Source organism: Ranitomeya imitator, chromosome 5, assembly GCF_032444005.1.
Source record: "Ranitomeya imitator isolate aRanImi1 chromosome 5, aRanImi1.pri, whole genome shotgun sequence".
In the NCBI taxonomy this organism is placed as follows: Eukaryota; Metazoa; Chordata; class Amphibia; order Anura; family Dendrobatidae; genus Ranitomeya; species Ranitomeya imitator.
In genome coordinates this window covers 309433828-309722185 of record NC_091286.1, presented here as the reverse complement: position 1 = coordinate 309722185, position 288358 = coordinate 309433828, and the positions used below count along the sequence as shown (strand labels likewise).

General features: G+C 42.4%; 1 protein-coding gene and 1 long non-coding RNA gene across 2 annotated transcripts; one reads left to right on the top strand and one right to left on the bottom strand.

Annotated features, from left to right (window-relative positions):
• Nucleotides 1-91701: 91701 nt before the first annotated feature.
• SIM1 (SIM bHLH transcription factor 1) lies at nucleotides 91702-286986 on the bottom strand. Its single transcript, XM_069767988.1, has 11 exons — nucleotides 286616-286986; nucleotides 231580-231662; nucleotides 230703-230792; nucleotides 229879-229987; nucleotides 229701-229786; nucleotides 229043-229242; nucleotides 228682-228788; nucleotides 222361-222508; nucleotides 149812-149974; nucleotides 107918-108323; nucleotides 91702-92740 (listed from the first exon to the last, which is right to left on the bottom strand). Exons 1-11 carry the CDS (start codon nucleotides 286788-286790, stop codon nucleotides 92016-92018), a joined length of 2292 nt encoding a protein of 763 aa, XP_069624089.1. The 5' UTR covers nucleotides 286791-286986; the 3' UTR covers nucleotides 91702-92015.
• LOC138680692 (uncharacterized) lies at nucleotides 203053-205801 on the top strand. The gene is made up of 2 exons (XR_011321734.1): nucleotides 203053-203201; nucleotides 205591-205801. It is a non-coding gene; the product is annotated as an uncharacterized lncRNA (long non-coding RNA).
• Nucleotides 286987-288358: the final 1372 nt, after the last annotated feature.

The following is a 288358-nucleotide window of genomic DNA, read 5'->3' as shown; positions in this document are numbered from 1 at the left end:
AATTTTGATTATACATTTTCATACCGCTAACCCTTTAGGTGGCCTGCTTATATATTGTATTGTGTAAAGCACAGCTCATGTAGGGACATTAGGGGCTGGCCCCTGCACTGGAGCCCTTCCAGGTTTCACCTAGTACTCTGCGGGCCAATATAAGCCTGCGATGAAGGATAATGAAACATCATTCATGACTACATTTATTCTGCCTGAATAAAGGTGTTCCTTTCCCTTTTGACTTCTTGCACATGGCAACCTCATAATAAAAGTATTTATTGGGTTATTATTGTCAATAGGCCATCTACAATAAAAGAGCTGAATCAAATTGTATGGTTGTTCCATTTTATGGCAAAGTCCATGCCAAATTATAGATTGTGGGAATTTAGTGTATAATAACCTCTGCAGGTAGACAAGGTTGTTAGGAGTCGAGTTTCCTCTGCTGCACAGGGGGAATCTCGATCCGTGTCTGCTGCGGTCTCCCATTCTGCTTCGGCCGCAGTGTGCTCTGCTCAGCGGAGGCGTCGCTCCCAGCGTCTTGCTGGGACTGATTCTGTGCAAAGGGTTACTGCTGCCTTTTCTGGCTCTCCTGTTCTACCCTGCACTGATCTGCGGCGAGCGGGCTTCTCTGGGACTAAGTCCTTATTTGCACACACTGAGCATGCCCAGGGCAAGATCTCCCGTTGGAGATCGAGGGTCACATGCTCAGGTACTGCAGCACATCCCATTGGTCCTTTTGGCAGGTCCTGAAAGGGCAAAACTTCTGTAGCTGTTTCCTGTGCTGCAGCTATATAAACTGCGCATGACCGCACGGCCATGCGCTAGTATTGTCTTGATATTATGTGTGTGTGTAGATGGATGTATGTCGATGGATGAAAGCTCCTAAGTATCCCTCCCTAGAGTTGTTGACTGCTCGCGGATGATGGTAGCTATCTAGCGCCCGACTAGCCATCTGCACGTAACACACATCACAGCGTCCTGTTGCTGTGCCCGCCAGTACGGCGCCGTGCGCTTCCTCTGCGCTTTCCTTACCCAAGCCTGGGTGGTTAGTGGCGTCCCTCAGTGCGGCACCGCACGCACTCTCGTGCCTATATATTCTATTTTATAAGTTTCCTTACACACCCAGTTGCGGTGTTGTGCCAGCAAGTGTCTAATCGGACTTCAATCCTGTGTAGGGGTTGAGTTCGCTGACTTCTTGCTCGCGCTCTATGTGCGGTACTGCGGTCCTGTGACGCAACAGGATCGCTTCCTTCACGCAGGGTGAAGTTAACCCATTTGTGTATACTTAGTACCGCCATATAGTCCGTCTTACTAGCAGCAGGGTCTTTTACCTGCACGGTGGACCTCGGACTGCGAACGCACCTAGTTTCATATCATCTATACTTGGTGCATTCCGCCGGTCCTTAACATAATACTAGCGCCAAGGTCTGGCTAGTAATGACGGACGATCAGCGTTTACAGCGGTACATCCAGCAGCTGGAGGGAAGGTTGGCGGCTCTTGAGCGTTCAACCTCAGCTGTGGATGTTACTGCTGTCGCTGTTCAGGCTGCAAGTGTGGCTGCAGCTACCTTGCCAATGCCGCCCCTGTACCGACGCTATCTCGCCTCCCGCTACCAGAGAAATTTTCTGGTGACAGTAAGTCCTGTAGGGTTTCGTGAGTCAGTGCTCAATACATCTCGAGCATCTGGCCTCTTGTTTCCCTACAGAGCGGGCTAAGGTGGGCTTTATCGTATCTTTACTGTAGGACAGGGTGTTGCAGTGGGCTACGCCGCTGTGGGAGCGTGGCGATCATGTGGTGCAGAGTGCTCCATTATTCCTGAGCACTCTGAAACAGGTCTTTTTAGGACCTCGTGTCACCCATGATACGGCGCTCCAACTGTTGGCATTGACTCAGGGCTCGTCCTTGGTCAGCCATTTTGCCGTCCGCTTCCGCACTCTAGCATCTGAGCTGGAGTGGTCGGATAAACCTCTTATTCCCATATTTTGGAGGGGGCTGGCTGACCACGTTAAGGACGCCCTGGCCACTAGGGAGATTCCCGCCACACTGGAAGAATTAATAACAGTGTCTACTCGTATTGACCTCCGTTTTCACGAGCGGAGGTTAGAGCGAGCCCAGTGTAGGCAGAGGTTTCGGCTGGCTCCCACCTTCGCCAAACCTTTGGAATCTCCAGTCCAGGTTCCTGAGTCCCATGAACCTAAGGTAGTGTCTCGAGCGGGATCTAAGTCCCGGACCGCTCGTGCACTCCAGGTTTGCCATGTTTGCCAACAGTCAGGACATCTTGCCACCAGATGTCACCAGCGGTCGAGGAAACGTCAGCGTCTAGTGGTAGTAGGTGGAGGTGCACTAGACACGGCGACGTTTGCCTCCAAATTGTCCTTTAAGGGGACAATAACTTTTGGCTCATCCTCCCACTCGGTAGAGCTCTCCGTGGATTCTGGGGTGGAAGGCAATTTCATGTCTTCTGCCTTCGCCCAGCGTCACGCAATACCCCTGGTTATGCTATCTCAACCAGTAACGGTACGAGTGGTGAATGGGTCGACACTCCCCGCACAGATAACACATCAGACCATCCCTTTTACTCTGTCCATGTCACCATCCCATCAGGAGATTATATCTCTGCTCATCATTCCCGAGGGGATTGATGAGGTCCTGTTGGGGATACCTTGGTTACGGTTCAACTCTCCTCACATCGAGTGGTCCTCAGGCAGAATTCTGGGATGGGGTGAATCATGTGGGGGTAGGTGTTACCGAGAGTGTGTTCAGGTTGCTACTACTGAGGTACCCGCAGATCTTTTCTCTCTCCCCAAGCAATACTGGTCTTATGCAGACGTGTTCTCCAAAAAGGCGGCGGAGACCCTTCCGCCCCATCGCCCTTATGACTGTCCTATCAATCTCTTGCCTGGTGCAGAGCCTCCCCGGGGTCGAGTTTATCCATTATCTCTCCCGGAGACGGAGGCCATGTCTCAGTACATTCAAGAGAATCTGGCAAGAGGGTTCATCAGGAAGTCAGTGTCACCTGCTGGGGCAGGGTTCTTCTTCGTGCAGAAGAAGAATGGGGAACTACGTCCATGCATAGACTACAAGGGTCTTAACGCTATCACCGTTAAGAACAAGTATCCTTTGTCCTTGATATCCGAGCTCTTTGATAGGCTTCGGGGAGCTAGAGTGTTTACTAAATTAGATCTGCGGGGTGCTTACAACCTGATTCGCATCCGTGAGGGGGACGAATGGAAAACGGCGTTTAACACCAAAGATGGGCATTATGAGTATCTGGTGATGCCCTTCGGGCTCTGTAATGCCCCAGCCGTTTTCCAAGACTTTGTCAATGATATCTTCCGGGATATGCTTTCCACCTCGGTTGTAGTCTATCTGGATGATATTCTCATCTTTTCTCCAGATATTGACTCCCACCGGAGAGATGTTGGCAGAGTCTTCGACCTCTTACGGGCAAACTCTCTCTATGCAAAGTTGGAGATGTGTATGTTTGAGCAGGAGTCTTTACCGTTCCTGGGCTATATCATCTCCGCCCAGGGATTGGCTATGGATCCTGCCAAACTACAGGCTGTGATGGACTGGCAAGAGCCCCATTCTCTTAAGGCGGTGCAGCGCTTTATGGGGTTCATTAATTATTACCGCCAGTTCATTCACCACTTCTCAACTCTGGTAGCTCCCTTGGTGGCCCTCACCAAGAAGGGAGCGAATCCCAAATTGTGGTCGGAAGAGGTCTCCAAGGCCTTCACTTCTGTTAAGTCTCATTTTGCTAGCGCTCCCATCTTACATCGCCCCGATGTGGATAAGCCATTCCTAATGGAGGTGGATGCCTCATCCGTTCGTGCTGGAGCAGTCCTCTATCAAAAGGACGCTCAAGGTCGGAAGCATCCATGCTTCTTCTTCTCTAAGACCTTCACATCAGCGGAGAGAAATTACTCCATCGGGGATAGGGAGTTGCTAGCAATGAAGTTGGCCTTTTCAGAGTGGAGACATCTTCTGGAAGTTGCACGGTTTCCCTTCCAGGTTTTCACGGACCACAAAAATTTGGTGTATTTACACACAGCCCAGCGGCTGAATTCTCGTCAGGCCAGATGGTCCTTATTTTTCTCCCGGTTCCATTTTACTCTGCATTATCTCGCCGGGGAGAAGAATATTCGTGCCGACGCTCTCTCTCGCTCCCTTATGTCAACTGAGGAGGAGGAAGAGGAGCCTCGGCTTATTGTCCCTTCTGAGAGCCTGAGAACCGTCGCGCCGGTTTTGCTAGAGTCTGTGCCTCCGGGCAAGACTTTTGTGCCCATTAATTTGCGACCGGAGGTTCTCTCTTGGGCTCATTCGTCCAGGGTGGGTGGACACTTTGGGACAATAAGGACATCTGAGCTACTGGCGAGGACGTACTGGTGGCTGCATATGGTCCGGGATGTCAGGGATTATATTCTGGCATGTGTCTCCTGTGCCAAAAATAAATCGCCGCGTCAAAGGCCAGCTGGGTTGCTCTATCCCTTGCCGGTGGCAGATAGACCGTGGGAGATGGTCGGGATGGACTTTGTCGTGGGTTTACCCAAGTCTCGCGGCTGTACCATCATTTGGGTCATCACTGATCATTTCTCAAAAATGGTGCATTTGGTGCCACTACCACGGTTACCTTCTGCACGGGCCTTGGCAGCGTTGTTCATTAAACACATCTTCCGCCTACATGGTATGCCTGACAAAATTGTCAGTGACCGGGGTCCCCAGTTTGCGTCTCGGTTCTGGAGAGAGCTTTGTCGTCTTCTCAGTATCGAGTTGAATCTCTCTTCCGCTTATCATCCCGAGACGAATGGGTTGGTAGAGAGGGCCAACCAGACCTTGGTCACATACCTGCGACATTTTGTTTCAGCCAGGCAGGATGACTGGGCATCCTTGCTATCATGGGCAGAGTTTGCGCTGAACAACGCTGTAGACGATTCCACTGGACAAACCCCATTCCTCCTCAACTATGGTCAGCATCCACGGGTACCTGTGCCTATGCCCGTGTCTTCCGCAGACTCCAGGGTGGCAGACTGGGCTGTGGAGGCACGGGATATTTGGGACCGCACTCAGGATGCCATTCGGGCCTCTAAGGAGAGAATGAGGTCCTCCGCCGATGCTCATCGGCGCCCCGCTCCGACCTTTGCTCCTGGCGACTTGGTGTTGCTCTCCGCCCGTAACATCAGGCTGCGAGTTGAGTCCACTAAGTTTGCTCCTCGCTACTTGGGCCCCTTCAAGGTCCTCGAACAGGTGAATCCTGTGGTCTACCGTCTGGCCCTTCCTCCACGCCTTGGTATCACTGACACCTTTCATGTGTCCCTCCTTAAGCCCGTATACATGTCCCAGTTTTCTGAGTCATCTGCCGAGACATCGGGTTCGTCTACGGACGATTTCGAGGTGAACGCTATCTTGGGGTGCAAGGTGGTACGTGGCAAAAAATTTTTTTGGGTGGACTGGAAGGGTTACGGTCCTGAGGTTATGTCCTGGGAGCCTGCTGAGCACATTCGGGCTCCGCAGCTTATTGCTGCCTTCGAGCGAAGCGAGGCCCAAGGAGGGGGGGGCCCTAGGAGGGGGGTAATGTTAGGAGTCGAGTTTCCTCTGCTGCACAGGGGGAATCTCGATCCATGTCTGCTGCGGTCTCCCATTCTGCTTCGGCCGCAGTGGGCTCTGCTCAGCGGAGGCGTCGCTCCCAGCGTCTTGCTGGGACTGATTCTGTGCAAAGGGTTACTGCTGCCTTTTCTGGCTCTCCTGTTGTACCCTGCACTGATCTGCGGCGAGCGGGCTTCTCTGGGACTAAGTCCTTATTTGCACACACTGAGCATGCCCAGGGCAAGATCTCCCGTTGGAGATCGAGGGTCACATGCTCAGGTACTGCAGCACATCCCATTGGTCCTTTTGGCAGGTCCTGAAAGGGCAAAACTTCTGTAGCTGTTTCCTGTGCTGCAGCTATATAAACTGCGCATGACCGCACGGCCATGCGCTAGTATTGTCTTGATATTATGTGTGTGTGTAGATGGATGTATGTCGATGGATGAAAGCTCCTAAGTATCCCTCCCTAGAGTTGTTGACTGCTCGCGGATGATGGTAGCTATCTAGCGCCCGACTAGCCATCTGCACGTAACACACATCACAGCGTCCTGTTGCTGTGCCCGCCAGTACGGCGCCGTGCGCTTCCTCTGCGCTTTCCTTACCCAAGCCTGGGTGGTTAGTGGCGTCCGTCAGTGCGGCACCGCACGCACTCTCGTGCCTATAGATTCTATTTTATAAGTTTCCTTACACACCCAGTTGCGGTGTTGTGCCAGCAAGTGTCTAATCGGACTTCAATCCTGTGTAGGGGTTGAGTTCGCTGACTTCTTGCTCGCGCTCTATGTGCGGTACTGCGGTCCTGTGACGCAACAGGATCGCTTCCTTCACGCAGGGTGAAGTTAACCCATGTGTGTATACTTAGTACCGCCATATAGTCCGTCTTACTAGCAGCAGGGTCTTTTACCTGCACGGTGGACCTCGGACTGCGAATGCACCTAGTTTCATATCATCTATACTTGGTGCGTTCCGCCGGTCCTTAACACACGGTAATTCCTAGATAGGTTAGGAAATATAATCTTTTAAAATAATATACTGAGACATCTTTAATATTAAAGGATGTGAAGAATATGGGGATATACTGGCAGCTTACAGTCATCTTTCAGCATGTGTAGCTGTAGCAAGACACCTGGCTCAGCAGGTGGTCCAACCACACCAGCTAGTATCGAAGTCATACAAGATGACCTCCTGTGGAGCCCACGCTGTGTAACTGTTTTGTCCAGTAACATGGCAATTTCATAAAAAGATTTTAGGAGAATGTGGATTTATTGCACGTCTTAGATGTACACCGGTTACATATTCACGATCTCTGGAACCTGCTGAGCGTTTAACAGGCTCTTGATACATTTTAGCACCCCAGAATGAGGAGATACACAGAACATCCAGTAGAAGCCAGGTGGCAAAGCCATATTTAGTCTCAAGCGTAACGGGGCCCAGCTGGATCCTGTAGTGCAAGAAAAGCCACCCTATGACCTTCCATTGGGAAGTTATAATCCAAGTGGGAGGGAGACTAGGACCATCTCGGAGGGTGGGGAAAGAAGTGACTGACCATGGGGCTTAGTGCATGTGTGACGATGTCGGCCTTTGTTCTCTGCCAAGGGAGGTTACATCGTGCAGCGTTTTGGAAGAATTTGGAAATGGCTCCCACACCTCCTATGTGATTGCCATCATCCATCTGCTTATAACTTTTGTACTATCACCTGTATTTGAATATCTGACCATTGTATATGTCTAACTATTGTGTATATATTGTGTTGTATAGTGTGCCCTTAAGGTGATTAAATATTTAATGTAACCATGGGCTGCTCTTTTATCTTGAGCAAAGAATATATATGTCCGTGATCTCAGCTTTAACTTCACATGCTACCGGGGCTGGTTTCTAGACTGATATGATTATGTTAACAGACCAGGCTTATATCTAATGAGGAACTGGTGGCAGGCCTACTGGGCTGATAAGGTTCTGTTTCACTGGTGTTTGTGAAAGGGGACCCTCAGCCTGTCAGGGTTTTGAGCGCATGTGGTGCCACGTCAGCAACTGCGTAGTCCACATCCTCTCATTCCCCATGCCTCCCTGGGCCTGTGTGGACAAGGAGTTGTTCATGTAAAACTGTGCCAAGCCAACCTTATGTGTCCCCAGGGGTGCAAAACATCACATTGGTGCAAGTGAGGAGACCGTACCATGTGATCTCTCTGATGTAATAGTGATGCAAGGTGGGGTGGCAAGGTGCTGGCTTGTCACAAGGGTTATCCGGTCCAAACTGATAAGTCTGCAGGAACTCTATGTCACTGCAGGCTTATGAATCCCTCAGCACCAATTTCAGATGTTATGCATGAATTATACATGCTAGCGGCCAGTGGGCATGGCCTTAGTCCATACACTTGTATTGAGCGAGGCCAGGTATCATCTAGAAATGCGGCCGACCAGTGGGCTTGAGTGACAAAAGGGTGCAGCCTTGCTCCATACAAGTGTATGGAGAGCGAGGTCACTCCCACTGGCCGTGTGTATGAATAACTCATACATACCCTCTGGTCTTGACTTAGAAACCATGTCTGCAGTGACACAGAGTGAATGCAGACTTATCAGTTTGGGCGAGATAACCCTTTAATGTAGACTTGCACTTATGATGATTATTGGCATTGCTGTTTTTTTTTTGCTTTATATTTCTGCAGCTATAGACATTACCTGTCTATCTATCTATCCATACTAAAAAAAAATCTGACCAGCACCTCTTTAGTGTGTATAGGTGCATGCTGCAAAAACTGCACAATATATAAAAATAAAAAGCAGCTGCACTCTGTGAGGGTCAAAACATACAGAAACACTGGGAACATTAACTCAAAGCTGTATGGTTACTCAGTAAGGTGTACTTATAAAAAAAACAAAAGTTCTTAGTGCATAAATTGGTCAATTCTTGTGTGCCCATCAACCACGGCATGGTGACACTTCTCTGATGGGTCCTATCATACCACTTTCCTATCCTACTGAACCTATCCTAAGCTATTTATCTATCTATCCACTATACCACAGGTCTGCAAAAAACATTTTTTCAAGAGCTGTTTTGGTTGTTCCACGTAATCTACATTCCCCTTGCACTTTACACAGCCAGAATCTGACCCTGCTGAAAGTCAGATTCCCCTTCCCGCATACTATAACATCTTACACGGGGACAAAGAGGAAGGTGCAGATGAAAGTGCAGGTTCCTTCATCAGGTGGGGGGGCATACTCGTTGGCGACGTCACTGGCACAGGGCCCCTCATAGTACGCAAAAGTGTCTCTGCCTGTGGGAGGCGCCACCCACCGTCAAACACACCGCCATACTATGAGGGGCCCTGTGCCAGTGCCAACGAGTGGGCCCCCCTGCTTGCTCAGGATCACAGCACTTGCAAAGTTGAAATACTTACCACTCCCTGCTCCACCGCCATGACGTGTTCTGCGTTTCCTGGGCCCACGAAAATCTTGAGCCAGCCCTACCCCCCCACAACTTTAGCCAAATGACCCCCAGTATTCAATGCCTAACTATTATTATAAAGTAAATTAAGATTGACAAGATTAAGTAATAAGAATTGATGTTTTTGGCATTAAAATGGGCACTGTAGGTGTCTTCCTATCCTCCACTCACTGCCGACTTTGATTCCCCATTGACTTGCATTGGATTTCTTGTTTCAGTCGGCCCCCGACTTTTCGCAATAATCGGCCGATTTCACCCGACCTGACTTTTGACAAAGTTGGGTTTCGCAAAACCCGACTCGATCCGAAAAAAGTAGAAGTCGCTCAACTCTACTCATCACTACTGATCTGCATTGTTGGGTCTGATGTTTCATCTTCCTCTTGACAAAACAAGTCTGCTGGACAATCAGGCAAAGTAATTCTGTTGTTTTTAAACCAGGACTTGGTACTTTTGGCAAAGTGGACAGGTGCCAAGTCCCTTCTGGAGAATGAAATTACCATCTCCAAAAAGCTTGTTTGCAGAGGGAAGCATGAATGGCTGCACTGACTTGGGTCTTGGTAAAACACAGTGGACCTACTCCAGCAGATGACATGGGTCCCTAAACCATCACTGATTGTGGATACGTCACTTTTTGTATTGAAGAACTGAAATAAATTTACTTTTTGATGATATTCTAATTTTGTGAGATGCACCTGTAGTTATTTTTCTTCACTGCCCAAAAAAATCTGTGATACACCCGTGGTGTCAATATGATCACTGCACCTCCAGATGAAATAATTGAGAGGTGTAGTTTGTAAAATTGGGTCAATTATGGGGGGTTCTGATGTTCTGGCACCTCATGAGCTCTCCCAGTGGGTAATGACACCTGCAAACAATAACAGTAAAATCTGGCGCTCCATGCCTTTTGAGCTTTGCACTGTGCCTGAAAAATATTTCCTGATTACATGTATAGCATTGGCGCACTCAGGAAAAATGAACCTCAGTTTGTTTTAAAAAAAAATTCCTTTCAGCCCCTAGAAAAATTGAAAACTTGAGGCTAAAACATTTTAGTGGAAGAAATGTAACTATTCTTTCTTCACCGCTCAATTGTATAAAATCCTGTGATGACATGTGATGTCAATATGACCACTGCACCCCTAGTTGAATTAATTGGAAAGAGTAGTTTGTAAAATGAGTTCACATACAGTATATTGGGTTTCTGTTATTCTGGCACCTTAGGGGTTGTGCAAATATAACATGGCACCCTCAAACCATTCCAGCAAATTCTGAACTCCAATATGGCGCCTCTTCCCTTCTGAGCTTTGCACTGTGCCTCAAAAGTAGTATTCCCCCACATATGATGCATTGGTGTACTCAGGAGAAATTGTACAACACAGTCTATGATGCAATTTCTCCTGTTACCCTAAGGAAAATGCAAAATTTGGGTCTAAAATAACATTTTTGTGAGGAAAATGTGATTTTATTATTTTCACGGCTCAACGTTATAAACTTCTGTGAAGCATCTGGGGCTTCAAGGTGCTCACCACACATCTAAATACATTCCTTCAAAGGTCTAGTTTCAAAAATGAGGTCACCTGTGGGGGGTTTCCACTGTTTAGGCACATCGGAGGTTTTCCAAACGGGAAATGACATCCGCTAATGATTACAGGAAATTTTACATTCAAAAAGTCAAATGACGCTCTATTCCTTCCGAGCCCTGCTGTGCACCCAAACGACTGTCTTCTACCTCATATGGGGTATTGGCGTACTCAGGAGGAATTGCACAACAAAATGAATGGTGCAATGCCTCCTGTTACCCTTATGAAAATGCTAAATTTGGGTCTAAATTCACATTATTGTTGTAAAAATGTGATTTTGTTATTTTCACAGCTCAATGTTATAAACTTCTGTGAAGCACCTGTGGGTTTACCACACATCTAAATTCATTGTTTGAGGGGTCTAGTTTCCAAAATGGAGTCACTCATGGGGGGTTTCCACTGTTTAGACCAATTAAGGGGCCTCCAACCAGGATATGACGTCCGCTAATGATTCCAGGAAATTTTACATTCAAAAAGTCAAATGACGCTCCTTTCCTCCTGAACTCTGCTGTGCGTCCAAATAGTAGTTTTCTCCCTCATATGGGGTTTAGGCATGCTCAGGAGAAATTACACAACCAATTTTATGGTCCATTTTTTTCCTGTTTCCCTTGTCAAAATAAAAAAAATTTGATCTGAAGTAAATTTTTTGTGAAAAAAAGTTTAATGTTCTTTTTCCACATTGGAAAAATTCCTGTGTAGCACCTGAAGGGCTAATGAACTTCTTGAATGTGGTTTTAAGCACCTTGAGGGGTGCAGTTTTTAGGATGGTGTCACTTTGGGGTATTTTTTGTCATATTGAACTCTCAAAGTGGCTTCAAATGTGATGTGGTCCCTAAAAAAATGCTTTTGTAAATTTTGTTGGAAAAATAAAAAATCGCTGGTCAGCTTTTAACCCTTATGGCTTCCTAATAATATTATTTTGGTTCCAAAAATTGTGCTGATAGACATGTGGAAAATGTTATTACCCTCTTCACCCCAAAGCCTGCTTTCAACTTCCTGGCCAGGCCATTTTTTTCAATTCTGAACACCATCACTGTCATAACTCTGAACTCTTCAACTGATCCTTATGATTCTGAGAATGTTTTTGCGTGACATATTGTACTTTATGATAGTTGTAAAATTTCTTCAATATGACTTGCATTTTTTTGTGAAAAAAAGGAAATTTGGCGAAAATTTAGCAATTTTTAAAATTTTAGTTTTTATGCCCCTGATGTGTCTAAACAGTGGAAACCCCCACAAGTGACCCCATTTTCAAAAGTAGACCCCTAAGAAACTTATCTAGATGTGTGGTGAGCACTTTGAACCCCCAATTGTTGTTTTAGAATGTAGAGCCGTGAAAATTAAAAAAAATCATTTTTTTTCTATAAAATGATCTTTTAGCCAGCAATTTTTCATTTTCCCAAAAGTAACAGGAGAAATTGGACCCCAAAAGTTGTTGTCGAATTTGTCCTGAGTATGCTTGTTACAGAACCCACAACACCAAGAATATGTTAAGCAGTATATATTATGTATAATAGGTTCCATGTGAAATGCATCAGTCCACAGGCTGCGCCCCTGGGCAGAGGGGACCTGATATTCCCCTCTTGTCCTCCCCCACATTTGTAATTCCCACAGTAAATATCAGCAGGCTCCGGCCCCCTGCGGCTATTGTAATGTATGTCTGGCCTGCTTTTTCTATTGGCCTGCCCTGTGTATCTGTGTTATATATTCTGTGTGCTGTGAATAAAGTGTGTTCTTTTTAGACTGGAAATACGTGGAGTAGCAGTCAGCTTTTATATGCTCTCACGTAATCAAGGCATTCCAGCCAGCGTCCTTCATTCAGAATCCAGCAAAAGCAGAGTGGACCTCCTGAAAAACGGGGTGGTACTGAAAGAGGTACCCCAGCTTGGTAGACCCCGTTACACTGGTGGCAGACAGCGGAATGTGATATCCCTTCTACAGGAGAAAAGGAATGAATGGAATACAACTACCAGAAGTTAAAGAGGACTACATTAAAAGATCTGGTGGAAGCCCGAGGGTTAATCGCCAGCAACAAAATAAAAGCGGATTTGATAGCAGCCATCATGGAACACGACAGTGCAGCGTCCCCCAATGTGAACGTGGAGGAGACTGAATTCCAGAGCGAGGTAAAGAACAGACTGGCGTTCTATGGCCCAAACCCTGTGGTAGAGATCATATGAAAGGTGATGGCTGATGTGCGTACTGATCTGAAGGAAAAGATGGCCGAGCGGACCATGATAGAGCTAGCCAAGATGGAGATGGAAGAGTGGACCAAAGTGGAGCTGGCCAAGATGGAGATGGCAGAGCGGAGAGAGGAGAGTCAGCGAGCAGGGGGAGCTCTGGCCTCTGCCCAGGTACCTTCAACAGTAAGCCACAAAAAGATCCAGTATAATGCCTTCCGACAGTTGGGGGAGGCAGAGGAAGACATTGATGGCTTTCTGCAGGACTTTGAGCGGCAGTGTGCCCTTCATCAAGTGAAGCCGGAGGAACGGGTTCAGATTCTGGCCAGCAAGCTGACAGGCTGGGCAACGGATGCCTATCGCACGGGACCTGATGAGGACTGTATGGACTATGAGCGGATCAAAGAAGTGATCTTGGCCCAGTATGCGCTGACACCAGAGGCATACCGCCAAAAGTTCCACGGACTTATAAAATGAGTAACCGATAGCCACGCTGAATGGGCCTGTAAATTACGGTGGTCACTGCTACAGTGGGTACAAGGGAGCCAAGCAACCACTAAGGAGGACATCCTCCAGATCTTCTTGTTAGAACGATTCTTTAATGGACTAAACCCCGAGACACAGGAATGGCTTCGGGACAGGCGGCCAATGACTCTTGAGGAAACCGCTCGTCTGGCCGATGAACATCATGACGCCAGGAGGCCTCAGTTGTCTGGATCAAAGATGGTCACTAGGGGTCCGCCCATGGACCTGGAGGGCCCCAAACCACCGAAGATTGTAGGGGGACCAGCTAGAAACCCGGCCTACCACAGTTCCCCTGGGGCGCGATGCCACACCTGCCGTCAGCTGGGCCACCTGCAAAGACAATATCCCAACCGGACTCAGCATACCCAGTGGCCAAAGGCGGGAACAGCTACCTTCCGCCGGGCTGCTGTACACTGCTACCAAGGCGAAGCTGTCCCGGCATTGGGGGCTACAACTAACCAAAGGGTGGAAGACATGGAGGAAGTACTGCATGAAGTAGACCCCGTGCAGGCAGCCCGGGCAGATAATCGACAACAGCATCGACAGGTCGTGTGGGTTAATGGGAAACGCATGCAGGGACTAAGAGATTTCAGAGCAACTTTGACCCTTGTGAAGCCTCATCTCGTCCGGGACCAAGAGAAGACGGATCGGACAGTGGCAGTCCATGTAGCAGGGGGAGCCATACATCGACTGCCCACTGCCAGGATTCACCTGAACTGGGGAGTTGGGGATGACCTTGTTGAGGTCGGCTTGATGGAGGATTTGCCTGCAGACGTTTTGCTGGGAAATGACTTGGGGCCCATGTTGTCTGCCTTCTTGGTTGCCCCTCTGGCTGAGACATATCCTGTGACCACCCGGAGACAAGCTTGAGCTGCGGAGGCGGAATCACACTCAGGGGAGGCCCAGGTAAGACATCCCAGCCCTACACGTATTCCCATAGCCAGACACATTTCTTGGGCCACCCCAGATGAATTTAAGAGGGAGTTACTTGAGGATCCTTTATTGGAGGGATATCGTGGGAAGGCACAGGAGGGGAGAGGGGTACTGGAAGGGGAACAGTTTATATGGAGCAGGAACTCCTCTACCGGATCACAGAGCAGCACCACACAGGGACGAGCCCCACTATCAAACGACAGCTGGTAGTTCCCAAGAAGTATAGGCAGGAGTTACTGCGAATCTCTCATGACATACTCTTGGCCGGGCACTGCGGCATCAGTCGCACCAGGCATCGTCTGACACAAAACTTCTTTTGGCCGGGGGGTAACCTATGATGTTCGTCAATACTGCCAGACATGTGACAGTTGCCAGCGCATTGGCAAGAGGGGAGATCGATGCACGGCCAAATTACACCCCCTCCCCATTGTGGAGGAACCATTTAGCCGAGTAGCGGTCGATCTGATAGGGCCGTTAGACAAACCCAGTCCGTCAGGGAAAAGGTATATATTGACAGTGGTAGATTATGCCACACGATATCCAGAGGCGGTTGAGTTACCTAACATACTGGCAGAGATGGTGGCGGCTGCCCTGCTCCAGGTTTTCTCACAGGTTGGATTTCCCCGGGAGATTATCTCAGACCAGGGTACCCAGTTTACAGCAGAGGTGACCAACCAACTGTGGAAGCTGTGCGGCGTAAAGTCCATTAGAAGTGCCCCGTACCACCCGCAAACCAATGGGTTGTGTGAACGCTTTAATGAGACGTTAAAACAACTCATTGGGACTTTTACCAGGACCTACAGGGACTGGGAGAAATTCTTGCCTCACCTCCTGTTTGCCTATCGAGAGGTGCCCCAAGAATCCACGGGGTTCTCCCCATTCGAACTGGTATACGGGAGACGGGTAAGGGAACCCCTATACTTAGTGCTGGAACACTGGGAAGGGGAGGGCATCATAGAAGGGGTACCTATTGTACCCTATGTCCTGGAATTCCGGGACTGCCTACAGGAGCTGACCCAGGCTGTACGTGGAAACATGCAGGTGGCCCAGTGGCGCCAGCGCGTATGGTACGATCGGAGGGCCAGAGAGCGCACCTTGGAAATAGGGCAGAAGGTCCTGGTGTTAGAGCCCGCTAGGCAGAACAAGTTCCAAGCTGCATGGCAGGGGCCCTACCAGGTAGTGGGGAAAATAGCCGACACCACCTATAATGTCGCCGATTGTGACGACCCCAGGGTTATCCGCATGTTCCACGTGAATATGCTGAAGCCCCATCGGGAGGGCCCTGAAGAGATAGTGGCTATCTGTGCACCTGAAGCAGAGGATTTAGCCGGACTTCCCTTGCCTGATGTCTTAGGGGAGAGGACTCAGTCTAAAACATGGGACCAGGTACACTGGGGTGAAGACTTAGGTCCCTGGGAGAGACAGCAGGCGGAGGAGTTATTGAGGCAGCGACAGAGGATGTTTTCGGGGAAACCCGGGTACACTCACCTGGCACAACACAAGGTTGAGACCCAGGATCAGACCCCCCTGCGACAACCCCCCTTTCCGCATCCCTGAGTCTGTACGAGAAGGGATGCGACAAGAAATACAAGAAATGTTGCGTTTAGGGGTCATTGAAGAGTCAGATTGTCCCTGGGCATCCCCCATAGTGTTAGTGCCCAAGAAGGATGGGACTACACAGTTTTGTGTAGACTATCTTAAGCTCAATGAGAAAACAGTGACGGATGCGTATCCCATGCCGCGTGTGGATGACTTGTTAGACCGGCTGGCAGGGGCAAAGTATTTGGCCACCATCGATCTATGCAAAGGCTACTGGCAGATTCCCCTTAGTCCTGATGCTATTCCCAAGTCGGCATTTGTCACCCTGTTTGGCTTATTCCAGTTTCGAGTTATGCCATTTGGGATGAAGACTGCCCCGGCGACCTTCCAGAGGCTGGCTGACCGGCTTCTGGATTGTCTCCAGGACTATGCGTGTGCCTACCTGGATGACATCGCCATCTACAGCGTGACATGGGAATAGCATCTAAATCACCTAGAGACAGTATTAGACAGGATCCACAAGGCCGGAATCACCCTGACCCCAAACAAGTGTCACGTGGGCAAAGCAGAGGTTCAGTATTTAGGGCATTTGGTGGGAAGTGGGAAACAGAGACCAGAACCAGCCAAGATTGAGGCCATAGCCAAATGGCCCACCCCACGCACTAAAACCCAGGTCATGGCGTTTCTAGGGACAGCGGGGTATTATAGGAAATTTGTTCCCAATTACAGCAGCGTGGCCAAGCCCCTCACTGATCTGACCCATAAGAACCAACCCCGCCAGGTAACCTGGACCCCAGAGTGTGAGGAAGCCTTCTGCCAGCTAAAGGACGCCCTCACCAATACCCCTGTATTGGCCGCACCCGATCCAACTAAACGTTTCCTTGTTCACACAGATGCTTCTATGTTTGGATTGGGGGCAGTACTGACCAAGTCGGGCCGGACGGCCAAGAACACCCGGTAGCTTACCTGAGTCAGAAACTACTGCCCCGTGAAGTGAGCTATGTGGCCATCGAGAAGGAGTGCCTGGCAATAGTATGGGCACTCAAAAAGTTACAACCATAATTGCATGGATGACAGTTTTCCCTCCTAATGGACCATAATCCCCTAGTCTGGCTTAATCGGGTCTCCGGAGACAACGCCAGATTACTGCGGTGGAGTTTAGCCCTACAACCTCTGGACTTCACCATCCACTACAGACCCGGCAAACAAAACGATAATGCCGATGGACTAAGTCGACAAACGGAACTTGTACCAACCCCATAAACTTCGGTCATCCCCAAACCGATCCGTTAAGGATCAGACTGTGTATGCCGATCACGTTGCTGAAAAGGGGAGCCGTGTTACAGAACGCCCAACACCAAGAATATGTTATGCAGTATATATTATGTATAATAGGTTCCATGTGAAATGCATCAGTCCACAGGCTGCGCCCCTGGGAGGAGGGGACACGATATTCCCCTTTTGTCCTCCCCCACCTTTGTAATTCCCACAGTAAATATCAGCAGGCTCCGGCCCCCTGCAGCTATTGTAATGTATGTCTGGCCTGCTTTTTCTATTGGCCTGCCCTGTGTATCTGTGTTATATATTCTGTGTGCTGTGAATAAAGTGTGCTCTTTTTAGACTGGAAATACGTGGAGTAGCAGTCAGCTTTTATATGCTCTCACATAATCAAGGAATTCCTGCCAGTGTCTTTCATTCAGAATCCAGCAAAAGCAGAGTGGACCTCCTGAAACACGGGGTGGTACTGAAAGAGGTACCCCAGCTTGGTAGACCCCGTTACAACGCTGATACCCCATATGTGGGGGGAAACCACTGTTTGGGCACATGGCAGAGCTCGGAAGGGAAGAAGCGCTGTTTTGAAATGCAGACTTTGATGGAATGGTCTGCAGTCGTCACGTTGCGTTTGCAGAGCCCCTGATGTATCTAAACAGTAGAAACCCCCACAATTGACCCTATATTGGAAACTAGACCCCCAAGGAACTTATCTAGATGTTTTGTGATAACTTTGAACCCCCAAGTGTATTGCTAAAGTTTATAACGCAGAGCCGTGAAAATAAAAAATATATTTTTTTCACGAAAATGATATTTTAGCCCCCCAATTTTTTTTTCACAAGGGCAACAGGAGAAATTGGACTGCAAAAGTTGCTTTCCAATTTGCCCTGAGTACGCTGATACCCCACATGTGAGGGGGAACCACGGTTTGGGCACACGGCACAGCTCGCAAGGGAAGGAGCACCATTTTACTTTTTCAACACAGAATTGGCTGGAATTGAGATCAGACGCCATGTTGCGTTTGAAGAGCCCCTTGTAACAGCGTGTCCCTCCCCCGACCTGTGTCCCTGGACTGCCATATAATCAGGCATGAGTCAACAACCAGTGGGGGGAGCCCTCCCCATGGAAGGGTGAATCCCAGGACACCGAACAATAGACTCATGTGTTGGCTGATTCAGTTGTGAGGTGACTTGAGAAGGGATGGGATCTTATGCTGAGGCGAGATCCTGGTGCCAGAGTGTGGAGGGTAAAAAGCTGCCACATTGGACTGTGTTGTATCCCTCATCTGCTGGAGCCACTGAATTCACTAAAGGACTATTTCTATTTCCCTGGCGTCGGATTGCCGGGTGGATCTGCTCCCTTTGTGTGGATTCATTGTGGACTCATTGTGGACTACTTATGGATGCTACAGAACTACTTTCATTTGTGTTATCCCAGTTCCCTGTTCCAATAAATCTTGTTGGATTGTCTATCGGCCTGGTATCTCTTTCTTCTCTGTCGCAAACCCCGTCACAAGCTGGTGGCAGCAGTGGGATCAGAGCAGAAGGAATGGAGGACAGCGACCCATCAATGTCTGGAATCGGAACATCAGGATACAAGAACTGAACTGTGGGGAGCCTACAAAAAGAGGCCCGTGAATTAGGAGTCTGCTACAAAGGGCTGACGAAGGACCAACTATTTAAGACTTTGGAAGGAGCTTGCCTGCAAGATGGCACTGCAGGAGAATTACAACAGCAACGGGAGGAAAGACAGGAGCTGCAGGTAAATAACCCAAAAAGTCAGTGGGTTGTGTGGTATGAGGAGGAGATGGCATTGTTTGGAGATGAGGCCACCATAGAAGATAAGAGAGAGGCCATTCGTACAGCTAAGGAGAGGCAGCGCATGGTTGAAGCAACTAGAAGCTCCAGACAGGCTGTAATTACAGCACCCACCATGAGGGAATTTCCAAGTGTGTCCCGTAAGGACTTTAAGCCATTTAACGAGGCTGCAGGTGACATTGAGGGCATCTTCCAGGACTTCGAACATCAATGTCGATTACTGGAAGTCCCGGAAAGGGAGCGAGTCAGACATCTAGTTGGGCTCTTAGAGAGTGGAGCTGCTGAAGCCTATAGAGCTATGGACCCTCAGTGGAACTGCAATAATGGGAATATTAAAGACACCATCTTGGAACATTATGCTGTAACTCCAGACACTTACAGAGTGCAGTTCCGCTCCTTAGCTTTGTGGAAAAGCACAATAGTGATATTAACTTAATGGAAATAACTGGACTGGAAAAAATACAAACACCATGGAGAAAAGGTAATTATATCGCTCTGATGTCCAGAGCAGAATGCAAATGGATCTTTCTATTGGATACTCTTATTCCAAAAGGACTAAACAGTGACTTTGAATTGTTTGGTTTTATGTAAATGTAGCAGATTGGAACCCTTCCCCTATATAAGGGTTAATTAGGGCATTAAGGACCATCCCTGAGGAAGGAAAGCGCTTCTTTCCGAAACGCGTTGGATAATATTGGTCCTTTCTGCTATCTGTACGTTCACTCTATTGGAACTTCTTTCACTGCATCACGTGACTTGCAACGTCATGGCAGGTCTTGCTCTGTGATCTTACACTGTGAGGAGATCGCTATCACCGTGTGCAGCCACTACAACGGGCATCCGGGACTCTCCAGACAACACAGGATGCCGGACATCTATATCAATAGGAGCAGCGTGGAAGGAGCACCTTTCGTTTATATACTATCAGTGTTCTGCTTAAGGTAACCAGCGGCGTACATGCATCGGATTTCCGACCCGGTTTAATCCGATTGCAATACGCCTCATTACCCTCCTTTTATTGAAGCTTTGCCACCGGCCGGGGCCGCTTCTTGCATCATGACTGTTATCACCGGTTTTTCCTTTTTATAATATTTTTTCATTTTCTCCCTTTTTTTTGCATGCAAAAGTTTTTAACCCCTTTGCCCCCAAGGGTGGTTTGCACGTTAATGACCGGGCCAATTTTTACAATTCTGACCACTGTCCCTTTATGAGGTTATAACTCTGGAACGCTTCAACGGATCCCAGTGAATCTGACATTGTTTTCTCGTGACATATTGTACTTCATGACAATGGTAAAAATTCTTTGATAGTACATGCGTTTATTTGTGAAAAAAACGGAAATTTGGCAAAAATTATGAAAATTTCACAATTTTCCAACTTTGAATTTTTATGCAATTAAATCACAGAGATATGTCACACAAAATACTAAATAAGTAACATTTCCCACATGTCTACTTTACATCAGCACAATTTTGGAACCAAAATTTTTTTTTGTTAGGGAGTTATAAGGGTGAAAATTGACCAGCAATTTCTCATTTCTACAACACCATTTTTTTTAGGGACCACATCTCATTTGAAGTCATTTTGAGGGGTCTATATGATAGAAAATACCCAAGTGTAACACCATTCTAAAAACTACACCCCTCAAGGTGCTCAAAACCACATTCAAGAAGTTTATTAACCCTTCTGGTGCTTCACAGGAATTTTTTGAATGTTTAAATAAAAATGAACATTTAACTTTTTTTCACAAAAAATTTAATTCAGCTCCAATTTGTTTTATTTTACCAAGAGTAACAGGAGAAAATGTACCCGAAACATTGTTGTACAATTTGTCCTGAGTACGCCAATACCCCAAATGTGGGGGTAAACCACTGTTTGGGCGCATGGCACAGCTCAGAAGCGAAGGAGCGCCATTTGACTTTTCAATGCAAAATTGACTGGAATTGAGATGGGACGCCATGTTTCGTTTGGAGAGCCCCTGATGTGCCTAAACATTGAAGCCCCCCACAAGTGACACCATTTTGGAAAGTAGACCCCCTAAGGAACTTATCTAGAGGTGTGGTGAGCACTTTGACCCACCAAGTGCTTCACAGAAGTTTATAATGCAGAACCGTAAAAATAAAAAATCATATTTTTTCACAAAAATTATCTTTTTGCCCCCAATGTTTTATTTTCCCAAGGGTAAGAGAATAAATTGGACCCCAAAAGTTGTTGTACAATTTGTCCTGAGTACGCTGATACCCCATATGTGGGGGTAAACCACTGTTTGGGCGGATGGGAGACCTCGGAAAGGAAGGAGCGCCGTTTGACTTTTCAATGCAAAATTGACAGGAATTGAGATGAGACGCCATGTTGCGTTTGCAGAGCCCCTAATGTACCTAAATAGTAGAAACCCCTCACAAGTGACACCATTTTGGAAAGTAGACCCCCTAAGGAACTTATCTAGATGTGTGGTGAGCGCTTTGACCCACCAAGGGCTTCACAGAAGTTTATAATGGAGAGCCGTAAAAATAAAACAAAAATTTTTTCCCACAAAAATTATTTTTTAGCCCCCAGTTTTGTATTTTCCCGAGGGTAACAGGAGAAATTGGACCCCAAAATTTGTTTTCCAATTTGTCCTGAGTGCGCTGATACCCCATATGTGGGGGGGAACCACTGTTTGGGCGCAAGGGAGGGCTCGGAAGGGAAGGAGCTCCATTTGGAATGCAGACTTAGATGGAATGGTCTGCAGGTGTCACATTGCATTTGCAGAGCCCCTAATGTACCTAAACAGTAGAAACCCCCCACAAGTGACACCATTTTGGAAACTAGACCCCCTAAGGAACTCATCTAGATGTGTTGTGAGAGCTTTGAACCCCCAAGTGTTTCACTACAGTTTGTAACGCAGAGCCGTGAAAATTAAAAAAAAATCTTTCCCCCAAAAATTATTTTTTAGCCCCCAGTTTTGTATTTTCCCGAGGGTAAGAGGAGAAATTCGACCCCAAAAGTTGTTGTACTATTTGTCCTGAGTACGCTGATACCCTATATGTTGGGGGGAACCACCGTTTGGGCGCATGGGAGGGCTCGGAAGGGAAGGAGTGCCATTTGGAATGCAGACTTAGATGGAATGGTCTGCAGGCGTCACATTGCGTTTGCAGAACCCCTAATATACCTAAACAGTAGAAACCCCCCACAAGTGACCCCATATTTTAAACTAGACCCCCCAAGGAACTTATCTAGATGTGTTGTGAGAACTTTGAACCCCCAAGTGTTTCACTACAGTTTATAACGCAGAGCCGTAAAAATAAAAAATCTTTTTTTCCCACAAAAATTATTTTTTAGCCCCCAGTTTTGTATTTTCCCAAGGGTAACAGGAGAAATTGGACCCCATCAGTTGTTGTCCTATTTGTCCTGAGTACGCTGATACACCATATGTTGGGGTAAACCCCTGTTTGGGCACACGGGCGAGCTCAGAAGGGAAGAAGCACTGTTTTACTTTTTCAACGCAGAATTGGCTGGAATTGAGATCGGACACCATGTCGCTTTTGGAGAGCCCCTGATGTACCTAAACAGTGGAAACCCCCAATTATAACTGAAACCCTAATCCAAACACTCCCCTAACCCTAATTCCAACGGTAACCCTAACCACGCCTCTAACCCTGACACACCCCTAACCCTAATCCCAACCCTATTCCCAACTGTAAATGTAATCTAAACCCTAACTGTAACTTTAGCCCCAACCCAAACTGTAGCCCTAGCCCTAACCCTAGCCCTAACCCTAACCCTAACCCTAGCCCTAACCCTAACCCTAGCCCTAACCCTAACCCTAACCCTAGCCCTAACCCTAACCCTAGCCCTAACCCTAGCATTAACCCTAGCCCTAACCCTAGCCCTAACCCTAGCCCTAACCCTAACCCTAGCCCTAACCCTGGCCCTAACCCTAGCCCTACCCCTAACCCTAGCCCTAGCCCCAATGGGAAAATGGAAATAAATACATTTTTTTAATTTTTCCCTAACTAAGGGGGTGATGAAGGGGGGTTTGATTTACTTTTATAGTGGGGTTTTTAGCGGATTTTTATGATTGGCAGCCGTCACACACTGAAAGACGCTTTTTATTGCAAAAAATATTTTTGCGTTACCACATTTTGAGAGCTATAATTTTTCCATATTTTGGTCCACAGAGTCACGTGAGGTCTTGTTTTTTGCGGGACGAGTTGACGTTTTTATTGGTAACATTTTCGGGCACGTGACATTTTTTGATCGCTTTTTATTCCAATTTTTGTGAGGCAGAATGACCAAAAACCAGCTATTCATGAATTTCTTTTGGCGGAGGCGTTTATACCGTTCCGCGTTTGCCAAAATTGATAAAGCAGTTTTATTCTTTGGGTCAGTACGATTACAGCGACACCTCATGTATATCTTTTTTTATGTTTTGGCGCTTTTATACGATAAAAACTATTTTATAGAAAAAATAATTATTTTGGCATCGCTTTATTCTCAGGACTATAACTTTTTTATTTTTTTGCTGATGATGCTGTATGGCGGCTCGTTTTTTGCAGGACAAGATGACACTTTCAGCGGTACCATGGTTATTTATATCTGTCCTTTTGATCGCGTGTTATTCCACTTTTTGTTTGGCGGTATGATAATAAAGCGTTGTTTTTTTGCCTCGTTTTTTTTTTTCTTACGGTGTTTACTGAAGAGGTTAACTAGTGGGCCAGTTTTATAGGTCGGGCCGTTACGGACGCGGCGATACTAAATATATGTACTCTTATTGTTTTTTTTATTTATTTAGATAAAGAAATGTATTTATGGGAATAATATATATATTTTTTTTCATTATTTAGGAATATTTTTTTTTATTTTTTTTTACACATTTGGAAAAATTTTTTTTAACTTTCCTACTTTGTCCCGGGGGGGACATCACAGATCGATGATCTGACAGTTTGCACAGCACTCTGTCAGATCACCGATCTGATAGCAGTGCAGGCTGCTTCACAGTGCCTGCTCTGAGCAGGCTCCGTGAAGCCACCTCCCTCCCTGCAGGACCCGGATCCGCGGCCATCTTGGATCCGGGTCTGGAGCAGGCAGGGAGGGAGGTAAGACCCTCGCAGCAACGCGATCACATCGCGTTGCTGCGGGGGGCTCAGGGAAGCCCGCAGGGAGCCCCCTCCCTGCACGATGCTTCCCTGCACTGCCGGCACATCGCGATCATCTTTGATCGCGGTGTGCCAGGGGTTAATGTGCCGGGGGAGGTCCGTGACCGCTCCTGGCACATAGTGCCGGATGTCAGCTGCGATAGGTAGCTGACACCCGGCTGCGATCGGCCGCGCTCCCCCCGTGAGCGCCGCTGATCGCGCTGGACGTACTATCCCGTCCGTGGTCATAGGGGCCCACCCCACCTCGACGGGATAGTACGTCCGATGTCAGAAAGGGGTTAAAGGACATTGTTTTTTCTTCTAAAGGTACCGTCACACTCAGCAACTTTACAACGAGAACGACAACGATCCGTGATGTTGCAGCGTCCTGGATAGCGATCTCGTTGTGTTTGACACGCAGCAGCGATCTGGATCTTGCTGTGCCATCGCTGGTCAGAGCTAGAAGTCCAGAACTTTATTTGGTCGTCAGGTCAGCATGTATCGTCATGTTTGACATCAAAAGCAACGATGCCAGCAATGTTTTACATGGAGCTAACAACCAGCGAGAACGATAAGTGAGTCGACATTACGTCACTGGATCACTCCTGCATCGTTCTAGAGTTACTGTGTTTGACGTCTCTACAGCGACCTAAACAGCAACGCTCCAGCGATCGGCTCATTGTCTATATCGCTGCAGCGTCGCTGAGTGTGACGGTACCTTAACTGCCGCACTCCCACAGTGGGGGATTAGCCTTTAGCTAAGTAAAGTCCATAGAAATACTCCTTTTGTGCTAGTATTCTTAAATAAGTGCATGGTATTCAGCATCTTTGTCCTCTTTCTAGCTGTTACACAGTGCTGCAGACATACATAGCGTTGCGATAGTCCTTTTATATATAAATAAGGGGCTGCTGGTGACATTGTAACATCAATTCAGTTTAAGTTACCGTGTTGTATAGTTACCATACAAACTGTTGATCTTTTGCTTAGGAGTCTTTACTATAGTTGGAATTTATTCTGGGAATAGTGCAAGCTTATATTTGTAGATTGCTTGTGTACATGTTTACATATTTATTGTTCTATTAAACTTACGTCCACTTTATCTTTGATCTCGTTGTGCGCGAATTTATATATATTTTTTTATATTACATTTTTTGACAAATAAGTGGTTATTGTCTAAATTCGCAACAATACGAGACCTGTATACTCAGCGCCGCAGTAATTTTTTATAATCTGGTGATATAAAGTATTCTAATTTACTGAGATAATGACTTTTGGGTTTTCATTAGCTTTAAGCCATAATCATCAACATTAATTGAAATAAACCCTTGAAATAGATCACTCTTGTAATGACTCTATACAATATCTGAGTTTCATTTTCTGTATTGAAGAACTGAAAAAAATTAACTTTTTGATGATATTCTAATTTCGTGAGAAGCTCCTGTACATTTTTACCACCAAAGTATTGTTTTAGCCCCAGATTATACATTTTCACACAAGAAGTGGGTAAAAATGGCACCATAATTTGTGCCACAATTACTACTGAACGTAGCAATACCTTAAATGTGGCTGTATAGTACTACTTAGCCATACAGAGAGACTCAGGAGGAATGGAGAGCTATTTGCCTCCTGGAGGGCAGACTTTTCTAGAACAGTTTGTGGACTCTAGTGCACCTAATTGCTAGAAGAGCAGAATCCCCCCTCAAGTCACTCCATTTTGGAAATTATACTCTTTGGGGAATCTATCTACAGGTTAGTGCAGATTTTGACTCCATGGGTGTTTTCCAGAAACAAGCAGAATGTTGCCGAGAGTAAATTGTAAACTACTGTTGAAGTGACCAGTACACTGTAGTGACCAGTATGTTGCAGTCACCAGTACATTATGCCCAGCTTATGCTTCTGGAGACATGAACCCGTACGTTAGGCAGGCTATCATCGCTTCAGAAATGTCAAACATGTGGACGCTATATGTGGCTTAGGTAAACTGTGGAACTCAGAAGGAAGGGGACATTTGGATTTGGGAGCGGAGAATTTGCTGAATTTGTTTTGGAGGGTCAGGGGCCATTTCGCTTTTCCAGAGCCTTTGTACTATCAGTAACATGGAAGACCCCTAAATTTCCGTTAACAGGTGACAGACCTGAGTGGGGAATTGTTTTTTGTGGATTGAATTGAAACTTTTATTGGTAACATTTTACATAACATTTATGATCACATTTATTCGGAGCACTTACTTTGGGGTTTCCATCTACATTTCTGAGTAACGTGATTTAGATGAAACCACCGAGGGTTCCATTCACTACTATAGTGAGGCAGCAGAGTTACTCTGTGCTCCGTCTGACCTATCTTCAGTGGTGTCCTTCTTTTCAGAAGTGCACAAAACTGTGGCCAATGGCACTTTTATGCAATTCTAAAAAAGACGGACATTGCCGGATCACAGGTCAGACGGCACCTACAGTGCCTCCATCTGCCTCATTATAGGGAATCTTCAATCGCGGGTTCCATATGAATCACGTATTTCAGAGATTTACATGGAAACCCTAATGTAAGTTCTCAGTGCAGAGCACAGGATAAATGTGCACCGGGCTTAACTGCGATCTTTGGGAGGCAGAATGAAAAAAAACAATAGCAGGTGAAGAAATGGTTTAAATTTATTTGTTACGCCTTTCCTCATGCAGTATAAGTGATTAGGCGACTTTATTCTTCGGTGTATAAAAAAGGAGGACATAGAGTATACCAAACATACAAACTTTATTTTAATCAAAAAAGATTTACATGAGTAAAAATGGATATCATAAGTCAAGAACTAGTGAACCATACCCAGGTGTAATAATTAGACCTGTGACTCCCGCTCTAAACCGGAACACTAGGCATTTGTTCCATACAGATAGTTACACTGCATGTGGGTGTAAACAAATATTGCTGAATATCGTCCCTCAGAACACTGTTCCCAGGGTTTTAGCCACCCACTGCTCATATACTTTTAGCATCAAGAAACAAATAGCCTATAAGTATAACATAAATAAGGATTAGTAATTACCCATATCCGGTGAAGATGAGAGCCTCGGTCACCCCAACGCGCGTTTCGCGTGCTTGTGTTATGCCCCCTGAGGAAGCGAGGCTATCACAAGCACGCGAAACGCGCGTTGGGGTGACCGAGGCTCTCATCTTCACCGGATATGGGTAATTACTAATCCTTATTTATGTTATACTTATAGGCTATTTGTTTCTTGATGCTAAAAGTATATGAGCAGTGGGTGGCTAAAACCCTGGGAACAGTGTTCTGAGGGATGACATTCAGCAATATTTGTTTACACCCACATGCAGTGTAACTATCTGTATGGAACAAATGCCTAGTGTTCCGGTTTAGAGCGGGAGTCACAGGTCTAATTATTACACCTGGGTATGGTTCACTAGTTCTTGACTTATGATATCCATTTTTACTCATGTAAATCTTTTTTGATTAAAATAAAGTTTGTATGTTTGGTATACTCTATGTCCTCCTTTTTTATACATCTATAATATGAGTGGTTCCGAATAATGGATATTTACACTCCACTGGTATCTTTCTAATGACTTTATTCTTCGGGTTGGTGCGATTACAGCGATGCCAGACTTATATCAGGTTTTTATGTTTGGCTGCTCTCACACACTAAAATACACTTTTTATTGCGAAAACTAGTTTTTTGTATCACCATATTTTGAGAGCTATAATTTTTCCATATTTTGGCTGACAGAGATATGTGATGGCTTGTTTTTTGCAGGACGAGTTGACGTTTTTATTGGTACCATTTTCAGACACATGATATTTATTGATCGCTTCCTATTCTGATTTTTGGGAGGCAGAATATACAAACATCAGGAATTTAGGAATTTTTTGGGAGGTTATGTTATTCCGTGTGTGGTAAAATTGATAAGGAAGTTTTATTCTTTGGGTCAGAATGATTACAGAGATGCCTCATTTTGCATTGTTTTTGTTTTGGCACTTTTACACAATAAAAACTATTTTACAGAAAAATTATTTCTGCATTGCTTTATTCTGAGAGCTATAACTTTGTTATTTTACTGCTAATGGAGCTGAATGGTGGCTTGTTTTTTGCGGAATAAGATGACGTTTTAGTGGTACCATGATGATTTATATCCTTCTTTTTTATAGCATTTTCTTCCACTTTTTGTTTGGCTGTAGAATGATAAAGAATTTTATTCTGCCTTGTTTTTTATGTATTTTTTATGGTGTTCACTAAAGAGGTTAACTAGTGGGACAGTTTTAGGCTACCGTCACACTAGCAGTATTTGGTCACTATTTTACATCAGTATTTGTAAGCCAATACCAGGAGTGGGTGATAAATGCAGAAGTAGTGCATGTGTTTCTATTATACTGTTCCTCTATTTGTTCCACTCCTGGTTTTGGCTTACAAATACAGATGTAAAATACTGACCAAATACTGATAGTGTGACGGCAGCCTTATAGGTCAGGTCGTTCCGGACGCAGCGATACCAAATATGTGTAGTTTTTTCAGACAAATATATGTTTATGGGTACAATATGTTTTGATTTTTTTATTATTTTTTTTTAGAATTTTACAATTATTTAAAGAATGCTTTTCTGCCCAATGATGACAGAAGTATTCTGGGAGTGATACCTTTATTGGCTAACCAGAAAATAATATGTTTGCAAGCTTTCAGAGCACAGAGGCTCCTTCTTCAGGCAAGATTACAGATAGATTACCGTATATACTCGAGTATAAGCCGAGATTTTCAGCCCAAATTTTTGGGCTGAAAGTGCCCCTCTCTGCTTATACTCGAGTCAAGGTGGGTGGCAGGGTCGGCGGGTGAGGGGGTGAGGGCGCTGAGGTATACTTACCTGCTTCCAGCGATCCTGGCGCTCCCCCTGCCGTCCCACGGTCTTCTGTGCTGCAGCTCTTCCCCTCTTCAGCGGTCACGTGGGACCGCTCATTAGAGAAATGAATAAGCGGCTCCACCTCCCATAGGGGTGGACCCGCCTATTCATTTCTCTAATCAGCAGTGCCGGTGACCGCTGATAGAGGAAGAAGCTGCGGCACCGAAGACAGCTGTACGGGGGAAGGAGCCGGACGCCGGGACCAGGTAAGTATCGCATATTTACCTGTCCACGTTCCAGCCGCCGGGCACCGCTCCATCTTCCCGGCGTCGCTCTGCTCTGACTGTTCAGGTCAGAGGGCGCGATGACACATATAGTGTGCGCGGCACCCTCTGACTGATCAGTCAGTGCGCAGAGACGCCGGGACCGGACGCTGGGAGCTGCAAGCAAGAAAGGTGAGTATGGCATTTTTTTTTTTATTGCAGCGGCAGCAGCGGCACAGATTTATGTGGAGCATCTATGGGGAAATATGAACGGTGCAGAGCACATAGGGCACAGCTATGGGGCAGTATGAACGGTGCAGAGCACTATATGGTACAGCTATGGGGCAGTATGAACGGTGCAGAGCACTATATGGCAGATATGAGGAAATATGAACGGTGCAGAGCACTATATAGCACAACTATGGGGCAATAATGAACGGTGCAGAGCACTATATGGCACAGCTATGGGGAAATAATGAACGGTGCGATGCACTATATGGCACAGCTATGGGGCAATAATGAACGGTGCAGAGCACTATATAGCACAGCTATGGGGCAATAATGAGCGGTGCAGAGCACTATATGGCAGCTATGGGGAAATAATGAACGGTGCACAGCACTATATGGCACAGCTATGGGGCAGTATGAACGGTTCAGAGCACTATATGGTACAGCTATGGGGCAGTATGAATGGTGCAGAGCACTATATGGCAGCTATGGGGAAATAATGAACGGTGCAGAGCACTATATAGCACAGCTATGGGACAATAATGAACGGTGCAGAGCACTGTATGGCACAGCTATGGGGAAATAATGAACGGTGCAGAGCACTATATAGAACAGCTATGGGGCAATAATGAACAGTGCAGAGCACTATATGGCACAACTATGGGGAAATATGAACGGTGCAGAGCACTATATGGCACAGCTATGGGGAAATAATGAACGGTGCAGAGCACTATATAGCACAGCTATGGGGCAATACTGAACGGTGCAGAGCACTATATGGCACAGCTATGGGGAAATAATGAACGGTGCAGAGCACTATATGGCACAGCTATGGGGCAATAATGAACGGTGCAGAGCACTATATGGCACAGCTATGGGGCAATAATGAACGGTGCAGAGCACTATATGGCACAGCTATGGGGAAATAATGAACGGTGCAGAGCACTATATGGCACAGCTATGGGGAAATAATGAACGGTGCAGAGCACTATATGGCACAGCTATGGGGAAATAATGATCTATTTTTATTTTTGAAATTCACCGGTAAATGCTGCATTTCCACCCTAGGCTTATACTCGAGTCAATAAGTTTTCCCAGTTTTTTGTGGCAAAATTAGGGGGGTCGGCTTATACTCGGGTCGGCTTATACTCGAGTATATACGGTAATAAGAAAAAAACACAATATTTAAAGAACAGTATAGCAGGACATTTGTTAGGGGGTGGGAAGTGTGAGGAGTCCATACATAAGCCAAGATAATCAAATTAGGCATTTTCTTAGGGTACCATCACACTGAAACGACGCTGCAACGATACGACAACGATCGCTGCAGCGTCGCTGTTTGGTCGCTGGAGAGCTGTCACACAGACAGCTCTCCAGCGACCAACGATCCCGAAGTCCCCGGGTAACCAGGGTAAACATCGGGTTACTAAGCGCAGGGCTGCACTTAGTAACCCGATGTTTACCCTGGTTACCAGCGTAAACGTACAAAAAAAACAAACACTACATACTTACCTTCCGTGTCTGTCCTCCGGCACTGTGCTTTCCTCTGCACTGTCAGCGCCGGTCAGCCGTAAAGCAGAGCGGTGACATCACCGCTGTGCTTTCCGGCTGGCCGGCGCTCACAGCCAGTGCAGAGAAGCACAGCGCCGGAGGACAGACACAGAAGGTAAGTATGTAGTGTTTGTTTTTTTACGTTTACGCTGGTAACCAGGGTAAACATCGGGTTACTAAGCACGGCCCTGCGCTTAGTAACCCGATGTTTACCCTGGTTACCAGTGAAGACATCGCTGAATCGGCGTCACACACGCCGATTCAGCGATGTGAGCGGGAGATCCAGCGACGAAAGAAAGTTTCAAACGATCTGCTACGACGTACGATTCTCAGCGGGGTCCCTGATCGCAGTAGCGTGTCAGACACAGCGAGATCGTAATGATATCGCTTGGACCTCACGGATCGTGCAGTCCTAGCTATCAAAGTGCCACTGTGTGACGGTACACTTACAAATGGAGAGGTAATGGGAACAATGTTCTTAGTTATCTGGAGTAGGTCAGGTGGATGTGTGAATTGTATCAATGTAGTGACTCATAAATCCAGGTGTTAAATTGAGTCGTAGTGTAAACAAATTAAACATATTCATTAGTTTGTATTCCCAAATTTTTCTTTCCCTGTGGTCCTTAAAATTACCTTTTAGTATTAAGACTTTTAAATCTGTCATACTGTGTCCAGGTCCAGAGAAATGTTTTCCCACAGGTGTGTCCACTTCATTCCTGATTGTGGGTCTGTGTAGGTTCATCCTAGTTTGTAGTCTTTGCATAGTTTCCCCTATATAAATACTTCCAGGGCACCTCGTACATTGTATCATGTACACCACGTTGCAGGATGTACAAGAAAAGGAGCCCATGACCTTATAGTCCTGATTTGTGTTTGGTACACGGACTATATCTGTTGATACTATGTGGGTACACGTCTTGCATTTTTTATTGTTACAGGGGAATGTGCCAGTCACTGATGGTGATGATATGGCACTTCTAACAAGCAGATTCCTTAAGTTAGGGGGCTGTTTATAGGAGAGAAGAGGTAGTTCTGGGAATATGTCTTTCAATTTGTGATCTCTATGGAATATGGGTAGGAGATCAGCACCAATCTTCCTTAGGATGCTCATGTGGGGGTTGTATGTGACCACAAGAGGTACCCTGTTGTTATCCTCTCTCAGTTTGTAATCCAGGAGGCTGTTTCTTGGGATCCTTGTAGCCCTGTGGATCTGCTCCTCTATTACCAGTGGATGGTATCCTTGTTGTAGGAATGTATTCCTCAGTGATCGCAGCTGTAGTTCCCTGTCTTTGCTGTCTGAACAGATCCGAATATACCTCAGAGCTTGACTGTTGATGATGGATCTTTTTGTGTGTCTTGGATGAAAGCTGTTCCATCTAAGATAAGCCGAATGTCCGGTGGGCTTGTGGTAAATGGATGTCTGTATGGCATTGTCCTTGATTTATATGGTCATGTCCAGAAAATGTATTTGGGTCTTTGAAACGTTGAGGGAGAGCTTGATGGTTGGGTGGAACTTGTTGAAGTTATTGTGGAAGGTGAGTAGATCATCTTTTGAGCCTGTCCATATTATTAGCAGATCATCAATGTAGCGGAAGTATGCAAAAGGTTTAACAGAACAAGATGACAAAAATTCTTCCTCTAGTTTCGCCATAAATAAGTTAGCATATTGTGGGGACATTTTGCTTCCCATGGCGCTGCCCATACACTGTTGGTATAAATTGTTCCCAAAAGAAAAATAGTTGTGATGGAGCACAAACCTGATAAATTGCAGTGTTGGTTCTGTTGCTAGATTGTTCTTTTGAAGGAAATATTTACATGCTGCCATTCAATTTATGGCGGAACTAGAGGAAGAATTTTTGTCACCTTGTTCTGTTAAACCTTTTGCATACTTCCGCTACATTGATGATGCAAACATATTATTTTCTGGTTAGCCAATAAAGGTATCACTTCCAGAATACTTCTGTCATCATTGGGCAGAAAAGTATTCACATCGATTTTTCTGGCTAACACGGTACCACAGGCTGATCGCTTGTATACCATGGGGATGTAGAACTGGCAGAGAAAGTTGCTGATCTACCACAACTCATCAGACTCTCGCTTACCATCGAAACCTTCAAAAAGAACCTGAAGACCCACCTCTTCCGACAAGCCTACAACCTGCAGTAACCACCGATCGACCAAACCGCTGCATGACCAGCTCTATCCTCACCTACTGTATTCTCACCCATCCCTTGTAGATTGTGAGCCTTCGCGGGCAGGGTCCTCACTCCTCCTATACCAGTTATGACTTGTAAAGCAAGGAGAAAAACAAAGGAGCATATAGTAAAGGTATCAGTAAAAAATCTTTATTACTATAAACAAGTAAAAACAATCATTGAATGTCGGTAATTATACACAATAACCCACAACAAAGCACATGAAAGGGGGAAGAAACCCCCCCCCCACACACACAACTAACAACCCCCACCTACAGTACAAAATACTGTCTATGTAAAGAACGTCACACAATATATATACTGGAAGTAAAAAGGAAAAAACAACCAAAACAGGGCCCAGAGAATGAATAATCAATAATGTCAGCAAGGATAGCCTCTGTAACCAAAATATACCCCCACCCAAGGCATATGCAGAACCTAATCAGCAGAATGGGGCAGGTAAAGAGTAACAGCCATAGTGGCCCCTATCTACCCCAAAGGAGTATAGCATGTCAGGAGCCCAACAGGATGGGGGAGCGATGGAAGAATGAAAGAGTCACAACAGGACAAACAATGTCCTGAACAGAGGTGTAAGCCAGCATGCGGTGTCGGCTGGGATAACCCCAGCAACCATAATATGGCCCAGAAATGATTGCTTACCCGTGCAGATGGAAGGGAGGAAGATGAGGGGGGGATCCCACCGGTGAAAGCGCCCCGACGCGCGTTTCGCGGCGTATACACGCCGCTTCCTCAGGGGGAAGTGTAGTGCGGTGAGATAGGACCTGTCTATAACCCCCCTGACCCCGGTCACATGTCTAGAGACTGCCAATCCGAATAGCGCTGTCGGCGCATGCGCGCTGCGGCGGCACAGCCCGACAGGAAGACACAGCGCCCAGCCAGGCACGGCGGCCTAAAAGGCACACCGCACCGGACATAAGGGGCACCTGTCCACACGCCGGAGCCAACCGCACACAAGGCGATGCGCACGGCCGTAAGGAGGCGTGCCAAAAAATCAGGTGACCAGAAAGGTAAAAAATGGAATAAACAATAAGCGGAAGCGATCCACAAATATGCGTATCATGTAAAAACATATGCACATAGTTACACTGAGGGAACTGGAAAGTGGTATACAGAAATATCACTACAGCAGTAAAATATCGTAGATTAGTCCATCATGGAGACAAAATCGTGCAGCAAATCCTGTAGATCGCTCCGTAGATATTGCAAGGAGATATATACGAAAAAGGAAATCCTTCCAATGATGGTCACACATGTGACTGGCACTGATGATTTAGGCAGAAGATAACGGTGTACGACGTGGCCAGGAGCCAAAAGGACCACAGAAGGGCTCACCGAAAATACCTACTGGTGATAAAAAGAACAATGAAATGATTAAAAACAATTAAAAACAACAAAGAATCCACCGATGGTGTATGTTCAAACAGAAAGGAATGGGACACAGCCTGATTAGTGATGTATGGACGGGATTAGAGATAGGGAGCAAAACTAAGGGACTCATTGAGACCCTTAGGAGTTACCGTGTCGAGCGTGGCAATCCACCTCGTTTCGATCTGGGCTAATCTTTTTTTTTTGTTGTCCCCACCTCTAATTCCCAAATGGAGTACATCAATCCCCCGCACTTTAAGTAGTTTCTCGTTGCAATTGTGATGCAACTTGAAGTGACGGGGGATAGTTTTGAGATCCGCCATTGCTGACACCGTCCTCGCCGCACCAATGTCCCGCACATGCTCCCTGATACGAACCCTAAGTTCGCGGGTCGTGAGACCCACGTATATTCTGGGGCACGGACAGGTAGCATAATAAATAACATTGGTCGTGCCGCAGGATATACGCTGTCTAATCTGAAAAGTTCTAGAACCATCACTAGAGGCAAAATCAGAGCAGCGCAGGACATTGGCGCAGGCAAGACAGTGTCCGCATGGCACACAACCAGCACGAGGGCCGCCGGTACCAAAGAAGTTTTTTTCTGGTGCAGGGATGTAATGACTCCTCACCAGCATATTACTAAGGTTAGTGCCTCTCCTTGGGGTCATAAGAGGAAAGGAGCCCAGGGCAGCACACAGGGAAGGTTCGACCTGAAGAACAGGCCAATGTTTTTTCAAGATAGACCTCATACTCTCCCATTCATGATTGTAGGTGGAGATGACCTAAAAGACTAAATGATGAGGTTGATATGGAGTTAAAGAGATGGGCTAAAGAGATCCAATCTTTTAAAGCAAAAAAATTCCAACGTGACATTTTGGATAAACAACAGTCGAGGGTGTATCGGTGGCAGAATCCTTCTGGGCGTGCTCGCACCAGATCTAGAAATAGCTTTCAATCCAGGTCAAGGTCCACCTCGACTCGGTCTAATAAATCTACACTTGACGAGGATTATGGATCTGCCTCCCAATTGAATGGTCTCGTTGCCTCTGGTTCTGGGGATAGAAGAATGGCCACAAGGCAGTTCAGCAAAACCAAGACCCCTGGAGGGAAGGCGGCCCAGGTTGGTACACAGGGATGTTTACAAGTACTTAATCTTTCTACCCATACTCTCTCAGAGGATCAAATTTATGTCCTCAGCAGGGGCTTGACGTTCTCTCCTACAAACTCTTTTAATTATTTTTCGGCGTTAAAGGATCTCCATCTATTTTCCCGTAAACTCATCCTCAGGAAACTTCACTCTGGTAGAGATCCTACCTTGGGGATGAGTGAAATAGAGAGGGAGGCTCTTAGGGATTTGGAGGATTTGCTTGAGGAGCAACAGACACCTGATGTGAGTAAATTTCCTCCGTCCACTCGTCCCGGATCGGCCAGGTTCCCCCCTTTGTCCTTGTCTCCAGCGATTGAAGTCTTCACCAAATTAGTTGGTGAGGACTTCAAGAAACTGTCTGCACGGCGGACATTCGACAATTTAACTTCTAGACAGCGTCAAGCGATACAACAACTTCAATCTATGAAGGACGTTGTTTTCAAACAAGCGGACAAGGGGGGGAACGTGGTGATCTGGCCGTGTGTTAAATACGAGCGGGAAGTTTTCCGACAGCTCAGAGATTCCAACACGTACCTCAAGCTATCCTCCAATCCCACAGCTCCCTACTTACGGGAACTACAGAACATCTTGGTTGGGGCCCTTGATAATAATGTCATCACTAAGCAGGTCTTTGAGGGCCTCCTTGTCAGATCACCAAGGGTTCCAACCTTTTATTTACTGCCGAAAGTCCACAAGGATGCCCTCGACCCTCCGGGGCGTCCTATTGTGTCCGGGATCGATGGTCTGTGTGATCCGGTCTGTCGTTTTATAGATTATTATCTTAAACCATTAGTGGAGACGCTACCGTCATTTGTTAAGGACACGACGGACGTCCTGACCAGGGTCGATGGCATCCTTGTGGACGAGGGGACTATATTTGTAACGGCCGATGTTGAAGGCCTATATACCTGCATTGAACATTCACATGGCCTGGCGGCCGTCCGCCGCTTCCTGGGGGCCTCCGACCTGGGCGGTCCTCTGTGTGAGCTGATTCTCGAGCTGGTGGGATATGTCCTCACCCACAATTATTTTGTCTTTAAAGACACCTTTTATTTACAGAAGCGCGGCACAGCCATGGGCGCGGCGTGTGCGCCCTCGTACGCTAACCTCTTCCTTGGCGCCTGGGAGAGGGAGATTTTTGGTGACGGGGGCCCACCGCTTGCTGCCCATGTGCTGTGCTGGCATCGATACATCGATGATATTTTGTTTCTGTGGGGGGGGTCTCCCCGCCAGCTCGAGGAATTTATGATGAGCCTTAATGAGAATTTGTTTAACATACGGCTCACTTACAATTCAAGCGAAGTTGCGGTCGACTTCCTGGACATCCGTCTGGAGGTTGACATTGACCGGCGCATCCAGACGGATGTGTACAGGAAGCCGACCGCTGTGAATTCTCTATTACATGCCTCTTCTGCTCACTATTCAGCCACCATCAGGGCCGTCCCGGTCGGACAGTTCCTCAGGGTGCGGCGGATCTGCTCTACCGAGGCCCGTTTTGAGGCACAGGCCATCGATCTGAGGGAAAGATTTGTGGCCCGTGGGTACAGTCGCAGGTCTATTAAGGCCGGTTATGATCGAGCTCGTAAAACACCACGTAGTAATCTACTACATTCTAATGCCCAACGTCGTGCGGTAGGTGGGGATGGTCATATCAGATTCATCTCCACCTACAATCATGAATGGGAGAGTATGAGGTCTATCTTGAAAAAACATTGGCCTGTTCTTCAGGTCGAACCTTCCCTGTGTGCTGCCCTGGGCTCCTTTCCTCTTATGACCCCAAGGAGAGGCACTAACCTTAGTAATATGCTGGTGAGGAGTCATTACATCCCTGCACCAGAAAAAAACTTCTTTGGTACCGGCGGCCCTCGTGCTGGTTGTGTGCCATGCGGACACTGTCTTGCCTGCGCCAATGTCCTGCGCTGCTCTGATTTTGCCTCTAGTGATGGTTCTAGAACTTTTCAGATTAGACAGCGTATATCCTGCGGCACGACCAATGTTATTTATTATGCTACCTGTCCGTGCCCCAGGATATACGTGGGTCTCACGACCCGCGAACTTAGGGTTCGTATCAGGGAGCATGTGCAGGACATTGGCGCGGCGAGGACGGTGTCAGCAATGGCGGATCTCAAAACTATCCCCCGTCACTTCAAGTTGCATCACAATTGCAACGAGAAACTACTTAAAGTGCGGGGGATTGATGTACTCCATTTGGGAATTAGAGGTGGGGACAACAAAAAAAAAAGATTAGCCCAGATCGAAACGAGGTGGATTGCCACGCTCGACACGGTAACTCCTAAGGGTCTCAATGAGTCCCTTAGTTTTGCTCCCTATCTCTAATCCCGTCCATACATCACTAATCAGGCTGTGTCCCATTCCTTTCTGTTTGAACATACACCATCGGTGGATTCTTTGTTGTTTTTAATTGTTTTTAATCATTTCATTGTTCTTTTTATCACCAGTAGGTATTTTCGGTGAGCCCTTCTGTGGTCCTTTTGGCTCCTGGCCACGTCGTACACCGTTATCTTCTGCCTAAATCATCAGTGCCAGTCACATGTGTGACCATCATTGGAAGGATTTCCTTTTTCGTATATATCTCCTTGCAATATCTACGGAGCGATCTACAGGATTTGCTGCACGATTTTGTCTCCATGATGGACTAATCTACGATATTTTACTGCTGTAGTGATATTTCTGTATACCACTTTCCAGTTCCCTCAGTGTAACTATGTGCATATGTTTTTACATGATACGCATATTTGTGGATCGCTTCCGCTTATTGTTTATTCCATTTTTTACCTTTCTGGTCACCTGATTTTTTGGCACGCCTCCTTACGGCCGTGCGCATCGCCTTGTGTGCGGTTGGCTCCGGCGTGTGGACAGGTGCCCCTTATGTCCGGTGCGGTGTGCCTTTTAGGCCGCCGTGCCTGGCTGGGCGCTGTGTCTTCCTGTCGGGCTGTGCCGCCGCAGCGCGCATGCGCCGACAGCGCTATTCGGATTGGCAGTCTCTAGACATGTGACCAGGGTCAGGGGGGTTATAGACAGGTCCTATCTCACCGCACTACACTTCCCCCTGAGGAAGCGGCGTGTATACGCCGCGAAACGCGCGTCGGGGCGCTTTCACCGGTGGGATCCCCCCCTCATCTTCCTCCCTTCCATCTGCACGGGTAAGCAATCATTTCTGGGCCATATTATGGTTGCTGGGGTTATCCCAGCCGACACCGCATGCTGGCTTACACCTCTGTTCAGGACATTGTTTGTCCTGTTGTGACTCTTTCATTCTTCCATCGCTCCCCCATCCTGTTGGGCTCCTGACATGCTATACTCCTTTGGAGTAGATAGGGGCCACTATGGCTGTTACTCTTTACCTGCCCCATTCTGCTGATTAGGTTCTGCATATGCCTTGGGTGGGGGTATATTTTGGTTACAGAGGCTATCCTTGCTGACATTATTGATTATTCATTCTCTGGGCCCTGTTTTGGTTGTTTTTTCCTTTTTACTTCCAGTATATATATTGTGTGACGTTCTTTACATAGACAGTATTTTGTACTGTAGGTGGGGGTTGTTAGTTGTGTGTGGGGGGGGGGGGTTTCTTCCCCCTTTCATGTGCTTTGTTGTGGGTTATTGTGTATAATTACCGACATTCAATGATTGTTTTTACTTGTTTATAGTAATAAAGATTTTTTACTGATACCTTTACTATATGCTCCTTTGTTTTTCTCCTTGCTTTACAATTAGTTTTTGGAGCGGATATATAATCTGGGTGATTATTATAGTGACTATTTCTCCTCTTTCCCAGATTTTGTTATTATGTATTCAGAACTTTGGTTTATACCAGTTATGACTTGTATTGTTTAAGATTATTGTACTTGTTTTTATTATGTATACCCCTCCTCACATGTAAAGCGCCATGGAATAAATGGTGCTATAACAATAAATAATAATAATAATCCTGCATTGCGCAGGATCAAGCAACTTTCTTAGCTCTGGTGGACCGGATGTTGTTGTGAAGACATCAGGTCACCATGGCAACAATCGGACCCCGCGTCATGCCGCTGGGTCTCCGATCCAAGGGCATATGAGCTGTTATCCCACTGCTGGATCCCAGAATGCTGCGATCAAGTTCAATCACAGCATCTAGGGCAGTATTTCCCAAACTCCAGTCCTCACGGCTCCCAACAAGTCATGTTTTCAGGATTTCCATAGTGCTTCACAAGTGAGAGAACTCCTGATACTTCCATCACCTGTGCAATACTAAGGAAATCATGAAAACATAACCTGTTGGGGTCCTGGAAGACTGGAGTTTGGGAAACACCGATATATGGGGTTAAAGTGTTGGGAGCAGTGCATGACCACTCCTGGCAATTAGTGTCGGGTGTAGGCTGTCAGAATCAGCCTAGACGTATTAATCCATCCCTGATCAATAAGGCTCAGGACACAGGGACGTATCATTATGCCAAATGTCAAAAAGGGGTTAAGGTTAGTGCGTTCAATCTGAGATGGCAAATGTAGCATCGGTGATATTGCTTTAAGGTTTCGTTAGTGCGTTCAGTCTGGCCATTAGACTGGAGATGCAAAGGATAAGCTGACATTAATGTCCAATGCCACACAAAAATTATTCCAGAATCTTATAGTAAATTATGTTTTACAATCAGAGATGACTTTATCTGGAACTCAATGAAGATGAGACACATTCTAAATTAGGACATTGGCAGTTTCCTTAGCAGAGGGTAAACCAGTGCAGGGGACAAAATGTGCTGCTTTGTTGAGTCGGTCAACCACAACTAGGATGGAACGTGTCCCCTTTCATACTGGTAGTTCAACAATAAAGTCCATAGATAGAGCCCAACGACAATATTAAATTGCCAGAGACTGCAATAATCCCATTGGTAATGTGCAGGAAGTTTTATACAGTGTAAGATTGCACTTACTTGCGGGTTGGGGAATACTCGCTTGGCAGCGACAAAACACACAGCAATACTTTTTCTCCTCAAAGACTCAACTGGGTTTATTGCACCATAAACCCCAGTGGCAGAAAACACAAAACAACAATCTTCATATCACGGCAAATCAAAGTAACAATGTTCACAGCGTCACTCTGTTCCATCAGGATGGAGTACCACACAGGACCTGTTTCTGGCTCTGCAGATCCCTGTCCTCACCTCATGCTGTTCAGGGATCCAGTCCTCCTCCCAGGACCTCCCAACACCCAGGTTACTCGGGATCACACAGATGGCCTGTCCGGGTACTATTCAGGACGTCCATCCCTGGCTGGGACCGTCCAATACCCAGGCCAACAGTAGCAAAGTCCCACCACGTGCTCTTCAGGGCTAGCACACCCAACACCGAGGTTTCTCTCAGGACCTTGCACCTGTACCATCCAGGTCTGCACACTCAGACCACACAGAACCCCTCTGCAGTGTCCAGCCAGGACACATGGAAGTGTGTCCACACTTGTAGACTCCCAAACACTCACCATGTGCTACACACACACCTCCTTTACATAGGTGTAACCACACATGGCTAGTCAGGTGAGCGTGACATCACCACAGGTCCTTCAAGACAAAACCATCTTAGGTGTTCAAACACGCCTCTTTGGGTGGGTTTGTAGGTGACTGGACCCACCCATCTCTCCAATCACCTGGAAGCCTTCCCAATGTAAACAAATCCCTCAGTAGTAGATCTGCTTGAGCAAAACATACCCAGGCTTCCATCACAGGGCCACGTACCTCTGCGATACATACCGTCCATCAATCACATGACCAGTCGCTGTTTCAACACAATTATGTCTCCAAGTGCATCCCGAAGTGCACATGCAGCGCCCCCTGGCTGCATCATTGGTCACTGCACCACAACAGTCATGGCCAAAAGTGTCGGCACCCTTGAAATTTTTCAAGAAAATTAAAGTATTTGTCCCAGACAAATATTGCAATTAGCACATGTTTTGCTATAGACATGTTTGTTATGTGCAGAAAAACAGAGAAAATGGCAAATTGGACATAATTTCACATAAGAGAAACCCAGACAGGCTGGACAAAATTGTTGGAACCCTCAACTTAATATTTGATTGCTCACCCTTTGTAATAAATAACTGCAATCAATCACTTCCTAAAACCACCAACAAGCATCTTACACTTCTCAACTGGAATTTTAGACCACTCTTCTTTTTGCACACTGCTCCAGGTATCTCAGCACTTTGTTTCCATCCATTTCTGGGTGCTTCTTGAAGTATGTTTGGAGTCATTGTTCTGCTGGAAGATCCATGACTTAGGATGCAAACCCAGATTTCTGACACTGGGCGCTACATTGCGACCCAAAATCCTTTGGTAATCTTCAGATTTCATGATACTTTGCAAGAGTTCTCAGACAGTTCTCTGCTGAGTCTTGTCCTATTTCTATTCTCTATGCTTCGTCTGGCAAACAGACACAATGCAAAGATTTCTAACCTTTTTATCTGGTTTGAGGTGTGATTTTTTTTTCATATTGCCCAATTCTTTTACTTGCCACAGGTGAGATTGAATGAGCATCACATGCTTGAAACAAAGTTGTTTACCCCAAAATTTCAGAGAGGTGGCAACAATTTTGTTAGACCCATTGCGGGATTTTGTGTGAAATTATGTCCAATTTTCCTTTATTTCTTTTTTTTTGTGTTGTTCCAATACATACAAAAGAAATAAACATATGTAAAGCAAAACATATGCAATTGCAATAATTTTCTAGGAGAAACGCTACACGTAGAGACATATTCTTAAAAATCCTTTGGTAATTGGGCCATCAGAAAAACCGAAAGAGAAATTCTTGTGTTTTTTTAATTCCTTTGTGCCCTGCTAAGTTGGAGTCATGGATCTGTTTTAATTCCTTTAGGCTGTGTGCACACAGTGCATTTTTGATGCGTTTTTGCAGCATTTTTTTCTGCACAGAAATGGGCCAAAATGCTATGGAATCCTTATGCAAGCTAATTCAATGACAATCCTGTCATTGTGTGTTGTGCACATGATCAGTAATTTTTCTGGAGTATTTGCAGTGCATTTTTTCTGCAGCATGTTAATTCTTTGTGTGGTTCTGCAGTGTTTTTCACCCATTGACTTCAATTGAATAAGCAAAAACGTAGGTATAAAAATGTTTGCGGCTTTGCTGAGTTTTTGTTTGCATTTTTCTTGTTTCCTATGGTGTTTTCTGTGCAGATATCTGTGTGACAGCATGAGAAACAAAGGCACAGTGGTTATTATCAGCGGTAACACTACCACTGGTAAGACCATCGGTCAGAGCACTGTGGGGTCATGCAGTCAGATGTCAGTGTGACCCCTCAGCTGTGACAGCGACCCACGGTAATGCTATCATTGGTATGACTGTCTACCAGAGCGTGCGGGGTCATGCTGTCAGATGTCAGCATGAGCCCGCAACTGTGACTATGACACACAGCAGTGACCTGTGGTAAAAAGCTTACAGCATGTCAGCAGGCGTGGGCTGATGAGACTAATGGTCCCATCAGGATAAGTCTGCTGTCACTGATAACAGTGTTGGTAGGTGATGCTGATATAAGGTGTAGTATCATCAGGGCGGCGCCTGTGCTCACAGTTTAAAAAAAAGTTAAATAATTACATACACATTCAAATAAAAATAAAAATCCATTATACTCACCTAACACCAAATCCCCAATGCCTCATCTCAGCGAAAAAATATGAAATAATAAACCACCATATAGTCACCAGTCTGCCGTAGTCCAAATAATCCTGAGTATCCCATGGTGATCTCAAGTGTAAAACAGTCACATCGGGAGATGTGACTGCTCTACCCTGCACCAGTGATACAGTAATAGGACGTAATCGCTCCCGAAGTGTATCATACATAGTAACATAGTAACATAGTTAGTAAGGCCGAAAAAAGACATTTGTCCATCCAGTTCAGCCTATATTCCATCATAATAAATCCCCAGATCTACGTCCTTCTACAGAACCTAATTGTATGATACAATATTGTTCTGCTCCAGGAAGACATCCAGGCCTCTCTTGAACCCCTCGACTGAGTTCGCCATCACCACCTCCTCAGGCAAGCAATTCCAGATTCTCACTGCCCTAACAGTAAAGAATCCTCTTCTATGTTGGTGGAAAAACCTTCTCTCCTCCAGACGCAAAGAATGCCCCCTTGTGCCCGTCACCTTCCTTGGTATAAACAGATCCTCAGCGAGATATTTGTATTGTCCCCTTATATACTTATACATGGTTATTAGATCGCCCCTCAGTCGTCTTTTTTCTAGACTAAATAATCCTAATTTCGCTAATCTATCTGGGTATTGTAGTTCTCCCATCCCCTTTATTAATTTTGTTGCCCTCCTTTGTACTCTCTCTAGTTCCATTATATCCTTCCTGAGCACCGGTGCCCAAAACTGGACACAGTACTCCATGTGCGGTCTAACTAGGGATTTGTACAGAGGCAGTATAATGCTCTCATCATGTGTATCCAGACCTCTTTTAATGCACCCCATGATCCTGTTTGCCTTGGCAGCTGCTGCCTGGCACTGGCTGCTCCAGGTAAGTTTATCATTAACTAGGATCCCCAAGTCCTTCTCCCTGTCAGATTTACCCAGTGGTTTCCCATTCAGTGTGTAATGGTAATATTGATTCCTTCTTCCCATGTGTATAACCTTACATTTATCATTGTTAAACCTCATCTGCCACCTTTCAGCCCAAGTTTCCAACTTATCCAGATCCATCTGTAGCAGTATACTATCTTCTCTTGTATTAACTGCTTTACATAGTTTTGTATCATCTGCAAATATCGATATTTTACTGTGTAAACCTTCTACCAGATCATTAATGAATATGTTGAAGAGAACAGGTCCCAATACTGACCCCTGCGGTACCCCACTGGTCACAGCGACCCAGTTTGAGACTATACCATTTATAACCACCCTCTGCTTTCTCTCACTAAGCCAATTACTAACCCATTTACACACATTTTCCCCCAGACCAAGCATTCTCATTTTGTGTACCAACCTCTTGTGCGGCACGGTATCAAACGCTTTGGAAAAATCGAGATATACCACGTCCAATGACTCACCATGGTCCAGCCTATAGCTTACCTCTTCATAAAAACTGATTAGATTGGTTTGACAGGAGCGATTTCTCATAAACCCATGCTGATATGGAGTTAAACAGTTATTCTCATTGAGATAATCCAGAATAACATCCCTCAGAAACCCTTCAAATATTTTACCAACAATAGAGGTTAGACTTACTGGCCTATAATTTCCAGGTTCACTTTTAGAGCCCTTTTTGAATATTGGCACCACATTTGCTATGCGCCAGTCCTGCGGAACAGACCCCGTCGCTATAGAGTCCCTAAAAATAAGAAATAATGGTTTATCTATTACATTACTTAGTTCTCTTAGTACTCGTGGGTGTATGCCATCCGGACCCGAAGATTTATCTATTTTAATCTTATTTAGCCGGTTTCGCACCTCTTCTTGGGTTAGATTGGTGACCCTTAATATAGGGTTTTCATTGTTTCTTGGGATTTCACCTAGCATTTCATTTTCCACCGTGAATACCGTGGAGAAGAAGGTGTTTAATATGTTAGCTTTTTCCTCGTCATCTACAACCATTCTTTCCTCACTATTTTTTAAGGGGCCTACATTTTCAGTTTTTATTCTTTTACTATTGATATAGTTGAAGAACAGTTTGGGATTAGTTTTACTCTCCTTAGCAATGTGCTTCTCTGTTTCCTTTTTGGCAGCTTTAATTAGTTTTTTAGATAAAGTATTTTTCTCCCTATAGTTTTTTAGAGCTTCAATGGTGCCATCCTGCTTTAGTAGTGCAAATGCTTTCTTTTTACTGTTAATTGCCTGTCTTACTTCTTTGTTTAGCCACATTGGGTTTTTCCTATTTCTAGTCCTTTTATTCCCACAAGGTATAAACCGCTTACACTGCCTATTTAGGATGTTCTTAAACATTTCCCATTTATTATCTGAATTCTTATTTCTGAGGATATTGTCCCAGTCCACCAGATTAAGGGCATCTCTAAGCTGGTCAAACTTTGCCTTCCTAAAGTTCAGTGTTTTTGTGACTCCCTGACAAGTCCCCCTAGTGAAAGACAGGTGAAACTGTACAATATTGTGGTCGCTATTTCCTAGATGCCCAACCACCTGCAGATTTGTTATTCTGTCAGGTCTATTAGATAGTATTAGGTCTAAAAGTGCTGCTCCTCTGGTGGGATTCTGCACCAATTGTGAAAGATAATTTTTCTTGGTTATTAGCAGAAACCTGTTGCCTTTATGGGTTTCACAGGTTTCTGTTTCCCAGTTAATATCCGGGTAGTTAAAGTCCCCCATAACCAGGACCTCATTATGGGTTGCAGCTTCATCTATCTGCTTTATAAGTAGACTTTCCATGGTTTCTGTTATATTTGGGGGTTTGTAACAGACCCCAATGAGAATTTTGTTACCATTTTTCCCTCCATGAATTTCAACCCATATGGACTCGACATCCTCATTTCCTTCGCTAATATCCTCCCTTAAAGTGGACTTTAGACAAGACTTTACATAGAGACAAACCCCTCCTCCTCTCCGATTTTTACGATCCTTTCTAAACAGACTGTAACCCTGTAAGTTAACTGCCCAGTCATAGCTTTCATCTAACCATGTCTCGGTTATTCCCACTATGTCAAAGTTACCTGTAGATATTTCTGCTTCTAGTTCTTCCATCTTGTTTGTCAGGCTTCTGGCGTTTGCGAGCATGCAGTTTAGAGGATTTTGTTTTGTTCCAATCTCCTCACTGTGGATTGTTTTAGAAATGTTCTTACCGCCCTTCTGAGTATGTTTTCCTGGGTCTTCTTTGTTCAAGTCTAATGTTTTTCTTCCCTGTATCACTGAGCTGCTGTGAGAGAGGTCACCAGAGTTCATCAGCTGATCAGCTCCGGTGCTCTCACTTACGGCACCGCTGAGTGATAACTTTATCATGCAGCAGTGGTGCCATAAGGGAGATCACCAGTGCTGATCAGCTGATGAACTCCGGTAAACTATCTCACAGCAGCTCAGTTCTATACACTGTGGGAGCGATTACCTCCTGTCAGTGTATCGCCGGCTGTCTTTAAAAGCAGTTCCATCAGTGATTGCTCTCAAAATCATCTGGATCGTTGTAGGACATTATGGATTATCTTCTCTGCAGACAGGTGAAGAATATTGTGGTTTATTATTTTATTTTTGTTGCAGGAGACGTTGGCTTTGGTGGATTAGGCGTTCAGTGAGTATAGTTTAATTAAGATTCACTAAAGGAGTCTGTGTCATAGTTTCAAATAAATGACTGACTTTATTTTGGGGGTCTGTTTTTTTAAACAACATCTCTTTAGGGCTACTGATGGATAGGTTTCTGACAATACAAAGGTGACCTCAACCCCACAAATATGAACCCCACCTGCCACCGCTACAGGGCAAGTGGGAAGAGCGAGGCTATGTGCCAGATGTGGCGCATCTTACAGATGCGTCTTTTCTGAAGTGGCTTAGAGCTGATGTTTTTAGTCTGGGAGAGGCCAATATCCATGGCCCCTTCCTAGGCTATTAATATCAGCTCGCAACTGTCTGCTTAGCCTTTGCTGGTTAGATTTTAAAGGGGACCCTATATGTCAATTTTTTCTGGGGTCTCCCTGTAAACTATGCAGTAAAGGCTAAGCAAACAGCTGTGAGCTGATATTAATAGCCTGGGAGCATTTACGACTTTTGGCTCCTTCCCAGAATATTAACATTAGCTCTCAGCCATCGGCTTTCCCTCTGCTGGTTATTAAAATTATGCGAGAGCCCATGCAATTTTTTTTCATGTTCTTTTCTTTAAAGTTAACAGTTGCTGGTTACAGTCCATGTAAGTTCATTCTGTTAAAGCTCCTACATAGGCTGGTGACAATGTGTGTGTGTTTGTGTGCTTGCATTTACTTATCGGCTTAGTAATGAGGGTGTTGGGCTGATACCTTTTCATTACTAAACCTAGGGCTATGTGTCAGTGACTGCTGCTGACACCAAGCCCTAATCCAATTACCCTGATGCTACACTGCTTCAGCATGAAAAAGGTTAAGTTGAACCAAGAAATTGCATCACAAAACCTTTTTTAATAGATTTATTTACCTTAAAAAAGCCTTTATTGCTGTGCAAAAATGCATTAAAAAATCCGTACAAAAACACACCAAAAATGGGGTGAAATGCGTGTTTTTGCAGCAGCATTTTTTCTGCCAAGAGATGCAGAAACCTTGCAGAAATTTCTGCAAGCAAATACTCAACATGCGTACATAGCCTTAAGGTACCTTCACACTCAGCGACGCTGCAGCGATACCGACAACGATGTCGATCGCTGCAGCGTCGCTGTTTGGTCGCTGGAGAGCTGTCACACAGACAGCTCTCCAGCGACCAACGATGTAACCAGGGTAAACATCGGGTTACTAAGCGCAGGGCCACCCTTAGTAACCCGATGTTTACCCTGATTACCATCGTAAAAGTAAAAAAATCATACTTACCTTCCGCTAATAAAACGAAGGAAAAACACGACAAAAAACTCCCAAAGATGAAGTACGTAAACATAAGATAACTTTAATGAATAAGACCAAGTACAGATAACACAAGGCAGAGGGGGGAAAAAAAGAGAACACCCACTCGCACATGTCCTGAACAAAATGCCCACAGAAAAAACAATAATGGATTAAAGTGCCAGTAAACGTTATCAATAATCACAGTAAAAGTCTATTGCACATAGTCCCAAATAAACCGTTGCATAGTGATTCCCCAGAGGAGATTATTAAGGTATTAAGATGGTACCTTCCGCTGTCTGTCCCCGGCGCTGTGCTTTCCTGCACTGACTGTGAGCATAGCGGCAGGAAAACAGAGCGGTGATGTCACCGCTGTGCTTTCCGGCTGGCCGGCGCTCACAGTCAGTGCAGAGAAGCACAGCGCCGGGGACAGACAGCGGAAGGTAAGTATGTAGTGTTTGTTTTTTTAACTTTTACGCTGGTAACCAGGGTAAACATCGGGTTACTAAGCGCGGCCCTGCGCTTAGTAACCCGATGTTTACCCTGGTTACCAATGAAGACATCGCTGAATCGGCGTCACACACGCCGATTCAGCGATGTCTGCAGGGAGTCCAGCGACGAAATAAAGTGCTGGACTTTCTGCAGCGACCAACGACATCACAACAGGATCCTGATCGCTGCTGCGTGTCAAACTGAATGATATCGCTAGCCAGGACGCTGCAACGTCACGGATCGCTAGCGATATCGTTCAGTGTGACGGTACCTTTACTCTCACAGTTTCTGGAACATAGATGCAATGATTATGACTGGTGACAAGCTTCCTAAAGCAGAAGCTCATCTCATAGGCTTTTTGAGTGGGAATACACCATGGGCAATATTAGAAGGATCGTATAGACCACTACAAGGTTTATTATTTGCACACAGCTTGGTGATACAGGTGTGGAGAGAAAGTAAGGATATTATGAAATTGACCAAATGGGAGAGACTCAGATATGGGATAATCCCAAATTTCCACACCTAAAATAATTACAAGAACCAGTTTTCTGGAAGCAATATGGAATATCAACACTTTGTTAGGGCTAGCAGAACACACCGAGTAAATAGATGAAGTTATTGGTACGTTCGCAGCATGGGGTCCACCGTGCAGGAGGAACCTGCTGCTAGCAAATGGCACTATATGACGGTATAAGCGAACTCTGTTACTTCACAGAGTTGCTGACAAAAGAAAGCACTGTGCCCTGTTAGACTCACAGGAGTACACAGCTAACTGCTGAGCTGATAGCAGTCAGTGGTCTTAGATACACACAAACTTCTCACCAGAGGTGTCGGTATTCTAGGGCTTATTTCAGCCGGGACTCTGAATACATACACACAAAACTCCTCGCCATAGGGGCTGGTATTCTAGGGGCTTTCTTCAGCCAGGTCCCTAAATACATACACACAAGACCACTCTGGCGCAGAGCACATAACATAGATTGATACTAGTGCATGGCCGTGCGGTCAGGCGAACATTTTATAGCTGCAGCAACTACAGGACCTTCCCAGAAGGACCAATGGGAGGCTGCAACAGAACTTGAGCAACTTCAGGACCTTCCTAGAGGACCAATGGGAGTTGCTGCAGTACCTGAGCATGTGACCCTTGATCTCCAATGAGAGATCTTACCCTGGGCATGCTCAGAAGGGGAAAAGTAGAGCTTAGTCCCAAAGACGTCTGCTCACCGCTGACCAGTACTGGCTACAATGGCAGAAGCTGGAAAGGCAGCAGTAACCCTTTGCACAGTGTCAGACTGAGCGAGACGCTGGGACCGATGCCTCTGCTGAGCAGGCTCCACTGCGGCAGGAGAAGAATGGGAGACCGCAGTGGAGATGGCTCGAGATGCCTCCTGTGCAGAGGTGGGAACTCGACCCCTAACACACTTAATCAGATTTTTGAAAATGAAATTTTATTATCATTTGCTCAAATTCATTTAAAGTTTGGGATCCATCATATGAATTTTTATAGATATTTGTAAATGAGACATGCCATAACGCACCAGTTTCCATATCCTAGGATGCGTATATCCAGATATCTATTGATAGGAGTATTAACAACTCAAGGGCCCACAGGCATAATGTCCTCCCTTTCTACCTTTCTACTAAACTCCAGAATTGCTTCAACCCAACTTGCTGCAGAGAGTAAATGGCGACAATTAATTCCTTCTATCACTGATGACTAGTTGAATGATGCCCTAGAGGCACATATGATGGTGTCACCAGCTGCAAATAATAAATTAATTCAACTATATATCCTACATCAATAATACCTGACCCCAATTAGACTACATAGATTTGGCAGACTAGTAACTGATGAATGTCATAGGTGTGGGGAATCGGGAGCGGACTTCTGCCATCTTATTTGGAACTGTGGGATAATACGGAAATACTGGAGTGAAGTGATAACTTTATTAGAATGAATAATTGGGATACCAATTGAATGTGGTCCTGAGATATGTATCTTGTGTATTGTGATGAAGAACTGTGGTTGCACTATGATAGGATATTTCTACGGGAAGTTTTGTTTGTTGCTAAGAAAGCAATAGCATTAAGATGGATGGGGGGTGAAGCCTCCCACTATTGATCAGTGGAAAACATTAGTGAATGATATTATACCATATGAGAATATATGATATAGAAATAGAGGCTGTCACCAGAAATTCCATAAGATATGGGAGATATGGTGTAATTCACCCTTAACGCCCCTATCCCCTAATGCCATGACCTCATCTATCTCACGATACGAACCCTGATGTATATCCCCTTCAACATAGGGAATGTGATGATGTGCATAGACTAAAGGAGTGTACTTTAATTATGACCCGAACTGGTACGTGTTCTGAATTTTGATTTAGAACCGGTTAATTTAATTGAGTATGCAATGCTTCATAATGGAAATTGTCCTAATATGCTATGTTCCACTTTGTTTGTTTGCGTTTCTTTATTTTTTTACTCTATTATTGACAGTGTAATGTTAATTACATGTTATTGTGAAAGGTGACTGGATCATTCTGACCTTATACCGCGATATTATATGTTTGCAACTTTATCCTGTGGAATCTTTCAGTAAAAAGAGTTTTAAAAAAAAATCATTAGGTCTACTACAATGATGCAACCACGAGGCCCAATTAGCTGCTTCACATTGTTTGTGCTAAAACTGTGTTTCAGCGGCAAATCAGAAGGCCAGATTTCTACTTAAAAATTGTTAGGCCGAATATAGTGGTGCAGCCACGAGGCCCAATTAGCTACTCCAAATCTTTTGTGCTAAAACACACTATCTACGAAAATAAATAGTGATTTTTCATTTAGTGACAGGTCACTGACAGCTTTGGGCCTAAGGTTGTGAAACAGCAGGTTACAAAAGGGGAAGGCTACTTACAACATGAGTGGGAAAAAGCGAGGTGATGGTGGAAGGGGGAATAGGCTTGGTGGGCGACGTCTACTTGGGTTAGGTGTTAATGTGAATGAAAGTCCAACTAGACAAACACCATCTCGTCCTATCTAAAGACTTTTGACAACATCTGCTACTGGCCGACCTACCTGACTCCCCTCCTTTGGCAGCCACACAGCCTTGTAGATGAGGCTCAGAAAGAGCATGTGCTCCAGTGGATGGCAAGTGCTGCATCAAGTGACCTCCCCTCCTCTTCCTCCACCTTAACATCAAACACAGTACAATTCTCAGAGGTAGCACCCCAATCACCCTTGTTTCCTCCCACGTCAAAAATGTCCAAACCCCCAACTGACTGTGGGGAATCTCAAATGGGCAATTCTGAAGAGCTATTTACACACTGTATTCCATAGGCATCAGAGGTCTGCTCAGAAGAATCACAGAATCCAGAGGAAGAAAGCCTCTGCACCGTTGTCCAAAATTTTTCATGTTGGATCCGGGGCTGGATGAAGTAGGCTCCGAGCAGAATCCAGACTCTCGTCACCAGACATTAACCACCAAGGGTGGAAGTGATCCTGATGAGAGGCGCAGGTAGACTGTAATGTGGTGTCAGGGCAGGAAGAGGAAGAGGGTGACTCTCAGGGTGAGCAGTGTGAGAACAGAGAGAATGATGATGAGGTTGTAGATCCCACTTGGTGTGAATCTTGAGGAATAACAGTTCCTCCATTGCTTCTGCCTCCTCCACCTCTTCTTGGGCCTCCACCTGTGCAATCAACCTTTCCCATAATCAGACACGCATTCCAACAGTGCAGATAGAATCCCCCACCTCCATACTGTGCAGCCATGACTCAATGCAATCAGGCATTGGTTAAATTAATATGCCTTGGAGATCGTAGTCACACAGCTCAAGAGCTGTGGACAGGTTTCCAGGCTGAGTTTAAGCAATGGCTCTCTCCAGTAAACCTGGAGCCAGGGAAGGCCATGTGCCATAACAGTGCGAACGTGATGGAGGCCCTAAGCCATGGCAACATCACACACATGCGTTGCATGGCTCACATTTTCAACCTGGTGGTACAGCAATTTCTCCACCATTACCCTGGCCTGGATGCTCTGCTGCAGAAAGCATGGTTGTTATATGTTCACGTCCACTGATTGCACTCTGCAGGTAATCGGCTTGCATCGCTACAGAGGTCTTTCGACCTACTGGTTAACCGTTTGATTAGTGATGTTCTGATATGGCAGAATTCCACTCTAAACATCTTGCAGTGGCTCTGGCATCAGCGACTATCCATGGTGCAGTATGTCCTTTTGTATAGCCTGGGTCAACACAGTACAGACATGGTGCAGATGATGCTTGCGGAGTGGGCACTTGTGAAGGACCTCTGCACCCTCCCGCACAGTGTCAAAATGGCTACTAAGATGGTTAGCACTGACAATGTCATCATCAACATCACTATTCCGGTCATCTACATGCTAGAGTACACTTTGAATAGTCCGTGTGTGGAGGTGATGGTCCCACAGAAAGAGATGAAAGCAGAGGAGGATGTAGTAGGGATAGCAATATCTCAAGTTTCTGGACTGTCGTGGCACAGACGGGTGCCATGGGAGGGTGACTTACAGTGATCAAGGCGGGCTCATGGTACCAGACAATCTGTTAGTGAAGACGCATGAGCCAAGAAGCAAATTGAGGAGGACTAGATGATGGGCACACAACAGTCAGGACATGAGGAGAATAATGATACGCTCTCTGTTTTCCATGGTTGGCGGGAGGAGACAAAGGATGCAACCTTGAGTGCTACCTCACCACCAACACAGCATGAACTTGGACATCTTGGAAGCGCCCAATATATGAGCTCCTTCTTTCTGCTCTATCTTCAACACGATGCCCATACTCTTAATCTTAAGAGTGGTTCTCCCCAAGACAGCAGTGAGGGTGTCATCACCAAAACATTAACCAATTTATGTGAGTCATTTAACACATTTTTTGACCAGCACGTGCACTAGCAGAACAGAGTACAAGTCTGATATGTTGTGAATGACTGGAGAGGATGGTGCAGGAATATCTGGAGCTCAATATCAATGCCATCCAGGGTTTGGACCCTTTTACATTTTGCTCTTCAAAAAGTGGCCTGACCTCGCCTGTCACGCCTTGGAGGATTTGTCATGCCCGGCAGCCAGCGTTCTCGCAGAATGTATCTTCAGCACTGCTGGTAGTGTCCTGATGGATAAGTGCATACGGATGAGTGTGACAGAAATAAAAAAATGGAGGTGTTGCATGAGGTGTGTGGCCTCCCAGCTAAGAAGACTTACACTGCTCCGTTAACCACCAGGTCCTCATTAAAACTTCAGTTCCAAGCTATAAATGATTGGTCAGAGCCTGATACCTCATCCATGGCCCATGGCTGACTGCTGCTGTGCCATTTGTAAATTTTTACTGTGCGTCAATTCATGTCACTTTTTTTGGTGTCTGCCCCTAATTTTAGCTGTTTGGGAAGTTTTTGTCACCCTTTAAGGTGTTGTCTATGCATTTGTTTTTGCCTCCCATTGAATGTAATGGCATTCGGATACGTTCGGCGAACCATTTGGCAAACGGAGGTCCGTTTGGTGAATCCGAACCAAACCAAGCCTTGAAAGGTTCATTCATGTCTACTGACCACCTTTGTGCAAGGTATGAGAATCCAATTTACATACTGGGATTTACATTTTTTTTGTTTATTGATTTTACTCACTTATATAGTGCCATTAATTCCACAGCGCTTTACAGACATTTTCATGGTATATGATGCTATAGCTGCTGTGCATAATGGGGAGCCCGCTCAGCCACAGAACCTGACATTAGACTATTTACTGATGTTTTACCAGTGTAAAATGTGCCGGGCTACTATATTTTTTTTGCAAATCGAGAATCGAATCTCAAAATGTGCATGAATTTCAGGAAATTTGGCTCAAACTCGTTCCTCCACGGATCGATCCACTCATCTCTAATTAATAGCATATTCAGCCTCATGTTCCTTTACAGCAGCATCTAATACAGCAATGTCTATATCTTTGTGGTTGTTGCTTAACCCCGTTTACTTGAATAAGCTAAAACTATGAAAATTCTTCTAACACTAAGTAAAATGCTAAAAAGATGCTAAAAATGCAAATTTATAGTTCAGTTTGAGTTTCAGTTAGAGTTCAGAAAGAATATAATGGAGACCAGATTGGTTGCTTGGTACTGTAAGTAGCTCCAGTGAAGGAATTTTTAATCAATATCTTCCTCTTTGCAGCAACATTCTAGAGTATTATGCGTACTCAGCTCTCTTTGCTCTTATACAATCCTATAGAACCACTTTAAGAAAACTTGTTCTGTTGAACAACATCTGCTGAAGAAACTAGAGCACTCTTTATATTGGATAGGTTTGAAATTACTTTGAATCCTATAGGAAATCTTTCTGAATGAGTGCATTTCCCGAGATATTACAACGAAAGTTTAACAAGCTGTTCTAGAGGTTTATCTGTTAGTTTTCTACATCACAGCACCTCTACATAATACAGTGGGCCATTGTTTAAGAAAACCTCCAGGTGCAACTGAATTACTCTATAGGACTTCGATGGACCGGTTAATTCTGTGTTCAATAAAGGCACTGTCACGGTTCACGGGGAGGATACCTTTATCATCCCAACCACTCACACCAATTGGTCATGAACCGGGGTTGTTTGGTTGCCCCTGGTTCTTTTCTGAAAGGGATTTATCTATATCCCACTTCCCCGTTCCAGTTTGGAACTTACAGCTCTCTGGGGCCCCCTTTAACCTCAGGTCAGACAGGGTACTGCACCTAGGATAATTAGTCACCAGAAAGGTGGCCTTACTTTGTACTGGCTAATGGGCACACTGCAGCGAGGGCGATATAACTACTCCCACTCGGGTGGGAACAATAATTATCAATGCTGCTAGTCGCTACAAAACCTCACATACGCACAGGACAAATTCTGCTGTCACCAGTTCCGATTTCTTAATTATTAACGGGTCCGGAGCCAACCCAGATTAGTAGTGTAATTCACTTCAGAGGATGTGACCATACGTTATAGAACAAGGAGAGACAAAGCTAATAATTTTATATTTTACTCCATAAAAAGGTAGGCAGTGTTTACAGAAGTATAAAAAGATATTATAAAGAAAACAAGTATCGTATGTACAGTACAATTACAAATAAAATGGGATTAAAGTTGAAAAAAACACTTACATTTCGTTCAGATTATTTCAAATCCTGCCTGGCTGACCATGTGCTCAGGGGGACACATCAAGATGCATATCACACATCTGTATAGCAGCTAGACCCCAGACAAAAGACACTGGAAGACTGATGGCCCACTCATTTCTCTCCCAGCCCAACCCCAAGGCACTCCTCCTGTGGTGACCTCACTGAGGGGCTGAATTCTCCCCTTTCTTAGAGTTATAACAAACCATTTTTATACATAGCTCGCTGTATGGACCTCATATACGAACGACACAATGATCAGGATGTGCACCACGTCAGGGGTATTCTTTTAAGTGTAAACTTGGCGTAGTTACATGACCTGCTTACAGAGAAACCCGCTCCTTGCACTCATTGGGTTTAACTCTTAGAGATTTCAGTGAGCTATAGATCTCTCGATGGACATCCGGAATATATAATCCTTAAATATCTAGCCCAGATCAGTGCCAATATACATAACCTTAAAATAACAATAGAATCCCATGCTTGCTGTACCAGTTTTGGCTGGTATTAGCGGGAGGGGGGAATGAGGAGTTTAAGGAGTCTGGCTTTTGCAGCACCAAGCCATAAAGATTCTTCAAACTGACACACTGGTCTCCCATTACAACTATATAGCAGGTAGAAGAGAGAGAGAGAGTGGCTTAGAGTGCCAGCCTTCTGCTGGCAGGCACAGGAAACTGCAGCTGAGAGCTCTGTATGTGTAATTGAAGTAATCAGAATTTCTTCCTATTTCCTGACAGGCACTTTTTCTGGTGACCCGCATTCCTTAAATATTTATTTTCAGCGGATATGTCCAAAGCTGTAGAGGGAGCCAAGAGCTGTGAAATACTTATTGTAGACATTAATTGCACTGACTGCAGATAAGTAAGAAAATGTTTGTTCTGAATAACTTTTCCTTTTTACTTACATTTTTGGAAAACTCGAACAAGAAATCATGAAGCATAAACGTAGTATATGGCCAAGAGCAAGCACTGTAAGATCTGCTGAGGGAACAATGCCCTGATGATGTAGGTAAATTTCCCACCTTCGTTGGGTCCAGATCTCTCACATTCCCCCCCTTGTCCCTGTGTCCACAAGTAGAAATCTTCTGTAGACTCGTTACGGAGGATTTAAAGAAAATCCCGAGATACAGACGTAACGATAAACTTACGGGTGCACAGAGGAGGTCCCTGAGGGAATTACAGTTGTTAGAGTCTGTTGTAATCAAACCAGCGGATAAGGGGGGGTATGTGGTAATCTGGCCAACTGATAGATATGAGAAAGAGGATTTTCGTCAGCTCAGAAATAAAACCACTTACAAGACTTTATCACAGAATCCGACACAAATTTTCTCTAGAGAATTGGAATTGATTCTATCTAATGCTGACGAATCTGGTATTGTTCCCAGAAAGGTCCTGGATGGACTTTTGCCAAAATTTCCAAAAACCCTGACCTTTTACCTTTTACCAAAGGTGCATAAGGATATTGTCAATCCCCCCGGTCGTCCCATTGTCTCTGGCATAGGAGGGTTGAGCGATGGTGTTTGCAAGTTTATTGATTTTTATCTTAAAACACTGGTTGAAACCCTCCCCTCCTATGTCAGAGACACTACTGATGTGTTGACTCGGGTCAATGGCCTGTCCCTTGAGGCGGGCATGCTATTGGTGACCATCAATATTGAGTCATTATTAGTGTTGAGCATTCCGATACCGCAAGTATTGGGTATCGGCCGATACTTGCGGTATCGGAATTCCGATACCGAGATCCGATACTTTTGTGGTATCGGGTATCGGTATCGGATCAATAGGGATGTGTAAAATAAAGAATTAAAATAAAAAATATTGATATGCTCACTTCTCCGGCGGCCCCTGGACATCACGCTGGTAACCGGCCGGCTTCTTTGTTTAAAATGAGCGCATTTAGGACCTGCGAATGACGTCGCGACTTCTGATTGGTCGCGTGCCCCTCATGTGACCGCCACGCAACCAATCAGAAGCTGCGACGTCATTCTCATTCACTAAACTCCTAATTCTAGGAATTAAAGACCTGCGAATGACTTCACAGCTTCTGATTGGTCGCGTGGCGGTCACATGAGCGGCACGCGACCAATCAGAAGCCGCGACGTCATTCGCAGGTCCTAAATGCGCTCATTTTAAACAAAGAAGCCAGCCGGTTACCAGCGTGATGTCCAGGGGCCGCCGGAGAGGTGAGCATATCAATATTTTTTATTTTAATTCTTTATTTTACACCTCACTATGAATCCCAGGGCCTGAAGGAGAGTTTCCTCTGCTTCAGACCCTGGGAACCATCAGGATACATTCCGATACTTGATGTCCCATTGACTTGTATTGGTATCGGATATCGGTATCGGCGATATCCGATATTTTTTGGGTATCGGCCGATACTATCCGATGCTGATACTTTCAAGTATCGGACGGTATCGCTCAACACTAGTCATTATATACCTCTATTAGGCATGAGGATGGCCCGCTTCTTCCTCGAGACGGCCAACTGGGATGGCCATTTTTCTGAGTTTATTTTGGATTTGATTGAATTCGTTTTGACCCACAACTATTTTGTTTTCAAATATAGGTTTTTTTTACAGTTACAAGGTACCGCAATGGGCGCGGCATGTGCTCCAACCTATGCAAATTTGTTTTTAGACTACTGGGAGAGGTCCATTTTCCAGGGGGACGGAGCACATGCAGCGGACCCAGTGGTGGGCTGGTTTCGATACATCGATGATGTATTGATGATTTGGAATGGTGACGAGGCCAGCCTATCCACATTTATGCGGGAATTGAATGATAATTCTTTTAATTTGAAGTTTACTTATTTTTGGCATCAAAAGAAAATTAATTTTCTTGACATTACGTTGTGTGTCGCGGAGGATGGCTCCATTGAAACGGACTTATACCGTAAAGAGACATCTGTGAACTCGCTGTTGCATGCCTCCTCGGCACACAACTATTCTGTCATTAAGGCCATCCCAGTTGGCCAATTCTTGAGGGGGAGGCGGGTGTGCTCCACTGATGCTCACTTTGAGGGACAGTCCTTGGCCCTTGCCGACCGATTTAGGGCCAGAGGATATAGCCGTAGGTGTATCAAGGCGGGATATAGACGGGCTAGATCCACCGTGAGAGAGGACTTATTGACACAGTCCAAGCTGAAAAGTTGTGCGGGTAAATCGGAAATTAGATTTATATCTACTTCTAATTGCCATTGGGCTCGGATGCGAGAGAATGTGACATGGCATTGGCCGATTTTGCATACTTATAATGCACTTGCGACTCATCTATCACAAGTCCCACGTGTTACACAACGCAGGGGGAGGAATCTCAGGGACAATCTCATACGAAGTCACTATGTGGCTGTACAGAAATCTTTTTTTCACCACTGGTGGCCCTAGAGTCGGATGATTCCCACGCGGTTCATGTGTCTCGTGCCCTAATGTACTTAGATGTGGGACCTTCAAAACTTCTGATTGGAGCAGGGAATACAAGATTCGAGAATATATTTCTTGTAACACTACTCACGTGGTTTATTATGCCACCTGTCCCTGCTCCCTCATTTACGTCGGTCTCACATCTAGGGAACTTAAGATAAAGACACGCAAACATGTGCGCGACATTTTAGCCGCTAAAGAAGCATTAGATGTATCATTGTTAAAGACCATACCTAGGCACTTTAGGAAGTGCCATGGCTCCAATCCCAGTGGCCTGAAATTAAGGGGCATTGATAAAATACAAGGGGGTATCAGGGGTGGCAATGTTAACCAATTACTGGCACAACGCGAGTGTAGGTGGATTGTCACCCTTGGTACCATGGCCCCTAAAGGCCTAAACTAATCAATTAGTTTTGCTCTGTTTTTGTAAATGGTTTTTCTCTATGCAGGATGTGCGCTGATTTCCCGATGGTACCATTATTTTGGTGCTTTTCGCTTTTTCAGCGCGCACCGGCTATATGGCACTCGCGTTCTTGTGGGTCTGAGTCTTCTTCCTCTCCTGATTTACGTTTTGAGTCTGTGTATAGTATTTGGGTTGATGTGCGGTTCCATGAACGTTCTGACAGCTTACCACTGTGGTTGGGGATGCACGGTGTTTGTTAGTGCCAGCTACTCCCACAGCGGTATTCTTACAGACCATAGGTATCTCTTACAATATGGCCGCACCTACGAGCTACAGTTTAATGGCCGCTTTGGGTGCGCAGGCGCAGTGTGGACCCAGTTCTCTCCACTCCTCCTGTGGTTATCTATACCTGTCATGTGCACATGTTAAATGACGTCACGTGGCGGACTTCCGCCCTAATGCGCGCATGACCGTGACGGCCACAGGGGCTGTGGAGCCTGGACTGACACGCGCATGCGCCGGACTCCAGCGGCAGTTCCGGTTCTCGGACTATTTAAAGGTATCTGAACAGCTGACAGTTAACCCCTTTTCAAAAGCTTGGCGGCAAAACGTGCGTCAAGGGGCTCCTGGTGCATAGTGGGAGAGCTGTCCGGTCATATCATGGGTAAGCACGCATAGGCTATTCACTTGTTAGATATGTTCCTCATGGGGTATTGTCTTTGACACCTGGAGATTGTGTAGGAACCACCCTATAATGATAGGCTTTATTTGCAGTAGCCGCATTGCTAGGAGCATGCTTGCCTCCGGATTCATTTAGTGTCTCCCATTTACACCAGTATACCTACAGTTTCTCTTTATATTCACTACCTGTTTCGGTGCATTATTTTAAAATATTATATCTTTTTGCTATGTATTTTTGTACCAATAAAGTTGTCTTTTCAATTTTGATTCTTGGGATTCTTGGACTCCGTTTCTTCGCTGTAGTACATTTTTGGAAAACATAGATTGTATTAGGAATACCTATATGTAAGAAGATGTAGGGAGTATGGATAGCTAAATACATTGGAGGTTAATGGTTGAACTGTTAAATGATATCCATTTTAAACTTATTTATCATGCAAAACATTGAGCATCCAGGTCTCAAGATCCCCGCAATGGTCACTCATAAATCTGTCCTTCTGCTCCTGCATGAGCACTCACAGCGAGCAGTGTATGGACTGATCAGAAAGTCCATGAGATTGAACATCACTCTGCATAAGGGCGCATGCAGGAGCTCCCTGACGATAAAAAAAAACATGTATACTTGAGGTGACACAAGGCAGAAGTATAAATTAAAGATGAAATTTTAATATAATTCTTTAAAATGTGAGGACCTCTGTCTGATGAGAACAATGACAATACAAGAAAAACAATCATAACATAAAATCACATGAACGTCATCACAGGAATATGATGTATAACTAGCAGGAGATAGTCCTCCTGCACATAAAAAAGGGAACTTGTAACGATTTAGTACAAAAAAAATCTCTTATACTGTAAGTGCCTATATACAGGGTGGGCCATTTATATGGATACACCTAAATAAAATGGGAATGGTTGGTGATATCAACTTCCTGTTTGTGGAACATTAGTATAAGGGAGGAGGAAAACTTTTCAAGATGGGTGGTGACCATGGCAGCCACCTTGAAATCAGCCACTTTGGATCCAACTTTATTTTTTCCAATGGGGAGAGGGTCATGTGACACATCAAACTTATTGAGAATTTCACAAGAAAAACAATGGTGTGCTTGGTTTTAACGTAACTTTATTCTTTTATGAGTTATTTACAAGTTTATAACCACTTATAAAATGTGTTCAAAGTGCTGCCCATTGTGTTGGATTGTCAATGCAACCCTCTTATCCCACTCTTGACACATTGATAGCAACACTGCAGAAGAAATGCTTGCACAGGCTTCCAGTATCCATTGTTTCAGATGCTGCTCATGTCATATCTTCACAGCATAGTCCCGGTAGGACCAGAAGAAGGGACTGACCCTGTGCATTGATTAATCTTTGGCCATTGAGCTACATGTTAACTTGGACAATCATGAGCTAAGTACTCTTTGCTCTTTATCTTTACTCCTGATGAACCTTGGAAGAGGGGAAATGCATTGAGTTGTGGTGTAGCTTTGAGAGTTTGTTTGCTTTTTCTGGCCTTGTGTGATTTTCAGGTGGCACATGTTTGTGGTGTTACTCAAGTGAGTGATATCATTTTTATACCGAGGGGATTTATCTATGCCTGCCCACTGCAAATATGTCAGACTCCTGATATTGATGTCTATGTATATCTGACTATATATTTTACCTGTCCATTGCCAATATGTCAGACTCCTGACATGATAAGTGATGTCTGTGTAATACATATTTTGTTAGAATCTCTATGTATTTATCTCTAATTGCACTCTATTTTATACTCTGAGTCAGTGACATTAGTTAATTTCTCTTCTCACATACAGTAGCTCTATTTAATATATTTCATCCTTGTCCTCATCTCGACTCACTACCTTTCTTTGAATTATGTAGCATCATCTCATCTTTACAAACATCAAGAATCTTTTTCTATGTGTATTACATATTTTAAGAAAGGGGTAGTTAGACTATTTTTTCATCCAACAGCGAACATTTGGTCCCAGAAGTGTTCTCATCTACTTAGCGATGGATAGGGCTACATGCCTATTAACCAGGTACATACAAAATCATTTACCTACTTACATAGAGCATCAGCCTTTATTGTCAATTTAAGAGGCACCAACCTAAGATAGTCAGATATCTGGACAATTAGACAAATAGACATCCATATTCTCTCTATCTCACATACCTATATCTTTTGCACTCCCCTGCCACTAATAGGGCCCTATAGGGTGAGCAGGGTCAGCCGCCGTCGAGTGGGAGCACCAATGTGCAGGTTTCATCTAGAATTCATATAGCGGTGCGGTGATCATATTGACACAACATTTGCCTTACAGAATGTTATATCATTAAGCGGTGAAGAAGGAATAAATTACATTTTTACCACAAAAATGTTGTTTTACCCCCAGTTTTTAATTTTTCAAAGGGCTTTTAAGAGAAATTTCTAAAACAAACTGAGGTCTATTTTTTCCTGAGTGTGCCAATTCCTTACATGGAATCGGGAAATTCTTTTAAGGCACTGTGAAAAGCTCCAAAGGGAAAGAGCGCCATATCATAGTGCCAATTTCACTGTAATGGTTTGCGGGTGCCTTGACCCACTAGGAGAGCCCCTGAGGTGCCAGAACAGCAGAATTCTGCCATAAATTATCCAATTTTACAAACTAAACCTCTTAACCCCTTAAGCCCCGAGGGTGGTTTGCACGTTAATGACCGGGCCAATTTTTACAATTCTGACCACTGTCCCTTTATGAGGTTATAACTCTGGAACGCTTTAACGGATCTTGGCGATTCTGACATTGTTTTCTCGTGACATATTGTACTTCATGGTAGTGGTAAAATTTATTCGACATAACTTGCGTTTATTTGTGAAAAAAACAGAAATTTGGCGAAAATTTTGAAAATTTCGCAATTTTCCAACTTTAAATTTTTATGCCCTTAAATCACAGAGATATGTCACGCAAAATACTTAGTAAGTAACATTTCCCACATGTCTACTTCACATCAGCACAATTTTGGAACCAAAATTTTTTTTTGTTAGGGAGTTATAAGGGTTAAATTTGACCAGCAATTTCTCATTTTTACAACACCATTTTTTTTTTTAGGGACCACATCTCATTTGAAGTCATTTTGAGGGGTCTATATGATAGAAAATACCCAAGTGTGACACCATTCTAAAAACTGCACCCCTCAAGGTGCTCAAAACCACATTCAAGAAGTTTATTAACCCTTCAGGGGTTTCACAGGAATTTTTGGAATGTTTAAATAAAATTGAATATTTAACTTTTTTCACACAAAATTTATTTCAGCTCCAATTTGTTTTATTTTACCAAGGGTAACAGGATAATATGGATGCCAAAGGTTGTTGTACAATCTGTCCTGAGTACGCTGATACCCCATATGTGGGGGTAAACCACTGTTTGGGCGCATGGCAGAGCTCAGAAGGAAAGGAGCGCCATTTGACTTTTCAATACAAAATTGACAGGAATTGAGATGGGACGCCATGTTGCGTTTGGAGAGCCCCTCATGTGCCTAAACATTGAAACCCCCCACAAGTGACACCATTTTGGAAAATAGACACCCTAAGGAACTTATCTAGATGTGTGGTTAGCACTTTGACCCAACAAGTGCTTCACAGAAGTTTATAATGCAGAGCCGTAAAAATAAAAAAATCATATTTTTTCACAAAAATGATCTTTTCGCCCCCAATTTTTTATTTTCCCAAGGGTAAGAGAAGAAATTAGACCACAAAAGTTGTTGAGCAATTTGTCCTGAGTACGCTGATACCCCAAATGTGGGGATAAACCACTTTTTGGGCGCATAGCAGAGCTCGGAAGGGAAGGAGCGCCATTTGACTTTTCAATGCAAAATTGACTGGAATTAAGATGGGACGCCATGTTGGTTTGGATAGCCCCTGATGTGCCTAAACATTAAAACCCCCCACAAGTGACACCATTTTGGTAACTAGATCCGCTAAGGAACTTATCTAGATGTGTTTTGAGAGCTTTGAACCCCAAAGTGTTTCACTACAGTTTATAACGCAGAGCCGTGAAAATAATTTTTTTTTTCGCAAAAATTGTTTTTTAGCCCCCAGTTTTGTATTTTCACAAGGGTAACAGAATAAATTGGACCCCAAAAGTTGTTGTCCAATGTGTCCTGAGTACGCTGATACCCAATATGTGGGGGGAACCACTGTTTGGGCGCATGGCAGAGCTCGGAAGGGAAGGAGCGCCATTTGGAATGCAGACTTAAATGGATTGGTCTGCAGGCGTCACGTTGCATTTGCAGAGCCCCTGATGTACCCAAACAGTACAAACCCCCACAAGTGACCCCAAATTGGAAACTAGACCTCCCAAGGAACTTATCTAGATGTGTTGTGAGAACTTTAAACCCCCAAGTGTTTCACTACAGTTTATAACGCAGAGCCGTGAAAATAAAAATTCCTTTTTTTTTTACACAAATGAATTTTAGCCCCCTGTTTTGTATTTTCACAAGGGTAACAGGATAAATTGGACCCCAAAAGTTGTTGTCCAATTTGTCCTGAGTACGCTGATACCCCATATGTGGGGGGGAACCACTGTTTGGGCGCATGGCAGAGCTCGGATGGGAAGGAGCGCCATTTGGAATGCAGACTTAGATGGATTGGTCTGCAGGCGTCACGTTGCATTTGCAGAGCCCCTGATGTACCCAAACAGTACAAACCCCCCACAAGTGACCTCATATTGGAAACTAGAACTCCCAAGGAACTTATCTAGATGTGTTGTGAAAACTTTGAACCCCCAAGTGTTTCACTACAGTTTATAACGCAGAGCCGTGAAAATAAAAAATCCTTTTTTTTTCCCACAAAAATGATTTTTAGCCCCCCAAATTTTTATTTTCCCAAGGATAACAAGAGAACTTGGACCCAAAAAGTTGTTGTCCAATTTGTCTCGAGTACACTGCAAGCAGCGTCCGAGGCGCGCCACAAAAGAACGGCACCTTGCTAGCGCGAGCCGAAAATGGCACGCTCTAACGATGCACTACACCCGAAAATCACATTGCTGTCAATGGGTGCGCTAACGGACCCGTTGCACGGCGACAATTGCGACATTTTCGCCGTGCAACGCCGTCCGTTAGCGTTAACCCATTAACGCAATGTGAACCTAGCCTAACTAAGGGGGTGATGAAGGGGGGTTTGATTTACTTTTATAGCGTTTTTTATATCGGATTTTTATGATTGGCAGCCGTCACACACTAAAAGACGCTTTTTATAGCAAAAAAGTTTTTGCGTCTTCACATTTTGAGACCTATAATTTTTCCTTATTTTGGTCCACAGAGTCATGTGAGGTCTTGTTTTTTGCGGGACGAGTTGACGTTTTTATTGGTAACATTTTCGGACACGTGACAGTTTTTGATCGCTTTTTATTCCGATTTTTTGTGAGGCAGAATGACCAAAAACCAGCTATTCATGAATTTCTTTTGGGGGAGGCGTTTATATCATTCTACGTTTGGTAAAATTGATAAAGCAGTTTTATTCTTCGGGTCAGTATGATTACAGCGATATCTCATTTATATCTTTTTTTATGTTTTGGCGCTTTTATACGATAAAAGCTATTTTATAGAAAAAATAATTATTTTGGCATTGCTTTATTCTGAGGACTATAACTTTTTTATTTTTTTGGTTATGATGCTATATGGTGGCTCGTTTTTTGTGGGACAAGATGACGTTTTCAGCAGTACCATGGTTATTTATATTCGTCTTTTTGATCGCGTGTTATTCCACTTTTTGTTCGGCGGTATGATAATAAAGCGTTGTTTTTTGGCTCGTTTTTTTTTTCCTTACAGTGTTCACTGAAGGGGTTAACTAGTGGGACAGTTTTATAGGTTGGGTCATTACGGACGCGGCGATACTAAATATGTGTACTTTTATTGTTTTTTTTTGTTTTTTTTTAGATAAAGAAATGTATTTATGGGAATAATATTTTTTTTTTCCTTCTTTATTTAGGAAATTTTTTTTTTTTTTTACACGTGTGGAAATTTTTTTTTTTACTCTTTCACTTTGTCCCAGGGGGGGACATCACAGATCACTGACCTGACAGTGTGCACAGCACTCTGTCAGATCGGTGATCTGACAAACAGCCGGGCAGGATTAGAGCTGCAGCTGCAACCTGGTCCTGACCCGGAAGTGCTCCCTGCAGGACCCTGATGCAGCCCCGCAGCCATTTTGGATCCGGGGACTGCAGGGAGAAGACGCTCAGTACACGGTGAGTACATCACCGTGTACCGATCGTCTCAGGGAAGCCCGCAGGGAGCCCACTCCCTGGGCGATGCTTCCCTGCACTGCCGGCACACCGCGATCATCTTTGATTGCGGTGTGCCGGGGGTTAATGTGCTGGGAGCGGTCCGTGACCGCTCCTGGCACATAGTGCCGGATGTCAGCTGGGATAGGCAGCTGACACCCGGCCGCGATTGGCCGCGCTCCCCCCGTGAGCGCGGCCAATCGCATATGACGTACTATCCCGTCACTGGGAATTAAGTCCCAGGGCACCTCGACGGAATAGTACGTCATATGGGATTAAGGGGTTAATGAATTCATCTAGGGGCACAGTGATCATTCTAACACCACGGGTGTGTCACAGAATTTTATACCATTGTGCAGTGGTTTTTTTACCACCAAAATTTTGTTGTAGCCCCAGATTTTACATTTTCACACAAGAAGTGGGTAAAAATGGCAACAAAATTTGTCCCACAATTTCTACTAGACGTGGCAATAACCCATATGTGGATTTAAAATACTGCTTAGCTGCCTGGTAAGACTCGGGATGGACGGAGCACTATTTGCCTTCTGGAGCGCAGATTTTCCTAGAATAGTTTGTGTACTCCCTATACAGAGCTCAAAAGTCTTAGAAAAGCAGAATCCCTCCCTCAAGTGACCTCATTTTGGAAATTATACCCCTTTGGGAATTTATCTACAGGTGTAGTGACGATTTTGACTCCATGGGTGTTTCCAGAAACAAACAACAGTGAGCAGCAATGTGGCTCAGTGGATAACACCGCAGCCTTGCAGTGCTGGGGTCCTGGGTTCTAATCCCACCTTGGACAACATCTGCAAGGAGTTTGTGTGGGTTTCCTCCGGGTACTCTGGTTTCCTCCCACATACCAAAAACATACTGATAGGGAATTTAGATTGTGAGCCCCATTGGGGACAGTGATGATAAGGCTAGGTTCACATTGCGTTAAGTACATTCCGTTAAATGGATCCGTTAAACGCATGTACAAAAATAGATCCAAATTTGTGGAATATTTGGCTTCACGTTAACGCACGTGACTGCGTTTATGTCATTCTGATGTCCGTTCGTGAAGCATCCGTTTGTCACTGTCAATAAAGTTGTTCTCTTTTTTTTTTCTCCTTTTGTCAGCGTCGGGTATGGGTGCATACACATTCTCCATTTTGAAAGCATTGAGTGAACTTCTGCTAGAAAGATGTTTGTGTCTGAGCTCGTTAGATTTTGCTTGATGCAGTTGCGACTTCGTCGGAGAAAGCGTATTTCTCAAAGGAGATATTGGATCCACGAAGTGAATTTCTTACGGAATACATATGGTGCCTTTCACACCCTGTATGTTCAGCTTCGGGATCATCCCTTCAAATTCCAAAGTTATCTACGGATGTCCATTGAGACCTTTGATGTTCTGCTCTCGCATGTGAAGGATGAGATACATCATCAGCGCAGCACCTTACGAGAAAGCATTTGTGTGGAGCAACGTTTAGTGGTGACTCTAAGGTAATTACCATTTTTCTGAACATTCTTCTATTGACAAAGACAAGATGTAATTTATCGTGGGACATGATTATGTACATTTAGGCTATTGTATTATTCCATTTTAACTAGCCTTTTTGTTAGTTGTCCTTTAAAATCCTAACAATATTTTTTTTTTTCTTTGTGATTGCCGACAGATATCTGGCTACCGGATCTTACCATCCAACCTGACAAAACTGGAGAGGACTTGCAAGGAAGAATGGCAGAGGATACCCAAATCGAGGTGTAAAAAACTTGTTGCATATTTCCCAAGAAGACTCATGGCTGTACTAGCTCAAAAGGGTGCTTCTACTCAATAATTTAAAGGGGTCTGAATACTTTCTGTACCCACTGTAGGAGTTCAGATTTTGCTGGAATGGCTTGAGGGTTCCATGTCACATTGACAGAACCCCTGAAATGCCAGGAGAATGGAACCCCCCATAAGTAACCCCATTTTACAAACTACACCTCTCAATGAATTTAACTAAGGATGACCACATTTTATACAATTGGGCAGTGAATAAAAAATAATTACATTTTTACAGCAAAATTTTTGTTTTATCCCCAGATTTTACATTTTCACAATGGAAAATGGGTAAAAATGACGCCAAAATGTGTCACACAATTCCTACTGAATATGGCACTACCCCATATGTGGCTGTACAGTACTGTTTAGCCACATGTCCAGACTCGGAAGGGAAGAAGCAATATTTGATTTTTTGAGAACAAATTATCAAAGACTCCATATGCAGATCCCTAAGTACCAGATGAGCAGAATCCACCCTTAACCCTGCCTCCATTTTTGAAATTGCACCCCTATGAGAATTTATCTTTAGGTGCAGGTGCGGTGAGGAATTTGATTCTATACGTGTGTTCCAGAGGCAAGTGGCAGTGGATATTGCCAAGTGAAAATTGAAAATCTAACATTGTAGTGGCAGGACAATGTAGTGCCCATACACTGTATATTATGCTCACCTTGTGCTTCTGAAGACATGCACCCAAAAATTAAGCAGGCTCTTATTGCTTAAGAAATGCTAAACATGTGGATGCCAAATGTGGCTTAGGCACACTGCAGCACATAATGGATGTGGGCATTTGGATTAGGTAGCGCAGAATTCGCTCTATTTCTTTTGGGGGGTGAGGAGACATTGTCCTTACAGAGACTTTGTGCTACCAGTAACATAGAAGTACCCATATTTCCATTGACAGATGGCGGGCCTGAGTGGGGACTTGTTTTTTTTTGTGGATTGAGTGGAAACTTTTCCTGGGAACATTTTACATAACAATTTGGATCACATTTATCCTTTGCTCTACGCTGGTTATTGTGAATACAGAGATATCAGAATTATATTGATTCTTAATGTCTGGCTACTATCACAGACTAAAAAAAACATTTTTTGTTACAAAACAAAGTTTCTGCACAGTCATATTTTGAGATTTTAATTTATCAACATTTCTGCCAATAGAGTCATGTGAGGGCATGTTTTTTGTGGGACGAGTTGACATTTTTATTGGTACCAATTTTGGGCACATGACATTTTTGATCGCTTTCTACTCCAATTTGTTGGAAGGCACTGTTAACAAAAAACAGCAATTCAGGAATTGTTTTTTGGCTTTATTTTTAATGTTGTTTATCATGTGGTAAAAGTGATAAGGAAGCTTTACTCTTCGAGTCAGTCCCATTAAAGCGATACCACATTTATATATTTTTTGTTTTGCCGCTTTTACACAATGAAAACTATTTTATGGAAAAAATAACTGTTTTTGCAACGCTATATTCTGAGAGCTATAAGTCATTTATCTCTCAACAGATGGAACTGTATGATGGCTTGTTTTTTGCAGAACAAAATCGTATTTTACTCAACATTTTGTTCAGCAGTATAATGAAAAAGCTGTTTTTTTGTCACATTTTTATTTAACTTATTTGACAGTGTTCACTGAAAGGGTTGACTAATATTGTTAGAACTGGCGGAACCCACCAAATAATGATAATAGAGAATATGAGGTGCGTTAGCAGTCCGGGGTCCACCGTGCAGAGATGACACCTTCTGCTTAGTAACGGCGGATGGACGCTTGCTCACACGTGGGTTTAGACCTCACCCAGTGTGAATGGAAGCCAACTCTGTTGCTTCACAGAGTCGCCAATATACGCTGCGCCCTGTTAGCAGTCACAGGGTGCAACTGATAGACACTAGTGGGATCCCTATGAATCACCCCCACTAAACTGGTGATTGGACTCGCTCTGACATTGTGGGGCTTTTGAGCCCGTGCCTGAGGACGCCCTGAGTCAGATGCTGAGTCCAAGCGGGAATTCCCACCCTACACTGACCGGTTGTCAGGAAAGCGTACTTATAGCGCACGGCGCCGCACTGGCGGGCACTGCAAAGAGACACTGTAATGTGTGCTGACTGTGGAGGTTAGCACTGTCAGGCGCTAGGTAGCTTCCACCATTAACGAGCAGTCATCAACACAAGGAATGAGAATGATTAAGGAGCTTTCATCCATCGACAGACATTCAGCTACACACATACGTTAGTAAGTATACACTAGCGCATGGCCGAGTGTCAGCAGTAACCAGTCGCACAGTATCAGCTTGAGCCAGACGCTGGGATGGACATCTCCGCTGAGCAGGCTCCACTGTGGCTGAAGAAGAATAGGAGACCGCAGCGGACATGGTACGAGATTCCCCCTGTGCGGCGGCGGGAACTTGACACAAATATGACCATTTTATAGGTCAGGTCATTCCAGACACGGCGATACCAAATACATTTTTGTTTTTACATAAATAAGTATTTATTGGTATAATATTTTTTACAATTTATTTGATTCTTTATTTCATGACTTTTGAAAAATATTTGTATTATTTTTTCCCTTGTGGGGCTTTAACTTTTTTTACTCTGATCGCTGGTATAATACATTGCAATTCACCAGCACTGCAAAGCATTATGCCTGTCAGTGCTGCACTGACAGATAGCCTTTTGCTGATCTTGGGTTGCCATGACAACAATCAGCAGCCCGTGTTGACGTTGAGGGGTTAAACAGTCCGGGGCTGTGCGAGCATCGCTCCTGGCAGTGACAGCCAGGTCTCGACTATCACTTAAGCAAAGTCCCCAGTGGTGATTGTGTGAGCACCACTCCTGCGGGAAGGCATTGCAAAATAGGACATAGCGGTATGTCCAATGTCGGGACGGGGTAAATACATTGGCGGTATTTTTAAATGTTTTTATTTTTGTTCTCTATCTGGTTGATAATAAACTTTGCAAATATAGATTTTTAATAAATAACCTTTAGTATGCACCTTTTCTTGCTGTTGTACTAGATTTTAAATTGTAAATGGGTCAAACTTGACAATTAGCACAGTGCAGATCATTTTTTTCTTGAAAAAAAACTTTCAAAACTTTGTCATGTTCCTCAAACCATTTCTGAACAATTTTTGCAGTGTGGTAAGGTTTAGTAGGCTGAGATTGATACATTAGGTCCGTATCATATGGTATGTAGTTTTGATTTGAGAAAGGATTCGATACGGACCCAAGATGTGTAAATAGAGATTACTAAGGACACAACATTCGGCATTGAACTACTCTGTCTAAACAGCAGCGTTGTCTTCGAAACATTTACCTCCTGACTAGGGTTGAGCGAAACGGATCGTTCAATTTCAAAAGTCGCCGACTTTTGGCAAAGTCGGGTTTCATGAAACCCGACCCGACCCCTGTGTGGGGTCGGCCATGCGGTACGCGACTTTCGCGCCAAAGTCGCATTTCAATGACGCGAAAAGCGCCATTTCTCAGCCAATGAAGATGGACGCAGAGTGTGGGCAGCGTGATGACATAGGTCCTGGTCCCCACCATCTTAGAGAAGGGCATTGCAGTGATTGGCTTGCTGTCTGCGGCTTTACAGGGTCTATAAAGGGGCGTTCCCGCCGACCGCCATCTTACTGCTGCTGATCTGAGCCTAGAGAGAGGTTGCTGCCGCTTCGTCAGAAGCAGGGATAGCGTTAGGCAGGGTCCATTAACCACCAAACCGCTTGTGCTGTAGCGATTTCCAATGTCCAACACCACCTTTTGTTTGCAGGGACAGAGGAAGCTACATTTTTTTTCCTCAGCGCTGTAGCTCATTGGGCTGCCCTAGAAGGCTCCCTGATAGCTACATTGCTGTGTGTACGCCGCTGTGCAAACCAACTGCTTTTTTCAAAGCACAAATCCTGTTGTTCCTTCCTTTCTGCACAGCTATATTGTTTGTTTGTCCACACTTTTTATTTAATTTGTGCATCAGTCCACTCCTTATTGCTGCCTGCCATACCTGGCTGAGATTACTGCAGGGAGATAGTAATTGTAGGACAGTCCCTGTTTTGTTTTTTTGTTTTTTTATTCTCCCTAAAAAAATAAGTTGTGGGAGATTAATATTGGCATTTCTGCTAGAGTGCCATCCCTGTGCGTGCCATCTCTCTCACATAGTGGGCCATAGAAAGCCTTTTTATTTTTCTTTTTTTTTTTTGTGGGGTTTATAAATTCTCCCTGATAAAAAAAAAACAGTGGGAGATTAATATTGGCCTTTGGGCTTGTGTGCCAGTCCTGAGTGTGCCATCTCTCTCTCAAATAGTGGGCCATAGAAAGCCTATTTATTTTTTTTTATTTGGTTTCTAAATTCTCCCTGAAAAAAAAAAAAAAAATCAGTGGGAGATTAATATTGGCCTTTCTGCTTGTGTGCCAGTCTTGACTCCTGGGTGTGCCATCTCTCTCTCTCAAATAGTGGGCCATAGAAAGCCTTTTTTTTTTTTTTTGGTTTCTAAATTCTCCCTGAAAAAATTATTTTTTTTTTATTTGGTTTCTAAATTCTCCCTGAAAAAAATCATTTTTTTTTATTTGGTTTCTAAAGTCTCCCTGTAAAAATAAAAAAAAATGAGTGGGAGATTAATATTGGCCTTTCTGCTTGTGTGCCATTCCTGACTCCTGGGTGTGCCATCTCTGTCTCTCAAATAGTGGGCCATAGAAAGCCTATTTTTTTTATTTGGTTTCTAAATTTTCCCTGAAAAAATAAAAAAAAATCAGTGGGAGATTAATATTGGCCTTTCTGCTTGTGTGCCAGTCTTGACTCCTGGGTGTGCCATCTCTCTCTCTCAAATAGTGGGCCATAGAAAGCCTTTTTTTTTTTTATTTGGTTTCTAAATTCTCCCTGAAAAAATCATTTTTTTTTTTATTTGGTTTCTAAATTTTCCCTGAAAAAATCATTTTTTTAATTTGGTTTCTAAAGTCTCCCTGTAAAAATAAAAAAAAATCAGTGGGAGATTAATATTGGCCTTTCTGCTTGTGTGCCATTCCTGACTCCTGGGTGTGCCATCTCTGTCTCTCAAATAGTGGGCCATAGAAAGCCTTTTTTTTTTATTTGGTTTCTAAATTCTCCCTGAAAAAATCATTTTTTTTATTTTGTTTCTAAATTCTCCTTGAAAAAATCATTTTTTTTATTTGGTTTCTAAAGTCTCCCTGTAAAAATAAAAAAAAATCAGTAGGAGATTAATATTGGCCTTTCTGCTTATGTGCCAGTCTCGACTCCTGGGTGTGCCATCTCTGTCTCTCAAATAGTGGGCCATAGAAAGCCTATTTATTTTTATTTGGTTTCTAAATTCTCCCTGAAAAAATAAAAAAAAATCAGTGGGAGATTAATATTGGCCTTTCTGCTTGTGTGCCATTCCTGACTCCTGGGTGTGCCATCTCTGTCTCTCAAATAGTGGGCCATAGAAAGCCTTTTTTTTTTTTTTTTGGTTTCTAAATTCTCCCTGAAAAAATCATTTTTTTTAATTTGGTTTCTAAAGTCTCCCTGAAAAAATCATTTTTTTTAATTTGGTTTCTAAAGTCTCCCTGTAAAAATAAAAAAAAATGAGTGGGAGATTAATATTGGCCTTTCTGCTTGTGTGCCATTCCTGACTCCTGGGTGTGCCATCTCTGTCTCTCAAATAGTGGGCCATAGAAAGCCTATTTTTTTTTATTTGGTTTCTAAATTTTCCCTGAAAAAATAAAAAAAAATCAGTGGGAGATTAATATTGGCCTTTCTGCTTGTGTGCCAGTCTTGACTCCTGGGTGTGCCATCTCTCTCTCTCAAATAGTGGGCCATAGAAAGCCTTTTTTTTTTTTATTTGGTTTCTAAATTCTCCCTGAAAAAATCATTTTTTTTTTATTTGGTTTCTAAATTTTCCCTGAAAAAATCATTTTTTTTAATTTGGTTTCTAAAGTCTCCCTGTAAAAATAAAAAAAAATCAGTGGGAGATTAATATTGGCCTTTCTGCTTGTGTGCCATTCCTGACTCCTGGGTGTGCCATCTCTGTCTCTCAAATAGTGGGCCATAGAAAGCCTTTTTTTTTTATTTGGTTTCTAAATTCTCCCTGAAAAAATCATTTTTTTTATTTTGTTTCTAAATTCTCCTTGAAAAAATCATTTTTTTTATTTGGTTTCTAAAGTCTCCCTGTAATAATAAAAAAAAATCAGTAGGAGATTAATATTGGCCTTTCTGCTTATGTGCCAGTCTCGACTCCTGGGTGTGCCATCTCTGTCTCTCAAATAGTGGGCCATAGAAAGCCTATTTATTTTTATTTGGTTTCTAAATTCTCCCTGAAAAAATAAAAAAAAATCAGTGGGAGATTAATATTGGCCTTTCTGCTTGTGTGCCATTCCTGACTCCTGGGTGTGCCATCTCTGTCTCTCAAATAGTGTGCCATAAAAAGCCTTTTTTTTTTTTTTTTGGTTTCTAAATTCTCCCTGAAAAAATCATTTTTTTTAATTTGGTTTCTAAAGTCTCCCTGAAAAAATCATTTTTTTTTATTTGGTTTCTAAAGTCTCCCTGTAAAAATAAAAAAAAATCAGTGGGAGATTAATATTGGCCTTTCTGCTTGTGTGCCATTACTGACTCCTGGGTGTTAGGAGTTGAGTTTCCTCTGCTGCACAGGGGGAATCTCGATCCATCTCCGCTGCGGTCTCCCATTCTTCTCCAGCCGCAGTGGAGTCTGCTCAGCAGGGACGTCGATCCCAGCTTCTCGCTCAGTCTGACTCTGTGCGAAGAGTTACTGCTGCTTTTCCTGCTTCTGCCATTGAAGCCAGTGCTGGGCAGCGGCGAGTGGACCTTTCTGGATCTAAGTCCTGCTTTTTTCTGTCTGAGCATGCCCAGGGCAGGATCTCCCGTTGGAGATCGAGGGTCACATGCTCAGGTACTGTAGCACATCCCATTGGTCCTTTTGGCAGGTCCTGAAAGGGCAAAACTTCTGTAGCTGTTTCCTGTGCTGCAGCTATATAAACTGCGCATGACCGCACGGCCATGCGCTAGTATTGTCTTGAAAATATGTGTGTGTGTTGTGAGTGAAAGTCGCTCTTTAAATAACCCTCCCTATTGACTGATTGTTCGCGGAAGGTGTATGTTTGCTATCTAGCGCCCGACTTATCCAACAGCACGTAACACACATTACAGCTACCAGTTGCTGTGTCCGCCTGTACGGCGCCGTGCGCTTGCTCTGCGCTTTCCTTACCCAAGCCTGGGTGGTTAGTGGCGTCCGTCAGTGCGGCACCGCACGCACTCTTGTGCCTTTATATTATTATTTCGTTTCCTTACACACCCAGTTGCGGTGTTGTGCCAGCAAGTGTCTAATCGGACTTCAATCCTAGTTGGGGTTGAGTTCGCTGACTTCTTGCTAGCGCTCTGTGTGCGGTACCGCGGTCCTGTGACGCAACAGGATCGCTTCCTTCACGCAGGGTGAAGTTAACCCGTGCGTGTATACTTATAGTACCGCCATATAGTCCGTCTTACTAGCAGCAGGGTTTTTACCTGCACGGTGGACCTCGGACTGCGAACGCACCTAGTTCCATTTCATCTTGTACTTGGTGTGTTCCGCCAGTCCTTAACACTGGGTGTGCCATCTCTGTCTCTCAAATAGTGGGCCATAGAAAGCCTATTTTATTTTTTTTTATTTGGTTTCTAAATTCTCCCTGAAAAAATAAAAAAAAATCAGTGGGAGATTAATATTGGCCTTTCTGCTTGTGTGCCACTCCTGACTCCTGGGTGTGCCATCTCTGGCTCTCAAATACTGGGCCATAGAAAGCCTATTTTTTTTTTATTTAGTTTCTAAATTCTCCCTGAAAAAATAAAAAAAAATCAGTGGGAGATTAATATTGGCCTTTCTGCTCGTGTGCCAGTCTTGACTCCTGGGTGTGCCATCTCTCGCTCTCAAATAGTGTGCCATAGAAAGCCTATTTTTTTTTTATTTGGTTTCTAAATTCTCCCTGAAAAAATCATTTTTTTTTATTTGGTTTCTAAATTCTCCCTGAAAAAATCATTTTTTTTTATTTGGTTTCTAAAGTCTCCCTGTAAAAATAAAAAAAAATCAGTGGGAGATTAATATTGGCCTTTCTGCTTGTGTGCCATTCCTGACTCCTGGGTGTGCCATCTCTGTCTCTCAAATAGTGGGCCATAGAAAGCCTTTTTTTTTTTTTATTTGGTTTCTAAATTCTCCCTGAAAAAATCATTTTTTTTATTTGGTTTCTAAATTCTCCCTGAAAAAAAAAAAAAAAAAGTGGGAGATCAATATTGACATTTGTGCTTGAGTGACAGTCCTGCGTGTGTGGCATCTCTCTCATTTGGTGCCACCGAAAACAGAGTGTATAACATTGTGCCTGATTTTCCTTGCGGTCTCATCCACCTGTAAAGGGATATCTAAATCATACTGAAGTTATAGCTCACCGTGTAAGTTGTTTGACAGCAACAAATACCGTTGCTTTGGTTAAGTTTTTAAAACATTGAGGAAGTCTGGTGGAAGAGGTCGTGGCCGTGGGCGTTCATTGTCAGCTGGTAATGATGGTAGTGGTAGTGGAGCATCAGGTGGTCGTGGGAAAAAAAATATTGCACCTAAGTCTGGAGCTGTGGAGCCAGGTTCGTCGTCTGGCTACAGAAGGCCTCGAACGCTCCCTTTTCTGGGAGTAGGAAGACCGCTTTTAAAGCCGGACCAGCAAGAGCAAGTTTTGGCTTACCTTGCTGACTCAGCCTCTAGCTCTTTTGCCTCCTCTTTTGAAACTGGTAAATGTAAAAGCAGCGCGTCGTTAGTGGATGTTCACGGTCAGGGACAAGTCGCTTCCTTGTCCTCTTCAGCAAAAATAACAACAGAGAAGGATGCAGCAGGCGACACAACGGGTTACTCCATGGAGCTCTTTACACATACCGTCCCTGACTTAGAAAGTGAAACAGTTAACAGGCCATGCTCATTACAAGTTGAATCTGACATGGAGTGCACTGATGCACAGCCACAGCCAGACTACTATGCTGGTCCTTTGACTCAGACCACAACATTGCCCTCGCAGGGTACTGATCCAGAATCAGACCCTGATGAGACTATGTTGCCCCGTCACGAACGCTCTACCACCGACTTACACGGTGACACAGATGAAGTTGCGCACGAGCTAGAAGAGGAGGTTATAGATGACCCAGTTGTTGACCCCGATTGGCAGCCATTGGGGGAACAGGGTGCAGGCGGTAGTAGTTCTGAAGCGGAGGAGGAGGGGCCGCAGCAGGCATCAACATCGCAACAGGTTCCATCTGCCGGGCCCGTAGATGGGACAAAACGCGTGGCAAAGCCAAAACCTGTTGGAGGACAGTGTGGCCATCCGGTTAAAGCTCAGTCTGCAATGCCTGAAAAGGGATCCGAGGCTCGAAAGAGTGCAGTCTGGCATTTTTTTAAACAACATCCAATTGATCAGCGCAAAGTCATCTGTCAAAAGTGTTCAACTACCTTAAGCAGAGGTCAGAATCTGAAAAGTCTCAATACAAGTTGCATGCATAGACATTTAACCACCATGCATTTGCAAGCCTGGACTAACTACCAAACGTCCCTTAAGGTTGTAGCACCCTCGGCCAATGAAGCTAGTCAGCAACGCTACATCTCTGCCGTCACTGTAAGGCCACCATTTTCCGCAGCACCTGCAGTATCTGAGCAGGTTTCTTTGCCAGGCCAAAGCAGTCAGGGTCAGTGAATCACCAGTTTCGTAGTAGGAAACACTGCATGTAGGGCACCGGCAAAAACAATACCGTCTCCAACCGTCTCTCATTCTGCCATGTCCACCGGCACACCCGCTAGTTCCACGATCTCCAGCTCTCCGGTCCAGCTCACCCTACATGAGATTCTGGTTAGAAAAAGGAAATACTTATCCTCGCATCCGCGTACACAGGGTTTGAACGCCCACATAGCTAGACTAATCTCGTTAGAGATGATGCCCTACCGGTTAGTTGAAAGCAAAGCTTTCAAAGCCCTGATGGACTACGCTGAACCACGCTACGAGCTACCCAGTCGACACTTCTTTTCGAGAAAAGCCATACCAGCCCTCCACCAGCATATTAAAGAGCGCATCGTCCATGCACTCAGGCAATCTGTGAGTACAAAGGTGCACCTGACAACAGATGCATGGACCAGTAGGCATGGCCAGGGACGTTACGTGTCCATCACGGCACACTGGGTGAATGTGGTAGATGCAGGGTCCACAGGGGACATCAATTTCGGGACAGTTCTGCCTAGCCCACGGTCTAGGAAACAGTTGGCTGTAGGTGTTCGCACCCCCTCCTCCTCCTCGTACTTCTGCAGAAGCGAGAGCTCGTCCACAGATCGCAGTCGGCAAACCACTCCATCCGCAGCTGCCACTGTTGCATACCAGTTGTCCCATTATGGGCCAGCTACTGGCAAGCGTCAGCAGGCTGTATTGGCTATGAAGTGTTTGGGCGACAACAGACACACCGCGGAAGTTCTGTCCGAGTTCTTGCAGACAGAAACGCAGTCGTGGCTGGGCACAGTAGATCTTGAGGCAGGCAAGGTAGTGAGTGATAACGGAAGGAATTTCATGGCTGCCATCTCCCTTTCCCAACTGAAACACATTCCTTGCCTGGCTCACACTTTAAACCTGGTGGTGCAGTGCTTCCTGAAAAGTTATCCGGGGTTATCCGGCCTGCTCCTCAAAGTGCGCGGACTTTGCTCACATATCCGCCATTCGCCCGTACACTCCAGCCGTATGCAGACCTATCAGCGGTCTTTGAACCTTCCCCAGCATCGCCTAATCATAGACGTTGCAACATGGTGGAACTCAACACTGCACATGCTTCAGAGACTGTGCGAACAGAGGCGGGCTGTTATGTTTTTGTGGGAGGATACACATACACGGGCAGGCAGTAGGATGGCAGACATGGAGTTGTCAGGTGTGCAGTGGTCGAAGATACAAGACATGTGTCAAGTCCTTCAGTGTTTTGAGGAATGCACATGGCTGGTTAGTGCAGACAACGCCATAATAAGCATGAGCATCCCCCTAATGCGTCTGCTGATGCAAAGTTTGACGCACATAAAGGAGCAGGCATCTGCAGCCGAGGAAGAGGAAAGCCTTGATGACAGTCAGCCATTGTCTGGTCAGGGCAGTGTACAGGACGAGGTAGCGGGCGAACAGGAGGAGGAGGATGAGGAGGATGACGGGGATGAGTATTTTGTTAATGAGGAAGCTTCTCCGGGGCCACTGGAAATTGGTGGCGTGTCAAGGCCGGGTTCTGGTTTTTTGAGGGACACAAGTGACGTAGATTTGCCTGAAACTGCCCCTCAACCAAGCACAACCGCAGATTTGACAACTGGAACTTTGGCACACATGGCAGATTATGCCTTACGTATCCTCAAAAGGGACACACGCATTACGAAAATGATGAACGATGACGATTACTGGTTGGCCTGCCTCCTTGATCCTCGCTATAAAGGCAAATTGCAAAATATTATGCCACATGAGAACTTGGAACTAATATTAGCAACCAAACAATCAACTCTTGTTGACCGTTTGCTTCAGACATTCCCAGCACACAGCGCCCATGATCGTTCTCACACGAGCTGCAGGGGGCAGCAGACCAGAAGTGTTAGAGGTGCAGAAATCAGAAGTGGCGTTGGACAGAGGGGTTTTCTGACCAGGTTATGGAGTGATTTTGCTATGACCGCAGACAGGACAGGTACTGCTGCATCAATTCAAAGTGACAGGAGACAACATTTGTCCAGTATGGTTACTAACTATTTTTCATCCCTTATCGATGTTCTACCTCAACCGTCATTCCCATTTGATTACTGGGCATCCAAATTAGACACCTGGCCAGAATTGGCAGAATATGCATTGCAGGAGCTTGCTTGCCCGGCAGCTAGTGTCCTATCAGAAAGAGTATTCAGTGCTGCAGGTTCAATATTAACCGAAAAAAGGACTCGTCTGGCTACCCAAAATGTTGATGATCTAACCTTCATTAAAATGAACCACAACTGGATTTCAAATTCTTTTGCCCCACCGTGCCCGGCCGACACCTAGCTTTCCTATGAAAAGGTATTGCCTGTGGACTACTCTGAATGACTTTACCAATCTTGTAATTTGCAGCAGCTGATTGTCCAGCATACGACATGTTTACACCTCCTTAAATGGCCAAACTCCCCACACGGGGCCGTGGTATCGCCACTTGGCGCAAGCACCCGTGAGAGTGCTGTTTGTCTGAAGAGGTGGGTGTGCCCGCTTTTGGTCGACGGCACTGTCACTGGGTCCCTCATAGTACAATAAAGTGTCTCTGGCGGTGGTGGTGCGCACCCAATGTCAGACACACTGTTGTAACATGAGGGGCCCTGGGCCTGTACCGCCGGCCACAAGAGAGTTCCCCCACCCCCAGCTCAAACATTGCTCTACCACTTGCACAATTATCTCTCACAGTTCCACCAATGTTTAGTCTATGCGCTGACATCCGTAAATTCCTGCCACTGACAATACCATTGTGTTGACATGTATGATGGTACTTAACATAGTCAGGGGCAGTGTCCTATATTTACCCAAGTAAATACTTTGTGCCAAATTACTAGGTCTGAAACTACGCAGAGGAGCCCACCCCTGTACCTAATGATTGCACCCTTTTGTGTTTTCGTTTTGTTGTAATGCGAGACATTAACATGTATATATTGTTTGGGACTACTAACTGGCAGACACTCATTACAATCGGCCTCTGCTGACAACACCAATGCTGCCTGTGTACCCCTGCAAGAGAATTCAAAGTGCCTACAGCCCAATTTTATTATGTTAGGCCTTCGAAGCCTGTCTGCGGTCCCTCCTTCCACTAGGCCTCCACTGACCTATCTACTGCTGCCCGTGTACCCCTGGAACCAATTATAAAGTGCCTACAGCCCAATTTTATTATGTTAGGCCTTGCAAGCCTGTCTGCAGTCCCTCCTTCCACTACACCTCCTGTGACCTGTCTACTGCTGCCCGTGTACCCCTGGAACCAATTATAAAGTGCCTACAGCCCAATTTTATTATGTTAGACCTTCGAAGCCTGTCTGCGGTCCCTCCTTCCACTACGCCTCCACTGACCTGTCTACTGCTGCCCGTGTACCCCTGGAACCAATTATAAAGTGCCTACAGCCCAATTTTATTATGTTAAGCCTTCGAAGCCTGTCTGCGGTCCCTCCTTCCACTACGCCTCCACTGACCTGTCTACTGCTGCCCGTGTACCCCTGGAACCAATTATAAAGTGCTTACAGCCCAATTTTATTATGTTAGGCCTTCGAAGCCTGTCTGCGGTCCCTCCTTCCACTAGGCCTCCACTGACCAGACCACTGCTGCCCGTGTACCCATGGAACCAATTTTAAAGTGCCTACAGCCCAATGTTATTATGTTAGGCATTCGAAGCCTGTCTGCGGTCCCTCCTTCCACTAGGCTTCCACTGACCAGACCACTGCTGCCCGTGTACCCCTGGAACCAATTATAAAGTGCCTACAGCCCAATTTTATTATGTTAGGCCTTCCAAGCCTGTCTGCGGTCCCTCCTTCCACTACACCTCCTGTGACCTGTCTACTGCTGCCCGTGTACCCCTGGAACCAATTATAAAGTGCCTACAGCCCAATTTTATTATGTTAGACCTTCGAAGCCTGTCTGCGGTCCCTCCTTCCACTACGCCTCCACTGACCTGTCTACTGCTGCCCGTGTACCCCTGGAACCAATTATAAAGTGCCTACAGCCCAATTTTATTATGTTAGGCCTTCGAAGCCTGTCTGCGGTCCCTCCTTCCACTACGCCTCCACTGACCTGTCTACTGCTGCCCGTGTACCCCTGGAACCAATTATAAAGTGCCTACAGCCCAATTTTATTATGTTAGGCCTTCGAAGCCTGTCTGCGGTCCCTCCTTCCACTAGGCCTCCACTGACCAGACCACTGCTGCCCGTGTACCCATGGAACCAATTTTAAAGTGCCTACAGTCCAATGTTATTATGTTAGGCCTTCGAAGCCTGTCTGCGGTCCCTCCTTCCACTAGGCCTCCACTGACCAGACCACTGCTGCCCGTGTACCCCTGGAACCAATTATAAAGTGCCTACAGCCCAATTTTATTATGTTAGGCCTTCGAAGCCTGTCTGCGGGCCCTCCTTCCAATAGTTCTCCACTGACCAGACCAATGCTGGCCGTGTACCCCTGGAACCCAGCTGAAAGTGCATGGAGCCTACTTTTTTTCTTTGTTTTATATTTATAAAGCCCAGATGAACTACTCTGTACCACGGTTCAAGCTACCCAGTCGTCACTTCTTTTGCAAGAAAAGCCATCCCAGCCCTCCACCGGCATGCAAAATTCTGCATTGTCATAGCACTCAGGCAATCAAACAGTAGAAAGGTGCACCTGACCTGACAAGAGACGCATGGACCAGTAGGCATGTCCACAAAAAGTTACGTGTCCATTACGGCGCACTGGGTTAATGTGTTGGATGCATGGTCCACAGGGGACAGCCTACAAAGTCTGTCTGCAGTCCCTAATTCAAATTGTCCTCCGTTGACCACACCACTGCTGCCCGTGTACCCCTGGAACCAATTTTAAAGTGCCTACAGACAAATTTTGTTATGTTAGGCCTACTACGCCTGTTTGTGGTCCCTCCTTCCAATACTCCTCCACTGACCACACCACTGCTGCCCGTGTACCCCTGGAACCTATTTTTAATTGCATAGAGCATCCTTTTTTTAATAGTAGGCGTACAAAGTCTGTCTGCGGTCCATAATTGAAATAGTCCTCCACTGACCAGACCAATGCTGCCTGTGTACCCCTGTAACCTTTTTTAAACTGCATTGAGCCACATTTTTGGTTTAAGGACTACTACCTGTGTCTGTCAGCGCCACTCAATACTGCTGTCCTCCTTTGAAAAAAGCTGAGCGTCAATAGTCTGGTTTTCAGCCTCTAGGAATTTGAAAACTGCATTGGGCTACTACTTCGGTATTGCCTACTAACGGTGTCTGCCGCTCCAAGGTGTTCCCCAGGTTTCCTCGCCATTGCTTCAATCTTCTGACTCTCGTTTAGTAGTTGTTGAAAACTACACTGCATTAGGCCTACAAATTGGGTATGGGGTGTAGAGACGGTGTGTTCCACTCCAAGGTGTTCCCCAGGTTTCGTCTACATTGCTTCGGTCTTCCGACTCTCGTTTAGTAGTTGTAGAAAACTACACTGCATTAGGCCTACAAATTGGGTATGGGGTGTAGAGACGGTGTGTTCCACTCCAAGGTGTTCCCCAGGTTTCCTCGCCATTGCTTCGATCTTCCGACTCTCGTTTAGTAGTTGTAGAAAACTACACTGCATTAGGCCTACAAATTGGGTATGGGGTGTAGAGACGGTGTGTTCCACTCCAAGGTGTTCCCCAGGTTTCCTCGCCATTGCTTCGATCTTCCGACTCTCGTTTAGTAGTTGTAGAAAACTACACTGCATTAGGCCTACAAATTGGGTATGGGGTGTAGAGACGGTGTGTTCCACTCCAAGGTGTTCCCCAGATTTCCTCGCCATTGCTTCGATCTTCCGACTCTCGTTTAGTAGTTGTAGAAAACTACACTGCAGTAGGCCTACAAATTTGGTATGGGGTGTAGAGACGGTGTGTTCCACTCCAAGGTGTTCCCCAGGTTTCGTCTACATTGCTTCGGTCTTCCGACTCTCGTTTAGTAGTTGTAGAAAACTACACTGCAATAGGCCTACAAATTGGGTATGGGGTGTAGAGACGGTGTGTTCCACTCCAAGGTGTTCCCCAGGTTTCGTCTACATTGCTTCGGTCTTCCGACTCTCATTTAGTAGTTGTAGAAAACTACACTGCATTAGGCCTACAAATTGGGTATGGGGTGTAGAGACGGTGTGTTCCACTCCAAGGTGTTCCCCAGGTTTCCTCTCCATTGCTTCGGTCTTCCGACTCTCTTTTAGTAGTTGTTGCAAACTACATTGCATTAGGCCTACAAATTGGGTATGGGGTGTAGAGACGGTGTGTTCCACTCCAAGGTGTTCCCCAGGTTTCCTCTCCATTGCTTCGGTCTTCCGACTCTCGTTTAGTAGTTGTAGAAAACTACACTGCATTAGGCCTACAAATTAGGTATGGGGTGTTGAGACGGTGTGTTCCACTCCAAGGTGTTCCCCAGGTTTCCTCGCCATTGCTTCGATCTTCCGACGCTCGTTTAGTAGTTGTAGAAAACTACACTGCATTAGGCCTACAAATTGGGTATGGGGTGTAGAGACGGTGTGTTCCACTCCAAGGTGCTCCCCAGGTTTCGTCTACATTGCTTCGGTCTTCCGACTCTCGTTTAGTAGTTGTATAAAAATACACTGCATTAGGCCTACAAAGTGGGTATGGGGTGTAGAGACGGTGTGTTCCACTTCAAGGTGTTCCCCAGGTTTCCTCACCATTGCTTCGATCTTCCGACTCTCGTTTAGTAGTTGTAGAAAACTACACTGCATTAGGCCTACAAATTGGGTATGGGGTGTAGAGACGGTGTGTTCCACTCCAAGGTGTTCCCCAGGTTTCCTCGCCATTGCTCCGATCTTCTGACTCTCGTTTAGTAGTTGTAGAAAACTACACTGCATTAGGCCTACAAATTGGGTATGGGGTGTAGAGACGGTGTGTTCCACTCCAAGGTGTTCCCCAGGTTTCGTCTACATTGCTTCGGTCTTCCGACTCTCGTTTAGTAGTTGTTGAAAACTACACTGCATTAGGCCTGCACATTGGGTATGGGGTGTAGAGACGGTGTGTTCCACTCCAAGGTGTTCCCCAGGTTTCCTCTCCATTGCTTCGGTCTTCCAACTCTCGTTTAGTAGTTGTTGAAAACTACACTGCATTAGGCCTGCACATTTGGTATGGGGTGTAGAGACGGTGTGTTCCACTCCAAGGTGTTCCCCAGGTTTCCTCTCCATTGCTTCGGTCTTCCGACTCTTGTTTAGTAGTTGTTGAAAACTACACTGCATTAGGCCTACAAATTGGGTATGGGGTGTAGAGACGGTGTGTTCCACTCCAAGGTGTTCCCCAGGTTTCGTCTACATTGCTTCGGTCTTCCGACTCTCGTTTAGTAGTTGTTGAAAACTACACTGCATTAGGCCTGCACATTGGGCATGGGTTGTAGAGACGGTGTGTTCCACTCCAAGGTGTTCCCCAGGTTTCCTCTCCATTGCTTCGGTCTTCCGACTCTCGTTTAGTGGTTGTTGAAAACTACACTGCATTAGGCCTACTAGTTGGGTTGGGGCCTTCTATCTGTGTCTGCCGCTCCTTGCTGTTCTCCTACAGTGAACAAAGCTGTGCCGCCTGTTTACTACTCTTGCCAATTTTGAACTGCATTTAGACTACTTACAGATTTGGGCCTACTCTCTGTGTCAGCCTCTCATTTCAGTTGTCCTCCACTGAACAAAACAATGCCCCCTGGTTAGTCTTGTTAACAATTTTGAACTGCATTTAGCCCACTTTATTCTTTGGCCTATATCTGTGTTTCCTCCTCATCCTGCCCATTGCCCAGCCAGTGATAGATGAGTCTGCTGGTACACTGCCCCATAACGCAACATTCCCCGTGCACGCTACACTGCAAGATTGTGACCCTGCTGAAAGTCAGGTCCCCCTTCCCGCATACCACACCACATTACACGGGGACAAAGAGGAAGGTGCAGATGAAGGTGCAGGTTCCTTCATCAGGTGGGGGGAGGAATTCTCGTTGGCGACGTCACTGGCACAGGGCCTCTCATAGTACGCAAAAGTGTTGCTGCCGGTGGGAGGCGCCCCCGCCGTGCAAACACACCGCTGTACTTTGAGGGGCCCTGTGCCAGTGCCAATGCCAACGAGAGGGCCCCCCCTCTTGCTCAGGATCACAGCACTTGCAAAGTTGAAATACTTACCTCTCCCTGCTCCACTGCCGTGATGTGGTCCAGATGTCCTTGGCCCACTAATTGCTTGAACCAGCCCTACCCCCCACAACTTTAGCCAAATGACCCCCAATTTCAAATGCCTTACAATTATTATAAGCTAAATTACGATTGACAAGCTTCAGTAGCAAGAATGGATGTTTTTGCCAATACAATGGGCTCTGTACATGTTTTCCTGGCCTCTACTCACTGCCGACTATGCTCCCCCATTGACTTGCATTGGGTTTCGTGTTTCGGTCGATCCCCGACTTTTCGCGATAATCGGCCGATTCCACTCGACTCGACTTTTGAGATAGTCGGGTTTAGCGAAACCCGTCTCAACTCTAAAAAGGTCAAGGTCGCTCAACTCTACTCCTGACCACTCTCCAATATATGATCCCCGTGACATACATGGACAGCCATTCAGGTCAAGTGTATGCCACTGATAATGCACATGTAACTCATTTTACATCAATCGGTTAAAATGACCATATACATGAGGCTGTAAAATGCTGAATCAAGTAAGATAGATAGATAGATAGATAGATAGATAGATAGATAGGTAGATAGATAGATAGATAGATAGATAGATAGATAGATAGATAGATAGATAGATAGATAGATAGATAGATAGATAGATATGCTTCACAAAAACAGGCAGCACTCCAAATTCTTAGAAAAATGTGCAGGGTTTTATTATACCCACATCTCTGTGCCACGGAGATGTGGGTATAATAAAACCCTGCACATTTTTCTAAGAATTTGGAGTGCTGCCTGTTTTTGTGAAGCATATTGACTGAGAACAACCAGTGGACAGGTTGTTTGGGGGCTTTGCACCCGAAGATAAGTATTGGATTTGTGCTGTTCCATTTTTTTATTGCTAGATAGATAGATAGATAGATAGACAGATAAAAGAAAAAAATACACAATATAAGTGTTTCAACTATATTTTAAACCAAAAAATCTTCACATAATAAATACATTTTATGCACAAATAACTTGAAATCGACCTCAGAAAGCTATTTACAATATAAATAATTATAAATGGGAACATTTTGCAAGATATGTTGACATAGTTTTGTCATGTTTGCTACATGAAATTTCAAAAGGATACTTCAAGTTACAGATAATATTGTACAATGTCACTAGAAATATACATTGCAAGGCATGTCTGATCAGACATTTGAGGCTGAGTATCTGACCTCATAAATATTTCACCGTCAGAAAAGCAAACATAGCTGGCCTTCATCTTCTAATGTCAGACACCATTCTATTCACAACATAAACACACCGCAGATTTTAAAGTGCAGTCAACTGCTAAATGTATCCATTGTTTCTGGGAAAACATCATAGTGTTTTTAAACTTTAAAAAAGTAGTAATTTTTCTCAAATATTTTGTCTCCAAGAATGAATGTACGTAATAGGAAGTGTTGAAAAAGTTTAATTTAAAACAGAATGCGTTTCTATAAGGAACCGTGCATTATAATTTAATAGTCGACTTTATTCTTGGATCGTAGGTAGTACTATTACATGGTGGCAAGATGAATAGTTATAAATAATGAGTCCCGTACAGGCACTAAAAGATCTCCATAACTGAATAACAGTGAAGAATACTGCAGGCAAAACATAAAATATTCATTACTTCTACTTAAATGAATTGAGGATTATATGTTGTTGTTTAAAATATTCTAAAAATCTGCCTTGGCAAGCTACTATGTTTGTAATGCTAGCTAAATGATATTGTAAGTGCCTTTAGCTATTTTAAAATGTCCAAACATTTGAGTCCTCATGTGTTACTGAACAAACTATACACATACATTCCGCCAGCTAAAATGATATATTTGACAATATCACTCTTGATTGATAGAAACAATTTGTCACATTCACATTCTATCCTACTATAGTAGTTAGCAATATTTTGGCCTAGAGTCATTATTTGTGTTTTTTAAGCAGCCACTTTCCTTTTTTGTCTTGTGGCATTAGTAGCCTTTCTGGCGCAAAATTCATTAAAATCAAACAGAAACTTCATGAATTTGGCAAAAAGTAAAAAACTGACTTCCTTCCTGTATTGAATTGGTTTCGCAACTTTTGGAACTAAAAGTCGCATGTTATCACAAAATGCTGCCAAAAACCTGGTGTACTCAAAAATTCACCAGGCGGGGACTGAAGTAGAGTTATGTCAAATTTTTAAAAAGGTGCAATTGATGAATCAGACAAAAACATCTGGAATTGCTAGACTCTGCCCTTAAAGCGGGAAAAAAACAAGCGCCACATGTAAAATAGACTTCAAAAAAGGCTCAAACAAAATAAAATAATTACTTATGTGCAAACAAAAAAAGGCGCAAAACTCACAAAACTAGACAAAAAAAACAGGCAAAAAGGCAGTGAAGAGTTAGGCCCTTCATTTTTTTTTCAAAACTCAAAAATTCAGTGCTGAATCCATGAACAGTTTTCCTCCTGCCAATTACGATTAGGTTTGCAATTAAAATACATACAGATAAATAAAAAACCTCAAGGTTTAAAGTGTGTTGGGAAACACTAGCAATTTTAGATTGACTTGCCTTCCTTGTAAATGGGCAGTTGTAAGGAGGCAATTACAAAATTCAAAATATTAGTCAGGGCAGTCTCACACGTCCAGATATTTCCGGTACCAGAAAAATCGGTACCGGAATTATCTGTAGCCGTGTGCCGGTGCATTTCTGTGGCACATCATTGTGGCACACGTTTGGCACACGTGTGCCCACTGGGTACCACACGCACCGTGCCAGAGACAGCGCTAAAGTTTAGCGCTGTCCCCGGCATCGTGCTGAAGCCCCATTCATATCTTCCCTGCAGCAGCGTTTGCTGTAGAGAAGATATGAATATTAGTGTGTAAAATCAATATCCAGGTCCCCACCCCCCTCCCACCCCGTGCGCGCTCCCCCCTTCCCCTGCTGTGATTAAATTACTCACCTAGCTTCCGGATCCCTCGCAGCGTCCTCTCCTGGCCGCACCTTGTACTGTATGAGCGGTCACGTGGGGCTGCTCATTTACAGTAATGAATATGCGGCTCCACCCCTTTGGGAGGTGGAGCTGCATATTCATGATTGTAATCGGCGGCCCCACGTGACCGCTCATACAGTACAAGGTGAGGCCAGGAGAGGACGCTGCGAGGGATCCAGAAGCTAGGTGAGTATTTTAATCACAGCGGGGGGGCGCACAGGGGGTGGGAGGGGGTTGGGGACCTGAATATTTATTTTACACACTAATATTCATATCTTCTCTACAGCAAACGTTGCTGCAGGGAAGATATGAATGGGGCTTCAGCACCAGTGGGGGGGACAGCGCTTAATGTAGCGCTGTCTCCTGCACTGCACACGGACTGCACACGGACAACGTCCGTGTGCGGTACGTGTTTTACACGGACCCATTGACTTTAATGGGTCCGTGTAATCCGTGTGCTCCCACGAACACTGACATGTCTCCGTGTTTGGCACATGGAGACACGGTCCGCAAAAAATCAATGACATCTGCACAGATGCATTGATTTCAATGTGTCTACGTGTGTCAGTGGCTCAGGTACGTGAGGAAACTGTCACCTCACGTACCGGAGCCACTGACGTGTGAAACCGGCCTCAGACAAGGCTCACCACAGCATTTTCGTTTTTATCATATTTTAAAAGGCCTATTTCACAGAACTCATATTTTTGTATGTGATTTATCATTTTTTCATTGATAGAACACATACCCATTATAGATATGTTCACATGGCATAAATAAGAATGAAGACATATCTGATTTTGATCCAATTTGAGAGTCAGAATCGACAAGACTGCATACAGGTGCCATCTTTGTTGCAACCTAGTGCACTCTATTTTTCATCATCCAATGGGTGGAAGAAGCTTAGAAAGATTCTGCATCTTTTAAATGCAAGAAAAATGTGTGTTACACTCATAATAACATAAGGACAAAAAAGCTACAGAAAATTGTATTAAACGCACTGATCACAATCAATCCAGCTTTCACATTCTCTGAAAACGCTGAATTGTGAAAAGGTAATAAAACTGGTCTAATTTAATTAAAAGTAATTAACTTCAATGTTTGCTTGTTTTTTCAGTGTTATTTACATGGCCCGCTAAGCATACACCGTTTTCTTGATTCCGTAAATGTGAGCCTAGCTTAACAGAGATAACAGTTGTGTCGACTGCTCTGTGAAATCACTGCAAACACATGGAAATTCGCTTTTGGTTTTTGAAATGTTATATATACGGTACCATCATTTATGAAATCATTCAATGTCCATATTAAAAGTGACACAGTCTTTTTAAAGATGTTATGTGCGATAATGAAAATTCCAATAGTAAGCAAGAATTAATTAAACCAATTGTATAATTTGGACAGCTGTGGTGAAAGTGAAGAAAACAAAAGGTTTACATACTCAAGATGCAGTATAGAGTCTATGTAATCTGGTATACGAAACCTGTTTAATGATAATTGAAACACTTTTCAAGAATATATTTTCTTCTTTGACCAGTTTCTTATAATTGTTTATTTCCATTAAAGGCATTATTGCAATATAGAGGTTGAATATATACAATTGTGTGATTTTTGTACTTGGAAGAATATGTTTGTCTATTCAAGCAAGAGATATTTGTTGAATTACTAAATTAGCTGCAGCTGCTGCAGAACAAGCAGTGTGATTAATAAATTATCAAAGAGACAAAAATACTGAAAATTAGAAAATTCTAGATATATTAAAAAAAAAACCATAAATGCCTGTTGGTTGCATTTATATCTAAATTGGTTAGTGACAGTCTATCATTTTTGGATACTAACTCTAGGGCAGTGACATATTTACTAGTGCGTTGATTAAGTGTGTGAAAATAAGCAATACAGTTATATAATGAGTATATAGTAGTTCTAGGGCTAGGGTCACAAGGCTGTAGATTCTCTCATGCGAAAGAATCAGGGCCAATTATGCAAATACTCTCTGATCAAACTCTGTCATTGTTTGATCTGAGAGTCAGTGCAGTGTACTCCGATTCGCTCGTGTGAGAGAATCCCATCACAGATGAGGAGGAGATGGAAAACTTAATTTCTCCATCTTCTCCATTGGCTTTGTGTGAGTACATCCGAGTGGAATCCAATGTTGCACACACATCCATAGACTTGTATGGGTGTGTGTGTGAGTCGAGCCTCACAGCCACTCGTAGAATGCAATTGTTTTCTCATGCTGAATCGGTATGAGTGCTATCTGATAAAACATTGCATAGTACTCGGCAGTGTTATACACTTGTGTGAGTGAGCCCTGAAAAAGTAGCCTTCAAGTAAACAGAGGACAGAAAATGTAACGCAAGTCAAGCAAATCTCTTATTGTGCTGAAAAGTAACTAATTCTGGTTTTGCCATCATCATGGACATGTGCATTTGTGCCTGTGTATACATAAAGTTGTACATTCAATGTTGCCTCTTGACCTATATGCATAGTTTTAGGTGTTTTCTTTTGTTGTTTTTTTGTTTTTGTTTTTACTTCTGCTTTAATTTTTTTGAAAAAATTCTTTATTTACATGCAAGGCTAATTAGCAAAATGTAGCTTGAAACACTGAAATTCTTATTTTTGCTTTGCAAGACCACACAACTGGTTACCATAGATATATATAAAGTCCTCTGAACTTCATTATTTCAGCCAATATGTCATACTAAATTCTATAAGTACAAAATCAAATCATTGTCTCCCCGTCTTTTACATCCAGTGCACCGTAAGTCATTGAATGCTGGTAATAATGACATGAAAAATGTTTTCTTTATAAACGGCATGAAGCATACCACATGAAATAAAGCATCAACTTCCATTGGTAATTATTACTGATGTACCCTTATGCACTTGAGTAGAGTCCTGCTGCATTCGTAAATGAGAAGTCACATCAAAATGAGATCCACTGCAGCCCAGTGAATAGTTTCGGAGCGATTCAGTGTCATATAGGTGCTCAAGAGTATATCCAGTAAATGTGTAAGCATGTTTATCAAAATATGGGCGGTGGGCATTGTAATAGTTTGGTGAGGTGGAGTGATCCACTGTTTGCTGAGGAGACACATTTGTATGCAAATAGTCCTTTGTTACAGTTACTCCTGCTTTTGAAATTCTCTCTGAATTTGGACTGCTCATCCTGGACAAAGTAGTAGGGCTGCTTTCATATTCATTGTCTCTTGGACTCAACATTTTTCCATCCCTTTGCTGTAGGTGGTCACAGGGAGAAGTATTAGAGGCAGATGGGCCACGGCACACGACTCCCGTTAACTGGGATTGTTGGTAATTGACAAAGCAAATTGAATTTCTTTTTGCTGCTCCGTTAATAGGAGTTAGCTGGTCGGGACTGGACTTGCGTAGCTGTAGCCTATTTTCCTCTTCTTTTATCATTTGTTGAGTTGCACGGATTAGTGTCTCAATTTTGCTTGGTTCATGGTGGCTATTTTGATATTGCTCTGTACGATAACGATCTCCTGATTCACTTGCAGAACCATGGTCAGGAGAACTGACAACACTGTCTTCGTCCCAATGACTTCTCCCTAAATATGAGAAAGAACAACGTTTAGCTTGATGACATCCAAGAATAACTTAATGATTACATTTAAATAGGTCAGAAACATTATATTCCTCTATCTCTCTGTAGCACAATATGGGGGATAATATACGGCAGTAAGAAGCAGTGTTGTTGTGAATCCAGCACTGGGGTGAAGTGGAATACTTGCTAGATGCAGAATCTCTGCTTGTATGTGCCTTTTAATTTCTCTGCAGGTGCACCCTCCTCCCATTCACCGCTCCAAAAACCTTTAAAACGTAGCAACTGTAACCTGATCCCACAATATGCTGCAAAATCATCTTCATTGAAGACTAGCTGAAAATTCAGAGTTATAGATCAGCGTAAAAGGCAGTGCATAGAACAGGAATGTGTGGAGAGTCATTATTCTGTACTACGATTTATATGTGTTTTACTTTCATTATAAGAATTATTCTAATTCAGAATTATAACTAATTATTTAAATCAGAATTCTTAAAGTATACCTCCTAGTATAAATACATAAAATCATTGCTGCCAATACTTATTATAAAATGTAACTTTACAATGTAATGAATTACCAAAGTCCCCCTCCACTTTGAGTAGTCTCAGTATAAGGCCAGAGTAACACTAAAGGTACCGTCACACTTAGCGACGCTGCAGCGATACCGACAACGATCCGGATCGCTGCAGCGTCGCTGTTTGGTCGCTGGAGAGCTGTCACACAGACCGCTCTCCAGCGACCAACGATGCCGGTAACCAGGGTAAACATCGGGTAACTAAGCACAGGGCCGCGCTTAGTAACCCGATGTTTACCCTGGTTACCATCCTAAAAGTAAAAAAAACAAACAAACAGTACATACTTACCTACCGCTGTCTGTCCTCCAGCGCTGTGCTCTGCACTCCTCCTGTACTGGCTGTGAGCGTCGGTCAGCCGGAAAGCAGAGCGGTGACGTCACCGCTCTGCTTTCCGGCCGCTGTGCTCACAGCCAGTACAGGAGGAGTGCAGAGCACAGCGCTGGAGGACAGACGGCGGTAGGTAAGTATGTACTGTTTTTTTTTTTACTTTTAGGATGGTAACCAGGGTAAACATCGGGTTACTAAGCGCGGCCCTGCGCTTAGTTACCCGATGTTTACCCTGGTTACCAGTGAAGACATTGCTGAATCGGTGTCACACACGCCGATTCAGCGATGTCTACGGGGAGTCCAGCGACCAAATAAAGTTCTGGACTTTCTTCCCCGACCAGCGACAGCACAGCAGGGGCCTGATCGCTGCTGCCTGTCACACTGGACGATATCGCCACTGAGGACGCTGCAACGTCACGGATCGCTAGCGATATCGTCTAGTGTGACGGTACCTTAAAACGTATGAAAAATGGGTCCTAGTATCCTTGCGAGAGTCACAGGAGTGTAATGCGAGTGTCATACCAGTACAATCCGATTTTTCACACCTAGCATCCAATTTACACCCGAATGCTGTGTGATTGCTCTGCGATTGCAATGCAATTTTAACATGAGCTTTTAAATACAGCAATTCTCTGTCATTTACACATTGTTTTCAAGCAAAATATTCGTTAAAACACCCACACACATATAGATAGCTAGATAGAAGAAAAGCAGGCAATTCATCTCCAGCGCACAGTAAAGCACACTGACAGATTAAAATAGATTAAAATAGAATAGATATTCTTGTGCCTCGTACAGTATAATCACAGAGTGACAGGTTAGAATAAATATATACACATAGAATACATAGAAATATAGATGTCAGTGACACACATATATATATATATATATATATATATATATATATATATATACAGTGGGGCAAAAAAGTATTTAGTCAGTCAGCAATAGTGCAAGTTCCACCACTTAAAAAGATGAGAGGCGTCTGTAATTTACATCATAGGTAGACCTCAACTATGGGAGACAAACTGAGAAAAAAAAATCCAGAAAATCACATTGACTGTTTTTTTATCATTTTATTTGCATATTATGGTGGAAAATAAGTATTTGGTCAGAATCAAAATTTCATCTCAATACTTTGTAATATATCCTTTGTTGGCAATGACAGAGGTCAAACGTTTTCTGTAAGTCTTCACAAGGTTGCCACACACTGTTGTTGGTATGTTGGCCCATTCCTCCATGCAGATCTCCTCTAGAGCAGTGATGTTTTTGGCTTTTCGCTTGGCAACACGGACTTTCAACTCCCTCCAAAGGTTTTCTATAGGGTTGAGATCTGGAGACTGGCTAGGCCACTCCAGGACCTTGAAATGCTTCTTACGAAGCCACTCCTTCGTTGCCCTGGCGGTGTGCTTTGGATCATTGTCATGTTGAAAGACCCAGCCACGTTTCATCTTCAATGCCTTTGCTGATGGAAGGAGGTTTGCACTCAAAATCTCACGATACATGGCCCCATTCATTCTTTCATGTACCCGGATCAGTCGTCCTGGCCACGTTGCAGAGAAACAGCCCCAAAGCATGATGTTTCCTCCACCATGCTTTACAGTAGGTATGGTGTTTGATGGATGCAACTCAGTATTCTTTTTCCTCCAAACACGACAAGTTGTGTTTCTACCAAACAGTTCCAGTTTGGTTTTATCAGACCATAGGACATTCTCCCAAAACTCCTCTGGATCATCCAAATGCTCTCTAGCAAACTTCAGACGGGCCCGGACATGTACTGGCTTAAGCAGTGGGACACGTCTGGCACTGCAGGATCTGAGTCCATGGTGGCGTAGTGTGTTACTTATGGTAGGCCTTGTTACATTGGTCCCAGCTCTCTGCAGTTCATTCACTAGGTCCCCCCGCGTGGTTCTGGGATTTTTGCTCACCGTTCTTGTGATCATTCTGACCCCACGGGGTGGGATTTTGCGTGGAGCCCCAGATCGAGGGAGATTATTAGTGGTCTTGTATGTCTTCCATTTTCTAATTATTGCTCCCACTGTTGATTTCTTCACTCCAAGCTGGTTGGCTATTGCAGATTCAGTCTTCCCAGCCTGGTGCAGGGCTACAATTTTGTTTCTGGTGTCCTTTGACAGCTCTTTGGTCTTAACCATAGTGGAGTTTAGAGTCAGACTGTTTGAGGGTGTGCACAGGTGTCTTTTTATACTGATAACAAGTTTAAACAGGTGCCATTACTACAGGTAATGAGTGGAGGAAAGAGGAGACTCTTAAAGAAGAAGTTACATGTCTGTGAGAGCCAGAAATCTTGATCGTTTGTTTCTGACCAAATACTTATTTTCCACCATAATATGCAAAAAAATGATAAAAAATACAGACAATGTGATTTTCTGGATTTTTTTTTCTCAGTTTGTCTCCCATAGTTGAGGTCTACCTATGATGTAAATTACAGACGCCTCTCATCTTTTTAAGTGGTGGAACTTGCACTATTGCTGACTGACTAAATACTTTTTTGCCCCACTGTATATATATGCATATAGTATTAGATAGAAACATAGATAGAAGAAAAACTGGCAATTCATCTGCGGTGTACTGTAAAATCACTGCAGAAGCCGACAGGATAAAAGAGATGGATTACATACAGTAAATACAAATATAATAGATAGATATATAGATGTCAGTGACATACACAATTAGTACAGTGTGTGAAAAGTTCCCATGACGCTCGCACTGATGTCACATAGGTGAAGTGAGTCCATTGGCAGTGAAGTCGCAGGACCTGACAGACGACACCGCGAGCAGGAGGACTTTCTCACGCTCGCGGTACCCTAAGACAGGGAATAGCAGATCATAGGCAGACACTGAGCACACAATGCTCAGTGTCTGCTGGATGACAGGCTGTATGGTCACATCATGCATCCATGCAGACTGCCATCTAGATGTAGCAGAGCTAGACCAGAGATGGGACAAATGGATTAAAAGCATCTCTGTGGAAAGGTGAGGAATATTTTTGTTTGTTTTTTACCTCTTTTGCAGATGATGAGGGCATCGGGGGAGTAGGCGAGGTCATAAGTTTAGTTTAATTAAGAATATTAAAGGAGTCTGTGTCTTTCTTTCAATTAAAAGACTTTTTCCTGGGTGTCTGTTTTCTTACAATGTGACTATGGAGTTAGTAATGGAGGCATCTTTTTGACACCTCTCCATTACTATCCTCGGGTCTTGATGTCACCTGACAATACAAAGGTGACATCAAAGCCCAAACTATCACCCCACCTGCTACCGCTACAGGGCAAGTGGGAAGAGAAGAGCGAGGCTAAGTGCCAGAATTGGTGCATCTTAGAGATGCGCCTTTTCTGGGGTGGCTGAGAGCTAATGTTTTTAGCCTGGGGTGGGCCAGTATCCATGGCCCCTTCCTAGGCTATTAATATCAGCCTGCAGCTGTCTGCATAGCCTTTTCTGGTTATTAATTGTAGGGGGACCCTACATCATTTTTTTAGGGTCCCCCATTTTAATAGCCAGTAAAGGCTGTGTATACAGCTGTGAGCTGAAATTAATTGCCTGGGAATCTCCATGAGTATTAACCCCTTCCCAGGCTATAAACATTGTCCCCCAGCCATCAGCTTTCCGTCTACTAGTTATGAAAATGGCGCAGGAGCGCATGCCATTTATGTCCAAAAATAAACTTTTATTAAGTAAATACATGTACAGGAAGCTGCACACACTGTACTAATTACATATGTCACTGACATCTATATATCTATCTATTTTAAGCGTATTTACTGTATGCAATCCATCTATTCCTGTCGGCTCCTTCAGTGATTTTACAGTACACGGCAAATGATTTGACGGCTTTTCTTCTATCTAGGCAATATAAATACATATATGTGTGTTTCACTGACATCTATATATCTATGTATTCTATGTGTATATATCTAGTCTATCTATTGTATCCTAACTCGTAAGTGTGATTTTAGTGTATGCAGCACATGAATTGCAGGCTTTTCAAATCAGACAGCACTCGCATGGTCATGGAGTGCAGTGTGATTTTTTTTCTCACACCCATAGGCTTACATTGGCGAGTCTCAGCCGAGTCTCAGTGACAATTGCAGCATGCTGCAATTTTACACGCACGCTGAATACACTCATGGTGATATGAGCTACCTGATAGATTAACACTGGGCCAAGTGCTATGCGATATTTTCTCACATAGCACTCGTCCGTATTCTATGGACGCCGGCCTAATGCTGCACATACCTGCAAGTTACAGTAAAACCCCACTATACTGTTTCCATCATAATCAATATAAGCTTTGCAGCAGAGATGTCCCTCTGTTTGGAGATGCCTAGGAGATTCTGTCTGCTGTTGGAGCTTTACAGTAATTTACTGAAATGTGCTGGATGTATATACATGCAACTAGAACTCAAAATAAAGAGGGACTCTGCTAACTGACTACAGTGGGGGAAATAAGTATTTGATCCCTTGCTGATTTTGTAAGTTTACCCACTGATAAAGACATGACAAGTCTATAATTTTAAGGGTAGGTTAATTTTAACATTGAGAGAACATAAAAATTAAAATCCAAAAATCACATTGTATAGATCAGGGGTCCCCAACTCCAGTCCTCAAGGCCCACCAACATGTCATGTTTTCAGGATTTCCTTAGTCTTGCCAAGGTAATAATTGCATCACCTGTGCAATGCAAAGGAAATCCTGAAAACATGACCTGTTGGTGGGCCTTGAGGACTGGAGTTGGGGACCCCTGGTATAGATTATATACATTTATATAAATTTACTTGCATTTTGCAGTGAGAAATAAGTATTTGATTCCTCTGACGACTTAATACTTGATGGCAAAACCCTTGTTGGCAAGGACAGCCGTAAGACGTTTTTTGTAGTAGATGTTGAGGTTTGCGCACATGTCAGGAGGAATTTTGGTCCACTCCTCTTTGTAGCTCATCTCTAAATCATTAAGATTTTGAGGCTGTCGCTTGGCAACTCGGAGCTTCAACTCGCTACATAAGTTTTCTATGGGATTAAGGTCTGGAGACTGACTAGGCTACTCCATGACCTTAATGTGCTTCTTTTTGAGCCATCGTTTGTTGCTTTGTCTGTATATTTTGGGTCATTGTCTTGCTGGAAGACCCATCCACGACACATTTTTAATGTCCTGGCAGAGGGAAGGAGGTTGTCACTCAGGATTTTACAGTACATGGCTCCATCCATTCTCTCACTGATGCCATGAAATAGTCCTGTGCCCTTAGCAGAGAAACACCCCAAAACATAATCTTTACACCTCCATGTTTGACAGTGGGGACGGTGTTCTGTGGGTCATAGGCAGCATTTCTCTTCCTCCAAACACGACAAGTTGAGATAATGCCAAAAAGCTAAATTTTTGTCTCCTCTGACCACAGAACCTTCTCCCAATCACTCACAGAATCATCCAGGTGTTCATTGGCAAATTTCAGATGGGTCTGCACATGTGCCTTCTTGAGCAGGAAGACCTTGCGGGCATTGCAGAATTTTGAACCTTTACGGCGTAATGTGTTACCAATGATATTTTTGGTGACTGTGGTTCCAGCTGCCTTGAGATCATTAACAAGTTCCCCCATGTAGTTTAACAATGATCTTTCACCTTCCTCATGATTAAGGATACCCCAAGAGGTGATATTTTGCATGGTGCTGCAGATCAATGTTGATTGACAGTCATTTTGTATTCCTTCAATTTTCTTACTATTGCACCAATAGTTGTCTCCTTCTCATCCAGCATCTTACGTATGGTTTTGTAGCCCATTACAGCTTTGTGAAGGTCTATGATTTTGTCCCTGACATCCTTAGAAAGCTCTTTGGTCTTGCCCATGTTATAGAGGTTAGAATCTGACTGATTAATTGAGTCTGTGGAAAGGAGTTTTTTATAAAAGTGACTATGTAATACAGCTCTTTGTAATGCAGGTAATGAGTTGATTAGGTGCGTCTAAGGGTACCGTCACACAGTGCAATTTTGATCGCTACGACGGCACGATTCGTGACGTTCGAGCGATATAGTTACGATATCGCAGTGTCTGACACGCTCCTGCGATCAGGGACCCCGCTGAGAATCGTACGTCGTAGCAGATTGTTTGAAACTTTCTTTCGTCGTCTAGTGTCCCGCTGTGGCGGCATGATCGCATGGTGTAACATATATCGTATACGATGTGCGCATAGTAACCAACGGCTTCTGCATCGCACATACGTCATGAAATTATCGCTCCAGCGTCATAGATTGCAAAGTGTGACAGCAGTCTACGACGCTGGAGCGATATTGTTACGATGCTGGAGCGTCACGGATCGTGTCGTTGTAGCGATGAACATTGCACTGTGTGACGGTACCCTAACTAGTCTGTAGGAGCCAGAACTCTTAACGGTTGGTAGGGGATCAAATACATATTTCTCACTGCAAAATGCAAATAAATTTATATAATTTATACAATGTGATTTTCTGGATTTTATTTTTGATATTCTATCTCTCAATGTTAAAATTAACCTACCCTTAAAATTATAGACTGTCCATGTCTTTGTCAGTGGGCAAACTTACAAAATCAGCAAGGGATCAAATACTTATTTCTCCCACTGTACATTACAAGGTTACAGCTCAGAGTAACTAACATATGAGTTCATAGATATAGAACAATTTTACAGAAAAATCACTTAACCACTTAACGACTGCCGGAGCACCTTTTAATGACGGTCATTAACCCCTTCATGACCTTGGGATTTTTCGTTTTTCCGTGTTCGTTTTTCACTCCCCTCCTTCCCAGAGCCATAACTATTTTTATTTTTCCGTCAATTTGGCCATGTGAGGGCTTATTTTTTGCGGGACGAGTTGTACTTTTGAATGACATCATTGGTTTTAGCATGTCTTGTACTAGAAAACGGGAAACAAATTCCAAGTGCGGTGAAATTGCAAAAAAAAGTGCAATCCCACACTTGCTTTTTGTTTGGCTTTTTTGCTAGGTTCACTAAATGCTAAAACTGACCTAATTCTGACTCTCCAGGTCAGTACGAGTTCATAGACATCTAACATGACTAGGTTATTTTTTACCTAAGTGGTGAAAAAAATTCCAAACTTTGCTTAAAAAAAAAAAAAAATTGCGCCATATTCCGATACTCGTAGCGTCTCTATTTTTCATGATCTGGGGTCAGTTGAGGGCTTATTTTTTGCGTGCCAAGATGATGTTTTTAATGATAGCATTTTGGTGCAGATACGTTCTTTTGATCGCCCGTTATTGCATTTTAATGCAACGTCGCGGCGACCAAAAAAACGTAATTCTGGCATTTTGAATTTTTTTCTCGCTACGCTGTTTAGCGATCAGTTTAATGCTTTTCTTTAATTGATAGATCGGGCGATTCTGAGAGCGGCGATACCAAATATGTGTAGATTTGATTTTTTTTTATTGATTTATTTTGATTGGGGCAAAAGGGGGGTGATTTAAACGTTTGTATTTTTTTTATTTTTTTCACATTTTTTTTAACTTTTTTTTTAACTTTTGCCATGCTTCAATAGCCTCCATGGGAGGCTAGAAGCAGGCACAGTACGATCGCCTCTGCTACATAGCAGCGATCTGCTGTTCGCTGCTATGTAGCAGAATTGCAGGTGTGCTGTGAGCGCCGACAAAGGGTGGCGCTCACAGCTACTGGCGGTCAGTAACCATAGAGGTCTCAAGGACCTCTATGGTTACAATGGAGAAGCATCGCCGACCCCCGTCACATGATCGTCATTTCAGCCGCCCGGCCGTATGCGATAGTTAAATGCCGCTGTCTGCGTTTGACATCGGCATTTAACTAGTTAATAGGTGCGGGCAGATCGCGATTCTGCTCGCGCCTATTACGGGCACATGTCAGCTGTTCAAAACAGCTGACATGTCCCGGCTTTGATGTGGGCTCACCGCCGGAGCCCGCATCAAAGCAAGGGATCTGACCTCGGACGTACTATCCCGTCCGAGGTCAGAAAGGGGTTAAGGGATCTAATTCTTCAGGGTTGCTTTTTAATGGCACTGAGGAATATATGAAGAGTGCCCCCTGCAGGTGCAATACCCACTTGTGACAGCTGCATATGACAGTTGATACCCTGCGGTTTGAGCCCCATTCGGTTTTATTACCGTTTGAGGTCGATTAACCCCTTAAATAACGCTGTCAATTGTGACAGCAGTATAAAAGTGATTAAAAGGCAGTTAAAAGACCCTATGAGGCAGAAACAACCCCCCATGATCGAAATCACAGATTCTGATGGTTGCCATGGTACCCTCAGGTCATCAGATGACCCAAGGGTATGGTGGCCTGTGAGATCCAGCTATAAGCAGGGTCTCACAGGCTGTGTCAGTGACTCACTGACAGGTCTCTAGCACTGCAGTACACGAGGACTGCAGTGCAGGAGACCAGCGATCAGAGTAAAAATTATACATGTCTCACACTGGGACTTAGTGGAGAAAGAAAAAAGTAAAATAAAATATGTAAAAAAGTAATTAAAAAACACACGAAAAAGCACACACAAATCACAAAAACCTGTTTCGACACTAAAAACGCAGACTTTGTGTTTGTTTAAACAAAAATAAATTTTAAAAGGACACATACTGTAATTGGTATTGCCGCTTTAAGAATGACTTGATCAATAAAACTGGACACCGTAAATGTTGCTTTTTCATAATATTTGCACACTAAAAATTCAATAAAAAATGTATAAAAAGTGATTAAAAAATGTGTAAATGAAAACGCCAAAAAGTTACAGCTCTCAGAATATAGCAATTCAAAAGCGAATTCATTTTTGTAAAATATTGTTTTTAGTCTGTAAAAGTAGCAAAGCATAAAAAAAAATATAAATCTGGTATTGCTGTAATAGCACTGACCTGGAGAGTAAATTGGTCTTATCACTTTTACAGCACGGTGAACTGCGCAAAATATAACAAATAAAAACAGTAATTGAATTGCTGGGTTTTTTTCATTCTGCTTGTGAAAAATATGATTAAAAATCAATGAAAAAATGTTATAAAAAATGGTACCAAAAAAATCTCCAACTCATTCTGCAAAAAATAAACCATCATACAGCACTGTTCCTCAAAAAAAAAAAAAAAAAGTACAGCTGTTAGAATATGACGACGAAAAAACTACTTTTTTAATTAAAAGGCATTTTTACTGTGTGATAGCAGTAAAACATAAAAATCCTGATATAAATCTGTTGTAATTGTTGTAATAGCGCCGACCCGAAATCTGGTATTGTAATAGCGCCGACCTGAAAAATCAGTCTTCTCACTTCTACCACACAGTGAACCACACAAAAATAAAATTAAGAACTATTTTGGTACTGCTGTACATTTGTTCATTGTGTCTCTCAAACAAAGCTTGGGTCACATTTATCCTGCACACTCCGCTGAGCACTTACTTCGAGGTTTCTGTGTAAATCCCCAAATATTCAATTTAGACAAATCCCCGCAGAACTATTCACTTATTAGGCAAATGGAGTCACTTTAGACTTCATCCAGTCTCTGTTCTGGCAGTGTCCACTCATTTTAAGTATCTTTTTAGTGCAGAAGTGTGGAAGACCTCAGTTCTATGCACACCTAAAAGGATGGATACCACTAGAACACACACCAAATGGACTCCAAAGTGGCTCCAGATTTCTCATTATAGTAAGTCTGTCAGCCACATGTTTAGTATTATTGTTGAGGGGGGAGCGCAGTTAACAATTTACGGGGTGCGTGTCACCAAAAGCACAAGCTGGGAACAATGTATGGAAATACTACAATGTATGGGGGCATTACATTGTAGCGGGGCATGGTGTATTGGAACTAAACTAGCAGATTTGCAAGTCTCAAGAAAAAAGCATGACGTGGATGTCATAAAATAGTCACTGCAGCCATGGGGTCATGTTAGTTTGTTTTTTTGCTGTTCTGGCACCTAAGGGGCTCCACAAACGTCACCCACAAACTATTCTAGCAAAATCTATGCTTCAAAAGCAAAATATAATTTCTTCCTTCTCAGCCCTGATGTGTGGCCTAAAAGTAGATTCTGATAACATATGGGGCATCAGTGCATTCGTGAGAAATTGCTCAATAAATTGTGGGGTCCAGTTTCACCAATTAACCATTGTGCAGCTGAAAATTTGCAGCAAATGAAAAAAAAAATTTACCACTAAAATGTTATTTTTGCAAGTGCCAATGTTATAAAATTCTGTGAGGTACCTGTGGGTTCAAAATACTCACTACACCCCTAGATGAATTCCTTAAGCAGTGATATTTCCAATATGGGGTCACTTATGGGCGTTTTTGGTTTTCTGGCACCTCAGTGGCTTGGCTAATGGTGCCTAACAATCTATTCAAACGGAGTCTGCATTCTAAATGCCAAGTAGCACTCCATTCCATCCGATCCCTGCCGTACATTCAAACAGTAGTATACAACCACATATGGGGTAGTGTCATATTCAGTAAAAATTTCATAACAAATTATTGGGTCCATTTTCTCCTATTACTGCTTGTGTAAATTATAAATCTGGTGCTAAATCAGTATTTTCGTTAAAAAAATATTTTTTTTGTTTTCACATCTGACTGTAATAAGTTTTATGAATAACCTGTAGGTTAAAAATACTCAGTACACCAATAGATGAATTCCATGAGAGGTCTAGTTTCCAAAATGTGGTCACTTGTTGGGGGTTTCTGCTGTTTTGGCACCTCAGTGGCTCAGCTAATGGAAACCACAACATGTTCAAATGGAATCTGTGTTCTAAAAGCCAAGTAGCACTCCTTCCCATGCCGTGCTCAAACAGTAGTGCACAACAACTTATGGGGTACAGCCATGCTTGGTAAAAATTGCATAACAAATTATGGGTTTTCCTGCTATTTGGCATGTCAGGGGCTCTGAAAATTTGACATTGCATTCACAATCCATTCCAGACAAATTTAGGCTCTACAAATTAAGTAATGCTCTTGCCTTTCTGAGCCGTGCAATGTGCCCCAACAGCATTTTTTGATCACATATGGGGTATCATCTAGTTCAGGACAAATTGTGTAAAAAATATGGGGTTCATTTTTTATTATTATCCATTGAGAAAATTACAGATTTGGGGCTAAAACATTTTAGCGGGAAAAAAAACAAACCGTATATACTCGAGTATAAGCCGAGATTTTCAGCCCACTTTTTTGCAGGTCCCTGGCTTCCCGGCGCCGGCAGCTTCTTCCTCTACTGAGCAGTCACATGGTACAGCTCATTACATTAATGAATATGCGGCTCGACCTCCAAAGAGGTGGAGCCGCATATTCATTACTGTAATGAGCGGTAACGGTGACCGCTCACCACAGAAAGAAGCTGCAACGCCGGGGAAGCAGGGACTGCACAGTGCCAGGAGCAGGTAAGTATAACGGGGAGGGGAGCACTGCATTGCGCAATACTCACCTGCTCCTCATTTCAGCGCCGGTCCATCTTCAGCAGTGGCGCTCAGGTCAGAGGGTGCGGGGGCGTGGTTAGTGCGCGCCCTCAGCCTGAACGCCAGTGCTGAAGATGGAGCGGCACCGGAACGAGGAGCACGTGAATATTGAAAGTGCGGGGGCCTGAGCGACGGAGAGGTGAGTATGTGATTTTTTTATCTCAGCAAATGGGGCAAGTGTCTGTATGGAGCATCTATGGGACCATAACGTTTGTGCAGCACTATAGGGGGCCATAACGTTTGTGCAGCACTATATGGGGCCATAACGTTTGTGCAGCACTGTATAGGGCCATAACGTTTGTGCAGCACTATATGGGGCCATAACGTTTGTGCAGCACTATATGGGGCCATAAAGTTTGTGCAGCAGTATATGGGGCCATAACGTTTGTGCAGCACTATATGGGGCCATAACGTTTGTGCAGCACTATATGGGGCCATAACATTTGTGCAGCACTATATAGGGCCATAACGTTTGTGCAGCACTATATGGGGCCATAACGTTTGTGCTGCACTATATGGGGCCATAACGTTTGTGTAGTAATGTATGGGGCAAGTGTCTATATAGGGCCATAACATTTGTGCAGCACTGTATGGGGCCATAATGTTTGTGCAGCACTATATGGGGCAAGTGTCTGTATGGGGCCATAATCAACGTTTGTGCAGCACTATATGGGGCAAATATCTTTATGGAGCATCTTATGGGGCCATAATCAGCATTTGTGCAGCATTATATTGGGCAAATATGTCTATGGAGCATCTTATGGGGCCATTATTAACCTTTATGCAGGATTATATGGGGCATATTTTAATATGGAGCATCTTATGGGGCCATCATAAACTTTATGGAACATTATATGGGGCTCCTGATTCCATATGGATATTCAAAAACATTTAACCTACTGATGTCTCAATTAATTTTACTTTTATTGGTATCTATTTTTACTTTTGACATTTACCGGTAGCTGCTGCATTTCCCATCCTAGGCTTATACTCGAGTCATTAAGTTTTCCCAGTTTTTTGTGGCAAAATTAGGGGGGGTCGGCTTATACTCGGGTCGGATTATACTCGAATATATACAGTAACTCTCATTCTCACATGCACATTTTTAAAAGTTCTGAAAAGCACCTGTGCATTTAACAAGCTCAACACACCCCTAGATGAATTCATTGATGGGTCTAGTTTCTGCCATTTTGGTACTTCAGGGGCTCTGCAAATGAGACATGGTGTCTGTAATTTATTCCAGACAAATTTACATTTGAAATACCAAATGTCGCTTCTTTACTCCCGGGCCCTGCCATGTGTCCAAACAGAATTTTTGTGATACTTGCTGGATATAGCCAAGCTCAGATGAAGGTGGGTAGCAAGCTGGGTGGTCCACTTTTTCATGATGCCTCTTGCAAAAGTGAAATATTGAGGGCCAAAGCAACATTTTTGCAAAAAATAATGAAAATTTTCAATATGACGGCTTAATGTTATGAAATTCTGTGTAATACCTGTGAGTTCAAAATGCTCGTTATATGCCTAGATAGTCTTGTGGACTGTAGTTTCGAAAGTGGGGTCACTTGTGGGAGGGTCTGCTGTTTAGGCACCTTAGGGGACCTGCACATGCAACATGGCGCCCACAATTTTTGCCATTCAGCAGACTGTAAATTATATTATCTAATTTAACAAAACTCAAATTCACTGTGACGTGTCCGACTCAACATTTTATCTTAATTATGCCAGACGTAAATTGTGTAGGTCCAGAATCATAAACTGTTGACTCTTATTGTGGGACAAATATTGGCCCCTGATGTTGTCTCCTACAGTTTGTCTTGTTATCTTTATAAAACAGTGAGGCATAACCACTGAACAATGATGTTTGCTGATATGCTAATTATGCATTGTGTTACAGAGCCAGTTTGTTGACTTCAAAGCAAAGAGGGAAAAACTATGCAAATAGTTTGATTATTCAAGTCATGCTTCTTGATCTCATCACCATTGTTCCCCTTATCTGTGATGCTAGATTGAAGTACACTTGTTAAATCTAAAAATAGCTTACATGCCACTATATCAAGAGACTTTTTCTTCTGGTCAGTGTGACTCTTCATGATCTCAGCTTAGGGTACTATGGACCCAGGTGGAAGAACACAGGTCGGCTTCATTGACCATCACTGAAACCCCAGAAATGTCTTAAAGAATCCAGGTTGGGACAGTCAGTTCACCTGGCCACATACCTCAATGCTCTCGGTTAGCTTCCTAAGCTTGTCGTTACCTCCTCCCTGTGGGTGCCTGCAAAAAAGTGGGGAGCCACTGGAGGGGGTATGTGACACTGGAAGCAGCTCTAATCCCGGCGAGTCAGCGGAAGGGTGAGACTCTGTAATTTGCACCATCTTGGGTATTTGCTGGGACTGTTCTGTATGCTTTTGTGTCTTTGGTTCAACAAAGTATTGCCACACTGTTTTACCCTCACCCTGTGTTGTCTGAGTAGTGTTCTGCCCATGAGGAAAGAGAGCTGGCATTCAGTGATATGAACCCTGGTACATGCTGTCTTGCTAACGATACTGTAGCTGGGCCAGCAGACGAGAGAACCCACCTGCCCCCCTTGTCTCCACAATCACCAAGTGATAAAATCTGTTAAAATAAATAATGTCACAAATGACTGAACAAGTATTTCCTATATTTAAGTAAGGATGATACTAGCAAAATATGCTATTGAATAGCAAGTACCTTCAACATATCAATCATATAATAATTTATTACTGTCTAATTTTCAAATGTAGTTTTCACTTGATTAATATAACATACTATTCTATTACATCTGTATGTAAACTATTATTTGCTAAATTTCCTTACCATGAACTCTGTGAACAGAAGCTATATGTGGCATCGAGTTCTCATATCCATCTCTGCTTTCAGGAGATGACTTAGGCACAGGCAAAGTTGATCTTGAACCCCACCAATTCTCTCTTCCGGCTTGTGGACTTCCTAGAAAATATCTACCAGCTTCACATCTGCCACTTTCACAGGATTGACCATGATGGTGTCTTTCATCACTTAATCTTGAGTGGTCAAGGGTAAATCCAAAACACAAAGCATTTCGATCAGGATACTGTCGATATGCACATGAGACATCGTGTTGCTGGGAGTTTGGCCTTTCTATTGGATCTATAAGTTGTGGTGAAGCTGTGTCTGTTACTGGGCTGCCACCCCATTGACTGTCATGATCTGACTCTGATCTTTCTGTGTGAAATCCAGAATACTGAAAAATATTACAAACACATTTTTTAAAAATTAAACCATTGTTTGGATTTATATGCAACATTTTTATCTGTTAATAAAAAATTGTAATATGATGGTGAAAACAGAATCTTACTGGATTTTTTTATTTTATGACATTCACTGTGCGGTAACATTTATCTGGCAACATAATTAATTAGGTCAGTATGATTACAGTGATATCAAACAGATATTTGTTTTTTTCAATTATTTTTGTGGTTAAAAAAATTCTGAACTTTGTGGTTTGTGTCGCCTTTTCCTGTGACCCGTATTATGGATCCACACATTCATTTAATCAGGCTCAGTTTTTTAAAACTGATGCAACTCAACCATATCACAACCACTGCAAATATGCATCAGTTGTCATCAGGTGTTTTCCCCATTTATTCTCAGGCAGGGGTCCCAGACTGGATCACAAAGTTATATGATACCTTGTGATTTTGCCCTAAGATTGGCATCTAAACCTTTTTAGTTTAATACCTGGGACAATATCTTCAGAAATAAGAATACAGATAATAAATGGAAAATGTTTAAGAACATCCTAAATAGGCACTGTAAGCGGTTTATACCTTGTGGGAATAAAAGGACTAGAAATAGGAAAAACCCAATGTGACTATACAAAGAAGTAAGACAGGCAATTAACAGTAAAAAGAAAGCATTTGCACTACTAAAGCAGGATGGCACCATTGAAGCTCTAAAAAAAACTATAGGGAGAAAAACACTTTATCTAAAAAACTAATTAAAACTGCCAAAAAGGAAACAGAGAAGCACATTGCTAAGGAGAGTAAAACTAATCCCAAACTGTTCTTCAACTATATCAATAGTAAAAGAATAAAAACTGAAAATGTAGGCCCCTTAAAAAATAGTGAGGAAAGAATGGTTGTAGATGACAAGGAAAAAGCTAACATATTAAACACCTTCTTCTCCACGGTATTCACGGTGGAAAATGAAATGCTAGGTGAAATCCCAAGAAACAATGAAAACCCTATATTAAGGGTCACCAATCTAACCCAAGAAGAGGTGCGAAAACGGCTAAATAAGATTAAAAGATAAATCTCCGGGTCCGGATGGCATACACCCACGAGTACTAAGAGAACTAAGTAATGTAATAGATAAACCATTATTTCTTATTTTTAGGGACTCTATAGCGACGGGGTCTGTTCCGCAGGACTGGCGCATGGCAAATGTGGTGCCAATATTCAAAAAGGGCTCTAAAAGTGAACCTGGAAATTATAGGCCAGTAAGTCTAACCTCTATTGTTGGTAAAATATTTGAAGGGTTTCTGAGGGATGTTATTCTGGATTATCTCAATGAGAATAACTGTTTAACTCCATATCAGCATGGGTTTATGAGAAATCGCTCCTGTCAAACCAATCTAATCAGTTTTTATGAAGAGGTAAGCTATAGGCTGGACCACGGTGAGTCATTGGACGTGGTATATCTCGATTTTTCCAAAGCGTTTGATACCGTGCCGCACAAGAGGTTGGTACACAAAATGAGAATGCTTGGTCTGGGGGAAAATGTGTGTAAATGGATTAGTAACTGGCTTAGTGATAGAAAGCAGAGGGTGGTTATAAATGGTATAGTCTCTAACTGGGTCGCTGTGACCAGTGGGGTACCGCAGGGGTCGGTATTGGGACCTGTTCTCTTCAACATATTCATTAATGATCTGGTAGAAGGTTTACACAGTAAAATAGCGATATTTGCAGATGATACAAAACTATGTAAAGCAGTTAATACAAGAGAAGATAGTATTCTGCTACAGATGGATCTGGATAAGTTGGAAACTTGGGTTGAAACATGGCAGATGAGGTTTAACAATGATAAATGTAAGGTTATACACATGGGAAGAAGGAATCAATGTCACCATTACACACTGAATGGGAAACCACTGGGTAAATCTGACAGGGAGAAGGACTTGGGGATCCTAGTTAATGATAAACTTACCTGGAGCAGCCAGTGCCAGGCAGCAGCTGCCAAGGCAAACAGGATCATGGGATGCATTAAAAGAGGTCTGGATACACATGATGAGAGCATTATACTGCCTCTGTACAAATCCCTAGTTAGACCGCACATGGAGTACTGTGTCCAGTTTTGGGCACCGGTGCTCAGGAAGGATATAATGGAACTAGAGAGAGTACAAAGGAGGGCAACAAAATTAATAAAGGGGATGGGAGAACTACAATACCCAGATAGATTAGCGAAATTAGGATTATTTAGTCTAGAAAAAAGGTGGCTGAGGGGCGATCTAATAACCATGTATAAGTATATAAGGGGACAATACAAATATCTCGCTGAGGATCTGTTTATACCAAGGAAGGTGATGGGCACAAGGGGGCATTCTTTGCGTCTGGAGGAGAGAAGGTTTTTCCACCAACATAGAAGAGGATTCTTTACTGTTAGGGCAGTGAGAATCTGGAATTGCTTGCCTGAGGAGGTGGTGATGGCGAACTCAGTCGAGGGGTTCAAGAGAGGCCTGGATGTCTTCCTGGAGCAGAACAATATTGTATCATACAATTATTAGGTTCTGTAGAAGGACGTAGATCTGGGGATTTATTATGATGGAACATAGGCTGAACTGGATGGACAAATGTATTTTTTCGGCCTTACTAACTATGTTACTATGTTACTATGTTACCTGTAATGCCAAACAACTGGGAACTATTTTATTGTAAACAATGGAATCAGCTCCTCCAGCAATTTCCATCTGACGATTTTGATAAATGCTGTATGGAAATGACAATGTGAAGTGAAATATATGTGGATCAAGTCTTATTCTTCTATCAACGAACCTATATGATAGCTTATTTAGGGCAAGCTACGCTGTAGTTTTATTTATGCACATTTTGGGTATTTAAGTTGTGATGATCATGGTACTTCAGGCATTTGATTTCTTTTCCATTTCAGTGGTCATCTTATGGAATATTTTTTGCAATTTATGTTTAGGATAAATGGAAATGATTTAAACTTTGATACATATTTTGGGGGGATTACCGATACATTTTTTTTACAAAATTATTTTATTATTGTTTTTACATTATTAGATAGCGCCTCAAGGGACTCTTAGACCTGCGATCACTTGATTCAATACACTCCAACACTTTAGTATTTCAGGAATCTTCGGTAGGCCAACCAATCCACACACCATGATTGCATTGTGCAGGGTAATGATGGACATCAGAAGTGACGCTATGTTGGAAGCCTTTTAAAGGCTGCTGTTGGACAGTGGTTTTTAAGAGTTTGAGCTTATGCAGCCAGAACTATCTCTGGTCTTACCAGTTACAGTCAAGTGCTTGCTTTTTATCATAGCTGGTACCTACACTGCAGAGAGCAGACTCCTGAACCCATTCTATACCATATAGTGATGATGCAAGGTTGCTGTTGGCATTTGCATAGCATTATATTTATTACATTAATGGCATAAAATATACACATAAAGAAATGTAATATTTCTTGTAGAAAATATTTAAATACATATTTTAAGCAATAATAGAACAAGCAAAATTTAATGCAACAATTATGGCTTCTGTAGTGTGAATAAAATTCTCAATAATCTTTACATTCCAACAAATATTACAAGTAATAGAGTTCAATAGCACAGAAGTATTTTCAGATATGATCATGTTTCGAACACAATCCTTAGTGAATAATGGTTAGAAGCAGAAATTGACATGTTTTAAAAATCGAACTGAACCAAATATTTTTTCTTGCTTATTTTTTACAAAATGATTCTACTTTTTCTTTTTTTTTCTTTATTGTAAAAAGATGTGACAGATTAGGACAGTTCAGCTCTAAACAATTCTGGAAGGTGAAAAGTAAGAAATAAAGGAAACTAAAGCTCTTTCAGAAAAAAATAAAATTCCTTTATTGGGGATTATATAAACAGCACTTAAATTCTTGATGCTAATATGTACCTGAAGCAAAAGGAAAATGCCACAGATGTCTTACACTCTGGCCAGATGGGGGCCATTAAATCACTTTTATTTTATGTTTTACTGATGTAAACCTGAAAGCTAAAATATGTTTTTGCATTGAATATTATAGCATGACACAGATGGTAGAAGCCTTCTTTATGAAAACATAATATTACCATAAAAATCTGAAATAAAATGTGATCTTATTTAATATAATTGTTTTATCAGAAAATGCTTGAAAACGTAAGGTACATGGGTCAGTGAATGGTAGTCATCAACTACCCTTTTCATTTTCATATCATATCCATATACTCAAATTTTTGTACTAGTAATATGTGTAAGTGTAAAATATACTCTATCCAGTGACTAGTAAATACAGTGGGGAAAAAAAGTATTTAGTCAGCCACCAATTGTGCAAGTTCTCCCACTTAAAAAGAAGAGAGAGGCCTGTAATTGACATCATAGGTAGAACACAACTATGAGAGGCAAAAAGAGAAAACAAATCCGGAATATCACCTTGTCTGCTTCGGCAAGATTTATTTTGCAAATTATGGTAGAAAATAAGCATTTGGTCATTAACAAAACTTCATCTCAATATTTTGTTACATATCCTTTTTTAGCAACGACAGAGGTCAAACGTTTTCTGTAAGTCTTCACAAGGTGGGCACACACTGTTGGTGGTATGTTGGCCCATTCCTCCATGCCGATCTCCTCTAGAGCAGTGATATTTTGGGCCTGTCACTGGGCAACATGGACTTTCAACTCCCTCCAAAGATTTCCTATGGGGTTGAGATCTGGAGACTGGCTAGGCCACTCTAGGACCTTCATAAACTTCTTGCGAAGCAACTACTTCATTGCCCTGGCAGTGTGCTTGGGATCATTATCATGCTGAAAGATCCATCCACATTTCATCTTCAATGCCCTTGCTGATGGAAGGAGGTTTGCACTCAAACTCTCACAATACATGGCCCCATTCATTCTTTCATGTACATGGATCAGTTGTCCTAGTCCCTTTGCAGAGAAACAGTTCTAAAGCATGATGTTGCTACGCCCATGCTTCACAGTAGGTATGGTGTTCTTTGAATGCAACTCAGCATTCTGTCTCCTTCAAAGATGATGAGTTTTTTTCTACCAAACAGTTCTACTTTGGTTTCATCAGACCATATAACATTCTGCCAATACTCTTCTGGATAATCCAAATGCTCTCTAGCAAACTTCAGATGGGTCATGGGACATGTACTGGCTTAAGCAGTGGGACACGTCTGGCACTGCAGGATCTGAGTCCCTGGCAGCGTACTGTCTTACTGATAGTATCCTTTGTTATGTTGGTCCCAGCTCTATGCAGGTCATTCATTAGGTCCCCCTTGTGGTTCTGGGATTTTTGCTCACCATTCTTGTGATCATTTTGACCCCATGAGGTGAAATCTTGCATGGAGCCCCAGATCGAGGGAGATTATCAGTCGTCTTGTATATCTTCCATTTTTTTATTAATGCTCCCACAGTTTATTTCATCACACCAAGCTGCTTGCCTAATGCAGATTCAGTCTTCCCAGCCTGGTGCAGGGCTACAATTTTGTTTCTGGTGTCCTTCGACAGCTCTTTGGTCTTCACCATAGTGGAGTTTGGAGTGCAACTGTTTAAGGTTGTGGACAGGTGTCTTTTAAACTGATGACAAGTTCAAACAGGTGCCATTTCTGCAGGTAATGAGTGGAATGTTTTTAGGTGACCAAATACTTATTTTCCTCCATAACTTGCAAAATAAATCTTACCAAATCAGACACGGTGATTTTCTGGATTTGTGTTCTCATTTTGACTCTCATAGTTGTGGTCTACCTATGATGTCAATTACAGGCCTCTCTCATCTTTTTAAGTGGAAGAACTTACACAATTGATGGCTGACTAAATACTTTTTCCCCCCACTGCATTAATGTTCTTTCATGCAAAACATAGAAAAGTTAAAGGGACTAAACAGGTACAGGTGGACTTTCAAGGGAAAATTAGATCAATTTACCATAGTATTTTCTTAGAACACCACTAGAACTTATAAACTAGGCATGGTTAGGAATTGCTGTCTATCATAGATTGCTATATATCTAGAGTATGCTCTAAATGAACAAAATGCTTAGTATTTCTCCAATGAAGTATAAAACTGAACCAGTGAAAAATGTTTGAGTTGCAATAGATTGATAAGTAAGATCAATTCAGACACACACCACACAAATTATTATTCGCAATTAGAGTTGAGCAACTTTTACTTTTTTTGGATCGAGTCGGGTTTCGGGCCCCTCATAGTACGGCGGTGTGTTTGACGGCGAGTGGCACCTCCCACTGGCAGAGACACTTTTGTGTACTATGAGGGGCCCTGTGCCAGTGACGTCGCCAACGAGTATGCCCCCACCTGATGAAGGAACCTGAACTTTCATCTGCACCTTACTTTTTGCCCCCATGTAAGGTGGTATATTATGCGGGAAGGGGAACCTGACTTTCAGTAGGGTCAGATTCTGGCTGTGTAGAGTGCAACGGGAATGTAGTGGTCTGGGTCAATGTACCAGCAGACTCATCTAGCAGTGGCTGGGCAATGGGCAGGATGAGGAGGAAACACAGATATAGGCCCAAATAATAAAGTAGGCTAAATGCAGTTCAAAATTGGTAACAGGACTAAACAGGCGGCATTGCTTTGTTCAGTGGAGGACAACTGTAATGCGTGGCAGACATAGTTAGTAGGCCCAAATACTAAAGTAGTCTAAATGCAGTTCAAAATTGTTAACAGAACTAAACGGGCGGCATTGCTTTGTTCAGTGGAGGACAACTGTAATGACTGGCAGACACAGTTAGTAGGCCCAAATAATAAAGTAGGCTAAATGCAGTTCAAAATTGGTAACAGGACTAAACAGGCAGCATTGCTTTGTTCAGTGGAGGACAACTGTAATGAGTGGCAGGCACAGTTAGTAGGCCCAAATAATAAAGTAGGCTAAGTGCAGTTCAAAATTGGTAACAGGACTAAACAGGTGGCATAGCTAGGTACAGGGGTGGACTCCTGTGCTGAGTAGCAGACAGTGGTAGTAGGCGCAAAGTATTAACTGGTCTAAATGGAGGCCAGGGCCTCGGTATATTTTAACTATCATCTATCATTTCAACAAATTTGTATTGGCAGTGCCATTGAAGGATTTAACAGCACAGACTACACAGTGGTGGAGCAGGGAGAGGTAAGTATTGCAAGTGGTAGACACTGTTTGAGCTGGGGGGAACACTCTCTCGTGGGCGGCGGTACAGGCCCTCATATTACGACGGTGTGTCAGACGTTGGTTGTGCACCACCACCATCAGAGACACTTCAATGTACTATGAGGGACCTTGTGCCAATGTCATCGCCCGAGAGTGGGCGCACCCACCTGTCCAGGCAAACGGCACTCGCACGGGCGCTTGCGCCAGGTGGTGACCACGGCCCTGTGGGGGGAGTCAGCCCATTTAGTGAGGTATAAAAAGGGAACTTTCTGAAGAGGAGGCGAAAGAGCTAGAGGCTGAGTCAGCAAGGAAAGCCAAAACTTTTTCCTGCTGCTCCGGCTTTAAAAGCTGTTTTCCTACTCCCAGATAAGGGAGCCTTCGAGGCCTTGTGTAGCCAGATGATGACGCTTGCTCAACACCTCCAGCCTTAGGTGCTATTGTGGTTTTGCCACTACCACTAGATGCATCACCACCACCATCAGTACCAGCTGGTAACCACCGCCCATGGGCTCTCCCACCAGTCTTCCTCATTTTTTGGAAACTCTAACCAAAATAACAACCATTATATGGTACTGTAAAACAAGGTAGAAGGTGTGTATAAACTTGTTGAGAATTTAAATCTCCCTTTTTTTGGGAGACTGAACTCAGGCCCAGTGTATATAACAACGCAATCTAAGTGGCAGAAAGTGGCCGGCTGACATATGACAAACTAACAGGACCGCAGTATATCCACTTTGTGAGAATTTGAATCTCCCTTTTTTTGGGGAGACTGAACCAAAACTCAGGCCCAGTGTATATAACAACGCAATCTAAGTGGCAGAAAGTGGCTGGCTGACATACGACAAACTAACAGGACTGCAGTATATCCACTTTGTGAGAATTTGAATCTCACTTTTTTGGGGGGAGACAGAACCAAAACTCAGGTCCAGTGTCTATAACAACGCAAGCTAAGTTGCAGAAAGTATCTGGAAGATATATGAAAAAATACAAGGACTGTAGTACAATTTCAATCTCCCTACAATGATCTCAGGAAAAGTATGGCAGCAATAAAAAGGCCTGCTGCACACAAAAGTGTGGACAAATAAACAAGATAACTGTGCAGAAAGGAGCAACAGGATTTTTGCTTTTAAAAAAGCAGTTGGTTTGCACAGCAGCGTTCAAACAGCAATGCAGCTATCAGGGAGCCTTATAAGGCAGCCTAATAAACTACAGAGCTGATGCACAAAAATATAGCCTCCACTGTCCCTGCAAAAATGGTGGTGTTGGACAGTGGAAATCGCTACAGCACAAGCAGCTTGGGGGTTTATCTTCCCTCCCTAAATATATATCCCTTCTTCTGATGAAGCTGCAGCAACCTCTCCCTATGCTAAGATCGGCAGAAGTAAGATGGCGGCCGGTGTGCATGCCCCTTTATAGCCCCTGTGACGCCGCAGAAAGCAAGCCAATCACTGTCATGCCCTTCTGTAAGATGGTGGGGACTGAGACCTATGTTATCACGCTGCCCACACTCTGCGTCATCCTTCATTGGCTGGAAAATGGCACTGAAAGCATCATACGAAACGTGACTTTTGCGCACAGATCGTCGACCTCATGGCCGATCCCACATTAGGATCGGGTCGGGTTTTATGAAACCCGACTTTGCCAAAAGTCGGCGATTTTTGAATTTGTCCAATCCGTTTCGCTCAACCCTATTCGCAATGGTTGATGGGTTTGCCTGGTTTTGAGACACCATTTTATAACACCCATTGAAGGGCACTAAAAGTAAAGGGGATTACCTCATAAAACATTTTCATCAGACTGAAGAACATTTTCTCATTTCAGAGAACACAAGAATGGATACCCTATTGATTTCAAAGTAACATAAGCAATTGTGAAATATTAGCAGGGTCCAGACTACTCTCCCTTTTAAGGGTTTTAATTTCCTTTGTCCTGAGAATTTTTAAATCTCCTACTAAAATTCCAAAGAACTAATCAATGTTTACCAGACAAACTAAAGAGCATGATCTGAGAAGAAACCACTATATTGACTGGCAAAATGCTCTGTACCATGCTGGAGCTTTAGCTGATTGGGGCCAATTCTCTTAAATCACAGAAGATATAAACATTGTGGTCAGAGGGGGAAGTAAAGCTATGGTATCAGATAAAGGAACCAGGTCCGGGCAAAGCTTAGTTCTGACCACTACTCAATTTAAATTTGTAAGTGGAGGTTCTGAACAGGATTAGAAAATCTATATTGTAGCTCAGCTAAACTGAAGTAAAGGAACCTGAGCCAAAATACCCCACACAGTCAACGGACAGGTGGAGCACTGTTTTTGGAAAAGATCATCTGTGTTTTTTTTTTATTTTTGTTTGTTCACTTTTGGGGAAAAAATATTGTATTTTAAACAAAAGCTTTAATTCTTGCATTTTAAAATTGAATATTTGATCCTCTGCAGGAAAAAATGTGTTCAAACAATGAAAATTATTAAATGTACCATTGGCCCATCTGCCCATTTCTATTTAAAATAAAAAATAATTGCCAGAAATCATAGTTTATAACTACTCTCCTATAAGCTGTTTGTGGAGATGTTTTAAGTTATAATGTCAACGGACAGGTGGAGCACTGTTTTTGGAAAAGATAATCTGTGTTTTTTTTTTATTTTTGTTTGTTCACTTTTGGGGAAAAAATATTGTATTTAAAACAAAAGCTTTAGTTCTTGCATTTTAAAATTCAATATTTGATCCTCTGCAGGAAAAAATGTGTTCAAACAATGAAAATTATTAAATGTACCATTGGCCCATCTGCCCATTTCTATTTAAAATAAAAAAAAATTGCCAGAAATTATAGTTTATAACTACTCTCCTATAAGCTGTTTGTGGAGATGTTTTAAGTTATAATGTTTATTATAACAAGTTTTCCAGTAACCCTGCTTAGTCTATTCTATAGAAATACATTGCCATGATAAGTTCTGTAAAGAACTATCTTTTCTTTCATATGCATACATATGTCAATAGTGTCTAGAAATAATATTTTCATACTTGGATTATTTCTATAAAATATATTAGTAGAAACATAGAAATCTATGAGTAATAACAATCCACCAAGAGAATTTAAACTGACATTAGAGAAAAGACTAACATGAATATCTTGCTAAATGTAATTTATGATCATCTTAGTAAAAATGATTGAAGGTGACATTTCTGGCATATCAGAAAATTAATAAAAAGTCACAACCTTTGGAAATGTGCATCACGTAAAACATATGCTTGAAGTAGAGAACAGTTTATTAAAGTCTTCTGAAGACATTGTAAGCTTTGTGTAATTATTTCTAAAAATCTTTTAAACAAATTATACCTAAAATTCAGAGACAAATCTTGTGGGATGAATGACTAGTTGGAGAGGCAATAGCCATACACTTTAGAAATACTGTACAAGCATGGCTTCTAAAGATATTGAGGCTTAAACAAATCTCTAAGATATTTATTGAGATTTTATATTTATTTCACCTATTTATGGTTTTATTGTCCATGCAATTAAATTTAGTATATTCAAACACTCAGGTTTATTCATAATATTATAAATCTGGGCAGCTTCAAACAAAAGGTTTTTTTATAGGATCGGCCGATTTCACTTGACCCGACTTTTGAAAAAGTCGGGTTTCGTGAAACCCGACCCGATCCTATAAAAGTAAAAGTCGCTCAACCCTAGTGATAAGCGAGTGTACTCGTTGCTCAGGTTTTCCCAAGCACGCTCGGGTCATCTCCGAGTATTTGTTAGTGTTCGGAGATTACGTTTTCATCACCACAGCTGAATGATTTACAGCTACTGCCCAGCCTGAGTACATGTGGGGGTTGCCTGGTTGTTAGGGAATCCTCACATGGAATCAAGCTAATAGCTGTAAATCATTCAGCTGCGGCGATGAAAACTTAATCTCCGAACACTAACAAATACTCGGCGATCACCCGAGCGTGCTCGGGAAAACACGAGCTACAAGTACACTCGCTCATCACTACTCAGTACCAATGCTTTCTGGCTGATGTTTTGATCACTTTTGAATGTTGGTTGTGCTCTCAAACTCGTGGTAGCATGAGACGGACTCTACAACCCACACAAATGGCTCAGGTAGTGCAGCTCATCCAGGATAGCACATCAATGCGAGATGTAACAAGAAGGTTTGCTGTGTCTGTCAGAGTAATGCCCAGAAGCTGGAGGGGCTACCAGGAGACAGGCCAGTACACCAGGAGATGTGGAGGGGACCGTAGGAGGGCAAAAACCCAGCGGCAAGACTGCTACCTCAGCCTTTGTGCAAGGAGGAACAGAAGGAGCACTGCTAAAGCACTGCAAAATGACCTCCAGCAAGCCACAAATTTGCATGTGTCTGCACAAACAGTTAGAAAATGACTCCATGAGGATGGTCTGAGTGCCCGGTATCCACAGATAAGGGTTGTGCTCACAGCCCAACACCATGCAAAACAATTGGCATTTGCCACAGAACAGTGGCAAATTCACCACTGGCGCCCTGTGCTCTTCACAGATGAAAGCAGGTTCACAATGAGCACATATGACAGACGTGACAGAGTCTGGAGACACCATGGAGAGTGATCTCCCTGCAACATCCTTCAGCATGACTAGTTTGGCAGTGGGTCAGTAATGGTGTGGGGTGGCATTTCTTTGGAGGGCCGCCCAACCCTTCATGTGCTCGCTAGAGGTAGCCTCACTGCCATTAGGTACCGAGATGAGATCCTCAGATCTCTTCTACGACCATATGGTGGTGCAGTTGGCCCTGAGTTCCTCCTAATGCAGGGCAATGCCAGACCTCATGTGGCTGGAGTGTGTCAGCAGTTCCTGCAAGATGAAGGCATTGAAGCTATGGACTGGCCTGCCTGTTCCCAAGACCTGAATCAGATTGAACACATCTGGGACATCATGTCTCGCACCATCCACCAACGTCATGTTGCACCATAGACTGTCCAGGAGTTGGCGAATGCTTTAGTCCAGGTCTGGGAGGAGATCCCTCAGGAGACCATCTGCCGCCTCATCAGGAGCATGCCCAGGCATTGTAGGAAGGTCATACTGCCACATGGAGGCAACACACACACACAATGGAACATAATTTCTTTGTCTTGAGGCATTTCCACTGAAGCTGGATCAGCCTGTAATTTGATTTTCCACTTTGGTTTTAAGTATCATTCCAAATCCAGACCTGAGATATTCATTTTGATTTACATTGATCATTTTTATGTTTTATTGTTCTCAACACATTCCACTATGTAATGAATAAAGATTTGCAACTGAAATATTTCATTCAGTGATATCTAGGATGTGGTATTTTAGTGTTCCCTTTATTTTTTTAAGCAGTGTAGTATGGTAAAAGCTGTAAGATTGTTAGCAATAATGTTACTTCTATAGCCAGCTGAATCTCTTTAGATAGAACCTTTGCCAAGAGTACCAAAATGTTTTTTAAATTTGTCCTATAGCAAAACAAACAAACAAAGCATTTCTATTACTGTTGTATAGTTCTATGCAGGCTGCATTCTAATGTTTTGCAATATGGTGGGAAAAATTACAAATGAATACTGTAAGTTAAACATAACCACAGGCTCCAATCACCAAATGGTGGTCTCCATTGGCTTACAGTAAAGACCAAAAGCTTGGACACACCTTCTCATTTACAGTGGGGCAAAAAAGTATTTAGTCAGTCAGCAATAGTGCAAGTTCCACCACTTAAAAAGATGAGAGGCGTCTGTAATTTACATCATAGGTAAACCTCAACTATGGGAGACAAACTGAGAAAAAAAAATCCAGAAAATCACATTGTCTGTTTTTTTAACATTTTATTTGCATATTATGGTGAAAAATAAGTATTTGGTCAGAAACAAACAATCAAGATTTCTGGCTCTCACAGACCTGTAACTTCTTCTTTAAGAGTCTCCTCTTTCCTCCACTCATTACCTGTAGTAATGGCACCTGTTTGAACTTGTTATCAGTATAAAAAGACACCTGTGCACACCCTCAAACAGTCTGACTCCAAACTCCACTATGGTGAAGACCAAAGAGCTGTCAAAGGACACCAGAAACAAAATTGTAGCCCTGCACCAGGCTGGGAAGACTGAATCTGCAATAGCCAACCAGCTTGGAGTGAAGAAATCAACAGTGGGAGCAATAATTAGAAAATGGAAGACATACAAGACCACTGATAATCTCCCTCGATCTGGGGCTCCACGCAAAATCCCACCCCGTGGGGTCAGAATGATCACAAGAACGGTGAGCAAAAATCCCAGAGCCACGCGAGGGGACCTAGTGAATGAACTGCAGAGAGCTGGGACCAATGTAACAAGGCCTACCATAAGTAACACACTACGCCACCATGGACTCAGATCCTGCAGTGCCAGACGTGTCCCACTGCTTAAGCCAGTACATGTCCGGGCCCGTCTGAAGTTTGCTAGAGAGCATTTGGATGATCCAGAGGAGTTTTGGGAGAATGTCCTATGGTCTGATGAAACCAAACTGGAACTGTTTGGTAGAAACACAACTTGTCGTGTTTGGAGGAAAAAGAATACTGAGTTGCATCTATCAAACACCATACCTACTGTAAAGCATGGTGGTGGAAACATCATGCTTTGGGGTTGTTTCTCTGCAAAGGGGCCAGGACGACTGATCCGGGTACATGAAAGAATGAATGGGGCCATGTATCGTGAGATTTTGAGTGCAAACCTCCTTCCATCAGCAAGGGCATTGAAGATGAAACGTGGCTGGGTCTTTCAACATGACAATGATCCAAAGCACACCGCCAGGGCAACGAAGGAGTGGCTTCGTAAGAAGCATTTCAAGGTCCTGGAGTGGCCTAGCCAGTCTCCAGATCTCAACCCTATAGAAAACCTTTGGAGGGAGTTGAAAGTCCGTGTTGCCAAGCGAAAAGCCAAAAACATCACTGCTCTAGAGGAGATCTGCATGGAGGAATGGGCCAACATACCAACAACAGTGTGTGGCAACCTTGTAAAGACTTACAGAAAACGTTTGACCTCTGTCATTGCCAACAAAGGATATATTACAAAGTATTGAGATGAAATTTTGTTTCTGACCAAATACTTATTTTCCACCATAATATGCAAATAAAATGTTAAAAAAACAGACAATGTGATTTTCTGGATTTTTTTTTCTCAGTTTGTCTCCCATAGTTGAGGTCTACCTATGATGTAAATTACAGACGCCTCTCATCTTTTTAAGTGGTGGAACTTGCACTATTGCTGACTGACTAAATACTTTTTTGCCCCACTGTAAAGATTTTTGGCTATGAAAATTGCAAATTCACACTGAAGGAATCAAAACTATGAATTAACACATGTGGAATTATATACTTAACAAAAAAGTATGAAACAACTGAAAATATGTCTTATATTCTAGGTTCTTCAAAGTAGCCACCTTTTGCTTTGATAACCGCTTTGCACACTCTTGGGATTCTCTTGATGAGCTTCAAGAGGTAGTCACCGGAAATGGTTTTCACTTCACAAGTGTGCCCTGTCAGGTTTAATAAGTGAGATATTTTGCCTTATAAATGGGGTTGTGACCATCAGTTGTGTTGTGCAAAAGTCTGGTGGATACACAGCTGATAGTCCTACTGAATAGACTGTTAGAATTTGTATTATGGCAAGAAAAAAGCAGCTAGTAAAGAAAAACGAGTGACCATCATTACTTTAAGAAATGAAGGTCAGTCAGTCCGAAAAATTGAGAAAACTTTGAAAGTGTCCCCAAGTGCAGTGGCAAAAACCATCAAGCACTACAAAGAAACTGGCTCACATGAGGACCACCCCAGGAGATGAAGACTAAGAGTCACATCTGCTTCTGAGGATAAGTGTATCCGAGTAACCAGCCTCAGAAATCGCAGATTAACAGCAGCTCAGATTAGAGACCAGGTCAATGCCACACAGAGTTCTAGCAGTAGACACATCTCTACAACAACTGTTAAGAGGAAACTTTGTGCAGCAGGCCTTCATGGTAAAATAGCTGCTAGGAATCCACTGCTAAGGACAGGCAACAAGCAGAAGAGACATGTTTAGGCTAAAGAACACAAGGAATGGACATTTGACCAGTGAAAATCTGTGCTTTGGTCTCATGAGTCCAAATTTGAGATCTTTGGTCCCAACCACCGTGTCTTTGTGTGACGCAGAAAAGGTGAACGGATGGACTCTACATGCCTGGTTCCCACCGGGAAGCATTGAGGAGGAGGTGTGATGATGTAGGGGTGCTTTACTGGTGACGCTGTTGGGGATTAATTCAAAATTGAAGGCATACTGAACCAGCATGGCTACCACAGCATCTTGCAGTGGCATGCTATTCCATCCAGTTTGCATTTAGTTGGACCATCATTTATTTTTCAACAGGACAATGACCCCAAACAAACCTACAGTCTGTGTAAGGGCTATTTGACCAAGATGGAGAGTGATGGGGTGCTACGCCAGATGACCTGGCCTCCACAGTCACCAGAACTGAACCCAATCGAGATGGTTTGGGGTGAGCTGGACTGCAGAGTGAAGGCAAAAGGGCCAACTAGTGCTAAACATCTCTGGGAACTCCTTCAAGATTGTTGGAAGACCATTTCCGGTGACTACTTCTTGCAGCTAATCAAGAGAATGCCAAGAGTGTGATGCATCATCATCATAATATAAACTGTGTGCAGAATTATTAGGCAAGATGTATTTTAGAGGATTATTTTTATTATTCATCAACAACTATGTTCTCAGTCAAACCAATAGACTCATAAATATCAAAGCTTAATATTTTTGGAAGTGTGAGTGTTTTTTTTTTTAGATTTGGAGGAAATCTGTTTGTGCAGGTAACTGTTACTGTGCAGAAATATTAATAAAAAACAAATATATTCCCATCTCACTTGTTTATTTTCACTAGGTAAACCAATATATAGTAACTGCACAAAATTTAGAAATAAACATTTCTGACATGCAAAAAACCCCAAAATTAGTGACCAATATAGCCACCTTTCTTTATGACACTCAACAGCCTTCCATACATAGATTCTGTCAGTTGCTTGATCTGTTTACGATCAACATTGCGTGCAGCAGCCACCACAGCCTCCCAGACACTGTTTCTAGAGATGTACTGTTTTCCCTCCCTGTAGATCTCACATTTTATGAGGGACCACAGGTTCTCTATGGGGTTCAGATCAGGTGAACAAGGGGGCCATGTAATTATTTTTCTTCTTTGAGACCTTTACTGGCCAGCCACGCTGTGGAGTAGTTGGAGGCATGTGATGGAGCATTGTCCTGCATGAAAATCATGTTTTCCTTGAACGATACCGACTTCGTCCTGTACCACTGCTTGAAGAAGGTGTCTTCCAGAAACTGGCAGTAGGTCTGGGAGTTGAGCTTCACTCCATCCTCAACCCAAAAAGGTACCACAAGTTCATCTTTGATGATACCAGCCCATACCAGTACCCCACCTCCACCTTGCTGGCATCTGAGTCAGAGTGGAGCTCTCTGCCCTTTACTGATCCAGCCTCTGGCCCATCCATCTGGCCCATCATTAGTCACTCTCATTTCATCAGTCCATAAAACCTTTGAAAAGTCAGTCTTAAGAATATTTCTTGGCCCAGTCTTGATGTTTTATCCTATGCTTCTTGTTCAAACTTGGTCGTTTTTCAGCCTTCCTTACCTTGGCCATGTCCCTGAGTATCGCACACCTTGTGCTTTTTGTTACTCCAGTAATGTTACAGCTCTGAAATATGGCAAAACTGGTGGCAAATGGCATCTTAACAGCTTCACGCTTGATTTTCCTCAATTCATGGGCAGTTATTTTGTGCCTTTTTTGCCCAACACGCTTCTTTTGACCCTGTTGGCTATTTGCCATGAAACGCTTGATTGTTCGGTGATAACACTTCAAAAGTTTAGCAATTTCAAGACTGCTGCATCCCTCTGCAAGACATCTCACAATTTTGGACTTTTCAGAGCCCTTCAAATCTCTCTTCTGACCCATTTTGCCAAAGGAAAGGAAGTTGCCTAATAATTAAGCACACCTTATATAGGGTATTGATGTCATTAGACAACACCCTTCCTCATTACAGAGATGCACATCACCTGATTTACTTAATTGGTAGTTGGCTCTCAAGCCTTAACAGCTTGGAGTAGGACAACATGTATAAAAAGTATCATGTGATCAAAATACAACTTGCCTAATAATTCTGCATACAGTGTATAAGGGCCTGTGAGGCGGACCATCATACTATATGGAAAGCTGTGGGAGGACCAGCATATTATGTTGAAAACTGTGGGGGACCATTTACTATATAGGGTCCTATAGAGGGGCCATCATACTATATGAAAAGCTGGGGGTGACCATCATACTATATAGGGGCCAACGGGTGGACAATCATACTATATGAAAAGCTGTGAGGGATCATTAAACTATATAGGGGAATGTGGGGGACCAACATACTATATGGAAAGCTATGGGGGGTGATCATACTATATAGTAGGGGTCTGTTGGACAACCATCATACTATATGGAAAGCTGTGGGAGGACCAGCATACTATATGGAAAGTTGTGGGGGCCATTATACTATATAGGGTCCTATACAGGGACTGTCATACTATATTAAAAGCTGTGGGGGACCATCATACTACATAGGGTCCTATGGGTGGGACAATTATACTATATGAAAAGCTGTGGGGAATCATTAAACTATATAAAAGCCTGTGGGGGACCATCATACTATATAGGGTCCTGTGGGGGGCCATCATACTATATGGGTGTTTATGGGGGACCCTCATACTTTATTGGGGCTGTGGGGGACCATCATACTACCTAGAGGCCTGAGGGGGACTATAATAATATATGGGGGGCTGTGGTGACTATCATATTGTTTCGGGTTATTGGGCACCATAATCCTGTATGGGGGACCATCATTCTATAAGAGGGAATGTGGAGGGACCATCATACCATATAGAAGGCTGTAGGAGGAGTATTAAAATGTATTGGGGCTGTGGGGGACCAATATACTATATAGTAGGATGTGGGGGCACACAATACTGTGTGGGGGTTTCATCACACTATATTAGGGTTGTGGGGGGACCATTGTACTGTATTGGGGTTGTGGGTGGACTATCACATACTATATAGGGGCCTTTGGGGGAATTATCATATTATATAATGGTGTGAGGGGACATCATACTATATTGGGGTATTGGGAAACCATCATACTGTATTGAGGCTGTTGTGAACCATCATACTGTATTAGATCTTTGGCGAACCATCACATTATGTGAAGGGCTGTGCTGGAACCATTTTACAGTGCTGGGGATCATCATACTATATGGAAGGCTGTGGAGGGGACCACCATTATGTGTATGATGACCATCATACTGAGTGTAGTGACCATTAAACTGTGTGGGGAGCTGTGGGTTAACCATTATAATGTGTGGGGAAACCATCATACTGTGTTGCGGGCTGTTGAGGCCATCATGCTGTGTAGGGACCATCATACTGTATGGGTGGGCAGGGGTGACCATCTTATTGTATGGTGTATGTGGAGGAATGTGGGAACATTATTCTCTGTTGGGGCATTTTTGGGGCTATCATACTTTATGGTGGCAATGGAAAGGATAACATAGTGGGCAAGAACAGTAAGGGGATTCAATAGAGGCAAAAAAAACTGTGTAAGGCCTGAAATACATTTGTTTCTCCTAAAGTTGGAAAGTCGGCCCTGCTGTGACTGAGCCTATGTTCTGTGATAGGACTTTTGCAAAGGGTTCCTGTGATTTCTATGTGCACCTATAATATAATTATTGGGAGAGCACAGGAGGACTTATTATTCAAAGAATGCACAGGGGTGTTTGTACTTTGAGGGCTCAAGGGCAATTATTATAAGGAGGCACACAGGGACATTATTATTATGTGGTGCTGTTTAGGCTGGTTTCTGACTTTGTGGATTGGTGCCGGACTAACTGTCTAGAACTAAATGTAAAGAAAATCAAGGAATTGGTGGTAAGTTATAGAAAGAAAAAGGAGGATTACTTACCGATCAATATTGCTGGTCAGGCGGTGGAGATTGTTGAGAGCTACAAATATTTGGGGGTTCACCTTGATAGTAAACTCAATTGGAGGTGTCATACAGAAAAGGTTTATAAGAAGGGAATGAGCAGACTGTACTTTCTTCGGAAGCTCAGGTCATTCAATGTGTGCAGTAAAGTGCTGGAAATGTTCTACCAGTCCGTTGTGGCAAGCACCATTTTTTTGCCATCATATGCTGGGGCAGTAGTGTGCGAGTATCTGATACTAATAAGCTCAACAAACTTATCAAGAAGGCAAGCGCGGCTGTTGGCCTTCATCTGGACTCAATTCGAGGAGGTATTGGAGGATAGAATTCAGAAGAAGAGTAGGTCTACAATGAGATCAATAATACACACCCACTATATGAGCTGTTGTTGAAGTAGAACATTCAGCAGCTGGCTAATCCTACTAAGGTGTAAGAAGGAGAAATTCAGGAAATCGTTTGTACGTACTGCTATGGGGATGTATAATAATTTCCTACGGGTGGTAGACAACACTGACTGATTGCTGGTGTACTAATGTCAATTAACAGTGACTTATATATCTGAACTACCCACATTTATTTGTTATGTAATGTTGGTATACTTGTACAAGATTTGTGTCCTAATATTTTATGTACTGCTGTTTGTATTGCTGCTGTAATACCGTAATTTCCCCAGGGATCAATAAAGTGTATCGTATCGTATAACTGTAACGAGGGGCATTGTTACTATGAGGAACTCTAGAGGGAATATATTACTGTGTAAGTACACAGAGGAGCCACTGCTATTGTGTGAGAACCAAAATGAGAGTAATATTACTGTACAGGGCACAGAGTATAAGCTGACCCAAATATAAGCCGAGGGACCTCATGTTACCACAGAAAACTGGGAAAACTTATCGACTCAAGTAGAAGCCTGATATGCATGGCCCCCTCATCCCCATCCAGGTATGCATGGTCACCTCATCCCTATCCTGATATGCATGGTCTCCTCATTCCCATACTTGTGTGAATGGCTCCTCATCCCTATCCTGGTATGCACAGCCCCCTCATTCCCAACCTGGCATATATGGCCCCCTCATCCCGATCCTTATATGCAAGGCCCCCTCATCCATATCCTGGTATGCATCCCCTCCTCATTCCAATCCTGGTATGCATGACCCCATCAGAAAAACACTAAAAAAAAATCCTACTTACCTTCCCTGTGCTCCCTCGCAACGTTCTGTTCCGATGCCAGCAACTGATTTATGCTTGTAAGTGTAAGGAGGTGGCGGGGACCCTCATATACCTTTTTTCTCCTTAATACTGTTTACCTGTGTCACATGCGGCACCCTGATGTTTTATTAATGTTGAACTATTGGATGCACTGTAATGTAAATGCATTTGTCATGTGTTGCGCCTAGGCTTAGGAATAGATTAGGAAGTAGTGCAGGACCGTAAGGGGATTAGAATAGAGGGGTCACATTAGATATAGAGAACAGGATAGATAAGAGCAGGGGTGGGCAATTAATTTTCCCAAGAGGCCACATCAGAAACTGGCACTGCTGTGGAGGGCCGAACCAATTGGCTGAACTTAAAGGGGCGGTTGAAAACAAAAGGTGAATTTCATATTAAATTTATATCTATTTAGTGTAATAATCTAATCTTGTTTTCTAATGTACTTCAATGAAAAATTCCCTGATGTACCCTTTACATTCTGACTTCCTGTCTTTTTTCTTTTTTTTAATGTCCCATGACATTTTGTTTGAAATTCACCAGTGCATTCTGGGATACTCAAATTAGCCGACATCAGGGGGCAGAAGCTGCCCTCACTGCCGCAAGCTCTGCACCCTCTCTGAATTTAGACGCCATCAGTGATGTCTGTTTTGGAGGCTCGGCTAGTCCTCACCGGATAATGCTTCAGTTGTAAATTCTGATGCATACTCGGTATGAGTTTTCTGTGCTATATTCCTTTGAATGCACAGTGTCTGTGCGCTCCCTTGCTGGCTCTAAGGAGAAGAGATAACCTGGCAGGGACCAGTCCAGTCCCTGAAACAGATGACGCTATTTTCATGGTGGGGAAAGCAGCTGTGGCAGTGACCGCAGCCTCTGCCCCCTAATGATGTCCCATGTGAGTATCCCAAAGTGCACTGGGATTCTAAAAAAAATGTCATTGGAAGAAAAAAAAAAAAAACAAGGTGCTGTGACCTCCTCAGCACAGCAGACAAAGGATGCTGCCTCCCAGGTGATATCTGGGCTCCTCTTAGAAGCTACCTGCCCATTATCTGCAGCAGATGGGTGTTGTAGTCCATGCTTCCCTCCTCCGGTCCTGACCGCTCTGTTTCCTGACCTGCATAGGTTTCAGCAGCTCTGCAAGCCAGGAACTGAGCAGCCCTGCATCCACCAATGAGACGACAGAGGCGGGGCAACAATCGCTTCTGAGAAAGATCAGACTCATAGATCAGTTCCTCTCCGGCCTACTGGCTGTGAGTGTCAGCGGGCCGCACAGAAACACTCAGGGGGCCGCAGTTTGCCCAGGCCTGGATAAGAGTGTTAGGTTAGGCACAGGCAGCCAGGGGTTATTCAGCTAGGTGGAGTTAGAACAGAGTAGGGGGTATAGGACAGATACTTCCTGGTTCTGTCAGACGCCCGGGCATCCTGCCCACGGGCAGGATGTGTGAGTAGAGAGAACAAAGGACTAAAGCTGTGAGGATAAGTCTGCAGATTGCAGTAAGGGGCCCCAAGCTGGAGAACAGTGTAAACGGGCACCAGCTCAACATGATAATCCCCAGGAAGGATCAGGGGTCTAAGACCGGGGCGGGAGCAGCTGATATGGTGTCCCCAGCACCTTTCCCTAATGGACAAAAGGCTGACAGGGAGCTGGTGACATGTAACATACAAATGGGACACGGATTGTCCAAAGAAGCCACCCAGATGGCAGGTACAAGTGAGACATGGGCTGCACATGAATCTTCTGGAGAGATGGCAGGGATTGCTAGGAGCAAAGAAAGAGAGATTATAGATAGAATGGAGTCTGCACGGATGGCAGGGAAAGTACAGGAAACATTGCCCTGTGTGAACTGTGCTGCTGATGTGACAGATTGCCTTATTGTTTAGTAAATTTCAACTGTTGGAAAAGAACCCTGACTCTGTGGTATTTCCTGGAACCTGGAAGTCAGAAGCTGGAGTGACAGACTGAAGGGATTCCAGAAGCGGAAGTGAGTACTTGGTTGCACACACCACACACACAGCACAAAGGACATTGTATTTCATCTGTAGGGTGCCAGGGTGTGGGAACACTACAGCCCATTGCCATGACTACCATGCTGGCAGCCTTACATAAGCAGCACATGGCAGTGACATCATGCCCTGCTTACAAGCAGAGGATAGTTGCCGGAATACTCACTGCTCTTTAATAGCAGGCACAGTATTCTCAGCCCCTGACTTGCTGCAGTGGCAAGGCGATCATGTGTGCCTGCTACTAAAGGTAATGAATATTTACTGCTCTCCACACCTATGGGATTGGAGAGCAGTGAATATTAATTCCCTTAAGTAGCAGGCACACATGATTGTACGGCCGTTGCAGTAAGCCAGTGGCTTTGACTACTGTGCACGCTATTAAAGAGAAATGAATATTCATTGTGAGCACAGTGAATACTCATTTCTCTTTAGCAGCGGGCAAAGGTGTTAGCTGCAGCAGCCAGCTACTGCCTCATGTGACCCGCTGCTCCGCTGCTGCCGCTTCCCCTCCGTCTTGTGGGACAATGACTCGAGTTTAAGCCGAGGTGAGCATTTTCAACATAAAAAATGTGCTGAAAAACTCGGCTTATGCTCGAGTATATACGGTATTACTGTCTAGGGCACTGGTTATAGCACTATGGGGCTTGTATATAGGTGGGGGAATGTGAGGAGGGGGCTGTGTTACATTTTGCAGGAATGCGTAATGGATGGAAGAAGACGTAATGACGGTCTGGACCGAATAAAAAGAAAAAAGGAAAATGAATAACAACAATCAGTAAAACGTAACTTCTGAGAGTCTCTACAGTACACCTATATGGTCTGCAGAGCAATGGTGTAGTACTGATATTAATAATATATGGTCATTCTATGGTCTAGTACAGAGGTTTTGGTTAATGATCAGTATGGCAGTATTATCACCACTGTACAGTATATCTGGTGATATTTATTTGTTATATTGTAACGTCATTAAATCTTATATAAAGTTATTATTGGAAATATAGATGGTATTCTTGATTTCCTGTAGGCAGGGTGCTATAGGTAATAGAGACCTTAATCTGAGGAAGGAGGCGGGTACGGCATGGGCCTGTGTGTTATGCCAAGGCTGAATTTTTGTCCCAGTCCATCCCTGATTGCAACCTTTTCTGCCTGTGAGCTGGAAGCTGAAGCTGAGAGGATCCGGCAAATGTGCCAGGACTCGCACACAGCTCTGCAGTGAGATCAGGAGAGCAAAAGCTGCCATTACATATCACACTGGTAACTCCCCCTTATATTTAAGCTCTTGAGATGAAGTTATGCTACAAGCAACATCCTCCTCAGCCTGAGAAAATATTCAGAAAAATTCCCACGCTAGAATTCATATGAGTTTATGACAGCAGGGGGCGCATCACCGCAAGTCTACGATGCTATGTTCCCCTGCATTCCATTCATTCCCCAGTTTTTACAACCAGGAGCAACAGCTGTATTAGCAGGCTCCTGGTTGTAAATGTATTTAACCCCTTCAGATGGATTTACAGTGTTGGACATGACTGAATGCCAGAGAGGTGTGGGATATTGTTGCTGTTAGGGCTGGCGGAATGCACCGGGTATATTTAGATATAATTATTGGTGTGTTTGCAGCCTGGGATCCACCATGCAGGAGACAAACCTGCTGCTAGCAAATGGCGGCAAAATATGGTGGTATAAGTGAACTCTGTTACTTCTCAGAGTCGCACAGAAGGGATAACACTGTGCCCTGTTAGCGTCACAGGGGAACACAGCTGCCTAACCGAGTAAAAGCAATCAGTGGTCAGGGAGTAGCAAGCACACAAACACCTCCTCTCCGGTGGAGCCAGAATTCTAATGGCTTTACGCCAGCCCTGAATTCACCATACAAAACACCTTAGCGGAGGTGCCGGTATTCTAGTGGCTTATTTCAGCTGGACCCTAACCACAAGCAGACAAGACCACGAGGGTCTTCAAGTGGATTAAGCATACAATAAAGATTTTAAAACACCATGTGTATTTATTTAATTAAAAAACTTTATTCATAATGTGTATGTATATTATTAAACCTTTACTACTATTGGATTAATAATGGATACGTGTCTTATTAACATCTCTCCATTATTAACCAGGCTTAATGTCACCTTATATTAGCAAGGTGACAATAACCCTTTATTACCCCATATCCCTCCGCTACTCAGGAGTGGGAAGAGAGAGGCTAAGTGTCAGAATAGGCGCATCTTACAGATGTGCCTTTTCTGGGGTGGCTGGGGGCAGATGTTTTTATCCAGGGGGGGCCCAATAACAATGGTCCCTTTCTAGGCTATTAATATCTGCCCTCAGTCACTGGCTTTCCCAATCTGGTGGAGAAAATTGCGTAGGAGCCAGTTTTTTCCGTAATTTAACCTTTTATTTTAACAGCTAGAGCTGTTATGATCTGGTGGCCTTGGAGCAGCATGAGACGTACTCTGGAGAAGGTGGTCCCTGTACTGACCGTAAACCTTGAACCTAGCAGCGCAACTAGAAGTAGCCGTGGCACAGCCTAAGATCTAACTACCTCTAAAGACAGAAACAAGAAACCTATCTTGCCTCAGAGAAAATCTCCAAAGGATAGATAGCCCCCCACAAATATTGACTGTGAGAGGAGAGGGAAATAACATACGCAGATATGAAATCAGATTTTAGCATAGGAGGCCATACTAGCTAAAAAGAAAGAATAGAACAGAGTACTATGCGGTCAGTATAAAAACACTAGAAAATATCCACCGCAGAAAATACGGATCACCACATCTGACTAAAGACATGGGGGGTATATCTGCATCTCCAGAGAAATAGCTAGGCTGCAAAAAATCCTTCACAGACCAAGCTGGACAAGACAAAAACATGAAAATGCACAGAACTATAAGGTCCACTGCAGGTGGACAGCAAAAACCAAGCCAGGACTTATCTTTGTAGAAAAACACAGCAAATTGGAGAGACCAGCAGGGAAGTGAATCCTTCAAGAACAATGGACAACTGGCACTGACTAAAGGATCCAGCAAAGCTATATACCCCAGTCAGTCTTGCAATTAGTAGACACAACTGTCCACTCCTGCAGTCCAGGCAAAACTGCATTACACTCTACAACCACCGGAGGGAGCCCAAAAGCTGAATTCACAACAATTCCCCCCTCCCCCTTGAGGAGGGGTCACCGAACCCTCACCAGAGCCCCCAGGCCAATCAGGATGAGCCCAATGAAAGGCACGAACCAAATCAATGGCATGGACATCAGAGGCAGAAACCCAAGAATTATCCTCCTGGCCATAACCCTTCCACTTGACAAGGTACTGAAGCTTCCGCCTCAAAAAACGGGAATCCAAAATCTTCTCAACAACATATTCCAACTCCCCATCGACCAATACAGGGGCCGGAGGATCAACAGAGGGAACAACGGGCTCCACATATTTCTGCAACAAAGATCTATGGAAGACATTATGAATAGCAAAAGAGGCCGGAAGCGCCAGGCGAAAGGACACCGGATTAATAATCTCAGAAATCCTATAAGGACCAATAAATCGAGGCTTAAACTTAGGGGAAGAAACCTTCATAGGAACATGACGGGAAGATAACCAAACCAGATCACCAACCCGAAGCCGGGAACCAACACACCGACGACGGTTAGCAAAACGCTGAGCCTCCTACTGAGACAGCACCAAATTGTCCACCACATAAGCCCAAATCTGCTGCAACCTGTCGACCACAGAATCCACACCAGGAAGGTCAGAAGGCTCAACCTGCCCAGAAGAAAAACGAGGATGAAAACCAAAATTACAAAAAAAAGGCGAAACCAATGTAGCCGAACTAGCCCGATTATTAAGGGCAAACTCGGCCAATGGCAAAAAAGCCACCCAATCATCCTGATCAGCAGACACAAAGCATCTCAAATAGGTCTCCAAGGTCTGATTAGTTTGCTCAGTCTGGCCATTTGTCTGAGGATGAAATGCAGAGGAAAAAGACAAATCAATGCCCAGCTTGGCACAAAAGGCCCGCCAAAACCTAGAAACAAACTGGGAACCTCTGTCGGACACAATATTCTCTGGAATACTATGCAAACGTACCACATGCTGAAAAAACAACGGAACCAAATCAGAAGAAGAAGGCAATTTAGGCAAAGGCACCAAATGAACCATCTTAGAAAATCGGTCACAGACAACCCAGATAACCGACATTCTTTGGGAAACAGGAAGATCGGAAATAAAATCCATAGAAATATGCGTCCAAGTTCTCTCAGGGACCGGCAATGGCAAAAGCAACCCGCTAGCGCGGGAACAGCAAGGCTTAGCCCGCGCACAAATCCCACAGGACTGCACAAAAGAACGCACATCCCGTGACAAAGAAGGCCACCAAAAGGACCTACCAACCAAATCTCTGGTACCAAAAATCCCAGGATGGCCAGCCAACACAGAACAATGAACCTCAGAAATCACTTTACTAGTCCATCTATCAGGAACAAACAGTTTCCCCACAGGACAGCGGTCAGGCTTATCAGCCTGAAATTCCTGAAGAGCCCATCGCAAATCAGGGGAGATGGCAGAAAGAATCACCCCTTCCTTCAAAATGCCGACCGGCTCAAGAACCCCAGGGGAATCAGGAAAAAAACTCCTAGAGAGGGCATCCGCCTTAACATTCTTAGTACCAGGAATGTACGAGACCACAAAATCAAAACGGGAGAAAAACAGGGACCATCGAGCCTGTCTAGGATTCAGCCGTTTGGCAGACTCGAGGTAAATCAGATTCTTATGATCGGTCAGGACCACAATACGGTGCTTGGCCCCCTCAAGCTAATGTCGCCACTCCTCAAATGCCCACTTCACAGCCAACAACTCCCGATTGCCGACATCATAATTGCGTTCCGCAGGCGAAAACTTCCGAGAAAAGAAGGCACACGGTTTCATCAAGGAACTATCAGAATTCCTCTGAGACAAAACGGCCCCTGCCCCAATCTCAGACGCGTCAACCTCAACCTGAAATGGAAGAGAAACATCTGGCTGACGCAACACAGGGGCAGAAGTAAATCGGCGTTTAAGCTCCTGAAAGGCAGAAACAGCTGCGGAGGACCAATTCGTCACATCAGCGCCTTTCTTGGTCAAATCGGTTAGAGGTTTAACCACACTGGAGAAGTTGGCAATGAAACGACGATAAAAATTAGCAAAGCCCAAGAATTTCTGAAGGCTCTTCACAGATGTGGGCTGAATCCAATCATGAATGGCCTGAACCTTAACCGGATCCATTTCTATAGATGAGGGAGAAAAAATGAAACCCAAAAAAGAAACCTTCTGCACTCCAAAGAGGCACTTTGACCCCTTCACAAACAAAGCATTATTATGGAGGATCTGAAATACCATCCTGACCTGTTTCACATGAGACTCCCAATCATTGGAAAAAATCAAAATATCATCCAAATATACAACCATGAATTTATCAAGATAACTCCGAAAGATATCATGCATGAAGGATTGGAACACAGATGGGGCATTAGAGAGTCCGAATGGCATCACAAGGTATTCAAAATGGCCTTCGGGCGTATTAAATGCAGTTTTCCATTCGTCACCCGGCTTGATACGAATAAGATAATATGCCCCTCGAAGGTCAATCTTAGTAAACCAGCTAGACCCCTTAATCCTAGCAAACAAATCAGTAAGCAAAGGCAAGGGGTATTGAAATTTAACCGTGATCTTATTCAAGAGGCGATAATCAATACAGGGTCTCAAGGAGCCATCCTTCTTGGCAACAAAAAAGAACCCCGCTCCCAACGGTGAAGAAGATGGCCGAATATGCTCTTTCTCCAAAGACTCCTTAATATAGCTCCGCATGGCGGTATGTTCAGGCACAGACAGGTTGAAAAGTCGGCCCTTAGGGAACTTACAACCTGGAATCAAATCAATAGCACAATCACAGTCCCTATGCGATGGAAGGGAACTGGATTTGGGCTCATAGAATACATCCTGGAAGTCAGACAAAAACTCAGGAACTTCAGAAGAGGGGGAAGAGGAGATTGACATCAAAGGAACCTGATCATGAACCCCCTGACATCCCCAACTAGTCACAGACATGGATTTCCAATCTAACACCGGATTATGTAGCTGCAACCATGGAAAACCCAGCACAATATCATCATGCAAATTATGCAACACCAGAAAACGACAATCTTCCTGATGGGCTGGCGCCATGCGCATGGTCAGCTGTGTCCAAAACTGAGGTTTATTTTTAGCCAACGATGTAGCATCAATGCCCCTCAAAGGAAAAGGGTTCTGCAAAGGCTGCAAGGGAAAACCACAACGTCTGGCAAATTCTAAGTCCATTAAGTTCAGAGCGGCGCCTGAATCCACAAATGCCATGACAGAAAATGATGATAATGAGCAGATCAAGGTCACAGATAACAGAAATTTAGGTTCTATAGTACTGATAGCAACAGAACTAGCGATTCTCTTAGTACGCCTAGGGCAATCAGAAATAACATGAGCAGAATCGCCGCAGTAAAAACACAACCTATTCTGACGCCTGAATGTTTGACGTTCAGCTCTAGACAAAATCCTATCACACTGCATAGGCTCAGGGCTCCGCTCAGAGGACAACGCCACAGTGTGCACAATTCTGCGCTCGCGCAAGCGCCGATCAATCTGAATGGCCAGAGACATAGAATCACTCAGACCAGCAGGCGTGGGGAACCCCACCATAACATCTTTAACGGATTCAGAAAGACCCTTTCTGAAAATTGCCGCCAAGGCATCCTCATTCCATTTAGTCAGTAAAGACCATTTTCTAAATTTCTGGCAATACAATTCTGCCGCTTCTTGACCTTGACACAGGGCTAACAAGATTTTCTCAGCCTGATCCACAGAATTAGGCTCATCATACAACAACCCCAATGCCTGAAAGAACGAATCAACATTAAGCAAAGCAGGATTGCCAGATTCCAGGGAAAATGCCCAATCCTGTGGGTCACCACGCAGCAGAGATATGATGATTTTAACCTGCTGAATAGGATCACCAGAAGACCGGGGTCTTAATGCAAAAAACAGTTTACAGTTATTTTTGAAACTCAAAAATTTGGATCTGTCACCAAAGAATAAATCAGGAGTGGGAATCTTAGGTTCTAAGGCAGGAGTCTGAACAATAAAATCTGAAATACCCTGTACCCTAGCAGCAAGTTGATCCACCCGAGAAACTAACTCCTGAACATTCATGTTAATACTAGACTCCGTAGCCACCCAGAGGTAAAGAGGGAGGAACAGACCAAACAGGCTAAGGAAAAAAAATGGCTCAAAATCTTTCCACCCTTCTTCTGAAATGCAATTAACTCATTGTTGGCCAGTTGTACTGTTATGATCTGGTGGCCTTGGAGCAGCATGAGACGTACTCTGGAGAAGGTGGTCCCTGTACTGACCGCAAACCCTGAACCTAGCAGCGCAACTAGAAGTAGCCGTGGGGGGTACCTAACACTCGCTAGACCCCTCGGCACAGCCTAAGATCTAACTACCCCTAAAGACAGAAACAGGAAACCTATCTTGCCTCAGAGAAAATCCCCAAAGGATAGATAGCCCCCCACAAATATTGACTGTGAGAGGAGAGGGAAATAACATACGCAGATATGAAATCAGATTTTAGCATAGGAGGCCATACTAGCTAAAAAGAAAGAATAGAACAGAGTACTATGCAGTCAGTATAAAAACACTAGAAAATATCCACTGCAGAAAATACGGATCACCGCATCTGACTAAAGACATGGGGGGTATATCTGCATCTCCAGAGAAATAGCTAGGCTGCAAAAAATCCTTCACAGACCAAGCTGGACAAGACAAAAACATGAAAATGCACAGAACTATAAGGTCCACTGCAGGTGGACAGCAAAAACCAAGCCAGGATTTATCTTTGTAGAAAAACACAGCAAACTGGAGAGACCAGCAGGGAAGTGAATCCTTCAAGAACAATGGACAACTGGCACTGACTAAAGGATCCAGCAAAGCTATATACCCCAGTCAGTCTTGCAATTAGTAGACACACCTGTCCACTCCTGCAGTCCAGGCACAACTGCATTACCCTCTACAACCACCGGAGGGAGCCCAAAAGCTGAATTCACAACGTAGAGCCACCAAATTATGCACACAGAGACTTCTAACATTATTAGTGAGGAATATGTAAAAAAAATAAGGGATATGAAATGGTTTACTTTATATAAACCATGTCTCATATCATGTCGGGTTTGATAAGGAGATAGCAAAAGCCGGCAATTGAATTACCGGCTTTTAAGCTATCTAGCTCTGTATTAAATATAAATATATATATATATATATATATATATATATGTCTCACTGACATATATATATATATATATATATATATATATATATAGACTGGATATACGTGTATGTTTTCACAAATATTTGAGCCCATGGATCCATTCTATGTCCATTTTGCAAGCCGGCGAGATTGCAGTGCGGATGCCATACGGATGGCACACGGATAATTTTTAAGGGCATAAATCGCATCCTCACGTTGAATATGGATCACTGTTCAGGAACTTTTCTGCATATTACACTTGTAAAATACGGACCGAATTTCCCTACGCTAAGTGTGACCCCGGCCTTACAGAGCAGAGAACTATCCGGTCAGCAATATTATTTATTGTGTCACAAGTATTCATATGCTTACATGTTTTAACCAATGTTTGTCCGATATTAGGATACAATACAGCGCAAATACAACATTTTGATCATTTGCATTTACCATTTAGGGACAAAAAGGGTGGTATTGTCCCATTATTTGCAGTGGGTATCCTAACAACGCTAGCGCCCACGGTTTATTTTCATTTTTATTTTTATGTATTCTATTATGTTCCCTGCTCCCTGTCCACTCATTTGCTTGCTGGAGACAAAAGCGGACAATTGTGACCTGTTTTTGGTAGTACTATTGTCCAGATGGCTGCTGATGTTACCTGCTCCCACATTCTTTGCCATGGTATGTCTTTTTTTCCTTTAGACTACCCCATCCATTGCCTGTGCCACTTTTTTGTTTACCATGCATTTTGTACACAATTTAATTTACAAAAAAGGTTGACCACACTTGTCCAACTCTTGAGAAAAAGGAATAAACAAGAAATGCTAGGTATGGTACATGTGATGCCCATAAAGTCTAAAACACATTTATGTGCCCATAGAATTGGTGTGCTGTGTAGTGTCTCAAATTTCATTAAATTAAACAGTTGTGAGAAAACAGTCCTGCCGATTTAAATTTGGAGATGTAGGGTTTTGTTCAATTTTTTGATAGCCAAATTAAATCCTGCTGGCCAAAAAGGAAGTCTAGATGCTAGATACACTCCCAGGAAGACAAATGAATCAAGAAAACAGCCCACAATGTTGTTGTTTTGTGAATGCTTTTCACATTGGACTACTATAACAGGTATGCAAAATGTGAAACAAGTGTATCTTTTTTGTTATTTTATTTTATTTTTAATTACTATTCACCATCCTGTGACAAAAAGACCTAACCAAAAAGGCTATGCTGGCAGGAAAGTATATGCCCAGAAGGCAAAATTAGTCTAGGAAAGCAGGTATGCAAAAAGTAAAATGTGTCAATCTCCTATCATGGGGGTTTCCTTGCCTGTCTCTGTGTATGTTGCGTTTTATACATGTCTGTCTTTTAAAAGTTATATTGTATTTACCGTATTTTTCGGATTATAAGACGCACTTTTTTCCACAAAATTTTGGGGGAAAATGGGGGTGCGTCTTATAATGTGTATATACCTTACCGATACCATTGCTGCAGGCCACAGGCTGAGATGAGGGGGTGCTGTGTGGGGGTCTCCGGTGCAATGTGGGGGTCTTTGGTGCCGTGTGGGGGTCTCCGGTGCTGCTGCATGGGTCTCCGGTGCTGCCAGGGGCTCTGCCATCATTTTGTGAAAGGCTAGAGCCCCACGCCGTTCCATGGTTTCCTGGGCGGTGGACTCTGGGAAAATGGCCGCTGGGGGGTGGCGCATGCGCAGATGGAGATCTCGGTACCAAGATCTAGGGAGATAAGATCTTAGAGCTGAAATCTCATCTCCCGAGATCTTGGTTATTATGAAGATGTGATATGTAAGTTTATATTTTTTAATATGCAAAAATTTCTACATTCATGTTTTTTCAGTCAAGATGGGGTGCAGAGTGTACATTAATGACAAGAAAATGAACTTTTTTGAATTTACCAAATGGCTGCAATGAAACAAAGAGTAAAAAATTTAAAGGGGTCTAAATACTTTCCGTACCCACTGTACTTGTCAGAGAAAAGAGAAATGATGCTCCCTGAGTCAACCTGGTACCTCCTCCATCCCCTTGTCCCTCCTGCTCCGTCCCCCGGCCCGGCGCCATCTTCCTAGATGAAAAAATGGCAGGCACAGGAGCAGTTCACTTCCCAAGATCTGCCGGCAGGCATCAATCGGACATTTTTCCTATTGACTCCTTTTGATCAGTGTGATAGATACTATCACAGTGATCAACATTAAAAAGTAGTAAATCAAACCCCCCTTTGTCACCAACTTAGTTAGATAAAAATGATAAAATATATATTTTTTGTCCATTCTTTGCAGTTGGGTTTAGGGTTACGGTTAGCTATGTTACTATGTTAGGGTTGGAGTTAGTGCTGTTTTAGGATTAGGGGTGTGTTAGCATTAAGGTTGCGTTAGGGTGGGGGTTAGGGTTGTGTTATGATTAGGGGTGTGTTAGGGTTGATGTTACAGTTGGGGTTAGAACTGGGGGTTTAGCAAAAATAAAAAAAATTGACAATATGAAGGTTAGTGTTGAGCGTAAGTGCTCTCTACTCGTATTTGCATCAGATGCTCAGATATGCACGGAGTATTGCAGATCCCCACACTTTTTTGGGTTTTTTAGCTGTGAAACATGTTGGGTGGGAAATTGAGCACCCGTGACATTTGGTGCATACCCGAGCACCCGCTGCAAACTGGAGTAGCGAGCACTTGCACTCAACACTAATGAGAATATATTCAGTATGATGATCTAATGTTATCAACACTCTGTGTCATATATTGTCAGGGCCAACGTCAGCACACAAAATGTGAAACAAGTGTATCTTGAGCACCTGAGCAAGTGCTGTGGCCCTGGCAAGATGGGGGGCCCATTCATGATATGGTACACTGAAGCTCTGGGGGGCCCCTGCAGGCAGGGCTGGCATTAGGGGCAGGCAGCTGCCTAGGGCCCCCACTACCCCATGGGCCCTCAGCTATCGGCACATCATGCAGCTGCTATGGGGCCCCTGAGAGGCAGGGGGGCCCACCTGCTGCCAGCGCCGACTCCCCTGCCACATTTAACTATACCCGCATCTGCCGCTACAGTTCAAAGCAATGATGGAGGAGAGAACGTCAGCTGACGCTCCCTCTCCCATGATTCCCTGCTCTGCCTCTGACATTGCGGGTGCACGATGACGTCATTGTACACTCGCTGTGTGCCAGGCAGTGCAGCCACTGAGACAGGAGCAGGGAGCAGTGCAGGCACGAGGAAAGGTGAGGAGTGTGGGGTTTTTTTGGTATTTTTTACTAGAACAATGAGTACTGGACTGTGGGGCCATTCTCGGGGAGAGATACGGGCTGTGTTACATACTATGTGGCTGTGCTATATACTGCGTGGGCTGTGTTATATACTATGTGGCTGTGTTACATACTATGTGGCTGTGCTATATACTTTGTGGGCTGTGTTATATGCTACATGGCTGTGCTCTATACTACATGGCTGTGTTATATACTATGTGGCTGTGCTATATACTACGTGGGCTGTGCTATATACTACATGGGCTGTGTTACATACTACATGGCTGTGCTATATACTACATGGCTGTGTTATATACTACGTGGGCTGTGTTATATACTACGTAGCTGTGCTATATACTACGTGGGCTGTGTTATATGCTATGTGGGCTGTGTTATATGCTACGTGGATGTGCTATATACTACGTGGGCTGTGTTATATACTATGTGGGCTGTGTTATATACTACGTGGCTGTGCTATATAGTAAGTTGGCTGTGTTATATGCTACGTGGTGAGGAGTGTGTTTTTTTTTTTTTTTTTTACCATAACAGTGAGTACTGAACTGTGGGGCCATTCTCGGGGGGGATACGGGCTGTGTTACATACTACATGGCTGTGCTATATACTCCGTGGGCTGTGCTATATACTACGTGGCTGTGCTATATGCAACAACAATATGGATAAACAGTGGCATTAACCTCTGATTCCAAAGAAGAGAACCATAAGAATATCGTTAAAATACCATTTATTAATAATATTAAAAAAGTTACAGAAGATAAATTTACAAAAAATACCCCAGGGGGCCGAAACAACACCCTATAGAAGAATATGCATAGCAATCCGACTGCAAACTGAAAAATCCACCAAAGGTTCAATAAATCCGTAAATATATAATGTATATCCAGATCCACCTGCAGCCTCTATCCACGAATTTACTACTGCGGTGAGAGCTTTTGTACTTTGTAATTAATTGTACTATCTACTTGTACTATCTACTATCTACTATCTACCTGTCTGCACTTTATACTAAGTATTCCCCGTAGGGATGCAATATATGATTATATAGGCGCAATGACAGGCATCAGGTGGATCTGGATATACATTATATATTTACGGATTTATTGAACCTTTGGTGGATTTTTCAGTTTGCAGTCGGATTGCTATGCATATTCTTCTATAGGGTGTTGTTTCGGCCCCCTGGGGTATTTTTTGTAAATTTATGTTCTGTAACTTTTTTAATATTATTAATAAATGGTATTTTAACGATATTCTTATGGTTCTCTTCTTTGGAATCAGAGGTTAATGCCACTGTTTATCCATATTGTTGTTGCATTTAGTATTTGAAGTGCCATATGGTAATTTTGTGGACATAATATTGAAAATAGTGGCTGTGCTATATACTACGTGGGCTGTGTTATATACTACATGGGCAGTTTTATACACTACATGGCTGTGTTATATACTATGTGGCTGTGAAATATACTACATGCCTGTGCTATATACTATGTGGGCTGTGTTATATACTATGTGGCTGTGCTATATACTACGTGGCTGTGATATATACTGCGTGGCTGTGCCACATGCTACCCATTTTGCACTTTTACAAATGTTCTATGTTAATACTTTCTAATGTTTACTTTAAAAAGTTTTCCATTGCAAAATTGTCATATTCAATGTATGCTTTTTTTTCTTGCAGTTAGCAAGTTCAGCTAACAAAAAAATACCTACTGGTAACTGAGGAAGAGGGAGTTGGTCACAAAAATTGGCATATAAGGGGTTGACTTATGTAAAGCCCCTCTGCTGTATGGTATTGTAGAATTTACAATAGCTATCACTCATATAAGAAGTGAAATCTGGCATTGTACTATACCTATATTTCTCTGCTGTATCTGTGCATCATGAATCGTGGTATATGTTAAAGGGGGGGCCCACTGAGACTCTTTTGCCCGGGGCCCTCAAAAACCTGGAGCCGGCCCTTATACCTGTGGGTTCAAAATGCACTGGATAAAATACTTGAGGGATGTGGTTCCCAAAAAGAGGTCACGTATGGGGGGTTTCTACTGTTTAGGCACATCAGGAGCTCTCCAAACGCGATATGATGCCCTCTAATTGTTCCAGCAAATTTTGCATTCAAAACTCAAATAGCACTCCTTCCCTTCCAAGCTCTGCCATGTGCCCAAAAAGTGGTTTTCCCCCACATATAGGGTATAGGCATGCTCAGGAGAAATTGCACAACACATTTTGGGGTTAATTATTTCCTGGTATCCTTGTGAAAAAAAAATGGATCTAAATTAATTTTCTTGTGAAAAAAAGTTAAATGTCCTTTTTTATTTCCACATTCCAAAAATTCCTGTGGAGCACATGAAGGGTTAATAGACTTCTTGAATGTGGTTTTGAGCACCTTGAGGGGTGCAGTTTTTAGAATGGTGTTGCTTTTGGGTATTTTCTGTCATAGAGACCGCTCAAAGTCACTTCAAATGTGAGGTGGTCCCTAAAAAAATGGTTTTGTAAATTGTTTTTTGAAAAATGAGAAATCGCTGGTCAACGTTTAACCCTTATAACTTAGCAAAAAAATTTGTTTCAAAAATTGATGTAAAGTAGATATGGGGAAAATGCTTTTTATTAACTATTTTGTGTGACATATATCTCTGATTTAAGAGTATAAGAATTCAAAGTTGGAAAAGTGCAAAATTTCCAAACTTTTTGACAAAAATGTTTTCACAAATAGATGCAAATTATAGCAAATCAATTTTACCACTCTCATGAAGTACAAGATGTCACGAAAAAACATTCTCAGAGTCAGTGGGATATGTTGAAGCATTCCAGAGTTATAACCTCATAAAATGGTCAAAATTGTAAAATTTAGCTTGGTCATTAAGGTCAAAATTGGCTCCGTCATTAAGCAGTTAAAGAAAACCTATCAGCAGGGTATTCCTAATTAAAGTGAAGGCATGGCTATATTGCAGGCACTGTGATACAGATTAAAATAACTGTGGTGAAGATATCCATTTTGTGTTTTTTGTTTAATCAGCGCTTCAAGTTTTCTTGCAATGATATTTCTGTACAGCTGGATGAGACTGAGTAGTGTCTTTTCATCCTGCTCTGGCCCTCTATCTGCCTACTGTTTTTGAATGACAGGACATCGATCTATAAGAGACTTGCCTCTTATTTTTGTGGACAGCAACAAACAACAAAAAACAGCAGTTCTACAAGAAAATGGCACCATCAGTGGCGCATGCGTGGTCACATTTTGCTCACGGGCTGGTGGTCTGCACGTAGTGGGTGGTGCATGCGCAGATTGAGAAGTAGGATTGATGACTTGTAGAAGTGCATGCGCTGCCGATGGTGCCATTTTCTTGAAAACCTGCTGTTTTATCGAAGACCACAAAAATTACTACACCAGCTTGCGATTTGAAATAGTAGGTACATCACCGACAGATCGGTGCCATGTCCTTCAAATACAAGAAGGTAGATGGAGGGCCAGAGCAGGGAGAAAAGACCCTACCCACAGCCACATCGCAATGTATGGAAATATCATTACAAGACTTCAAATGCAGATTAACCAAAACCCCAAAATGGATTTCTTCACCACAGGTATTATTTTAATCAGTATCACATTGCTGATATGGCAGAGGGGGAGTGTTTTTTTTTGTTTTTTTCAGCTGCTTCATTTGTGCTCCACGGCTAAGGAGCAGATCAGGTATATTTCTTCATGATGCTGCTCCTCCTACTGTTGCTACCCTATTTTTTCAGGCTGCAACCCATCCTGACATGTGACTAGGTCAGGTTGCAGCTTGACATATGTCTATCACATTTTTTGAGAACCCCTTTATTACATTTGCACATTTTATTGTAACTTGATAACAACTTTGTGTGAGATGCAAGTTTAGTGGGAGGTAAGTATTTGTATCAACAAAATAGCTACTGAACTAGGTGATACTTATATATGCGCCTTGGCCAGCAGATCTGGCAGAGTGGTTGGGTGACTGGTGAAGTTTAGGATTAGTCCACATTAATTAGCATATGCATATACAGTACAAACCAAAAGTTTGGACACACCTTCTCATTTAAAGATTTTTCCGTATTTTCATGACTATGAAAATTGTAAATTCACACTGAAGGCATCAAAACTATGAATTAACACATGGGGAATTATATACTTAACAAAAAAGTGTGAAGCAACTGAAAATACATCATATATTCTAGGTTCTTCAAAGTAGCAACCTTTTCTTTGATGACTGCTTTGCACACTCTTGGCATTCTCTTGATGAGCTTCAAGAGGTAGTCACCAGAAATGGTTTTCACTTCACAGGTGTGCCCTGTCAGGTTTAATAAGTGGGATTTCTTGCCTTATAAATGGGGTTGGGACCATCAGTTATGTTGAGCAGAAATCTAATGGATACACAGCTGATAGTCCTACTGAATAGACTGTTAGAATTTGTATTATGGCAAGAAAAAAGCAGCTAACTAAAGAAAAACGAGTGGCCATCATTACTTTAAGAAATGAAAGTATGTCAGTCCGAAAAATTGGGAAAACTTTGAAAATGTCCCCAAGTGCAGTTGCAAAAACCATCAAGCGTGACAAAGAAACTGGGTCACGTGAGGACCACCCCAGAAAAGGAAGACCAAGAGTCACATCTGCTTCTGAGGATAAGTTTATCCGAGTCACTAGCCACAGAAATTGCAGGTTAACAGCAGCTCAGATTAGAGACCAGGTCAATGCCACACAGAGTTCTAGCAGCAGACACATCTCTACAACAACTGTTAAGAGCAGACTTTGTGCAGCAGGCCTTCATGGTAAAATAGCTGCTAGGAAACCACTGCTAAGGACAGGCAACAAGCAGAAGAGACTTGTTTGGGCTAAAGAACACAAGGAATGGACATTAGACCAGTGGAAATCTGTGCTTTGGCCTGATGAGTCCAAATTTGAGATCTTTGGTTCCAACCACCGTGTCTTTGTGCAACACAGAAAATGTCAACGGATGGACTCTACATGCCTGGCTCCCACCGTGAAGCATGGAGGAGGAGGTGTGATGGTGTGGGGATGCTTTGCTGGTGACACTGTTGGGGATTTATTCAAAATTGAAGGCATACTGAACCAGCATGGCTATCACAGCATTTTCCAGTGGCATACTATTCCATCTGGTTTGCATTTAGTTGGACCATCATGTATTTTTCAACAAGACAATGACCCCAAACACACCTCCAGGCTGTGTAAGGGCTATTTGACCAAGAAGGAGAGTGATGGGGTGCTACGCCAGATGACCTGGTCTCCATAGTTACCAGACCTGAACCCAATCGAGATGGTTTTGGGTGAGCTGGACCGCAGAGTGAAGGCAAAATGGCCAACAAGTGCTAAGCATCTCTGGGAACTCCTTCAAGATTGTTGGAAGACCATTCCCGGTGACTACCTCTTGAAGCTCATCAAGAGAATGCCAAGAATGTGCAAAGCAGTCATCAAAGCAAAAGGTACCACCAAGACAATTCCTCTATAGAAAATAGACTATGATCCTCTTCACAATCAAATAACTAATACCAACAGAGACAGTGAAGTCAAACACGATCAAATTATATAATCAAATTAGCAAAAGGTGGCTACTTTGAAGAACCTAGAATATAAGACATAATTTCATTTGTTTCACACTTTTTTGTTAAGTATATAATTCCACATGGGTTAATTCATAGTTTTGATGCCTTCAGTGTGAATGTACAATTTTCATAGTCATGAAAATACAGAAAAATCTTTAAATGAGAAGGTAACATAGTAACATAGTAACATAGTTAGTAAGGCCGAAAAAAGACATTTGTCCATCCAGTTCAGCCTATGTTCCATCATAATAAATCCCCAGATCTACGTCCTTCTACAGAACCTAATAATTGTATGATACAATATTGTTATGCTCCAGGTGTGTCCAACCTTTTGGTCTGTACTCTATATTAGAAGACAGCAAGGAGAATATTAATTAGGGCTCATACTCACTTGCGTGAAATACGGCCGAGTCTCGCATGGTAACACCCAGCTCTGCCGCCGGCACTTGGGAGCGTGCAGCTCCATGTATTGCTATGCTGCCACACGCTCCGCTCTGAAGTGCTGGTGGCAGAGCCAGGTTTTAACATGCGAAACTCAGCTGTATTTCACCCAAGTGAGTATGAGCCCTTAATGAGTAATTCATCAATAGGAAAGCTGTTATTCTGTTATTTCAATACATATTCTATGTAGAATTCCTCATTTGTGTGTGTAAATGTGAAATATTCACATATAAAGCTTAGTAATACCTCACCAAGTAATTTTTGCAGAGATGATAGCAGCCAGATTTGTAGTAAAGTCTAATTTTACCGATGAAATCATAATATTTGATTAAATGTTCTGCCGTTACTATCGGTTAAATGCCATGACTCTCCATGGTGCGTATTTTCTAAAGAATGGAAATGATTAGGGTCTAATTTTGCACCACTCTTTATCTATATTTGAAGTGACATGTAACTGTATCATACTGGGTATCCTAATGGTAAAAGAGTTTACATGTAAGTCATGCCCTGCAGAGTATAATTTGCTGGAAAGATAATAATGAAGATAAAAATTAAATATAATGAAGAAGAAAATACTGTGCCTTTATTCTGGTTCTACATTTGACAATTTGCTACATGAGTTGAAAAGAAAAAAGTGTGGACAATTAAAACAACAAATCTGCAAATACGCTTTGGTATTGTAAAATTAGAATTATTCACTTCAATTATGCTGATAGTATTGCTTAGTAAAGTCTATTATTACTTTAACGGCTCATGTTGTGATATTCATACATAATTGTGTTTATAATTATACATTATAACCAAAATGTAATGTAAATGTTTCCTGTGGATTCTGTGAAACCTTTTTTGATCTCACTTCCCCTCCCGATTCATTCTCACTTCCCCTCCCGTTTGTAACCATTAGGCTGAGTTTAGTATTTTCTTCCAAAGCAATGAAATTAACATTGTAGCATCTTGTTATTTCAGGCTCCCTTCTTAGATATGAATTTGATCCTGTAATGAAATATACGCATCACCTAAGCTATTTATAGCACATAATATTTGCTAGCAAGGGAATAAATGGTACACAAATAGACAGCTTCCGCCCACCAACATGACCCATTTAACTTAGGACGCAATGTTCTCCAGATTTGATTCACATTCATTTTCCAGATGCAAAAGGCTGGGTTAAAGTTTTCAAAATAATTTACATATGTTTTTTTTTTCATCCTAATTATCTAATTAGACTACATACAGTCAAATAGCCCATTTTTTTCTTCAGATTTATGTTGGTAATTGATCTCTGTAATACACTATGTTTAAATAATGGGTATTAATATGAATTCTATGTATCATTCTTCCAGTTTTAAATGCTCGCAAAATAATGTGCATAATGAAAGCTGCATATTCTGGCTTAGTAGATAAATAGGTGGTATCTGCAGAATTTTAAATTATACTTATTGTGTTTGACCCTCAAATTTGTAGATACGAACATGAAAGCTGTAAACCACAATCAAAAAGTGCATTGTCTACAGTCAATGAAACTTACCTGGGGATATGGTGATGTCCTGGATTTAGACTTTGTACTAGTTAGACGTGATTTATTATTCTTCCGACTATCGTTTATGGTTGGATTAGAATTTGCATAAGAAAATGTTGGCTTTGTTGTGACTTGATCTAAAGACAGCTGAAGTCCTTTGTATTCTGTATCTCTGTATAAGAAACAGCATATATTAAGTATGTTTCATATCTCTAATATAGAAAAAGCATGCACATATGCACACAAGAGCGATTCATGATTTGCTCCAATAGGTGACTAAATTTTCAAGTCTTACAGACATCATTTAATTACAAGTCTGAACACGTTTTCAAATATGACCTTTTTTTATATAATCTACTATATAATTGTCTAAGGGTCACTTTCGTCTTTCTGTCGGTGTGTCTGTCTGTCTTTCTGTCTGTCTGTAACGGAAATCCCAAGTCGCTGATTGGTCGCGGCAAAAAAGCCACGACCAATCAGCGACGGGCACAGTCCAGCGGCAAAATGGCCGCTCCATACTCCCCTCAGTCAGTGCTCACACAGGGTTAATGGCAGTGTTAATGGACCGCGTTATGCTGCGGTGTAACACACTCCGTTAACGCTGCTAATAACCCTGCCTATGCAGCATCAATAGTAAAAAGATCTAATGTTAAAAATAATAAAAAAATAAAAATCATTATATACTCACCTTCCGGATCCAGCCCAGGCCTTTCTCGCTCCTCGCGACGCTCCGGTGACCGGTCCATGCATTGCGATCTCGCAAGATGATGATGTAGTGGTCTCGCGAGACCGCACATCAACATCTCGCGAGACTGCAATGCACTCTTGGGAGCGACGGGCACAGTCCGTCCGCTCCCTACTCCCCTGCAGTCAGTGCCCCCTCTATACTCCCCCCCAGTCAGCACCCGCCACCCACATACCATTGTAGAAGTCCGTTAAACCGACTGCGTTACACCGCGGTATAACGCGGTGTAACGCAGTCTGTTAATGCTGCTATTAACCCTATGTGACGAACTTTTTACTATTGATGCTGCCTACGCAGCATCAATAGTAAAAAGATATAAGGTTAAAAATAATTTAAAAAATAAAAAATCGTGATATTCTCACCTTCCATCGCCTCCGCAGCAGCTTTTCCTGCAGCTCGCGATGCTCTGGTCCCACCGCTTCGCTGATTGGTCGCGACCAGCCGGCGCGCCCAGTCAGCGACATTGGCACGGGATTTAAATCCCGCTTTGCTGATTGGGCGCGCCCAGCCGTCGCGACCAATCAGCGACATTGGCGCGGGAGCTAATGTAAATTTTTTTTTAAAAATCATTATATACTCACCTTCCGGATCCAGCCCAGGCCTTTCTCGCTCCTCACGACGCTCCAGTGACCGCTACATGCATTGTGGTCTCGTGAGATGATGACGGAGCGGTCTTGCGAGACCGCTACATCATCATCTCGCGAGACCGCAATGCACTTTTGGGATCGGGGCATCGCGAGGAGCATAGGTAAATGCCTCGGCTGGATCCAGCGGCCAACAGAAGGTGAGTATATAACTATTTTTTATTTTAATTATTTTTTTAACAGAGATATGGTGCCCACATTCCCACATTGCTATATACTACATGGGCTGTTAGATACTGCGTGGGCTGTGCTATATACTACATGGCTGGGCAATATACTATGTGGCTGGGCAATATACTAAGTGGCTGAGCAATATAATACGTGGCTGGGCAATATAGTATGTGGCTGGGCAATATACTATGTGTCTGTGCTATTTACAATGTGGCCTGTGCTATATACTACATGGGCTGTGCTATATACTATGTGGGCTGTGCTATATACTACATGGGCTGTGCTGTATGTTGTGAATTCTGTGGTCAAGCTCCCTCCTGTGGTCATGAGTGGTACTTCGGCTGGTTCTGTCTATGAGCTTCCTTTGGTGGATGTGAGTGGGGCTGCGGCTTCTGAGTTTCCTTCCTCAGGTGACGAGGTTAAGTCGTTAGGTGCTACTCTATTTAACTCCATCTAGTTCTTTGTTCCTGGCCTCCAGTCAATGTTCCAGTATTGGTCTTGCTCTCTCCTGGATCGTTCTTGTGGCCTGTCTACCCTGCATAAGCTAAGTTTTGCTTGTGTTACTTTTGTTTGCAATATTTTCTGTCCAGCTTGCTATATTGGTTTTTCTTGCTTGCTGGAAGCTCTGAGATGCAGAGGGAGCACCTCCGTACCGTTAGTCGGTGCGGAGGGTCTTTTTGCGCCCTCTGCGTGGTTGTTTGTAGGTTTTTGTGTTGACTGCAAAGCTATCTTTTCTATCCTCGGTCTATTCAGTAAGTCGGGCCTCACTTTGCTAAAATCTATTTCATCTCTGTGTTTGTATTTTCATCTTAACTCACAGTCATTATATGTGGGGGGCTGCCTTTTCCTTTGGGGAATTTCTCTGAGGCAAGGTAGGCTTATTTTTCTATCTTCAGGCTAGCTAGTTTCTCAGGCTGTGCCCGAGGCGCCTAGGTCTGGTCAGGAGCGCTCCACGGCTACCTCTAGTGTGGTATGATAGGATTAGGAATTGCTTTCAGCAGAGTTCCCACGTCTCAGAGCTCGTCCTATGTTATTAGTAACTATCAGGTCACTTTATGTGCTCTTAACCACTAGGTCCATTGTGGTTCTGAATCACCAGTTCATAACAGTACTGGAGGCCCAAAGTACTAATGCTTCTCAATAGAGGGAAAAGAGAAGTTCTGAGACCATTTTTTTTTCTTTGCACTGTGTTTTGTCTTTCTTTTCCCCTAGACATTTGGGTGGTTCAGGACACAGGTGTAGTGATGGACATTAAAGGTCTGTCTTCTTGTGTGGATCATCTCACTGCAAGAGTACAAAATATTCAAGACTTTGTGGTTCAAAATTCTATGTTAGAACCAAGAATTCCTATTCCTGATTTGTTTTCTGGAGATAGAGCTAAGTTTCTAAGTTTTAAAAATAATTGTAAACTGTTTCTGGCTTTGAAACCCCGCTCCTCTGGTGACCCAGTTCAACAAGTTAAGATCATTATTTCTTTATTACGTGGCGACCCTCAAGACTGGGCATTTTCCCTTGCGCCAGGAGATCCTGCATTATGTAATATTGATGCGTTTTTTCTGGCGCTCGGGTTGCTCTATGATGAACCTAATTCAGTGGATCAGGCAGAGAAAAATTTGCTGGCTCTGTGTCAGGGTCAGGATGAGGTAGAGATATATTGTCAGAAGTTTAGGAAGTGGTCTGTGCTCACTCAATGGAATGAATGTGCGCTGGCAGCAATTTTCAGAAAGGGTCTCTCTGAAGCCCTTAAGGATGTCATGGTGGGATTTCCTATGCCTGCTGGTCTGAATGAGTCTATGTCTTTGGCCATTCAGATCAGTCGACGCTTGCGTGAGCGTAAAACTATGCACCATTTGGCGGTATTATCTGAGCATAAACCTGAGCCTATGCAGTGCGGTAGGACTTTGACCAGAGCTGAACGGCAAGAACACAGACGTCAGAATGGGCTGTGTTTCTACTGTGGTGATTCCACTCATGCTATCTCCGATTGTCCTAAGCGCACTAAGCGGTTCGCTAGGTCTGCCACCATTGGTACGGTACAGTCGAAATTTCTTTTGTCTGTTACTTTGATCTGCTCTTTGTCATCCTATTCTGTCATGGCATTTGTGGATTCAGGCGCTGCCCTGAATTTGATGGACTTGGAGTATGCTAGGCGCTGTGGGTTTTTCTTGGAGCACTTGCAGTGTCCTATTCCATTGAGAGGAATTGATGCTACGCCTTTGGCCAAGAATAAGCCTCAGTATTGGACCCATCTGACCATGTGCATGGCTCCTGCGCATCAGGAGGATATTCGCTTTTTGGTGTTGCATAATCTGCATGATGTGGTCGTGTTGGGGTTGCCATGGCTACAAGTCCATAACCCAGTATTGGATTGGAAATCAATGTCTGTGTCCAGCTGGGGTTGTCAGGGGGTACATGGTGATGTTCCATTTCTGCCTATTTGATCATCCACCCCTTCTGAGGTCCCAGAGTTCTTGTCAGATTACCGGGATGTATTTGATGAGCCCAAGTCCAATGCCCTACCTCCGCATAGGGATTGCGATTGTGCTATCGATTTGATTCCTGGTAGTAAGTTTCCTAAAGGTCGACTGTTTAATTTGTCTGTGCCTGAGCACGCCGCTATGCGGAGTTACGTAAAGGAGTCCTTGGAGAAGGGTCATATTCGCCCATCGTCATCGCCATTGGGAGCAGGGTTCTTTTTTGTGGCCAAGAAGGATGGTTCGCTGAGACCTTGTATTGATTACCGCCTTCTAAATAAAATCACGGTCAAATTTCAGTACCCCTTGCCGCTGCTGTCTGCTTTGTTTGCTCGGATTAAGGGGGCTAGTTGGTTCACCAAGATAGATCTTCGTGGTGCGTATAATCTTGTGCGTATTAAACAGGGCGATGAATGGAAAACAGCATTTAATACGCCCGAGGGCCATTTTGAGTACCTGGTTATGCCATTCGGGCTTTCTAATGCTCCATCAGTGTTTCAGTCCTTTATGCATGACATCTTCCGAGAGTACCTGGATAAATTCCTGATTGTATACTTGGATGATATTTTGGTCTTCTCGGATGATTGGGAGTCTCACGTGAATCAGGTCAAAATGGTGTTCCAGGTCCTGCGTGCGAATTCTTTGTTTGTGAAGGGGTCAAAGTGTCTCTTTGGTGTTCAGAAGGTTTCATTTTTGGGTTTCATTTTTTCCCCTTCTACTATCGAGATGGACCCTGTTAAAGTTCAGGCCATTTATGATTGGACTCAGCCGACATCTCTGAAGAGTCTGCAAAAGTTCCTGGGCTTTGCTAATTTTTATCGTCGCTTCATCAATAATTTTTCTAGTATTGCTAAACCGTTGACTGATTTAACCAAGAAGGGTGCTGATGTGGTCAATTGGTCTTCTGCTGCTGTGGAAGCTTTTCAAGAGTTGAAGCGTCGTTTTTCTTCTGCCCCTGTGTTGTGCCAACCAGATGTTTCGCTCCCGTTCCAGGTCGAGGATGATGCTTTTGAGATTGGAGCAGGGGCTGTTTTGTCGCAAAGAAGTTCTGATGGCTCGGTGATGAAACCATGCGCCTTCTTTTCCAGGAAGTTTTTGCCTGCTGAGCGTAATTATGATGTTGGCAATCGAGAGTTGCTGGCCATGAAGTGGGCATTCGAGGAGTGGCGTCATTGGCTTGAAGGAGCTAAGCATCGCGTGGTGGTCTTGACTGATCACAAGAACTTGACTTATCTCGAGTCAGCCAAACGGTTGAATCCTAGACAGGCTCGTTGGTCGCTGTTTTTCTCCCGTTTTGACTTTGTGGTCTCGTACCATCCGGGCTCTAAAAATGTGAAGGCGGATGCCCTGTCTAGGAGTTTTGTGCCCGACTCTCTGGGTTTGCCTGAGCCGGCGGGTATTCTCAAAGAGGGGGTAATTTTGTCTGCCATCTCCCCTGATTTGCGGCGGGTGCTGCAAAAATTTCAGGCTAATAGACCTGACCGTTGCCCAGCGGAGAAACTGTTTGTCCCTGATAAATGGACGAGTAGAGTTATCTCTGAGGTTCATTGTTCAGTGCTGGCTGGTCATCCTGGAATCTTTGGTACCAGATTTGGTGGCTAGATCCTTTTGGTGGCCGTCTCTGTCGCGGGATGTGCGTTCTTTTGTGCAGTCCTGTGGGATTTGTGCTCGGGCTAAGCCCTGCTGTTCTCGTGCCAGTGGGTTGCTTTTGCCCTTGCCGGTCCCGAAGAGGCCTTGGACACATATCTCTATGGATTTTATTTCGGATCTCCCCGTCTCTCAAAAAATGTCGGTCATTTGGGTGGTTTGTGATCGCTTTTCTAAGATGGTCCATTTGGTACCCTTGTCTAAATTGCCTTCCTCCTCTGATTTGGTGCCATTGTTCTTCCAGCATGTGGTTCGTTTACATGGCATTCCGGAGAACATCGTTTCTGACAGAGGTTCCCAGTTTGTTTCGAGGTTTTGGCGAGCCTTTTGTGCTAGGATGGGCATTGATTTGTCTTTTTCCTCGGCTTTCCATCCTCAGACTAATGGCCAGACTGAACGAACCAATCAGACCTTGGAAACATATCTGAGATGTTTTGTTTCTGCTGATCAGGATGATTGGGTGTCCTTTTTGCCTTTGGCTGAGTTCGCCCTTAATAATCGGGCCAGCTCGGCTACTTTGGTTTCGCCGTTTTTCTGCAATTCTGGTTTCCATCCTCGTTTCTCTTCAGGGCAGGTTGAGTCTTCAGACTGTCCTGGTGTGGATACTGTGGTGGATAGGTTGCAGCAGATTTGGACTCATGTAGTGGACAATTTGACATTGTCCCAGGAGAAGGCTCAACGTTTCGCTAACCGCAGGCGCTGTGTGGGTCCCCGACTTCGTGTTGGGGATTTGGTTTGGTTGTCATCTCGTTATATTCCTATGAAAGTTTCCTCTCCTAAGTTTAAGCCTCGTTTCATTGGTCCGTATAGGATTTCTGAGGTTCTTAATCCTGTGTCTTTTCGTTTGACCCTTCCAGCTTCTTTTTCCATCCATAACGTATTCCATAGGTCATTGTTGCGGAGATACGTGGCACCTGTGGTTCCATCCGTTGATCCTCCTGCCCCGGTTTTTGTTGAGGGGGAGTTGGAGTATATAGTGGAGAAGATTTTGGATTCTCGTGTTTCGAGACGGAAACTCCAGTATCTGGTTAAGTGGAAGGGTTATGGTCAGGAAGATAATTCCTGGGTCTTTGCCTCTGATGTCCATGCTGCCGATCTGGTTCGTGCCTTTCATTTGGCTCATCCTGGTCGGCCTGGGGGCTCTGGTGAGGGTTCGGTGACCCCTCCTCAAGGGGGGGGTACTGTTGTGAATTCTGTGGTCAAGCTCCCTCCTGTGGTCATGAGTGGTACTTCGGCTGGTTCTGTCTATGAGCTTCCTTTGGTTGATGTGAGTGGGGCTGCGGCTTCTGAGTTTCCTTCCTCAGGTGACGAGGTTAAGTCGTTAGGTGCTACTCTATTTAACTCCATCTAGTTCTTTGTTCCTGGCCTCCAGTCAATGTTCCAGTATTGGTCTTGCTCTCTCCTGGATCGTTCTTGTGGCCTGTCTACCCTGCATAAGCTAAGTTTTGCTTGTGTTACTTTTGTTTGCAATATTTTCTGTCCAGCTTGCTATATTGGTTTTTCTTGCTTGCTGGAAGCTCTGAGATGCAGAGGGAGCACCTCCGTACCGTTAGTCGGTGCGGAGGGTCTTTTTGCGCCCTCTGCGTGGTTGTTTGTAGGTTTTTGTGTTGACCACAAAGCTATCTTTTCTATCCTCGGTCTATTCAGTAAGTCGGGCCTCACTTTGCTAAAATCTATTTCATCTCTGTGTTTGTATTTTCATCTTAACTCACAGTCATTATATGTGGGGGGCTGCCTTTTCCTTTGGGGAATTTCTCTGAGGCAAGGTAGGCTTATTTTTCTATCTTCAGGCTAGCTAGTTTCTCAGGCTGTGCCCGAGGCGCCTAGGTCTGGTCAGGAGCGCTCCACGGCTACCTCTAGTGTGGTATGATAGGATTAGGAATTGCGGTCAGCAGAGTTCCCACGTCTCAGAGCTCGTCCTATGTTATTAGTAACTATCAGGTCACTTTGTGTGCTCTTAACCACTAGGTCCATTGTGGTTCTGAATCACCAGTTCATAACAGCTATATACTATGTGGCTGTGTTATATACTACATGGGCTGTTATATACTACATGGCTGTGCTATATACTACGCGGCTGTGCTATATACTACGTGGCTGGGCAATATATTACGTGGGATGTGCTATTTACTATGTGGCTGTGCTATTTACTATGTGGCTGGGCAATATACTACGTGTCTGTGCTATATTCTACAGGTGCTGTGCTATATACTATGTGGCTGGGCAATATACTACGTGGCTGTGTTATATACTATGTGACTCTGCTATATACTACATGGGCTGTTATATACTACGTGGTTGTGCTATTTATTACGTAGCTGTGCTATATACTATGTGGCTGGGCAATATACTATGTGTCTGTGCTATATACTATGGGCGCTGCGCTATATACTATGTGGCTGGGCAATATAATACGTGGCTGTGTTATATACTGTACTACGTGGCTCTGCTATATACTACATGGCTGTGTTATATACTATGGGCGCTGTGTTATATACTATGTGGGCTCTGCCATATACTACGTGGCTGTGCTATATACTATGTGGGCTGTGTTATATACTATGTGGGCTCTGCTATATACTACGTGGCTGTGCTATATACTACGTGGCTGTGCTATATACTATGTGGGCTCTGCTATATACTACGTGGCTGTGTTATATACTACATGGGCTGTGTTATATACTATGTGGCTGTGCTATATACTACATGGGCTGTGTTATATACTACATGGGCTGTTATATACTACATGGGCTGTGTTATATGCTACTTAGCTGTGCTATATTTCTCTGCTGTATCTGTGCATCATGAATCGTGGTATGTGTTAAAGAGGGGGGCCCACTGAGACTCTTTCGCCCGGGGCCCTCAAAACCCTGGAGCAGGCCCTGGCTTCACTGATTTGTCACACCCGGCTGACCGCGAACAATCAGTGACAGTCGCAGTCCGCCTGCGAATTGGCATGGAATTTGAACCACGCTTCGCTAATTGGTCACGGCCGGCCAGCCAAATCCTGTGTATAAATTGCATTATTCTGAAAACTTCATAAATAAACTACATACATATTCTAGAATACCCGATGCATTAGAATCGGGCCACCATCTAGTAAAGTATATATCAGTCTAAATCCATGTGTTTGAGAGAAAGCACAGGTTGCCTGGGAAGGAGCTGACAGGCGAAACCCAGAATCGGTTAGAAGCTAGTGTGGCCATGGGATTTTTATGTGCTTTATGTACTTTTTAAAGAGTTGTTTGATCTAAAATGATAAGCCTGCAGTCACTCTGTGTGACTGCAGACTTATGAATCCCCCACAGTTCATCCACTGTGTGCTGCAAGGATTTACTGGTTTCTGAGCTGGAAACGGTGGTGGTGATGTATTTGATATGAATACTCCTGACCAGAATCCAACTATTGATCATTGCCTTACTGCATACACTAGTATGAAGCAAGGCCGCGCCCACAAGATGGCCATACCCACTGGACGGTCGCGTCACTAGATGATGTGCGGCCCCACTCTATACAAGTATATGGAGCGAGACCACATTTAATACTCAGGTTATGGCCAGGAGTATTCCTAATGCATATGTACCTGCCAGTCGCAGCTCTCAAATACTGGAGAATCCTCGCAGTACACATTGTGTGTGCTGGGTGGATTTATGTCTGTAGTCACACAGAGTTACTGCAGACTTATCATTTTAGACCGGACAACCTCTTGGAAATTTGTGAATGTAAACCTCTGTTGATATCAAGATGGACCACTGTGCTGCTACTTATATACATTAATTTATTCCTTAAAGGGACACTGTCACCTGAATTTGGAGGGAACAATCTTCAGCCATGGAGGTGGGGTTTTGGGGTTTTTGATTCACCCTTTCCTTACCCGCTGGCTGCATGCTGGCTGCAATATTGGATTGAAGTTCATTCTCTGTCCTCCATAGTACACGCCTGCGCAAGGCAAGATTGCCTTGTGCAGGCATGTACTACGGAGTACAGAGAATGAACTTCAATCCAATTTTGCAGCCAGCATGCAGCCAGCGGGTAAGGAAAGGGTGAATCAAACACTCAAAAACCCCGCCTCCATGGCTGAAGATTGTTCCCTCCAAATTCAGGTGACAGAGTCCCTTTAAGGAAATCTACTATTGTCCTATTGAAGATCATTTGAGAAACACAGCATGACAGATGGATATAACCTTCAGATGAACCCTGCTCAAATACTAAAAGTGCAGTGGCGGAAGAGGATTCAGGAGGATGTTAGATCCACTCAAAAGATGGTGAATGTGGTAAGTTGGTATTTTACCTGAATCTTCTAAGCTCCTGTTTTCAGTTTTTGTGAAATGCATTGCTGAATGATAACTACTACTGTCAGTCCTCTTTCCTGAAACAGCTGTCAGCCCTCTTTCCCCTCTTAGCTGGGCTTTGCATTTAGGTACACTGAGTGTCTCTACCCGCTTCCAGAGACATACTTAATTAAATCTCTAGGTGGTCATACACATGAAATAACTGTACTTTTTTGAGTTGGACCATCCATTCATCTCAAAAATATGCCCATATGCATTAGATGTCAGACAGATAAACCTGCAAGCGGGGGTAGCCAGCTATCTAATTTGTATGTGGGTGTCCCACTCTCTCCTGACAGCAAATGTTGGGTAGAAAGAAAGGATTAGCATTTTGTATTTCAATGCACATTAAAGAGTTAGGCTAAGTGCACACGTTGCAGAATTGCCGCAGAAATTTCCACGGCAATTCTGCATTTCCTGCAGCGGATATATCGCATGCGGAATTGGCATGCATATTCCCGCAGAAAACTAGCGTTTTGCAAGCATAATTAGCTTGCAGAATACTAGCGTTTTCCAAGCAATCTGTAGCATCACTTGGAAAACTGATTGACAGGTTGGTCACACTTGTCAAACAGTGCTTGACAAGTGTGACCAACTTTTTACTATTGATGCAGCCTATGCCGCATCAATAGTAAAAGATAGAATGTTAAAAATAATTAAAAAAAAAAAAAAATTGTTATACTCACTTACCGCAAACAGACGATCTCCTCAGCGGCTTCCATTCATATAGTTGATGTGTGTGCAGTACCTTCGATGACATCGCGGTCACGTGACCGCGACGTCATCGCGGTCATGTGACCGCGACATCATCGCGGTCATGTGACCGCGACGTCATCGCAAGTCCTTCACACACCATCTACAGGAATGGAAGCGACCGCGTGCAGCGCTGAGGGGCATCGAAGGTGAGTATATCACGATTTTTTTATTTTAATTATTTTTTTTTAACAATTATATGGTGCCCAGTCTGTGGAGGAGAGTCTCCTCTCCTCCAACCTGGGTACCAACCGCACATGATCTGCTTACTTCCCGCATGGTGGGCATAGCCCCATGTGGGAAGTAAGCAGATCAATGCATTCCTAGGTGTGCGGAATCCCCGCGATTCCGCAAATTTAATGAATATGCTGCGTTTTTTTCTGGAATGCGAGTCCGCTCAGGAAAAAAATGCAGCATGTGCGCAAAAAATGTGGATTGCATTCTATTAAATAGGATGCTTAATGTGAGCGTTTTTTTCGCGGTTTTATAGCGAAAAACCGCAAAAAATCTGCTACGTGTGCACACAGCCTAAAGGTTGTGTTAATGTTTATTTCATAAATCAATAGTACACATGAAAATAAGCTACTTTGTAATATATCTTATCAGAGAAATCTGTTTCTTTCTCCTCTTGAACTGATCATTAATTCTCCAAAATGTTATTTCTCACTTAAAATCTGTATTCAGTGAAGACAGAATATTTTTCAGTGCTGAGATGGGAGATGGAAGTTGTTGCTGATAAAATTCTACGTAGACCTGAGGGGGAGGAGCTCTGCCTCTAGCTCCTCCCTCATTCTCCCACCTCACGTTCTCAATTTACAAAGACTCTTATAAGCAGAAACTGTCATCTCCAGTTTCAGTAATAGGAAAGTCTGTCTTCACTGAATACAGATTTTACAAGTGAATTAAGATTTTTAAAAATTAAATATCAGTTCAGGAGGAGAAAGAAGCAGCTTGCTCTGATAAGATATATTAAAAAGTTGGCTTTTTCATATGTTTTACAGTCTTGATTTATGGAATAAAAATTAAAATGACAGATATACTTTAAGTTGTGTTCCTATATTAGATAAGCCAATACCCGAGGTGTCTAGCAACAACTTATTCGCCCACATCATTGAAAACACATGAACGCTTACCCAAGTCAAACATGCATGTGTATGGAGGAGGACGCAAGCATTTAACTGACAGATATTATAAGCTCAATAGCTTTAGTCAAATCAGAGCAGGGATTCCAATTGACAAAATCATTTTCCACAAACCTATAAACTAGTGTACCCAGTTCCTCTTGTTCTATAATATGCTACTCATAGATAGGGCAGCATATTTAACATGGCTGGTTCCCTTAGTTTGATATCATGGGTGAAATATATCATATTGGCTGTAGAAATTTTCCCTTGAAAGGGTTGTCCACAACTGGGATAACGCCTTCTCAGTCCATATGTTTACTACGAAAAAATCCGATGCTGCAAGTGTTCCTGCATTGTTGGCATTGTCTCTCTCAGACGTGACACGTGACATTGTTACATGGAGCGCCCCCATGGGGCCATGGGGAACTCGGTACCGGGTCCTTCGGTTCACAGGGGGATGTCACGGTGGGTGACCCGGTCCGTGGCCCTGGGACGTCCGTATTAAAGGGAAAGGTCTTTAAGGGGAATGTTCGTGATGTCACCTGTGGTATTCGGTCAGGGTGACCGACGCTGCTTTAAGGGGTTCGCTGGGGTGATGTTATGACAGCTAGATGGTATACCTTCTCACAGGTGAAGTGTATCCCCAGGGCTTCCCTGTGTGTAGATGGTGGATGGTGAGAGGTGCAGAGAAGAATGAGGACACAAGGTTGCAGTCTCTTTACCTTTACTGAAGGCTTCAGCATCCACAGTCCAGAGCACCAGATCACAGGGCAGACAGAGTCCGGCCAGTTTGGAGGCAAGTCCAGAGTCCCCTTGTCCAGGTAGAAATCAGTAGCCTTCCTCTAGCGCTGCAGTGTTGTAGTCCCTTACTGCTAAGCTTCTCATAAGGTCCTCACAAATGTTGTAGATGTTATGTCTCTCTCTCTCTGTCACCCGGATAGGATAGGACAAACCCGTATGACCGGTGGCATGAGGTGTTTTACAGGGACTCTATCATGCCCCAGCCTCTAAGGGGTGCCACCTTGCCTCCTGGGTATAGGGTGGGCAGGTAACGTGAAATTAGCTGTCCTGCCAGTCTCTGGAGCAAGGCATAAAGGATCGTTGCTCCCTCGGTGTTCTGGCTACCGGGATCCTGTGCCTCAGAAGGAGGCAGCCTGTGTAGGGCTGATCCCATTCTGGTATCCACTCCTTTGCTATGACTTCTTTCACCCTCTCTGCAATACAGTTCTCCTTCAGTGTCTCTTTCTAGAAGCTGCAGCTCTCAGGGCATGCACAACTCCGTGTCCTTCTGTCTCGATCTCTGACAGGATCCCAACCCTGTCAGGGACCAACTACCTGAGCGAAGCTCAGCCAGTAACTAACTAACTTTCCCTACAGGTCACCAGTTTTACCAAAGTGTGGGAGTGACCTAATAAATAGGAGCAGAGCTCCCCCTGGTGGCCTGGAGTGTGAAATGTGTGCATGTTTGTGATACCTGGATGCAGTTGTCCTTCTTTGCCTCCAAACGTAACATCACTCTCCCCTAGAGGAAAGAGACATTACTGCAACGACCAAGACCCTGGGGCGCTGCATTACATTCATCAAGCCTTGTGGTCAATGAGCAACCACTTTACTCTCTCTGCTTTTGGACGTATCATATGCATCCAGAGGAAGTTAGAGAGCAGCAGCACTGGAACAGGACCGCAGGTGAGTACAAGTGCTGTTATTTTACTGAGGGCAAACACATAGATTGAGAAGGGATTGTCCAAATAATGGGCAACCCATTTAATTTATCATAGTAAATATTATATCTTTGTCTACTAGTGCCAACTTAGCCAATTTAAAAAAAAAAATAATCAAAGCAAAAATGAAATGTGTTTAAACCAATGGTAGGAATTTTCATTACTGAGAAATAATTGTTTTATGTTCTACCAACCAAACATGTCTAAGACTACGTTCTCATGATTAGATTTTTGTGCATTTTTGAGGTTGCATCAAAAACGCAGCGTCTTACAGTTCTAGCAAAGTGGATGGGATTTCTAGAAAATCTCATACGCACTGTGCTTCTTTTTAGCGCTGCGTAAACTCATCTGCAGTGTGGGTTTCAAATCCGTAGCAGGTCAATTTCTCTTGTGGGTACACTCAGTTTTCCGTGCTGATTTTCCCCATAGACTTACATTAGATGCAGAAATTCCACAGCAAAAAACGCATATGCATGTAAAAAAGGGTGTAATCTGCTAAATATAGCAAAAAAGTTTTGTCAAAGCAAAAAATAGGAAGTATAAAAAATAAAGCACCTTTATTTAACCCCTTAGCGACCGCCGATACGCCTTTTAACGGCGGCCGCTAAGGGTACTTAAGCCACAGCGCCGTTAATTAACGGCACTGTGGAAAAAGTACATAGCGCCCCCCAGAGGCCGATTTTCTCCGGGGTCTCGGCTGCCGGGGGTAGCCGAGACCCCAGAGAACATGATTCGGGGGGGTTTTTACCCACCCCGCTTTTGCGATTGCCGGTAATTATCCGTTTACCGGCGATCGCAAAAAAAAAAAAAACGCATTAGTATTGTGTTTCTCTCCGCTCTAATGTGATCGGACATTAGAGGGGAGAGAAATAGGGTCCCCCGAGCCCCCCACGGTACCTTATGTACCGGAGAAGGTGCCCCCCCGGTCCCCGACCCTCCTCCTTCACGTCCCAGCTCCAAAATGGCGGGCGCATGTGCAGATGCGCCCGCCAAAAACCTTACGTCCCCCGGTGTATTGGGGTCGGTTTTTACCGACCCCCTGGAGCGATCGCAATCCCTGGGGTCTTTACAGACCCCCGGGGTTGCGATCGCTGCAAATAGTTTGTAAAAAAAAAAAAAATGCTTTGCATTTCTCTCCCATCTGATGTGATCGCACATCAGAAGGGAGAGAAATAGAGCCCCCGAGCCCCCCACCATACCGCTCGTAGTCCTGCTCATGTGCCCCTGTCCCCGCTCCATGGTCCCCGGTCCTCAGCCCACGGCTCCTGGCCCCCCTTCTTCTTCTCTGCTGGAAGAAAATGGCGGGCGCATGCGCAGTGCGCCTGCCATGATCTGCCAGCAGAGACCCAGCAACCTATGAGAATTTTCTCATTGGCTGCTGGGTTTTGATTACTGTAATATGTCCAATTACAGTGATCAAAACCCCAAATGTTTGATAAACATGGCAGCACTTGGGCTGTACCTCTCTCTTCTCTCCTTGTAGTTGTTCTAGGAGAGAAGAGAGAGAGAGACTACAGTTCAAGTGCTGCCCTGTCAGTTACAAAAAACACTTTATTTATATCCGCCAGCATCCAATTTACCCACCCCCGTTCTCCGTAATCCCTGCATCATCAGCAGAGGATTATAAAAAAAAAAAAGAAAAAAAAAATTATAATTTTTAAAAAAAAAATTTTTAGGGTTAGGGTTAGGGGAGGAATTAGATAAAATGGCCCACAGAACTTTTAGCGCGGAGCAAGCTTACAGCCTGCTTTGTTCCGGCAGCGAAACAGATTCTGCCCCTGAAGCTGAGCAGCTTTCAGACAGTGATGACGACTCTTCCTCCACGGGATCCCCCAGTCCGGTGGTAGCGGAGTCGGTCGTCACTGCTGAAGCTTCAGAGGCAGGACCAAGTACCGAAGTCCCCCCCCCCCCGCTGTGGTATAATGACACCTCATTTTCCCCTCAAATTCCCCCTTTTTCTGCAGTCCCTGGAATAAAAGTAGATGTCGCCAATTTTACCCCCATTGATTTTTTTGAAATTTTCATTAGCCCCGAAGTCCTGCAATTAATCGTCCACCAAACAAATCTATATGCCTGGCAATATATTTCCCAAAAACCCACTGCCTTTCATTCCCGTTCCTGGATCCCCACAAATGTCCCCGAAATTATAAAATTCTTAGGCCTCACCCTGAATATGGGTATAGTAAAAAAAAACCACTCTCCGCTCTTACTGGGCAACAAAAGCTGTCCACTGCACCCCTGTATTTGCAGCCATCATGTCCCGAGCCCGTTACGAAGCCCTGATGAGATTCCTCCACTTCAGTGACAATTCCCAAGCTCTCCCAAGAACTGACCCCAACTACGATCGGCTAAATAAATTAAGACCCCTAATTTCCCTCCTAAAAACTTCCTTTCTAAATTCATATACCCCAGAGCAAAATGTGGCAGTCGACGAGTCCTTGATGAGCTACAAGGGCCGTCTGTATTCCGCCAATTTATTCCCTCCAAGAGAGCCAAATATGGCGTAAAATTATATAAAACTTGCGAGAGCTCATCAGGGTACACGTCCACCTTCCTAATTTATGAAGATAGGGACCGCCAAATAAACCCCCCAAACTGCCCCCAGACAATTGGTATCCCAGGCAAAATTGGCTGGGAGCTAATGACGGCCTTTCTCAATCAAGGGTACCACGTGTATACCGACAACTATTACACGAGCATCCCCCTATACAAATCCCTCCATGCTGCAAATACAGGGGCCTGTGGGACAGTGAGGAAAAACAGAGTGGGGTTTCCGTCACAGTTGGTGTCCAGACGTTTGGAGAGGGGGGCGTCATTTTCACTTGCAAGCGACCAACTACTTGCAGTGAAGTGGAAAGACAGGAAGGACGTCTATATGCTTTCCACACTGCATACGGACACCACTGTGACGGTCAGAGAGAGGGGTGCCACCAGGGACAAAGAAAAACCTGTCTGCGTCACAGACTATAACAGACATATGGGTGGTGTAGACCTGTCAGACCAGGTTCTGCAACCATACCTGGTCAAGAGGAAGACCAGGGCGTGGTATAAAAAAGTGGCAATCTATCTAATTCAGACTGCCACATATAACAGTTTTGTCCTATATAAAAAATCTCAAGGACCGCTAACTTTCCTGCACTTTCAGGAAAAAGTAGTGGAGAGCCTCATATTTGAGTCCATGGCACCGGGAAAAGCCTTCGACTCTGAGGATTCCCGGAGACTTTCAGAACGCCATTTTCCTCACCCTGTCCCTGTCACTCCTACCCAAAGGTATCCTCAAAAAAGGTGCCGAGTTTGCAGAAAGCATGGCAGACGGAGTGATTCCCGATTCTATTGCCACACATGCCCATCCCAACCAGGCCTTTGTATCTCCCCCTGTTTTGAGACCTACCACACCACCTACAATTATTAGTTTGTTTTTTTTCAATAATTTTTATTTTCTGCTTAGTGGCCCCAGTAGTACAATTTGGAACAATTGATAAATAATATTTTAATTAGTAGATCCCATTTTACCCCATTTCACAATTAATTCCAGAACTTGATCAATCCCATACCAAACTACTATCCCAACAAATTCTCATCCACGTACCCACGTCTGTACGCTCTAGAGTGTGGACCCCACAAATGTTCTTGCAAAGTCAGGTCATCTGAAAATTCTACGACTCGATCAATCCCATACCAAACTACTATCCCAACAAATTCTCATCCACGTACCCACGTCTGTACGCTCTAGAGTGTGGACCCCACAAATGTACTTGCAAAGTCAAGTCATCTGAAAATTCTATGACTCGATCAATCCCATACCAAACTACTATTCCAACAAATTCTCGTCCACGTACCTATGTCAATAAGCGTTAGAATGTGGACCCCAGAAATGATCTTGAAAAGTGAGATTATCTGAAAATGAATTCTAGGACTTGATTACTCACAAACATTTTTGACCATTTATCTAACTTTGACTGTTTTTATAACTGTCTTGCTACACAAAACTTTGGCTTCCATTTATATTACTTATATTTATGTTGATGATACGGGCATGATCATTTTATTGTAGGATTTCTAAAAAATGAGGAAGTTCCGTACTTATACACTATGGGCTTTACTTTATGGTTCTTGCCAAACCTCTGGTACCAGACAATGCTTTCTATAGAGAACTGGTTGTTTTGTGCATATAGCGGTTCTGACCTTGGCGGGTGGGAGCTTGCTATGGTGTACCACGTCTATTGGCACATTCGTCTCTCATATAGGGATTGATGGAGCTAAAAGGGCGTTGTACGACCAGTCTCTGAAAGTGTCTGCCATTCTAGCCCTGATGGTGTTCTTTCATCTTTGGAACAAACTCCGCTTTGCCACATAGTTGGCTGCATTTTCCTACACATTTTGCCCTTCATTCCAGTACAGTTTATTCTTCCTGCTACAATATACGCAAATGCGGGACAACTGTTTTGTTAGCAAGACCAATTTTATAGTCAGCCATTGTGTTTTAGGAGCATGCCTCCCTCTGTGAGTAATAATTCCTGGAAGGATTTTCTTTTTTGCTCAATGTCTCTAGAAGCTTTGAATGGGTCCTGGATCTTCAATTTCAAATAAAGCCAAATTTGTCACATTGTGCCCCTTTCTATCCAAGCCCTGCCATTTGTCCAAACAGAACTTTTTTACTACATATGGGATATCACTGCACTCAAAATAAAGTGGGTAACGAATTGTGGGGTCCACTTTTTGATGTTATTTCTGAAAAAGTGAGACATTCAGGTCTAAAACAAGATTCTCGTGGAAAAAAATGAATTTTTTCAATATGATGACCTAATGTTATCAAACTCTGTGTCATACATGTGGGTTCAAATTGCTCAATATACCCCTGATTAAAATCTTTGAGGGGTGTAGTTTCCAAAACGGGGTCAGTTGTGGGGGGTTTCTGCTGTTAGGCACATCTACAAACCCAAAATGGCGTCCGTTCTCACAATTAAGAGATTAAAAAGTCAAACGGCGTGCCTTCCCTTCCAAGCTCCGCAGTGCGCCCAAACAGAGGTTTACCCCCACATACGGGGTATAGACATACTCAGGACAAATTGCACAACAACTTTTGGGGTCCATTTTGTCTTGCTACCCTTGGGAAAATAAAAAATTGGGGGTGAAAAGATCATTTTTGTGAAAAAAAAAATGATTTTTAATTTTTTCGGCTCTACGTTATAAACTTGTGTGAAGCACTTGGGGGTTCAAAGTGTTGACCACACACCTAGATAAGTTCCTTAGGGGGTCTAGTTTCCAAATTGGTGTCACTTGTGGGGGGTTTCCACTGTTTAGGCACATCAGCGGCTCTCCAAACGCGACATGGTGTCCGATCTCAATTCCAGGGAATTCTATGTTGAAAAAGCCAAATGGCGCTCCTTCCCTTCTGAGCTCTACTGTGCACCCAAACAGAGGTTTACCCCCACATACAGGGTATCGACATACTCAGGACAAATTGCACAACAACTTTTGGGGTCCATTTTGTCTTGCTACCCTTGGGAAAATAAAAAATTGGGGGTGAAAAGATCATTTTTGTGAAAAAAAAATGATTTTTAATTTTTTCGGCTCTACGTTATAAACTTGTGTGAAGCACTTGGGGGTTCAAAGTGTTGACCACACACCTAGATAAGTTCCTTAGGGGGTCTAGTTTCCAAATTGGTGTCACTTGTGGGGGGTTTCCACTGTTTAGGCACATCAGCGGCTCTCCAAACGCGACATGGTGTCCGATCTCAATTCCAGGGAATTCTATGTTGAAAAAGCCAAATGGCGCTCCTTCCCTTCTGAGCTCTACTGTGCACCCAAACAGAGGTTTACCCCCACATACGGGGTATCGACATACTCAGGACAAATTGCACAACAACTTTTGGGGTCCATTTTGTCTTGCTACCCTTGGGAAAATAAAAAATTGGAGGTGAAAAGATCATTTTTGTGAAAAAAAAATGATTTTTAATTTTTTCGGCTCTACGTTATAAACTTGTGTGAAGCACTTGGGGGTTCAAAGTGTTGACCACACACCTAGATAAGCTCCTTAGGGGGTCTAGTTTCCAAAATGGTGTCACTTGTGGGGGGTTTCCACTGTTTAGGCACATCAGCGGCTCTCCAAACGCGACATGGTGTCCGATCTCAATTCCAGGGAATTCTATGTTGAAAAAGCCAAATGGCGCTCCTTCCCTTCTGAGCTCTACTGTGCACCCAAACAGTGGTCCCTCCCCACATATGGGGTATCGGCATTCTCCGGACAAATTGCACAACAAATTATGTGGTTCATTTTCTTTTTTTACACTTGTGAAAATAAAAAAAATTGGTTCTGAAGTAAAATGTTTGTGAAAAAAAGTAAAATGTTCATTTTTTCCTCCCACATTGCTTCAGTTCCTGTGCAGCAACTGAAGGGTTAATAAACTTCTTGAATGTGGTTTTGCGCACCTTGAGGGGTGCAGTTTTTAGAATGGTGTCAATTTGGGGCATTTTCTGCTACATAGACCCCTCAAACTGACTTCAAATGTGAGGTGGTCCCTAAAAAAAATGGTTTTGTAAATTTTGCTGTAAAAATAAGAAATTGCTGGTCAAATTTTAACCCTTATAACTCCCTAATAAAAAAAAAATTTTTCCAAAATTGTGCTGATGTAAAGTAGACATATGGGAAATGTTATTTATTGACCATTTTGTGTGACATATCTCTTTGATGTAAGGGAATAAAAATAAAAATTTTGAAAATTGCGAAATTTTCATAATTTTCGCCATATTTCCGTTTTTTTAATAAATAAAAGCAAGTAATATCAAATAAATGTTACCACTAACATGAAGTACAATATGTCACGAAAAAACAATCTCAGAATCAGCGGGATCCGTTGAAGCGTTCCAGAGTTATAACCTCATAAAGTGACAGTGGTCAGAATTGTAAAAATTGGCCTGGTCATTAAGTACCAAATTGGCTCTGTCACTAAGGGGTTAAAGCATAACAACACCAAAAAGAAACAAAAACACAGTGTAAAAAAACACAATAAGATCACGCACAGAAAAATGCAATGTAAAAATTCAAGTAACCTCATTTAAATAATAGATACAGAAAATCTGCAGCATCAAAAACGCACCAAAAGCTCATGGTGGGAATGTAGCCTTATGAAATGCCATGACAATGAAGTTGCAGTTTCCCTGCAGTGAGTATGTTCTTCCAGCTACTTCCATACTAAGTTGTATTCTCATCTCAGTGACTAATTGACAATGACAATCCTTGCCAACATTCCTCCCACACATACAGACATAAACAAATAAAGTTTAAGGATAAAATATTCCTAAAATTGCTTTTTGCCGATGTTCATTAATTTTTTTATAACACAAATGTTGTACAACACATATACTTGATTAAATCTCTTCTCTAGCCAGTCATAATGTTTTATGCAAACAGTTGATTCATGTCTCTGATATAATACATTTCTAAGACAGCTCCCTTAATTACTTTCATTTATATCTAATCTACTTAATGCCTTAGTACAGTAATGCTTGACTAAATATGCATTATGCTCTTTTATTTAAACTCCTAAAACAATTTTCTGATATGCCAAAAGCAAACAGTTCTTATGCACACAGTGAATCGCGGTGCTGTGTATAAAAGCAAAGCTGTCTAAAATGTATTTCTTATTTAGAAAAAAAACATGTTTTTTTTACAATTTTACAAATATATATTTATCATTGTGGCTTAATCTTATCATGAGTTTTAGCAGATATTATATATGCCATTTTTTATGGTATCTCCTTGTGTCCCCTGAAATTTTAGCATTTGTGACAATATTTTGGGGGAAGATTGCATTAATTTGTTTGTTGTTAAAATATATGGCCACTCTACACACAGAATGTGGTGGTTGTGTTGTACAGAAAGCACCTACCTACAACAGCAGCCAAAGCTAGCTCCTCAGTGACTAGCGGTGATGTCACTGAGGCTCCGTTCCCAGCCGGGATGAACTGCAGTAACCTCAGTGAGATCCCCATTAGTACTGTGAGCTGTAGTCCCATCAGCTGACACCAGTGACCAGAGGTAAACTTTTTACCTCCGATCACAGCTGCAGTCTCATGCTGTCTTCTGACAGCGTGGGAACCGCAGTTCTCTGACTGGCGGGGATGATTTCACAGCCGATCAGAAGCCCTATGCCAGTGTCTCACAGCTTGGGAAACACCGGCTTTTGTACTGCATATGTTCGCTTACATTCGGCGATTTAATCAAACATTAAATCATTGAATATTGCAAATTCGGCGATCGTGAGCCAAACTGAACATTGAAATATTCGCTCATCTCTAGTCCTGAGTTGGTTAAACTTGGGTTATTTAGTAGTTGGCAACCTATTTAAGCTGTTTCATTAGATGTACAGTAGTGGCTTAAAGTATTGAGACTGACACAAATTTTGGTTATCACAAAGTTTCCTGTTTCAGTTTACTGTTTCCTGTTTATAGTCAGATATTTCTATGGCATGATGACGTATATTACAGGTATTTGATATGTTTTTAACATTTTAATAACAACTACATCAAGTTAATGCAAAGACTAAATATTTAGAATTGACCACTATTTCTCAAGACTCATGCAGTATGCCTTGTCATTCTGGATATAATTCTTTGCCAAATTCTGACTGGTGGCAATAATCTCTTTTTGTTTGTCCACTCATTTTTTGAGGATTTACCAAAGGATCTTAATGTGATAAACTGAGATATTGAAATTTCCTGGCCATGGAAGCAACATTTCAATATTTTGTTCTCCAAACAACTTAGTTATCAATTGCATTTTGTGACATGATGCTTCGTCATGATGGAAAAAAAGATTGTTCAACACCAAATTGCTCCTGAATTGTTGAAAATTGTTCTTAGAGAATGTTTGGATACCATTGTTTATTCATGGAAGTGTTCTTTGGATTGGTCGTCGTGGGCCAGTTGAATGGCCACCAAGGTCTCCCGATCTGACCACCTTAGACTTTTATCTTTGGGGTCATCTGAAGGCAATTGTCTATGCTGTGAAGATACAAGATATGCAGCATCTGAAGCAATGGATTCTGTGAAAGCATTTCTTCTGCGGTGTTGCTATCAGTGAGTCAAGAGTGGGAGAATAGGGTTGCATTGACAATCCAACACAATGGGCAGCACTTTGAACACATTTTATAAGTGGTCATAAACTTGTAAATAACTCATGAAAGAATAAAGTTACGTTAAAACCAAGCACACCATTGTTTTTCTTGTGAAATTATCAATAAGTTTGATGTGTTACATGACCTTCTTCCCATTGAAAAAAATAAAGTTAGATCCAAAATGGCCAACTTCGAAATGGCCGCCATGGTCACCACCCATCTTGAAAAGTTTTCTCCCTCCAATATACTAATGTGCCATAAACAGAAATTTGATATCACCAAGCATTCCCATTTTATTTATTTGTATCCATATAAATGGCGCACCCTGTACATTCTAATCCCTGTACTTTTTGCAAAATGTTAGTCTGTCATTGATGTTTTTCTTGAAAAGTGGTTGCTTTGATGCTCTTCTTGACTCAAGGCCATGCTCAAAAAGCTTTCACCTCACTGTGCTGCAGATGCACTTGCAGCGCCCCAGAGTCCTGGTCATTGCAGTAATGTTGCTCTGCCACTAAGGGGAGTGATGTTATGTCGGATTGCACTAAAGGAGTTCACCTGACCAGGTATCACAGTCACACATTACACTTCACACTCCGGCCACCAGGGGAGCAAAAGGCACTATGTATTAGGCCACTCCTCACACTTTGGTAAAACTGGGGGTTGGATAGGAAGTTAGAACAGAACGCAGCCTGGGAAAGCTCCAGAGAGGACCTGTCAGGGGTGGGTTCCTGGCAGGTGCCTAGCAGAAAGGATAGAACGTACGGAGCCGTGCCTGCACTACCTTGTGGCGGCATCCTAAGGAAGGACACGAAGCAAAGGATATTGTGGAGAAGTGAGAAACGAAATCGCAGCACAAGGAGATAACCAGTAGGAGTCGTGCCCTGAGATCGGCAACATCCTACTGAGGCGCGTAGCCGGTGGCCGGAACGCCGAGGAAGTAACAGACTTCAAGCATTACTTCAAACAGCGGCAGGACAGTTGATTTTAGGTTGGCCGTCTACCTTACATCACCTAAGCAGACATAGGGGCAAAGTTGGAAAGGGGCGTCTCTAGGGTCCCAGAATAGCTCGGAGCCTTCCCATCATACGGGTGCGTCCTATCCAGATAAACTTGGGCGACGGAGAAGAGAAAGAACGAATACAAAAGTTGTGAGGACTGTCCTGAATGCTCAGCAGGGAAGGACACAGGTGCTAGTTGGTAGGCACTGATTTCCACCTGCAAAGGGAACTCTGGATGTGCCTTCGGATCGGCCGGACTCAGCCAGCCCAGTTAGCAGTGCTCTGGATTGCAGATCCCGAAGTCTTCAGTAAAATGGTAAAGAGACTGCAACCCTGTGTCCTCGTTATTAACTGCACCTCACATCGTCGCCACCTACACTACTGGGAAGCCCTGGGGATATACTGCACCTGTGGGAAGGTATTCCATCTAGCTGCCATTCCATCACCCCAGCGGACCCCCAAGCAGCGTCGGTCACTCTGACCAAATACCACAGGTGGCATCACAAACCCTTGACAAACATTCCATCACCCCTTTTATTGGACGCCCCTTAGCAGGGTCACGGACCAGGTCCAGTGACCGTGACAACCCCAGCACCGAGACAGAGAGGACCGGTACCGAGTAACCCGCGGCCCTGCGTCTGGGAGCGCTCCAACTTGGCGTCACGAACAGGATCGTACTTAAGCCTGAAGAATCAGGTCATGTGTGCCTTGGAACTGTGTCTGAATTGTGCTTGAACTGTGATTTATTGCAAAGACTGTGTATTGCTATTTGCCACCAAGATTCCCAAAAAAACCGCTGCAATTGCCATGCCACGAGGAGCGCAGGAGAAGGAGGGCATGCCATGGGAGGAGATCGGGAAAGCAGCGCCAAAAGTAGCGACCGCCCCCTCCGACTACAGCTGCAGGATGATGAGCTCAGGGATGCAGGAGCTCCAACCCCAGAAAATGGAGGAGCAGCGTGTGAGTGCCACCGCAGATCAAGGAGCAGAGATGACGACCAGTGGGTACCTGAACGACGACGAAGTGACCCAGGACCACCGCAGCCCATTGGAGCCGAACCAGGGCTTGCCGCCACTGGGGGATCCGGACGTCTTGGAGCCACCGGAGGAGGCATCGAGCTGTCCACTCCCGGGCGCAGAGCCGACAATGGTGAAGAAATGGAAGTCGAAGCTGTGCAAGAAGGTCGCACAGGGAAAGCCGTGGTTAGGGCCGCAGCAGACTCCAGTGTCCTCATGAGTGGAGCAGATCGCCATCGGTGGAATCACATCAGACGCAGGTACCAAAAACGACCCTGCCCCACCGACCGATCCAACTCCAGTGACCGTTCCCCATCCCATCTATGACCGATCTCCCGCTGCCGAGATCGTCGTGGCAGCCCTTTATGCCATGGCAGCCCTTTATGCCCCCGCTGCTGACGTCTATGGGTGAACCGTTAGATGTGAGTCAGGAGGGGGTGATCTTTGAATGGGATGCCCCAAGAATCCTACCAGACGAGTCCAGACAGGAGGGCTCTTATGTCATCGGACTCATTTGGGAGCAGTATAGACGATGTTTAATTTCACAATGGGAAGACCGGGGACGAACAGAACAGACAGCCCAATCAGGGGTACAGACGCCCCTCTTCAAATGCTGCCCTGAGTGTGCTGTGAAACAAGGGATAGTACTAGCCTTTCACCTGAGAAGGGGTTGCGGCTTTATACTGGAGCCAGGGCTGCCGACTGAAGTCTTTGTTACTAGCTGTAATATGAAAGCCCAGTCCCACAGCGTACCGCCTACCCAAAACTTGTTCAGAGGGGACCATGTGACCTACACCCGCCATTGGAGTGAGCGGGGTTGGTATGCCAAAAGAGTCAAATGATGTAAGCCTGTGGTAGCGCCATCTACCGTCACGACTGAGACTGGTGACAGTACCCCTCCAGTCCCCGAGCCCACGGGGCCCAGTACTACTACTACTGCGGGTATCATCTCTCCTACGGAGTCTCTTGGGAGACAACCCAAAGACGTCAATACGGCATCGGATGAGAGCACGGATCCAGACCTTCCCCGGCCAGGAAGTGATCACTACCGACTGATGTCTTGTCACATACTATAGAAACAAACCTCGAAACCCCGAATATGTAAATAGTTAACTGTTTCCTGCTTTTGCTGCCTTAAACCCGTCTAGGGTTAATTCTTAAAGGGATCCCTTTGTTGACCCGTGATCCCTATTGTTTTACGTTTTTTTTGTACAAGTTCATCAGTGTTTCAAGAGACTACCGAATCATGGATGGTGAATGATTCACAAACTGGTTTTGTAAATAGTTTGCACCTTCTCAAAGGTGCTCCTTGTTGTGAATTCTGTTGTCAAGCTCCCTCCTGTGGTCATGAATGGTACTTCGGCTGGTTCTGTCCATGAGCTTCCTCTGGTGGTTGTGAGTGGAGCTGCGGCTTCTGAGTTTCCTACCACAGGTGACGAGGTTAATTCGTTAGCTGGCTGCTCTATTTAACTCCACTTAGATCATTGCTCCATGCCACCTGTCAATGTTCCAGTATTGGTCTAGTTCTCTCCTGGATCGTTCTTGTGACCTGTCTTCCCAGCAGAAGCTAAGTTCCTGCTTGTTTTTCTCTGGTTTGCTATTTTTCTGTCCAGCTTGTTATTTTGATTTTTGTCTTGCTTGCTGGAAGCTCTGGGACGCAGAGGGAGCGCCTCCGCACCGTGAGTCGGTGCGGAGGGTCTTTTTGCGCCCTCTGCGTGGTCTTTTTGTAGTTTTTTGTGCTGACCGCAAAGTTACCTTTCCTATCCTCTGTCTGTTCAGTAAGTCGGGCCTCACTTTGCTAAATCTATTTCATCTCTGTGTTTGTAATTTTCATCTTTACTCACAGTCATTATATGTGGGGGGCTGCCTTTTCCTTTGGGGAATTTCTCTGAGGCAAGGTAGGCTTTATTTTTCTATCTTTAGGGCTAGCTAGTTTCTTAGACTGTGTCGAGTTGCATAGGGAGCGTTAGGAGCAATCCACGGCTATTTCTAGTGTGCGTGATAGGATTAGGGATTGCGGTCAGCAGAGTTCCCACGTCTCAGAGCTCGTCCTATATTATTAGTAACTATCAGGTCATTCCGTGTGCTCTTAAACACCAGGTCCATTATTGTCCTTACCACCAGGTCATAACAGTACAGGTGGCCCAAAGTATTAATGCATCTCAATAGAGGGATAAGAGAAGTTCAGAGACCATTTTTTTTTCTTTGCAGTGTGTTTTGTCTCTCTTTTCCCCTTTACCTCTGGGTGGTTCAGGATACAGGTGTAGATATGGACATTCAAGGTCTGTCCTCTTGTATGGATAATCTCACTGCAAGGGTACAAAACATTCAAGATTGTGTGGTTCAGAATCCGATGTTAGAGCCTAGGATTCCAATTCCTGATTTGTTTTTTGGGGATAGATCTAAGTTTCTGAATTTCAAAAATAATTGTAAATTGTTTCTTGCTTTGAAACCTCGCTCCTCAGGTGACCCTGTTCAACAAGTGAAAATCATTATTTCTTTGTTACGTGGCGACCCTCAAGACTGGGCATTTTCCCTTGCGCCAGGAGATCCGGCATTGCGTGATGTTGATGCGTTTTTTCTGGCGCTCGGATTGCTTTATGATGAACCTAATTCAGTGGATCAGGCAGAGAAAATCTTGCTGGCTCTGTGTTAGGGTCAGGATGAGGTAGAAATATATTGTCAGAAGTTTAGGAAGTGGTCTGTACTCACTCAGTGGAATGAATGTGCCCTGGCAGCAATTTTCAGAAAGGGTCTCTCTGAAGCCCATAAGGATGTCATGGTGGGATTTCCCATGCCTGCTGGTCTGAATGAGTCTATGTCCTTGGCCATTCAGATCGATCGACGCTTGCATGAGCGTAAAGCTGTGCACCATTTGGCGGTATTATCTGAGTATAGACCAGAGCCTATGCAATGTGATAGGACTTTGACCAGAGCTGAACGGCAAGAACACAGACGTCGGAATGGGCTGTGTTTTTACTGTGGTGATTCCACTCATGCTATCTCCGATTGTCCTAAGCGCACTAAGCGGTTCGCTAGGTCTACTACCATTGGTACGGTACAGTCGAAATTTCTTTTGTCCGTTACTCTGATTTGCTCTTTGTCATCCTATTCTGTTATGGCATTTGTGGATTCAGGCGCTGCCCTGAATTTGATGGACTTAGAGTTTGCTAGGCGCTGTGGTTTTTTCTTGGAGCCCTTGCAGTATCCTATTCCATTGAGAGGAATTGATGCGACGCCTTTGGCCAAGAATAAGCCTCAGTACTGGACCCAATTGACCATGTGCATGGCTCCTGCACATCAGGAGGATATTCGCTTTTTGGTGTTGCATAATCTGCATGATGTGGTCGTTTTGGGGTTGCCATGGCTACAGGTCCATAATCCAGTATTGGATTGGAAATCTATGTCTGTGTCCAGCTGGGCTTGTCAGGGGGTAAATGGTGATGTTCCATTTTTGTCTATTTCGTCATCCACCCCTTCTGAAGTCCCGGAGTTTTTGTCGGATTACCGCGATGTATTTGATGAGCCCAAATCCAGTGCCCTACCTCCTCATAGGGATTGCGATTGTGCTATCAATTTGATTCCTGGTAGTAAGTTTCCTAAGAGCCGACTGTTCAATTTATCTGTGCCAGAGCACGCCGCTATGCGGAGTTATGTAAAGGAATCCTTGGAGAAGGGTCATATTCGCCCGTCGTCGTCACCATTGGGAGCAGGGTTCCTTTTTGTGGCCAAGAAGGATGGTTCTTTGAGACCTTGTATTGATTACCGCCTTCTTAATAAGATCACAGTCAAACTTCAGTACCCTTTGCCGCTGCTGTCGGATTTATTTGCTCAGATTAAGGGGGCTAGGTGGTTCACCAAGATAGATCTTCGTGGTGCGTATAATCTTGTGCGTATTAAGCAGGGCGATGAATGGAAAACAGCATTTAATACGCCCGAGGGCCATTTTGAGTACCTGGTTATGCCATTCGGGCTTTCCAATGCTCCATCAGTATTTCAGTCCTTTATGCATGACATCTTCCGAGAGTACCTGGATAAATTCCTGATTGTATATTTGGATGATATTTTGGTCTTCTTGGATGATTGGGAGTCTCACGTGAAGCAGGTCAGAATGGTGTTCCAGGTCCTTCGTGCGAATTCTTTGTTTGTGAAGGGGTCAAAGTGTCCCTTTGGAGTTCAGAAGGTTTCATTTTTGGGTTTCATTTTTTCCCCTTCTACTATCGAGATGGACCCTGTTAAAGTCCAGGCCATTAATGATTGGACTCAGCCGACATCTGTGAAGAGTCTGCAAAAGTTCCTGGGCTTTGCTAATTTTTATCGTCGCTTCATCAGTAATTTTTCTAGTGTTGCTAAACCGTTGACTGATTTGACCAAGAAGGGTGTTGATGTGGTCAACTGGTCTTCTGCGGCTGTGGAAGCTTTTCAGGAGTTGAAGCGTCGTTTTTCTTCTGCCCCTGTGTTGTGCCAGCCAGATGTTTTGCTTCCGTTTCAGGTCGAGGTTGATGCTTCTGAGATTGGAGCAGGGGCTGTTTTGTCGCAAAGAAGTTCTGATGGCTCGGTGATGAAACCATGTGCCTTCTTTTCTAGAAAGTTTTCGCCTGCTGAGCGCAATTATGATGTTGGCAATCGAGAGTTGTTGGCCATGAAGTGGGCATTCGAGGAGTGGCGTCATTGGCTTGAAGGAGCAAAGCATCGCGTGGTGGTCTTGACGGATCACAAGAATTTGACTTATCTCGCGTCTGCCAAACAGTTGAATCCGAGACAGGCTCGTTGGTCGCTATTTTTCTCCCGTTTTGATTTTGTGGTTTTGTACCTTCCAGGCTCTAAGAATGTGAAGGCTGATGCCCTGTCAAGGAGTTTTGTGCCCGACTCTCCGGGTGTTCCTGAGCCGGCGGGTATTCTCAAAGAGGGGGTAATTTTGTCTGCCATCTCCCCTGATTTGCGGCGGGTGCTGCAAAAATTTCAGGCTGATAGACCTGACCGTTGCCCAGCGGAGAAACTGTTTGTCCCTGATAAATGGACTAGTAGAGTTATCTCTGAGGTTTATTGTTCGGTGTTGGCTGGTCATCCTGGAATCTTTGGTACCAGAGATTTGGTGGCTAGATCCTTTTGGTGGCCGTCTTTGTCACGGGATGTGCGTTCTTTTGTGCAGTCCTGTGGGACTTGTGCTCGGGTTAAGCCCTGCTGTTCTCGTGCCAGTCGGTTGCTTTTGCCCTTGCCGGTCCCGAAGAGGCCCTGGACGCATATCTCTATGGATTTTATTTCGGATCTCCCTGTCTCTCAAAAGATGTCGGTCATTTGGGTGGTTTGTGATCGCTTCTCTAAGATGGTCCATTTGGTACCCATGTCTAAATTGCCTTCCTCCTCTGATTTGGTGCATTGTTTTTCCAGCATGTGGTTCGTTTACATGGCATTCCGGAGAACATCGTTTCGGACAGAGGTTCCCAGTTTGTTTCGAGGTTTTGGCGAGCCTTTTGTGCTAGGATGGGCATTGATTTGTCTTTTTCCTCGGCTTTCCATCCTCAGACAAATGGCAAAACCGAACAAACTAATCAGACTTTGGAAACATATCTGAGATGCTTTGTTTCTGCTGATCAGGATGATTGGGTGTCCTTTTTGCCTTTGGCTGAGTTCGCCCTTAATAATCGGGCCAGCTCGGCTACTTTGGTTTCGCCGTTTTTCTGCAATTCTGGTTTCCATCCTCGTTTCTCTTCAGGGCAGGTTGAGTCTTCGGACTGTCCTGGTGTAGATACTGTGGTGGATAGGTTGCAGCAGATTTGGACTCATGTGGTGGACAATTTGACATTGTCCCAGGAGAAGGCTCAACGTTTCGCTAACCGCCGGCGCTGTGTGGGTCCCCGACTTCGTGTTGGGGATTTGGTTTGGTTGTCGTCTCGTTATGTTCCTATGAAGGTTTCCTCTCCTAAGTTTAAGCCTCGTTTCATTGGTCCGTATAAGATTTCTGAGGTTCTCAATCCTGTGTCGTTTCGTTTGACCCTTCCAGCTTCTTTTGCCATCCATAATGTATTCCATAGGTCATTGTTGCGGAGATACGTGGCGCCTGTGGTTCCATCCGTTGATCCTCCTGCCCCGGTGTTGTTTGAGGGGGAGTTGGAGTATGTGGTGGAGAAGATTTTGGATTCTCGTATTTCGAGACGGAAACTCCAGTACCTGGTCAAGTGGAAGGGTTATAGTCAGGAAGATAATTCCTGGGTCTTTGCCTCCGATGTTCATTCTGCCGATCTGGTTCGTGCCTTTCATTTGGCTCGTCCTGGTCGGCCTGGGGGGCTCTGGTGAGGGTTCGGTGACCCCTCCTCAAGGGGGGGTACTGTTGTGAATTCTGTTGTCAAGCTCCCTCCTGTGGTCATGAATGGTACTTCGGCTTGTTCTGTCCATGGGCTTCCTCTGGTGGTTGTGAGTGGAGCTGCGGCTTCTGAGTTTCCTACCACAGGTGACGAGGTTAATTCATTAGCTGGCTGCTCTATATAACTCCACTTAGATCATTGCTCCATGCCATCTGTCAATGTTCCAGTATTGGTCTAGTTCTCTCCTGGATCGTTCTTGTGACCTGTCTTCCCAGCAGAAGCTAAGTTCCTGCTTGTTTTTCTCTGGTTTGCTATTTTTCTGTCCAGCTTGTTATTTTGATTTTTGTCTTGCTTGCTGGAAGCTCTGGGACGCAGAGGGAGCGCCTCCGCACCGTGAGTCGGTGCGGAGGGTCTTTTTGCGCCCTCTGCGTGGTCTTTTTGTAGTTTTTTGTGCTGACCGCAAAGTTACCTTTCCTATCCTCTGTCTGTTCAGTAAGTCGGGCCTCACTTTGCTAAATCTATTTCATCTCTGTGTTTGTAATTTTCATCTTTACTCACAGTCATTATATGTGGGGGGCTGCCTTTTCCTTTGGGGAATTTCTCTGAGGCAAGGTAGGCTTTATTTTTCTATCTCTAGGGCTAGCTAGTTTCTTAGGCTGTGTCGAGTTGCATAGGGAGCGTTAGGAGCAATCCACGGCTATTTCTAGTGTGTGTGATAGGATTAGGGATTGCGGTCAGCAGAGTTCCCACGTCTCAGAGCTCGTCCTATATTATTAGTAACTATCAGGTCATTCCGTGTGCTCTTAAACACCAGGTCCATTATTGTCCTTACCACCAGGTCATAACAGCTCCCTACTGGTTTTACAAGGAAAGAAGACTTTGCAAAGAAACTGTTCCTGATGACGACGTGAAAGTTTCTCTTGTCTTAAAGTTTATTAGTGACTTGTTGATTGATTGCACTACCTCAGAAAAGACTGATCTTTCCTCTTAAAGGGATTGTTTACTGGTTGCACTTGATAATGTTACCTTAAGTAGTAAGATAGTAATAATGTTTACATGTAGCTAGAGAGCTAGGAAGTGAACCCATAGGGGTTAGTGAGTGCTCCTGAGAACCATAGAGAGATGGTTGCCTTGGACCTAGAAGAAGGGATGCAGAAGGCCCAGATGAGTAGCTAGGCGGTCCTGCATGTGTGAAGCCGAAGAATTAAAGAGAATGTTAGCTTTGTACCATAGTGTTTTGTAGTAAGCCTTTAGTGGGTTCAGCCTATATGCCCTTAAAGGAAAAGTTAAATTATTGTTCAACGATTTGCACTTAGCAGAATACCCGGCTGGGTAATAGGAAATTATTGATAGTCAGTAGATTAGAATGTTATTTAAATTGTTTCAATATGTTTCTGTTTGTAACGTTCAAGTGACCTCACCTCCCATAAAGGGAAGCATTGTTATATTTACTTATTCATAGCATTTCAAAATTTTGTATGTCTTTTTCCTAACATGTATTGTTGTTCTTCTTTTCCCAGTCCAGAGTACTGGATTTAACCGGGGGGGAGTGCAGCGCCCCAGAGTCCTGGTCATTGCAGTAATGTTGCTCTGCCACTAAGGGGAGTGATGTTATGTCTGATTGCACTAAAGGAGTTCACCTGACCAGGTATCAGAGTCACACATTACACTTCACACTCCAGCCACCAGGGGAGCAAAAGGCACTATGTATTAGGCCACTCCTCACACTTTGGTAAAACTGGGGGTTGGATAGGAAATTAGAACAGAATGCAGCCTGGGAGAGCTCCAAGGAGGACCTGTAAGGGGTGGGTTCCTGGCAGGTGCCTAGCAGAAAGGATAGAACGTACGGAGCCGCGCCTGCAATACCTTGCGGCGGCATCCTAAGGAAGGACACGAAGCAAAGGATATTGTGGAGAAGTGAGAAACGAAATCGCAGCACAAGGAGATAACCAGTAGGAGTCGTGCCCCGAGGTCGGCAACATCCTACAGAGGCGCGTAGCCGGTGGCCGGAACGCAGAGGAAGTAACAGACTTCAAGCATTACTTCAAACAGCGGCAGGACAGTTGATTTTAGGTTGGCTGTCTACCTTACATCACCTAAGCAGACATAGGGGGCAAAGTTGGAGAGGGGCGTCTCTAGGGTCCCAGAATAGCTCCGAGCCTTCCCGTCACACGGGTGCGTCCTATCCAGATAAACTTGGGGGACGGAGAAGAGAAAGAATGAATGCGAAAGTTGTGAGGACTGTCCCGAATGTTCAGCAGGGAAGGACTACAACACACAGGCGCTAGTTGGTAGGCACTGATTTCCACCTGCAAAGGGAACTCTGGATGTGCCTTCGGACCGGCCAGACTCAGCCAGCCCAGTTAGCAGTGCTCTGGATTGCGGATCCTGAAGTCTTCAGTAAAAAGTTAAAGAGACTGCAACCCTGTGTCCTCGTTATTAACTGCGCCTCACATCATCGCCACCTACACTGCTGGGAAGCCCTGGGGATTTACTTCACCTGTGGGAAGGTATTCCATCTAGCTGCCATTCCATCACCCCAGCGGACCCCCAAGCAGCGTCGGTCACTCTGACCGAATACAACAGGTGGCGTCATGAACCCTTGACAAACATTCCATCACCCCTTTTATTGGACTCCCCTTAGCAGGGTCACGGACCGGGTCCAGCCACCGTGACAACCCCAGCACCAAGACAGAGAGGACCGGTACCGAGTAACCCACGGCCCTGCGTCTGGGGGCGCTCCACACTGACACAGATATAGAAACTGAATGCAATAAAACTCCGAAGAAACTGTACAAATAGTGCGGGAAAGCACATAAATTAATTTGTGAGCAAAATAGAATACAGTCATATACAGCTCTCGCAAAATGTAAGAGACCACTGCAAAATGTTCAGTTTGTCTGATTTTTCTCTTTAAAGGTATATTTTTGTGTAAAATGTAAATTGTTCTTTTGTTCTATAAACTTCTGACAACATGTCTCCAAATTTCCAAGTAATAATTTTTGTATTATTTTTCTGACAAATGTGAGATAGAACTACCTGAGTGTGTTGGGGGACACTCACTTGGCAATGGGATTAAAGCACTCAGGCATGGTTTCTCACAAAAACAGTCTATTTGGTTTATTTAAACATCATAAACCACACCACGAACAGTCCATTGTGTACATCCATGGAACATAAGAACCCCGACAGTCTGTTCCAATGGCAGATACTTCTTTGTCCGTAACCCCCTTTATCTGGAGTTATCTTAAAGGAACTCCTGCTCCACACACTGACTCCCATTAGTCCTGGTTCCCACGGAAGCTCCCAAACTGGGATCACCGTCCTTGTGACCAGGGCACTTCAGATAGTCCAGACCCGCAGATGGAATTGTAGCTTCCCCAACACAGTAGCCATCACAGGCTCTGCAGATGCGGCCACTCTGTGAACTATTCAGGAAGTCCAGTCCCAGGCACTTCCAACACACAAGCCATTAGTCAATGGCCTCACTATGTGCTTCCAGGAATCCAGTCCACCCCAGGACATTCCAACACATAGGCCATCCAGGACTTTACACACTGACCATTCTGGTCCATACACTCTGAACCTGTGACCCAAACTCTGGCAACCACCCCCATAGGTGGGAGGTGGGAGTGGTTAGTCAGACCCACCCAGTTCTCCAACTAACCCTGCAAGCCTCCCTTTTAATCTATGCAAATACTTGTGGGACTATAGGTCCCAGAACAACAATACTACAGGCTTACAGTGCAGACTCCCTATGCGACACATACTGGCCATTTACAATCATGCTGGACACTGTTTCATTATTATCATTACAGATACGCCTCCATGCGTATCCTGAGGAACACATACAGCTCCCCTGGCTGTAATATGGGTCACTGCAACACAGTCTTTCACACTGCTCTAGGTGCAAAAATTTAAGCAGTTGTTCTTTGATGGCTTGTGACTATCCATAATCCTCTTGATTACATTCCAGAGGTTTTCAATGGGGTTCAGGTCTGGAGATTGGGCTTCCTATGACAGGGTTTTGATGTGGTGGTCTCTTAATTTTTGCCAGAGCTGTATATTTTTCAGGTCAATTGGAGGCTTTGGGGTATTTTTGAATTGCTGCAAATTGAATTTTCTTAAAAAATATGGTAAATTTGAATTTCAAAATATTTTTTCAACTCTACTTCCAATTCACTATACACTTCAAAGCTAATGTTTATCTTAAACATACTTATACAACCTGCTGCCATTCCTGAGCAAGCTCTGTACTGGTTTTGAACCACTGAATTCTTTTCAGAAGATGGTATTGGCACTTGCTGTTCTTACATGGGTGCCCTGGAAGATTTCTTCACAACAACTGAACCTCTCTATCAGAAGTTCTTGGTGATCCACTAAATGCTTTTATTTAGGGGCAACTTTATAAGTATGTAAAGCCCTTTTGATGCAAAATAATCATGATTACATGGGTTTCCTTGGAAGTAACAATGGTTAACAAAAAAAAGTCAATGATTTCAGGCACCAGCCCAATTTTGAAGCATCCAGTCTGATAAATTAAAATAGAATCAACATGACAAAGTGATATTCACTACCTTGACCTCATTAGCACTTCCTCTTGAGCTATAGAGATTGCAGAAATTATGTAAGAATGTCATTTTGCAGCAAGGCTTCATTTCAGTGGAAATTGGGGTTTTTGGGTCTTGTGGCAAGGAATGACTTTGCAACGTTTTTCAATTTATCTTACCACTCTTAAAAACAATCTAAAGTTCATGCAAATTGACAATATAAAAACTGAAACAGCTAACTTTTTGAAAAACAAAATATGTCTTAAAACTTTTGGCCATTACTGTGTATGCTGAACCTGGTGATTTTGGCAGGCTCCATTGCCTCCATGTGTATATGGGCCTCCTATTATTACTGGACTGCAGAGTTTAGCCTTTTGTTCTCAAAGAGAGTAGTAATTATCACATCAAAGGATTACTGCTCTGTTGCTACTGAAAGCATTTGTGTGATATGTATGCATGTGGATACACTTGGTGGGTTTGTTAAATATAGCAGTGTATAGCTAGCATAGCCCTAATCTTGTGTATGTTACTACAGGTAATTACATCTCTCTAATTAGTTGCAAGGGAAAGATGCGCCCACACCTAAATATGAATACCTTCATCATTCTTTTATTGTTTCTATTTATTCCAGAGAAATTGTATGAATTGTCTATAAATAGCTTAGATAGTATCAGATTAGTATTGGCTGCTTTTCACCACTGCTTTACACATGATCCCGCTTTCAAAATAACTGAGTCCTTAATTGATCTAATACTTAAGGCATCCTGTCCGGTCAAGGCCTTTACTACACAACTTGACTTTTGGTGTTGAGACTTTTATTATTATTATTATTTATTGTTATAGCGGCATTTATTCCATGGCGCTTTACATGTAAGGAGGGGTATACATAATTAAAACAAGTACAATAATCTTAAACAATACAAGTCATAACTGGTACAGGAGGAGAGAGGACCCTGCCCACGATGTTAGGGTTGGCGGAACGCACCAAATATATTTATTAAATGAGATAGGTGCGTTCGCAACCCGGGATCCACCGTGCAGGAAAGAACCTGCTGCTAAGCAAGGTGGCGAAGCAAATTAGTATAAACAAACTCTGTTACTTCACAGAGCCCGTAGTAAATAGAATGCTGTGCCCTGTTTATCTCACAGGGGACACAGCTACTGTACTGTGCAAAGGGTTACTGCTGCCTCTCCAGGCTCTGCTATTGTACCCTGCACTGGTCTGAGGTGAGCAGGCTTTTCTGGGACTAAGTCCTGCTTTGCACACACTGAGCATGCCCAGGGTAAGATCTCTCAGTGGAGATCAAGGGTCACATGCTCAGGTACTGCAGCAACTTCCATTGGTCCTCCAGGAAGGTCCTGTACCTGATTAAGCTCTGTGGCAGCCTTCCATTGGTCCTTCTTGGAAGGTCCTGTAGGTGCTACAGCTGTAAAAGGTTCTCATGACCGCACAGCCATGCGCTAGTATCAAATATGTACGAGCTCAGTGCCAGTGTGGTCATGTGTGTGGTCAGGGACATGGCTAAAATAAGCCCCTAGAATGCTGGCACCTCCGGCGAGGAGTTTCTTATGAGTAAATTCAGGGCTGGCTAATAGCCATTAGAATTCCGGCTCCACCGGAGAAGAGCTGCGTGTTTGGTTTGGACTGCATGACCACTGTCGGCTCTACAGTATCAGATTCAGTGAGACGCTGGGACCGACGTCGCCGCTGAGCAGGCTCCACTGCGGCCAATGCAGAATGGGAGACCGCAGCAGACATGGTTCGAGATTCCCCCTGTGCAGCGGCGGAACTCGACTCCTAACACACGAAGGCTCACAATCTTTTTATAAATTTATATGCACAAGATCTGAACTTAACTAATGACCACTCTTCATATTACACATTTCTTGAATTACATTAATGTCATAATTTTGAGTACGAGTCATGAAAAGTAATTATAGTATTACATGACAACAGCCAAATAACTGTTAGATTATTCCTATTACTCTTAATATTTAATATGATATTGATATAAACATGTCAAGTACTATATCTGAAGCGAAGATAACTTTATAGACATTGCGCCTTTTCATTTTGAATAATATTAATCATGGTGTCAGTAACAGATAAGCCCTTGACTTTGTAATTCCAGTTTTACATTGAAGAAGTTTTCATCCCTGAGCATAAAGCCAACATTATATGAATAGGAGCTATCACTGGCTTAATTTACAGTCTAAAGTAACTATCAGTTCTCAACATTTACACAGTGATATATAAAATAGATTAATGGTGTCTAATTGAAATTTTATGTTAAAGGGAACCTGTCACCTGAATTTGGCGGGACTGGTTTTGGGTCTTATGGGCGGAGTTTTCGGGTGTTTGATTCACCCTTTCCTTACCTGCTGGCTGCATGCTGGCCGAAATATTGGATTGAAGTTCATTCTCTGTCCTCCGTAGTACACGCCTGCGCAAAGTAATCTTACCTTGCGCAGGCGTGTACTATGGAAGACAGAGAATGAACTTCAATCCAATATTTCGGCCAGCATGCAGCCAGCAGGTAAGGAAAGGGTGAATCAAACACCCGAAAACTCCGCCCATATGACCCAAAACCAGTCCCGCCAAATTCAAGTGACAGGTTCCCTTTAACTTGATTAAAACACGATATTACTGTAATATGAAATTAAAAAACTCCTCTAGTTTATGTGTTTTTTTTCAAATCTTACATTTAAAGATGAATGAATCAATTCTATGCAAACCAAACTCATGTTGAATTTTTAGCAGTTGACTGAACCCAGACATTTTGAACAATTTACAATACAATTCATGTGAATCTTTTAAAATCGCCATTGCATTTTACACATTTCAACAGCCATAGAAGGACCACATGACCTTGGGTGGACATCCTCAAAATGCCTTGAAAAATCCCATGAAATGGTGTAGCACAGTAAATCAATCATGGCCTAAATAAAGGTAGAAACAGGAAATTCAGCAGCTATTTTGGTTTGAATATGGATTGTGAGAGTATATCATAGCTCACAGCTTAGCATTGAGATAGACAAAAGAAACAATACAACTCTGGGGAAACTGTACATATATTTTGTGTGACAGCAATTTAATTTAATTGTAAAGTGCTGTTGTATATGTTGGCACTATATAAATAAAATTAGCATTATTAAAATTACTAGTACTAGACATCTCCTTTTACAATAACCTATCAGTATAAAGAATTAAGACCATTCTTTATTAATCACAGATACATTAATCTAAAAATGCACCTGAATTCACTGACATTAATGGATGTACACTGATGGGTAAATTAATATTTACTTTTTAGCTGCCCTAGTAATTTAGTTTGGGAAACCCACATTTTGGAAACGGGAGTCAATGATGAGGCATGTGACCTGCTGACTGTTGGTGTGACACCCACCAATCTGTGCCTGGTTTACCTGTTACAATCACTATTAAAATTATTTTGTTAAAAAATAATTCTAGTAAATAACATCCCATTTGGACAGAGAAAATGTAAATTAAAATACAGTATTTTATAGTCTACATCATTAAGTATCTCTTTTCTTCTGCTTATCTATTTTATCCACTTATCTACCTTTTTTCATAGACTATAATATAGCTGAGTTTCTCAATCTTCCACGAAACACATGCATGGGAAGAAACAGTGAAATGAAAGAAAAAAATTAATCAGAATTCAATTTTAATAAGCATTTCTTGAAGATCTAAATATAAACAGTGATATGTACAATACATGCATTAGTACATACAACTAATAGGCTAATAGCTATGAATAATCAGGTTTAATTTTCTTTTCTTTCCTTCATGTTAACTTTCAACAGATCAATTAAGATGATAAGTTCGCTGACCTGTTTATTGTGATGTGGAAATCAATGATTGTATTAGAGGTGTGTACTAATCTGACTAACTCTCTCTATATCTATTGAATAATCTGAATGTCATTTATCCTAATATTTTGACTTGACTATATGAAGTAAAAAAAAACACTCTCAAATATATTTTAAGCTTATTTTAAGCTTAGGCCAAACTAAATAGACTTATAAGTGTTTAAAATATTTCATTAATATGCATTAGTCACATAACTATTTCAAATACCATAGGCATTTATACTGTATATAGATAGTGTTCCTTTGCCATCTATAGCAGCTTTCATTCTTCTAAAGGTTTTTACTACATACTGGAAGATGTCTACAAGCATTTGCATCCTTTCAGTTTTAATGAGGCCAGTTGCTGATGTTGGGTGTTGAAGCATTCACTGCCAGCATCATAATTTAACCCAATGATATTTCTCTGAGTTCAGTTAAAGGCCCTGGACAAGCTAGACACATGTAATTTGACAAATTGCTTTTATAGTCCTTTCCATGTTTGGAAGCATTCTCTTCCAAAAATGCTACAAAAGTAGAAAATCTATTGAATATTGTTACTTGTGAAAAAATTAATCAGGCTATTGCTTCTCTTCCACTTAGCTTTACAAATATGAAAAAAGTTGGGAAAAAAAGTGTTTTCATGGGATCTGTCAAACTTTGATTAGACTATCAGACTGAAAATTCAGAGTGAACCTCCCATTATAAACCTACTTTTAAGCATGTGAAGCTTATGATTAACAAATATGTTAAGTTGTCCAGCATGATGCATTCTTTCTGTAAAGCATGTAGAAAATATTATCATGGAAAAATAGTTTGTTATAGTTGTCATGGATATTCCACATTACACAATTGGGCTATCTGCACAAAAGCTGTTCTACCCTGTATGCACACATGGATTTTTCCTCTCTGAACCCTGTTCACACAGGTTATATACAGATGATCAGGTTTTTAAATACATCAGATAGGGATTGCATACATTAGTTAGGACTGCTCTGATAAGGGTATACCGTGAAGATTGGTAGAGCAGCTTAGTATACATTTTTTGCAAAAAACGTATCAACCAAATACCCTGTTTTTTACATCTTTTACTAGCACTTGCGGATTACTGCAACATTTTTTCAAACTGAGTGTTTTTGGTTTTACTATTCTCTTTTGTGTCTTCAGGTTTCTTGGTGGTGTGTGAACATGATCATACAGACTTGTTCACTGTGCAAGTAGCCCATGTGTTCCTGTTTCCATAATTGTTCTCTTGTGTCTACAAGACTGGGGAGTTCCACCACTCCTCTTGGGCTATCTGCACAAAAGCTGTTCTACCCTGTATGCACACATGGATTTTTCCTCTCTGAACCCTGTTCACACAGGTTATATACAGATGATCAGGTTTTTAAATACATCAGATAGGGATTGCATACATTAGTTAGGACTGCTCTGATAAGGGTATACCGTGAAGATTGGTAGAGCAGCTTAGTATACATTTTTTGCAAAAAACGTATCAACCAAATACCCTGTTTTTTACATCTTTTACTAGCACTTGCGGATTACTGCAACATTTTTTCTAACTGAGTGTTTTTGGTTTTACTATTCTCTTTTGTGTCTTCAGGTTTCTTGGTGGTGTGTGAACATGATCATACAGACTTGTTCACTGTGCAAGTAGCCCATGTGTTCCTGTTTCCATAATTTTTCTCTTGTGTCTACAAGACTGGGGAGTTCCACCACTTCTCTTGGGCTATCTGCACAAAAGCTGTTCTACCCTGTATGCACACATGGATTTTTCCTCTCTGAACCCTGTTCACACAGGTTATATACAGATGATCAGGTTTTTAAATACATCAGATAGGGATTGCATACATTAGTTAGGACTGCTCTGATAAGGGTATACCGTGAAGATTGGTAGAGCAGCTTAGTATACATTTTTTGCAAAAAACGTATCAACCAAATACCCTGTTTTTTACATCTTTTACTAGCACTTGCGGATTACTGCAACATTTTTTCAAACTGAGTGTTTTTGGTTTTACTATTCTCTTTTGTGTCTTCAGGTTTCTTGGTGGTGTGTGAACATGATCATACAGACTTGTTCACTGTGCAAGTAGCCCATGTGTTCCTGTTTCCATAATTGTTCTCTTGTGTCTACAAGACTGGGGAGTTCCACCACTCCTCTTGGGCTATCTGCACAAAAGCTGTTCTACCCTGTATGCACACATGGATTTTTCCTCTCTGAACCCTGTTCACACAGGTTATATACAGATGATCAGGTTTTTAAATACATCAGATAGGGATTGCATACATTAGTTAAGACTGCTCTGATAAGGGTATACCGTGAAGATTGGTAGAGCAGCTTAGTATACATTTTTTGCAAAAAACGTATCAACCAAATACCCTGTTTTTTACATCTTTTACTAGCACTTGCGGATTACTGCAACATTTTTTCAAACTGAGTGGTTTTGGTTTTACTATTCTCTTTTGTGTCTTCAGGTTTCTTGGTGGTGTGTGAACATGATCATACAGACTTGTTCACTGTGCAAGTAGCCCATGTGTTCCTGTTTCCATAATTGTTCTCTTGTGTCTACAATACTGGGGAGTTCCACCACTCCTCTTGGGCTATCTGCACAAAAGCTGTTCTACCCTGTATGCACACATGGATTTTTCCTCTCTGAACCCTGTTCACACAGGTTATATACAGATGATCAGGTTTTTAAATACATCAGATAGGGATTGCATACATTAGTTAGGACTGCTCTGATAAGGGTATACCGTGAAGATTGGTAGAGCAGCTTAGTATACATTTTTTGCAAAAAACGTATCAACCAAATACCCTGTTTTTTACATCTTTTACTAGCACTTGCGGATTACTGCAACATTTTTTCAAACTGAGTGTTTTTGGTTTTACTATTCTCTTTTGTGTCTTCACATTACACAATTGTAGTTTTCTTTAGAATTTAGAATAACATGGGAAGAGTTTGCAAGACATGCAATTAGAGAAAAAAAACATCTGAACATCAAATGGATCCACAACCAGCTGGATCCAGCAAGTTTCACAACCTTGCTTGATAACCATACTCCATATTTGTCTGTTCTGCTGGTTTATTATGTGAAAAACATGAAAGGATCCCCAGAGAAATGATTACATTACCAACAACTGCATTTATATTTTCTGCTAAGCTGAAATTGCTTTTCCATGTATGGAGCCCCTGTGTTATTTGGAGATTAACCATGCCTAGGTTACCTTAACTCTTATTGTTTGTAGTAATGTTACAACAGTACAAAAAAGCCTGAGCCACATAAAATTTGAGCAGAAATGAACATACCTGAGAAAATAGTACGTAAAATGGCACTATGCTTTAATCTACCACTTAGGCTACGTTCACATTTGCGTTGTTGTGTGTTGCGTCGGCGACGCAACGCACAACGCATGCAAAATGCATGCAAAAACGCATTGTTTTGTGACGCATGCGTCCATTTTTGGCTTGATTTTGGACGCACAAAAAATTCAACTTGCAGCGTCCTCTGCGCCCTGATGCTTGCGCCAAAAATGACGCATGCGTCACAAAACGCAAGACAACGCATGTCCATGCTCCCCCATGTTAAACATAGGGGCGCATGACGCATGCGTCGCCGCAGCTGTGCCCGACGCAACGCTAATGTGAACATAGCCTTATAATACCCATGGATTCTGGCATATTGGTCACCATCAGGTAGAGTGATTGTGTAGCTAGTTTTTTAGTACCAAAATCCGACTGAGCTTGTATTCTGTCCTCAATAATCTGCTGTGGATTCAAACAACATATCTGAAATGTTCAATTTCTAGTAGATAGTATGAAGTGAGCTGCCTCTAGTTTTCAGAGGCAAATGCTAATATAGTTTATTGTTTTGGTATCCTTTAATTATTTGCTTTTGCAAAAAGTATGTGATCCCTAGAGATGAGCTAATGAATTTGAGTGGAGTTGAATTAGACAAAACATTTGTATTTTCCAGAATAAGAATTTATAGCAATTGACTCTGCGCAAATTCAGCAAAATAATGGGCAGTAACTCACCATTTTCCTGAACTATACAGGGCTGGCAAATTGTTGAAATAAAAAAATAATAATAGTCAAGTTACTTAACTCACTGCCTCAGCAGCCCACCATCTAGTCTTCCCCTTTTCTTTTCTTTTCATCTATCATGTACATTTTTTTGGCCTTATTCATTCTGGGCCTTAGATTCTGGTACAATTATGCCTCTGTTATGCCTGTTTGCTGTGACATCACAACTTGCATGCCCTGAGGCATTGACTAGGCCTAAGACAACACACATCATAATGTGATGACCTTATGATGTGCGCCACATCGGTACAGCGTGCATGAATATCAGAAGCCTAGAGCTAAGCAAGCCGAAAAAGACGTGAGGGACGAACACAGTGAAAAGGACAGGCAAGGCAAACCAGATTGGCTTTAGATGTGGTAGGACAGGTCAGTAGCGAGGTGAATATTTAATTTTTTTTTTTACATCCTACCTTTATTATGCTCTGAGTTCTTTTGAGACCCCAGACCATGAATAAAGTAGAATCAATTTGTATCATATAACTTCAACAATTAAAGATAAATTGAAATATAATATATGACTAATTTTGAGCATAGATTTTTCACATTGGTGTTGAGTATGCTGAACCATGGAGTCAGTAGGTCAGTGTTAATTGATCTTTACATATTAATAACTAATAATATATGGATATAAAAAATATATGCATCACTGCCTTATCCTTGGTATAGTATGTGGAAGTGTAGAAATCTGCAATATGCTTATGCATATGTGGATATATACAGTGCTCAACATAAATGAATACACCTCTATGAAAACCCAGACTTTAATCAATAGCTCACTAAACACCACACAATATCCAAAATTTTGACAAGACTAAACTTCATAGAACACTTTTTTAACCCGTAACATGAAAGTAAGGTTAATAATATAACTTTTGTTACAAAATTTTCAGTTTTACTCAATTTAGTTAATGGAAAAATTAATACAACCCAAATCCAAAACCACTACATCTAGCAATTTGTACGATCTTCATGATTTTTAAGGACAGCACCAAGTCTTCTAGGCATGGAATTAATCTATTGCAACAGCTAACTTTTTTTATTTCTTCAAGAATGACCTCTTTTAGAGCCAGAATTCTCTATAGGTGTTCCATTGGGTTAACAACAACTTATGGTGTCCAATTTCTCTTGTTACCCTTAAGAAAATAAAAATTTGGGGGCTAAAAAAATCATTTTTGTGGGAAAAAATTATGTTTTATTTTCAAGGCTCTGCGTTGCAAACTGTAGTGAAACACTTGGGGGTTCAAAGTTCTCACAACACATCTAGATAAGTTCTTTGGGGGTCAAGTTTCCAATATGGGGTCACTTGTGGGGGTTTCTACTGTTTAGGTGCATCAGGGGCTCTGCAAATGCAACGTGACGCCTGCAGACCAATCCATCTAAGTCTGCATTCCAAACAGCGCTCCTTCCCTTCCGAGCTCTGCCATGTGCCCAAACGACAAAAACCAGCAGAGAACAAAAAGCAGCATATAGTCCAAATATAAATATAGAAAAAACTTTATTAATAATCATACCAGAAAAAAAATGACAGAGGGAAACAATCCCCGTGCTGTACTCAGCACGCACCTAAACGGAAAAGGGACAGGTGCCTCCAATACAAAGGGATCCATGCAGTAACCCAAAACAGGTATTATAAGACAATCAAAAAAATTGTGCCAGACTAATGAAGTATAACTACATACATTGGACACACAGGTCCAGAGAGATATATAAAAAAGCACATGCACAATGAATATCACTGGTATACATACCGGTTAGTGCGGGGATCAATCCCGATGTGGACTGGCACCTCACCGCTGTCCCCCATGTGCCCAAACGATGGTTCCCCCCACATATGGGGTATCAGCGTACCCAGGAGAAATTGGACAACAACTTTTGGGGTCCAATTTCTTCTGTTACCTTAGGGAAAATAAAAAATTTGGGGCGAAAAGATCATTTTTGTGAAAAAACATGATTTTTTTATTTTTATGGCTCTACATTATAAACTTCTGTGAAGCACTTGGTGGATCAAAGTGCTCACCACACATCTAGATAAGTTCCTTAGGGGTCTACTTTCCAAAATCGTGTCACTTGTGGGGGATTTCAATGTTTAGGCACATCAGGGGCTCTCCAAACTCGACTTGGCATCCTATCATAACAGTGGTGTACCCATGGTGTAGCGCACTCAGGACAAATTGTACAACAACTTTTGGGGTCCAATTTCTCTTGTTACCCTTGGTAAAATAAAACAAATTGGAGTTGAAGTACATTTTTTGTGAAAAAAGTTAAATGTTCTTTTTTTAACATTCCAAACATTCCTGTGAAACACCTGAAGGGTTAATAAATAGTGATGAGCGAATATACTCGTTACTTGAGATTTCCCGAGCATGCTCGGGTGTCCTCCGAGTATTTGTGTTAGTGCTCAGAAATTTCGTTTTTATTGCCGCAGCTGAATGTTTTATATCTATTAGACAGCATAAGTACATGTGGGGATTGCCTGGTTGCTAGGGAATCCCCACATGTACTTATGCTGGCTAACAGATGTAAAACATTCAGCTGCGGCAACAAAAACTAAATTTCCGAGCACTATAAAATACTTGGAGGACCCCCGAGCGTGCTCGGGAAATCTCGAGTAACGAGTATATTCGCTCATCACTATTAATAAACTTTTTGAATGTAGTTTGAGCACCTTGAGGGGTGCAGTTTTTAGAATGGTGTCACACTTTGGTATTTTCTATCATATAGACCCCTCAAAGTGACTTCAAATGTGATGTGATCCCTAAAAAAAAATTGTAAAAACGTGTTGTAAAAATGAGAAATTGCTGGCCAACATTTAACCCTTATAACTCCCTAACAAAAAAAAAAAATTGGTTCCAAAATTGTGCTGATGTAAAGTAGACATGTGGGAAATGTTACTTATTAAGTATTTTGTGTGACATATCTCCAAATTTCCATTTTTTTCACAAATAAATGCAGGTAATATCAAAGAAATGTTATCACTGTCACGAAGAACAATATGTCACAAGAAAACGATGTCAGAATCATCAGGATCCGTTGAAGGGTTCCAGAGTTATAACCTCATAAAGGGACAGTGGTCAGAATTGTAAAAATTGGCCCAGTCATTAACATGCAAGGGCCAAGGGGTTAAGGGGTTAAGGCAAGGTTCCTAAGGATTACTACTGATGAAATTCCATTTTTTCTCTTTATTCGATCCAATACGCTAGAAGACGTACAGAAATTACATTCATTGTACCAAACATGATTATTTACATGTTAGCATGGACACTGAGCCATAATGTAGACAATTCATAAAGGTCCATTCACATCACAATTAAACTAAATCTTAAACTCAAATTACTCTAACTTTGCTTCTAAGCAATTTTTCACTTAAAAGTAATAACCTTTCCACTATGTACCCCATTTCCCACTAAAATGAATGAAGAGAGATAAAAAAAATATAACATTACAAAAATCCATAACTCCTTTTTCTACCGTACTTGAATTGGGCTTTAATTTTTATGATATTAGTGATGCATGGGTTAGGGCAGCTAGAAAACCAAAATGTTTCAATATATTGGTGTGTTATTATTTGTTTTCTTGATTGGATTTTGTTTGCACTTTTGATTTTAATCTACTATTTATTGCATACTTTCAGATTCCAGAATGACGTTCCCCAAAGAGTTTTCCTTTTCCACTCTTTTATCACAACATATATATATATATTTCATATTATGCTCTAGAAGAAAATGAAATACAATGGTTTCAATAGATATCCCTAGGGATCATTGATGAAAGCATGTCTAGGGGATAGTGAACATATTCCCATTCATATGGAAACTAAGTGAATTCTTGTTTGCTTATGAGTTCATCAATTATTCTAAAAATATGGTGGTCTGCACGTCTCTAAGGAATGATTTCCAAACTGTCGTTATACGTCTGTAGGCTGACAGACAGGCTGAGATCTTGTGCAAACAAGCAGAAGGCATACTCAACCTCATGTTAAAATTTAGAATATGAGGGTATTTACAAAGATTGATAAACAGGACGATAAACAGACGCTGAGTATAATAGATATAAGATAGATAGATAATACATGAATATAGATATATAGATGAAACGATAAATAGACAGATGCTTATATAACAGATATAAGATGGTTAGATAGATAAAAAGATAGTTCAAATGCAAAAAAAATTGGTTAACGGTATGTGCACGTGTTGCAGATTTGCCTGTGTAATTTTCTGTGCAGATTCTGCATCTCTTGGCCGAAAACGCAGGTAAAAAATCTGCATATTTTGGTGCATATTTGCTGCGTTTTTGGTGCGGATTTTCATGCGTTTTTTTCATGCGGATTTGTATGCGTTTTTGAAAGCTAAATAAAGATCTATTATTGAACAAAAAAAAAGAATTGTGATGTAAATTCTTGTCCAGCCTCTTCATTTACATACTCCATTGAAGGATAATGTTTACACACATAGCTAGATAGATAGATAGATAGATAGATAGATAGATAATAGATAGATAGATAGATAGATAGATAGATAATAGATAGATAGATATTAGATAGATAGATCTATCTATAAAAAGATTGATCAATCGATCTATCAGTAGATCTATCTATCATCTATCATCTATCATCTATCTATAGTCAGCAAAACGGAAAAAAAACAAAGTCCTCCAATACCAGTAATTTTAAATGTAAAAAGATTTTATTCAAAATATAAAAAAATTTTTTAAAAAGACATTTAAAAAAATAGGAGATGCTAGTACACCATACAAGTAATGGTAAAACAGCAAACGCTGGACATGAAGTAAATAGAATTATACCTACAATGGAAAAATGTATATATGTATTCACACATAGGGTATATCACATCCTAAAACAACCACATAGCCAATTTGAATGAAGATACTGATAAGGCTAGATATAAAACATAAAGTGCATAGTGGATAGATTCACAATTGTGAAGTTGAACGAAATTTATTGATTATTTTAAATTTTTGTGAAAATTCAAAAACTGAAGAGTGGGGTGTGCAATAATATTTGGCCCCTTTACTTTCAGTGCAGCAAACTCAAGCCATCAGTTCATTGTGGATCTCTGAATGATCCAATGTTGTCCTAAATGCCTAATGATGATAAATATAATCCACCTGTGTGTAATTAAGTCTCCGTATAAATGCACCTGCTCTGTGATAGTCTCAGGGTCCTGTTTGAAGCACAGAGAGCATCATGAAGACCAAGGAACACAACAGGCAGGTCTGTGATACTGTTGTGGAGAAGTTTAAAGCCGGATTTGGATACAAAATGATTTCCAAAACTTTAACCCCTTCATGACCAGGGGATTTTTCGTTTTCCTGTGTTCGTTTTTCGCTCCCCTCCTTCTCAGAGCCATAACTTTTTTATTTTTCCGTCAATTTGGCCATGTGAGGGCTTATTTTTTGCGGGACGAGTTGTACTTTTGAACGACATCATTGGTTTTAGCATGTCGTGTACTAGAAAACGGGAAAAAAATTCCAAGTGCGGTGAAATTGCAGAAAAAGTGCAATCCCACATTGGTTTTTTGTTTGGCTTTTTTGCTAGGTTCACTAAATGCTAAAACTGACCTGCCATTATGATTCTCCAGGTCAGTACGAGTTCATAGACACCTAACATGACTAGGTTATTTTTTATCTAAGTGGTGAAAAAAAATTCCAAACTTTGCTAAAAAAAAAAAAAAAAAAAAAAAAATTGCGCCATTTTCCGATACTCGTAGCGTCTCCATTTTTCATGATCTGGGGTCGGTTGAGGGCTTATTTTTTGCGTGCCGAGATGACGTTTTTAAAGATAGCATTTTGGTGCAGATACGTTCTTTTGATCGCCCGTTATTGCATTTTAATGCAATGTCGCGGCGACCAAAAAAACGTAATTCTGGCGTTTCAAATTTTTTTCCCGCTATGCTGTTTAGCGATCAGGTTAATACTTTTTTTTAATTGATAGATCGGGCGATTCTGAGCGCGGCGATACCAAATATGCGTAGATTTGATTTTTTTTTTTTTTTGATTTATTTTGATTGGGGCGAAAGGGGGGTGATTTAAACTTTTATGTTTTTTTTATTTTTTTCACATTTTTTTAAACTTTTTTTCTTATCTTTTGCCATGCTTCAATAGCCTCCATGGGAGGCTAGAAGCTGGCACAGCACGATCGGCTCTGCTACATAGCAGCGATCTGCTGATCGCTGCTATGTAGCAGAAATGGAGGTGTGCTGTGAGCGCCGACCACAGGGTGGCGCTCACAGCCACCGCTCATCAGTAACCATAGAGGTCTCTGGGACCTCTATGGCTACAATATACAAGCATCGCCGACCCCCGATCATGTGACGGGGGTCGGCGATGACGTCATTTCCGGCCGCCCGGCCGGAAGCGGTAGTTAAATGCCGCTGTCTGCGTTTGACAGCGGCATTTAACTAGTTAATAGGTGCGGGCAGATCGCGATTCTGCCCGCACCTATTGCGGGCACATGTCAGCTGTTCAAAACAGCTGACATGTCCCGGCTTTGATGCGGGCTCACCGCGGAGCCCTGCATCAAAGCAGGGGAGCCGGCATCGGACGGTATAGTAAGTCCGATGCCGGTAAGGGGTTAAACATCCCAAGGAGCACTGTGCAAGAGATCATATTGAAATGGAAGGAGTATCATACCACTGCAAATCTACTAAGACCCGGCCGTCCCTCTAAACTTTCATCTCAAACAAGGAGAAGACTGTCAGAGATGCAGCCAAGATGCCCATGATCACTCTGGATGAACTGCAGAGATCTACAGCTGAGGTGGGACAGTCTGTACATAGGATAACAATCAGTCATAAACTGTATAAATCTGGCCTTTATGGAAGAGTGGCAAGAAGAAAGCCATTTCTCAAAGATATCCATATAAAACTTTGTTTAAAGTGTGCAACAAGCCACATGGGAGACACACCAAACGTGGAAGAAGGTGCTCTGGTCAGATGAAACCAAAATTGAACTTTTTGGCAACAATGCCGAACAATATGTTTGACGTAAAGGCAACACTGCTCATCACCCTGAACACACCATCCCCACTGTCAAACATGATGGTGGCAGCATCATGGTTTGGGCCTGCTTTTCTTCAGCAGGGACAGTGAAGATGGTTAAAATTAATAGGACGATGGATGGAACCAAATACAGGACCATTCTTAAAGAAAACCTGTTGGGGTCTGCAAAAGACCTGAGACTGGGACGGAGATTTGTCTTCCAACAAGACAATGATCCCAAACATAAAGCAAAATCTACAATGGAATGGTTCACAAGTAAACGTATCCAGGTGTTAGAATGGCCAAGTCAAAGTTCAGACCTCAATCCAATCGAGAATCTGTGGAAAGAGCTAAAAACTGCTGTTTACTAACGATCTCCATCAAACCCCACTAAGTTCGAGCTGTTTGCACAGGAAGAATGGGCAAGAATTTCAATCTCTCGATGTACAAAACTGATAGAGACAAACCCCAAGCAACTTTCAGCTGTAATCGCAGCAAAAGGTGGCGCAACAAAGTATTAAGTTAAGGGGGCCAATAATATTGCACGCCCCACTTTTCAGTTTTTGAATTTCCACAAAATTTAAAATAACCAATAAATTTCGATCAACTTTACAATTGTGTTCCACTTGTTGTTGATTCTTCACCAAAAAATTACATTTGGTATCTTTATGTTTGAAGCATGATATATGGGAAAAGGTTGAAAAGTTCCAGGGGGCCGAATACTTTTGCAAGGCACTGTAGATATTAGATAGAAGGATTGATAGATATATCTATAGAAAGATCGATCAATCGATCGATCTATCAGTAGATCTATCTATCATCTATTATCTATCCATAGATAGATATATCTATAGATTTTATATAATATTATTATGTATAAATTTACTGTGCAATTGTCCTGAGGAGAATAATAATAAAGCATTTTTTCAAAAGTAATTTTTTGAAAATAATATTTCATATAAAAGTATTCAGGACAAGGTTCCAAAATCTCATATAATGGCGGTTGTTGGCTTTGACAATATAATAGGGCTTTGCTACCTTATAGTTGTACCATATGTAACAGTTGGCCTGAGAGGGTTAACTGGGGCATTTGGACACTATGTGGCGCCGGGAGACAGCCTATATAAGGTGCCGTCCGGGTTGTCAGGGTACGCTATAAGACCCACATATAGTCCAGGATTGGGCTGGCTTTAAATACAACCTTAAGCCTAGATGAGAGTTATGAATATATGATTAAGTGTGGTTATTTGCGGAGTAGGAATGCTCCGTGTAGTTAGGAATCAGAAATATACTATTTCATGCCACTCTTAATATGGCGTCTGGGGCGCTAGTGCGCAACTGCACGATATTTCAGGATTACATGCCACCCTCAATATGGCGTTTGGTGGCGCCAGTGCGCAAGCGCACAGCATCCCATGACGGTGTAGTAATCTGCAATCGGCTATTTTTGTCTATTAGAACTTCCGGACATGCGCAGTAGGAAACAGTGGACGCTTAGAATGAAGAATGGCGTCCTCCATGCGGCACATGAGCCCCCACAGTACATTATGAAGTAAGTGTAAAACATCTATGAATGATAAATGGTGATTAAGATAAGGGGAACAATCGTTTACAAAATAAGTACACAGGAGCACATAGCACTTTGCACTGTTAGCACCTTATAACGTATGGTAATGAGAGACTAAGCACTGTATGATATGGATTTGTATTGGCTGTAATTATTAGTGAGAGTACCATAAATATGCACTCATTTGTACCACCCATTGCTTGAGAAAGGCTCAGTCTGAGCCGAAACGTCGCCCTGAACAGTGGGTTGATTAAATCCTGCACGTTGAACATTGCAAATATGGAGTGCTGCCTCTTTTTTGCCTTATATTGATAGAGTTGGATACAAGGACTGTTATCCTGGGGCCGTGCACTTGAAGATAAGTACATCTTGTGCTGTTCCTTTTTTCTTTATATCTATGTCTGGAAATTTTTGCACATACAAGTATTTTTTTATTTTTATCTTTTGTACTCTCCACACTCTTAAGCCATTTTTTGGAACCATGGAGGAACGTCCCATGGAACCAGGGGTCTTCAATTATACTACTGAGGACGAGGAACGGATATTGAACAATATCGAGGGGGATGCAGATTTCCTAAAAACCCCATCTATTATAGAGATCAAACGCAAGTATGAAAACGACATCAAACGACTAGTGAGTTCACAATTACATCTGACCACACTGGGACAATATTATAGGGAACGGAAAATCCCTAGGGGACTAAGATCAAATATCAGACCAAACTTATTCATGGGGAACCCCACATTTTGTACAAGGTTCACAATGATCTCCAATAAGTATGCAATGGACATAATGTTATTAAATATTGAATTTTTACAAATAGAAGTGAAAAGGATGCAATCCAGTGTTGGTGATCTAGAGAAAAGATTACAAGAAATAATGAATAAGGAGGACTGGACTGCCTTTAAGGAGAAGAATGAAAAAGACATGTGTAAATTTAAAAGTGATTTGGAAGAAACAAAACGAAATAAATGGAGTAGGGATAATGGCGACTATGAATCTGGACATGTTTATACTTGGCAAAATGACAATAGTAGGATGCCTTGGAAGAAAAGAGGTCAATTAGAATCCAGGAGGTTGGAGGAATTTAATAGAACTGAATGTTTAACCAATGAATTTATTCCCTATAGATCAGGCAGGTGGACTGGAAACCGAAAAAGGCGAGGAGGTAAGCGCCATCATCGGAGGGAAAAAGAAAACAGAAAAGAGCAAGCCACCAGGACAAAGACAACCAAACCTCAGGAAGAGGGAGCAGACCTCGTAGTAAATATCTCAAATAAGGTACTTACTGATACACAGGTATCTGTTCTAAGTAAAGGACTATCATTCAGCCCATGTTCACACATGGACTGGTTTGGTTTGCAGATGGACTTGGCACGTTTTATTAGGACTATTAAATTGAGGGAATGGTTTCACAAGAAGGAGGGCACCACAAGGCCTAAAAGTAGCGAATTCAATCTCAATATGGTGGAATTACGCAATAAGAGCAATTTTATGCCCCCCACGAGCTCGGCAGTCATAGATGCGTTTGAAAAAGCAGTTATAGCGGAAGTGGAGACATTGAGGAATAGTGCTCAGAGGGAGTTTAAACACCCCAATATTCTTAAAGAAGAGGTTGTGGCATTACAAGAGCTAGTCCATGACGGTGACATCATTATAAAACCCGCTGATAAAGGGGGTGCTGTCGTCGTCATGGACAGGGCCATGTATATAAATGAGATCAACAGACAATTACGGGATGAAGAAGTATATGGTATAATGGATGGAGATCCCAAATTTCGTATAGGAAAAGAAATTAAAACATGCCTTAAACAAGCCTAAGACTCCAAAATTATTGACCAGGATCTTTGCGATTATTTATTAGTGGAGGATCCCACAACCCCAGTGATGTATATTACCCCCAAAATACATAAAAGTTTGATAAACCCACCGGGACGCCCTATAATTTCTGGGGTTAATTCAATCTTCAGTAAGATGGGAATATTCTTGGATAGGATATTTAACCCAATAGTAAAACAGAGTAAATCGTATATAAGGGATACTACAGACTTTATCAGGAAACTTGAGGAAGTACAACTTGTGGAGGAGACTATACTAGCGTCATTTGACGTAGTATCCCTATATACATCCATTGATCATGATAATGGCCTACGGGCGGTGGATAATAAATTGAACATTATGCAGTACACAGAAGAGGGTAGAGCGTTCCTATTAAGGATGTTAGAAATAATATTGAAACGTAATTATTTTCTTTTTGGGGATACATTTTATGCGCAAAAACGGGGAACAGCCATGGGGGCTAACATGGCCCCCGCATATGCAAACCTGGTGATGGAAGCCCTGGAGGAGGACCTCGTCTATGTGTCTCACCACTTCCGGCAGGTGCTGGTGTGGTGGAGATACATAGATGATGTCTTCCTCCTGTGGAGGGGTACACAGAAAGCACTGGAAGACTTCCATGACTTCCTCAACACAATCGATGATAATATTAAATTTACATTGGTGTCATCCAAATCTGAAATTCAATTTTTGGACGTATTGGTTACGCAAAAAGAAGGAAAGTTAAACACCACACTATATGTCAAAGAAACGGATAGAAACAACTTGCTAACATATGACAGCCAGCATCCACGTAACATGATAAGATCCATTCCGCTTAGCCAATTACTGAGAGTAAGACGCATTGTCAACAAAGAGGATGAGGTTGATGAGGTGCTGGATAGGCGAATGAATAAGTTCTTGGGAAGAGGGTACCCAAAAAATCTATTGGAAACAACAAAAATAAAAGTCCTCAATCAAAAAAGAGAAGGATTAATTAATAAGCCATTAAATGTGAGGAATAGGAAACAACTTGACCGAATTCCATTGGTTATGACCTATGTTGAAGAAAGTAGTGAAGTGGTTAAAATTATAAAAAAACACTGGGGAATGCTGGGGAGATGTCTCCCTGACATTAAAGAGTTTGAGAAGCCACCTATATGTTCATATAAAAAGAGTAGAAATATTGGTAACTACTTGGTCAAATCAGATATAGGAACAATGAGGCAAAGTTCCCAGCCAACACTAACTGGGACTAGTAAAAAAGGATGTTATCCATGTCTCAATTGCGTGAACTGCACTCATATGGTAAAAGGCTCTACATTTCAACATCCCCAGACAGGGAAGACGTATAAGATCAATGAGTATTTGACGTGCAGTTCAGCATTTGTTATATATCTCCTTATGTGCCCATGCAAACTGTGGTATATAGGTGAGACCACCTGTGAATTTAAAGTTAGGATGAATCAACATAGATACAGTATACGGAAAAAGAGAACGGATCTCCCAGTCCCGAAACATTTTCTAGAATCCAATCATACTGAAAAGGATTTGAAATGTAAAATAATTGATGCAGTCCCGGTGCAAAGAAGAGGGGGGGATAGGGAATTGATCCTTAAAAAGAAAGAACTAAAATGGATCTACGAACTGAATACCCTCAAACCGAACGGCCTAAATGTGGACTTTAAAATTTATACAGTTATGTAATATCATATAAATATTGTTCTTTGTCTATGTTGTATAATTGGAGGACTTGGTAATTAAGGGGAATATTTACCCCTTTGTTTCCTGTTTTTACTATTTTTTAACATATTTTAATATTTTTTCTTTCCCTATTTTTTCCCCTTACTAGATTCACCATAAACCTGTGGGGGAACATGACTGCATGAGGACGAGAATCTATCTATTTTTGTTTATTCATTTTTTTGACAGTTATTATATATATTTTTTTGTTTAAAATTTATTTTTTGTTAAAATACTTTTTTCTTTAAATATTATTATGTATAAATTTACTGTGCAATTGTCCTGAGGAGAATAATAATAAAGCATTTTTTCAAAAGTAATTTTTTGAAAATAATATTTCATATAAAAGTATTCAGGACAAGGTTCCAAAATCTCATATAATGGCGGTTGTTGGCTTTGACAATATAATAGGGCTTTGCTACCTTATAGTTGTACCATATGTAACAGTTGGCCTGAGAGGGTTAACTGGGGCATTTGGACACTATGTGGCGCCGGGAGACAGCCTATATAAGGTGCCGTCCGGGTTGTCAGGGTACGCTATAAGACCCACATATAGTCCAGGATTGGGCTGGCTTTAAATACAACCTTAAGCCTAGATGAGAGTTATGAATATATGATTAAGTGTGGTTATTTGCGGAGTAGGAATGCTCCGTGTAGTTAGGAATCAGAAATATACTATTTCATGCCACTCTTAATATGGCGTCTGGGGCGCTAGTGCGCAACTGCACGATATTTCAGGATTACAGGCCACCCTCAATATGGCGTTTGGTGGCGCCAGTGCGCAAGCGCACAGCATCCCATGACGGTGTAGTAATCTGCAATCGGCTATTTTTGTCTATTAGAACTTCCGGACATGCGCAGTAGGAAACAGTGGACGCTTAGAATGAAGAATGGCGTCCTCCATGCGGCACATGAGCCCCCACAGTACATTATGAAGTAAGTGTAAAACATCTATGAATGATAAATGGTGATTAAGATAAGGGGAACAATCGTTTACAAAATAAGTACACAGAAGCACATAGCACTTTGCACTGTTAGCACCTTATAACGTATGGTAATGAGAGACTAAGCACTGTATGATATGGATTTGTATTGGCTGTAATTATTAGTGAGAGTACCATAAATATGCACTCATTTGTACCACCCATTGCTTGAGAAAGGCTCAGTCTGAGCCGAAACGTCGCCCTGAACAGTGGGTTGATTAAATCCTGCACGTTGAACATTGCAAATATGGAGTGCTGCCTCTTTTTTGCCTTATATAGATATAACTATAGATAGATGGATAGATATATCTATAGATAGATACATAGATCTATAGATAGATGATAGATAGATAGATAGATAGATATTAGATAGATGGCTAGATATATCTATAGATAGCTAGATATATCTATAGATAGATAGATAATAAATGATAGATAGATCTATAGATAGATCTATCTGTAGCTAGATCTATAGATCTATAGATAGATGATAGATAGATAGATAGATATTAGATAGATATATCTATAGATAGGTAATAGATAGATAGATAATACCAAGACCGATGTTTAGTAATAAACTTATTAAAATGGTACAAAAAGAGTTAAATAAAGACACACACACACACAAAATCTGTGTTATGCTGGTGTCACACTTGCGAGTGCAATGCAAGAAACTCGCACGAGTCTCGCACCTCAATACCCGGCACTGCCGCCAGCACTGGGATCGGAGGGTTCAGCTGCATAGAAATACATGCAGCCACACACACTGGTCCCGAGTGCCAGCAGCAGTGCCAGGTATTGAGGTGCGAGACTCGTGCGAGTTTCTCGCAAGTATGATCCCGGCCTTAAACACAATATCTGTTTAATTTAAAAAAAAATTGAAAAAAAAATGGCATGGACTCTTTTTTTGCATCAGAGAGGGAAAGCCAGCGACTGGGGCCCGATGTTTACAGCCTGGGAAGGGGTTAATACTCATGGATCTTCCATGGCTATGAATATCAGCCCGTAGCTGTATATTTAGCCTTTACTGGGTATTAAAATAGGGGGACCCCCAAAAAATGACATAGGTCCCCCTATAATTTATAGCCACAAAGGCTATGCAGACATCTGCTGGCTGATATTCATAGCCTAGGAAGGGACCATGGATATTGGCCACCCGTGGCTACAAATAGCTCCCAGCCACCCCAGAAATGGCACATCTGTAAGATGCTCCAATTCCGGCACTTAGCTTCTCTCTTCCCACTGCCCTGTAGTGGTGGCATATGGGGTAATAAGGGGTTAATGTCACCTTTGATTGTAAGGTGACACTAAGCCCAGTTTGTAATGGAGGGGCATCAATAAGATACCTATCCATTACTAATCCTATAGTAGTGAAAGGCTTAAATAAAGACACAGCCAGAAAAAAAGTGTTTTAATATTCTTAATTTTACCATACTTACAACCACGCCTAATTCCTGCAACGCCATCGATCACCTGAAAAAAATAAAGCATAATAAACCAACAGTATACTCCATGGTCTGACGCAGTCCATTTTTAATAATGAGTGTCCCACGACGATTTCCCCTATAGAGCTGTAACATCAGGAGATGTGACAGCTCTATAGGCCTCCAGTGACATACTGACAGGAGACAATGGCTCCTGCAGTGTTATCACTGAGGCTTCAATGGCCTCTCACTTAACGGCACTGCTGCGTGAGAATTTTCCCACGCAGCAATGCCGCAAGTGACAGTATGAACGATACTGTACTCACAGCGATGGAGGGATACAGTGCAGAAGGATACCTTCCGTCATTGTATCCCGGAGCCCCTGGAGAGCGGTTATATCTGCCAATGTGATAGCTCTCTACGGGAGATCGTCATGGGACGCTTGGTATTAAATGGACTATACTGTTGGTTTTTTATTATTTTTTTTACAGGTGATCGATTGCTTTGGGAATTAGCTGTGTGGTATGTACTATATGTATGTCTATATGTGTGCATGTGTTTGGGTTTTTTTTACACTTGAACACAGTAGCCTGATGATGGGAATACTAGTGTCCCATCATCCGGCTACCTGTCACTGTAGCAGGCATAGCCAGATCGGACTAGTAGTCCCATCAGACTAGTAGTCCCATTGGACAATGCCTGCCTACACACAGCCCCGCACACACAAACAGCCCCGCGCACACACACAGCCCCTCACACACCCACGCACACACCCACACAGCCCCGCAGACCACTGCACAGCCCCAAAGACTCCCTGCACAGCTCCGCAAACCTCCGCACAGCCGCACAGACTCTCCGCACAGCCCCACAGACACTCACATCTTTTCCGCACACACAGTCTCTGCCCACACTCCGCCCACACACTCTTCCCCCTCCCGATGTGCAGCGTTTCTCGCAGGCACATCCGCAGCAAATTTCCAGTTCTTTTTCAAACTTGCAGTTTTGCTGCGGATTGGTCTGACACAATGGAAGTCAATGGGTGCAGAGATGCTGCAGATCCGCAAAGAATTGACATGCTGTAGAAAATAAAACGCTGGAAACCTGCGCTTTATTTTCCGCAGCACGTGCACAACAAATGTCAATTTCACATCGACTAACAATGCTTGTGCACTACACTGTGGATCTGATGCAATTCCGCGCATCCAAAAATGCCACGGAAACGCAGCAAAATCCCCAACGTGTGCATATAGCCTTATTCAGCAATGTGCATAGTGGAAATATTCTGGCTTGTTAACAGTTGAGCCAATGTCAACCACGATAAAGACTCAACTACTAATGAGCTGAAACGATGTCAGTATGCACATTGGCACATAAACCACAGTTTTTAAGGGTTTTTTTTACATGTTAACTCCCTGGAGCGTTATCTATATTTTTGGGGCTTTTTACTACATGAGTTGTTTGGGTTACAACTGATGGGTGTACTCCATCTTCTATACTGGATTTGTGCTGCTTTTTCTTCCTTTTCTTAGGAGATAGATAACAGACATAAGACACGTTGAGCCCCATTCTTATGCAAATACAAAATGAACCTAGACAAAAGAGTTCGGACGACTACACATTTTACCTACAGGAGTTTTTACGACATCCCATTTCAAATCCATAGTCATTAAATGTATTGTCACTTAGTTGGAAAATTCTTTCTTAATTGAAACAGTGCCTCATATAAACTAAAAACAGCATATACTCATCTCCAAGATCGGCACCATTCCAGCAATGTCAGTGCTGTGTCTGTGAAGGCTCACTTGACACTGTTATATTGTCTTGAGTATTGCATTAATGTCATGCAAGTCTTCACAGACAAGGCACCGACATTTCTGGAATAGTGCTGGTCAAGAAATTGAGTGTATGCTGCTTTTTAAAAAAAAAAAAAATAGGTCACTGCTTATTTTAAGAAGGGGTTGTCCAAATAGGGAATTTTTGAACATTCATCTAGAAGAGCATTTATAATTGTGAGATCAGACATGGACGATGAATGAGAAAGCCTGGCTCACAATCTCCAGTCTAGTTCATTCCAAAGAGGCGGGAGGTCAAGGCTCTTTGTGGGCCAGTCAAGTTCTTCCACATGAAACTCGCCCAACAATGCCTTTATTGAACTTGCTTTGTACACAGTCATGCTGGAACAGAGAAAATTATTCCCTAAAAGTTGAAAGCATACAATTATCCAAAATGGTTTGGTATGCTGCAGCACAAAAAAATCCCTTCATTTGAGCAAAGGGGCCAAGGCCAACCCATGAAAAGTAACCTCATAGTCTCCTACCTACAGAAACTGTATGCAGTCATGCAGGAAAGGCCACTTGATGGTGTTGCCCACAGCTATTATGGTTTAAAAAAATAAACACAGGACTCATTGTTGAAGAGGATAGACCTCTGTTCCAGCCTCTATTGCTGTCTCGCTGTGCACTATAAAAATCTTAGAGAGCAGTAGCTTGAGGTTAATGGAACACCTTCCCAAGAGAATATCCCAGCGGTCCCACTCCTAGGATTGTGGTGTAGGGTAGCGTTATGTACAGTAGTCAGAAACCTTTAACCTTCATTCCAGGTACATTAACACCTTGGCATTACATTGTTTTGAGCATGAAAGTTACACACGTGGCAATGTCTGACTGTAATTTGTTCACTAAAATAGATTTTTAGTTATTATTACTTTGGTCAGATTCAAGTTATTTCTGTGACCATTGTGGGTTTTTCTGTCATTAAACGAGGGGTACCAACAATTGTGACCACGTGTGTATATGGCCATTTCCTCATAGCTGTTATTCAACACAACAACAGCGAGTCACATTTATTTTTCTAGTTCAGTGTGGATGAACATTCCTCAGACGATCATTAATAATCTCATTGATAGTATGCCAAGGCATGTAAGCAGAGGCGTATCTAGGGTTTCTGGCACCCAGGGCAAGAATTCATTTTGGCGCCCCCCCCCCCCCCAAGGACATAAGCGATTTGCACACTAAACGTACCGACACACTAAGCGACGCTGCAGCGATACCGACAACGATCCGGATCGCTGCAGCGTCGCTGTTTGGTCGCTAGAGAGCTGTCACACAGACCGCTCTCCAGCGACCAACGATGCTAGTAACCAGGGTAAACATCGGGTTACTAAGCGCAGGGCCGCGCTTAGTAACCCGATGTTTACCCTGGTTACCATCGTTAAAGTAAAAAAAACAACCACTACATACTTACCTACCGCTGTCTGTCCCCGGCGCTCTGCTTCTCTGCTCTGGCTGTGAGCGCCGGTCAGCCGGAAAGCAGAGCGGTGACGTCACCGCTCTGCTTTCCGGCCGCTGTGCTCACAGCCAGAGCAGAGAAGCACAGCGCCGGGGACAGACAGCGGTAGGTAAGTATGTAGTGGTTGTTTTTTTTACTTTAACGATGGTAACCAGGGTAAACATCGGGTTACTAAGCGCGGCCCTGCGCTTAGTAACCCGATGTTTACCCTGGTTACCAGCGAAGACATCGCTGAATCGGCGTCACACACGCCGATTCAGCGATGTCAGCGGGAGATCCAGCGACAAAACAAAGTTCTGGGCTTTCTTCCCCGACCAGCGATATCACAGCAGGGGCCTGATCGCTGCTGCGTGTCACACTGGACGATATCGCTAGCCAGGACGCTGCAACGTCCCGGATCGCTAGCGATATCGTCTAGTGTGACGGTACCTTTAGTCATGTACCCACGAGCTCCTCTCCCTAATGCTCTCAATGTTCAGTGAAAAACTGAGAGAAGCAGAAGAGATGCTCGTTGTCACAGAACCATAAGTATGAAAGTCGCATATGAGTGAAGTGTCCATGTGACGACTACTGGAGCCTGCAGAGCTGAATCCTGACATCGCATCTTCTGAATTCTCACAACTAATGCACTGCACACTTTTAGGATTCTCCCTTGCCGGTGGACAGTCATGTCAGCACAAGCATGTGATTTGTATACTTCTGACCACATTCTGACTAGACATGCCCGGCCTCACTCAGTTCATTTTCATTGAGTGAGGTCACACATGTCTAGTCGGCACGTGACCGCATGTACGAAAATCACCAGCACGAGAGAATCCTGACAGCGTGCAGTGCGCACTGTGAGAAGTCAGAAGTCTGCAGTCACAAAGAATAACTGCAGACTCATTACAAACCTGGACATCCCCTTTAATGCTCCTAACATAAATAAAAACATGAGAGTTAGTCAGTATAACAAATAACATTTACATCCAAGTACCTTATAGATGACGTCATCTCTGGAGCCGTTCTCCTTTTCTTCATCTTGTCCAGACCCCATGATGAGTTTTTTTCATCCACAGTCGTCTCTGCAGACTTCCATCTTCTCCGCTCTTTTGCAGAAAATCTCCACACGATGTCCTTAAAGATACAAGTGTCATTATAATGCTCCTGAATGAAAAATTGCCCCTCACTATATTGTCTGCACAAAATATGACCCCCACACTGTCCCTCTTATGGTACATGCTCTTTACACGGACCTCCCCTTTCCATACCGGCCCCCATTTTCACACTGTCCTCTCACACTGTGTCCCCCTATAGGGCTCAGTATTTACACTGTACTCTCTCATCACACTCCCCCTCCTTGGTATACTGTCCCCTCCTGGCTGTGCCCTTACACTGTCCCCCATGCTACGCATGCACACATCCCAACACCCTCACTCCCCGTACTCTGTCCACATACGTTTTTCACATCGCTACTCATACTGTGTCTGCATACATTCCCCTAGTTGCTCCCAAACTGTCTGCACCCATCCCCCATACTGTTTCCTCATATATGCCCCCCATTCCCCGGTATTGTTTCCTCATATATGCCCCCCATCTCCCCCTTTGCTCTTCATTTTGTGTCCTCAAATCTCCCCCACACATTAAACACCCCATCCCCATGACAAATCTCCCCCACACATTAAATCCCCCATCCCCATGACAAATCTCCCCCACACATTAAACACCCCTTCCCCATGACAAATCTCCCCCACACTTTAAATCCCCCATCCCCATGACAAGTCTCCCCCACACATTAAATCCCCCCATCCCCATGACAAATCTCCCCCACACATTAAATCCCCCCATCCCCATGACAAATCTCCTCCACACATTAAATCCCCCAATCCCCACTCCAAATATCACCCCACACATTAAACACCCCCATCCCCATGACAAATCTTCCCCCACACACACATTCAATCCCCCATCTCCACTCACATTCTCCACACACACAATAAATCCCCCCATCTCCACTCACATTAAATCCCTTCCCCACAATAAATCCCCACATCTCCACTTACATTAAATCCCTTCCCCACAATATATCCCCCCATCTCCGCTCATATTAAATATCCCCCATCCAATAATAAATCCCCCCATCCCCACTCACATTAAATCCCCCCCACAATAACTCCCCCCCATTCCCACTCACATTAAATCCCCCCCTGCACCTTCGGTGTCTTCAGCTCCACTGGAGCACTTACCACCGATCTGCATCTCAGTGCCTCTGCTCTGCAGCGCGGGCGAGTGACGTCAGCAGCGCGATCACATGACCTGATCACGCTGCTTGCACATCTGTTTTATTAGTTTAATTTGACATACAAACTTTCCACGCAATACTGCTATCTGTGGCTTTTTGATACTGTTATTTGTTGGGAGTTTACCTAGCATTTTTTGGTTACTGTTTTTTGGAAATAATGGAACTGTGGTTCAAAAAAAGCTAATTCTATACTTACAGAAAAAATAGCAGTGGTAATGGATGGGGTAATGTAAAACAAAAAAACAAACAAAAACAAACCACGACATGTGGCAATAAGAATTTGCTGTCTGGGCAGTAGTATTACCAAACGTAGGTCACAATTGCCCTCTATTGCTTATTGTTGTGGAAGCATGGAAATCACAGGTTCAATACATATGCTAATGACATGCAAGTGATACAAAATTGGCAAAAAAAAATCAAAACATCTCAATTTATTCAGTATCAGTGTCACATATAGAAATACAAGCACTTACATGCAGTGGCATATCTAGGGGGGCAGCAGGGGCGTGTGCCCCGAACGCAGCCGGCAGGTGGGCGCAGTCGGGCCGCCTAATGTGGCGGTCCGCAGTGTCTCCCCCGGTGGCTGCATTCTGCCACCCCCCGCACTGGGAGTCAGCTGTTCTCTGTGCCGACTGTCAAGCTGACAGCCGACACACTGAAGCTGCAGCGCGCCGGCTCCCAGTGTTCAATTGTACTGCATCTGAGTTGAGATGCGAGTACAATTGAAGCTCTGACTGCCGGGTCAGACGACGCCAGCAAGAGAAAGATCAGTAAGGGTGTTCATTGAGAGCTGTAGGTTATTTTTTACACTGCAACCCCAGTCTTCAGGGAATGAGTCCCAGAGGCTGGGAATAATCATGTCACTACTGAGAGAAGGCCCTGAGACTTGGGCAGTCTCTTCGTCCCCATAAACCTCAGAATGGTATTCAGTTAATGCCTTTTTGATGCATTAGGGTTAATCTATGATGAACCTGACAAAATCCAGGTCACAGAGTCAAAGATTATGACTCTGACACAGGGAGCCACACCACTGAGGATTACTATACCTAGTTCCCAGCAGAAGTCCATGGAAGTGCCATGGAATGATGTAGCTTTCAGGTACCAGTTCCACAGAGGCCTCTCAGATACTGTCAAGGGCGCTGTGGATCTTCATACTCCATTTTCTTCCTAGGAGGAGGCCATGGCCAAAGTTATTCAGTTGGATAGAAGAATTCGAGAGAGGCATGACGAGCGACAGGGGGGTACCGTCACTTCCCCTGAACCTGTGCCTGAGGCAAAACTGATGCAAGTTCAAGCTGCCAGCTCTCAGTTTATTGAGAAGATCTCTGCCTCTACTGCAATAGTGCCAGGCATTTTCTTTGGGACTGCACAATACTCCCTCAAACAAGCAAACCAGTGGAAAACGCCTGAGTCTGTGTGATTGCCAAGGAGGTCACCCAGACTGTCAGGCACGTTTTTACTCTTTTCAACATACAGTATTTTTCGTAATGGTAAATACCATGCGAAAAAATGAAGTGAGGGAGGTCAGAAAAGTGCAATAAAATTATTATCTTTATTAGGAAACATTGACATATAAAATCAATTAAAAAGACAGGGTAAGGAGCCTCCAATTAGGAGGGGGTGGTCCTGCAGCAGCTAAATTATATATACATCTTAATATGGCATTGCAATGTAATAAAGTTGAGCTTTTGTGCAATTAGAACAGAATGCCAAAGTGAAAGAAAGCTACTTGGTGGAAACAATAATACTTATTTTGCTTTCTGCTACCAAGTTTTAGTTTTATATACAATTCCTTCGGATGCAGTTGTTTGAGCATTTATTGATTTTTGCCACCAGCATTGGTCTATATCTTGAAGGTCACATGTACCTTCCTCTGAACAGCATTTAATATTGCTTTATGCAAAACTTGGTTGCAGAAAACAAAATAAGTATTATTGTTTCCACCAAGTAGCTTTCTTTATTGCACTTTTCTGACCTCCCTCACTTCATTTTTTCGCATGGTATTTAACATTGTGAAAAATATGTTGAGACAAGTATCGAAGTGACTTTTTGCCTATAAAATTAAGTACCATGAGATTAACTTTTTTACTCCTCTTATAAAGTGCTGTTAAACGTGGAACTATGTTTCCAGAACTTTAGGTTATCTGTATTTTGCTTTCATTGACTGTGGGTCTGCAGTCAATTTAATGGATTCAGGATTGGTTCCTAAATTAGGATTAGGTACAGACAGACTAGAGAGATCCATTCAAATTGTCACCATTGACAGGACACCTTTGTTCCAGAATTTTGTCCAGCTGGTAACAGTGGAATTCACACTTAAAAATTGAACACTTCACTTTGAGTCCATTCCCTGCTATGTTTTGGCAATTTAATTCTAAAAGAGATCAGAGGGCACCACTGTAAATAAATGTAGGATCACCTATAGCAAGCAAGAGAAATGTACACAGAACACATAGAAAAAAGGCATGTTATACAAAAAGGGATCACCAGAATGAAATGTGCAAAATTCTTTTTTTAATGCAAGCTACAAAAAATGATTAAAAACTATTAAAAATTACAAAAACATGACTGCACACACAATCACCCAGAATAGGGTGATAAACCCTGTCAGATGGCGTATAAATAATGTTATGACCTTGATATAACAAATTAAACCCAGGCAGAGGATAATAGGTACAGATGACAATATGATGTAACAAAAAGGTGTATATACTAGCGGTACCAATCACCATGCACTGGGTTACCCCCAATAAGGCAATAATCTCAGCATTAGTACCACTCAAGAGCTGAAAACCTAGTACTACAGCAAATCCTTAAAGTACCTCAATAACACATGAAATAAGTAGTATGTGCTAGTTAATCACAGGCAAAAGCAATAATAGCAGTCACCCAGGAGATCATATAAATTTCTTTGAAAACAAAAGATTTGTAAATGACAAGGTGCTGATAGTGCTGGAAAACCTCTACTGAGAGAGGAGAAGGAATAATACCTGTGCATAAAGAGCTAATATGACAACAGTGTTGGTCAAAAAACACACATGGTGGCCTGGATCAAGTTAAAGTCAGCGCACAATGCAAGGCAAAATGCCCAACGCATGCCGCCAACCAAATGTAGCTTCCTCAGGGACACATGACAGGATATTGTGTCAGATATTGTTAGGGAAAGTTCCGAATGTCCTAAAAAAGTCTTAGCTCTGTACAAATTTGCTCCGCTAGTATGGAGGGTTTGTCAATCTGTGCTGTGAATAGCTGTCCAATCAACCTTTCTGTATTTGGTTGAATGTGAGCAGAAAGTATATCTCTGTACACTTCAGAATTCCTCCGGCTGCTGCTGTCTTCAGTCCCATCAACAATGAACACTAGTGACCCAGTGCCATTGAAAGACACACATGCCCATGCCATCCACAGTTATTTTACAGGAGATGTGGTGTGCTTTGAATCATTTGATGATCCAAGCCTCCTACATACTTTCTTATTCCCTTCATTCTGGTACAGGTTGATCTTAGCTTTATCTGGCAAAGAATACTTTCTAGAACTGGAATAGATTGTTTAGATGGTTTTTTTTGCCAAAATCTAAACTGTGCTTTATATTTTTAATACTGATTAATGGTTTACACCTTGTGATGAACCCTCTGTATTTCATCTCATGAAGGCTAATGAAGTCTTTTCTTTATGATAGACTGAAACACCATACTCACACGCAACACCTGGAATCAGCTCCAGACCTTTTAACTGCTTAATTCATAATGTATTAATGAGGGAATAGCCCATGCAGCCCATTAAAAAGCTTTTGAGATAATGCCTGGATATGAATACTCTCAGATTAAAGGTGAAATTCTACTCTTTAATCCCATATTGATCATTTAACTTTTTCTTGGATATGCTTTGGTAAACAGCTAAAATTCCAAAACTTGTGCCATTGTCCAAATATTTCTATAGGCGCTTTGTTATAGAACTAAGCTCTAATTGCTTCAAACACACATTAAAACATTAAGTTTATTGACAATTAATCTTAGACCAATCTATTTAAAATACATACGTTGACCTATCTTAAATCTTGAAACTAGATATATCCATCTCTCTCTATTTTCGTGTCATGATTTCCTCAAACTTTTTAATTTGTGACAGATAAGCCTTTTTATTAATACAAAAATTAAAAGGGTATCCCAGAATTTTTTTCTTACATTCCCTGTAGCCTAATAACCTCTCTAGAGTAACACTACCATGCTTTCAGATACTGGCTAAATTCTAATTGCTCATTATGTTGTAGCTCCTCCATATTTGTTCAGAGTGCAATGAGTACTTTTTTGGTGTAAACTATATTTCTCACAAGCATTTCTCCTTTTCCAGACTCTCTGCATGTCCTTGTTTATAGCTATTATTTTCCTTCAAACTGCACTGTGATCTGCTTGTGACAACTGAGGCAGAGCTATCAGGAAGATATATAATACTGTGTATAGTTTATAATACTACATCAAGTCTGTCTACCCTGCCCAACCAATCACAAAGCATCTTGTATTTTCCCAGATCTGTTTTCAAAATAAAAACTGAGCTTTAATTGCTTGTTGTGGGGAGAGAGGACAGTTTTTCTTTTAGAAAGTATAGGTAAATGAGACACAGTTGTCTTTATATTGTAATTATAACAAATATGGACAGAAATATGAATGCTTTAATGAGGAAAACCATTGATAGTTTCGTGATTGGAACGTCAGTGTTTACTACACTCCTCAACATTGAAATTGCAACACCGAGAAGGAAAAGTTGTGAAATTATGGAAACCACAAGATCAATAGACATGGTAGTGATATGCAAATTATGACAAAATTGATTTATTCAGTATTGTGTGTGAGCATCATGTGAAGAAATACATGCTCTTACACGCCTTGGAATACTATCAGTGAGGTTATTAATGGTTTCTGAGGAATGTCCTGCCACGTTGAATGCACCTGGGTATACAAATTATTATTATTACTAGATGGTGGCCCGATTCTAACGCATCGGGTGTTCTAGAATATGCATGTCCACGTAGTATATTGCACAGCCCACATAGTATATTGCCCAGTCACGTAGTATATTGCCCAGCCACGTAGTATATTGCCCAGTCACGTAGTATATTGCCCAGCTACGTAGTATATTGCCCAGTCACGTAGTATATTGCCCAGCCATGTAGTATATTGCCCAGTCACGTAGTATATTACCCAGCAACGTAGTATATTGCACAGCGACGTAGTATACAGCACAGACACGTAGTATATTGCCCAGTCACGTAGTATATTGCCCAGCTACGTAGTATATTTCCCAGTCACGTAGTATATTGCCCAATCATGCAGTATATTGCCCAGTCACGTAGTATATTGCCCAGCGACGTAGTATACAGCACAGAGCCACATAGTATACAGCACAGAGCCACGTAGAATATTGCCCAGCCACGTAGTTTATTGCCCAGTCACGTAGTATATTGCCCAGCGACGTAGTATATTGCCCAGTCACGTAGTATATTGCCCAGCCATGTAGTATATTGCCCAGTCACGTAGTATATTGCCCAGCTACATAGTATACAGCACAGAGCCACGAAGTATACAGCACAGAGCCACGTAGTATACTGCCCAGTCACGTAGTATATAGTGCAGCCCACGCAGTATATAACAGTGGCCACGTAATATATAGCACAGCCCACGGAGTATATAACACTGCCTATGTAGTATACAGCACAGAGCTATACGGTATGTAACACAGCCCACGTAGTATACAGCAGTGTGGGCACCATATCCCTGTTAAAAAATAATTAAAAAATAGACCGCTAAGTCTTCTGGGTAATTTCGCAATGCATCGCTGGGAAAAGAAGATGGCGGCAGGCGTGAGCAGCTCAGCGGACAACGGAGGGTGAGTATAGCAGGTTTTTTGTTTTTTTATTATTTTTAACATTACATTTTTTTTTTACTATTGATGCCGCATAGGCAGCATCAATAGTAAAAGGTTGGGGACACACAGGGTTAATAGCGGCGGCAACGGAGTGCGTTACCCACAGCATAACGTGGTCCGTTACCGCCGGCATTAACCCTGTGTGAGCGGTGAGTGGAGGGGAGTATGCGGGCACCGGCCACTGACTGTGGGTAGTAAGGAGCGGCCATTTTCTTCCGGACTGTGCCCATCGCTGATTGGTCGTGGCTGTTTTGCCACGACCAATCAGCGACTTGGATTTCCAGCACAGAGGCCGCGACCAATGAATATCCGTGACAGACAGACAGATAGACAGACAGAAAGACAGACAGACGGAAGTGACCCTTAGACAATTATATAGTAGATTTTTATTATTTATTTTTATAGCACCATTGATTCTATGATGCTGTACATGAGTAGGGGCTACAGCATCACGATCTGCTGCTTGTGGCTTCCTTTGCAATTACCAACTAATGAGCTATTAAATGTGCTGGATGAGAGACAAGTCCAGAGATGCTCTAGGCCATGGTAGCAAATTTAGACCACGCAGACTCACAGTAGTATAAGCAACATGAAACCTGACGTTGTCTTGTTAAAAAATGGCCCCAGGTACTTCTCTGAGAAATGGCCATACAAAAGATTTCACAGCCAAATCAGTATAATTCAGAGTTGTTAGTGTACCTGAAATGAAGACAAGAGGGGTCCGACTATTGCAAATTATGCCACCACTCACTATAATTCCAGGAATAGGACCAGTATGATGTTTCCTCATGAAGGTCTATGTATGGTTTCCAGACCAATGTGGCCTCCAGCCTACATAGTATCTAGACCAATCTCCAGCTTTCATTGCGTCGAAGATAAAAATGGGACTCATCTATGAAGAGGATAGACTTCCATTCCAGCCTTCATTGTCATCTTGCTCTGCACCATGATAACCTTTGAGAGCTGTAGCATGAAGTCAATGAAACATCTATAACTGGACTTCTAGCCCAATGCTGTGCAAGCATTTTCTAATAGTTGAAATCAGCCATGTTTAAACCCTAGGCTTCGTATGTGACATCCAATTTTACTTGCAGTACAGAATGGATTAATTTTGCAACCAGTGGTACAGCCATTTTTCCAAAGGATCCCAGGAAGTTTTCAATACGACACCAGACTGCATGTTGCTTGTGTGACTGTGAACAGTCTGTGTGGCCTAAACTTGATATCATCTCCTATAGCATCTCTGGATTTGTTTCCCCATCACACGCTTCTGGGACATAATTGGTCAACAATTGCAAAGAAGGGATCTGTCCGCAGTAGAACTTGATGATTTATGTGCCTTTAGCATGGCAGAACATTTCTCCGACAATTGTTAATTATTCATTGATACAATACCAAGGGGTGAAAGCGAGTGTATTTCTGCGCATGACATTCACATTCAATACTGAAAAAGTCAAGATTTTTTTAAATTATGCCTTGCAATGTTGAGGAGTGGATATAGAAGAATACTAAAGGTACCGTCACACTAGACGATATCGCTAGCGATCCGTGACGTTGCAGCGTCCTCGCTAGCGATATCGTCCAGTGTGACAGGCAGCAGCCATCAGGCCCCTGCTGTGCTGTCGCTGGTCAGGGAAGAAAGTCCAGAACTTTGTTTCGTCGCTGGATCTCCCGCTGACATCGCTGAATCGGTGTGTGTGACACCGATTCAGCGATGTCTTCGCTGGTAACCAGGGTAAACATCGGGTAACTAAGCGCAGGGCCGCACTTAGTAACCCGATGTTTACCCTGGTTACCATCGTTAAAGTAAAAAAACAAACGCTACATACTTACCTTCCGCTGTCTGTCCCCGGCGCTGTGCTTCTCTGCTCTGGCTGTGAGCACAGCGGCCGGAAAGCAGAGCGGTGACGTCACCGCTCTGCTTTCCGGCTGCCCGACGCTCACAGCCAGAGCAGAAAAGCACAGCGCCGAGGACAGACAGCGGTAGGTAAGTATGTAGCGTTTGTTTTTTTACTTTAACGATGGTAACCAGGGTAAACATCAGGTTACTAAGCGCGGCCCTGCGCTTAGTTACCCGATGTTTACCCTGGTTACCGGGGACCTCGGGATCATTGGTCGCTGGAGAGCGGTCTGTGTGACAGCTCTCCAGCGACCAAACAGCGACGCTGCAGCGATCCGGATCGTTGTCGGTATCGCTGCAGCGTCGCTTAGTGTGACGGTACCTTAAGTAGCTAACAAGCTTGTGCAACCTGTCGTGAAAGAACTACAGGATGTAACCATGAGCAAAGCTTTTGACCCACCTCTGATGGGTTTTCAGGTGGCGATATCATAGGCAGGGAGCACTTTTGGAAATTGATTGCTTTTGACAACTTTATTTATTTTAGGATTTTAAGCCAGTGAGCTACAGTTGATACTTTTAGAATAAGGCTTTAAGAAAAAAATATATAAAAAGTATAAAGAACTGATTCTATATAAAATACAAATAGCAAACCTATGATATGCTTGTGTCACAGACTCTGCAGGTTCTCGTGTCAGCTGAGCAGAGATATGGTTCATATGCCTTATAGAGAACTCTAGCTACAGTGCAGATACTGGATTCCCATGGAAAAATATTTCTACTAGAAGTGCTGCTATTCTCTTATGAGCCAGATTTCTTTTAAAGTGCACATCAATGACATCTAACTTCAGACTCTTGCAATAAATAAGCAATGGATTAAAAAATATATTCCATCACTTTTATTTTTACAGATTTATTGGCCAATCTGGTTGAAATTAAGACACTCAGACTGTTCTGTGCTGAAGAAAACCAGATGTCCCGGTTAAGTGCTATATAAATATCCCAAAACATTTAACGTGTGAACCATGAAGAACCAACAAAGACATTTTTCCCTCAGTAATGCCAGCCAAAAACAGCAAAATGTTAGCAAACAAAGACACTTTTTCAGCCATGATGGAAAATAAAGACTCCCCACTTTACTTACGTGAGAACATAATTCACACTGACAATGCAGTGAGGTCTGGAGGATCGGCTGTTGTGCACAATTGTAGCATAGCTCTGCACCCAAACCCAGCCGCCATGTTTCGCCAGGAACCGATAGTACTTAGTAGTGACTTGACCTTTTACCAGCACTGCAAAGAGAATTAGAAAGACATACTTTGTTGGTGTCTAAATGTGGAATCTACACGTTTTATATGTAATTTCAAGTATAGCTATTTCATCAAAGAGGTAAATAATAAACAAGGATTTTCACAGCTTTTAAGTATATGTGATGACAATTGTATCATATCAAGTATGTTTTTTCATCTGAAACTTTTATCACAAAAACAAATCTTAATATATACTTACCTTGTAATGTCTTCACATCCTGTTCTGTCCCGATATGTCCGGATCCAAGAATTCTAAGCTGCGGAAGTTCACCGACTGCCATATTAGGGCACCCAAGTGATGGGTGTCTCAATATGGAAACCGCTGGTGGTACCAGCCTCTTACGTGGTACCATCAGCGGAACACCATCGCAACACACACACACTGTATACGCCAAATGCACCACACACACACTGTATATGTCGTATGCAACACACACTGTATACACCATACGCACCACACACACACTGTATACACCATACGCACCACACATGCACACACTGTATACGCCGTACGCAGCCTCTTGCTCGGTACCACCAGTGGAACACGATCGCGAACACGCCGGTGCCGGGATCAGTCGAATGATTCACTGACCGCCGCCATCTTTGTACAGGAGGCGCACGAGATGACATGAGAGGAGAAGACAGCAGATGGGGGAGAGAGAAAGCGCACAGGGGTGAGAGAGACAAAGCACAAGGGGGAGACAGCTCAAATGTAACAGCACATGAGGGGAGAACACAGCACAGGAATGAGAAAGACAACAGCCAAGGGGGATAGCACATGGGTAGACAGGTCAAAGAAGAGAGCACAGATGGGAGAAGTCAGCACATGGGGAAAGAGAGAGTGGATAGGTGAGTGAGCACATGGGGGGGAGAGATTCTCAATGCTGGAAAGCCTGCCCCCATAGTGACATCACCGCCCTCCTGATGCGATAGCATCGGGCCTCAATCTAGTGTAATAATATTGCTTTTATGGCCACATATTTCATTACATGTGACTAAGAATATAAATAATAGTATACATCTCATTTACTTTAGATAAATGTCAGCTGACAACTATTTCTTTTTACTCCCCTGACATATGAACACTCAGATAGATGAACAATTATGTGTTTTCTATAGGAAGAAAGAACTAGACTACTGCCAGACAACTCAGGCAGTGGTTTATTGGTCTGTAGAATGTAAGGATCAAGAGTTTGAATTCAAGCCACCCCACCAATATCTTCTGTAACATCATCAGTTCAGAGAGAATCAGAAGCTTCTCATATATATTTGTGTATAGTTGTTAGTCACGAATGTCCAGAACATAAGAGTTATGGCCAATAATCAATAAAAGCCAATAATCGGCCTTTCTCAGGCCAGAACTGAATGTCTCTTATAAAAATTAATTAATTTGATCAATATGGCTCTCTTCGTTACGCAGGCTGTTTCAGCTCTGGTCTGAGTTAGGCTGATTATTAGTGTATAGTTGGCCTAATTTAATCTAATGTGTATAAAGGCCATTAAATTTACTATATATCCTCCTAAACAAACTTATTTTAAAGTAATATACATTATTAAAATGATTCTCTTTCATTATATCAAAAAAATAAAACACATACTAGCAAAGTGTGACCCATGGGCTACATATGACCCTTTGGCTGTTCCTGTCCAACCTGTGGAGTCTACTTTTCACCAGGATTGGCATACTCAGATAGATGGAGGAAACTGTGTGAGGGGTCCATTATACCTTGTGGAGGGGAGCTGTAGGTAACATCATACTGTGTGGGTGGAACTGTGGGGCCCACCATACTGTGAGAGTAAGGGGGTATTGAGGAATCATACTGTGTGGGAAGCTGTGAAGGAATCATATTGCATTGGGGAATGTGTGGGCCATCATACCAGGTGGGGAGGCTGTGGAGGACATCATACTGTGTGTGTGAAGCTGTGGGCACATCATACTGTGTGTAGGGAACTATGGAGACATCATTCAGTGTGTGTAGGGCTGTGGGACCCTCATACTGTTTGTGAGAGGCCATCATACTGTGTCAGTGGCTGCAGGGGCATTATATGCTGCATTTGGGGCTGTGGGAGCATCATAAAGTGAGTGGGTAACTCTGGTACATCATTCTATATAGGGGGGTATTATTCTGTGGGGTTTACCGTGAGGCATCATACTGAGTGCGGATGAGCTGAGTTGAACAATAAGCCCTATCATAAAGTGCAACCTATCATAAAGTGAATTATCATTAGAAGCTAGTAATAATAATAATAATAATAATATTTATATAGCGCCAACATATTCCGCAGCACTTTACAAATTATAGAGGGGACTTGTACAGACAATAGACATTACAGCATAACAGAGATCACAGTTCAAAACAGATACCAAGAGGAATGAGGGCCCTGCTCGCAAACTTACAAACTATGAGGAAAAGGGGCGACACGAGAAGTGGATGGTAACAATTGCTTTAGTTATTCGGACCAGCCATAGTGTAAGGCTCGGGTGTTCATGTAAAGCTGCATGAACCAGTTAACTGCCTAAGTATGTAGCAGTACAGACACAGAGGGCTATTAACTGCATAAAGTGTATGAGAACATGATGCGAGGAACCTGATTATGGTTGTTTTTTCGGGGTTCTTTTACTGGGCCACACAGGAATAGTTAGGTTAATGTGTTGAGGCAGTAGGCCAATCTGAACGAATGAGTTTTTAGGGCACGCTTAAAACTGTGGGGATTAATCGTATTAACCTAGGTAGTGCATTCCAAAGAATCGGCGCAGCACGTGTAAAGTCTTGGAGACGGGAGTGGGAGGTTCTGATTATTGAGGATGCTAACCATAGGTCATTAGCGGAGCGGAGGGCACCGGTAGGGTGGTAGACTGAGACCAGAGATGAGATGTAGGGTGGTGCTGAGCCATGGAGTGCTTTGTGGATGAGGGTAGTAGTTTTGTACTGGATTCTTGAGTGGATACGTAACCAGTGTAATGACTGGCTCAAGGTAGAGGTATTGGTGTAACGGCTGGTGAGGAATATGATCCTGGCTGCAGCATTCAGGACAGATTGGAGCGAGGAGAGTTTGGTAGGAGGGAGGCCGATTAGTAGAGAGTTACAATAGTCCAGACGAGAATGAATAAGTGAAACAGTAAGAGTTTTTGCAGAGTCGAAAGTAAGAAAAGGGTGAATTCTAGAAATGTTTTTGAGATGCAGATAAGAAGAGCGAGCCAGTGATCGGATGTGGGGGGTGAATGAAAGCTCGGAATCAAGTATGACCCCAAGGCAGCGGGCATGTTGCTTTGGAGTAATGGTGGAACCGCACACGGAGATGGCAATGTCAGGAAAAGGTAGGTTAAAGGGAATCTGTCACCTGAATTTGGCGGGACCGGTTTTTGGTCATATGGGCGGAGTTTTCAGGTGTTTGATTCACCCTTTCCTTACCCGCTGGCTGCATGCTGGCCACAATATTGGATTGAAGTTCATTCTATGTCCTCCGTAGTACACACCTGCGCAAGGCAAGATTGCGGGTAAGGAAAGGGTGAATCAAACACCCGAAAACTCCGCCCATATGACCAAAAATCGGTCCCGCCAAATTCAGGTGACAGGTTCCCTTTAATAGAGGGAGAAAACACGAGGAGTTCAGTTTTTGACAAGTTCAGTTTCAGATAGAGGGAGGACATGATGTTAGAGACAGTGGTAAGACAATCACTGGTGTTTTCTAGTCAACATACTTAATTCTGCTCAATATTAAAAGATACAATTATTATAAAGTAATAATAAAATAATAATAATAGTGGGCAGCATCAAGTCCCTGTCTATCATGGAATCCCTTCGGAAATTAATTGTCCACTTCTGAGATAAACTAATTGTGTATGTTGGTTTAAAGAAAGGAGGAATTCCGGCTTAAGGCCATCTAAAAGTGCCAGACCCAATACATATATTAAATGCCAGCTACAGTGTTCCTAAGTATAGCACAGTCACCAAACTCATGCACTCTTGGTGTTTTCTTCGCTGTTATCTACTGCTGCTCACTGTGCGGAGGGAAATGCTGTGTACTGTCTGTGAATGAGAATCAGGCTAGCGTGCTAAGTATAATAGATCCTTCCCTCCTTATTCACAAAAAATGTTCCTCCCTGTGGCTACAAGAACAGACAATCCTGAAATTGCTATTGTTCAGCGAGTGTCATTCCCTAGTGTAAATATGTTGATCTTTTCATTGAAATATTGTGGGTGGCATCTCTGTAAAGATGTTGACTCCCATGTCTTAGGAAGTGATGCCTTATGGATGGTGGGTCTTCGTGAACCAAGCACTAGATACACTTGTTTTTTCTTAAGGTGTATTCTGCAGGAACTACACTATATACAAGGTACTATGTACGCACAAGCAATGCTCTCCCTGCAATGAGGGGGGACTAGCTCTCAGGGACTGAATGGCTGCAGAATACATACGCAGCGTGAGCACATACAAAGCTAGGCTCAGATAACTGACATTTTTTATTAAATTTTATTTTTAAAGCTACAACCATGTTGGGAATATAATATGACTGCATAAGACATACACAAAGGCCACATTTCTTTTCTATTAACTATATATATATATATATACATTATTAAATGAATTACATTTCGAAGCACAATATACAGTATGGACATATGAGCCAAAGTAAAGGCAATGACAGATGATTACATAAACATTATTCATAAAGATATTGGGCATTTTGGAAAATTATTACATTATTCCATCTGAACTGGATATGCAAGGATAAGAGTATAAGAGTTTTATTAAAATTCAGGTCATTTAGCTCACATATAGCTCACATATAACTTACAAGGAGTAAGAACCACGTTATCCTAAATGTACAACTATGATGAATGAAAAGATTGTAATTTGGCATCACTTTCCCTTTTTTGTCACTTGTACACAAAGATTCACAAAAACAAAAACCATTGAAATCCAACTAATCAAAAGGGACAAGGCTGGACACAATAGGGTGCAAGGGCCCAGACAACACAAGAGCAACCATGCCAAGCAGACACGCCTGACTGACAATTATCTACTAAAGGAAAGTGTGGTAAGAAGCCTATGAATGAGAATCAAAGATAAGTGCCTGCGCATGGATGTATTCAACTGTGAAAGTATATTATGGACAATCACATAAAGGAATTGTGTCTAGTATCTAGTAAATAGCACAATGAGAAATGTTGGAAATACTATTACAAATCTGATATTGTCTCAATTTTTTTTTACTTTGCAGCAGATTGATAATAATTATGCTAATGTGAGTAAGACCATGATAATAAAGCAGCATTATCCATTAATAGTGTAGAGCTGGTTTGTCTCTTTACTACTTTGACAGTGAGTGGCACATCTGTCAATCCTCAGAGCATCTATGCCCCACCAGTGAGAGCTCATAGATCCTGCTGGGGCAAATGTGCAGTGAATACTATTGTGTTCATCACATGGAGCACTTCCAACATATTCTCAGTGTTGGTAATAACCATGTCCTATAGTCTTTATAGCTCAATAGTCAGATTGGACACATGTCATCTATGAAATTTCAATATTAAGACTGCAGTGAATAATCTGCAATGTCCTTGTCAGCAGAACATATTATACATATACATATCATTTATTTTGAATTTGTTTAATTTAATAACACATTTTTGGCATTATTTATCATTAAATAATTAATTCTTTACATTGATAAAGTGGATCATTTATTATCAGGATATTTTTGTATCTGACCGGCCACATTTTCATTAATTAGACTATATAATTTTTCAATTTCATTGTAATAGCAAACACACTAATGTCCGTGATTTCCTATTTCTAACCATGACTATTATAAACTATAAAATAAGGTTTTGACTTGTAGAATCAGGCTGCAGCATTATGCCAATAGATAGAGATGCTAGAGGTGAGACCTCAATCTATCATATGTATGGCGTCGAAGTTATGAAACCCTTTAGAATTGACTTTAACCCAAATTATGAAATATGTCAGTTAGATTAGGTTTTAGGACATATTTTTTTGTTACCTTTCCATCAGCCAAACAAAAAACAGAAATTGAACATCGCCACAGAGTTCTAACTGGAAAATGTAGTTTTCCTACAAAGCAAAAGATGATGCTAAGGGACACTCATGAAAATAAGAGATAATTAATGAATAAACTAAATCCTTACATAAGTGATGTGCACACCGCAAGTGAAATGTGTCACATCCATGAACATGATGATATAATGTCTTCTCAATAAGATCTTGAGGTTCATATCCAGTTAACTCTGCAACTCTAAAGGGAAGAAAGCACATAATGAACATAACATCCCAAAGTTACTTCCGTAGTTTAAGATAAATTCTATCTAATCTCCTGTGCTCAGACCATTGATGATGATACTGATAGCTTATGTTAATACAAAAATAATATATCATGTTAAATAAATTTAACAAGAACGTAATCTATAAGTCTACTTGAACTGGGCTTCACTCAGTAGTAAAAACTTATCATTTTTTCTGTTACTAAATACTCAGTGATGACAAACTTACCTGGAATCTAGAAATATTAGTTTCATATCAAGGCTAGCTCTGAACATGAACATATTGCTATGGAGTTTGATCTCAGTGACGGCACTGGGAGGGAGGGAATGGCCAACGGCAACCAAGCCTACATTTTGGTAACAGCCATCAAACGGAGACATATCTAGACTATACTGTCTGATCTTCAGATATCCACTGCAATGAATGACCTGTAAAACATGGCAATGAAAACATCACGTTACTTCTTATTTAAAATTCTGCTTCCGTTCATATTTATAGAATTGATGATCACATAGACAACATCCAAGTTTCTAAAAAATATATTCTGTTGTTTACAACTATAGGTAAAGTACTCTTTTGTATAAAAATTCAAAAAATGTTAAGGCCTCATTCCCATATATTTGTCCATAATTGTAAAATACTGGATGCCAGAACCGATCCCATATGTCTATGTAATCATTCCAGTCATCTGGCACATCAGTTCTAAAAACAGATAAAGAAGCATTGCATTATTTTCAGAAGTTGTGTACAATTCAGATATGAAAATACTGGCTGGACACGATTGATAAATTTGCACCACCCAGCTAAGACATCTACAAGATAAAACATTTAAAAATTGATTTAAAAAAATAGATTGTTGAGTTTCCCACTATTGACAGTTACTTACCTTATATCCCCCACAAGTTAGACCTGCATTCCGCTTTGCCAGCACACACTTCATCCGTAGGAAGAAAGAACGCTCTATTTCATATTCTGTAAGGCAAGTGAACTAAAATTAGTCTCTGAGTAGGTGACACTGATCTGAGCCTCCATATTCAGAAAGAGAGGGCTAGGTAGTGAGTTACCCTGCACAAAGTGGGAATGATATGGTTGGTGTGCGGTAAGCACTGCAGTCATCTCATCATGATCAGCGGGGTGAATGTACTCATAGATGCTATTTCCAGTCAATTCTACCTACAGGAAGAGAGGATCATCAATTGAGTCAAATGCAAATAATAAAAATGCACAATGCATGTACAAAACATCTGAGAAAGAGGCAGACTTGACTAATGATAAAAGTGTTGGGGTACCGTCACACAGTGCAATTTTGATCGCTACGACGGCACGATTCGTGACGTTCGAGCGATATAGTTACGATATCGCAGTGTCTGACACGCTCCTGCGATCAGGGACCCCGCTGAGAATCGTACGTCGTAGCAGATCATTTGAAACTTTCTTTCGTCGTCTAGTGTCCCGCTGTGGTGGCATGATCGCATGGTGTAACATATATCATATACGATGTGCGCATAGTAACCAACGGCTTCTACATCGCACATACGTCATGAAATTATCGCTCCAGCATCGTACATTGCAAAGTGTGACAGCAGTCTACGACGCTGGAGCGATATTGTTACGATGCTGGAGCGTCACGAATCGTGCCGTCGTAGCGATCAAAATTGCACTGTGTGACGGTACCCTTAGGAATAGAAGAATGGTATGCGGTAAATAAAATATACAAATCTGTGACACAGACAAATGCAATTGTAACTGTATTCCCACTAGAACTGGGGGTATTGACAGAATGCATGTCAACTCTTTATCAATAATTGATGGATGATAAGATACTCTTATTAACACCTGCGGGTGTGAGTAACTATACAAGCACAAATAGTCGCTCATAATTGCTTACCTGTGATAAGCCCAGGTGAACCGAAGCCGTCTCGGAGATATACATGATTTTCCCATCAGGTGCCACCACAAAGATGAAACCATCCAAGGTCTATGCAGCAGAATGGAAATAAAATGCACAGAAGATTCAGACTCCATGATCTGAATACCTAGCATGCAGCAATTTAAATACAATTTACATTTTGAAAGCACTTGGGTGGTCAGATGTCCCTTCACCTCTTGCTTAAACATCTCCTTGTTGAATCAAACATGGCATTAGACAGGAGAGTGCTATATGGGAAATGGGTTTAATCTTCTATTGTTTAACACTTCCAACGCTTATCACCTGTAAACACTGTGAAGATATATGACTCTCAGCAGGGAAAGTGGCTTTAAGCTACTACAATGCAGAAATTGACTTTACAGACTATTCTGCCTCTCACTTCACTGGTACCTGATAAACAGTTTATACAAGTAACAACAGGGGATTAGATATGTATTTTCCTAAGCACAACAATCAGTTATTCCATTACAATGTCATTTCCCAGACTTCGTATACAGGAACATTATAGTCAGATGGAACTCCTGGCTTCATGGAAGAAGTTATTATATAGAAGAAGTACATGTATCTACCATTTACATAAATACAAATCTATAAAAATAACAAACGTTTTACTAGAATTGAGTAAGTTCTAGTTTACAAATATTTACTAAACTAATAAAAAGATGTAAATATCACTCTAAACTGTAGCATAACGATAACAGAGCATTTACGCCATGGCAATGTGGGAAAGCATGTAGAAGTTTATAAGTTACACAATGTGATAATTAAATGTGTGCTGAAAGGTCTGCATTCTTTAATCATTAATTGGAAATAGCGGTTTCCCTGCATGTTCTACCTGTAAAAGATGAGATCCCAGTTCTCGACCAACATTATCCAAGGTACTAGGTCTGCTGGAATGGCCCCAGGCTTCTCCGAGTCCTGTATGCATAAACAAATAAAAGAATTGGTGAGAAAGCTGGATGTGGACTCTTGGACCAGAGGTCATCTGCTACATTATCTCACTGCAAACAGCAGCTTTTCATTCCAAACACAATGCATTTCAAATACTACGAAACCTTGACATAAGGCAGCGCCTGACTGCCGTAAATTCTGGATATAAATAAATGCACATTGTAAAGGTACCGTCACACTTAGCGACGCTGCAGCGATACCGACAACGATGTCGATCGCTGCAGCGTCGCTGTTTGGTCGCTGGAGAGCTGTCACACAGACAGCTCTCCAGCGACCAACGATCCCGAGGTCCCCGGTAACCAGGGTAAACATCGGGTAACTAAGCGCAGGGCCGCGCTTAGTAACCCGATGTTTACCCTGGTTACCAGCGTAAAAGTAAAAAAAAAAAAAACAGTACATACTTACCTACCGCTGTCTGTCCCCGGCGCTCTGCTTCTCTGCACTCCTCCTGCACTGGCTGTGAGCACAGCGGCCGGAAAGCAGAGCGGTGACGTCACCGCTCTGCTTTCTGGCTGACCGATGCTCACAGCCAGTGCAGGAGGAGTGCAGAGAAGCAGAGCGCCGGGGACAGACAGCGGTAGGTAAGTATGTAGTGTTTGTTTTTTATACATTTACAATGGTAACCAGGGTAAACATTGGGTTACTAAGTGCCGCCCTGCGCTTAGTAACCCGATGTTTACCCTGGTTACCAGTGAAGACATCGCTGGATCGGTGTCACACACGCCGATCCAGCGATGTCAGCGGGAGATCCAGCGACGAAATAAAGTTCTGGACTTTCCTCAGCGACCAACGATCTCCCAGCAGGGGCCTGATCGTTGGTCGCTGGCACACAGAACGATTTCCTTAACGATATCATTGCTACGTCACAAAGAGCAACGATATCGTTAACGATATCGTTATGTGTGAAGGTACCTTTACAGTGGAAGAGTTGCAGGACAATGAAACCTGATTAAGCAGCTGCTCCTACAGCCACTAAAATAATTCTAATTATTTTCTTTAATGAACCTATAATAACACATAGATAGATAGATAGATAGATAGATAGATAGATAGATAGATAGATAGATAGATAGATAGATTAAAGATGACACATTTCCTTTGTATTTTAGGTAAAAAAATATATTGTCATTTTTTACTTTTTAAAGATTACAAAAACGAAAATGGTCTGGTGCAAAAGTTTAAGCACATTTGGAGATTTGTGCATGTTCACTTTGACCAAGGTTTCAGACCATAATTAGCCTGTTAAAGTTATGGCTTGTTCACTATAATCATTAGGAAAGGCTAGGTGACGCAAATTTCCACCTTTTATATAAACCCAACCTCCTCTAAACTTGTGCTAAAAACAGCAGCCATGGGTTCTACTAGGAAGCTGCCTAATACTCTGAAAATGAAAAAGGTGGAGGCCCACAAAGCAGGAGAAGGTTATAAGAAGATAGCAAAGCATTTTCAAGTTGCCCTTACCTCAGCTCAAAATGTAATTAAGGAATGGTAGTTAACAGGAACAGTGAAGGTCAAGCTAAGGTCTAGAATATGAAGCAAAATTTCAGTGAGAGCTGCTCGTAGGTATGCTAGAGAGGCAAATCAGAAACCCTGCTTGACTGCAAAAGATCATCAGAAAGATAGCAGACTCTGGAGTTGTGGTATGCTGTTCTACTGTTTACAGACACCTGCACAAATATGACCTTCATGGAAAGAGTCATCAGAAGAAAACCTCTCCTGTGTCCTCACTATAAAGTTCAGCATCAGAAGCATGCAAAAGAGCATCTAAACAAACCTGATTCTTTTGGAAACAAGTCATTTGGACTAATGAAGTTAAAATAGAACTCTTTTGCCACCATGATCAAAAGTATGTGTGGAGAAAAAAGGGCACAGAATTTCAGGAAAAGAACATTTCACCAACCTTTAAGCATGGGGGTAGATCAATCATGCTTTGGGTTGTGTTGCAGTAAATGGCATGGAGAAAATTTCACAGATAGAGGGAAGAATGGATTCACTGAAATTTCAACAACTTTTTAATGCAAACATAACACTATCTGTCCAGGAGTAGAAGAAGTTAGCCGCACCACACAAGTCTTCCTTAACCTTTGTCCTTTCTTGCAAACGTCGTGATGTGGACATGTTTACAAAGTGCAGGACGGCTGCAGATCAAGCTGGTGTAATCAATGGACAATGGCCGTTTCGCGTATTGCACGCTTCAACGGGTCCAGAACCCGTCACTTGGACCCGTTGAAGAGTGCAATACACGAAACGGCTGTCGTCCATTGATTACACCAGCTTGATCTGCAGCCGTCCTGCCCTTTGTACCCATGTCCACATCACGATGTTTGCAATAAAGGACAAAGGTTTTTAAAGATAAGGAAGACTTGTGTGGTGCGGCTAACTTCTTCTACTCCTGGATTGATTATACATGTTCTTTCAAGCGAGCACACCAATTTCCCGTGGAGTTACCGCATGGGGTGTTGTCAACCCAGCTAACCTGCTTCATCAGTGAGTATCCACCTTGCTCCTAGAGCCATTCAGTTTACTCTTGTTTCTTATAACACTATCTGTAAAAAAGCTGAAGATGAAAAGAGGATGGCTTCTACAAATAGATAACGATAGCAAACAGATGTCAAAATCCACAATAGACTACCTCAAAAGTGCAAGCTGAAGGTTTTAAATTGGCCCTCACAGTCCCCTGTTCTGAACATCATTGAAAATCTGTGGCAAGACCTCAAAATAGCAGTGCATGCAAGTCGACCCTGGAATCTCACAGAACTAGAAGAATATTCCAAGGAAAAATGGATGAAAATCATTCAAACAAGAATTTAAAAACTCTTGGCTGGCTACAAAAAGTGTTTACAAACTATGATTCTTTCGTAAAGGTGTGCTACTAGGTATTAACTATGCAGGGTGCCCAAACTTTTGCAATGGACCATTTTCTGTTTTGTAGTTTTTAAAAGGGAAATACATGAAAATGTATATACTTTTTGACTAAAATGCAAAGAAAATGTGTTATCTTTAACTTTAGGTCTTTAAAAGATCATTTCATCTGCAACTTGCTAAACTATTCACAATAAGAGTAATTTTTATGAGGGGTGTCCAAACTTTTACATGCTACTTTATATAAGTAAGCACCGTTCAGTTATTTGTTTGTAAACCTACAAGAGCTAAAGCTTTTTTATCAAAATATGCAAACTATTAATGAACTAAAAGAAAATAATAAAACTTTACGCTGTCATGCATATTGCTATTGTATTGGACTGCATATTGTTTAAATCATTAGAGCAATATAGTTTCATCCTTAACTGATGATGATGATGATGTCTGTAAAGAGCTGTGGAAGTCAATGACGCCATATCAGGGAGTAACAACAATAAATAAACTAAGCACAGCAAGGTATAACTATAGGCATCCATTTAGAAATTATGGATCTGAGTCTTCTGAATTACTCCCCAATCAATCTCTCAAACACTCACTCCTATAGAGGTAGACAGAAACAATTCCAAGTTCTCCACTTTTGTCTCACTCTCTTGTGTTGCTTTTGGGGGTTCTGGCATTATTGTACCATAGGACAGCATACAAAAGGTATGAACATTGTGAGCCCTCGCGGGCAGGGTCCTCTCTCCTCCTGTACCAGTTGTGACTTGTATCGTTTAAGATTATTGTACTTGTTTTTATTATGTATACCCCTCCTCACATGTAAAGGGCCATGGAATAAATTGCACTATAATAATAAATAATAAATAATAATAATAATAATAACATTACAAAACACATTAACACTATTAGCTATTGATGTAAACATCATCTATAGATATCAGTTTTGTGAGTCAAACTTGCTGATTTCGGATAGACTTCCTGAGTAATGTGCATTGAGGTCTTCCAACTGTACTCCATTGGCAGATGTTAGGGAAAGAAGGGCATGTTGGATTTAAACTTCTTTTGTTTCTACAGAAGATAAGCTGCTTCCAGTGGAGTCAGATTATTCTCCTATTCCCATTGACAACAAAGGCATCATGCAAGTGTGAATGTCTAAAGGGGAGAACAAGTATTTTACCTTAACTACCTACCAACTTGTAGGTAGATGTATGGGCGCCTTAAGGTTTCAGTTGAAGATGGCATTTTTTTAAAATAACATATCTTATTCTCTTCTTTAAAAAAACACTTACAAAACATAAAGACAACACAATTTACAATAACAAAAACAAAAAAATGCAATTGCTTCCTAAATTGCTAATCGTAAGCGTGGGTTCAAGGATGCACATCCTGTGGCCCAGGTGCCATCTACGGCCCACAATTCCATTCTGTGCAACTTCCAGTCATGTCTGACTTCCTCGTGTCAGTAGGTCTGATAACCTATAGGGATAGCTGCACAAGTTCATTATATAGTCATTGTGAAGAAACCAGATTGTATCTTAATTTCCCAGACACTCATGTTTTTTGCAAACCAAAAGAACTGGCTTTTTATCTGTATATTGGCTTGTGAATTTAAGTGTTTATGTCTGGTGGGTCAAGAAGACAGACTTGCCAACTGATATACTATCTAACATACTGTGTAAGGGTACCGTCACACAGTGGCATTTTGATTGCTACGACGGCACGATCCGTGACGCTCCAGCATCGTAATAATATCGCTCCAGCGTCGTAGACTGCTGTCACACTTTGCAATGTACGACGCTGGAGCGATAATTTCATGACGTATGTGCGATGTAGAAGCCGTTGGTTACTATGCGCACATCGTATGCAATATCGTGCACACCTTTGTTACACCATGCGATCATGCCGCCACAGCGGGACACTAGACGACGAAAGAAAGTTTCAAACGATCTGCTACGACGTACGATTCTCAGCGGGGTCCCTGATCGCAGGAGCGTGTCAGACACAGCGAGATCGCTGGAACGTCACGGATATATCGCTCGAACGTCACGAATCGTGCCGTCGTAGCGATCAAAATGCCACTGTGTGATGGTACCCTTAGTCTGTAATAGTGACTATACATAGGGTGTGTTAAGCTTTGTTTATTGATGTGTGCTTATATGCTAATAGTGCTACTTAATCCCATCACCATTGTTTACCTTATCTTGATGTTGGACTGAAGGACCCTGGGTAATTCTAAAAATAGCTTACATGCCTTGGGTATAAAAAGACTCTGAGATCACATCCTGGGAGACAGAAGTAACACAGAGCTACCAGCCAGACATTCTGCAAACCACCCAACAGACAAGAGGAAGGACTGCAGCCAATTCATCATGGCACCATCACGAGGGACACTGATCTATGATTCTATAGGAAACAACCTAGGGGTTTTCGGCTCCGGTTGGAAGGACACAAATCTGATCCAGTGACCATCTCTGAACCATGGATATATTTGGAGAAAGCTAGGTTTGGGACCTGCTGGTCGCCTGGTTCCATGGAGATGGTCAGATAAGCCAGGTGGTCACTCTCGTGTAAACTGGCTTTGGACCTTGTATAGACTCTATGGACAGTTCTTGGTCATCTCCCTATGCTTGTCGTTACCCCTTCTCTGTGCGTGCATCCACAGATGGAGTAATGACCCTGGAAGCTCTGACATCATGTCAACTGGCTTTGGACCTTGTTTAGACTCTATGGACAGTTCTTGGTCATCTCCCTATGCTTGTCATTTCCCTTTCTCTGTGCGTGCATCCACAGATGGAGTAGCGACCCTGGGAGCTCTGACATCATGTCATACTGGAAATACGTGGTGATGCAGTGATCTTTTATATGTGCTATTGTGTGCTGTGGTTCAATAAAATATTGCCACACTGTTTTACCTTAACCCTATGTTGTCTGTGTAGTCAGGGCCGGCGTCAGCACCCGGCACTCCGGGCAAATGCCGGGGCCCTGGGGAGAGAGGGGGGCCCACTTACAGCTGGGAGAGCAGAGCAGGAGATAACATGCTCTCTCCGCCCACAATGTCACTGCTGGCTGCGTTCTCTTAACCCCTATGTGCCAGCTCTGACACAAGCATCTTCTCACTCAGTCAGTGCAGCCAGGCAGGCACACATAGGGGTTAAGAGAAGGCAGCCAGTGTGACTGTGGGCGGAGAGAGCACGTTCTCTGCTCTCCCCCCTGGGTGGCTGCAGACAGTGCTGAACTTATCAGGCAGATTCCGAGGAGCTCCGTCCTACCAGTGCTCTGAGTGAGTGTTATGGTATCCAGCAGTGGTTGAAGTTGTGGCTCAGTCTGCTGCTGTCTGTCTCCGCTGCCTAAAAATGTGGGTGATGTCTGGAGGAGCAGCTGGTGGGGTGCAGCCTGCAGCCTGCAGCTCTCCCAGAATACATGCATGCTGCACCAAACCTGCACCAGTGGGATAGGAAGAAGCTTAACCCCTTCCCATCTGTATGAAGGTTATTGCTAAACCTTAAAGATAACAATCCGACCCGCATAAATGGGGTTAACCAGATGCCAGGAGGAAGGGGAGCTGCTGCCATGGATAAAACTGAGCTGTGGGCTGTATGTTGGGGCCCTGTGGCCCCAGGCTGGTGACTGGAGGGACTCTGCCCAGTGCTGGCATGTGGGTGATTTCTGCTCCGGAGTCTCAGCTTCTCTCCTCCACATCACACTGTGCAGTCACAGCAACATTGGTTGTCTCTGTCCAGGTCCCAGCAGCTGCCACTGCTCCCACCAAGGACATGGCATCACTTAACCCTTCCCCTGCAGCCACCGGCAACAAATCCACATTATTCCTTGATTAAATCAGGTTCCAACCCAATAGAGGAGCAGACATTTCCTGCTGCCATTAGGGTCCGGGAGGGGGTGACATTGGCTGCCCTGCTACTCTGTAGTGGGGGGTGACAAGTGTAACATGGGGTAACGATGACGGAGAAATGCACAGGATAATAGTGAGCGCGACAGAGGGCAGTGTATGGTATGGAGCAGTCAGGGGGTGGGCTGCAGGATCCCCCCATACTGTACATGACTGCCCGGGACAGGGAGGCATTTAATGAGCTTCTAATGACAGGGCACTAATTGGGTCATTAGGGTTTGTGGAAAGGATTCAGCTTCAGGTCCCTCATTAATGCCCGAGCCGCCTGTTACTTTGCAGCACAGATCTGTTGGGGCCGCAAAACCAAACAACGTTGTTTATGTAGAAAAGTCTTTGTTTCATAGAAAAACTCAAAACAGAAAAGCACCTCTCCTGTATATATACACTGCACAGCACCTTTCCTCCTGTATATATACACTGCACAGCACCTCTCCTGTATATATACACTGCACAGCACCTTTCCTCCTGTATATATACACTGCAGAATTTACAATAGCTGTCACTCATGTAAGAAGTGAAATCTGGCATTGTACTATACATTTCTCTGCCGTATCTGTGCATCATAAATTGGGGTATGTGTTAAAGGGGGGGCCCACTGAGACTCTTTCGCCCGGGGCCCTCGAAAACCTGGAGCCGGCCCTGTGTGTAGTGTATTGCCCACTGGGAGATAGAGCGGGCGTTCAGTGGTATGAGCCATGGTCCATGCAGTCTTGCTAAAGACAGCCGGGCCAGCGGACGAGATCACCCACTGACCCCGTTTCTTCACAGTCATCCTGACTTATTTTTCTGGAGTGTTAAGTAGGGCAGTGGCCGCTTTTTGTCTACAATAGTAGAATTTCTAGAAATGGAGACCCCTCTTATTAGATTTTGGTATATACAATACTGTCGATATATTTCCCACCAAAATAGTTCTTTTAAAGGGTAGACAAACCAATATGTTCCCTCAAATCGCCCACATGCTGGAATATATAGCCTTATTTTCATGTAATTCACAGGTACAAAGTACTTTTTAGAAAGGATTTAAATCTTTAATTCTGGTAATATAGAGAATGTTCAGCACAGCCAAAGGAAGGAGGTGCACGGTCATAGGTTCCCAAGCCTCAATATATAGATAATAAGTGACTGGCACACTCCGGACGTGTTGTGATGCAAAATTGGGGTTTATTATACATACAGTAACACAAACATTTCGGTCGTAACTGGACCTTCATCAGTGTGCTAGATAACTAGTATGTTGAAGGAGCCCCAATAATTGAAACTACATTGCATCAGAAAAAAGCCTGGAGCTATATGAAATTCAGGTGATAGTATCGGTCCATGGACACAGGGGAATATGGCCCAGATGGTGCTATCAGAAAAGAAGCCTTAAGGTATATAGATCCCAGCAGGTGAGAACAATCTGCAGATGCAGGGTGGTGTATCACAGGTAACGCTATCCCCCAGTAGATATGAAACCATGCGGAGTCGCCGCTGCTGTGGGCTAAGAGGGAGGTATGCGCTGTCAGCCTGATGAGTGGAGGGAGCACGCCTAAATATTTTTTTAATTCTTGATAATAAATTGAAGACAGAACCTTGCTTAAAATTGTAAAGGTATATCTGATATTACTGACCCTAAGTTTTCTATTTTTATATGCCAGGTTGACCTTGCTGCAAACGTACTTGTTTTTTTTATTTTATTTAAAAAAAAAAAAGCAACTGATTAATCAAAGATGAAGATTTATTCTATGTCCCATTATTTCTCCTGAAAGAGTTGCCAGATTTCATCCCATGATACCTTTATGAAAAAGAAATCTTTCTGTCTGTGGAAAATCCCAGCACTCATTAGATTTATTGGTTGGTGCAAAGCTGGGAGTCCCTAAGAAAGGAGTAACCTATACTTAGAGGAAGGCAATTTTGCTGACATTTATGCATCGGGTATGAGCTGCTATACATTGACCTCAGACCATATGTTCACTTATGTGTACATGCTGACCCACTCCATTACTTTTCAGATATAATTTTTCACAGTCAGGACCATTATGATTAAAGGAACTTACAGTTAAAGATACCTAAACTAATACAACTGAACGTTTGGAAAATAATTTTTTACTGTTTCAAATACAATTAGTATGTGCAACACTGCACATAAATGTTCTAGTGCAAATTGTCTCTTCAGAGAAGAAGATGACTAGAACTCTAGCACCACCTATTGGAAGCAGTGATCCTAAAAGTAAATATTGACTCTTTAACAAGCCTTGCAATATGACTTGGATAAATGCCAAACCAGAATCTCAGTTTGCAGATACAGTGTTTCGAGGTGTTGCTGCTCATCAGTGCAAAAAATGAGATCTGATTTGGCATATTGCAAGGCTTGTTAAAGAGTCAATATGGACTTTTAGGATTGCTGCTTCCAATAGGTTGCACTAGAGTTTTAGTACTCTTCCACTCTGAAGAGACAATTTGCATATTTAATTTTCCAGAGGAGCACGCATGGCTTATAAGTCTCCTCACTCTGACAAGTGGCATATTGCCAGTGCAGAAAGTATACATCTGAGTCCATTGTCTCAGGAACTGGCAAAGGCACCAGTTCCCTCGCAATGGGAGCTCTTAGAACGGGCACAAACCCCACACGCAGAAACACATTTTTTTATATCTGTACCCAGTGGGGGCCACCAAAAAAATCCTTGCCACCGCCTCCCGTGTGGCCGAAATACCAGGAAGAGCACTCAGCTTAGACTCATGGAACTCCTGAAGGAGCCTAAGCTGAAACCTCTAAGGGACAAACAATTTACCCCCCGGTTTGGAGGCAGGGGCCAGAGACTGAGCCCCCACAATTTCCTGCTCCAACTCTGATGAGGCCCCAGCCACCACCACCCCAGGATGAAGAATGGAGGACGGTGGATGGAGGACGGCGGCTCAGGGGGAGGGACGGAATCAAAACTTCAGGACAAAGCATCAGCTTTAATATTCTTGGACCCAGGATAATAATAAATAATAATCTTTATTTTTATATAGCGCTAACATATTTCGCAGCGCTTTACAGTTTTGCACACATTATCATCACTGTCCCCGTTGGGGCTCACAATCTATGCTTCCTATCAGTATGTCTTTGGATTGTGGGAGGAAACCAGAGTGCCCGGAGTAAACCCACACAAACACGGAGAGAACATACAAACAGGATGGGAAGTAATAGAAAACTGAAACCAAGAAAAAAAAGCAACCAATGGGCCTGTATGGGAGTCAATCTTTTAGCAGACTTAATATAGGCTAAATTTTTATGATCAGTAATAACAGTGATCGGATGAGCTGCCCCATCGAAAAAGTGCCTCCATTCTTCAAATGCCAATTTGACCACAAGAAGTTCTCTATTGCCCACATTGTAATTTCTTTCGACTGAAGAGAACTTCCTGGAAAAGAAGTCACATGGCTTAGGATTGGTCAAAGTGGCTGGTCCCTGGGACAACACTGCTCCCACCCCCACCTCAGAGGCATCCACCTCCACAATAAAAAGTTTAGATGAGTCTGGCTACACCAAAATCGGAGCGGACATGAAACATTTTTTAAGAGTCAAAAAAGGAATTTTTGGCAGATACACACCAATTTTTTACAATCGCACCCTTACGTGTAAGATGAGTAAGTGGTTTGACCACTTGTGAAAACTCCTTGATAAATTTACGATAATAATTGGCGAACCCTAAGAAGCACTGGAGTCCCTTAAGATCTCAGGGTTGGACCCAGTCAGCAATAGCCTGTACCTTCTTAGGATCCATACAAAACCCCTCACAGGACACAATCAGGCTCAAAAAAAGACAGTTCCTGTATGAAAAGCCACATTTCTCCAATTTAGTGAACAACTGATTTTCCCTGAGTCTTTGGAGAGCAATTTGTAAATGTTGTAAATGTTGCTCATGAGTAACATAGTAACATAGTAACATAGTTAGTAAGGCCGAAAAAAGACATTTGTCCATCCAGTTCAGCCTATATTCCATCATAATAAATACCCAGATCTACGTCCTTCTACAGAACCTAATAATTGTATGATACAATATTGTTCTGCTCCAGGAAGACATCCAGGCCTCTCTTGAACCCCTCGACTGAGTTCGCCATCACCACCTCCTCAGGCAAGCAATTCCAGATTCTCACTGCCCTAACAGTAAAGAATCCTCTTCTATGTTGGTGGAAAAACCTTCTCTCCTCCAGACGCAAAGAATGCCCCCTTGTGCCCGTCACCTTCCTTGGTATAAACAGATCCTCAGCGAGATATTTGTATTGTCCCCTTATATACTTATACATGGTTATTAGATCGCCCCTCAGTCGTCTTTTTTCTAGACTAAATAATCCTAATTTCGCTAATCTATCTGGGTATTGTAGTTCTCCCATCCCCTTTATTAATTTTGTTGCCCTCCTTTGTACTCTCTCTAGTTCCATTATATCCTTCCTGAGCACCGGTGCCCAAAACTGGACACAGTACTCCATGTGCGGTCTAACTAGGGATTTGTACAGAGGCAGTATAATGCTCTCATCATGTGTATCCAGACCTCTTTTAATGCACCCCATGATCCTGTTTGCCTTGGCAGCTGCTGCCTGGCACTGGCTGCTCCAGGTAAGTGTATCATTAACTAGGATCCCCAAGTCCTTCTCCCTGTCAGATTTACCCAGTGGTTTCCCGTTCAGTGTGTAATGGTGATATTGATTCCCTCTTCCCATGTGTATAACCTTACATTTATCATTGTTAAACCTCATCTGCCACCTTTCAGCCCAAGTTTCCAACTTATCCAGATCCATCTGTAGCAGAATACTATCTTCTCTTGTATTAACTGCTTTACATAGTTTTGTATCATCTGCAAATATCGATATTTTACTGTGTAAACCTTCTACCAGATCATTAATGAATATGTTGAAGAGAACAGGTCCCAATACTGACCCCTGCGGTACCCCACTGGTCACAGCGACCCAGTTAGAGACTATACCATTTATAACCACCCTCTGCTTTCTATCACTAAGCCAGTTACTAACCCATTTACACACATTTTCCCCCAGACCGGGGAATACACCAAAATGTCATTAAGATAGATAACAACAAAATGCCCTATAAGATCAGCAAACGCTACATTAATGAAATTCTGAAACATGGCAGGAGCATTAGTAAGACCAAACGGCATAACGCGGTTTTCAAAGAGACCCTTAGATGTGAGGAAGGCCGTTTTCCACTCGTCCCCATCCCGAACCCTTATCAGATTATAGGCCCCCCGGAGATCAAGTTTGGAGAACCATTTAGCCCCAGACAATTGATTACATAGATCTGGGATAAGGGGAAGAGGGTATGTGCTTTTCACAGTTATTTTGTTAAGTTCTCGAAAGTCGAGGCAGGGACATAGACCGCCATCTTTCTTTTTAATGAAAAAGAATCCAGCAGCCACTGGAGAGACGGAAGGACTATATGCCCCTTGCGGAGGCTTCCTGCAATACACTCCTTCATGGCTAAATGCTCAAGACCAGACAAATTGAACAGACAGGCTTTAGGCAACTTAGCCGCAGGAACCAATTCAATGGCACAATCAAAGGGTCTATGTGGCGGTACAACCTCAGCCTCACTTTCAGTGAACATGTCTTCAAAGTCCTTCAGGTACTCTGTAACACCCTCCAGACCGACAGATGACACAGAGACAGATCTGACAGGTTCTGACAAAAATGCAGATTTATAACATTGATTGAAACAGTTAGGCCCCCATTGAACAATTTCTCCGGTCTCCCAATTGATGACGGGGTTGTGACGTTGCAACCAAGGCATCCCCAACACAAACCCAGCATGCAGATTTTCCAAGACAAAACAACTTATTCTTTCAACATGAGCAGAGCCCACCTTGAGTGAAAAAACTTCCAACACATAGAAAATCCCTTCCTTTGTGAGGGGAGAAGAGTCAATAGCCACCACTTTAATTGTGTCTTAAGCCTGACTGTCCCTATCTTGCATTGAGAAAGCAAACTAGAGTCGACCACGTTGATGGACGAACCGCAGTCAACAATTGCTGTAGAAAAAGAAGGACAATCGTACACCAGCAGTTCCACTTGCAGCAAAACTTTAGAGAATGAGGAAAAGTGTACCTGAGGGTCTGGGTAGTCTCCTCAACAACTACCCAGACCTAGTCATTTCCCGACACCTTGGGAGAGTCCTTCTTCCAGTGTCCAGACTCCCCACAATAAAAGCACAGCTGCTTCTCGTGACGGTGTCTACTCTCTTTCTCCTTGAGGGTGACAGCGCCCAACTCCATGGTCTCTGATGAAGATGCAGCTTCACTCCCACTCGGGAACACCAGGGTTCCTAATTGCATCACCCCTCAAACCCACCACCTACGGTCTATATGGATAGCCTAGGTCATGGCATCCTCCAGAGAATCAGATGGAGGGTGAAGGGCCAAGGCATCTTTCAGGTGTTCAGACAGGCGACTGCAGAACAAGCCCCGAAGGGCAGCATTGTCCCAGGAAACATCAGCGGCCCAGCATCTCAACTCAGTACAGAACCACTCGGCTGAGTGCTTCCCCTGACAAACACTCATCACCATGTCCTCAGCCACACGCACACAATCGGATTCATTGTAGATATGCCCAAGGGCCTCAAAACATGCATCCTCTGACATTTTCTCAGGGGCTGGAGAAAAAGCCCAAGCCTGCGGTGTTCCCCTTAATAGAGATATTATGATCCCCACTCTCTGACTTTCATCCCCAGAAGAGCGGGGTCTTAACAAAAAAAAGCTTACAGCCCTCCTTAAAGGCTCCAAATTTCACTTTGTCCCCAGAAAAGGAATCCGGCAACTTAACCGGAGGTTTAGGAGGAATTAGAATAACATCTCTAGCCCCTGCCTCCTGAACCCCCAATGACAGAGCTCCTTGCACCGCATCAGGTACAAGTTGCTGAGTCTGAGAAAAGGCTTGTTGCTGCATAGTCAATTTCTGCATCATCTGAGTCAGGTGCTTCACCTGCTCAGAAAGGATGTGATTGGGGTCCATACTACCCCCAGCCCCAGGAGACTGTTTTGGTCAGTTATGTCAGGAACACCGTGACTGATAAAGCTCACTAAGTACATGTGTTCCGCTATGTCCCAGACGAGCGAGGCTGGGCAGCACACGGAAAGCTTACCGAGACGGGGTGCGACTGCTGATGTGCAGTACCCGCGGCACGTGACTGCAGTGGGTGGAACCAAGGGTGGAGCCAGCCGTATCGCTCCCGGGGAAGATAGCCGAGAACGGCGAGCTCCAACAGAATTGGAGTAGGTCAGGAGAGCTGAGGCCAATACTGAGAGGACAGCGAGGTACAAGAGCAAGGTACAAAAGAGGAATCAAATACAAGCCAATTGTCAGAAACCAGAGAGGGCAGTAAAAGTACCAGGGGGACAGGCAAAACGGGTAGTCAGGATGGAGCAGAAGTCAGAAACCAGGCAAACGAATGAGCAGTACCGAATCAATAGACAAAAGCACAAATGGGTGACAGAACCGGGTCAGTAACAGGATAACATACAAAAGCAGGCACAAGGCACAAGTACACAAGGGTCAAACTACTCAGCCGAGGGCAGAAGTATAACTGACAAAGACCGGAGCCCAGCTGAGGCCATTTAAAGCCCTCTCACAGCCAGAGAGAGGACAAAAAGCTTTAATCCCTGAGGTACCAGCCAAAACTTCCAAACAAACCATGACAAAGATTTTATTTAATTTTGTATGTTTAATAAAGTTGGTAAATATTTTATAAATACTTGGCATGGACATCCCTTTTCTGTAGGAGTATATATATTATTGAAAGTGCCATTTAACTAGGCCTGTGGTAACGTTTTGGTTCCCTTTAACCAATGTATTGTTGATATTTTGTGACACTAATATACAGGGTGGAGCGCGGTAATTTGCTGATTTGGGAATGAAATAAAAAAATTATGATCATTAGAAAAATTTATTTTATATTTTAATTATACTGAACAGTAATGGAATTTTTAAATTACATGGTTTTAAATAGTGTATCTGGCAAATGTCGACCTTCGCTATCCACACACTGCTGCATACGTTTTCTGAAGTTTTCATGAACTCTAACAAGCATGTCCACTGGTATTCTGCCAATTTCAGCTTCAATATTGTTCCTTAGGTCTTCCAAGGTGTTGGGACGGTTGATATACACCTTAGACTTCAGGTAACCCCAAAGGAAAAAATCGCATGGGGCTAAATCTGGTGAGCGTGCTGGCCAGTTCACATCTCCCCTCAAAGAGATAAGCCATCCAGGAAACATTTGCCTCAAACAATTCATGGTAACCCTCGCTGTGTGTGCAGTGGCACCATCCTGTTGGAACCATGTATCCTCTAGTTCCATTGCCTCAAGAGCCGGCTGAAAATAATCCTGTATCATAGACAAGTACCGTTCGGAGTTCACAGTTATGGCACGACCATTATCCTGAAAAAAGTAAGGACCAATGATGCCTACTCGTGATATGGCGCACCACACAGTGACGCGGTCCGAATGCAGAGGTCTCTCGTGAACTTCTCTGGGGTTTGTTTCACTCCAGTAACGCATATTTTGTTTGTTTACACACCCACTGAGGTGAAAATGTGCCTCATCAGAAAAAAACACAATTGCGTCACGGGGTATCGTTGCTAACATGTCTTCACAAGAGGTCCGCCGTGTCAAATAGTCCCATGCTGACAAATGTTGGACCACGCACATTTTATACGGGTGAAAATTCAGTTCATCATGAAGAATCCGGTGGAGAGAACGTCTTGAAATGCCAAGAGCAAATGATTGCTTCCGAGCAGAGCGTTTCGGAGATTGCAGTACTGCTGCTCTAACTCTCTCGATGTTTTGTGGTGTTGTAATCCTTCTCTCAGGTCCCCTTCGTACACATGACACATTCCCTGCTGTTCTGAATGCATTCACCCAATTTACAATTGATTGCCGTCCAGGAACACGTCCGCGTGGAGGAACAGCGAATTGTAAACGAAAAGCACGCTGCACTGCAATGATCGAGTGGGCATTTGAAAAATACGCTTCAACACAAAATGACCTCTCCTCACGTGTCCACTGCATGATGGCAACTGAAAGGCAGAGGAATACAAATCTCCCATCAGCCACTGTAAGCCACACCCACTCTCCCCTCTCTTCGACCGACAGTGCCGCCACAGCATGCAGTGCAAAAAAGCAAATTACCGCGCTCCACCCTGTATTAGTCTGTGGGGAAGACTGCTAGTGCCAGACCTGTCCAAAGCCAACAATCTCTTTAATGAAAAGTGACACCTGAATGACAAGAAGCTAGAAACTTTGATGCGCACTAGGGAAACTTGGCCGTAAAACAGAAGCTGGTCAGTAGAGTTACAACAGCTACATGCTCTAAACGTGCCTCCAGAAATAGCATAGGACATCATCATTTTAATAATCTTCACCTTTTACTCAGTCATGAATCTTACACCAATAGTAACAATCTGGCTTTTCCAAAAGCACGTTGAAGCTCTAAATATGTGTTATAATTCTCATAGGATAAATAGTAAATTTGTGACAACACAGTGATAATACATATTTTCACTAATGCATCTATTGGTTGACAACAAAAAAATAATAATAATGTCAGAAAATATGGTGCCAATATATTACTAAATTATTTCCTCAAATGCCAACAGATCCAATAGTTTAGGAAAGATATGTATACAGTAAGTCACAATAGGATACATCTGACAAAGTCTTTATTCTATGTAAGTTACACATCTTTGTGATGTATGCTAGAGAATTAGGGTCATTACAATTACAAGTAAGTCTTACAAACAAAACTTGTGACATATAGCATGTAAATGACTCAGTAATTAGAATATTTAAAAGACACTAAAAAGTGTAAATTCTAATTCAAATTATTGAAATCGCTATGAAAATTTGAGCAATACAGAAATTTTTATGAAAGTGTATCATGGCATGAATAAAAGAGATTTCTGTATGACTCAGAGAAAAGTTGTTGATCTCTAAAGAGTTTTGGATTCTATTACCGTAATCCACAGTCAGATTTTGTACAAATCGAGGACTTTCAAGACCATAATTACCCTCTCCAGGAGTGGTCAACCAACAAACATCACTCCAAGAGTTAGGGGTATAATAGTCCATCAGATCCCTATGTAACCTCTAAGCAACTGAAGGACTCTCTCACATTAGCTAATATTAATTTTAATAAGTCGATCATCTGGAGGACACAGGAAGAGCATTGATGTGCATGGCAGGATTGCAAAGAGAAAGCCACTGCTCTCCAAAACAAACATTGCTGCCCCACTGTAGTTCGCTAAAGGTACCGTCACATTTAGCGACACTGCAGCGATCCAGACAACGATCCCGATCGCTGCAGCGTCGCTGTTTGGTCGCTGGAGAGCTGTCACACAGACAGCTCTCCAGCGACCAACGATGCCGGTCCCCTGGTAACCAGGGTAAACATCGGGTTACTATGCGCAGGGCCGCGCTTAGTAACCCGATGTTTACCCTGGTTACCAGCGTAAACGTAAAAAAAACAAACACTATACTTACCTTCCACTGTCTTTCCTCCGGCGTTGTGCTTCTCTGCACTGACTGTGAGCGCCAGCCGGAAAGCACAGCGGTGACGTCACCACTGTGCTCTGCTTTCCGGCTGGCCGGCGCTCACAGTGCAGAGAAGCACAGCGCCGGAGGACAGACAGCGGAAGGTAAGTATGTAGTGTTTGGGGTTTTTTATGTTTACGCTGGTAACCAGGGTAAACATCGGGTTACTAAGCGCGGCCCTGCCCTGGTTACCAGTGAAGACATCGCTGAATCGGTGTCACACACGCCGATTCAGCGATGTCTGCGGGAGATCCAGCGCCGAAATAAAGTTCTGGACTTTCTGCACCAACCAACGATGGCACAGCAGGATCCTGATCGCTGCTGCCTGTCAAACTGAACGATATCGCTAGCCAGGACGCTGCAACGTCACGGATCGCTAGCGATATCGTTCAGTGTGAAGGTACCTATAATATAAGTTGGAGAAGCCAGGAGGCTTTTGAAACAATGTTTTGTGTATGGAGGAGACCAAAATAGAGCTTTTGGTTTAAATGAGAAAGTTATGTTTGGAGAAAGTAAAACACTGCATTATAGCATATAAGCCTCGAAACTACAGAAGTGGTTGTACCATAGTTTGCGCAAGTTTTGCTACACCTCAGCCAGGATGGCTTGCCATCATTAATAGAAAAATGAATTCTGAATTTTACAACCCAAAGCACACAAGTCGTCCTACAAAGAATGCTTAAAGAAGAATAAAGTTAATATTTTGTAATGGCCAAGTCAAAGTCTTGACCTTAATCCTAATCAAATTTAATGGAAGGCCCTAGAGCATGCAGTTCATAGGAGAAAGCACCCCCACTCGTCCCAGCATAGCAGAGTTGAAGCTGTTTTGTAGAGAGGAATGAGCTACAATTCCTCTAAACTGATATTCAGGACTAATCAACAATGATAGAAACTTCTCCGTGCAGTTATTGGGACACACCAGATACTGAAAGCAAAAGTTTACATACATTTACCATTAACAGACGAGATAGTGGGTCATTTTCCTCATTAAAAATGATCATGTCAAATATCTTTTTTTGATCTCATTTGTTTCCTTTGGGATTTTTTTTTCTATTTTTAGGACTTGTGAGAAAATCTGATAGAGTTTTAATTCAAATATATGCAGTTGGTTCTAAAGGGTTCACAAACTTTCAAACATCACTGTACTTGTTTTTGCAGCTCAGAAACAGATGTCAAACGTGCTGTACTACCTTGAAAGTGAAATGATTTATTAGTAAAGTGTAAATATGCCTATGTGCTCGAAAGATGGTAGCGGTGGTTTCATTAAAGGAGTTTATGGGATATACTGTAAATGGATAGTTCTTACCTAAATTGATACAGTATACAAAACTGCAGACTAGTGACAGTTACTCTCAAACTGTATAAGTTTCCAGCGTCATATTCCAAAAATATATTAGATGGTTGTACGCTTTTTAATTAAGGAATGACTGAGGTTTAGGCACATTATGTTCTACACCACCATGGAATATTTCTTGCAACTAATATTTCAATATAAATGTTAAATTAATTCCATTAGTTACATAAGTTACTGTGTGATACACAAATTTATCACAAAGAAAGACAAAGCAGACGTGTAAAGCTTTTTTTTAACAAAATCTTGCTAACGATAAATGACTGTTATTACGATAAGTGCCAGACCCCCAAAAAATGGTACAAACCAAAAAAACATTGTAAACAGTGGTAATTATATTTATTCACAAATTTCAAAATAATATCTGGTATAAAAAATGCAAATAAATTCTATTAAAAAGCTGTAAAACATATCACAAAAAAGTGGCGTTTTTCCACAAAATCAAAACCTGTAAATTCATGCTGAAACAAATATATAATAATATGTATCAGTCACATCTTCAGACTTTTATAGAGGTTTTGTCAATTTTATTATTTCAAAATTAAACACTGTACTTTAGCAATATTCGGTCTACAATACACGCACTATTAATGTCAATCCCTCTTGATGCTCAATCATCATGTTAAAAGCAAAAAGAAATACCTATAAAAATATTTTTGCTTCATATTGACACACATGGGAATACATATTAAAAAGCATATTTTTAAAATTACATTTGATAATCGTTTTGGGATTCAGTAGAATTGCCATCACGAGGTTGAATAGTTGAGCAAAAGGTATGATTTTCATTGAATAATCATTTGGATGCTTACTGGATCCTGCACTGAGATTCTTTTGTTCCCATACTTTTCTTTTCTAGCATCTGCCAATCAAGAAATCAGCATTTTTAGACGTTGGAAAATCTTTGGATGCACTAATCCCAGAAACATAAGGGGCAAACAAGTAATTATTTAGAAATGTAATTACCATATCACCATAAAATTATTCATTAATCTGAGTATTATGTGAAAATAACTAAGTATAAAGGTAACATTAAGTCTCATAAAGGTAACATTGCAAACAGAACTGTACATCTTAATATACATTAAAATGTACTACATTAATTCCTCTATTACAATCCACATTCACACTACCATTTCTTGTTATGACTACTGGATTTTTCTGATGATACAAAGAATTTCTGCTGATTCCTATTGTCGTAGTATTATTTATGTTGCTATTATCTTTGCCAGAGCTAATTCATTTTAAAATGAATTATTTTATTGAAAGGAAATGAAATGGAAAAGGAAGAGAAATTTCAGCTTTTCGGGTAATAAATGTTTAATATAAATAATTGTCTTTTAAATAATGAAAAAATTAAAATACTGATTAATTGCAATAGTATTTTGTTCTTTTGAATTAAAGACATAAATTAGAAGATAGATTAAAATATGAAAAATAATGAATTAAAAGCATTTCCAATATCAAATTTTATTATACAGATTTCTGTTTCCATGCTATAATAATATATATTACTATTGTTATGAATATATTATAATACAATTACTAGTTTTTATGTGATTGGTATAAATTAATATTATTTACTAATATTATTTAGCAGAATATGATAGTTTTAATAAAAATTAAATTACTGAAATCTTCAAAGCAAATTCTGTCTCCTAGAAAGTTGCAATTTGTCACTATCATTTTCTAGCATGGTGTAATTGTGTTGTAATCTACATATTTTTTTAGAAATTCAATAATTTTGAAGCAACGTTATTTTAGTTGTTTGGAAATTATGTTCACCTTAGTCTTAATTTTTTTCTAAAAAATATTTTTATAAATGGTAGATACAATAATTGAACAACCATTTGCAACATATTCATTTGTTCTTACTATCACTGTCTGTGCAATTAATTATATATAGAATACAAAAAAATGTTTTAATTCGTATTCTAAATAGTAAATGGTTATCCCGACTATAATATTTAGTCCAAAAATTTCAATACCAATTGCAATAACCGTAAACCTGATATTGCACAAAAAGCTAGTTGATATAAACCAATGAATAATCAGCCTGAATTAGTTCACTAGCAAACTAATAAACTGTTTCAAAAGATGATCAGCTTTCACTGCCTTTAATTTGAAAAGTGTAAAATCATTAAAAAAAAAAAAGTGATTACAGCATTAATTCATTAAAAAATTCTAGCAACAAACTTCTTATTTTCTGGTCATTTAACCTATCATTTGACAGGAGTTACACATTTAGTTGTTCACAGCTGCTGGTATCACTTATCCTCTTAAGGATACAGCCATTTTGTGCCTTAAAAACCAAGTGTTTTTTTCAGTTTTTCCATCACTGAAAACCAATTCCATTCTGAAAGCCATAACTTTTTATTTTCCAAGTTTATCTATATGAAGTCTTGTTTTTTCCTCCTGAGTTGTAATTACTAAAGATCCCATCTTCAAGTATAGGAAAAATCTGCCAGTCTCCCATTGTTTACTTCAAGTTGTTTCTTTACAGTGATACCATATTTATATATTTTTATACTTTACTAATTTAAAAAAAATCACTTGTTTTTGTTATGTTGCCATATTTATGAAGCTATTACTTTTTTTGTGGTGACGTAGCTTTAGAAGGTTTGTATTTTGGGGTTTGAGTTGTACTTTTTTCTGAAACTCTTTGCATGGCACCTAACATTTTTTTTTTCTTTTTTAAGGAATGGCGCGTTTAAAGAAGCCATATCTTTCACTTAATGATTTTTTGTTGTGCAGAATGAATTTAGATTTCCCAATTATGTACAGTTTTGTGTTTTTTTTCCTTTCATAATAAACATTTTGTAACAGTCAACATATAAGGGGATTTTTTATTATTAGGACTTTTTTTACATTTATCTTTTGTCACTCTGGAACTTGACCATGTAATTATTTGATTATTTTACACAATACATCTAATAAGCATGCAGAAAAGAAGCAAGTCATCAGTACCTAGTAAATTTGCTGTGGGGCACTGATGAGGTGACAGAAGAAGCCCCCTAGCTTTGACTAATTGCTTAAATTTCATGGTCACTATTAAGGAATTAACTGACTGGGATTATGGTTATCCCTGATTCCATCCATTGGAGTATATATAATATTGTGTTGCAATCTTGTTTTAGGTAGATTTAAATGCTGTCTAACAATATCCAGATATTGAACTATACGTTGTGTACGGTCATTCTTTTGGCATACTGTTGGCCCACTGAGAGCTATAGGTATATCACAGTCTAAACTTTTGTGCATTTCTCTCTTTGATACAACTGTACAGCTATCTTCTGACATAGCCCACACACATGCCATGAATCCAACTTTACCATACTCAGACTTTGTAAAGAAACAGCAATCAAGTATATTTCAATAATTGAAAAAAACAGAGTATATCACCCAAAAATATTTATGAAATTACTTTCCTTTTTCATCTTCTATGCATAATAGAAAATAACATTTGAAGTAAATGGAAATGAATGAACTAAATAAGCAAGGTTCTAAATCAAATTGCTATTATTATTAAAATTACGGTATTTATTTTTCAGATATGTTTATAATGAGTCATTAAGATTAAATACAATATACACAGTTCTCACTGAGTCTGCATACTAACATTAGTGAAGAAGCAGTTCTCTCATATGGTTAATGATTTAGACTGTTAAGTATAATAATAATAATAATAATAATTTTTATTTATATAGCGCCAACATATTCCGCAGCGCTTTACAAATTATAGAGGGGACTTGTACAGACAATAGACATTACAGCATAACAGAAATACAGTTCAAAACAGATACCAGGAGGAGTGAGGGCCCTGCTCGCAAGCTTACAAACTATGGGGTATCACTAATAATTTACATCATAGCATTACAGAGCTACAGGCCTAAATAAAAGTGACCACAATTGTTTGCAACCTGATATGCGTGACCAAGTCAGGACTTGCTTTGATTTCTATAACTTGGAGTTATGTATTTGCAGTCACATTACCTTGAAATAACATTTATTCATTGAATATTTTTGAAGATTTCTTCTAGAAAGTTGACGTAACGTCATATGTCATAAGAGAGACTTTGGGTGGAGAGGTACTGATCTCAATATTTGTGCTCTCATTTGCTCTTCTACAATGAGTCTTCTTACATGTCATTTATATGTTATTCTTGTCTCTGGAAAACCCCTTCAAGTATTAAGTAGTTTTTAATTTCCAAACCAGTATGATGAAGACACATCAATGACCTACACGTTTCAGTTTCGCCAATATACGTATCATTTCATAAAGTATAGTCTTAGCTACTAGGGAATGCCAATCCTGCACTTATTATATTACACAAGCAGCAGATTCAGATTCCAAAATGAATGCCCACCAGTAATTAATATATTAAAAAGAAAACATTTTACATTTGAGAGACAATCACAATATGTAAAAAAGATTAGCATCAGGAATAGCATTCTGTAAAAACGGCAATCTAAAATAAAAAATGTCTAGAACAAGCCAGATACAATGATTTTTCAATTCAACCTCTCATATGTCAGCAAGTGTACAGAACATCTGATCACACAAAATAACCTCTCCCTGTCCATGTCTCGGAGGTAGAACCACTGCAAGGAACAGCGCACTTTGTAACAAATCTGTAACTGCTATAGAACCATAATAAACATGTCGTAGCATTGACGTGTGCTGAAATCCATCAAGAGCTGGGCTGAGCAGAGTGTGCAGAACACTCCTAGGCCCTGCCGGTATTTGTTAAGTAGGGTCTTGTCATTAGATAAGATATTCCCTGGCATTAAACTAAAAGGAGTAGCCTGGGTTTGTAACTCAGACCAGCAGTAATGTAAATGTTGTGAATGTCATCCGTGTGTTACCAGCGCAATTCCACTATGCAGAGACTTACATAGCAATCGTCTTTGGGCACAATAGTAGGCCTAAAACCCTGGTTGATAGCTTTATAAAAGGTGCTCATTTATAATTCTGTAACAATCATTATTCACATCAGTACAACACTACTGAGGACTGAACCCTGAGAGGTGGTCTGCTGTCTCCCCCTTTCACTGCTTTCACAGGAGCTTACACGGAGGCTCCTAATAGCCCTATCCAAACATGCTTCTTTTCACATTGCCATCTGCCTCATAGTTCCTCGAGATTACCACTATTATCTATAGCCCTTTCTCTATCCCTGCACCGTATGAATATTCTTGAAGACCACCTATTCAGATGTTCTGCCAGCCCAATGCTGGTAGATATCAAACTCCTCTGTACTAGGAGAATGACGGGTGTGTCAGACAATGACAATGTCAATCTTATTCACACTTCTATATCACATATGTATGACTCTGGATCTTTACAATGCAGGGTCATAGTTGCTTATTAATCCTAGGTGAGCAAAACCATTCCTGTGGTTCTGTAGAAAGGAAATGAAGAGAGTGCTTGGTGTTAATAAGTAGCCAGGTCACATTAGAGTTTAACACCAACTTTCCTTTTTCCCCATCTATTTTTCACGCTGTGTTGCTTGTCATTAATATATGCTACTGCTCGGCTGCTTTACATAATTTAATTGTAATAACGGGGGTTATAAGAAGCCCCTTTTTAAACATTTTATGATATACCTTCAGTTCTCAGTGAGCTCTACTAACCTGCACATCACATTTTTTTCTTTTTACACTGTGATTTTTGCACTTGACCTACCGCAGCAAATTCTGCAAATCCTTTGATTAAGTCTCTTTTAAAAATAAATGGAAAATCGCCGCCCCTTTCATCAGGATTACACTGAAAACTAGATCTAAAGATCCCTTAGTAATGTGGAGAGACTGCAGGAATAATGAGCTACAAATAGAATCAAGCAGCTTACTGAAGGTGGGGGCACGCAATAATCTCTACAGCCCTGCCATATTAGGAGTGAGTCCCCACTGCCTTTAGTGTTTTTCTCTGGTGATAGATAGATAGATAGATAGATAGATAGATAGATAGATAGATAGATAGATAGATAGATAGATAGATAGATAGATAGATAGATAGATAGATAGAAAGCTATAGAAATGGGATAGATAGATAGATAGATAGATAGATAGATAGATAGATAGATAGATAGATAGATAGATAGATAGATAGATAGACAGATAGATATGGGATAGATAAATAGTGATAGATAGATGGATAGATATGGGATAGATAGATAGATAGATAGATAGATAGATAGATAGATAGATAGATAGATAGATAGATATGGGATAAATAGAAAGATATACATACACAAATAGATAGATAGGGGATAGATAGATAGATAGATAGATAGATAGATAGATAGATAGATAGATAGATAGATAGATAGGGGATAGTTAGATAGATAGATAGATATGGGATAGATAGATAGATAGATAGATAGATAGAAAAAAACGGAACAGTACATACAATTAAATGGGTGCACAAGCCTCCAAGCAATTAATCCATATACTTGCCAAATATACAGAGACCAAAAAAATGGAAGGCAGCACTCCAGGCTTAAGCAAAAAATATAAGTGGACTTTATTGAGCCCACATGGCGTGGTGCAACGTTTCAGCTTCCAAAAGCCTTGCTTGAGAAAGGCTTTTTGAAGCCAAAACATTGCACCACGCCCTGTGGGAACAATAAAGTTCACTTATATTTTTTGCTAAAACCTGGAGTGCTGCCTTCCATTTTTTTGGTCCCTAGATAGATAGATAGATAGATAGATAGATAGATATGAAATAGATAGATAGATAAAACATGCATGTTTACAGAATAATGTGCAGTAGCAGTGTGTAGTCTTGGTAATGCATCCCTTGTAAATACTGCGTGACCCTCGGATTACCTCAATAGACTGGCTTTACAGGCTTTGTAATTTCCTGAAAATGAGATTTCGATTTATAAAACAAGAAAGCAATTAGTAACCAAATGAGGCAGAGCAGATCCAATGAAATTGCCCTAATCCCAGAGGCATCATTTAGGCCAGGTCCTGAAGAATGAGAGAGCCTGGCTGTTCGGTGCGGTGGGGAAATTGCTCTACCTACTTTACCGGGGCCAATATATATCTCATCCCTAGTTGTCAACCCTTGGAAGGTAATTCATTAGGATCTTGTAGACACTCATATCTCCAGCATACTGCTGAGGCTCTGGCTTAACTATCTGCAATTTCATATATGTATCTATGTAGTAGTGTTCACTATATAAACTCAAATATCAAACTTGTGGCTCTTATTGAACTACAAGTCTAAGAATACCAATCACCCAGACGTCCTCAACAGCTGACATTTCTAGCTCCATCACAGACTGCTCAATGATACAACTCTTTGAAACACAAGATAGATAGATAGATAGATAGATAGATAGAAACATAGATAGAAACATAGATAGATAGATAGATAGATAGATAGATAGATAGATAGATAGAAACATAGATAGATAGATAGATAGATAGATAGATAGATAGATAGATAGATATGGTATAGATAGATAGATAGATAGATAGATAGATAGATAGATAGATAGATAGATAGATAGATAGATAGAAATCAGATAGATAGATAGATAGATAGATAGATAGATAAATAGATTGATTGATTGATTGATTGATATGGGAGAGATAGATATATAGATAGCAATTAGATAGTTAGATAGACAGACAGATAGATAGATTTCAAATTTTAAAATCATTTTTCAAGCTGGCGTTATAAAGTATTCTAATTTACTGAGATAATGACTTTTTGGTTTTCATTGGCTGTAAGCCATAATCATCAACATGTGAGTTTCACTTTTTATATTGAAGAACTGAAATAAATTAACTTTTTGATGATATTCTAATTTAGTGAGAAGCACTTGTAGATCTGAACTGAAGATATTATTAAAGGGACTCTGTGACCCCCTCCAGCCGTTATAAACTAAAGGTACCGTCACACTAAAGCGACGCTGCATCGATACCGACAACGATGTCGATCGCTGCAGCGTCGCTGTTTGGTCGCTGGAGAGCTGTCACACAGACAGCTCTCCAGCGACCAACGATCCCGAAGTCCCCGGGTAACCAGGGTAAACATCGGGTTACTAAGCGCAGGGCCGCGCTTAGTAACCCGATGTTTACCCTGGTTACCAGCGTAAACGTAAAAAAAACAAACACTACATACTTACCTTCCGTGTCTGTCCTCCGGCGCTCTGCTTTCCTCTGCACTGTCAGCGCCGGCCAGCCAGAAAGCAGAGCAGTGACATCACCGCTGTGCTTTCCGGCTGGCCGGCGCTCACAGCCAGTGCAGGGAAGCAGAGCGCCGGGGACAGACACGGAAGGTAAGTATGTAGTGTTTGTTTTTTTTACGTTTACGCTGGTAACCAGGGTAAACATCGGGTTACTAAGCGCGGCCCTGCGCTTAGTAACCCGATGTTTACCCTGGTTACCAGTGAAGACATCGCTGGATCGGCGTCACACACGCCGATTCAGCGATGTCTGCGGGAGGTCCAGCGACAAAATAAAGTTCTGGACTTTCCCCAGCGACCAACGATCTCCCAGCAGGGGCCTGATCGTTGGTCGCTGTCACACATAACGATTTCCTTAACGATATCGTTGCTACGTCACAAAAAGCAACGATATTGTTTACGATATCGTTGTGTGACGGTACCTTAAAAGAGCCACCTTGTGCAGTGGTAATGCTGCATTCTAACAAGGTGGCTCTTTTAGTTTTTGGTTCATGTATTCCCAAAATAAAGCGTTTTCAAACTTATCCAAAATACCTGTCTTTATCCAGGGAGGCAGGTCCCCACCCCCCTGCTTGAATCGCCACACTGCCATCACTCAAATATTCAGGGGCTCTGGGCGCCGCCCCCTCCGCGCTGTTTTAGCTTGAAATCCGGCGCCTGCGCTGTGTACTACTGTGTGGGGCAGGCGCAGTGAGCTCTGGCCGTCTGACGTCACAGCCAGGCTTGCAGACTGCGCCTGTGCGGCCGCCCTGCCTATAAATCCCAGCCCCGCACTGTGCATAATGCATAACACACTGCGGGGCTGGGATAACCAAGGTGGGTGGCTGCACTGGCCGCACAGGCGCAGTCTGCAAGCCTGGCTGGGACGTGAGACGGCCAGAGCTTACTGCACCTGCACGAGACAGTACAACACAGCGCAGGCGCCAGAATTCATGCGAAAACAGCGTGGAGGGGGCGGCGCCCAGAGCCCCTGAAGATTTGAGTAACGGCAGAGTGGCGGTTCAAGCAGGGGGGTGAGGACCTGCCTCCCTGGATAAAGACAGGTATTTTGGATAAGTTTGAAAACGCTTTATTTTGGGAATACATGAACCAAAAACTAAAAGAGCCACCTTGTTAGAATGCAGCATTACTGCTGCACAAGGTGGCTCTTTTAGTTTATAACGGCTGGAGGGGGTGACAGTGGCCCTTTAAAGCTATGAAATAACAATAAAAAAGTCAGTTTGGTAATTAGGGATATTGTGTAATTTAAAGCATTATTGGACTAAGAGCCCTGAACAGAATGTTCCATATTAAAATCTATGGGGGCGTTTTTGGAATACTATTGTCCCAGCGCAGGGATTGGGGATTTACTGAATGATCTGGTTTATTTGTTACTTAACCTTAATAGGACATTTCCATATCTTCAAAATTTGTCAAGAAAGCACAACATTTACCATTTGCTGCCAAGTAAAGCATTTCAGAAGAAAAAGGTTGCAAGCCTTTCCATAGTGGAGGCACAAAGACATTTAATAGACTGCTAATTAAAAGGACAACAAAGGATCAAACTGCAAGTCTGACCCATTGACAGTGTGACAGCATTCTTATACCAGTCAATAAATGTTTATTTTGTCTGTAGCAAGGCAATCATTACTAGCATAGGTGCAAGTTTAATCTGCAATCATACTTACATACATATACCGTATATACTCGAGTATAAGCTGACCCGAGTATAAGCCGACCCCCCTAATTTTGCCACAAAAAACTGGGAAAACTTATTGACTCGAGTATAAGCCTAGGGTAGGAAATGAAGCAGCTACCGGTGAATTTCAAAAATAAAAATAGATGCTCCATACCGTTGATTATTGCCCCATAGATGCTCCATATAAAACTGTGCCATATATGATGCTCTATACCATTCATTATCGCCCCACAGATGCTCCATATAAAGCTGTGCCATATATAATGCTCTGCACCGTTCATTACGGCCCCATAGATGCTCCATAGAAAGCTGTGCCATATATAATGCTCTGCACCGTTCATTATGGCCCCATAGATGCTCCATATAAAGCTGTGCCATATATAATGCTCTGTACTGTTCATTATCGCCCCATAGATGCTCCATATAAAGCTGTGCCATATATAATGCTTTGCACCGTTCATTATGGCCCCATAGATGCTCCATATAAAGCTGTGCCATATATAATGATCTGTACTGTTCATTATCGCCCCATAGATGCTCCATATAAAGCTGTGCCATATATAATGCTCTGCACCGTTCATTATGGCCCCATAGATGCTCCATATAAAGCTGTGCCATATATAATGCTCTGTACTGTTCATTATCGCCCCATAGATGCTCCATATAAAGCTGTGCCATATATAATGCTCTGCACCGTTCATTATGGCCCCATTGATGCTCCATATAAAGCTGTGCCATATATAATGCTCTGCACTGTTCATTATGGCCCCATATAAAGCTGTGCCATATATAATGCTCTGCACCGTTCATTATGGCCCCATAGATGCTCCATAGAAAGCTGTGCCATATATAATGCTCTGCACCGTTGATTATTGCCCCATAGATGTTCCATATAAAGCTGTGCAATATATAATGCTGTTGCTGCAATAAAAAAAAAAATCGCATACTCACCTCTCTTCGCTCAGGACGCCGGCGCTTTCAATATTTACCTGCTCATCGTGCGGCTCCGTCTCCAGCACTGACGCTCAGCAGAGGGCGCGCACTGACTACGTCACCGCGCCCTCTAACCTGAGCATCACAGCCAGAGGACGCTGGAGACGGAGCCACACCGGAACGAGGAGCGGTAAATATCGCGCAGTGCTTCCCCTCCCCGTATACTTACCTGCTCCTGGTGCGGTCCCTGCAGTCCCTGCTTCTTCCACCGCTGCATCTTCTTCCTGTATTGAGTGGTCACAGTTACCGCTCATTGACTGTAATGAGCGGTACCATGTGACCGCTCAATACAGGAAGAAGATGCAGCGCTGGAAGAAGCAGGGACTGCAGGGACCGCGCCGGGAGTAGGTACAGTCATGGCCAAAAGTATTAACACCCCTGCAATTCTGTCAGATAATACTCAGTTTCTTCCTGAAAATGATTGCAAACACAAATTCTTTGGTATTATTATCTTCATTTAATTTGTCTTAAATGAAAAAACACAAAAGAGAATGAAGCAAAAAGCAAAACATTGATAATTTCACACAAAACTCCAAAAATGGGCCAGACAAAAGTATTGACACCCTCAGCCTAATACTTGATTGCACAACCTTTAGCCAAAAATAACTGCGACCAACCGCTTCCGGTAACCATCAATGAGTTTCTTACAATGCTCTGCTGGAATTTTAGACCATTCTTCTTTGGCAAACTGCTCCAGGTCCCTGATATTTGAAGGGTGCCTTCTCCAAACTGCCATTTTTAGATCTATCCACAGGTGTTCTATGGGATTCAGGTCTGGACTCATTGCTGGCCACATTAGAAGTCTCCAGTGCTTTCTCTCAAACCATTATCTAGTGCTTTTTGAAGTGTGTTTGGGTCATTGTCCTGCTGGAAGACCTTTGACCTCTGAGGGAGACCCAGCTTTCTCACACTGGGCCCTACATTATGCTGCAAAATTTGTTGGTAGTCTTCAGACTTCATAATGTCATGCACACGGTCAAGCAGTCCAGTGCCAGAGGCAGCAAAGCAACCCCAAAACATCAGGGAACCTCCGCCATGTTTGACTGTAGGGACCGTGTTCTTTTCTTTGAATGCCTCTTTTTTTCTCCTGTAAACTCTATGTTGATGCCTTTGCCCAAAAAGCTCTACTTTTGTCTCATCTGACCAGAGAACATTCTTCCAAAACGTTTTAGGCTTTTTCGGGTAAGTTTTGGCAAACTCCAGCCTGGCTTTTTTATGTCTCGGGGTAAGAAGTGGGGTCTTCCTGGGTCTCCTACCATACAATCCCTTTTCATTCAGACTCCGACGGATAGTACGGGTTGACACTGTTGTACCCTCAGACTGCAGGGCAGCTTGAACTTGTTTGGATGTTAGTCTAGGTTCTTTATCCAACATCCGCACAATCTTGCGTTGAAATGTCTTGTCAATTTTTCTTTTCCATCCACATCTAGGGAGGTTAGCCACAGTGCCATGGGCTTTAAACTTCTTGATGACACCGCACGGTAGACACAGGAACATTCAGGTCTTTGGAGATGGACTTGTAGCCTTGAGATTGTTCATGCTTCCTCACAATTTGGTTTCTCAAGTCCTCAGACAGTTCTTTGGTCTTCTTTCTTTTCTCCATGCTCAATGTGGTACACACAAGGACACAGGACAGAGGTTGAGTCAACTTTAATCCATGTCAACTGGCTGCAAGTGTGATTTAGTTATTGCCAACACCTGTTAGGTGCCACAGGTTAGTTACAGGTGCTGTTAATTACACAAATTAGGGAAGCATCACATGATTTTTCGAATGGTGCCAATACTTTTGTCCACCCCCTTTTTTATGTTTGGTGTGGAATTTTATCCAATTTGGCTTTAGGACAATTCTTTTTGTGTTCTTTCATTTAAGAAAAATTAAATGAAGATAATAATACCAAAGAATTTGTGATTGCAATCATTTTCAGGAAGAAACTGAGAATTATCTGACAGAATTGCAGGGGTGTTAATACTTTTGGCCATGACTGTAAGTATAACTACACAGCCCCCGCTCCCCCTCCCCTGCCATCCCCCGGGTATGACTCGAGTATAAGCCGAGAGGGGGACTTTCAGCCCAAAAAAATGGGCTGAAAATCTCGGCTTATACTCGAGTATATACGGTACAGTATTTGATACACTGCACATTTTGCAAGTTTTCCCATCTACAAAGAATTGAATGATCATCATATGATTTTCACCAAATTAATTTGCATTTTATTGCATAAAATAAGTATTTCATACAATAGAAAAACAGAACTGAACAGAAGCCTTTGTTTGCAGTTACAGAGGTCCCACGTTTCAGGTAGTTTTTTTTACAAGTTTGCACACACTGCATCAGGGATTTTGGCCCACTCCTCATACAGAACTTCTCCAGATCTTTCAGGTTTCGGGGCTGTCTCTGGATAACATTGAGTTTCAGCTCCCTCCAAAGAGTTTCTATTGGGCTCATGTCTGGAGACTTGCTAGGCCATTCCAGGACATTAAAATGCTTCTTACAGAGGCACTCCTTAGTTGCCCTGGCTGTGTTTTTCAGGTCATAGTCATGCTGGAAGACCCATCCATGACCCAGCTTCAATGTTCTTACTGAGAGAAGGAGGTTCTTGGCTCAAATCTCACAATACATGACCGCATTCATCCTATCTTCAATATGGTGCAGTCATCTTGTCCCCTTTGCATAAAAGTACCCCAAAGTATGATGTTTCCCGCACCATGCTTCAAGGTTGGGATGGTGTTCTTGGGGTGTACTCAGCATCGGACTGGGGCACCTTGGGCCCACCAGAGAAAATCATTCTTGGGGCCCACTATGTAGCTACATAGAAATAAATTCAAGACCATGTGCAGTAAAACAAGCTAATATCAGGGTATACTATAAGGTAGTACACGTCTTAATTATGTAGCAGGGGTTGGGATAACCCCCTCATAGAACATAAAGTAGCCCCCTCATAGAATATAACGCAGCCCTCATATAGTATAATGTATCCCCCTCATAGAATAGAATAATGCAGTTCCCGTCATAGAATATAATGAAAACTGTCATGTCATGATTAAGGGAGCTTAGTCTCTAGAAACGCGTTGAGATTCTTACCCATATGGTTCATGCTGAAGTCTGTATCCTCCATGTTTAAGTTTGTGAATAAAGAAAACTTTTTTTCATGGATTTGGTGAAGCTGGACATTTTTTTCTTTTGGATTATATGTGTTCTGACAACATCTACAGGACCTTTGGTCCGAATCATGTGATATTGTACTCCATTTGGGTCTCTGCTATCTAAAGGGATATATTTGGATATCTTAACCTATCTCTGGCCTTAATATATTTCGTGCACAAGCACTTTATTTATAACGCTACTGATATTTGATATTTTTGGATATATTTTATCCCTTTGACAGCAGATAATTGGTATTTAGATTGTGTGATGTTGTCTGCATGCTGCTTTGCTATTTTCAGGTGTCCCACTTTTATTCTTGTTCCTGTATTTGTGGATCCCCTTTGTGTTATATTTATTGGATTATTCTGATGACTATTTTGTGTTCGTGATATTGGGTAATAATAAGAAAGTATTTTTAACCCATGTTCAGGAATGAGTATTCCTTGCTTTGGTGTTCATTGTAGTTTCCTTTTTATTCCCTGGGTTTTTTTATTTAAGGACAGAAGGTTCCTATTGGTGTTATATGTCTCATAATTGTGCCAACAGTTGTTGCCTTTTCGCCAAGCTGATTGCCTATTGTCCTATAGCCAATCCCAGCCCTGGACAGTTCTACAATTTTGTCCCTGGTATCCTTAAGGTACCGTCACACTAAGCGACGCTGCAGCGATACCGACAACGATCCGGATCGCTGCAGCGTCGCTGTTTGGTCGCTGGAGAGCTGTCACACAGACAGCTCTCCAGCGACCAACGATGCCGGTAACCAGGGTAAACATCGGGTTACTAAGCGCAGGGCCGCGCTTAGTAACCCGATGTTTACCCTGGTTACCATCGTTAAAGTAAAAAAACAACCACTACATACTTACCTACCGCTGTCTGTCCCCGGCGCTCTGCTTCTCTGCTCTGGCTGTGAGCACAGCGGCCGGAAAGCAGAGCGGTGACGTCACCGCTGTGCTTTCCGGCTACCCGGCGCTCACAGCCAGAGCAGAGAAGCACAGCGCCGGGGACAGACAGCGGCAGGTAAGTATGTAGTGTTTGTTTTTTTTACTTTAACGATGGTAACCAGGGTAAACATCGAGTTACTAAGCGCGGCCCTGCGCTTAGTAACCCGATGTTTACCCTGGTTACCAGCGAAGACATCGCTGAATCGGCATCACACACGCCGATTCAGCGATGTCAGCGGGAGATCCAGCGACGAAACAAAGTTCTGGACTTTCTGCCCCGACCAACGACATCACAGCAGGGGCCTGATCGCTGCTGCCTGTCACACTGGACGATATCGCTAGCCAGGACGCTGCAACGTCACGGATCGCTAGCGATATCGTCTAGTGTGACAGTACCTTTAAACAGCTCTTTCGCCTTGGCCAAGGTGGAGAGATTGGAGCGTGATTGATTGAGTGAGTGGACAGGTGTCTTTTACACAGGTAACGAGTTCAAACAGGTGCAATTGATACAATTTATCAGTGCAGAGTAGAAAGGAAAACTAACAGGTCTGTGAGAGCCAGAATTCTTGCTGGTTGGTGATCAAGTACTTATTTCATGCAAAAAAATGCAATTTAATTATGTAAAAATCATACAATGTCATTTCGCAGTTGAAGTATACCAACAACAAAAGTTACAGACCTCTCCATTCTTTGTAGGTGGGAAAATTGCAAAATTGTCAGTGTATGAAATACTTCTTTTCCTTTATGTATATAATCTGCACTATCTAAGAGAAATAACTCCTTAAAGGGAAAATGACAGCAGATGCATACGGCCTAATTCACAGTTATCATGTATCGAACACTGGCTGTATTATTTCTGCCATGTGTGATTGATTCTGAAAACCTGCAGTGTTTCAGAGAAAAACATAGTTTAGCAGCTGCTGTGGACTTAAGGTACCGTCACATTTAGCGACGCTCCAGCGATAAAGACAACGATCCGACCTAAACTAGATCGCTGGAGCGTCGCTGTTAGGTCGCTGTAGAGATGTCAAACACAGCAACTCCAGAACGATGCAGGAGTGATCCAGTGACGTACTTATCGTTCTCGCTGGTTGTTCGCTCCGTGAAAAAACATTGCAGGCATCGTTGCTTTTGCTGTCAAACATGACTATACACGCCGACCTGACGACCAAATAAAGTTCTGGAGTTCTAGCTCCGACCAGCGATGTCACAGCAGGATCCAGATCGCTGCTGCGTGTCAAACACAACGAGATCGCTATCCAGGACGCTGCAACGTCACGGATCGTGGTCGTTCTCGTTGTAAAGTTGCTGAGTGTGAAGGTACCTTTAGCCGTATGGGAGACTAGTTGGACAGGTGGGCTCCCAGCAGTTTCTCCCCGCCTCCTGCCATGGAGTGACAGGTCTCTCCCTGTGAGCTTTTTTAAGGTACCGTCACACTTAGCGACGCTGCAGCGATACCGACAACGATCCGGATCGCTGCAGCGTCGCTGTTTGGTCGCTGGAGAGCTGTCACACAGACAGCTCTCCAGCGACCAACGATCAAGGGAAAGACTTCGACATCGTTGAAACTGTCTTCAACGATGCCGAAGTCCCCGGGTAACCAGGGTAAACATCGGGTTACTAAGCGCAGGGCCGCGCTTAGTAACCCGATGTTTACCCTGGTTACCATCGTTAAAGTAAAAAAAAAAACGCTACATACTTACCTACCGCTGTCTGTCCTCGGCGCTCTGCTTCTCTGCTCTGGCTGTGAGCACAGCGGCCAGAAAGCAGAGCGGTGACGTCACCGCTCTGCTTTCCGGCTGCCCGTCGCTCACAGCCAGAGCAGAGAAGCCCAGCGCCGGGGACAGACAGCGGTAGGTAAGTATGTAGCGTTTGTTTTTTTTACTTTAACGATGGTAACCAGGGTAAACATCGGGTTACTAAGCGCGGCCCTGCGCTTAGTAACCCGATGTTTACCCTGGTTACCAGCGAAGACATCTCTGAATCGGCGTCACACACGCCGATTCAGCGATGTCAGCGGGACCTCAACGATCAAAAAATGGCCCAGGCCATTCCGACACGACCAGCGATCTCACAGCAGGGGCCTGATCGCTGCTACGTGTCACACATAGCGAGATCGCTACTGAGATCGCTGTTGCGTCACAAAACTTGTGACTCAGCAGCGATCTCGCTAGCGATCTCGCTATGTGTGACGGGGCCTTTAGTTAGAGACTGAACACTCAGGGGCAGAGAGTGGCCGCTAAGGATCAGCTTGTTAGTCTCCCATGTGGCTTGGTCCCCAGCAGCAATTAGACAATGCCTTTCACAGTGTTTCACAGTCAAACATACATTAGAAAAGCAAACAATGATTCAAGGGGGATTACCCCATAATCACATAAACCTCCCTACTCACAGTTTAAAACAAAATCAGTAAGGCTACTTTCACACTAGCGTTTTTTTGCAATACGTCGCAATGCGTCGTTTATGGGGAAAAAAGCATTCTGCAAAGTTGTTTGCAGGATACGTTTTTGCCCCATAGATTAACATTAGCAACGCATTGCGACGCATTGACAAACATCGCAACCGTCGTGCGACGGTTGCGCCGTGTTGTGGCGGACCGCCGGGAGCAAAAAACGTTACATGTAACGTTTTTTGCTGCCGACGGACCGCTTTTTCCGACCGCGCATGTGCGGCCGGAACTCCGACCCCACCTCCCCGCACCTCACAATGGGGCAGCGGATGCGCAGGAAAAATGCATCCACTGCCTCCGTTGTGCGCGCCCGAGTCTGACGCTAGTGTGAAAGTAGCCTAAGGGTGAGGTTACTATACTAAAATATAACTTTTTATTCCTTTGTAAAAATATACAAAAAATATTAAAATATCGCCCAGACCAGGCAATAAAGACACATACACATCCTCATAGGAGATAGAACGAAACATTAGAAAGACTGCCAAAGGTTTAGTCTATAAAGTGATACTGATGAAGCAGGGGTAAAATCTACGTCGGGGCACTAGGACCATATTCCACACCAGTCTTTAGGATATTTAAGATACTTTTTCGTAATCTTCTTTCACACAAGTCTTTCAATACATTGGCGGACAGACCATAAACCTGCATCATGCAGTGTATACACTGGGCCATTTAGGCTTTGTTTTTGGAATCTTCTATTCTGTAGCTTAAACAATTTCCTAGATTATTTTTTGATTCAACGCTATTGATATGTGATGTAACTACGCTGATGTATTAAGTCATCCACAATTGCTCTACTCTGTTATACTTCTATTGATTTTATATTGGTGTTGTCAATAAGATTTACATTTTTAGAGACTACAGGCACCCAGTTATTCTTTTGTCTGCATGCCATTTTGAGGCACATATGACATTTTGTTCACCTTATATTGCATTTTGGAGAGAACATCAGCAACCAAAAAACAGTTATTCTTTTGTCTGCATGCCATTTTGAGGCACATATGACATTTTGTTCACCTTATATTGCATTTTGGAGAGAACATCAGCAACCAAAAAACACCAAGTCCGTTTATTTGCTTCCACGTTCATGATATCGAATAAACATCTTTATATTTTATTAGTTTGGGAAATGATCCACTCAGCTATACCAAAAATGTTTTGATTTTGTTTGTTTTTTTAACATTACTTATGTTTCCGGAAAAGACGATTATTTAAATTGATACATTTTTGGGGGACTTTTTATATATTATTTTGAATATATTTATTTACATCTTTTTACATTTTTTAGCCTACTTAGTGGAATTGAACTTGCAATCTCTCATTGCCTAAACATTAGACTGCAATACTGAAGTATAGTGTGATTACTAATATCCTGTGAACACCATCCACATGCAGGGCTTCATTCGAATAATAACATAGCAGCCACCCAATCCTTTAGAAACCCAGTGGCACCCCTTAATCATGTCATGCGGGATCTCGATGGGCTCCAGACTTATGATAGCCATCTTCTAGGCCTTTAAAAAGCGGTAGCAGCATTTAAAGGGTTTGACTGATATGATCAGAGATGGCTCCAATCACATCAGTTACTAGGGTGCTGGCTATGTATTACAGCTGCCATCCACACTGTATGGGTATGCCCACACTGGCATAGATTATGTTATGCGAGAGAATCGGGCCAATTATGGTAATGACACTTGGCTCAAACTCTGTCAAGAGTTTGATCTGAGTGTCACATTAGTATGATCCGATTCTTTCGCATGAGAGAATCACAGCACAGGTGCGGAGAAGATGGAGAACTTAATTTCTCCATCTTCTTCATTGTCTCTGTGAGTGTGCATCAGACTGGACTCGGATGACATCTGAGTGAAGTGTGATGTTTAATACACAACCCATAGACGAATACTGGAGCCACTCACAGCATGTTGGAATTGTTTTCTCATGGCGAATCGCCATGAGAAAATAACTGCAGATGTGCACTGCCCCATGGAATAACACTAGGCTGAGTGCTATCCAAAAAACACCAGAAAACACTCACCCATGTTATACAGCAGTGGGAGAGAGCCCTGCGGAGCAGTCTCAACTCCTGAGCCTGCTCCATATATTGATAGTGCACAGCTGTAAATGTGCGATGGTAGTTGCTAAGGGGCTAATATACCAATAAGTTGCTAGAACAACGTACTACTGTTGTATAATACACATCACCCTGCTTAGGCCAGGAGATTTTGTAGAAAAGTCAGACATAGAAACATTGAATGTAATGGTTTTCTATCCAGCATAAGAAGATGACTGGTGTGACCGACAACAAAACTGATCCCATAGGAAACTATGTAATCAGTGGGAATCAGATTTACAATATATGAAAAGGACCTTAAGAAAAGACAGGTCTCGTCTAGCCTTACTCACTTAGGCTACGTTCACATTAGCGTTTTGCGTGTTTGCGTCGGGCGACCCAGCGGCGACGCATGCGTCATGCGCCCCTATATTTAACATGGGGGACGCATGCGTTTTTGTGTGATGCGTTGTGCGACGCATGCGTTTTTCTTGCCACAAGCGTCGGGCCAAGAAAACGCAACAAGTTGCATTTTTCTTGCGTCCAAATTTTGGCAAAAAACGACGCATGCGTCGCAAAATGCAGCGTTTTTGCGTGCGTTTTGGTGTGTTTTCATTTGCGTTGTGCGTTGCGTCGCCGACGCAGCGGCGCACAACGCAAATGTGAACGTAGCCTAACACTTTCAAAAAGGAAAAGGCTTGGAAAAGTTCTCCAGAATCAAGGACCTAGGAAATAGTTTGAAATGAATGAAAAAAAGAAGAGGACAACAAACAACCAGTTTGATGGAAACAATCACAAAAATCCTGAAGATGTCATTGAGAAGCCAAATGACACAGAAGACAGAACAATCTGGATCAACAATAATGACAGTAATAATAATAGAATTTTCTATAAATAAGGTACAGGTATGCTGCAGGGTGGACTTCACCTCAGAGTTTTAGTTACAGATGTACCGTAAATCCTTCCTATCTATGTATCTTCTCAAGCTCTCTTCTGACCTTCTGCAACAATGCCAAAAACTAAACAAAAAATCCCCCAAACAAAAAGCAAAATAATGTGAAGCCTTTTTCTGTCAAGAATACCAGCGCCTCTGATAACCAGTTGCAAAAAGGATCACTCACATTGGTAATGACTCTGCTATAAAATAAAATAAAAGGACATCTAAACAACCTTATCGCATAACGTTGGTCCGAGAGCCATCCGTTTTTCTACAGACAGCAATCCGACCAATAATATGGTCATATAATCATCACCTCACACATACACATACATTTGTTGGCATGAAGGTTAGGCAAAAGACTTTTTTTATAGTGAGTCAGTCACCAGGTTTTTGCCACTTATTCTGAGTGAAGTATGACTTACTGGTATAGACCTTGATTCCAGTGATGTATCACTTACTGTTATGCTTAGCGCAGTTTTGATAAAATCCCTGTTTTATCAGCAGCTTATTATTAACATTTTTTAAAACCCTCCCTGCTCAAACTAACCTTAGGTAAGTAGAGTATTGCATTATACTGCATTATACTATGTGGCAGTGCTGCATTAAAACTGTGTGTGGTGGGGGCTGCATTATACTGTGAGGGGTTGGGGGTGCTTCATTATACTGTGTATGTGTGTCTGCATTATACTGTGTGTGTGCTAGGGGCTGCATTATGCTGTGTGTGTGGCCTGCATTATACTGTGTGTGGCTGCATTATACTGTGTGTGAGGGGGCTGCATTATAACCTATGGCGTGACATCATTATACTCTATGAGGGGCTGCATTATACTCTATGGGATGGCTGCATAATACATTCTGAGGTGACTGTATTATAATATAAGATGGCTGCTTTATACTCTGAGGTGACTGCATTATACGCTATGGGGTGGGTGCATTATACCATATGAGGGCTGCATTACACTCTATGATGGAGACTGCATTATACTATATTGGGGGCTGCATTATACTGTGTGTGTAGGGGGCTTCATTATACTGTGTGGGGGCTGGATTATACTCTGAGGGGGCTGCATTATTCCCTGGGGGGGCTGCATTATACTCTATGAGGAGGCTGCATTACACTCTCTGAGGGGGATTGCATTACACTCTATGATGGAGGCTGTATTACACTCTGAGTGGGTCTGCATTATGCTCTGAGGGGGTCTCTATTATACTCTATGGGGAGGCTGAATTATGCTACATGGGGGCTGTTTTATACTCTATCAAGGACCATGAGGAGTGCATTACACTTTATGCACTATATGGGACCAGCATTATAAGGACTATGAGGTGCATTATACTATGAGGAGTGCATTGTACTATATGGAGGACTATGGGTTGTGTGTTATACAATATGGAGGACTATGGGGAGTGTATTAAAGCATATGAAGGGGTATGGAGAACATTATACTATATAGAGGCCTCTGGGGTGTGCATTATACAATATGGAGAACTATGGGGTGTATTATACTAACCAAGCAAAATTCTGCCTATTCATTGAGTGATTGATTTTTGTTCCAGCATAAACAGTCCATTGTTCTCAGAAGCACATTGCCCGGTGGAATCTAGATATGCTGCTGATAACATGATGGTGTATGGAGACAGACTGTTCTACTAGTGATCGTTCTGGACCCATCATTCTTCCTCAGCTGGTGTAAAGAGGCCGGGAAACAAGCGTCGAACGACTTCAATATTGTCGATCACACTCATTCAATGGCCTGAACTTAGCCCATGTAAATACAACCAAAATACTTCTGTGTGATGGTGCAATATGTTAGTATTTGGGGCCCCACTTTAAACTTTTGCCCAGTGCCCCAATTTGGGGTGCACTGGATGGCCCGTCTGATCAATTTGTATAGGCGTGGCCAGGGGTGAACATATCATTGGTGCAACTTGTGCTGCCAAATAGGGACACAAGAGGTATGGTGGCTCACAGCCAGCTCCAGAGCAAGTGAAACTATGGAATTTATACCTCAAAGAACCTATATACTGTTCATGCACAGTGGCCCTTTTCTGTCTTTCTCTACCAAAATGCTGAAAGCCAGAACGTATATGTATGATTGCCGCCATTTCCAAGATTTATACATGCAACGACCCACACTGGAGAGTAGTTGTGTGAGTGGTTGTTCATCAGTTTTGAACCTGTACTGCCTCCACCTTTTATCATTGGAGCTTGCTAAATCTTGAAGAACATTTATAATGTGACCAGGTATTGATAAGCTTGGATGCTTGTTTCTGTTACGTTTTCTTTTGGATTTTATTATCTTCTAACTTGCATTTGGAGCTTTAAAGGACATGGCCAATTTTCAGTTTAGTTTATAATTACATGATTTTACAGTATATATACAAATATAATAAACATACCTGGAAAATTGAAGTACTTATCTTATTCTGACACTTTGTTATTTCTTGAGCTACATTCACAATTCTACTGGCTGATATTGGAAACAGACAGCAAGCTTGCTGAAAGACAAACTACCATAGAGGCGCTGATGAAGGTCTGTGTGAACACTCATTTCCAATTATCGTCCAATGTAAACATGTTGACTATCACCCTTTGATCGAGAAAGTCGAATTGTTTATGTATAAAAATGTTGATTGGATCTTTTATGCATAAAAATCATTGTTGTCGGCAGCACCCCACCCCATGTAAGCAGGGAATGTGCTTACAATAACATGATACTGAATGAGAACAGAACAATTGTATTAACGACCATTATGTTCCCATCAGTTTTCATGGGCCTGTGTAAACAAGCGCCAATTGACTGGTGTATGGTTACAGGCATTCATTCATAGTCCATTTAAATGGACTTTAAACCTTTCGCGCATATGTTATGGTCGCAGTGCATTTTGTTTCCATACTTGCTTAAAACCTCAACAGTTTTGTTGCACTCTTTGAAAATTGTGGGGAAGTAAAATGTACAGGGTGGGCCATTTATATGGATACACCTAAATAAAATGGGAATAGTTGGTGATATCAACTTCCTGTTTGTGGAACATTAGTATATGGGTGGGGAAAAACTTTTCAAGATGGGTGGTGACCATGGTGGCCATTTTGAAGTTGGCCATTTTGGATCCAACTTTATTTTTTTCAATGGGAAGAGGGTCATGTGACACATCAAACTTATTGAGAATTTCACAAGAAAAACAATGGAGTGCTTGGTTTTAACGTAACTTTATCATTTTAGGAGTTATTTACAAGTTTATGACCACTTATAAAATGCAATCCAGACGTTAAAAAGACGCACTCAGAGTCCCATATAATTTGCAAAAAAGGATTCATTTCAATCACCAAATAAAGAAAATTGCTTCACGGTGATTCCCAAGGCAGCACCAGACAAACCCACAATGGGATTTCAGTATTTATCAACACTACACTACTCTACCCTTCCTTGAATCTGTATTATAAGGTTTGATAAAGACCAGGGACATGGTTGAAACAATATCTTATGGAATAGTTTGCATTTCTCTTCTGCGGTGAAGCAATTTTCTTTATTTGGTGGTTGAAATAAATCCATTTTTTGCAAATTATATGAGACTCTGAGTGCAACTGTTTATCTTCTGGATTACGGTCAGTAGAATATTTTCACGTTCAGTCAACACCTCCCAAGCTAGAGTGCGCGTCGTTCCTTCTTTCTCACTTAGAAAATGTGTTCAAAGTGCTGCCCATTGTGTTGGATTGTCAGTGCAACCCTCTTCTCCCACTCTTGACACACTGATAGCAACACTGCAAAAGAAATGCTAGCACAGGCTTCCAGTATCCGTTGTTTCAGATGCTGCACATCTCGTATCTTCACAGCATAGACAATTGCCTTCAGATGACCCCAAAGAAAAAAGTATAAGGGGGGCAGATCGGGAGACCTTGGTGGGCGAGATGTAGAGCATCTGAAAAAACGGATACTGGAAGCCTGTGCTAGCATTTCTTCTGTGGTGTTGCTATCAGTGTGTCAAGAGTGGGAAAAGAGGGTTGCATTGACAATCCAACACAATGGGCAGCCCTTTGAACACATTTTATAAGTGGTCATAAACTTGTAAACAACTCATGAAAGAATAAAGTTACGTTAAAACCAAGCACACCATTGTTTTTCTTGTGAAATTCTCAATAAGTTTGATGTGTCACATGACCCTCTTCCCATTGACAAAAATAAAGTTGGATCCAAAATGTCCAACTTCAAAATGGCCGCCATGGTCACCACCCATCTTGAAAAGTTTTCCTCCTCCCATATACTAATGTGTCACAAACAGGAAGTTGATATCATCAAACATTCCCATTTTATTTAAGCGCATCCATATAAATGGCCCACCCCGTATTTTTGTCACAATAGCGGCAACAAATTCTCTGCAGCCACAACATATGAATCCAGTTTAAGAGTTTAGTTCACAAATAAAGCAATGGAGATATTAGTTTCTCTACCTATCAATTACACTCCAAATCATAAGCGCAAATTCTGTGCAGACAAGCACAAGGAATTATTTAGAAAGACAATCAGCGCTCATTTTATGGTCTATTTAAATTGAAATTGATGGGAACATAGTGATCATTAATACACTTCTTCTGTCTCCATACATTATCATGTTTTAGGAAGCACATTCCCCATTTTCACAAGAGTTATGCTCATTTATTGGGAGATCGCCAGCATATTTCCATGGGCCAATAATATTACAAACACTCATTTGATGATTCTTGTTGACCCTTCTAAATGTGCCTCAACATTTTTTACATAATTTTAAAAGGCTTAAAGGGAATCTGTAATCATATTCATGCTGCACAAATCACGGGCAGCATAAATGAGGTTCTAGCTGCATGGCGTTTCAGAGTAAACATATCATGAATCTTGGCTGACTAGTCTGAGCCTAGTCCCTGGTAGCCATGTCACCACCCCAAACAATTTGACTGACAGGTCTATGTAAACTCATAGGAAGAAACCACGAGACCTGTCAGTTAACTGAAGCGGCATGGGGAAAACCTCGATGGGGACCCACCTCAGACTTGTCATCCAAGACACACAGTTCCCTGGTAGTTTTCCAAAGAATGTTTTCATAGTTTCATAGCTAGATGAGTTGAAAAATGACAAAGATCCATCAAGCTGAAGCTTTCCCAATGCACAAGTACCCTCTAAAATGGAAAGTGCTGCGTAATGTTGGCGCTATAGAAATAAAATGTATTATTATTATATCTATTGCATTTTTAACACACAATGCCATTTGTTGTGATAAAAGCATCCAGCCCTTTTTGAAATGCTGTTATAATGACTGCCATTGTAGTAGGGTATTCCGCAGTCTCTCTGCTCTAACTGTAAAGAAGCCTTTCCTATTTAGCCACTAATGAATCTCTCTAGTCCTTAGTATGGTCTTTGGATGGAATAAATCATGTGTCAGTTCTTGGCATTGACCACGCATGTATTTATACATGTAAATGAGATCTCCTCTGAGGCGTGTTTTTGTAATAAAGGTAGACCATCTTTTCCAACCTCTCATCATATGATGGGCCTTCCATCCCCTGTAATAATCTAGTTAGCCTCCTTTGAACTCACTGCAACTTTCCAACATCCTTTTTAAAATGTGGAGCCCAAAACTGGATCCCATATTCTAGATGTGGCTTTATAAGGGATTCTAGAAGGGCAATACTACAAGGGGATCACAGGATTTTATCTCTCTTTTTATACACCCTAAAAGCTTATTTAAATTTGCAGCAGCTGCCTGACATTGAGTACTACTGCTTAGCTTTCTTGTAACCAGAATACCCAAGTCCTTCTCCTGTTGTGTAATTTCTAGTATATTTCCATTTAATGTATACACAGCAATATGATTAAATACATTAATTTACATTTATCAATATTAAACCTGTGACATGTTTTGCCCATTCAGCCATCTTATTTAGATCAATGTCATACAGCTTAGCTCATTTTTTGATTATCCTACAAAGTTTTGTGACATCAGCAAAGACTGACACTTTACTTGTAGTTCCAGCGAAGATAAGAGTTAAACGTACTGTACCTAGCTACAGTCACACAGCCAGTGTCTGATTCTTGCCTCCCATGGCCGAGACAGCATGAATTTGATGACATGTTTTCTTTTATCAGTTATTGGTTAATTAACAGTTTTTACAATGGAATAAAACAGAAATATAGAGTATTCTGACTTTCTTTTATAGTGTTCACCAATCACCAAAACAAATGTATTAAATCTAGTAAATTGGTTGTCAGAGGCATAGTGATACCAAACATTTGCATATTTTCATTTAACATGCCTAACTTTTATGTATTATTAGAAACAGGTTTTGCCCGTTATTGTCTAATCCTTTTTTGCATTTTAATTTGATGTCTTTTTTTTACATAATATATATGTAATAAATCATAAACGCATAGCTAAAGTACACTTTAAATGAAACAATGCTGCCCACCAACAACTTAAAAAAAAAATAAATGCCATGGTGTGGGCAGTGGTGAAGTCACATGTTTGACATCACATGGGAAATTAACTACTCTCAGTTTCTAAGAACAACCACATACTTTAAAAATAAAAACTTTGGACATTATTGAAGAAGAAAATATGAACTAATTTAGAATGACTAAAAAAAATGTTGCAAATATATTCATCCTCTATGGAAAATTAAGAAGCAGAATTGTGCTTCAATGCTCAGAGGGGATAATTGTCTATTGGCGTCTAATTTTTACACTGTGTAAACGAACCACGCCAAATTAATTGCAGTGGTTCTTGCTGGTTGATAAACTTTACATCACCTCTATTTGGTTTACTTTGCACCAATAATGTTGGTTCCGTTTTGCATTTCAGGCCATTCCTCCTTCACCATCAAACCACTTTTCTTTTCCAATTGGCCATGCCCTCTTGTCAAATGGAAGAATTGTTTATGGCACTTACAACAGATTTTTGGCATAAATTGAACCAGAATTACTGTGAATTTGGTACAAATAATCTTCCCCAGAAGATATTCCATGAAAAAAAAAACAGTCAGGTGTTGTTATTTGTTTAGACAGTTTTTCACAGAAAATGAAAAGTATTTCTCGAGTGTCTTTGGTTCGACAGAGGAAGCTTATTAATTGTACAATGAAAAATTGTGCTATTTTATTTGCAGCAAATCCTTTTAAATATCTCTGCGTGTATTGAATACAAAACACTATTGTTTGCTTCCAGAATGTAAAAATCTGTGGACAACTTTATAATCATTTGTGTCTAGCTGAGACAAAAAAGCAACTACAACACATCTGAAATCTATGGGAACCTTGCCTTACAGTACAGCTATCAAAGCTTTTCTCTGGTCAAGAACAAGGCACCTGTGAGATGTTCATATGACAAAGACACAGAGTGTTCTCTGAAAATCGAGGCTCAAAAATAAAAGCAGTAATCTGATTTCAGTGAGCAACTTTGACACATTAAATGATACAAGTATTTGTGCATAATGTCCACTGACACTCGTGGAGAGGCAGCAGCTTTCTCTGCAGGGCCATTCATGACAGTAGCTGCCTGTCATTGCGCATAGAGGGTATGTGCACACGTTGCGGATTCCATTGCGGATTTTTCTGCGCGGATTCTGCAGAATCTGCAGGTAAAATGCCCTGCGTTTTACCTGTGGATTCCTCGCGAATTTTATGCAGTTTTTGTGCGGATTTCACCTGTGTTTTTACACCTGCAGATTCCTATACAGGAGCAGGCATAAAGTGCTGCGGAATCCGCACAAAGAATGGACATGCTGCGGAAAATAAACTGCAGTGTTTTCGCTCTGAATTTTCCGCAGCATGTGCACTGCGGATTTGGTTTTCCATAGGTTTACATGGTACTGTACACTGCATGGAAAACTGCTGCAGATCCGCAGGGCCAAATCCGCATCGTGTGCACACACCCAGAAGGCCTTGTGTCCACCAATCAGATGCATCAATCAGGCCATCTGGCTTTTTTTTGTTGGTCGTACTACACCCCAAGAAAACAAATCCAGGTGCAACTGATAACTGGAAACCCAGATAAATAGGTGCGGAAACTCCTGTCTCTGGCTGATTAACCTTTAGTTGCAATCACTTCCAGGCAGCCATTTATGTGTTTCCATAGGGTAAGCATCAAGCTCTATAGAAGATATTAAATGCTAAAGTATGGAAAAATGTGTATATCTCATAGCCAATGGTAGCTCCTTTTCATTATGTTAAAGAGCTTCCTTCAGCTCTCCTGATGTGTCTAATTCAGTATATACACGATAGATAGATAGATAGATAGATAGATAGATAGATAGATAGATAGATAGATAGATAGATAGATAGATAGATAGACAGACAGACAGACAGACAGACAGACAGATAGAGTTCACAGATATCTGTTACATTAGGTTTAGGGGTTTTTTTTTAAGTCTGATGCGACTCAACTTGATCACAACTGATGGCTTAACTGATGCAAACTTGTTTTTTCACTATTTTACTCTCCAGAGCTGGGACCTGTTCACAACTTAACACGAAACGTCAGGCGTCTGAACCTGTCTGGACCAAAACCTCAGTGCATGTGGGAGTGCTACCATTGCAAACAATAGGATCAGTTCTTCCATCAGCTTTCATCTGGTGCTTTAGAAAACCGCTGGATGGACTAATGACGTAGTGGCAGATTTATGTGCAGGGAGCCTAATGTAGGTTCAGAGCACCTATTAGTTATCTTACTGTTAAGGCTATGTTCACACGTTGCATTTCTGCAGTGTTTTTTTTTATGCCAAGTTTAAGCTGGATTTACGCTGCTTTCAAAAAATGTGCTTACTTTTTGCTTTTTTTTTTTTTTGCTTAGCTTTTGCTGTGTTTTTGTCAGGGTACATTTTATAGTGCAAAAAAAAATCTGACTTATCTTCATCAGGTTTTGGCACAAAAAAAAACCACAGCAAAATATGATACCTGCAGTTTTGCATTGTTTTTGCACTACCCATTGCTTTCAATGGGTGAAAAACGCTGCAAAAAAACAGTGACAAAAAAAAACGTGAAAGAACCATTTTGCAAAAACCAAGCACTTTGACAAAAAATCAGGGTGAAAAACAAGGTGTGTGCATGAGATTTCTGAAATTTCATAGACTTTGCTGGTACTGTGAAACCAGCTTAAAATTTGATTTAAAAAAGCTGCCAAAATGCAACATGTAAACATACCCTTAGTCACCTTTTAATCTATAAAAAAGAAAAAAAAATGCCCCCTTCCTGGGTGGGGTGTCCCAATGCACTCTGAAATTGTCAAATCAGTGGTGAGAATATCAGACTGTGACACACCCCTTTGCCAAGGGAAATATAACAACACCCAGTAGTCTATTTAGTTATTAATAATGATGTTGCATTGTTTGTTGTTTCATTGGAAATAATCTTATTTAGTAAAACAGACAATGTCAAGTTTCCCTTTAATGGGAAAACTGATCTGTGACATCGAAGTCAGTGAAAACAAGCCCTGCCTAATAATTACCTTGGTACAAAAACATTCACAAAAATATTAACCGTGTCCTGATCAGAAGAAAAAAAATCTTCCTGCATGAGACCAAAACCTCCATAGGTGATGTGCTGCGGCACAGAAAGAAACGCTGCCCGCATTATCACTATTTGGTTGGGTTCCCACAGTGCGTATTTGATGTGTAAATTATCTAGATTTGATGAATGTATAATCCACAAGCATTTTACAATACCAGAAAAATGGAGGGGTTTGAATTTAATCCCATTATTATGCTTTTTTTTTTTTCTTTTGCTAGACACCACTGGCCGGAATTCGTTTTTTTTTTGCATTTTCTAGTATATTTCAGCAACAACAAAACAATGCAGTTAAAATGCATGAATATACATTATCTGTAAATATTTGATGCAGACATGCTTTAGATTTCCTTTAGAAACACACAGCAAATAATCGATTCCAGACTATGAGGTATGGCAGCTCATAAAGGCATACACTACAGCATTTTAATATATCTTGTTGGAAACAATTTTTTTTTCTACAGCTTTCACATAACAAGCCAGAGGGCAGTAAACTGGACCTATGAATATGAACAAGACCTAAATAAACAGCTCTATACACATTATTGCAGCATTTCTTATATCTAGAAAGGACACAAAGCTTCCCTGGAACAAGGTAGAATCCAACTAAGCTGCTGGAAAGGAAACATAGAACCCAAGCTGGAAAAAGAAATGGTGCAACATGACATGTAGCAGGTTATTGGGACTTAGCAGAGAAATATTCGTTTATCTCATTGTATCTTTCTTTTTTATTAATAAAATGGTTACAATGGTAATCGGCATAGAGTTGCCCTAGTGTCAGTACCTAAGAGAGAGGTCGAGCTTTTCTACATCACAATGCTGTAATAATTCCATCTCCAACTGCCGAAATACTACAATAATCCCCCCATAGGGCGTCCAGAAAATCCGGTGTAAACTTCTGCACAAATAGATATATTCAGATCGCATAGGGCTCTATGGAGGGTGGCTGAGAACGAACATTTCAGGAGGAGGACTAATATTACCTTCTGGCACAATAGAGGAAACTGTTCTGCAGCTTTCAGCGACTACAGAGTTAATTCTGTACACTTGATCTGCCTTATATGTGATGCAAATGCCGCACTAATATCTAGAAGTGAAGGCGTTTTACCACTGCAGACAATCGGATCGCTGCGAATATCTGCTGCACTCTGCAGCACATAGGAGAACACCGCACCTGTCCAGCAGATCGCCAGCATGGCAGCACCCTGCGCGGGGGGAGGTGGGGATGCCAGTCACCCTGGGCAGAGCACTGCGATGGATCGTGGAAGTGGCCATCACAAACACCAAGAAGCTATAGTGTCATATATAACCAAGTATGGATCCACATATATATATATATATATATATATATATATATATATATATATATATATATATATATTTCTACAGCAGCACTGCCTAGATGGCTACATTTACTCCAAGGCAGCTACCCATCAAAGATACCACAGATATCTGCATCTGCTATAAATGTGCAACCAAATATCGTATATAATATATATATATGCACATTTACACATTGCATACAAAACAATATGGAAATGTGCAGCCAAATTCATATGTATGTATACATTTATTTATACATGTATATATTTGGTAGCACATACATTTACATAGTGTACAAAAAGCAATATCTCAAAGGCGTTACATAGTACAGAAATCCAGGAAAAAGCAGCACTGCTTAAAACTGTTTTCGATGTGCTACCTCCTTTTTGGATTGTTAAACACACACATATTATAATTGCTTTATATATATATATATATATATATATATATATATATATATATATATATATATATATATATTTTTTTTTTTATTTTATTTTTTTTTATTTTTATTTGTCTTTTAGAGCAAATATAAATATAAATTGAATATTATATTCAGAAAGCATTAGAGAGTAGAAGATGGGTGATAATTTTTAATTTTTAAACTTTCGAAATTATATTTCATAAAACAAAAGATGAAGGTACGCATATAACAGGTCTAGTTATGGCGTGTACCATGCCCTGGCACATCTGCACATCATGCATGTTTCGTTGGCACTGGTGTCTATCTCTGGCCGTATAGGGAGCAGCAGCCGCTAATAGTCACTTTTTAATACCAGTGTTTATTGATAGTAATTTTATCCGTTCAAGACCCCCCCCCCCCCCTTTCTGTCATCACTTGAAATAAATAGCTTTCTATAATGAACACTATGGATATAGTTATTTAATTATTTGTTTTACTTCAAAATATCAATAATTACATAAACTAAAAACAAGAAGCAATGGTCTGGTGCTGTCGGGACGTTGCACAAGTTCTAGATATAAATAGATAATTCACTAATTTGCTTACTCTGTAGTGTGTAGCGTGCACACCATAAAAGACATACATGTCATATCAACTGGTTATTATATAAGTGATGAGGTTGGACTCAAAGAACCCAGCTACATCCAAGAAAATCTCATTAAAATATAATTTTCATAAACAAGTGACAGATTTGGTATTGGGCTATGACGTCATCTCAGCTCTCACATGAACTCCCCTACAATGTTGTAATAAAAATTAGAATGTAGTGATTAAAATAAAATGTCATGAAGGGTAACTGTTTAACAAATTTCCTTTAAATCCTTTGTACATAGATATTTTTAATTGCATTTATCGCTTTCATCTTCCATCTACTGCATCGTATATTGGAATAATATATATTTAACGGAAACTTGAAATAATCCGCCTAGATGTGCTTATAAATGATAGATGGATAAATTGATAGAAGGAATGATAGATAGATAATAAATAATATATGGGATGGATAGATAGATGGATAGATAGATAGATAGATAGATAGATAGATAGATAGATAGATATGAGATAGATAGATATGAGATAGATAGATATGAGATAGATAGATAGATAGATATGAGATAGATAGATAGATATGAGATAGATAGATATGAGATAGATAGATAGATAGATAGATAGATAGATAGATAGATAGATATGAGATAGATAGATAGATATGAGATAGATAGATATGAGATAGATAGATATGAGATAGATAGATAGATAGATAGATAGATAGATAGATAGATAGATAGATAAATAGATAGATATGAGATTGATAAATAGATATGGGATAGATAGATAGATAGATAGATAGATAGATAGATATGGGATAGATAGATATGGGATATATAGATAGATAGATAGAGAGATAGATAAATAGATATGAAATTGATAAATAGATATGGGATAGATAGATGGATAGAAAGATAGATAGATAGATAGATATGGGATAGATAGATAGATAGATAGATAGATAGATAGATAGATAGATAGATAGATAGATAGATATGGGATAGATAGATAGATAGATAGATAGATAGATAGATAGATAGATAGATAGATAGATAGATAGATAGATAGATAGATCGATTTCCAGACAGACTCTGGATAAATCCTAAAATAATATGTCGGTGATTCCTCACTATCACATTAGAAGTAAATCTTTATATATTCTGTGTCTTTCTACATATAGAAGTGCGTTTACTGACAGTCGCTGCGACTTTCCCCCATGCTCAACAAGTCAGTGTTCAGGGATACAGTGCTTCAGAATATATGTTGGAGAAAAATGCAAACTATTTAGCTTCAGGATGTATTTTGGGAGAGAGATTGCAATACATATTGATCCAGATGGATGCTAGCAGAGATGGCAATACGTGTGCTTCAGGCAAATATTAGGAGAGATGCGGCAATATATATGGATTCCGGGAATAATTTGGAAGAGCTATGGTAATATGTCTGCTTTAGGGAAGATTGTCTATACTGACATTGCAGGCTGCACAGAGGGTATACATAGAGGAGGTGCTGCAGGCTGCACATAAATCTCAGCTTCTTCTATTAGAAGCTGAGTCCAGTACATCAGAGTATAAGCCCACATGAAAAACGTAGGGATTAGCGAGAGTGGCCGGTGTAAAGGCCCAGAGATGAGAAAGACTAGTGCTGGGAGAATAAACACTGGAACCCGACACTAACCCCCCTCACCTCCCCTGGCAAACAATAGTGCCCAGGGCACCACGTGTCTGGGGCAGAGCGGAGAATATGGGCACTGCAGGGCTCCTGGGATTCCATGTGTACAGAGGACAGGAAGCTAGATTATATATATATATATATCTCTGAGAAATCTGCCGAAACGTTGCTGCTAATGGATCAGTAAAGCCACGGTTTTTCATTCTGATTTTTGGAGTGCTGCCTATTTGTTTTTCTGATTCTCTACTTTGGAGGTCTGGATATCACCATTACAGGTTTCATTGCACCCCTTTTTTGGTAGTGCTGCCAAATTTTCATTGATATATATATATATATATCTCCTGTATATATGATTATTCTGTATTCTTGTATTCTAGGAGCCCCACTTTCATGCAGTATTTGCCCAGTGCTGAGCCATTGCCTACTGAGGGCTATGAGGGACCTGTGGATTCCTTTCCGGCGCGGATCCGCGTGTTGGAGAATGATAATTGGGTGCCGTGGCATTTGCATAGTGAGTGGAGGGCCGTGTTCCCCGGGGGCCGGTGGCATTATTCTCTGGGCACCCGGGGACAAGCTGCCGCTATTCTTCCAGGCGCAGCCCTGCACGCTGCACCATATGCTTCCCCTGATCACACCGGCAGCTACATAGGCGGCAATAATTGGCCAGATCTGCTAGAAATCACGCAGAAAAGAAGCCCACTGAGACCGGCAGAGCCGAGAAATCATTGCTAATGGGAACTGTGGGCAGCAGCAGAGCGCAATCTGAGACTGGCAGCATCCAGTGCAAACCCAGCAATGGCCGCCGGCATCATACTCACAAAACCATTGTCATGTCAGTCACCTGTCTGGTGAAACAGGTGCCTGCTATCTGTGCAGGGTATATGCATTATAGAGACGTGTGAAAGAGTTAATATACACGAAAATATCACTCTATCGATCAACAGCTGATGTACGAAAAATGTATGGATATATATCAATGTGTATATAAAAATATATAAAAAAAACTATTTTATCAGTTAAATCATGATGTATGAAAATATACATATACAATACATGTATACAATATTATATATATTTATATATATATATATATATATATATATATATATATAAATATTTACACATATACGTGACATGATATGTGTAATGCATTATACCATCATCCTCTTACTCTAATATATATAACAGACCAGTGGGGATTAAATAGATAATAGCTAGATTTAAGATAGATTAATAGATAGATAGATATGGGATGGATAGATAGATAGATAGATAGATAGATAGATTATTATTTTTATTTATTTATATAGCACCATTAATTCCATGGTGCTGTACATGAGAAAGATAGATAGATAGATAGATAGATAGATAGATAGATAGATAGATAGATAGATAGATAGATATGAGATACATAGATAGATAGATAGATAGATAGATAGATATGAGATAGATAGATATGGGATAGATAGATAGATAGATAGATAGAGAGATAGATAGATAGATAGATATGAGATAGATAGATAGATATGAGATAGATAGATAGATAGATATGAGATAGATAGATATGAGATAGATAGATAGATAGATATGAGATAGATAGATATGAGATAGATAGATAGATAGATAGATAGATAGATAGATATGAGATAGATAGATATGAGATAGATAGATAGATAGATAGATAGATATGAGATAGATAGATATGAGATAGATATGGGATAGATAGATAGATAGATATGAGATAGATATGGGATAGATAGATATGAGATAGATAGATATGAGATAGATAGATAGATATGAGATAGATAGATATGAGATAGATAGATAGATAGATAGATAGATAGATAGATAGATAGATAGATATGAGATAGATAGATATGAGATAGATATGAGATAGATAGATATGAGATAGATAGATATGAGATAGATAGATAGATAGATAGATAGATAGATATGAGATAGATAGATAGATAGATAGATATGAGATAGATAGATAGATATGAGATAGATAGATAGATTATAGATAGATAGATAGATAGATAGATAGATAGATAGATAGATAGATAGATAGATAGATAGATAGATGAATCTTATCTTGGCAGCAGGTGACGATTATAGACAGAATATATACAGTATATATAATCACACACTCCCCTGGTGGATGTTGGACTCTGCATACAAGGAGCAGGGATTGAGGTGAATGTTAGCGGTCTTGTGCTCGGGACTGTGGGCACAGGAGAAGGGCACGATGCCCATGGGCAGAGGGACAGACACTATAATGCCATACCAGATGATAAGGGGCAGGCACATACCTTCAGGGAAGACCACTCTCATCTTCAGGTAGCTGGTGGTCAGCCGGATGATGGAGGCCTTGTCCAGCTGGGAGGTGATGGCAGAGGGCAGGGGCAGCAGTTTGGCCAGTTCATAAAACTCGCTGTTCTCCTTCTCCCGCCTGGTCCGGGCCGCGTTCTTGGACTTCTCTTTCATGGCGGACTCCTATTAACCCTTGGTAACTACTGTTAGTGCAGATGCAGCTCCACAGAACCATCAATGAGAGCGGACACACGAACACCCCGTGCTCCCGGGTCACCGGCACACAGATCCACGGAGCCGCCGCATCAGCCTGGGAGCGCTCAGCCGTGCTGTCCAGCAACTCGTGTCATTCCAGGGTCACCGTGCAGTCCTGGACACAGAGCACACAGGGGTCAGCGACACTGCACGGTCCATCTATCACATACATGGGCACACACACACACACACGCACACGCACACGCACACGCACACGCACACGCACAATCTAGCTATAGACCGCATTCTCTGTATTCATATAGCTATATAAGCCTTTTCTTAAATATTTGTTATTTACATCTTTTCACAATTTTATGTCTTTACATTATGTCTGTAGTAATATATATATATATATATATATATATATATATATATATATATATATATATATATATATATATTGCACTTATCTAAATAAAAATAAACCGTCTCTAGATTACCTTAGGTGAAATAATTATGCATGGTAATGAAAAGTAATGCATTTAAGTGTAAGCAAAAAAAATGTAAACTGTAATATGCCATTACTTACATGGAAATTTATAACAGACAAATATCAAAAAGTTTGGCAGACAGACAAAACAGTAGATAAAAAAAATCAGTAGATCTGTAGGCAGCACTCCTAACATGTATATGCACATATATTTCATAACTTGTAATAATAATTTTTATTTCCATAGCGCTATCATATTCCGCAGCACTTTACATTACAGAGTAACATATAATTCAGATACCTTGAGGAGTGAGGGTCCTGCTGGCAAGCTACAATCTATGGGTAATTAGGGGACAGGAAACTTATATGGTAAACTGTGCTGTAGTGGACGGTCCGGCCATCAGTATAATAAGGTATTAACATAACGCTGCATGAGCCGTCACCAGCCGGGAACTGGACAGTACAGTAAATTAGTGTATTCTGCAAATCTAACACTAGTTAAATAACAATGGGGGTATGATCCCCAAATCTATATATTTTATATTAATTAGATGAATGTATAATAAATATATAAATTAATAGTGTGTGTGTGTATGTATGTATATATATATATATATATATATATATATATATATATATATATATATATATATATAGCTACTAGATACCCATACATAAATTGATATACACATATATATGTAGTTGCTAGATCACATAGTAGATCGTGGACATAAAATGTATAAATAAATTATAGATTTATAACAGACAATAAGCAAATATATATATATAGAGAGAGAGATTACAGATAAATATATATATATATATATATATATATATATATATATATAATAGGCAATAGACACTAGATATATAGATAAATTAGAAATAGATAAGTTACATAAATAATAAATAAATGATAAATAGATACAAAATATATAGTTGCCAGATAGATACATAAATAGAGAGTAGATGAATAATAGATAAATAGATAATAAATAAATAAATAGGTAAGTAATAAATAGATAAATAAATAATAAATAGAATGGATAGGTGATAG

Bases quoted from the DNA above. Each gene is read 5' to 3' on its own strand.
- SIM1 (XM_069767988.1), bottom strand. From the start codon at position 286,790: ATGAAAGAGAAGTCCAAGAACGCGGCCCGGACCAGGCGGGAGAAGGAG. The intron at 229,243-229,700 runs GTAAGTAACTGT...CATGTTTTACAG, and splicing joins TAACTTGTGGGGGATATAAG to GTCATTCATTGCAGTGGATA. The intron at 92,741-107,917 runs GTAAGGAAATTT...TCTCATATTTAG, and splicing joins TTCTGTTCACAGAGTTCATG to GGAGAAGTCATTGGGACGAA.